At 42.2% G+C, this 288,358-nt stretch overlaps 3 protein-coding genes and 1 long non-coding RNA gene across 11 annotated transcripts; 2 read left to right on the top strand and 2 right to left on the bottom strand.

Annotated features, from left to right (window-relative positions):
• Positions 1–89,521: 89,521 nt before the first annotated feature.
• On the top strand, positions 89,522–190,114 carry chrm2a (cholinergic receptor, muscarinic 2a). 7 transcript variants are annotated; one of them, XM_077006855.1, is made up of 5 exons: positions 89,522–89,776; positions 89,869–89,960; positions 90,329–90,476; positions 146,637–146,750; positions 181,835–190,114. In XM_077006855.1, exon 5 carries the CDS (start codon positions 181,888–181,890, stop codon positions 183,373–183,375), a length of 1,488 nt encoding a protein of 495 aa, XP_076862970.1. In that variant the 5' UTR covers positions 89,522–89,776; positions 89,869–89,960; positions 90,329–90,476; positions 146,637–146,750; positions 181,835–181,887; the 3' UTR covers positions 183,376–190,114. The 7 variants fall into 7 exon arrangements, with proteins under 7 accessions (XP_076862970.1, XP_076862971.1, XP_076862965.1 ...); XM_077006856.1 differs by having other exon boundaries at positions 146,637–146,798; XM_077006850.1 differs by lacking the exon at positions 146,637–146,750.
• A 160-nt stretch (positions 190,115–190,274) lies between these two features.
• Positions 190,275–241,285, bottom strand: ptn (pleiotrophin). Its single transcript, XM_077006858.1, has 5 exons — positions 241,063–241,285; positions 205,089–205,171; positions 204,731–204,904; positions 201,230–201,388; positions 190,275–190,821 (listed from the first exon to the last, which is right to left on the bottom strand). The coding sequence occupies exons 2-5, from the start codon at positions 205,168–205,170 to the stop codon at positions 190,766–190,768; spliced, it is 471 nt and encodes a 156-aa protein (XP_076862973.1). The 5' UTR covers position 205,171; positions 241,063–241,285; the 3' UTR covers positions 190,275–190,765.
• Positions 241,286–248,488: 7,203 nt separating this feature from the next.
• Positions 248,489–250,978, bottom strand: LOC143513898 (uncharacterized). The gene is made up of 3 exons (XR_013130716.1): positions 250,818–250,978; positions 249,382–249,559; positions 248,489–249,128 (listed from the first exon to the last, which is right to left on the bottom strand). It is a non-coding gene; the product is annotated as an uncharacterized LOC143513898 (long non-coding RNA).
• Positions 250,979–275,112: 24,134 nt separating this feature from the next.
• On the top strand, positions 275,113–280,103 carry LOC143513897 (zinc-binding protein A33-like). Of its 2 annotated transcripts, XM_077004589.1 has the most exons (7): positions 275,113–275,637; positions 275,734–275,829; positions 275,967–276,197; positions 278,009–278,031; positions 278,191–278,307; positions 278,471–278,592; positions 278,832–280,103. In XM_077004589.1, exons 1-7 carry the CDS (start codon positions 275,242–275,244, stop codon positions 279,350–279,352), a joined length of 1,506 nt encoding a protein of 501 aa, XP_076860704.1. In that variant the 5' UTR covers positions 275,113–275,241; the 3' UTR covers positions 279,353–280,103. The 2 variants fall into 2 exon arrangements, with proteins under 2 accessions (XP_076860704.1, XP_076860705.1); XM_077004590.1 differs by lacking the exon at positions 278,191–278,307 and having other exon boundaries at positions 275,117–275,637.
• The last annotated feature ends 8,255 nt before the right edge of the window (positions 280,104–288,358 follow it).

Here is a 288,358-nt window from a genome sequence, read left to right as displayed (position 1 = left end):
AGTGAATGATGAAGAGATCAGAGCTAGCACCTAAAGCACTGCATTGCAGTGATGTGCTAAACTCAAACTCTCTGTGAATGTGAGGGAGATTGTGAGTGATGATTTCAGAAATAAAGAATTTGATCAGGAGATTCTGGTTTTTATGTATTATTCTGTATTATGAATACTACATCATATAACGTGTGTATTACATATTATATTATGAATAATACACCATAAGCACCATAAGGAAACTCACAAAATAACAAAGACCATGAAATCCATAAAGAGCACAAGGATCACGAAATGCACAAAATGAACAAAACAACTGATAGCGACTAGGGAAACGCAGGGACTATAAATACACAATGCTAACAAGACACAGGTGGAAACATTGACAACATGGGCATGGCAGACGGAGGGAAACCATACTGTAGAAACAGATAACAAGGCGGGGTCGACAAGCAGGTAAACAACACAGACACGAGGAGCAGGGAACCAGAGTGACAGCTAGAAGAGGGGGGCGTAGCCCCACATGATATATATATATATATATATATATATATATATATATATATATATATATATATACAGGGTTCAAATTACGGGGGGGATTGGGGGGGTCAGACCCCCCCGTTTAAGGCATCAACCCCCCTAAAGGGGCAAAACCAATAATTTGGGGGGGGTCAAAACATTTAAATGTACTTCTCACGTATAATGTTAAATACTACAAAAAAAATGCAGTGAAATTTACACCCTGAAAAAAACTTGACCCCCCAATTATCATTGTATAATTCGCACCCTGTATATATATATATATATATATATATATATATATATATATATATATATATATATATATATATATATATATATTCCTTATGGTGATTATGGTGTCTGTCATAATATGAATATTATGAATATATATCAACCAGACCACTATAGATAAATGAACTTAGACAACTCTGATGATAGATTAAATTTGTCTTAGTGTTAGTTTTAAGACTACAACTAGTTCCAAATGGTCTTTAAAAAGAGAATAGTCAATTTGTATGCAACTGCGTTGCTCAGTCAGATGGCAGAATGTTTCATTTTTAATTTTCTTTTGGAGGGGGGGGGCTTTCCCTTGCTTGCATCATGATGATTCCTACCTTATAAAATTAGCATGACACTCCATGCAGAACAGAGGGGATCAGATGACAATAATAGGATTGGGAGTACAAGAGCTGTAACACAAAGAAGGACAGGAGGGACATGAATGCACAAATCCTGAAACCCTCAAACAAAAAAGAAAAGAGAGACTGAGTGTGTGTGTGTGTGTGTGTTTGTGTATGTGTGCACTTTTTCCCCTTTCACGTTGATCATGCTGTCAGAGCAGAGGCAGAGATGGTTATTCAAGGGCAGTCTGCCACTGTCTGCCATGGTGCTTTCAGTTATTCTCCATATAAAGTTTCGACTGTTTCTGTAAGATTAGGTTCTCAACACCTCAGTTTCTCTTGAATGAACCTCAGCCGTGAACCTCAGATGAGTGCTCAATTACCATAGAAATGCTGTGGCCATTTGAGAAGATGAGACACAGAATGACATGTACTGAAAAGCAACTTTTCTGAGATTTGTATACACCCTCAGCTTTCCTCATACCTGAAGAGCTCAGAGGCATCTGCTACCATAACGAAGTGAGATTGCCAATATGAACAGATATCAAACTCTAACATGTATATTGGGGTGAAGACCTGGTGCTTTGTATTGTTCAGATAAGAATACTAATTTGTATCTGGTCAAGTCTGCATTTGACTTGATGAAAAGGTGATGTCTGAAAACCCTTCAACACAAACAACAAAGACTACAAAGCATCCCTAAGGAAAATGGTGGACATAGTGGAAGTCATTACAGCATCACAAGCTTAAAAATAGACATTGACTTTTAAAGAGAACCTCTGCAAGTAAACAGTGCAAATATGGTCCTAACTGATCCATCAATGCCTAAGAAATCCATGTTTTTCTCTTTCCAAAGACAATAGCAAATGCTATCTATGACCAGTTTTCTAAAAACACTTCCATGCAAAACCCACACACAGATATCATGTGGAATCTAGAGCATTGCTAGCTTGTTTGGGTGCCAGTTACATTAGTGGGGGGCAGACATGCCCTAATACACTTATTTTCAAATATAATGCTAGGCAAATATAATCGTTAATTTGCAGCAACGTTCAGTATTTTGTCCTTGCTATTATTCTCATTTTAAATGCAGAATATGAGCACAAATTGATGAATTTCCATAATGATAGGGAAGTCCCGATGAATGAAGTTACTGTGCACCGTTACCACATATTCACCTTTGAGTTTTTACCCCAGAGTACTCCTTTGCAAAGCAAAAAATAACAAAATTGACCTGTTGTAATTGTCCTAGTACTTACAAAGGGATTTGTATTCAGTACATAATATGGATGTGGTAAGCATCTCAATACAACATTGTATCAGCTCTATGTTCTCTTCCACCTAAAATATTTCAGTGAGGGTTTGTCTGGCACTGCAGGCTACGGCCTTTCACGCTCAACTGGAAGCAGCATAAGAGAGAGGAACTAAACAGACAGAAAAGAGGGGAGTGGTTACACACAACCAACTTCCTAAAACAGATTTATACACAAATATACACTCTGAAGAGTACAGTGTGTACAGGAATGAGAGAGAGAGAGGCTGATACAGAGATATGGTATGAGGAAATATAAAATGCTTTGTGCAATAATAGATATGGAGGCCATTGTCTGATAAAAAAAGAACTTGAAATTTAGAACATATTTCACACTTACTCTTTCTATAAGGTCCATTTTCTCATTTTATTGAGCATGAAGTAGTGGAATTACTACACAGCCTTGAATCTTTAATTGATCACTGAACCGCATCCCTGTTAATGCAGTGCTTCTGCATATTCAGAGTGCTGTATTTAGATTAAGTCTTTGACTACACTAGTTTCCATTAATCTCATCACTGGCATGGTGCTTTTGTCACAGCAGCTTACTGTGATAATGAGCTCTGTACTGGATAATGTAGTGCAGTAACAAAAAAGTTTTCTGCATGGCCGCGCTTTTGCTTGGGACAAGAAAAAAGGAAAGGTAGTGAACGCATTCCCCGTCAAATGTGTCAAGTGTTCTCAGCGTTTTTACCATCTTTTTTTTTTTTGTGACACAAACAGAAATACATGAGATCTTTCAGGCTTTGTTTGCAAAAGTGCTGCACTCTAATTTTAAAGCCCGAAGAGGAGGTTTGTAATCCATCAGTAGTAATTCAGTACAAATGGCAAACACACACACACACACACACACACACACACACACACACACACACACACACACACACACACACACACACACACACACACACACACACACAAATCTGCTCTTCTCTCTTTGATAAGATTTTCTAGGGAAATGTAAGTTGAGAACCAATTTATTTGTTGTTGCTTTTATGAAGTGGAGACACATTTATAGACAGTAAGTGCCAAGCAGAGTCTTTATGATACTGTAGACTCTCCTGTCTGTGGCTGCTGAACATGAGGATGTTTATTTTTCTAATTTCAGAATTTGTCATCTTTAATTGAATTTACCCACAGCTTTCTTTTCTTTAATTTCTAACCTCTGTTCTGAAGTATTTCCAGCAGGCAGTCATGGCACTTGAGTTTACTGAAGACTCTAAGTTTACTGAACAGATTAGATCTGCTGGCTCCACACCTCCCAAGACTGGATGTATTTATGTATATACACTCTTACACTTTTGTACATATTTTCAGTGACATGAGCTATACACGATACATAGAAACCTTAAGACTGATAAATGATCAGTAATTTTTAATGCAGTAATTTTTAATCAATCATTTTTAATGCAGGGTTTGGCAAGATTTCTTCCTTTCATTTCTTTTAATAATAAAACTGATAGTTATAATTGGTCAGTGTCACAGAATATCAAACTAGTTACAGTGAGTAATTTACATTACATTCAAATAAAAAACAACCATTCTTTTTCTTGTGAAAGAAAATCTGACACAAAAACTAGACAGAAGACAGAAATCTGAAAATAATAGAATTTGAGAGTTTTTATTTTCTCTGTGTGAGAACTGGATTAAAGCCCTAGTCCATAGCATGCACCGGATTTGTTTTGGTTGGCTTCAAAGAGTAAAGTACACTTTCAAAGGGTTGAATATGATTCAACCAAAGTGGGCAGTCCCAATAGTGCTAGACTTTCAACTTCAAAGCAGCAGTTCTGAATCTGATATGAACAACATGAAACCTAAGGTAACTAGGCAACTACTACACATATCCAAATTTATGTAATCAAGAATTTGAATTCAGGATATCATCTTTGTGTTGAACAAATACATATAGGGTATTGTGTTAAATGTATTTGCATAAAAACATTTGGAAGTAAACATAATTTTTGTGAGTAAATCTTCTGCAATATATTAAGTTTATTCATTTCCATATGGCCTTTGTGGTTTTCTCCTGCTTCTGTGAGTAGACACACACAAGTCTGTCCTGTTCCATTCACATTCCTGATTGTAAAATGTCTCTAAATGCATCTTTGCTGCAATCAAATTTGGCTTATTGGCTCATTTATAAAATATGTATTCCATCTCACAGATAATAATTTTGTTCCTGATTTTGTGGTATATAAAAGGAGCCGCACTACTGGCTTCCCTTGTGAATGTTGTGAAATATGTGCTGGGAGTATTGCTGTGCTTTTAGTAATAAGCTGAAGATGACTTCATAATGTGATTTATCAAGTTGTTGAAAAATAGCACTTACAGTACTGTATTTATACGCACCTACAGTATTTATATGTTCAGAGAAGATCTTTGGAGAACACCCGAGATGTTAACATGTGTACAGTCTTTTGTCTTTGTTGTCTACTTGTAGGGTTTTGTGTATTTGTGTGTGTGTGTTTCATTAAACGCTGTATTAGACAAAGCTATACCTACTACCTTTTTAAAAAGTATAACATTTCAAGATTGAAATGAACAAACTTGATTGTTGTGTGAAAATAAACAATTTACAAAAGACACTGACAAGCTTTTGTTGAAGGTTCTAAAATGCATATTAAGATGAATAATGTCAGAGTAAAACCTGTTTGAAGTGAAAGTGTAGGAGGAGATGATTCAGAGTTCAGGAGGGAAATGAAAACCAGATTATGGTCTCTACAGTGACTCCTGGAGACAGCGTATCCTTCCTGAACTAAGGGAGTAAGTGTTAGTGGACTATGTCAGGTCATGAAAGATAGAAGTTATTTAGGGTGTCTCTCAGTGACAGCTCACTTCTACCCTATACGGTGATTCATGCAGATTGCTTGTCAGCCCAGTGTTGTCATAACTGAACTTGAAAAGTGTGGGGACTGTGTGTGTGCAGGGTGCAGAGGTGTAGGCACCCAGTGGTCCTGCTTGAGGACTGAGCTATGCACTTCCTGAGCTTCTCTGTGTGACATCATTCATCAGTAAGCCCAAATATCAATTGTAGAAGTTGAAAATGCACTACTGTGGGGCTATGCATGTGCTGAATCAATGCTCTTACACTGAGATGCATGTGTGTGCGTGGAATTTAAAGTAGGTGCAGTGTTTTCATACTGTGTAGATGGGCTCACACACACACACACACACACACACACACACACACACACGCTTCTACACATACTGCATCAAAGTTAGCGAACCAGATGAGGGAATTACTACCTCTTACCTGCAGACATTTTGTGCTACTCCATCCCATAGTGAAAATACATTGAATCTAAACACATATGCAACTTGGTCTAACTTTGTAAAACTATCTCAACTTCCATGTGACTGTATTGACTGGTTAGATTTGAGCACTTTAATGGACTTTGGGAAGTAAAAGAGATTCAAAAAGTGATTTTCTACTAAACAAATAATAACCCAAATGTGATACATAATCAGACGGAACTCAGTGCCTACTTTCAGAACATAATACAGCTAATTTTATTAAACACCACCTATTAATTTATTATTACAAAATATGTAATGGTCATTGTGTCTGTGTGCTTTGTATTCATGTGTATGCACTCTTATTTATAACACACAGTATTTTTGGCAGTATTCTTATTGTAGTCTCATTCATACATATGAAGACACACACACACACACACACACACACACACACACACACACATTTCTTCTTCATTATCCTTAGCAGCACTGTGTCAAACAATCCTATTTAGCAATTAGTGACTCATTTTCACCGCTTATCAGAGTGACGCAATCAAACTGGTATTCATCATAGACCTCATAACTCTCTGTCTGATATTCACTGCAGACCTCATTACTCTGTCCGATATTCATCACATACTTTGTCAGTCTGTCTGACATTCATCACAGACATCACTGTGATGTTCATCACTGACTTCATAACTCCATTTGATACTCATAACAGACCTCACCACTCTCTGAAATTCATAACAGACCTCACCACTCTCTGATATTCATAACAAACCTCAACACTCTCTGGTATTCATCAAACCTCACCACTCTCTGATATTCATAACAGACCTCACCACTCTCTGATATTTATAACAGACTTCACCACTCTCTGATATTCATAACAAACCTCAACACTCTCTGGTATTCATCAAACCTCACCACTCTCTGGTATTCATCAGACCCAGAGGTGTCAATTCCAGGTTCAGAAAGTAAATGTCCTCACCAGGATTTTGCTCAGGCTTCCTGGATTGTGCTGATTCCACTAATTTTACCTGGATTGCTCTAATTAGAAAATCTAGCAAGCTTGAGCAAAATCCTGGTGAGGACTTTTACTTTCTGAACCTGGAATTGACACCTCTGATCAGACCTCACCAATCTATAGTATTCATCAGCCCTTACCACTCTAGTATTCATCAGACCCCTTCACTCTGTCTGCCTGAACTGCTTTTTAACCTCTTACACTGTTTATTCTCTAAATTGGTGATTAAAAATGTAGCATTAAAAATCATAGAATATTGATTTTCTTTCAACTTTTTTTCTTGAAAAAAACTCTCTACTGTAGCATTTTTTGTGCATGTGTGACCTACCTTTACTAGAAATAGTTTATTATATATTATATATAATTAATCCAATCAGCCCAACTTCTTTTGGACCAATTTTAATTTGTGGCACTATGATGTAGTCTGTACCAGTAGCGAACCTGTCACGGTACGGCGGCCCCCTACTGGTCGCCCCCGTCTACAGCAGCAGCTTGTCCTGTGGGTGTGGCGTTGTGTTCGTCCCTCAGGTGGGCGGAGCCCGCGATCCGTCTCACCTGAGGGTCGTTTGTTCGTCTATATATGTCTTGTCTTTGTACCAGTTGACTGCTGGTTATTATATCCTTAATTCGGATCAGTTCACGGGTTTTGGTTTGCGCACTTTACATATTAAACCATCCTATTTCCCTGAGACTTGGCGTGATCGCTTCCATTTATTTTCGCTCACCCTACCCGTCACAGAATAACCAGCCACTTTCGGAAGCCGCCAGTCTCCTTTACTTTCTCCTTCGTTCGTGGTCATGTCTCGTGGTAAGTGTTTGTCTGCGTGGTGTTTTGTTTGAAGAGCTCCGCCGTGCTTTTGTGTTGTGTGTGTGTGTGTGTGTGTAGCACGGCGAGGACCAGGGCAGTCTGCCCTGAGACAGCTCTTCATGTCCGTTGTTTGTGTGTCGGAAGAGTTTCGCCGTGCGTTTGTTTTGTGTGTTGCACGGCGAGGACCAGGGCGTCTTCCCTGTATACTCTTCATGTTTTGTGTGGGTGAAGTGTACGTGTGAATGGGCGTGTGGACCAGTGTGCGTGCTCGTGGTGTTATATGTTTAGTGTTTCGTGTGTGACGCGGGTGCCGCTCGTCACTGTCGCCTCGCTCCCCTGTCGTCTTGTGTTTTGTGTGGGGGAGCGACTGCGAACCTGAGCGGCACGTCACAAAATTAAACCGAGTGCGCATGTAAGAGTCCCGTTCGTTCATTGTTTGTACACTGTTTTTTGTTTGTCTAGTTTTTGCGTGTGTGTTCTCGCGTGCCTGTGATATGTTGTATGTAATTCCACACATGCTCCTCCCCCTTGAGTGTGTGTTGGGGGTGGACCAGTGATGGACCCATGCCACGGGGAGTGGCACGGAGGGCGTCGCTCCTGAGGGAGGCCCTGACCAGGAACGTGGGGGGTTCTCCTGAGCAGGTGGAAGTCCCCTGCTGAGACGGAGACCCCTCCCCCATTGTAGGGGGGATCAGGGTAGTGCGCGTATGTGTTTTGTGTTGGTGTGTGTGGGTGTGTGTGTGTGTGCATTTGTGTTTTATGTGCAGGTGTTTCTCCCTGGCGGTGGATCGTGGCGTTCCTGGGCCTTGTGGAGGTCTCCACCTGGCAGGAGCCCCCTTATGTTGTGGGGTGACCGGAGCCCGGTCTTAAAGAGCCCCTCCCTAGAGGGTTGGGGCCCCCGGATGTTTGGGGACCATGGGGCTCCGGTCTGAAGAGCTCCTGCACAAGACGGAGACCCTTCCACGGGGTCCTGGAGGTGACGTAGCCACGCCCCAGGGAGGTAACCTGCACAGACATACACCCCGGACGGACAAGGAGCCGTAGCCCGTCGTCCTCGCACCTGTGGGGCTATGCGGCTTAATGCCGGTTAGGGCATGAGAGCCCTGTGACCGACCGGGGCGTGGTTTTGTCTTGTTGACGGCCCAGTCGGTCCAGGGTCCCGCCCAGGTAGGTGAGCTAACCTGTTTGTTTTGTGTTTCAGCTCCGGGACTACAGGGGGTGTGTCCCTTGTCCCTGCCTGCCTGCCCCTTTGTTTTGTGTGCTGCTGCTGTAGGCCGCACAGCCGGTGGAGGGGAGTGCGGCTTGGAGGGGGGATCTGTCACGGTACGGCGGCCCCCTACTGGTCGCCCCCGTCTACAGCAGCAGCTTGTCCTGTGAGTGTGGCTTTGTGTTCGTCCCTCAGGTGGGCGGAGCCCGCGATCCGTCTCACCTGAGGGTCGTTTGTTCGTCTATATATGTCTTGTCTTTGTACCAGTTGACTGCTGGTTATTATATCCTTAATTCGGATCAGTTCACGGGTTTTGGTTTGCGCACTTTACATATTAAACCATCCTATTTCCCTGAGACTTGGCGTGATCGCTTCCATTTATTTTTGCTCACCCTACCCGTCACAGAACCGTGACCATTAAACCTGGGCCCGCTCCCACCTCCCCGAAAAAAAATTGTTTCCTCTCCTAATTAACTGCAATAAAGAAAAAACGACAGTACAGCTTTAGAAATGCAATAATAATATCTGTACTAGATAACTTCTTAAGCAAAATAAGGTTCCAACAAAATAAGGTTCACAGTTCCTTGGGAGCGGAATATGTAAACGACGCGCACGAGGGCATCAAAGGACTGAATCGAAACTAGCTAGCGGTGGTACGCTAACGACAGCTAGCGTCACCACAGCGGGCAGAAATTATCATACAGTTAAGCCTGCCCATTAAGACGGAAGATATGATTGGTCAATATTGCTGTCATTTGAAACTGGTATTGCGCTGAATCAGCTGAATCAGCTGTGATAGTAAACGAAATTATCTCAGATAACAGACTAAATGCACTCTGTTTAACGGGGACATGGGCTAGAGTAGACAAATATGTAAGTTTTAATGAAGCAGCTCCTCCCGGATACAGTTATGTTCATCAGCCCCGTATCACAGGGCGTGGAGGTGGAGTAGCCACAATATATGACCAGTGATGCCGGTAACGCGTTACTTAGTAACTACTTAGTACTTAGTTACTTAGTAACTTAGTAACGCGTTACTGTAGTCGGACTACTTTTTTCAGTAACGAGTAGTCTAACGCAACTACTAGTAGTCAGATTAAAGTTACTTATCTAAAACATCGTGCGTTACTATTTCTGCATTTCGGGGGAACGTAGGTTATATTTATTCATTCTTATTTTTCGGCTACATGTTTCTTACGCGGTTACGTCATCTCTGCTCTGAGGCGCCAAAGTCAGATGGAAGGAGAGGTTCGCCTTTAGCAGCTGGAAAATACAGGCATTATTTTGATTTTATTTCGGCTAAGGATGACAACATTAAGGTCCGTTGTACACTCTGTCCTGGCGACAGAGTGCTGTCTACTTTCAAAAACACAACGTCAAACCTGAAAAAAAAACACCGGGGGTTGGCGGCGAACGTAAATTGTTACCGGGTGGGGTGTAAAATGGACTAAATTCAGTATTATATCGCAATCTATCGATCGCCGGTGGTTGGCGCCAGATCGAACTAGTAACTCATTGAATCATAGATGTGGATCAGAGGTAAATAAACTAGATTTTTTTCGGCGTGAGATATCGGAAGTGTGGTGTGTAAAGACAGTCAAATGCGTGTGTCTCAATGCGTGAGAGTTGGCAACCCTGTAAGTGGGCGGAGTTGAACAGAAAGACTGTCTTATTTATTTATTTAAAAAACATGTAAGCCTATTTCAAGAAAAAGTTTACAAATGCCAGTGTCATTTTTGATGTTCCGGTTAAAATGCATGTCAATAAAGTGAGTATTGGCAGAAATGGTAGTCATTTTCATGTTATAGGGGCGGGGGATCCGCCTCTGCTGAAAGTAACTAAAAGTAATCTAACTTAGTTACTTTTAAAAGCAAGTAGTCAGTAACTTAACTGAGTTACTGTACTTTTTAAAGAAGTAGTCAGTAGTCGGATTACTTTTTCAAAGTAACTATGGCAACACTGTATATGACACAGATATAGGTTTTACTGTAAAACCAACCACCTCTATTAACTCATTCGAAGCTTTGATAGGTGAAATAGGCAATAATCTCATAGGCAATAAAACAAAGCTTAAACTGGTGACCATCTATTGACCACCGGGTCCTTACTCAGAATTTCTTAAGGAATTTGCTGAGTTTCTTTCGGAATTAGTCCTAACAATTGAAATATTTGTACTTGTGGGTGATTTCAACATTCATTATGAAAATAAATCAGACCCACTGAAAACTGCGTTCGATTACATCCTAGGAAGTCATTCGTAAAATCGAGAAGTGTGTAGAAGAGATAAAACATTGGATGGCGTGTAACTTTCTAGCACTAAATCCAGATAAAACAGAGCTAATAATAGTTGGGTCTAGGGCAGCGAGAGACAAGATACGTAATGTAGCATTGAATCTACAGTCCTTTACTATAACCCCCAGCGCAGAGGTAAAGAACTTAGGTGTCACAATAGACCCAGATCTCTCGTTCGATTCACACATTAATAATATAACTAGGGTAGCGTTCTTTCACTTACGCAACATTGCTAAAATTAGAAACATATTAAATACTAGTGATGCGGTAAAACTAATCCATGCAATCATATCCTCTCGTCTAGATTATTGCAATAGTCTTCTAGCTGGATGTTCTGGTAAATCGATGAACAAACTCCAGCTGGTTCAGAACGCAGCAGCGCGAGTTTTAACGAAAACAAAAAAATTTGATCACATTAGTCCCGTACTATCGTCATTACACTGGCTGCCAGTTAGATTCCATATTGACTATAAAATATTTTTATTAACATATAAAACACTGCATGGCTTAGCTCCAGAGTATCTTAGTGAACTTATTGATCATTACAACCCAGCATGTTCACTTCGTTCACAGGACGCAGGGTTATTAACTGTTCCTAGGATCAAAAAGATCACAGCAGGTGGAAGAGCCTTTTCTTTTAAAGCTCCACAACTGTGGAATAATCTTCCTGCCTTTATTCGGGACTCAGACACAGTCTCAATGTTTAAAACTCGACTAAAGACTTATCTGTTTGTTTTTGTGTAATTTGTGTGTTAACGGGCCGCCCAATGGAGGATGGGTTCCCTTTTGAGTCTTGGTCCTCCCAAGGTTTCTTCCTATTCCCCACCATCTAGGGAGTTTTTCCTTGCCACTGTCGCCTTTGGCTTGCTCATTAGGGATTTGGACCCATAGTATTGTTAACCTTGCAAATTCTGTAAAGCACTTTGTGACAACATGTGTTGTGAAAAGCGCTATACAAATATATTTGATTTGATCACAGTCCTGATAGAGGGAAACACAGGTTCACAGGCTTTCACTTAACTTAACCCCTCACCTTCAAACACAGATTGAACAGACACGGTTGAATAAATTATTTGCTTATATTTTTGTAATTGTTTAGATGTCGATTGTCAAACTGTAAGTAGATAAAATAAAATTGGATAAATTATGTTATATATATATATTTATGTTTTAACAATATTTTTAGGCCCTCTGAGAGGATGTAGAAGGCCCTGACGGTTCCCCACTGGTCTGTACATTGTAACCTAGAAGCAGTTCGTGTTGAGCAGCACATTATTTTGGTCTACCCTTCCAATGCAATTTTTATCATTGATCCAGTTATGTAGATTATGACTGTTTTAGACTAAGCATATATGCTGACAAAAGGATCTGTTTAAACAACTACTTACTTTAATGTTAGTTAACATTTAACCAAATAGAAACACTCGTTTGTTGTCATTGTAACTGACAAAATGAAAATGTATTAACCTTGCAGAAAGTCCATCAAGGTTATTTCATTTTAATATGGTGAAAATCATTTGGCATCATCACCATGGTGTGACATCATTGTTTTTATTGGCTGTTTGAAATGAAATTTGCAACAGCTGCTGGAGTTCCAGTACACTATACTGTGCAATGTGTGAAATTTAATTCCATTTATGCTTCAACCACTAAAACTTGTACAAAAGCACCACAGTGTTAAGCTAACCTCGAATGAAGATTTTCACTTACTAGTTTACCTTGGGGACCCTGCATTTAAAATCAGCAACATGGAGAGACATGGTTTATTGATGAATGAAGAAAACAGCAGAAGACATATGTGAGGACATGTCTCTGCTCACCTCTACCACCCAACTTTATTCTATACAACACTGAGACAAGATGGGACCTGTGTCTGGGAAACGGAGCTGCAAGAACTGAACAGTTCCTAATGGTCAATGGTGCTCTTAGTAGGTCAGGGTAAGAGACAGAGGAGTTGTAAAAATCGCAATGTAGTACACAAAGTTTCCAAAGAAACAGGACAAGATGGACAGAAGTACTTCATTAGCTGCGCAAGCAAAATGTTTCTGAAATTGTAGCAGGTAGTAGATGTTTTAAATCTAAAAATTCATTCCATGGGGTTCCAAAGTTCTGCAAGCTTAAATCTTTCTTTTAAGTTTCATTGCTTCTGTTGCAATAACAGTGCAATCAGACATGCTTCCATAGCAATAACTGGCAATGCAATATGCCATTAATGCAATGTTTGTGGCCAAAGATGGATGTCTTTTGAATTCTGGCAGTGTCCAAACATTTGGATCAAAATGAGAATGTGACCACTCAAAGGAGCCTTGTCTACAAGCTAACCAATGAGAGAACCTCATTGGATGACAGGAAGCTCATGGAACCGCACAGTACATGAAGAACTAACACTATGCAGACTTCAATGCATGTGACGTACTAGCCTCCATTATCACCTGGTTTCTCTCTTTGTGTGTTTTAGGTGTTAGTGTGCTGGCCATTGGCATTGCCAATGCTGACATCGAGGAGCTACAGAAAATCGCCTTTCCCACCACATACAAGAACATATTCTTTGCTGCAGACTTTAGCAACTTATCCACCATTGAAAGAGAGTTTATCAACAGCATCTGCAGTGAGGCATTACTGTCTGAGTTCACAGAGCAGAAAGAGGTGTTTCTAATGCTTTATTGCTGCTATGGTATTTATAAGAGCAGATACAGGCTAAAGTACATTTATTATTGGAAATACCATTCATCTCATTCTTATTGAGTATGTCTGAGTATGAGTTAATGAGTATGAGTTATGATGAGTATGATGAGTTGCAGTTGAGTCTCTGCACCAAAGTATTTAAATATATTAGTTACTGTCACGGTACGGCGGTCCCCTACCGGTCGCCTCCGTCCACAGCGGTTGTTGTTGTTGTTTGTATTGTTACGTTGTGTGCGTCCCTCAGGGGGCGGAGCCCATGATCCGTCTCACCTGAGGGTCGTTTGTTTGTCTATATATGTCTTGTCTTTGTACCAGTTGACCGCTGGTCATTATATCCTTATTTCGGATCATGTCACAGGTTTTTGGTTTGCGCACTTTCTATATTAAACCATCATTTTTCCCTGAGACTTGGCGTGATCGCTTCCATTTTATTTTGCTCACCCTGCACGTCACAGTTACTGTTTTATTTGTAGGTTGATGAATTTTGGTGTCTTACTAGTTGATTGCATATGACTCAATACATCTATTTACTGAACAGGTAAAACATAAGCAAAGCCATCAACTATGACTTCCTTAGGAAGTCCAGAGTACTGAAAACGTTCAAACATTTCCATGCTTCCAAGCCTTTTTATCTTCCTTCTGTGATTGCTATGTCTTGTGAGTACGATGGCAAAGACATGTGAGGCATTCGGTATTTTGGCATTTTGCAAGTAGTACAGTATTAGAATGAGCAGACCTTTTTCTCAATGCTAGACCACAGGAAGCAAGCACTGACGAAGGCTTCTTCTAACTGCGTTGTGCAAGGTATCCCATTACATCACACAACCCAGTCCAGCCCAGACCCATTCATACAACCCAATGGGTAGATGCTTCTCCCTTTCACTCTGCTCCAGGTCTCTGCCTCACTGGCTGCGATCCCAGCAGCAGTACCTTGTGTGGGAGGGACTGTGGGTCTGAGAGAGTACCAAGGGACCTCTCTTTCTCTGTGTTCCCCAGCCATCCAGAGGAAGTCATCCAGTGTAATGTTACGTGCATTGAGGAAGTCATCCTGTGTCATGTTGCGCATCTTGAGGAAGTCATCCAGTGTCATGTTGCCCGTATTGAGGAAGTCATCCAGTGTCATGTTGCGTGTCTTGAGGAAGTCATCCAGTGTCATGTTGCGTGTCTTGAGGAATTCATCCAGTGTCATGTTGCGTGTCTTGAGGAAGTCATTCAGTGTCATGGTCTCAGCCCCCGGATCTCGCTGTGTAATGCAATGCTTAGCCTCCAAATCCCGCTTCAGATTTAGGTATGAAACAAACTGTTCATGCAGCGTCCAGCACACTAGGGGATTCTCAGGCCATGTACCATGCACCTGTGGACCAGCCAGACCTGCCACCACCAGCAGTCACTGCGCTCCCTGTCCTGTATAACTCTCCTGTAGCCACGCCCCATGGCTCTCCTGTGTCTCCTGTAGCCATGCCCCATGGGTCTTCTGTGTCTCCTGTAGCCACGCCATAGGTCTTCTGTGTCTCCTGTAGCCACGCCCCATGGCTCTCCTGTGTCTCCTGTAGCCACGCCCCATGGCTCACCAGTATCAGTCATGCTGGCCTCCAGGCCTGCTTCGGTGGCTTCGGTTAGACTTTCTGTTGCCCCATTATCATTCTATTGCCACATCCTCAGTACATACTGCACATAAAGCAGTATCCAACTATACTGATTTTAAAAGAAAGTGTAGCCACAGAAATGGCATTGTGAGCGTGAGCGAGTGGGCAATTCCCACTCAAAGTCCACTGGCACTTTATAGTCAGGATTAACGTTAATTAACATTTAATTCCATCTACCACACAACATAAAGGAGTCAAAACCTACCAAACAGAAGAAACAAGAAAAGAAAAACGCATTATTTGGCAGTGAGGTAAACACAAATGTGATTCTGGCTCAAGCAGTACGCATTAGATTTCAGTGCAGTACGTTCTGCTTAACCGTTACAGCAGTACGTTCTTTCAGTACGCGACAGGGCAGTATGCATAAAACCTCGGACATACTACGTCCGCCATTTTACCTACGTCATATGACATGACATATTACGTCACACCACCACAGTTAAAGACCGCTATTCAATAAATGCGCCATTCAAAATTTTCCCGTTTTTATATTTTTGCAACATTTACCTCGTTTGATCATAGATTTAGAATCAGCATCAAGACGGCAATGAGGAGTACGATTAACCTCAATTTAGCCTTACTAATCCAGCTAGATATATTTGCAAGGGTTAGGGCATAATTTGGCATTTCACCAACAGCGTCTGGCTGTAAATCTCACCTCTCAAGCCATCTCCTCTCTGAGATTGATCTCATCTCACATGATTGCATAAGAAATTAAGCAAGGCAGATCACGAGATCACTCCTCTGCGTTCACCCCCTACTACAAAAATAGTTCACTATATTGTGTCAGCTAATGGTAAATAGTACACTATTTCTGATAGGGAGCAATTTTGAATGCAGAGATGGGTTATATTATATATATTTTTAGCAAACATCACATACAGTTGTATGCAAAAGCTTGGACACCTCTTGCTAAGCAGAGTTTAATTTATTATATATACCGTATTTTCCGGAATATAAGCCGCTACTTTTTTCCCTACGCTTTGAACTATGTGGCTTATAATGAGGTATATGGTGTAATTTTTGTGTCAAAAGTTCCACAGAAGCAAAAGTAAATCTGCAGGCAAAATTCTTAGCATCAAGAGCAGAAAGTATATTGTGAATGCAAAACAGAAAAAAATATATCTAAAGTATATTTTAAAAATATAATTGGTTACTTGAAACTTCAAACGTTTCAACGAGTTTTACCACACTGATGTGTGGAAGAAATATGAGTATTTGCAATATCTACAGACCATTTAGCAATTAACCCATCTGTGCAGTTAGAACACACACACACACACACACACACACACACACACACACACACACACACTAGTGATTACTAGGGGGCTGTGGATCACACGTGCCCAGAGCGGTGGGCAGCCCTAGCTTAGATTAGAAATTAGAAAGTATATTGTGAATGCAAAACAGAAAAAAAATATCAAAAGTATATTTTTAAAATATAATTGGTTACTTGAAACTTATTTTCGTTTGCATTTTGACAGTTTTTGGTTCCATTGTTTTTGTTTTTTTGGATTTTCCCAAAGGAGAGATTGTTTCTGGAATCTCTCTTTGCTTCTGCTTCATTTTTTGCTTCTGAGTTTTGGAACACATTTCACGTGTGTTCCACGATTCCTTTGCAATCTCCATTGGTCACTCATTCCGGACTGACACAGAGCTCTGAAACCGCCTCTAGGACAAAGCCAAGCCCACCCCACCAGCTTCCCAGCATTTTCAAACATGGCAGAACGTTGGGGTTCTGTTTCACAGTAGCAGGTAAACTGAGTTTTACCATTAATGTTTATACAAAGGTTATAATTAAAAGCAGAGGACATTTCAATTGTGGTGTAAAAATCACAATTGACAAGAATACGGCACATTTATGGCACAAAAATCACTCCATAGGAGGTACGGTTTTTTTGTAGACTTTTCTTCACCAGTCAGGGTGCGGAGCAGAAAGTGAATCAGGTGGTAGGTCAAAGTTGTAAATCAAAGAAGAAAGTGCAAATTTTCATTTAGCACATGCAAGCAGCAGGCACGACGGAGAATTTCCATCGTTTCAAACCAACATGTGTTGTACCAAATTCCGACTCCCGGCAGAATCCGACTCCCCTCGTTTGCACACGCATAAAGACACTACAGATGACATTCCGGACTTATAGTGATTATACCTTTGAGCACTCTAGAGCACTCTAGTTTTGTCCTAACTAGATAATACTGCTGTAATAGGCTACTGTGAAGTCGTGGTCAGAGGTGAACTTCGGTATAGCCAGTGTGTTTTTTTATTTAAACACTTTTTATTTAACACCCTTGATCCAGTGTAGCTTTGGACATAGATAATCCCGTGCCGTTTGCTGTGATGGATAATTAAAGTCTAGCTCTTATTTATGCATAGACAATTTATATTGTAAATCGACAATTTAATCTGTAGTGTCTTTATGCACGGATAAACAAGGGGAGTCGGAATTAGGCACAACACTGGCAGACAGCCAAAACTGTTGCACATGAAATGCTACAGGCACCGTTCGGAAACTGATCAGTTCAGATGTATTCAGTTCAGTAGGTATATATGGCTTTTAGCCCGGTGCGGCTTATACAACATTTTTCATTAAAAAAAACTTTGTAGGTGTGGCTTATATTGAGGTGCGCTCTATAGCCCAGAAAATATGGGTAATATTGTTAATTAATTATAAGTAATATTTATATATAAATGAAACTCCGTTTGCAAATGTTTGCACAACTGTATAATATAACCATGTGTCGGAATAGCGAGTTTAAATCATTCTTGCTTTCACTCCTATATATATACTTAGATATAAAAGTTTTTTTTGGTGTGGTATTTTATGCAGTGATTAGCAAGCTAGATGAGTAGCTAATTTAGCCAGCCAATTTAGATGACTAGCCTGCTAGATGGTCTTCTGTACAATTTCCTAACGTTATTTTACAATACAGCTGGCATTGCATATCAAATATTGTATATTACAATCATTTTATGACTTCAGTTTGACAAACTGCTTACCACCGAATGCAGGTGTGAGTCTTACTTACAGCATGGATGTCCAGCTACCAAATACAAAAGAATGAGATTAATGAGATGTACTGTAAATAACCTCAGAAACAAAATATAACCAATAATTCTAAAATATGGGAATGAATGAAATTGATCCAAAGAATACTATTGAGGAATAGCAATCAAAAAAGTTACACATCCACAGTGCATTAGTTTTACAGTTAATTGCTCTTTTTCCAGAAAAAAAAATCTGTATAATACTGTCAAAATTGATTGTTCATTTACAGCTACATTTACAACTGGATTTACAATATAAACAGTTTTTAAGAATAATAGGATAATTCAGTCGAGAAATTATTATGTGACAGAAATTTTTAGCGTATAGGTGTAACGTCCAGGGGCGTGAGGAAGGACGAAACAGAATCCTTTGCTGTCACGGACGCAACGTTTATTACCACACACAAAGATAGCGCAAAAAGCGCACATTGAACACGGAACATACACGGTAACGTGTAGACTCAGACAACGACGAGCACAGGACACTGCGCGAACGCACATTAAGTAGACAAACCACATACACCCCAAGTGATGACAAGACGAGCCACAGGTGAGACGAATTATCACAAGACATAACCCCACCCACGGAGAGCCACAGACGCAGACGAGTAGACGCAGACAACGTAAACACACGCCCAAAGGGAGGGGTCGGGGACCGTAACGTGACAATAGGTAGATCAATAAGGTGGTATTTATTTCAGCCATAATTAGCATTTTAGGGTTAACACAAATTCTGAGACCCTCTGTCTCTAAAAATAAATTCAATGTCTGTGAATCTCTATGGGAGGGCTCCTCTCAGGTCTTGCGTCAATAAAATAGATAAAAGTTCTCAAACTCTCTTCAATAAGGAAGATTGTGTGTAAACTTATGTATAAAGTTAATTGAAAACAGTAAAAGATTGGCTGTTAGAATTTGTTTCTTTCAAGAGTTTAAATATTTGTAGAAGTAAATATTTTTCACATATGTAGGTAAGAAACAGGCTGAAATGTGATAAAAATTGAATATAATTTCTGTCTTTGGCAAGGACAAGCAAACAAAATAGAACATCCAGGATGTGAATTTTAGGGAGAGGAATGAAACATCTACAGCAAAGATTATCTACATTAGATTCTGTGCAGTGGAGAGTTGTCCTGCAGACATTACATGATTAATAGAAGACTGAATGGAGGATTGTGTCTGTGGAGTAATGTCAGACCTGCTCTGCCTATAAAAGCTGGTATCAGAAAAATGCAATATTGCTTCCCTCCTGTAAGCGTCTTTTCTCCAAATGACAGCATCGTAATAACACTGTCAGGTATTTTGTTAGTTTTGTGCAGAGTTTTCTACCTTTGGCAGAGGTAGTTTTTATGTGGTTTTTAGTGTGGGAGGTTTCATGGCTAAATTGGACCAGCCTGGTGGCCAATCTTCATTAATTGCACATTGCACCAGTAAGAGCAGAGTGTGAAGGTTCAATTAGCAAGGTAAGTTTTGCTCAAAATATTGCAATGCACATAACATTATGGGTGAAAAACCAGAGTTCAAAAGAGGACAAATTGTTGGTGCACGTCTTGCTGGTGCATCTGTGACCAAGATAGCAAGTATTTGTGATGTATCAAGAGCCACGGTGTCCAGGGTAATGTCAGCATACCACCAAGAAGGACGAACCACATCCAACAAGATTAACTGTGGATGCAAGAGGAAGCTGTCTGAAAGGGATGTTCGGGTGCCAACCCGGATTATATCTAAAAAATATAAAACCACGGCTGCCCAAATCATGGCAGAATTAAACGTGTACCTCAACTCCTGTTTCTAACAAAAACTAACGGGAGCTCTGCAGGGTCAATATACACGGCCGGGATGATATAGCCAAACCTTTGGCCACTCGTGCCAATGCCAAATTTTGGTTTCAATGGTGCAAGGTGTGCTAATCTTGGTCTGTGGACAATGTGAAACATGTTTTATTCTCTGATGAGTCCACCTTAACTGTTTTCCCCACATCTGGGAGAGTTACGGTGTGGAGAAGCCCCAAAGAAGCGTACCACCCAGACTGGGGCATGCCTAGAGTGAAGCATGGGGGTGGATCAGTGATGGTTTGGGCTGCCATATCATGGCATTCCCTTGGCCCAATACTTCTGCCAAGTAGTCACTGCCAAGGTCTACCGAACCATTATGGAGGACCATGTGCATCTATTGGTTCTAACATTGTATCCTCAAGGCGGTGCTGTGTATCACGATGACAGTGCACCAATACACACAGCAAGACTGGTGAAAGATTTGTTTGATGAACATGAAAGTGAAGTTGAACATCTACCATGGCCTGCACAGTCACCAGATCTAAATATAATTGAGCCACTTTGGGGTGTTTTGGAAGAGCGAGTCAGGAAACGTTTTCTTCCACCAACATCACGTAGTAACCTGGCCACTATCCTGCAAGAACAATGTCTTAAAATCCCTCTGACCACTGTGCAGGACTTGTGTATGTCATTCCCAAAATGAATTGACACTGTATTGGCCGCAAAAGGAGGCTCTAAACCATACTAATAAATTATTGTGGTCTAAAACCAGGTGTGTCAGTTTCATTGTTCAACCCCTGAAAATAAAGTATAAAGTAAATAAATAAATTACAGGGGTGTGGGGTATGTAACTTGGGCAATAATCCCAACAGTAATGGACTGACATTTTAAGAGTTTTGTACAACCTTTTAGGGTCATGTAACTGTAAGTAAGTTAAGTCAAATTACAACCACTGAGTAAAAGCACCATAGCAACGCCAGAGGGGGAAACCCTGACAGAACATGAGAGAACAAAGGAAAACACCTGCAGCATGAGGAGAAGAGGCACAGGCAGCATCAAGGACATAATATCTTATATATACCTTGTGTAGTTTTGATGGAGATTGTGGTAGTGAGATAGAAACCACCCTCCCCCACTCAGGAGTGTGTTTTTGCTGCCATGCTCTTTGGTCTGGGGGTCAAAGGGCATATTTTTCACCTGGAAGCTAGACATGAAATTGAAGCCGGACGTGTTTGCTGCCCTCTGCCTTTGAATCAAATGGTGTAGGTGGGATGAGACTGTATAAGGCATTAGGAGTATACACAGGTCAAAAGACCCCCCCCCCACACACACACACACACACCAGTGTGAAATGGAAACCCAGCTGAACTCTCCGTTTACTATACCCACCAGACACACTTGGAGCAATGCCTGTTTTTACCTGAAGACTAATGACAAGCTATTACTAAACAAAAACATACAAAACACAGCCAAAATACCAAGCAAACAGAGGGCACAATCCAAAGCAAATGATTCTATAATAACCATTAGAAGTAAACATTTTAAAGCATACAGGCTAGTTAGGTATCCCAGTTCCTTATAAATGAAAAAGACATTTTTAATAAAGGCTTTTCGTACTACAAAGAGAACCACCCAGATGCTTGAGGACAACATGAACGTGTTTACTTTTTACAGGGCAAACCAAATATAGTCAAAATACAGGTGATGGTCAAAACCAGCATAGGATCAACAAAGCAGGAGGACACTCAAAGAGAGAAAAAATACTGCTGAACCAAAACCAGAAGACAGAAAACAAGGCAACAGGGAAAAACAATAACCAAAAAAACAACAGCAGGGTCAAAAACAAACAAAATATATAGAAATAAGCACTTACTATACACTGAAAAAACATTGGGCAGTACTTCACTATAAGTAAAAGAGAGTGAACAGTGTATATAGGAGATGTGGAATTGGACACAGGTGTAACAGCGCAATGTTTTGGGGATCTGGACAACGGTCCCTGATAGGTACATGATGGTCAGGAGAGGCCACCTGATTACACAGGGAGTTCTAGGAAATGAAGTCCTGCAGAACTGAGGGCAGCATGGCACACGTATTGACATCATATTATCACGTTCCTTTTTCTTTTTTGGTTTTGTAGGTCAGTTAGCATTTTGTGCTGATACAATGTAAAAACCGTCAATATTCCCTGTCTGATTCTATATGTCCAGCCTCAATATGACAGGCTTTGCCATGAACATGATCATTGGGAAAATCCTTCAGATCTGAAGAGCATCAGGCATGGTCTTTGTAACACGCAAATGTAGTGTAGGGGTTTCAATTATATTTAACTACCCTATCTGCTTGCTTACAACCAAGAATGGAAATAAGTTCAGAAGAAAGATTGACATGCATAAAACTTAATAAATTATAGTTGGTAAGAATCTAAAAGAACTCACTACTGAAATAGCTCAGTGCAGGTTATAGAATATACCTAACCAACTTTCTAAAGTTCCTTTCTATAAACAATAGCCTGCATGCATAGCAGATGGGATGGTTTAGAGGGAATTGGTGTTAGCATTGATTTACCTTTATCTGATACTAATAATGAGCTCATCTGGCCCAGTATAGCTACAGTGGGTTGCAAAAATATTCATACCCCTTGAACTTTTCCATATTTTGTCACATTACAACCACAAACATAAATATATTTCACTGGAATTTAATGTGAAAGACCAACACAAAGTGGTATACAATTGTGAAGTGGAAGGAAAATTATACATTTTTTTTACAAATAAAAAACTGAAAAGTGCGATGTGCAAAATTATTCAGCCCCCCTGAGTCAATACTTTGTGGAGCCACCTTTTGCTGCAATTACAGCTGCAAGTCTTTTAGGGTATGTCTCCACCAGCTTTGCACATCTAGTGACTGAAATTCTTGCCCATTCCTCCTTGCAAAACAGCTCAAGCTCAGTCAGATTGGATGGAGAGCGTTTGTGAACAGCAGTTTTGAGATCTTGCCATAAATTCTCAATTGGGTTTAGGTCTGGACTTTGACTGGGCCATTCTAACACATGAATATTCTTTTTTTTAAACCACTCCATTGTAGCTCTGGCTTTATGTTTAGGGTCTTTGTCCTGCTGGAAGGTGAACCTCCGCCCCAGTCTCAAATCTTTTGCTGACTCCAACAGGTTTTCTTCCAAGATTGCCCTGTATTTGGCTCCATCCATCTTCCCATCAACTTTGACCAACTTCCCGGTCCCTGCTGAAGAGAAGCACCCCCAGAGCATGATGCTGCCACCACCATATTTGACAGTGGGGATGGTGTTTGCAGAGTGATGTGCGGTGTTATTTAAACTTCACCAAAACCATATTCCTAACCTGTCTGGTGTGTTCTTTGGACTTCATGATGCTGTTTGCTCCCCAATATTCTCTTAACCAACATCTGAGGCCGTCACGGAGCAGCTGTATTTGTACTGAGATTAGATTACACACAGGTGGACCCTTTTGAGTCATTAGCAGTCATCAGGCAACTTCTGAATGCAATTGGTTGCACTCAGGGAAAATGGGGCTGAATACTTTTGCACGTCGCACTTATTAGTTTTTTATTTGTAAAAAATGTGTTGATTCATGTATAATTTTCCTTCCACTTCACAATTGTATACCACTTTGTGTTGGTCTTTCACATTAAATTCCAGTGAAATATATTTATGTTTGTGGTTGTAATGTGACAAAATATGGAAAAGTTCAAGGGGTATGAATACTTTTGCAACCCACTGTATAACCAAAGAAGACTGTGGCTATACAATTAACCAGATTTATTCAATATATAATAAAATATATAAAAAAAAACAACCATTCTAGATTAAAGTAACAAGGATACTACCTAATGGAAATAGAAATACCGACCGGTGCAGGTTGCCTCACCGTGCAAGGAAGAAGCTAAGGCCAAAGAAGAAGAAAAGAGTAGAGCAAGAGACCCTGTACCCACAAACCTCTCCCTGTTATACCCCCCCCCCCCCCTCCCCCAGCATCAGGGACAGCAGTCACAAAAACCAGGATAACCAATGGGAATCAAGTTGCTGGTAAAGACAACAGAGTACATTTGCATACAGAGTGCATTTCCACACGGGACTGCCACCTTTGGGGAGAAGTCTAAAAACCTTCTCAGTGAGTGATGGAACTCTTAACCTGTTAGCATAACCTTTCCCACCTTTGCTATGGGAACCTCTTGGGGTAAACCACCATTTGTTGTTTTATGGAGGAACACCAGATCCTGCATCCTCCACAGGGACACATCCGAGCACTCCTACAGTGGACGTTCGCCTAGGGCTCCCATGGCCAAAGAGATGCCTACAAACGTGATGTATGTGCTGATGCTAAATGACTTATTTTAAAATATTTATGGATATATTTAAGAAAGTTTTGTTTTCTGGTACTGCAGCAATTATGTTTAGTAATATATGTTTAGTAATCTATTGCAGTAATCTATTGCATCCATCATCATGGATGTAATGGTCTTTTCTATGTTTTAAAGAAACCACTATGTGAATACAGACTGGTGCAGACAAGCAAACAAATGAGAGCTAAATTGTGGATAGGATAAACTTCAAAGTATTGAGCAGTGTATAGTCAGGTCTTTATAATCCTTCAGAGAATGGGCAACAAAACTGTGCATGGACTATTTTAAATATAAATATATGTTTCATGAATATAGTAAAATCAAAAGCATAAACAAATACAAAACTTTGCTTACTACTTTACATTGTTGTGGTTGCTATAGGATGCATATCTGTCAGAGAGCAGTACTAACCAATCAAACTGCTCCTTAGAACAGATTTAGAGTGCATGCTTTCTCATGTGTACATGCCTGCACGTCCCTCCTAATGATATTTTGAAATATTCTGTATACGTCTGAACAATCAGATTTATGATTTTCACTAAAGACTGGCCCTTAGCTTCTCAGCGTTCTGAAGAAGAGGCTACACATTCATTATTAGTAAAAAAGTGCTGCAATGGGGTTAAGGTGAAAGGGTTTGTTTATCTTTTTTCTTGTCCATTGTCTGTTTTCCATTCCAGATCCATTCCGGATTTTACCCCTTACCTGTAAATCCAGTTTACCAGTTTTGATGTCATACCAAAGGATGATATAAAAGGATGAAGAGCATATGTGAGAGGAGAGGAGAGGGAGGTAGAGAAAGTAATGTCAGTGTTAGCCGTGTATGATTGTAACTAGACCTTGGTGTTACTTAAACTGTCTCCTTGTGTGTCGGTCATCCTGTATATTCTGTAAGTTGTTGCAGTAAGGCATGGTGGTAGGGAGTGGCCGCCCTTTTGTTTGGATGTGTTTATTGTTCATGTTTGGTAAGTGTAGTTTAGTTAAGATATTGTCTGTTTTGTTTTGTTAGTGTAGCAGACTGTATTCTGTTTAGGAAAACTGACAGGGGGGAGTTAACATTGCTTTTTGTCCCCTGGGGGTTGCACTAGTTTTGGAGGAGAATTCAGGGAGAGCTCCTGTGAGCGGAAAGAAAGATTTCTAAGTAAAGAGTGGAAGACTGTTTTGCATTACTGTCTTTGTCATTATTTCCTAATTTCTCCAAGTAATACCGCTCAGTTACATTCGTTTAGATTGCTTAACAAATTTTTAAATTCGTTTTGTTTGTTATTTTGGCCTTGGCCGCTCCCGAAGACTAGCCCTGTTTTGTTTTTGTTTATTTTGTGGACCACTACAGTTAATTAATACAAGATACCAATTTATCTGGTTGTTCCTTCTCATTTAATTTATTAGCATTAAATACACTCAAACACTATGTTGCATCAGCTGGCCTAGACCGGGGACGTAACAGTGCACATGCTAGTTCAGCTAGTCAGCTTTGAATGGTGAAGGCAAATGAGACGTTGAGATACTGTAGTGTACCTAGTTTAATGGAAACTCACAATAATTCAGCGAGGTTGGCTAAAACCACCCATAAGTCTTTCTCGGGAAAGAAAAATGCTATGTATATAAACTACAGGAGGTATGCCTGGCTAACATGCAGCTATCCCCAAGCATCATTTTCCGACGAAGGAACAGATGTTGGACAGTGTCTTCAAATAGGCTTAATGGACAGGTGAGTTTAGTGTCCACATACTGCATACATATGAAATTAGCTGTCCTACTCTGTGGAACAGCTGCAATTGTGGGATTCATGGATTCATTTTTTCACTTTGCACAAAATTACACAAAGTTAAGCTACAGGGTTGCCAACTTTTGACGTTCGCTTGGAGTGAGATTTTAACCTGGAGCCGGTGGGGAGTGGGGGGTGGGGGGGGGGGTGGCGAACGAAAGTTGTTGAGCGGGGGGGGGGGGGGGGGGCGAACGTAAAATGGACACAGATTCAGTGTTACATCGCCGGTGGATGGCACCAGAGCTAGCGAACGTAGTAACGTATTGAATCATATATGTGGATCTGAGGTAAATAAACTGGATATTTTTTTCCGGCGTGAGATATCGGAAGTGTGGCGTGAGAGCGTGTGAAAACGGTCAAATGCGTGTGTCTCACGCTCAATGCGTGAGAGTTGGCAACCCTGAAGCTATGAAAAAGGTTGTACTCTTTCATACATGCTAATTTGTTCTGTCATTTGTAGTTGCATTTGGGCAACCACAATTTAGTTTTTTTATCCATACAGTAATTTATGGGGGTGTAAAATTTAAGTGCCAACGTTTTAGACAACTTTAGAGGGTATAACCTACCTTTTATTATGTTGCAGGTCAATTTGACCCATTTCAATTTTTGTGTTAACCAAAGTGCAGGTTATCCATACTATTTGTCCATGATATTTTATGAGTTTTCCTCATCTAGGGTCATGAACGTCTGTGTAAAATCTGGACACTTTGATGCATTGTGTTGTGTCTGTACAGTGTATATAAAGATGATGTTGCGGGTCATTCTGACCCAGACACAAACTATCTGCTCAAATCTAAGATGTCTCTTTGATCTACATTGTTTTGAATGCCCCTGAAGAGCCAATCAGAACCAGGTATGTGTGGAAGGGTGACTTTCTCTCCCCTGTCCTTGTCACTTTTTACATGCCCTTTCTTTGAGAAGTACACCAAAAATGAGCTCCAGACAATTTACAGCTGATGACGTTTTATCACAGCTTCTGAACTGGGATAGTGATGTAGAGGAAGAGATTTCTGAGATGGTGGGTCCTTCGGAGCCAGATGACAATGCTATTGATGATCCAGATTATAAAGTTCTTGTAGGTTTATCTTCATCAATTTGGGCTGTTTTTCGTGGATTTACACAATCTGGGTCAAAATGACTCGTAACATAATAAATGTATTTTTTTCTCACCATAATACATTAAGGTTTAGCTGAAGGACTGCACAACAGTACAGCCAAAACAAACATGAGCGTGGGTAGGAGTTTCATCATGTATCAGAAAAGCCCTTAAATCCACTGTAATTTACATTTCATGACCAATGAAACATTTATTTCAGCATATATTTGTTCCAGGATTAATCTGTGTTTGTTCTGGGATGAATCTATAATCTGTAAAGTTATTTCATATCTGTCATAATTATGATAGGGCTGAAACAGCAGTACTCTGGTGGCTGTGACTGAGGGAGTGGTATAGTGGAAGCGTGTCGGGAAGAGGGCGTCTACCCTGAGCCCCGGTCCCGGCCTACCGTGACGGTAATCCTCTCACCATTTATGTATTTCATAACAACCACGTGATACTAAGTACAGTTACAAACAGCTCAACAAAAAAGGACACAGACATCTTAAATATACAGCAACATACACAAACATGCACAACAGGACAAACCAGGCAAAGAGACAAAACAGAACCACTGACTGGGAACTTACACAAGTGATATAACTAGTAACACCAGAATTTTGAATGTAGACACAAGACATTATCAAACTGGGCTAAGTGTAGGGCTACATGCAAAGACCAGCAATATGAAGGGTGAAACACAAGCAGGTGAAACCAATACACAAGGTGGGAGACAAAAGATACAACAGCATGAAGGCAGACACAAAAAGGTATTTCAAAATAAAGGTACACAAAGAGGAAAAGCAAGAAATAAAATCAAAACCCGAGGGGTCTGTAAAACATACAGACACAAACACACAAAAAGAAGATGGTATGGACATGGTAATGGTAACACAGATTACATTGGCTGCTAATTATTTTGGTTAATTTAGTCTAATATATTTTTCATTTATTTTCAGTTTTTAGTTTTTTATTTAGCTATTTTTCATTAGCAAGCAATGCATGTGAGAGCATGAACAAAGAAAATTTGCCTATTTCCAGTTACAAGATCAACATAGTGATGTACAGATGGGTAACAAATTGAAGGAAAACCTGAAAAAATCAGTGAGAACATATAATGTGTGCTGATGCTTCCAGGCAGATTCCAGACAGATGTACTATATGATGCAAGTCATAGAATGACATGTATAAAAATGCTGAGCAGTTCAAATTGACTTTGAATTTGAACTTTGAAACTTTAAGAGAATATTCATTATTAGAATATGGATGGCAGGAACCTCAGTAACAAAAGAGATATCCACATTTACATCTATAGGTAAGGCATCTGTATAGGGTTCAAAATTATGGTTGAAAGCATACATTCAGTGACTGCATTATTGTGATAAGGACAAACAGAAGAGTAACCTTTCTTCAGGTAACTGAATATCAACACAAGATGTGATCAGACTGGCAGCAAGAACAATCTGTTAACAAACTACAGATAACATCAGAGGGATATTACAGTAGGGCTCCTGTGTATGTCACATTATGACTGCACATTTGAAAATTAAATTGAGCAAAAAATCATAGGCACTAGGCTACAACAATGATGAAAAAAGTGATATAGTCACTTGATTCTTGTTACCATATTTTTGATGAATGAATGCATGGCATGCACCTAGAGAAATGGCCTGGGCCTGAAATTTGTGCCCCCTACAGTAATGGAAGCCTCTGGGTTCTATTATGCTCTGGGGGTCATTTTGCTGTAATGACTTGGGTTCACTTGGCCCCTTAGGGAAGAGTTACTGTGAATCAATGCAGAGTTATTCTGACTGATCACCTTTATCATGGGTTGAAACATTGTATGCTGATGTCCTTCCAGGATGGCAGTGCCCACATCCTCAGGGAACAAGGGCAAAGATGGTTTCATGAGTATAGAAATTATGTAATTCATATAATCTAGACTTTTTGCAGTCACCAGATTCAAACCAATGGGAGTTTTTCAGTGTTAGAAAACTATCCCCACCAGTATTATCAAAACACCTAGTGACAGAATATCTCTACTGGAATAAGTCCTATTCCAGTACATCTTCAAAGACATAGGAGGTTTGGCAACATGCATTAAATGTGCTGTTGTTCTTTACTGTCTTTTCCTTTAATTTTGTAATTTTATCATTCATATATTCCAAGCACTCTTATTCTCTTTTTGAGTCACCAAAAGTAATAAAAAAATAAATAATAACACCCCCTCAGATTTATGATCACGTTTTCTATCTCTCCTTGGATTGTGAGGTGTGACAGTGTCATAAGTATCACACATGTCAGCTGCTCTCCAGCTGTTTTGATGCTTACAGGCCTGCTGGTTGTCCATAGAACAGACCTTGTTTCTTGTCTCATGGCTGACACTTGCCAGCTGCTGAATGCGAAGCGACTGCAAGTCTCACACTCTCTCACCTTTTGGGAGATGATGAAAAATGTGGTATTCAATAAAGACACAAATTCAGCATTGAGTGGACCTAAACCCAAGCTGCCACACTTCTGAGCAGTGGTGTGAGCCGGTCGCCCTACACCAAAACTTATTCCAGCAGTCTAGCAGTCTGTCAGCAGCCTGCAGTGTTCTCTTCTACCTTTGGAAACGGTTCTTTTGGGATACATGCTACCTTTCAGTGGTTGATCGTGTATTTTGGGACAAAGGACAACGTTTAAGTTCTCCACAGTATCATCTCTTGTTTTCAGACTTCAGAAAGAAGGTCAGAGAAGGTCAATTTCAACAGTCTTTCCATCCGTTCTCAATCAGTTCCCAATGTTGGGGCCATTCTATTCCAGAACATGAGCATGCCATGTCATCCTGTACATTACCCATGAATTAAGTCCTGTGGAGTGCCATTACACCCCCACGAAGAAAGAGGCTCTGGCAATTAAATGGGCATGTAATTCTTTCATCTTCATTGGCACTTGTGTTTCATTATGGCGTGTGACCTGGATAAGGGGGAGAACTACAGGTGGATGGAACAAAATGCTTCTATGATAAGGAGGCTATGAATATGAATAGCATGATTATAAAAAGTGGGCAGTTGCATTGCCTCAGGTCACCTGGTTGCTCTTCTGACTCCTGAAGTCACACCATGTGCACTGTCATAAATCTAATGAATAGAGCACAATAGTGGTTTTTGACTACATGAAGATCATTGTAGGCAGAAATATGAATTGAGCTCTGAACATTCAAAACCAAGCAAGCTTACCTCGTGCCACCACATTACAGCACTGACTTTATTATTGAACAGCAACAGCAATTAGCAAACTATGATATTTAAATGAATAAACAACCTATGCTACATTTATAGTGCATTCATGAATAGTACTGCCATAAATCATGGAGTGTTGAAGCCAGTTCTTGAATAATCTGTGTGTTATCAACACGGCACCAGGATTGGCAAGCTTTTACGTTGTTTTGTTTTGTTTTTTTTTGCTCATTGGCCACAAAATGAAGCTCATTCCACTGGTATTATACAAGATGTCTTCTTTCTGAATACTAAATATTTATAGATTTCATTGTCAAGAATAGAAGGTAAGTGCGAAGGAAAAATGCGGATCTGTGAAAGTTTGAATTGGTATGTGATTAAAACTCAAAAAATGTTTGTAAAGGCAAACAAAGGCTTCATCTTAACAGACACAGGAAACAGACTCAGCAAGTCACTCTGCAAGCTAGGGACCTGCAATGTGAAGTGATGAACACAGGCACCTGTAGGGTTTTAATAAAAGTGAGGATAGATGAGGAACAGCTGATTTAAGATTTACTGTTGAACTTACTGTTATACTAATGTAGCATAAAGGTTTCTGCTTGAAATCTTGCCCTCAGAACTTTTAGATTAAACAAATATAGGTATCCTTTGTACTTAATGAGCAAAATGTTCTAATTTCTTGTCTATTTTTTCATAAACAGAAAAAAGTCCTAATAGTAAAATAGGAGAACAAAAAATATACAGTGATTAGGGATTAGTGTCAAGTCTTGACTGAAGTGCACTTGAGGAAGGCACTTAACCCCAATTGCTCCCTGGGTGCTGGGGCTTGGGCTGCCCACCTCTCACTAGTGATGCGGAGTACTAATTCTGATAGGGGTGTGAATCACAATTGGTTATATTGGCAACTTTAATTATGCGATTTTAGTTAATTCTTGATGGCAAATCCACAACCTATGCATCAAGAACTTTTAATCCATTTTTGTTTTTCAATTCATGTGCAGTGGAATTCAAAGTTTGTGAGATTCTGTTATCTGTCATTGCTTGTGAGAATCCATCATCCCTGTGTTTAAGGGGCCACAGAAGAAAACAGAGCTCACATGGATGTGCTGAAGAATGGGACAAAGTGTGATAAAGTCTATGTGAAAATACTCTGCTTTGAGTACCAAGATAGAATGTTAGTGCTTTATAATGGTTTATAAAATACAGAACATTTCTTGTGTAGAGATTTCCACTTAGATGCATATGTAATAGAGACACTGAAGGAGATGAAGTTCACAGTAATGAGAACCTACAACAACAGATAGAGCAGGGGGACACAACTGACACCACTATTAGTAGTGGCTATATTAAATTATTCATTAAATGGTAATATTATGTTAATAGTGTGATTCCTTTTAAGCATGGAATGCAGTTCAAAAAGCTTCATAGAAGCATTGATAGAACAAGATGTGAGTGCAGTGGAGGAATTTATTTATTCTCCTTAATGAACTCAAACACAAAACAAAACACAGTATCGGGCTGACTAAATCATTAAAACTGAAAGTAACACGCTGGCAGTAAATACTGGTAGCGCGGATCCGGCAGCAAGGATCCTGTCAAGTCGGGCGCTGTATCGAAGCAGGCACTTGTGGGCTTAACAGGGAGAACAGAACGACGAACAGGTGTTGGTGATTAGTGATTAATACTCTGGTGATTGAGAACAGAAAGGCTGTGTGTGCGTGTGTGTGTGTGTGTGTGTGTGTGTGTGTGTGTGTGTGTGTGTGTGTGTGTGTGTGATGCTACAAGGTTGAGATCAAGGATTAGCGATGCAGGCACCCAGCTTTATTTTTCAGGACCTTACACCTCCTGGTCTACCAACTGCTGCAGCTGCTTTTCTTTCCTCTGGAAGGCCAAGCAGGATGCTCACCTGGTGCACGGGACCTTCCTGTGGTGGTAGCAGGGTTCCAGCATTGGTGATGTTAATGGGGGAACCCATGACCACAGGCTTAAGGGCAGACAAATGCAAAGCCAACGATGCATGGCCGACCCCTTACATGGCGTTATTATCTGATGGACAATAGAGACCAGCATACTTGGGATTGAGCTTGGCTTTGGGTCCCGGCTGGCCATCCTTCGTGACTACCCACACTCAGTCCAGGTCTGACCTTTTCTTCTGTCAGCCTTCCTCTTATATGCTATGGTGGCAGCTTGCAGCAATCAACAGGTTTTTGCCCAGATGCATTTATTCCATTGGAACTACATCTGGACAGCAGGCTGGTCAGACATTGGGGGCTGGAGTGGCAGTTGGAAACCCAAGAACATACATTAACAGGCTAAGCCTCATGGCGGAAAGAGTTTTGGGCATATTCTTTCCTGGGGAGTTAGTCTTTCCTGGCAGTTTATTCATAGGAATTTAGCAAGCTCTTGGTTAACTCCATCAACCTGTCCATTGGCCTGGGGGTTGTAGCCAGACATGAGGCTCACATTGATGTTAAGCTTGCTGAGTAGCTCTCACTACAACCTGGAAGTGAACTAGACCACCGGTCCTACACAATGTCCTCGGGCTGATCGAACTGTCGGAAGATGTGGTGAAACAGTAGGTCGACAATCTCTAAGGACTTTGGAAGCACATGGAGTGGGATGAATCACACAATCTTGAAAAAGCAATACAGCAGGACAAGGATATTTCCCTCCAAGGATGGGAGATATTTTCTGAAGTCAACAGCCAGGTGAGACCACAATGGTTGGTAGGGGGAGCATCTTACCAGCACTCAGAGTGTGCAGCATTTAGTTCTGTGCACACTCTGCACACAAGGCATGTTGGATAGAGTCCTGGTCCATTGCTGGCCACCACTACTGTGTTGTCAAGAGCTGTGCAGTCTGAGCTGATCCTGGGTGCCCAAGGGAGTTGCCCATTAGATGAGTGCAGATCAACACCATGGAGGAATGTAGAGCCGGTTTGGAGGGCTGTGTGGGTGTGAGTCGCACATGGTGATCAGTGCTCAGTGTCCAGGCCCATGCTAACATGAACATATGAAGCTGGCTAAAGGGAGGACTGGCTCTTGACTGGTGGTAATGTGCCTCACCGTGGTGCCATCTTAAGAGCACTTCTGCCTTCATGTTTCTCAAGACTAAACCCAATGTCATTTGAAAATATAAACGTATGATTACCAACCACCTGGCTTGCCTGGAATTCAGCCTTTGTGAAGGGGGAATTCACACTTCTCCAGCTTGCGATATAGATAATTGGGGGTAAATGGATCAAAATGTCAATATATGTGATCATGGATCTGTTCAAATACCTCCCCATGACCTTGGCAATGTATGCTTGGAAGATAGAAGGCAATGTGGTTAGACCATATCAAAGAAACAGGTACTTATATTGACCTGAGGCTGCACTGAAGGTGGTCTTCCAGTCATCGCCCTCTTTAATGCGAATCAGGTCATGTGGCAGGTCCTGGTTATTTAGGCTAAATACCTCCACCGGTTTTCTACAGGTGCAGGGATGGGGATAGCTTAGTGCACCCTGGGGTTCTCCACGGATGAACATAGAAGGGACACAGGCCTATTCTGGAGTCAGTGTTTTCTGCATGAGGGGGCCCACTGAAGAATGTTATTGTGTGCCCAGGATATGTGGGGATTGCATGTGTGAAGCCAACACAGCCCTAGTGTGCTGGGATGTGCATAAATAAAAAAGTATTCTGTGTGAGCATCATAAATGTCAAACTTAACAGGGAGAGTAACGTGTATGATGACACCTTTGCCCACAGGACCGCTTGCACATGCAGTAGGGAAGGCAATGGGATAGTTTTGCTCTTCAATCATCTGGTGAGGCTCCTGCCCATGAAATTGCTGGCCCCACTGGAGTCAATTGGGGTTGACATGATAGAAAAGTGACCTGTGTGTTACTATCACAAGTGAAGAACATACAAAAAAAATTAAAAATACACAAAGGCAAGTTTCAAAGTGTGTTTAAGCTAATAGCCAAAATGAAAGAAACCAAAAGCAAAACTAACAACCCATAAAGTGGTTAAAACAAAAGATGGGTTTTAAAGGTAGGCAGTAAAGATACAACAACATACAGGAGGCGTGGTGAATTATATGAAAATATGTGTCCCCCTGTGTGCACAAAACACGTGAAACAAGAACAACATAAACAAAAGCCACCGTCACTACGATGGCCAGACAGAGGCTGTTGCCAGGGGCACATTGTCACAATACCAACAATGACAAGACCCCTGTGACCCCCTGTGCACCGTGCTACACAAATCAGCTAGGAAAATAACAGGTGTCCAATTCTTCGATTTTAAGTAGCTTATGTTTTATAGGAATTGGCAGTCGCATGCACTACAGGGGGGTACTCAGTCCTCTATATGGTGGATAGATGAGAAAATGGGTGAGAGTTTTGAAAGTGTGGAAAACATTAGTTGTTCAAGACAGTCGAAGCTTGCATTGTGTGTGTATATGTGTGACATTTAAAGGTTGACACCATGCTTGTGTATTATGTTACATAGGCTCAAAAGACTGTAGAAGAGCAGCGAGTAGAAGCACCAGTAGATAAAGCTTATAGCAAAGCTTTCTGAAACCAGTAAAGTCCTTATGAAGGTACAAGTGGTACATAAGTGTACACCATTTTCAGACTGAGTAATAGAACATATACGAACAGTGGCCTGCCAGCTGAGGGTCTATCACAGTATCTAGCTCAACCACTCACACTATATACTTATAATCCACTGTCTCTATAGCTTCCCTTCTCACAGTCTGATGGCTGTGACTGGTTTCTGCTGCTGTACAATTCAGGTGCTAGGTTGTGTAAAGCTCTGAGCTTTCAGACTTAAAGACTCCAAAAGGACAAAATTGTCGACAGAAAAGATGGAGACGTGATCCAGATGTCACGCTGATACTGAAGAATAAGACATTTCAGAGTGGGTGAGAGAGGCAGGAATGGGTGTCAGGCCTCTTGTAGTATCCTGTGGGTTGGTGGGTATTTGTCAGACTGCTGCGTTAGCAAAGAGTGAGTTGTTCATTCAATGCTGTATCCACAATATGATACATGATTCCTTACTAATCAGTGAGCTTGGAAGTATTTAGGCAGAAGTAGCTGAATTAGTGGTCATGTGATTCAAGCACTTCCTTTAGAAGTGAATAAAAAATAAGATAGCATTCAGAGTAGGATTCAAGGAATTATAGTAATCTATGTTTAGAAGAAGCATCAGTGCAATCTGCTGTTCCACAGTGATGCCTCATGTGCTGTGTTGTGGTTTTTGGTTTCAGGTGCTTTGTCTTCTGCTAAGTCTTGTTTTCATGTGCTTCTTTGTTTTAGTTTCGTCATAGGTTCTGTCTGCCTTTTTTCAGCTGTTTTCATACTTGTACTTGTATAACGTCCCAAGGATGCAGCAGGAGGATCTCGCCAGGCTTGTTTAGGAGGCCTCCGATGCCCTTTCACCCAACTGAGGGGTTTGGGCCAGCTCCACTGGACTCAAAAGCCACCCTGCCCTGCTCCACCAAAAACGCTGCTGATGCTAGAGGATACGTCCGTCTGAGCTGTCTAAATGTCTGTCTGAGCTGTCTAAATGTCTGTCTGAGTCTGTCTGTTTCTCTGTATGCTGTCTAAGCCTCTTCAAGTTGTTGGGGGCTTACATTTATTGATTTATTTTTTTGGTGGGGTCTGTCTGCCCCTGAGTCTTTCTCTCTCATGGCCCTCCAGGCCTTTCCTATACCTCGTGTTGTAAAGACAATGGGCCTCTTTGTCTTTGTGCCTAACCCCAAGTTCCTGATATGGAATGTGTTACCCAGGCCATGTCCAGCACATTGGAGGACACAGCCATGCCTCAAGACGTCCAGGGTGTTCCTGTGTCTGTTGCCGTGCCTCGCGGCAAACCCGTGACTTCTGTGACCATGCCCCAGGAATCATCTCCCCTGTCTCCTATGGTTGCCCTCCATGGCTCATGTCACTCACGTGGCCACATTGTCAGCATCCATACTGATAATGTAAGAAAATGAAAACCAACTGAGGAGATCAGCAATCATATCTGGAGGATCAACAACCTGTGATGTAAGCAGCAGGAGATCAAGGTTCAACTTGCTGCAAACTAGGGAGAACTGATGGCAGAAGAATGCTCAGTGGAAACATGAGAAGTCAGATCACCCATAGGATAGGATGTGTCCACAGGTGTCTACAGGAAAGCCAGTTCCATTCTCATGACAACTGTACACAAGGGGTTTACACAAAAGTCTAGGAGTCTAGGACTTGAAACTGGGTCCACGTAAGGCTGGAGGTTTTTATAGATGCCACCAGAGAGGTGGATGAGGTTGACAGGGGAAAACAAACAGACACAACACCTGAAAGGACTGAGGGCAACATCCCACAGAGAGCACAACTTTTAGATGAACACAAGGAATAACAGTCTCTCACAGTTCACAGAACATGGAAGGAAAGACCTGTGAACCAGGAACCGATAGCATATACTAGCAAGCTTGAATGTGTGAAACATACAAGACTTTTTGAATGTGTGTAACACACACCAATAACGTATAAAGGTGGTTTGCCATTTACTCATAGAATGTATCCTCGCCAGTATGTGTGTATATACGTGTCATATATATGTATTAAATTGGAAACTGTGCATTTTTGTTCTTAAACATACTACGACAAGATTCATGCAAACAGACATATTTCAACTTTATTGTCATTATACAATACAGAGTTGTACAGTATAACGAAACACTGTCATGCTACAACTCCAGTGCGGGCAACAAAAGACAGAGGTGCAAAGACAATGGGGAGGGGGATGGGGGAGTTTATCAAAATCATCAAACATGAAGGCAAGACAGAATAAGGTGCACAGACAATATAAGGTGCAAAGAACAAACGACCAGTAAGGCTGAGGTATTTAATTTAGCAGCAGGAGTCCAGTAAAGTGCAAGTGCAACAGACTTCAGTGTGAAATGTTCTGACAGTTATTTAGGAGTGATCCGTTTGACCACTCGTGGGTAGAAACTGTTCTTAAGTCTGGTGGTTCTGGCTCGGATGGTCCGGTTCCTCTTCCCAGATGGCAGTGTCTGGAACATGAAGTGGCTGGGGTGTGTGGGGTCAGAGGAAATGTTCCTGGCTTTCCTCAGACATATTTTATTATAAATGTCCAGTATGGATGGGAGTGCTGTTGCAGTGATGTGCTGGACAGTTTTCACCACCCTTTGGAGAGATTTACACTTGAGCCCATAGTGACTCAGATGTGATGGCCCATTATATCCCAGAACCAGCTACCTTTCTCCGGTTTCACTCCTTAAATATTTCTCAGAGTTCTGAATCCATGTGTATTTATGGTAATCTTGTTACCACACACACGCACATGCTAAATGACTTGTTGCTCTGATAGAAGGATGTCAGCTAGAATTAAAGGAAAGATCTATAGGACAGTGGTGAGACCTGCTATGTTTTATGGACTGGAGACAGTGGCACTGACAAAGAGACAGGTGAGGGAGATGGAGGTGTCTGAGATGAAGATGTTGAGATTCTTATTTGGTGTGACGAGGAAGGATAGGATCAGAAATGAGTTTATTAGAGGATCAGCACATGTAGCATGTTTTGGAGAGAAAGCGAGATTGAGATGGTTTGGACATGTACAGAGGAGGGAGGAGAGGTATATTGGTAGGAGGGTCTTGAGGATGGAACTTCCAGGCAAGAGGAGGAGAGGTAAACCTAAGAAGAGGTTTATGGATGCAGTGGTAGAGGATATGAGAGTGGCTGGTGTGTCAGTGGAGGACACTCAGGATAGTGCCAGATGGAGGAGTTTGATCTGCTGTGACGAACCCTAAACAGGAATGGCTGAAAGAAGAAGAAGAAGAAGAAGACTTGTAGCTCTGCAAAAATTGAACTGTTGTGAAGTAGGCTTAAATAATAAACAGCTTATAATAATAATAATAATAATAATAATACTGCCATAAAATGGTACCCAAGAAAAAGATGACAATCACACTTCCAAATTGTGTATATTTGTGATATACAAAATTACATTACATTTGAATTTGAAAGTGCCAGGTCATGTCCAGGCCAGATTGATTTGGATGCACAGTTAACTAAATTAAAGGCAACATTATGTTTGAGTCTTTCAGATTCAGCCAGTCAAGCAGGCCGTTTACTGTATTTGCTTTTACAGAGTGCATTAAACCCTGAGACAATCAGATCAGTTAATAAAGCCTTTTCAGGTCAGATGTCTCTGATATTAGAGGCTAACTGCAATTCCTGTAATTCCTGGAGATGTTTCTGTGTAGATATTTGTGATTAGTGACAGTGAAACAGTGAGAATAAAGGGTTAGGAACGATCAGGGACATGGTTGGATCTGATGACAAAGCACTAATATTCAGCGAGTTCAAAACCCTCACCTTTCTCTCTCTCTCTCTCTCTCTCTGAGACACATGCACACATTGCCACCAACACCAACTGATTAATTTCTGTGCATTAAAAATGCAAGTGACAAAGCCCATAGGCCCCGTCATGACAGATGGTGACAGAACTGGGACTGTGGCTTTCAAACAGTTCGATTCACTTTTGTTTTGTGTGATTTCCACAGGTGGGGTAAACATTACATTATGATCTGCCATAGTTGGAAATAATGTGTCCCATAGATGTCCCATGAAACATGCCTTGCAAAATAAAGGTGTCATCAACATTTGTGTACCAGCTAGTATAAGAAGTATAGTATAAAACACACTCACAAAAGAGAGTTCTGAGTTCCACGCCTAACCTCTTCCTCCTACAACACACACACACACACACACACGTCTTTTGACCTCTCTCCTCAGAACTTATCAGTATAGTTCCAGTTGGATGGGTGCTATTTTGTTTTCATTATTCAGTGGTAATGGGACAAGCACGTTATACTTCTGCACTATTCAGAGCATGCACACAATTAATCAATCATGCACAAATGTGTGAATATGCATGCATGCATGCAGACGTGCACACACCCATATTCCCTTGTAATCACAGGGCCGGGCTGGCGGAAAGACCACTGGTAAGAGCTTGATATCTCTGTGAATGTGTTCACCGTCATCAAACCTATCTAGACTAATTAACTTGCTCACTGGAACAGACCATATCTGTGATTGTGAAAAATGAGTTTGACCACCATTTAGACAGCTCAGCATAAAGTAGCCTTTTTAAATTTAAACTCTTTTACAATATGCTAATCTGTGTATGATAAAGATTTTTTTCTATATTCAGGCTTAATGTGCATCAACGTGCTATGCGTATGGCAGCTACTGCCGCATTATTGCATCAGTCACAAAATGTAGTTGGCAATTTGTCTCAATGGTTTTTTCCAAGTCTGTCTAGTTGATTCTAAATTGTTTCAACATTTTCTTAAACAAATAGAGATCTCAAGAATGTCTTGTTGTCTCTTACGGTTTGCCACCATGACACATCAGTATCACAATGTTCAGTGACACAAATTTGTGTTCTAATTTTAGTGAGATTTGAGCAGTATGCTAGTGTACATTGAGTGCAGAAAACAGCTAGGGAAAGTTAATCGACAGTGATTTTGTTAAAGAAAAATATACAGTCACAGACGTAGGTCACAGACATAGAGTTTCCATCACTTTTAGTTTATCCCCAGAATTTTCACGCATGAAAAAATCAGACAATTAAATCTCTGCTTCACTTATACAACTCAGTTTATACTTTTTTCCCAACGGCTCTGGTCAGCATTTGTCAGTACATACAGTATCAGACAAAGAGACAGACTGAATATAGAGGGGACACCCTTGTTCATACTGTGACGGGCGGTGTGAGCAACTGAAAAGGAAGCGATCACGCCAAGTCTCAGGGAAAAAGGATAGTTTAATAGAAAGTGTGCAAACCAAAACCCATGCAAAAGATCCAAATTAAGGATATAATGACCAGTGGTCAACTGGTACAAAGACAAGACATATATAGGCAAACAAACAACCCTCAGGTGAGACGGATCACGGGCTCCGCCCATCTGAGGGACGCACACAACGTCACAAAACAACAACAACAACAACAGCCGCTGTGGACGAGGCGACCGGTAGGGGGCCGCCTCACCGTGACAGACCCCCCCACCAAGCCGCACTCCCCTCCACTGGGTGTGTGGCACACAGCGGCTGCACACAAAACACGAAGGGGCAGGAAGGCAGAGACAGGCAGGAACACACCTCCTGCCGTCCGGGAGCTGGAACATAAAACACACAACATTAAACAGCTCACCTCCCTGGGCGGGACCCTGGACCGACCGGGCCGTTAACAACACAAAACCACGCCCCAGTCGTTCGCAGGGCCCTCACGCCCTAACCGGCCTTCAGCCGGTGAGCCCCACAGGTGTGAGCACGAGGGGCTACGGCTCCTCTCTCGTCCCTCGTGTATGTGTGTGTGTGCAGGCTACCTCTCCAAGGCGTGGCTACTTCACCTCCTGGACCTACCTCCTCCCAGAGCTGACCCCTGCTAGGGGTCACCCCAGCCTCCTGGGGAGCCAACCCCTCCCGGGGCCTCTCATCGCAAGGTGGACTCCTCCACTCTACCCAGGAGCGCCAGAGACCGAGGCCCAGAGCACCCCCGACGCGGGCTAGGGAGCAGCCCCAAGGGCCTCCTGGTCACCCCGGGCAGGAGGGAGGATCTCCCTCCTCAGCAGGAGCTTTTCAGACCGGAGCCCCATGGTCCCCTAACATCCGGGGGCCCCAGCCCTCTAGGGAGGGGCTCTTCATGACCGGGCTCCGGTCACCCCACAACACAAGGGGGCTCCTGCCAGGTGGAGACCCCCACAAGGTCCAGGAACACCGCCAAGGAGAAGCACCTGCACAGAGAAGAGAATAACACACACACACACACACACACACACAACACAAACGCGCCCTACCCTATTCAGGGCCTCCCTCGGGAGCGATGCCCTTCGTGCCACACCCCATGGCACGGGACCACAGCCGGTACCCCCCCAAACACACATTCAAGGGGAGGAGCATGCGTGGAATTACATGCAAACAGTTGACAACACGCTAGGACAAAACACACACGCTATAACTAGACAAACAAACAAAAACGGTGCACAAACAGACAGACGGGACCTACACATGCGCGCTCGACATAAATACACAGTGACGCGCGCCGCTCAGAGCCGCAGTCGCTCCCCACATTTAACACAAGACACACGGGGAGCGAGGCGACAGTGACGAGCGGCGACCGCGTCACACACAAAACATGTAGCATTAAACACAACGAGCACGCACACTGATCCACACATCCGTCGACATGAACACGCGTTTTAACCAACACAAAACATGAAGAGCCTTTCCAGGGAAGACGCCCTGGTCCTCGCCGTGCCACAAACACAGACACGGCGGAGCTCTTCAAACAAACTAACAAACAACAGACACGAAGAGTTTTCCCAGGGCAGACAGCCCTGGTCCTCGCCGTGCCACAAACACAACACAAAAGCACGGCGGAACTCTTCACAAAACACCACGCAGACAAAAACTTACCACGAGACATGACCACAAACGAAGGAGAAAGAAAAAGAGACTCGGCGGCTTCCGAAGGGTGGCTGGTTATTCTGTGACGGGCGGTGTGAGCAACTGAAAAGGAAGCGATCACGCCAAGTCTCAGGGAAAAAGGATGGATTAATAGAAAGTGTGCAAACCAAAACCCGTGCAAAAGATCCAAATTAAGGATATAATGACCAGCGGTCAACTGGTACAAAGACAAGACATATATAGGCAAACAAACGACCCTCAGGTGAGACGGATCACGGGCTCCGCCCACCTGAGGGACGCACATGACGTCACAAAACAACAACAACAGCCGCTGTGGACGGAGGTGACCGGTAGGGGGTCGCTTCACCGTGACACATACCCTTGTTCAAAGTGCCTTGGAGGCTGTTTTAGAGGCACCTCAAATATCCTAAAAGCATTTGAGCCCAGAGTTTGAATCCACATTATTGCTTGAAAAGGTATGAAGAGAGACCGGAATCTGAAGGAAAGGGGCTTTACATTAAATACTGAAAAGGGCTGACAAATGAAATCTTAATGGTGCAAATTATGCCCTGATTCAGCTGAATTCCAATAAATTTTGCTAACTATAATTCCAGGTACCTCAACTATCACTTTGTGATCTAGGGTTATGTGTCCAGATCCCATTCTAAGATATCACAGTCATATTACAAAAACAGTTATTATTCATTATTTCCACTTCATTACCATTATACAATCTTGCTCTATGTGCATGTGGTTCGCTCACTGTCCTGATGCTTTATTTCTCCATTGCTAATCTCTTCGTCAATCCCACTGTGTAGTCACATGCTAACTCTGCAGGTTTTCTGCCATCTGGACTCTGGAACGAAGTAAGGGAGTAATCGGATGTTAAGGAGACAGAAGATCATCTTAACAACAGTGTCCATGGCATAAATGTCAACACTGGGGAGTTTCTTTCAAAGCTCGCTGTGAGACATCCCCATCACGTGACTCCTGAGTTCCTGTTGGAGTCAAACGTGATAGTGTTATGAAAGCCACCTGCACTGGGTCTGACCATAGCCCTTCTGTCAAATCACTCTCTATATTGTCTCTCTACAACCACTTACAGAAAGGTGCGGTTTTCTCAAAAGTGTGGGGGTATCATTTTAGTAGAGTGTCATCCTAACATGGAGGTATTGAGCAAATCATGCATCAGTGTATATAGCTTTACTGTGATACAAAGACCTTCTTTAATGCAGAAATTAATTTGAAATTAATTTCACAATATCATGGAGAAGCATGATGCACTCTATATGTCCCTCCTGTTGTTTCAGCTAAAGTCAACCGTAGAACATGTGCACGACAGTCTTTCTTTGAAGAAAGCGAATACAACAGCAAAGACTATTATCTTTACAACAGTCCTGCAGGACAGTGAGTACATTCTTTCTTTATATTCTTAGCTATGTCTTGTTTTTGACCTCCATCAGGAACTGCACAATGCACACCTGACTAGATACTTCAAACCAAATAACTACAACGAACATCTTGCATGATGTGTGTGTCAGAGAAATACACTGTAGGGGTTATATCCTCCATTTTATCAGGTTGTCATTCCTGTATCTTCTAAACGTAAGTGGAAATGTTCTTTTTTTTTTTGAGAATATATGACCCTTGCCTCTACTTCTGACGGATGCAATTCTTTTGTTTTGTTAATGTTTCTGTGTAGATGTTGTTTAAAGGAGATGTCAAGAAGAATGATGAGTTTCAGAATGTTGTGATCAATACCAGTGTTCCCCAGTGCACTGCGTTCTCTTGTAGCTAAGGCCCGTGAATCCAACTGCACTTTACACATGTTTCAGCACCTGGCCTGGTCCTTGTGGAACGTGTAGACATATGGCTGCCACACTGCACTCTTCCTGCGTTTACTTTGGGGCCATTCAGAAAATATGCACATTTGCGCATTAGCATTAGCAGATTCTGTGAGCACATCAGTCCTTACAAGCTCCTCTGCATACTACCAATCTTTCGTGCTTGTGATGAAAATAGTTTTCAGCAGGCTTCCCAAATGCTTTAAAAATGAATAAGGTAAAGTAAAACTGTCCTTTATATGCAGCCCACATGCTGTATATTGCAAAAGAAGATCAACTGCATCCAAAGGTATTTTGGCTTTTTTCTTAGCTGAAATCTATAGGAATACTTTGTTTATCTGATTTATCTGGTTGTGCCACGGAGTCAGAGACTAAGCCAGCATGCTTATTCTCCCCAACTTGCAGCTTCACTGCCAGTAAACAGAACCTATGAATAACCTTGTATAAAACAGGGTAAATGACCTGTATATGGTCATAACTGATGACCAGTATAGAGTCTGACATACATACAAACACACAAATCTGAAAAAAATCTTGATCCAAGTGCTGCTAGAACATTAGTTTTAGATATGAATGTCAAAGCCTGAAGCAAGCCTTTGATTATAAACAACTTCAAAAATATTTAACTAAACCAGCACGAAATCTGTCAGCATAGCCCCACACCTTTGCAGCTGATAGCTGTTACACTGCATTAATTATTTGCATATTTTCTCACTTTCCTGTTGTAGACATCTCTAGGTCGGGAGGGGATGAAGGACGTGAGAGGCAGGAGTAACTCACAGAACTTTATTTCTACACACACACACACACACACACACACACACACACACACACACACACACACACACTCACACACGTACTTTTCGTGGACACTCTCTCTCTCAGGTAGTCTATTGAAATACAGGGTTTAAATCTCCCATGAAACGCAGGTGTGCCCAGTTTTAATTACCTGCTGGTTCATCCGTATTGTCTCTCTGCCATGACGATGGCATTTGTCTTCAGTGCAAGAAAAATTAGCCAAGCTGTGGAGACCATTATGTGTTTGTGTTTGTATGTGTTTCGTCTTCTGCCAGTGTAAATTTGTATTGAATTGTATTGAACTTGCCTTGGCTCACCAGCCCACAGATCAACCAGCCCACCAAGGACTCCTCCAGCGCTCCAAAAAGTCAGCCTGCTATTGTTTACAGATAACTCACCGATTTAGGAGGTCTGCTCCTTCCTTCGTTTATGTTTTCCAGTGGAAGGTGGAAAGCTGTGATGGATATTTGGAACCTGCTGCAGTGTAACATTGGTGGGCTGTTCTTCATTTTTACTGATGTTTTTCTGTATAGTGAAGTAACACCCAAATTACTAAGCAGCATCTTTACTCCGGATGTATTTTCTTATTATAGACAAATAAGATGTCCATGTGCCCTTTAGTTGCTTTGCCAATATATTCCATATATACCAATCACCCACAGCATTAAAAACCACTGACAGGTGAAGTGAATAACATTGATTATCTCATTACATTGCCACCTGTCAAGGGGTGGGATAAAATGGGGAACAAGTGAACAGGCAGTTCTTGAAGTTAATGTCTTTGATTCAGGAAAAATGGACGCTCGTAAGCATGTGAGTGACTTTGACAAGGGCCAAATTGTGATGGCTAAATGGTTGTGTCAGAGCATCTCCTGAATTACAGATCTCATGGGTTGGCATGCAGTGGTTCCCTACCAGAATTGTTCAGAGGAAGAAGAGTTTGTGCCAGGATTGCAAGGCTCATTGTGTGTGTGTGTGTGTGTGTGTGTGTGTGTGTGTGTGTGTGTGTGTGTGTGGGGGAGGGGGGGGAGGGGAGGGGGGTGAAGGATAGCATGTCTGGACAGATCACACAAGACCTAGTGTCACAAATCGCTGAGGAAGTTACAGAAAGACATTAGAACACAGCAAGTCCCAGCTTGGTGCGTACGGAGCTGTGTAGCCATGGAGTTTGTGTACAAACCGGATTTTAAAAAAGTTGGGACACTAGACAAATTGTGAATAAAACCTGAATGCAATGATGTGGAGGTGCCAACATCTAATATTTTATTCAGAATAGAGCACAAATCACAGATCAAAAGTTTAAACTGAGAGAATGCATCATTTTAAGGAAAAAATATTGTTTCAAAATTTCATGTTGTCAACAAATCCCAAAAAGTTTGGGACAAGGCCAGTTTTCCCACTGCATGGCATCCCCTCTTCTTACAACTGCGGACAGACGAGACCAGTTTCTCAAGTTTAGAAATAGGATTCTATTGCCAATTCAGTACCCAGATCCTTCTCCTACGTAGCCATGATGTTGTGATTGCTGCAGAATGTGGTCTGGCATTATCTTGGCATTATGGTCCCAGTGTTATCTAAAGAACTTCAATCGTGACTCATCTGACCACAGAACAGTCTTCCATTTTGCCACACTCCATTTTAAATGACCCCTGGCCCAGTGCAAACGTCTGAGCTTGTGGAGCTTGCTTAGAAATGGCTTCCTCTTTGCACTGTAGAGTTTCAGCTAGCAACGGCAGATGGCACGGTGGATTGTGTTCACTGACAATGCTTTCTGGAAGTATTTCTGAGCCCATTCTGTTATTTCCTTGACAGTGGCATTCCTGTTTGAGGTGCAGTGACATTTAAGAGACCGGAGATCACAAGCATCCAGTAGAGTTTTACGGCCTTGACCCTTACGCATAGCGATTGTTCCAGATTCTCTGAATCTTTTGATGATGTTATGCATGGTTGATGATGATAACTTAAAAGTCTTTGCTATTTTATGCTGGGTAACACCATTCTGGTATTGCTGCACTTTCTGCGCAACAATAGTGGCATTGGTGATCCTCTTAACATTTTGGCTTCAGAGAGAAACTGACTCTCTGAGAAGCTCTTTTTATACCCAATCATGTTGTCAATTGACCTAATTAGTGTTAATTGGTCTTCCAGCTGTTTGTTATATGCTCAATTTCCTTTTTCCTGCCTTTTACTGCTAATTGTCCTAACTTTTTTCATATGAACTTTCATGTGGACATTGTTCTAATATGTACCACCTACTTAACACTGTTGCAGATGCAATACAGCTCTTCATGACAGGGGTATTCCCTATGCATGTTAACCCTGCCACACTGCAAAAAACGTCCAAAAACGGTTTGACGAAACTGGTCATCCTGATTCCCCTTCACTAGTGTCGCAGTCCCCTTGACTGCCTGTTTTGTGTCCTCATGTTTTGCTCTGTTCCTGTTTGTTTCTCTGCCCACGTGTTCCTTGTCTAGTCTTCTTTAGCGTCTGTTCCTAAGCCCTGTGTTTTCATTTGTCCTGGCTTCACTCTCTTTTCTCTCCAGGTTTCTTCATGCGGTAGAATCTTTGTATTCGCACCTCGTGCCCGTTCCTCTTGCTCTGCTAGAGCTGTTGTTTCTTGGTCATGCTTCTCATGCTAGGTTCATTTTCTTCGATTTCTTCGTTGGTCTGGGATTTTTTATTTTGTTTCGTGATTTTTTTTTGCTTTGTTTTGCCTGTCTGTTAGTTCAGGTTTTCCCTTTACTGCACAGTGTCCCCTGTCTCTTCTCTAGCACACCTCCTCTCTCTGGTCTTTTCTAGGCTTCCATCTGGTTAGGTTTGTCCTGTTTGTTTCCTCTTCCTATATCTGTCTGGTTTATTTTCCTGAAACTTCATGTTTTACTTAGACATTCATTGTTGTCTGTGTGTTCTCTGTATATTACCTGGCCTGTTCTCTTGGGTTTGGTTTAACCCCAGGTTTGTCTACTCAGTTACATTGTTTCTCTTGCTTAGAGGTTTTGGTTCTCATATTTGTTTATTGAACCTGTTTGTGTTGTGACCTCATTGGCCAATTTTTCTCTAGTCATACACTCTCCTAGTATTCATTAGTTATGAACTATGCACCTGTACTCGAACCTTCTACAATATCAGAGCTGAAGGTGTTGGGCAACTCCCGTTATCATGAAACAAATTTATGGGGACTAAAGATTGAGCACTATGAAAGCCTTAATGAGGAAATGGATTCTAAACAATTTCCATGATTACTGTGAGGCTTATGTTAAATGGTTTTGAATGTTGTCCATGGAGCACGTTTTATGCTTAATTTATGTATTTTTTCCTCATGTCTGTTTTTGTGAAGATGTCTGAGAGACATTACTTCGTCTACCTGATGGAATTGCTTTGGAGATGGGGTTTAGTCAGAAGAAAAACTAAACATATGTGTTTGTGCCTAATCAGTGAACTGAGTATGTGGGAGTGTATATACTTTCTGTAGTTTATATAGTTCACAGTAGTATCTGAACACATTTTAATTAAGAATTCACATTTATAAAAAAAATGTTTTCATGTGATATTCATGTGTGCACCATTTCCATTCATCTGTGTTCTATAAAGAGTTCATGCAATGTTTGGACTGCTAGTGTAAACTGTAACTCTTTCTGTTCCTCTCAACAAATCTGTTAATTGTTTGCAACATGCTGCACAGCTGATTTTATCCACACCCAAATCATTTTCAAATAGCTACTGTTCTGTGCTGCTTACTTTCCACTATGTCTTTGGCAAATACCAGTGTTGGGAACGTTACTTTTAAAAAGTAATTAGTTATAGTTACTCACTACTTGTTCAAAAAAGTAACTGAGTTAGTAACTGAATTACTCTATGATAAAAGTAACTCGTTACCAGGGAAAGTAACTATTTGCATTACAGTAAAAAAAAGAAAGTTATATGTCAATGAATAAGGATTTTTTGAAAAAGCAGTTTTCACAGTCAGTTGAAATGAGTAGATCATAAAGGTGTTTAACTTTTGATATTTATTGCACATCAACAGACCAGTGCAGGATAAAATCCTTTAAAATCCCAAATCTTTGAAGAAAAAAAAAGCAAATTAAACAGTTACACTATATAAAGTGCATTTACATCTATCAAATTAAATTAAATTCTCAACCTGAGACAACTAGTTTGTTCACAACATAAGTAAACTTAACAATAAAACCTCTATTCTTAATTAAATAAATCAAATACCCAGTCTGGTAGACATTCAGGAACTTAAAGTATTTTCTTAAATAATGTTTATATTGCCACCTTGAAAATGCAAATTTTCTTTGCTTGCTCCTGACTCGCCATTTCTGCCTCTTCTCCGTTTGTGTCGTGTGTCACGGACGTGCTTCGGCAAGCGTTTAAAAACACTGGCTCTGATTGGCTACCATAACGCTGCCTTAGCCAATTGCTTACTGACTTGTTAAGTTAAACAGGTGTTACACCGAGAACTGTGACCTATCAAGATCTGTTACTCCTCACTAGCCTGGGCAGGGGTCCGCTCAGATTACTGTTAGTATATCAATATATAGTAACACACCGCTTTTAATGACCAGTAACGTCAACGGTGTTGTAACAACAGGAAGAGTAATTAATTATATTATCCCGTTACTGACAAAATGATGCCGTTGCCTAACGGTAAAATAACGGCGTTATTCCCAACACTGGCAAATACACACAAGGCCAGGAAGGTGTCAGTACAGACAAATCAAGATGATGTGTGTGTGTGTGTGTGTGGAATGTTGGTGGTATTGTGTAGTGTGCAACAATACGTTAAAGTTAAGTTGCCAATATCGGCAATTGTGATTTATACCCCAATCAGAATTAGTCCTCCACATTTACCCATCTGGGCAGTGTGAACACACACACACACACACACACACGCACACACTAGTGCTCTCTAGGGGTCTGTGGTACACACATACACAGAGCGGTGGGCAGCCCGAGCTCCAGCAGCCAGAGAGCAGTTAGGTTTAAGTGCCTTGCTCAAGGGCACTTCAGTTATGGACTAGCTGGGAATCGAATCCACAACCCTCCAGTCACAACACCAGTTCCCTAACCACCAGACCATGACCACATACATCCAAGCCACCCCCAACTAAAAATGTAAGCAAATTAACTATTTAAATTTCAATAATATTAAATTTAAAAACGATAAATCAAGGAATTCACAATGCACTGCTGAAATATTTTAAACACATGCGCATGACACTAAAACTGAACATAATTTAAAGGGTTGCAGATGGCATTGGGAGTGTTTCTAAGGCATTTCATTGAATCCAGGTTTTCCAATAAGTGCAGCAGTTATGTTGGTGCCAGGTGTGAGAATTAAGGGTAATTATTGATTAAAATGGCAACCATTTTGTTATTAAACTAAATAATATGAATGTATTGATAATCAAATGTATCAATACATGTAAAATATCACAGTAGGCTTGATCATTATTTGCTTTTTGAAGGAACTGAATTATTTTTAAGGACATCAAAAACATCTGTGGACATCTGATTATCACACCTTCCATTCCAAATCCATATGGATTCATCAGTAGCCCCTTGGGAATCTTTCTACAGGATCCTTAAGTGTGTCTGAAAATTTGGGCCCATTCAATTAAACAATATTTGTAAGGTCAGGGGAGGTGTTGCATAAGAAAGCTTGTTCACAGTCAGCAATGCAATTTATCACAAGCATGTTCAGTGGATTGTTGTGAGGGCTCTGTGCAGGCGGCTGCCAAACCCTCAAAACGAGGCTCAGACCATACTTCCTCCACCAAACGTTACTATTGGAACTCTGATTACTATTGGAACTATAGATTACAATAAACAGCTTTCTCCTTGCATTTGCTAAACTCAGATTCATCCATCAGATTACCAGATAGTGACGAGTAATTCGTCACTCCAGAGTGCACATTTCTACCACTCCTGAGTCCAGTGACAGCATGTTTTGCACCACTCCAGCAGACACTTGGCATTGCGCACAGTGATCTTAGGCTTGTGTGCAGCTGCTCGGTTATAGAAACCCATTTCAAGAAGCTCAATGCTGATTTTGCTTGCAGAGGCAGTTTGTAACTCTAGCGAGTGATGCAATGGAGGACACAGGCAATTTTTACACACTACATAGTGCTCTGCAGCCCTGTGCTGGAAGGTACACATGCTCTACCACTCCATGGTCAAGCTGTTGTTGCTATCAATTCTCAGTAATAGCACTTGTAGTTGACCAGGCCACAAATGTCAATAACTGCCTTTTGGCAAAAGTGGCATCCTATGAGAGTGCCATATTTATAGTCACTGAGTTCTTTATTACGAGCCATTCTAATTGGAATGCACTGGGCAATATATATTATATATATATATATCCATTTTCTTACAGCAATACAGCTGAAAGTTGACTGTGGAATATTTAGGAGCAAGGAAATTTCACACCTGGATTTGTTGCACAGGTGGCATCCTCTAACTGGAATTCACTGAGCTCCTTAGAGCAACTCATTCTTTCACAAATGTTTGTAAAAACAGTGTGCATGCCTAGGTGCTTATTTTATACACCTGTGGCCATAGAAGTGATTGGAACACCTGATTCCGATAATTTGGATGGGTGAGCAAACACTTTTGGCAACATAATGTACCTGGTCACCTACAATTTAGAGAATGTTGACAAATATTGACATTTGTTCACTGAATGAAAAAGGTACAAGTGAGATGAAGACTTTTGAAAAAAAAAAATGTTTTAGAAAAAATAGGCTACCAAACGGAGTCACAACTTCTTTTATCCCTCACAACCCCCTAGCAGGTCTCATCCTACTATGCAGGTTTTATCCTTCTGCCTCTATTAAAGTACAACATTAAATCGAGGCAGCCTATGGCTGATATTATTGACCTTACTAGATGCAACAGCTACTGTAGTTTAGCTCATGATTTGAAACTGTCAACGTAATTACTAGCTGACTCAAAAATGTTAGAACCATAAATAGTCTGACAAAGGAAAATGGTTGGTTTGAATTTAAATTGAAAACCGTGTGGACATCATCAAACAATTTTATGCCTTAAAATGCATTTTTTGTGGAGGGGGAGGCAAATTAGAGTACAATCACTTACCAGGTACCAGTCACCGGGGTTATGAACCCAGTTCTTCTGGATGCATATTGGTCATATTGGACATAGCATGTAACGTGTCTTCGACTTTCAAAGAAAGACCTGTGAATGCTGTACTGCACTGCACTGCACTGAAGAAATATCTTTTTTTCAAAGCATATAAACCAATGACTTGGCTTGAAATGTGTTTCAGATTACAGCCAGCAAAACAGGATCCACTCTTACCACAGACACAGTCAGACACACATAGAGAATAGCATTCATCTCCTGCTGGAGACTGAAGAAGTATAGAGTGATAGGGAATTTAATCCCACATGAATATTATCTTGGAAGCCTCGTAGCAATCCCCCCCCCCAGGGGATATTGCCGGGGAACCGGGGCTGCGTAGACGGAGAGTTGTGATGTGAGTTGTGATGTGAGTGCCGTGCATGAGTGTGTAGGTGCAGGCGCTAGTCAACATGCTGCCTTGCTGCTTTGCTTTGTTGTTGTCAGCTAATGGAGCTCTGGTCTAATCAGAGTTGTTCAGACTACATTTGCAGATTTACACACACACACACACACACACACACACACACACACACACACACACACACACACACACACACACACACATTCTGGAGAGAAAGAGACTGAGAGTGAGAAGGTGCGTGAAGGGGGAGGCGGAGACATTAGATGCCTGTCTGACTCATGCTTTCCTGACACACACTTCTTTTAACCATGTCTGAAGCCCTGCAGGTACCATTTTTGCACAGGTGTAGGCTAAACTCTGGTCTATGAAGTTGTATTCTCACCTTCCCCCACTGCTGTGCACATCCAAGGTCTCTCACAGAGATGAGGGCAGTCATGTTACTATGGTCACTTTGGCCGTGCCCCACCACAAATTGTCATTAGCTACTCAGGACTGTACATTAGTGCTGTAACAGAGTAATACCGGAGGGTTTCTGTAACATTTGTTGTGCTAAAGTGGGCTGATACCAGAATATGGTTACTTTTGATTCATTAATGGTAGTAAACTTTGTTCTTGGTCAAGATGGATGAAAATCTGAGCCTGTTTGGTAGTGTTTTGGGGGGAGAGTTGTAGTGGAGCTGAGAGTGCAGTCGAGGTAAAGTGGTTGACTGAGGTTAGATCTAGATTTGCTTTCTGTCTGTCTGTCTGTCTGTCTGTCTAACATTCAGGTAGTATTTTTCTAATACTCATCAATCTGCTGCACGTTTACTTGGTTAAACCAAAAATTTAGCTAAACGAACAGTAAACTTCTGACAAAGCAGAACGTTTTAGCATTTGGGGAAGATCAAATTGAATATTATGCATATTGTCTGGATTTACAGCTGGATTATGCAACAGAATTTAGTGCTTTCCAAAATATTTGTCAACTGTAATTTGGATGTATTTATTATGCAATAAACCTTTCCCTGCACCTATTGTTTATTGCAGGCAAAAAGGGCAGGGGAAAGGAAATAAAGTTTCAACCCCCCAACACACACACACGCACACACACAAACACACACACACACACACACACACACACGCACACACGCACACACAGGTAAATGGAAAACCCACCAAGAGACACACGAACACTAAAGCTTGCAGCTCTGGATGATAAAGCGCTCTGCTTCACCAACAGACTCCGCAGAGATTTCAGCATCACTTCGGGTACAATCAAGTCTTTGGGTGGGTGAGAGCACAGCATACAAACACTATAGATCAAACCAGTTGACTCAGCTGGGTTTTGGAGAAAGAAAGAAAACAGCGTGATGTCAAAAGCCAAAGTGAAGTACAGGTTCCTGTAGGCTGTTAGCTGGAAATACTATACAAGCCAAGACTGATATATAGTAAACTGACGGTTTGAACTGGTGGAACACCATGAATTGAGCACTGAGGCTTCTCTTGTCTGCAAGCAGAGGTCTGGTGTGCACTCAGGGACTTTTAATAAGGCAGTCAGGAGGGAGAACGGAGGATAATTGAGGTGATGTTATTTAAGATGCACTCTCTGCAAACTCTGGATTACATGCAGACGGAAAGCAGGTGACCTGCGTGCTCACAGGAACAGAGAGCAATATTAGAGAGAATGCATTAGAGCTCTAAGTATTGTCACAGGGCGAGCAGGGAGCATGCTGAACAGATGATCAGAAGCAGGAGATAAGAAAGTGTGTGCATTAAGGAACAAAAGAGGGAGGGAGGGGGATCCATCCACTTGCATGATTCACAGTTCAGCTCCATTTTGCTTCAAAGCCACTCTACATGCCTCCTGTCGCTCTTTCCACATCATCCCCTGTTCTTTTATTCTATTTTCTTCTGCTGTGAGAAATCTCCCCCATAGAAAACATGTCAGAGAGAAAGGTGTGTATGTGTGTCATGCAATCTGAATGTGCTGCAAATGTGTCTGTGTGTTTGTGTGAGTGAGTATGTGTGTGTGCGTGCATAGCAGTTATCTGTTTGTGAAGTGAGAGAAGTCTACCGCTGAAGTATAATGAGTTTTCCAAAAAGAGAGACAAAGAGAAAGAGAGTGAGGGAGAGAATGATAGCGAGAGACGACATGTACCTCACAAAGCTGAAGCATAATATTCGTTTTCAACTCTGCCTCTGTTGAAGCTGATAAAGCAGGTGAGGCTAGCTAGCAAACATCTCACCCTAGGCAAACTTTACCCCCAGTGTGTCAAGATCTGCTATCTCAGTCAGATAGTTGGCTTCCCAGAGCTAATTCCAGCATGTTTTCCTAACTTGAATGCCAGAAAATGTTGCTGGCACACAAAGTAGCCTGCTATCTAATGACTGTGTTTTCCATTTCACAAGCCAGTGGCATATTGTGCCTGGGAATGAAACATGTTCGGTATTCCCATAGAGCTCTGTGCGGTCTTTAAAGGACAACTCAAGTACTCTGGAAAATCACCCAATGGTTCTGTGTTTTGAGGCTCTATGCTTATAATCATTTTTAGAATGAATGGATCATAGGGAAGATTAACATTTCCCCAGACGTTTAATTGCAGTCAGGAAAAGTGAGCGTCCAATCCAAGACACAGCAAAAACAGATTTATCTGTCCCTGTTATGAAGTTATAAATACAGTAAATGTTTTTGAATGTTACTGTATTCTAAGCAGCAATTCACTTTTTACACATTGATATTTTTTTATTAATTAGAAAAAAAGCTCTTATTTGAAGCTGCACAAATATGTTATAGAGAATAATAATAATCTTAATAACAATGTTTATTTGTATTAAACGTTTCGGACATACATAAAACTCAAAGTGCTAACAAATAAATCACAAATAAATGATCGCATCACTGTCCCTGCAGTATGTGAGTCATGTGACACAATCACAGAGATACAACACGCATAGAGATCTCACACTCTTACTGTACTTTACAAATGTAGATCTGCCAATCTGTACATAATGTCCTACTGTAGGGAATGCCCCTCTTTGGTATACTGTCTATTATTTCATTTTCATTTTTCATTTGCTTTTTCATCGTTAAGGTATATTAACCAGCCACTCAAGTATAAACTATAAATATATAATCACAGTGCATCACAAACTATTTGAGATTATAGAATATTCTAAAATTCTACAATAAAATAAATAAATAAATATTAAAACACAGATGACATTCATCTGAGTCTATACTTGGATATATGGATATATAGTTTGAATGCTTCTAGGCATCATAACCAGTCATCCTTGATATTTTAATTAGTGCCAAGCAAAAGATTCCACACTGGTTTTGAGCTCTTCTGACAGATGTACTATTGCTGAAGAAGTAACACCGCTATTTAATACATTATTACAAGTATTCAACAAACCATGAAAGACAGAATAGGGAATAGGTTACTTATGAGTGCATTATATCCAATACAGAGTCTGACACTCCACTCTTCGATTATGGCATATAATTTCCCTTTAGATTTAATTTCTGTTGGTTAATGTTACTGCTTAAATTTAGAAGGCAATTAAAATGAAATAAAAGTGGGAACCATCACTCCTCGGCCTTTCACGGTTGACTACCTTCATCTAGACACTTAATTTACACTTACAACTGAACTTTAAACTATATCAAACCCTGAACATCACTAAAATCTCACATGATATCTTGGTTCTCAGAGGGACCGAGATGAGCTTACTGCTGTCAGAGTGCATCAGCTGAGAGTAATTGTTCTTCGAGCCTGATTAGTGAAGTTCTTTGTCATTTCTGTTGGTCCAGGCAAGGTGCACACAGCACTCTCAAGAACTGTGTTCTCACTTCATCAGAAGAACTAGGTTTATCACAAAACATAATTTTTTTCATGACAATTTTAAGTTTTAAATCACCAAGTCTGATGAAGATTAACCAGAAATGACCAGAAGTAAACATCTCTGAATAAAGCTCATTGTGGTCAGGAACTTTGGATATGGTCAAGGCATTGAAGGACAGTGGTAACATGTCCACATGTCCAACATCCACAATCTGAACTTCACAAAAACGATCCTGACAGATCTCACCTTTCGGCTAATTCCTAGAGCCCTGCCAGTGGACCTGTCATCACTTAAAACTGCTTGTGTTTTTAGTGATCATAATATTTGTGCTGTTTTCTGGCACAAGATGCACAGCTGGTGGAGGTACAGCAGAGTAAGTTGAGTATTTTCAGAACTTGTAGGCACAGCAGTGCTTCATAAATCTCAGCAGGTACAGACACAGCCATTGGATCATTGACCCATTCAGAACAACAGATGTGCCTGAAGGGCAGCCGGCTCCTGGTTGGAAGAATAGACCTGATGTAATAGAACACATTATAATGACACCACAATATCAATAAATTTATATGAGCCTGTCACTTGGATTGGTGGGCTTGAAGTGTTGGAAAGTGAAGTGTGTCTGTTTTTTGAACTTTTTGTCTGTAAAGTTTCTAAAGTATGTTTTCTGCTTCTTTAAACTTTTGACAACCTAAATCTACATTTAGATAAAGTGTCAAACAACCAAGCCAAAAAAAAGCACTTTAAGTACAAAACAGCAGCAAAACTACACCTACCTTTTATATTGCATAATCTCTATTTAAAAAGCTGCCACACTGTCCCAAAGAAGGAAGCAGGAGTCATAAATGTCCTACTGCAAGACGCGCAGCATTGCAGCATTAGACTTGATAAGCATTCAGTCAACTAGCAAAATGACGAATCAACAGCTTGTTTTATTTTCAGCAGAGTCATCCTTGGACTTCAGGGCCTTTTCTTGGTGCACATGAACTATATTTTGCAAATCAACTTAAATTCATAATGTCATCTTAATGTACAGTATGGTGGCCGAGAAGACCCATCACACTTCAAAAGAAAAATGCGCTGAAAATTCATCAAAATGACAACACAAGCGCTACATTTCAGAAATGCGATGCAAATTCAGAAATTATGCAAGTCCAGTTACAACTCAACGAAAGTGACAACAAAATGAAAGTGACTGTCACTTCACGATTTGAACTGCAAATCCGATTAGGACTACACATGTGTGTAATTGAACAAAATGTCTGATAAGTCTTAAGGCAGAGGCTGTATGCTTACAGCTGCCGGTCTTATGTGTGGAACATGTGTGTGTTGGACATGTTGGTTATCCCAGCATTCATTTAGACGCTGGATAGTCAAAGTACCACAGATAACATTTAGCTCCCAAAGCCACAGAAACATTGAATGTATTTAGACAGAAACTAAGTTGTGTTAAAATGGGATTTTTATCAGGGTTTTTTAAGGCTTTGCTATGTACAGCATAGCAAAAATAAACAAGTAAGAATGCAGAACACAAATAAGATTATTAAGATTGTAAGTTAGCTTATCCGTGATAAAATCATAGTAATCACTTACTTTTCACTTGTTAAACGCTGTCCAGTATAATAGTTAGTCGAGAAACAATTAACAAAATATGTGGTGACTGGATTTGCAGCATTTCTGAATTTGGAGCGTGTTCTGAAATTGTGCGTGTTGTCATTTTGATGAATTTGTTTTGTATATTTGCAGCACATTTTTCTTTTGCAGCACAATGGGTCTTTTCAGGCACTGTAGTACAGAGATTGTTCACAGAGTACAAAATTACTCTCAACAATCTGGGTAGCAAAATATTTTACTTATTAAGCTGGTGATAAAACAAAATGTTTTTAGTCACAAAATGAGATTTCAGAATTCAACCTTATTACTCTGGCTTCCATCTTCATTCAGTAGATGATCTAAATGTTGTGTTGAATCATGAGTGCAAACTTTCTTTCATGGGTCTTGTTTGGGCTAATACTAATCCTAATGCTTGCATTAATGTTAGCAAATCATATAGATTATGTAATCTAATAATTATATATTATGTAGGAGGTGCTGGTTTGAGACTAAGGAAGGGGATTAAATGACTTTGACTTGTCAAATTAGTCTGTATGTGTTGAGTGTGGATGTGTTGTGGGTGTGTTGAAGGAATTCTTATTTCGATCTGTTCTATTCAAATGTTTCATAAATTTCAGTAGTAACACTGAATAAATGCATATCAACCTTGTTTATATTGCTTATATTATGGTCTGTTCAGAGTGTTGTAACTCATGTGAGAAGTGTTAAAAGCTCAGCTGTCAAACAGTCTGGCACCCTCATTGGAGGAACACCATCATTAGGGGGAATAGATTAAGAGAAAAGACTTATTTGGGGGAAATAATGAAGAATAATGAAGGTGAAATATCAAATTGGTCTCTGCGGCTTACAGTCTTTTACCAAATTGGTGAGGCCATGGTCACCAGAGGCTATAAAATAAGATTTGAGGCACAGAGGTGTAGCAGAAATGTAGTAAACTAACCCAAAGTGTCCAGTTTGAACAGGAACATGTGCTATATGCCCAGATCATTTAGCCAGATACTCTGTACACTTCTCACAAAAATGTGCCCCACAGTGACCAGATGTGGTTTGATTTTACAAACATATTTTCTCATCCTCTACCTGTGCATTCTATGCTGCCCAGTATTGGAATTAACCATAAAAGCAGACAACAAGTTGTGTACCAGAAGCTTTCATTTCTGCAGAAGTCAACACCACCACTGTCTAGGGGTCTCTCTGGTCATGAGAGAGAAGGGATGTCTGGTGAGAAAGAATTGTGTCTTGTTTCAGTGATACACAGTACCAATCATTCTAGTACCAGTCAGACAGAACACTTTCAATTCATTAAGTTGAAATCATTCTTTAAGTTAATTAATCATTAATTTATAAGCAAGTGTGAGTGTCATCAACACTTCATGGATGTATTTCTGTTTACACAGTTGTATAATATGCATTATATTTACATTTGTATTAAATGTTTCTGACCACCTTTGAATGCAGATTAAGTGATGTGATCTTATCTAATCACAATCTGTCCGGGGGATGTTTACACCTACATTTTCATGTGATCAAATAATAAAAATGCATATGAAAGCAAGGTGTATACATATTTATGCACTAGAAAAATCAGAGTAAGGAATAATGTTTATTTATAAAGTACTTTTTAGCTCAAGCTGCCAGGAGGATCAACATTTACCAAAGCAATATAATACAAAGCAGAAAATGATCAAATGATTAAATAAATTGTACAAAAAAAGAAAAAGACCCAGTGCATAAGTACATGTGATCATGATTGTAAAATAACAATTGTAGCAGAGTGAATGGGGGAGCAGGAGGTGAGGCGGGTAAATGCACATCTTTAATTTCCATGATGCCACATAGCGACAATGACAAAAATAAAGATTTTTTGTGCCTTAGCACATTACACAAACAACGTAAGTGAGCTAAGTACGTATGGAGCTTTGTAGTCTCTAAAACACATTGAGGAAGGTGTCCAGTTGATGCTCTTGCAGTGAGGCATCACAGACAGTCTCAGGTTGTGAGCGCAATGCACAGTACTGGAAAAGCGCACCTGTGGGCTTGCACACAATGATAAGTGGTTAATAGATGGGTGATTGGGAAGGAGGGAAAGGTGTATGGGTGTTGGTGTCGGCATCTCCCTAATGGCTTGGGTTTGGCCTACCGTAACAAGTTCATCTGATAATGACTCTAAAATAACAAGTTCATCTGATAATGATTCTGATATTACGAAGTCTATACATAATTTATCAGTTAGTCAGACATTTTAACTAGACTACTGAATGTTTTAATGTATAAAAATTTTAGTCCTATATCAAACATACACTATATTGCCTAAATTATTTGCTCACCTTGACTCACATATGAGCTTAGGTGACATCCCATTCCTAATGGGAATATCCATAGGGTTCAATATGATGTTGGTCCACCCTTTGCAGCTAGAACAGCTTCAACTCTTCTGGGAAGGCTATCCACAAGGTTTAGGAGTGTATTTATTGGGATTTTTGACCATTCTTCCAGAAGCACATTTGTGACGTTACATATTGATGTTGGATGAAAAGGCCTGGCTTTCAGTCTCCGCTCTAATTTATCCCAAAGGTGTTCTATCAGGTTGAAGTCAAGACTCCGTTCAGGCCAGTCAAGTTAATCTACACCATACTTGCCATCCATGTCTTTATGGACCTTGCTTTGTGCACTGGCGTACAGTCATGTTGGAAGAGGAAGGGGTCAGCTTCAAACTGTCAGCATGAATTGTCCAAAAAGTCTTGGTATGCTGAAGCATTCAGTGTTCCTTTCACTGGAACTAAGGGGCCAAGCCCAGCTCCTGAAAAACAACCCCACACCATAATCCCCCCTCAACAGAACTTTACACTTGCACAATGCAGTCAGACAAGTACCGTTCTCCTGGCAACCGCCAAACCCAGACTCATCCATCAGATTGCTAGATGGAGAAGCACGATTTGGAACTCCAGAGAACGCATCCCTCCCTGCTCTAGAGTCCAGTGTTGGTGTGCTTTACACCACTTCATCGCGCACTGGTTTGGATGTATGTAGTGATTGACCTCTTCACGCTTCAACATCTGCTGACCCCGTGGCCTACCACTTCGTGGTTGAGTTGCTGTCATTCCCAAACACTTCCATTTTCTTATAATACAGCTGATAGTTTACTGTGGAATATTTAGGAGTGAGTAAATTTCACGAGTGGATTTGTTGCACAGGTGGCATCCCAAGAGCAACCCATTCTTTCACAAATGTTTGTAAAAATGTCATACTCCTGTAGCTCCTGTATACTCATGTAGGTGTAGAACACCTGATTCTGATCATTTGAATGGGTGGGCGAATACTTTTGGCAATATAGTGTGTGTACAGTTTAATTTATGGTGTATTCAAGGACTCCTGCAGTCTTCTCATCATCATCATCATCATCATGTCTAGAATATTAATAGAATCAATAATCTAAGACTCTACCACAGATGCACCCAACCCCTAAACCTGCAAATTATATTTAACCCCTAAACTGGCAAATGATATTTAAACCTCTAAATGTTAAATTCTATGGTCTTGTAGGGTCTTTTCCTGTTAATATGAGGCCTGATCTCATGGGAACAGCTGTGTGCTCTAGATTTTTCTTTTTAATCAGCTCACAGTGTTCGGTCTCCTTATCTCTCTTTTTTATTAACATTTAAGAAGTTTGAGCTGTGCAGCACAAAGTTTTATTATCTTTCTATCTTTAATACTTGTGTTTTAGAGTCTTAGAGAAAAACACATGTTGGGACCAGTGAAGCATATTGGAATTTTTGTCGGGCATCAGAGAACAGTGCAAGCACTGTAATACAGCAAAGTGCAACAAACACTTTTGTGCATGCTTACGCATGCACGCAAGCATACACACACACACACACACACACACACACACACACAAACATGCGCGCACACACACAAATACACACAAGCACACATTTACACACACACACACATGCACGTGCACACACACACAGATGCTCAGATGCACACATGTACACACACACACACACACACACACACACACTGTTGCTGTCTCCCACTGTGGTCGGAGCTGTTCTGAGCTAAGATGTCTCCCTGTCACACTGCGCCCTCAGCATGGGCCAGGAATAATTTTCAATTTCCTTATGCCTGTCTTGCTCTGTTTGGCACTATCGATTGCCATTTCCTATTTAAGTTGAAACAAAGGGACTGTGCTCAATCCCCAAACACAACACCTCCCAACCCCTAGTGGCCTTTGCAGGATCTCCTCTCTCCTTCCTTCTCTTCTCTATTTTTTTGCCCCTCGTTCCCTCAGATTTATCTGGCAGGTATGTAATGCATGTTTTGAATCTCGTGTATTTGTTGTCCTTGTTGGTGGTGAGAGATTTTGTAATGTGTGTGTCTCGGGTATTGTGTGTTTGTGGGGTAATGTGTGTGTGTGTGGGGCAATGAGAGGTGCTACAAATAGTAGTTCTGTCTCCATTTTACTGAAGGAGGCCGTTCCATTAAAGTCTATTTGCATTTTTATGAGTCATACATATTAGACTGTCGTTTCCAATGCAGCCACTCTAACACATGCTTCACCACAGCAACTACATAACAGATTACCCTTGCTATAAACATGTGTTTGTGTCCTCTGTGGCTTTCCTGTTTGTTTCATGTTTTTATGACATTTCTAGAGATAACCTTGTGATAAAGGTGAAGGCCACCAACTTGTACCCAGCACCTCTACGAAGCATCTTTGTAATATATCAAAGACAGGAACAACATTCTAGTGTTGGTATGGAATAAGATCCAGAGAGTGTATTTTCTGATACACTTCTTCTTTTCTCCTTAGGTCCTTAGCTGGCAATCTGCTGCGGGTAATTCCACAACCAATATGCTGCTGTAGGTGCCGATGGTTCCCGAACTTTCTTCACAACGCTCCTCCATTCCTTTCAGTTCATTGCTGCAGCCTTTGCTTGGGTTGGATTCAGGCATTGGTTCTGCAGATCCACTTCTACTTGCTTTATCCAGGTTTTCTTTGGCGCAGAGCACTGAGTCTTCCAATGGTCAGGCTGATTTTTCCAAAGCAGTTTGTGTGGTAGCCAGGACTCACTCATCCTACACACATGTCCAAACCACCGGAGGCGTTGTTGTTGGATTGTTTCTTCGATGGTCAGTTGCTCCAGACACCTTAATCAAATAATCTCATTGGTAAGATGGTCCCAGAGGGAGACTTTGAGAATTCATCTGAGGCATCGCATTTGGAAAGCCACAAGCTTGTTTGTGTCCGTCTTGAGTAAAGTCCATGCTTCAGATCCATAGGGCAGGATTGGCAGGATGAGTGTATGGAAAAGGCGGACCTTTGTCGCCATTGAAATGTTGTCTTTCTTCCAGAGACACCACCTGAGCAAGGTGAATGCTGTGGCCGCCTGCCCAATTCTGGCCTGGATGTCATCTGAAGAGGCCACTTTTTTCTCTTGGACAAAAGATCCGAGATATTTGAAGACTACAACTTGCTCTATCTGCTCTCCGTCAAGGTGTACATAGATGGGTGATCCATCCATTGTCAGTACCTTCGTCTTGGCCGCGTTGATCTTGAGGCCATACGGCGCGGCAGTGCGGGCAATGCCATAAAGAATGTCAGTGGCTTCTGTGTCATGTTTGGTGGCCACTGCATATACGCTTCTTGGAGGAGAGAGATGATTTCGGGATGTGCTCAGCCTCCAGAATTCTCCATAGTGCTCGCCAATGTATGCAGTCAAACGCTGACTTGTCAATGAAGCAGAGGACTGTTCGTTGGCCACATCGTGTTCTTTCTTCAATCAGTTGGCGGAGGGAGAAGACTCGATCAGTACATCCTCGGCCAGGTCTGAACCCTGCTTGTTCCTCTCAACTCATTTGTTCCCGGTGCTTTTGGAGCCGTGACTGGATGACCTTCATCAAGACTTTGCCTAAGATCAACAGTTTTTACATTCCTGGTTGTCGTCCTCCTTGTGGATTGGGATGATGATAGCCTTCTTCCATTGAGATGATATGTCCTCCAAATGCCAGATCTTTGTGATGAGGAGGTGCAGGCGATGTGATAGGACTTCTCCGCTGACCTTGATGGCTTCCACAGTAACTTTGTCGATTCCCGGTGCCTTTTCATTCTTCATTGCGCGGATCGCCATGGGTTCTGTATCAGCCATTGTGTCATAGGCAGTTTCTGATACACTATGAACTATTGTCTCATTTCATGTTTAAAATACTTTCAGTTTTTATTTACACAACACGAACCCTTCAATAATCAGACACTAACCACACACATGCAACACATAACTCTAATAAGACAAGAGACAGGTGAAATGATCAAGCATTCAAGCACAGATGAACACACACACACACACACACACCACCACAAGAACAGTGGGCTCCAGAAAACACTAGGAGCCGCCCCTCCAGGTAGGAGACCACTGGCATGCCACACCTATGATGACCTTTCAAAAAGATGAGGCAGTGGACATGTATGGATGTGTGTATGCTGCATGTCTTTGGTCCAAAATAATTATACACACCCTTTTTTGAAACCAGTCTTCTTTTTTTCCCTCTTTTTTGCATGTGAGTTATGTAAAACAGGTGCTGCCTATTCCAGTACCTTGAATAACCTTTATAAAATAACACAGATTCCATTCCATAATGCCAAATTTATTAAAGTTATACAAGGCAAGTAGCTTCCGGTTCACTGAGCACACAACCTGACTGTTCCAACACAATCAACCTGAATAATGATTCCCAGAACTTTTGTTGTCTGGACAGCCTCCAAAGGGGTTTGGTTGATAATCAAGGCTGGGGGGAGAGAACTGTAAATGTCTTACATGCATAGATTTCCACTTATTTACATTTAGTTTTGTTATGTGTTTATCCACTTTATGGCTTGAGTATACAGGGTGACCATGTTTAGCCCACACATAGACCAAGAGTCTATGTGTGGGCTAAACTCATGTTGTCTACAAATTTTCAAAGATTTTTCTTACTCAAAAGTGACTGCAAAACAATGTGGCCTAATAGGGTTCCTTGTGCAATTCACAAATATGTTGTTGCTACTCAGAGAACCAATTCTGGTGGAAGTCAATCGTGAAATAAAAAATCTATAATACCAAAATTGTTTTTAGTTCATGCCCTAAAAGACAAAGAACAGCTGTGGTATGTTCAATGGTGTTGAAGGCTTTTGCAAAGTCAGCGGTAATTAAAGTTTGCACTGAGCCTGAGATACCAAATGATTTGTATAGTTGACAAGGCAATGTGTTTCAGAATGATTATGCCTAATGCCAACCTGCAACCTCCTGGAGTTTGGGCAAAATGTTCCTTAGTTTGCAGCGAAGTGTTCATAAATCTGTTTCAGAAATCTAAGTGTTAATGATATTGCATGTGGAACCCTATTGTTTTGTGTTTTGTTTTGGTATTTTGTTTGTTTTCATTTGTTTCCTCAGCTTTCATTAAATTCAGGAATATTGAATTCCATTTCTACTCTCCGTTATTCTTTCGACCTTTGCAAATGTTCTTCTGAATTCTTGCCAGTCCTTAAATTAATGCAATTTTTTTTTGCATTTAAGTTTACTAGAAGTGCTGGGACATTTTCTCCTGCTTGATTTAGATCCTTAAGGGCTTCCATAGTTTACTTGAACACTAGGGCCATGCTCACATTGAAGGAATAATGGTCAACAATATAGTTTAGTAACAGTCCATAAAAAGTTCCTAACAGCTGTAGTTCATAAACATCTGTTGGATGGTATCTCTAAAAATATATGTTTATTGTATCCAAATTTCTTTCACTAAACACCTGAGTCCGCCATCTTTGGCACCATCTTGAAACAAATCTTTATGGGGCCCAAATGGTTAAGAAAAACTCCACTTATTCAAAACACAACAATTCAGAGAGAGAGATAGAGAGGATATCTGAATATGCCTGTAGGTGCTGTTCCAGGGATGGGTTGTTCTTCCACAGAAAGCTCTATGGTGCTGGCTGAGATGGGTAATTAGCTAGTCTGCTTGTCTGTCAGAGCAGTGTGAGGATCCCTCTGACTGCTCTCCTTTCTGCCTGCAAATTTCAGTCTGTCTCTGCTCTCCAAGACACTGTCACACTGCAAGATAACATGCTCCCTAGCGTGATACTGTAAAACTTTAACTATCAAAAGTTGGGTGAACTTGTGCTATTTCTGCCCATATATATGTTCTCTCTAGCTCTCTCTCTGTCTCTCTCCCCCTCTGTCTCTCTCTCTCTCTCTGTCTCATTCTCTCTCTGCACATATGTTGTTTCGTCTTTGGCAGTGTTCTGCCTTGAGTTAATTGATCTGTGGGAGGCTGGAGAGCCTAGCAACACATTAAATAACAGAGTTAAAGGCTAAATTTCCCATAGTGTGCTGCTCTATTTCTCTATCGGTGTAAGGTACTTTCAACGGATGGTGAGAAATAACATGAAAATATTTACTATATTATTTTCTAAACTATGCCTTTCTAGTCACCTCATTTTTCTGAATAGCTAATCTTTCATCTTTCTCTCTGTCTACCTTGGTCTCTCTCTATCTGCCTCTGACTCTCTCTCTCTCTCTCTCTCTCTCTCTCTCTCACACACACACACACACACGCACACACACACACACACGCACACACACACACACACACACACACACACACACACACACACACACACACACACACACACACACAACCTGGAGAGCATCAACAAAACTGACATAGACACTGCATGCTCAGTGAAATCTCTTATTGATTTGCTTTCATTAGCCACATCTAGTGGCAGTGTTGCGAACGCACTGGTACCCTATATTAAGCTGGTCCACATACTGAAAACACCCACATGACATGATTAATTATATAGCTTTCATGAATGTCATGCAGCTGACATAACAGTCTGGATCAAATTGAAATGTATATTCTAATCATTAATGAGAGTTTAACATGGTCACGTGTTGCTACTTACTTACACTGGAAAGCAAACCCTACTGAGTTCAATGGTATGATCCTGCCGTTGAGTTTACTGTTCTGTGAAGGAAACTAAGGGATGAAACCAATGGAGCAAATCTGTGTAACTTGCACTAATTATTAAATTAAAGCTAAATCTTGGTAATGCATATAGCTGGTAAAGATTTTTGGTTAATTTTTGCTGGAGGACCAATTCCTTTCACAGACAGATTCCTTTGCTAAGGCGGACATGGGGGGTTGGTTGGCTTTCAGGTGGACACTTTGTAGATTGGTAGTTTTCAAGGCCACAGGGGGCCCAAGGACCACAGCTATACTGCTACGGGGCCACTGGCTAAAAATGTCTTTATTTCTTTTGTTTTTGCAAATAAAAAATCCCTCCAATATACATTGATACTTCAACAAATTAAATTCCAGATGTGACAGATATATAAATTATTTCCAAGAATAAAACATTTAGGTTGAGCTGGTTGATTGGTCTAGCAAGAATATAGACATATGTATATGCCAACTGAGTTTGGTACTCCTGGGTGTTAAATAATAAGTATAAATTGAAATTGAACTCTAACTGCTTTGCTGAAATGTCTCTTTAATTCTTCCCAATTTCCTTCCGTCCTTTCATCTTATGTTTTGAGTGAACATAATTTGCGTAATTCTTGCCTTTTATTGGCATAGTAGCATCACACCTGCATGAATTAGGGCATTTTTAATGCAAATATTATGCATATGAGTGCTATTTGGGGCGTACCCTTTGCAAATTATATATAAATGAGACATCAGTCTGCCGACACTTGTTTTCATGCAGCTGAAGCTGATTCATCAATCGTCCTCAAATCATGGCTTGTTATAACATCATATGACAGTTTCATGAATTAGAGCTGGAGTAGTTTGTATGCCATTCAGGGTAGTCAAATCTGTACTCGTTTGCATTGCAACTTTGATAAATAAAAGCCAATATTCCAACGAGCAGCTTTGACTGACAGCTCACAGACTCACAGCCTGCTACACTACTGAAGTCTAGCTGAATATAATGGTGCAATCAGAGAAAACTGTAAGGTGCAAATACAGATCATGATTTTGCAAATTATTCTGAATTTTATTAGGTTTATAGTTTATGTATGTTTTTGTATTTATAATTTATGTATATAGAACATTTGGGTGGAGGACCATTCTCAGCACGGTAGTGTGTGTGGTGCTGGTATGAATCTATCAGGCACAACAGTGTTCATAGAGTTTTTACACTCCTGTGTGAATGAAGGGTTAGAGGAAGCCTTACACAAACTGCATGGAAAAGAATGAGTGACTAATATGGCATATATGTTGGATGTTTCTTTGTTTTTTTTGTTTTTTTTGGGCCCACTTCCACCCCCCATCTTTGGAGGACAACTTTGTTTTAATATCAAATAATAGATAAAATAATAACAATTCTGTATAATAAAGTGATGACACTTATAGGTGGACCATGAGAGGATAGAATATAGAAAGAAAAGAAGGGAGAGAGAGAAAAAGAGAAAAGACAGAAGGGCAGGGAAGAAAAAAAAACATACATACATATATACAAATATATATATATATATATATATATATATATATATATATATATATATATATATATATATATATATATATACTAGGGGTGGGACGCGATTAAAAAAATTTATCGAATTAATCGGAAGCTTTGTAATTAATTAATCGAAATTAATCGCATTTTAATTGCATTTCAGTATTTAACATGAGAAATATTAATTTAAGTTTGAATGATGAATGAATCAATGAACATAATCATAAACTTCAACATCTGGTTTATTTTTCCACCAGTCTACTACACAGACCAATAGATGAGTGCAGAAAACAGTTCAGGACACTGGAAATTCTGACCAAAAATTTTGTTTAATTTTGGGAGTTTTGCTCAGGATATGGAAGAATTGAAGTAAATCAGAAGATGTTTTTTAATACCATTTTAGATGGTATATTTTTCTTAAATTTCCCAGGCCTCTGCCAAAGGCATCTCCATAGTGCCTAGAAGTGGTCTTCTGCATGCTCAAAGCAAATGACTGGATCTTCATCATCTATAGATTAATCATCTATAATATGAGCTGTCACACCAAGATAATTCTTGTTGCTAACAGAGGTCCAGTGATCACCAGTCAGAGCCACATTTGTGGCGCTCTTCACAATAACCTGTTTTACTTCCCTTTCCTCATCATACAGCTGCTGGATTTTCTTCGACATTGTCTTTCTAGACGGCAGTTCGTAACTTGCATCAGTTGACGCAATGTGCAGCGCTTCTTGTAAGACTTTATCTTCGACCACAGAGAGCGAACAACACAAATAATGTGACGCGTCATGTATAAACGTGTGCGGAGTCGCGCGCTACGGTCACTCGCGAAAGTTTAATCCAGTCTTAAATGGTCCAATGACGCTAATTTAAAAACCAGGACATTTCCTCACTTAAAAAAACCCGGGACGGTCGGGACAGGATGTGCAATACGGGCATGTCCCGGGAAATACGGACGTTTGGTCAACCTATCGTACTAGGAATACATTTAGCAGCTAAATTATCATTACTACTGACCTGCGCGTTAGCCCCAACATGTTTTGCGTTGAAGTGGTAACGAAGGGTGGAAGTGCTCCTGTGATAAGCGAACTCCTTCCTACATAAAGTGTAAATAACACTATTTGTGTTTGTACTTCCATCAGGAAGTTTCTTTAATATTTAAATTTCCCATCCACCAGCGTAGCCTCTTCAGTAATCTCCATCATGATCTTATTGTGCGTCCATAATCTGTATGTCTGGAACTCATGCACTGAGAAACATTCCACGGTGCAAAAGTGTCTCATGCGTTAATTTTTTTTAGTGCGTTAATTTTCCTGTAATTAATTAATCGAAATTAACGCGTTAAAGTCCCACCACTAATATATACACACGCATATATATAATATAAAAGATAAAAAAAGATATATATAAAAATAAAAAATAAAAAAAAAATACCAACCAGCTCAAATGACCACTGCAAAGTAGAGCAGAAAGTGTACCCAAGACATACAGCACAAATGACTGATGTATATGTATGTATGAATGTGTGTTTATGTGCAACACAAAAGTGCAACATAGGATAAATGTACAGAATGTACTTGCCAGCGAGGGTAGAGAGCTGCGACAACATTCCCCCCAGATGCCAGAGGCAGGCAGAGAAAGGCCCGGGAATCCCACCTGCCCACTGCCCCCCCAGGAGCTGTGGAGTCCCAGGGCCGCACTTCCCAGTGACCCCCGTACGCCCGCCCCAGCCCGGGCGGGAAAGGGAGACCCCGGACAGCGCCCCCCCAGCCAAGGAGTGCAGGTCCAGGGGAACCAGAGAAAACAGAGCCCCCCCCCCCGCCATGGGCCAGTAGCAAAGCCCCAGCGCCACGCGCCCGGGGAATCACCCCCCACACGGCAGGGCCCCCTTCCCGCCGAGGAGTCCCGCGCCGCCCCGGACCACAACCGCCCAGGGGAGCGGGCCAACCGCCCCCACGCCGGAGCACCAATCCAGGCCCCAGAACCCCAAGGCACCCCTCCTCTGGAGTAGAGCAGTAATCACAGGGGAGCAGCCGGGAGAGGACCGGGCACAATAAGCCCCAGACCCAGAACCAACCGGCCCCACACATACACTCTTACTTACATTCACCCCCATATATACACCCCTACATACCTGCACACTACCCCTTATATACACCCTTACCATGTATACACCTACACCCATCCTTAAACACATACGTATACACACACACACCCCCAAACTCACCCTCATATGTAGACCCTCATATATCTACACCTACACACACATGTACATTCACCTCAACATACATTCCCACACACGTTCACCCACACCCATATACACTTGTTGTATGTTGGATGTTTCTAATAAAGCGACCAATCAATTTTTTTGTGTGTAAAAAGCTAATTGCTGTTCCATGTCACGGTACGGCGGCCCGCTACCGGTCGCCTCCGTGCACAGCGGCAGTTGTCGTTGTTTTTGTTGTTGTTGTGTTCGTTCCTCAGGTGGGCGGAGCCCGTGATCCGTCTCACCTGAGGGTCGTTTGTTTGCCTATATATGTCTTGTCTTTGTACCAGTTGACCGCTAGTCATTATATCCTTCATTTGGATCATGTCACGGGTTTTTGGTTTGCACAATTTTCTATTAAACCTTCCATTTTCCCTGAGACTTGGCGTGATCGCTTCCATTTTATTTTGCTCACCCTGCCCGTCCCAGAATGACCAGTCGCTATCGGAAGCCGCCAGTCTCCTTTTCTTTCTCCTTCGTTCGTGGTCATGTCTCGTGGTAAGTGTTTGTCTGCGTGGTGTTTGTGTGAAGAGTACCACCGTGCTTTTTGTGTTGTGTTTGTGGCACAGTGAGGACCAGGGCAGTCTTCCCTGGGAAAACTCTTTGTGTTCGTTGTCTGTTGTCTGGAGAGTTCCGCCATGCTTGTGTGTTGTGTGTGGCACGGCGAGGACCAGGGCATCTTCCCTGGGAAAACTCTTCGTGTTGTGTGAGGGTTAAAATATGTGTACGTGTGAACAGACATGTGGCTCAGTGTGCGCGCTCGTTGTGTTAAATGTTTTGTGTGTGACGCTGGAGCCGCTCCGCACTGTCGCCTCGCTCCCCGTTTTGTCTTGTGTTTCATGTGGGGAGCGACTGCGAACATGAGTGGCGCGTCACTATTTTGTGTGTATAGAGCGCGCATTTGTGGGTCCCGTCTGTTTGTTATTTGTACACCATTTTTTTTGTTTGTCTAGACTTTGCATGTGTGTTTTGTCCTAGCGTGCTTGTGATTTGTTATGTTAAATGTAATTCCACGCTTGCTCCTCCCCTTAAATGTGTGTTGGGGGGGGGGGGGGGGGGCTGTGGTCGCCCTGCTGTTTGGGGACCATGGGGCTCCGGTCTGAAGAGCTCCTGCGGAAGATGGAGATCCTCCCTCCTGCCCGGGGTGACCAGGAGGCCCTTGGGGCTGTTCCCCAGCACGCGACAAGGGTGCTCTGGGCCTCGGTCTCTGGCGCTCCTGGGTTGGGTGGAGAAGTCCACCTCGTGATGGGAGGCTGACTCCCCAGGAGGCTGGGGTGACCCCTAGCAGAAGGCAGGGGTCAGCTCCGGGAGGAGGTAGGTCCAGGAGGTGACGTAGCCACGATCATGTCACAGGTTTTTGGTTTGCACACTTTTCTATTAAACCTTCCATTTTCCCTGAGACTTGGCATGATTCCTGCCCGTCACATTCCAATTACTATGTCAGAACAAGTCTGGAAGTAGTTTACCAAACAAAAAATATTTGACGAGATATACTGTGGTGGTCTGTTTCAGTTATTAATGGAGGGGTAAATGTGGTTGGATAAAGTGTAAGCAATAGATATGCTGTAAGTGTTAACCTAAACAATGCACCTATATGATTTGTGATAAAATATCCAACGTGTGTAACTACAATGTAGATGTAGATGTCTCAGTGTCACACATTGATTGGATAGTGTGATAATCAAAATACAGGAACACAGTCCAAGGTTTGGTAACAGATGGGCAAGCAAACTGTGAAAATAATATCTAAATAGGGTTAATCCATGAATAAGAATCAAAAGACTAAAAACCAGAGTTGGCAACAAGAGTTTAAAACACCAGGGAATACAAACAAGAAGGCCTAGCAATGCAGGAAGATATTCAGCAAGACCTTATAACACAGAAACAGAAAACCTGGACCTAAATATACAGGGGGAGGTAACTATATTAAACATGTGTCACGTATGGCTACGCCCCCTCTCCTAGCTGTCACTCCGGGTTCCCTTGTGTCTGTGTCCCGTGCCTGTTTATCCCGCCCTGCTCGTTGTCTCCGTGTTTCCTCGGTTGCTACCACGCCCCGTGTCATTGTTATCACCTGTTCCTTGTTTCAGTTCTATGTATTTAAGTCCCGTCATTCCCCCAGTCGAGTCATCCGTGGTTTTGTCTACTCTGTCGGTTCGTACGTCGTTTGTCTGCCTGTTTGATCCCTAGTTCGTGAGTCCTCCTGGTTTCTGTTGTCATGCCTGTTTTTCGTTCATGTTCGGATTGCTTGCCTGTTATGACCCCTGCCTGTGTTATCGACTCTGCTTTTGGTATTCCCCGTATTAAATCTCGCTCCTCTCAGCGATTGTGTCCGTCTCCTCGCTCCGTGGCGCAAGCCACGTTACAACATGTAACATATAAAGAACAATATAGAAAATTGGGCTCCTTTAGAGCTGTGATTTAAATAAAATTCCTAGTTTACACAGCTACATAAACACCTAAAAAACACACACAATGAATGTTTAATCACTGGAAGCACATGAGGGTAAAAATGTAAATGCGCTGTAGTAAGCAAAGCTGTTGTGCATACTGAAATGAAAGTAAGATATGGGCAATGGCTGTTAGAAGGAGATGTAAAGAAACTATTGAGGAAAGGCAGAGACAGAAAGAACTAAGGAAGTGGTAAAAGAATTGCGGAGAGTTCCCTGAAGGAATGTTCCCCAAGGCAGCACATTAAGATTGATATACTGGCTGAGGCGAAGGTTGTTATGAGAAATGAAAGACGTGGGACTGAGAAATGTTCAAGAAAGAGACTGAAAAAGAGCCTAAAGAAAGATATAAAACAAGAGACAGGAAGCAGTTTCTTTGAAGATGAAGAACAGTGCCTACAAGACAATGACAATGCAACTTCTTAATATCCCAGACAAGGTGAAGGTCTACCTAGAGCAATGGTCCCAACTGATCACAAACAACAACACCAAACAGGAAAACACAGAGGGTCCAAGTCTTCCAGAACAAGTCCAAATGACAACACTCAGCCTCAACATGTCAAGCAGGAGAGTAATGATAGCTATGAAAAAGATGAAGATCGGGTGCCACCTCCCTGTGGACACTGTGGCTGCAGGGAGCAGAGCAGTGTCTACAGTAGACCATCAGTTTGATTCTTCCCAGAACTGAATTCATGTGCCAAGTGGGATCTGTAAAAGAAACGCTTCAACCAACAGGACGCAGGTGGCCTGTAATCCTAGTAAAGAAAGTAGGAAGCTTCAATTCAGCAGTGGGCTACACTCTATGATACTCTCATTGGCAAACCCAGTGGACAGCTCTACAAAAATGCACTGAGAATACTAAGTCTGGGCTGCAGGATGAGAAGAAGAACTTAGTCTGCACCATTTTCTGAATGCTCTGATTGTAAGCAGTACATTAAACAGCTTTGTGCTACGTGGCATAGAGCTGAATATCTAGACTTACTGCAAAAGCCTGCCAATCCCTTAAAATGAGGTTAACAATGCCAGGTGATTTTGAGAAGTCATAGGAGCTGAAACAAGGACTATAAAATGGAAAAAAAATTGATGATTGAAGATTCAGATTTTTCCAGTTAGCTCCTCAGAACAACCCGAAGAACTTCTGTTCATTAACAACAAGCTATGAGATTAAAACATCTGGTTCAAATTCACCCACTTTCCTTGCCAGATTATGGTTCCCTTACCAGAAACAGCACATCCTGGTCTCTTGCACTGTACAATGGCATTGTTTCAGGGTGGAATAAATCAGAGTAATTTGCTAAGTGAAGCATATTCTCCCAGATCAACTTATACACATGTGTGGAATGCTAAGTAGTTCAACTGGTGCACATGTGTGGAATGCTAAGTATTAGTCTCAGATGTCTGTTATTCTAGATTTTCATCCAATACAAATTTCATTGTTCTATGTTACAAGTTCCTTTATACGAATGTGAGACTGGACTTTGCAGATGTATTTCTCACATGTGCAGCACACAGCTTTTGTCTTGCAGTCCTTCTTCCAGGGGCAAAACTGGCACCTTTTTCTTTTGACTGACCCAGCTGCAGCATGAAGTGGATTAGGACAAGATATCACTCCCTGAACAGCTTTCACAATGGCTGCAGAGGCTTCGGTGCGGGGCAGGAACTCCCTTCTCTCAGTGCATGGGGTAACGAGCCTTTCCTTATCACAAAGGCATTATATGAGCACACATCAATGATGTTATGGAAGATGACCAGGGGCCAGTGTACATTCATCCTGCAGCTGTACGTTCCAATAACCTTGTCGAGGACCATGCAATTTTGCCATTCATGGACAAAAAAGTCTCTCTGTCAGCTTGAGGGACTTCCTCTTCTTCTTTATCTGAAGATGCATCATACTCTGGGTTGCATTCCTCCCCATCTTCCTCTTCAGATACATCTTCATCCTCTTGTTCCTCCAGAGTTCCTGAAACATCTATTCATGGCTTCATCAAGGAACTAACTAGGGGTGCTTTTATTCAGGGTCTCTTTATATCCTCAATATTGAATTTGTTTTTATTATGTCTGAGATTATTATGTTTATTATTAATGTGTCTGTTTTTTGTTTTGTTTGGGAGCTTGTGTGGTATGTGGCGTTAGCTGCAGATCAAGAGTGCATGTGCAGGTCAAATGCAAGTTCAATTCATATATCAATCCAGTATCTTTGATTTGTGTGTGTGTGTGTGTGTGTGTGAGAGAGAGAGAGAGAGAGAGAGAGAGAGAGAGAGAGAGTTTGTGTATGGCCTTTGAACTTTTTTTCCTGGTATTTAAATGCTTTTATAATTCACGGGTCAAAAATGACCCATAAGACAATATTTGGAAAAGTTGGAAAGAGATAGTTTAGGGTATTTTTTTTAACAGCTAAACATGGTAGTGGGTCACTTTTGTCCCGCAAGACAACACAAGGTGTAACATGCCCCCACGAACCAGGATGAGACTTTATTGATAAAGTGTGACCATACCTATTTTTACGTTCATACGTGAGTCCGCAAATTTCACATTCTGAACTGCGCTAAACAGGAAGTAAACATTCAAAATAAAAGTGCTTCGCTTAAGACAGGAAGTCAATCAATCAATCAATCAAAGTTTATTTGTATAGCGCTTTTCACAACACATGTTGTCACAAAGCGCCTTACAGGATTTAAAAGGTTAACAATACTACGGGTCCAGAACCCTAATGAGCAAGCCAAGGGCGACAGTGGCGAGGAAAAACTCCCTAAGATAGTGGGGAATAGGAAGAAACCTCGGGAGAACCAAGACTCAAAAGGGAACCCATCCTCCATTGGGCGGCCCGTTAACACACAGATTACACAAAATACAGACAAATACACAAGTCACACACAAATCACACAATCAGACTAAGTAAAGGTAAAAATGAAAGTTCTGGGTTATGATATTGTCACTGTAAATGTCTGTTGATGAACGCCAGGCTTTCATTCCGTGTCGGAGCAGTGATGCTGGTATTGTAGGCTCCGACTGCAATGTTACTCTCCAGGTGAACCTCGGAGAAAAGATACGAGATGTAGTAAATATGTAACAGATTAATCAAAGGCCAAACTAAACAGATGAGTCTTTAATCGAGTTTTAAACATTGAGACTGTGTCTGAGTCCCGAATAGAGGCAGGAAGATTATTCCACAATTGTGGAGCTTTAAAAGAAAAGGCTCTTCCACCTGCTGTGATCTTTTTGATCCTAGGAACAGTTAATAACCCTGCGTCCTGCGAGCGAAGTGAACGCGCTGGGTTATATTGTTCAATAAGTTCACTAAGATAGTCTGGAGCTAAGTCATGCAGCGTTTTATATGTTAATAAAAGTATTTTATAGTCAATACGGAATCTAATTGGCAGCCAGTGTAATGACGATAGTACGGGACTAATGTGATCAAACTTTTTAGTTTTTGTTAAAACTCGTGCTGCTGCGTTCTGAACCAGCTGGAGTTTGTTTATCGATTTACCAGAACATCCAGCTAGGAGACTGTTGCAATAATCTAAACGAGAGGATATGAATGCATGGATTAGTTTTTCTGCATCACTAATATTTAATATGTTTCTAATTTTGGCAATGTTGCGCAAGTGAAAGAACGCTACCCTAGTTATATTATTAATATGTGTATCGAACGAGAGATCTGGGTCTATTGTGACGCCCAAGTTCTTTACCTCTGCGCTGGGGGTTATAGTAAAAACGGTTTCAACATCAACGGTTTCAACATAAATTATTTCAAAATAAAATACAATTGCTTCGGCTTTATCGAAATATACAATATATGGGGGTTACTCACACAAGGGTTAAACATTTACAAATGGTCTATAGGTTGTGAAGCATCTTGTGATTGTCTGTCTATTTCTTTACTTTGTTGACCCTGCAGCTGTAACAGTGGTAGAGAGGGAGCAAGAGGTGAGGGTTCTGTTTGTACTTTTTGGTTCTCCATAAGACATCAAACAAACAAGGAAGGAGCTGGCGATGAAACAGACAGAGGTGAGCATGCTTGGCCGTTACTAAAGGCACAGGAACTGCCTCCATAACTCTTCACCATGTTAAATGCATATCAATGATGGTAGAAATGGTCTTAAATAGTGACTGCTGGTGATTAGGGCTACAAATGAAGGCTGGAAACTAACAATGAGGTGATCATGCAGAGTTTGTGCGAGTTTGTGCATTGGAGTGGACATGTCCCTCACGGACTGGGAACGACATACCATGACAGCAGCTCTGTGGAAGGAACATGACTCGCACTTCTCATGTCTGAAGTATTTTAAGTGATTTAAAGGGTCTTTTGTTGGATATAGAACTTGTTTTACAGATGGATGAAAATATCAAGGAAACATTGCTTGGTTAATATGAACACCTGGACAAAGTTCAACAATGGATATTATCATTCACATGACATCTTTAGAGCTGCCGCCAGACAATCCTATCTTGAATGTATATTTGGAATTGATTTTAGCATAGTGGATTATGACATGTTTGATTTCACCCTGGACACAGTAGGAATGTCATAAGCCCAACCATCTTTGTCATCATAATCTTGTCCATCTGCAATTAGGCCAGGCAAATTTGAGCTTTGGCTTCAGAATGCCTTTGAGGACTTCAGAAACAATGGCAAAACCTTGAATATCACAGAAATGCAGGATAAATTGGCAGAAACAATACAGTCATACAAAACGTGCCCCAAGGATTCTGAATTACAGATGATGACATACTTTGATAGCGAGATATGTCTGTGTTAAAGCTCAAAGATCTAACACTGGATGTGAAGGATGGAAGTTTAGTTTGAAATATAAAATGGCAAATTACTGTCAGAAACTACTGGCAGATTATGTTGGGTGCACTGGGTTCCCTAAAGAGGACTCAACAATGTAAACTCAACTTTCTTCCTGATAATCCTGATGTTTTGATGAAGCTGTACTAGAGAATAAAATGACATAATTAGATTAACAGGTGGAAAGAAGACACATGATCTAAAGTATCTTATCTGGATAAGACAGACGGAAGAAAACAGAAATTGCTGGAGAAGCTTAAAGCTTAAACAGGTAGATACTAATTCCTCAGAACATATTTGCATGCTGTGCATAAGGATACAAAATGGACATCCATATAGAGATTCTCACTAGTAAAGGTTAGCTATGATCTGTTGTGTCTATGTCTCATCTGGGTGTGCTGAAGTAAACAAAGAGTTTGCCCATGTGATCAAGTAATCCCGAAACTCCTCTGAGATTTATGTTTTTCCCTTGAGGCACCTACCTTGGAACCTCCCTATTAGCCAGCTATCTGCTGTTCTAGATCTAGATCACAGGGTGTCAACATTTGCTCAGCTCAGCTGTCATTAAATCCTCTTATTTGATCCTGAAAACTTTGAGACAGCTTTGCAATCATGAAATCCAGGATGAAAAAAATGTTTTGAATCAAAATGACAGTAGAACAGTGGCCATCATGTCTGGCAGGGATCTTGACGTCTAGCTGGGCACAGGTACTCCAAATTTCTGTGATTGGTGAACACTAAAATGGGTAATGAACCCTCTCCAAACAGTGATGCTGCTCCTCTAGAGACAACAATTCACAATCACTAATCCCACAATTACATTCTGGAGGATGAAATGCAACACTGTGTAACTTTGCAACAACCTTTGCAACAACACAGTTCCTACATGAGTCTCTGATACGACTACCTCCCTCTCTAAAGAAGGGTTCTCTAGACCTGGGATGTTTCATCATCACAACAGATGTGAATGCTTTCTTGAGGGCACTGAATGCCTCTGCGGCTTGTGGCATCCATCTTATTACTGTAGTGATAAAAGAGGCAGCCAAGCTACTGACAATGTGATAAAAGTTAACAAATAAAATATATATATATCTGTAATTCCTGTACAGTGTGTGGGGGTAGGCCACTTGATTGCTACCAGGAGTGCTCCACTTTGTGGTCCCCACTGGCACTGATTACATATCCGAGGATTGAGACAGATTGGAGATGGAACTCACATTTTTCCTTCTTCTCCAATAAACAATTGGCCCACTTTTCCTGTTTATCATGACACTCCATATCTGCTGAGTACACAAGAGTGTCATCTATGTAGACTATCATGAAACAACCAATAATATCCCTCAGTACATTGGGAAAACCTTGGAAAACTAAAGGTGCTATGCTGATGCCAAAAGCCATTACCAGGTATTCATAGCGCCCCCTAGAGGTCACAACTGCAGGTTTAATTCATCAGGTGTTTAAAGTTTAATTCATCATCATCTCTAATCCTAATCAAATTATCTGCATGTCACAAATCCAATTTAATAAACACTTCAGCATCTCACAATTGTTCTAGTGCCACTGGGATGAGAGGGAGTGGATAAGCATATTTCTTTGATACATGATTCAAGGCTGTGTATTCTATGCAGGGGTGGTGCCCTCCCTCCTTATTCTTTATAAAGAAGGAGCCTGAAGCAATGCTTCATGGAAATATGTGGCTCTCTCTTCCTAGTGGGTCACTGGATAAGCTTGAGCCTTGCGGCAAGTGGCATTCTTTTGAAGTTCAATGGTACAATCAGACTGCTGACACAGGAAAAGTTGTTTACCCTTTGTTTATTGAATACTCCATTGAGATCAGTGTAGACTGGGCATATGATAATTTCTTTTTCTCAAAACCAGATTCTCTATAGTAGTACAGCATAAGCCTAAAATGGGATGCTGTAAACATTTCTGAACACAGAAGTAGTACCAAGTTAAAATATTCTGCTCAGACCAGATGAGGGGGTCGACAAAGGCATTCCCAATATAACTGAACGCCCAGATTGTTCTAAAACTAGGAACTGTAAGAGTTCTCAAGGTAGTGTGCTAGCAGTGATTTTGACAGGGCTAGCGTGGAGCAAGATAGAGCTCCCTCCCACAAACCCTCCATGTAGAGCAGCAGTGAGAATAGTGGAGAGAATGGAGAGAATAGTGTCTCCACAGGAATATTGAGGTGGGCATGGATGAAACTCCCATCTGAACTGGAGTCAATCAAGGTTGAAAATACCAAGACCCCATCACGACAGTCCAGTGAAACAGGTAGGTAGAACAACTTTGAAACTTTTTTTTGTCCTCCCACAGTTACTGATCCAGACACATGGAGAGGGTAATCAACTGGTCAAGATTAAGACCAATTCAGCCAGTTCGGATAGTGGAAGCTTGCCATGAGTAAAGCTGGCTCATCTCAGCCACTTACTGCTGACAAAGTTATGAATTCCCATGTGTAGTCCAACACTGGGCAGTTACTATGACTGAGTTTTGGGAGGGGTTCATCACATGCTCAGCCCTCATGAGCATGGTCACACACATCACTCAGTTCTTCAGCAAATTGCTTGTAGGGGATCATCTGCATATTTAACTCAACTGCTGTAGCCCATGTGTCATGCCTGGCCCCACCCCCAGCTGTCAGTTGTGTCCTTGTTTTCATGTGTCTTTTTGTTTTGATTTCCATGTTCACGCCTTATCGTTTAGCCTGTATTTCGTTGTTCTGCATACGTCTTGCCTTGTTGAAAGCCTTTTGTGTTCTGTTAGTAGGCCTACATGTTTGCTGTTTGCTGTTGGTATTAGTTTTGCTCCTGTGGTATATTGTTTATATCTCTGTCTTGGTTACTTACTTGCTTTTGTTCCATTAGGATTTTTACTTTGAATTGCTTTAGTTACATTGTTTATTTTATAAATAAATCCCTCCTGCACTTGCGTCTAACCTCTTGTATCATAACTCCAGCTGAGGTTGAGGATTTGCCAAAGGGTTGACTAGTGCTCTCAGTCCAACAGACAGTATCTGAGCAGTGAGTTCACAAGTTGGTCCAACGGTACTTGTTCAAGTTGCTATTGAAACAAGAAAACACGTGAATCCTTCTATAGGCCACTGTTGTTGCTGCAAGAGAAAGCCCTGTGAATATCCTGCCTATTGGAGGGCTTCCGAATCTGCTGTCTGCAAGCCTTGTAATGTGAATAGATTACACAGACACTTGCAGGTGATGTTGAGCAGACTGGATTTACTGAGAACAACAGAGATCCTAAATGTAACTGAAAAGCAGGATAGGATTGAAGCCATTGTAGATCAAGTCAGTTGAGACAGGCAGTGGACAAAACCAGGCAAATGTAAGCAGGGGTAATCTGAAAAGTAGCGTATGCAAATATAAATTATTTTGCTTAATTTTGGGAACTGGAAATACTGGAGTGTTGTGCTCATTTATGATCGTTTCAGCTGTTATAAAAAAAATGTTTGATTACTCTCCCTTGTTAACTCGGTGGTGGATTAGTGAGGCAAGCAGCTATTCTGTTATCCAAGCTAGATATAATAGTACGAGAATGAGCAAATTTGTGTGATTGACTTTTATTCATCCACGCCCACGCTACCAATAGAACCCACGAGAAGAACACCAATATTTTTAAATAGACGTTTTTAGTACAAAACATGTACATTTTGTGTTCTTATATAGCTGAGAATAGCCTAGAATACATTTAGCACTACTGGAATCCATATGCTAAATACCAGTAGTATACAAAATTAACTGATATTAATGTTTACAGTATTTTGCGATCAACTCATTCTTGTCCAACATTGAAATTCAACATTAATGGTGTCCATTTTGCCATCGAGCCTGTGAACTCTTACAAACTCTCTAAAAACAAAATGAATGAAAGAAATAAACGTGTTGTTTATGTACTGCATATAGTTGGGTTTCAGTATTGGAAAAATACATAATGGTCTTTATTTGTGATCGAACATAGGCGTGTCTAGCCCCGTCTAGTGATCTAGCACCCCTACATTGAGCACCAGAGCCCCTAAATATAAATAAAAACTATTTTTTATGGGACATTTGTCTATAATAAGCTAAAAAATATTTAAAAATTAACATAGAAAATTGTCTCGCAAATGGTATGATACACTTTTTCTCTCCTACTCCTGTCCTGCTGTTCCCGAAACAGCACAAACACACTAGTTTGACTGAGGTGTAATGGATACTTGAAATAACGCAGATTATTTCTTTATCACTCAATACCAACATATTATAAACTTTAACAGCAGTCATCCTTTTGTTGCACTGGTCACTCTTAATGTTATTATTGGTAGGTAGATGTAGGTCTTACATTTGTATCTAGCAAGCTAATGTTGAGCTTTACCACTCTACTCTGAACACCCCTAAAGCTCTGATCTTAGGATCGTCCCTGATTCAGAATATGTATTGAAAGCAAAACAAATGCCTTTTGTGCAGCATTGCATCTCCCTATAAACAAAGCCTCGATGGAGACTCGCCATACATGCCTCTGTAATATGGTCTGTCCCTGCTGTGGGAAAGTTTGAGTATTATACACGCTAAAATAAAAAATTTGGCTGAGTATTACATATATTAAAAATGAAGGTTAGAAACCAACGGGGAAACTAAGGGGGTAATCACCATATTATAGCCAGCACAAGGGAATGGAGCAGAAAACCAAGAAACACCTTTGAGATAAGTGTGCAACACAGGCAGATGACACACACATAGAGCAGAGAAACATGAGCACATACCCTAGAAATAACTTATCTTATTGATAATTAATACTGATAATTATCCTGAGAATAGCCTCTGGTTGGAAATGTAATTAACAGACCTAAAAGCTATAGTTAGCTAAGAAAACACTAACTAGCCAATAGTGGTTCACAGATTATTAGCCAGATAACAGTGAGAAATACAAGTGAGCAGTTGCTTTCTAGTATATTTACAGTATATGAGAGTGTACATGTATGCTGGCTAACTCTCTCTTCATTGCAGTCTGCCATCTTTGTTTTATAGATTGGGTGTCAAAAGGTGCCGTGTTGCATGAAGGGATGCAGTACACAGCACTTTTCACATACTGGAATATTTTGTGGAAGTACTACGTCATCCAGAGATGTTTTGCGTACTGTAAAAATACATTTTGGTCGTATACTGCATACTGATTTGGGGCCCAATCAGTATGTGAGTAGTATGTAGTGTCTGAAATACAGACAAGTCGGTCAAGATAAATCTGCTCAGTATGCTGTATACACACATACAGGCTTAAATACACAGGAACAGATTTACTGAATCGGTATTGGGGAGTTGTGGTTTCCCGGTGCATTGTGGGAAGTGGTGTCCAGAGTAGCTGGGCCAGAGGGCAGCATGACAGGCATGGTGTCACCCAAGGTAACTGCCTGATGACCAAGCCAGAGAGAGCTATTGGCCACACAAATCTCACAAATTATTCATTTAAAATGTCTGTAACTGTCAGTGTAACAAAGACCTATGGTCAAAGTAATTCATGGAAGTAAAAGTCAAAGCTGGTCAAAGCTATCTCTGTGTCAAGAGGCACCATTAGCAAATAAAACTAACTGTCCAAATCATTACACTGCTTGGATAGACATGTTTTATTATTTTATTAGGTCAGTGTACATAAGTACTCCTACATTCGAAGCTCTGATAATAAAAAGGCTGTGCACCTGCCTCATCAGGGCGGACTGTAATCAGACGACTTGCACCATGAGGTTTGAACAAATGTGCTCTGAAAGAAGCACAATTAAGTCTTCTATTAACTACACAACAGTAGGGTTATATTATTATACACATACATATACCAACGTGTGTACACCTGCACACATACACACAGACACGCACAGAAACAAATGCACACACACACACGTGCCCACACACACACACACACACACATGCTGAATGAGGTTAAATACTAATAAGTGACTGAGTAAGGTGAAGGGTGAAGAAAGAGAGTTGATCTGCTATGATATTATGAGAAAAGACAGGATTGTGCTACAGCAACCTAAAAGTCCCTAGAATACTTCAGCTAGCAAACAGCCTCAATGAAAGAAAGGTGTGTAGCTGAATCTGCGAGAATATGTGCAGAGTGCCGGTGATCCCGGCTGGGTACATCAGCAGGTTCTGTTCTGCCAGAACAGATGACACATTCATAATGAGAAGCACTGAGAGCTAGGATTCAGAGCACAGTACAATGCATGTGCACACACACACACACACACACACACACACACACACACACACACACGCACAGCCATGGCAAACACATGCACACGCAAACCTGAAACCACAGGTGTGTTGACTGAGCAGGTCACAATGCTTTGGAGCTTGCCGCCTGCATGCTGATTTTGCCAAAACAACAGCTGAACCCATTAACACCATTGCTACCCCCAGACCTTCTCTAAAGCACCTGAAGCTGCTTTACACCACAATGGAGTCACATTTGAGCAGAGAAATATGCAAAGATTATGTTTGCGCTGTTTGCGCTTTCTTACTAGCACAAGATGAGAGCACAAGAACCTCCTGGGCCAGTGTAGGGGTTAGATATATATCTGAGTAACATGTATATCTGTGAAACATGCCTGTATAGAGAAAATATGTTTGGTAAATGTTTGAATACGATGGAATGCAGGGCCATAGTTCAGGACTGAGAGTTAATGCATTCCCAGCCTGGATTTATAATACCTACAATGTCCTGGAAGAAACGTGTAGAAGGTCAGCTGGACTGATGTGCCATCAGCTTGGTTGTTTTATGGCTTTATTGTTTGGCATTGTGGCATCAAAGACGCCCTGGTTCCTGTCCATGGGCTTGGGGTGAGAGAACACAAACAATCACCAAAGTTTTATCCGAGAAATAAGTTGCAGTCTATCTTCACTACACTGCACATGTGACAGAGTGCTGTCTGTGTGCATGAGTGCGTTTGGTGTATATGAAATGAAATGAGCCATATTTGTCAATTGTGATTTTTACACCCCAATCGAAATTTTTCCTCCGCTTTTAACCCATCTGTGCAGTCAGAACACACACACACACACACACACACACACACACACACTAGTGATTACTAGGGGGCTGTGGATCACACGTGCCCAGAGCGGTGGGCAGCCCTAGCCCGGCGCCTGGGGAGCAGTTGGGGTTAGGTGCCTTGCTCAAGGGCACCTCAGTCATGGCCTGTCTGGTAACCGAACCCACGACCCTCCGGTCACAAGACCAGTTCCCTAATCGCCAGGCCATGACTGCCCCTGAATATAGAGATGACATGTGTCTAAAGCTCTGTTTGAGGTGGACAAGTTACATATGTAGGTTCCCAACTGTGTGACTCTCCTCCACACTGATAATGTAATGGCTGATGTCACGGAGGCTCCGCCCTGCTATTTCAGGCATTCGTGACTATGCACACCTGGGCCCAATCTGATTAGCACTGCTGCTGATACCCATTTGTTTGCTTTAATGCTTTGCCAACTTTTGCATGTACTGTATATAGCTGTCTGTCCTTGTCCCTGCTTCTCGTGGTTCCCCAGTTCTTACTCCTATTGAAATGACTACTGCTATTTCTGTGTCCTGACCTCACCTGCCTGTTGCCTTGAGTTCTTATTATGGATGTGCCCTGTTTTGCTCTGTCTGACGGAACCTCACTGGCTATGACGATGGAGAAGCCCAAATAAAGGATGCTTGCAGCCCACGCTTGCGTATGTTAGAGCTGGCTGTTTTGCCCCACACGAGACGCTTGTGTGTGGATGTGCCAGGATTCACTCTGAGATGTATAGTCATCGAAACAGGAAAGGCTAATTATTGTCTGTGTCACATCTGTCAGTTCTACCTGCATTGTACTGAACTGAAATAGTAATGCAGCCCAAGCCCCAATATAAATAGACAATACCACATCATGGATGTGCAATATCAGCTACATTATTGCAGAGTCTTCCAACCGGTTCATATTTTTAAGACCCTTTAAAACTCTGTTTTTTTTTTAACAATTTCCCCTACTTTTCTATTTTGCGTTCTCTTTTATTTTGATTAATGTCTGACTAGTTCATATTTTAAGACACTTATTGTTTTGCTTTACCTCTACCATTTTTTATACTGTTCTCTGTTTCTCTTGTTCTTTCTCTCTGCCTCACTCCATCTCTTTCTCTCCCTCACAGGCATTTCCTGACTAACACAGACTACGTCAGCAATGTCTCATTTACATGATATCTCCATGGTGCCCAGGGACCGTGGGTCAGAAGCATAGAAGACCAAGACTTCAAGAAGCCCTCACATCACAGATGCACATGCATGCACATGGTGACCTCTGCCACCACATGTCGACGTTCATTCATGCCTCTGCGTCCCTTGTCGGGTACCACGCGTAGAATGCAACAGTCACAGGTCAAGATGAGCATACACTTAAGCACAGAAAAACTGTGAGCTGTCTATAATGCCTCTGCATCTGTGTGGGCCACTTCATTAACACTATGTAGGTGAACCAAATAAACATGGAATTTATTCCTGAGTCAATATTAAAACCTGAACATGGCACTAATGGCTCCATGAAGTGGCGATGTGCTAATATGTTGCGTGAGATTGAGGGATGAAGTCAAGTCATGGTCCTGACAGTCATGGTCCTGACAGTCATGGTCCTGGCAGGCTCGTTCAACATGACAGGCTTGTCCAACAGTCTTTATCACAGAGCTGTGGCAATGGCTGAACAGTGGACAGAGGACAAGGAAAAACACACACACAAGCATATTTACAAGGACAGCTGAAAGTAGAAGTGACAGTAATTCACGGAAAAATGTTGTTAATGTGCATAGTTACACTAATACAATCCATGAAAGATTATGCAGACCATGCAGCTAAGCCATCATACCAGGCCATCACACAAATGTAACACTCGCTCATCATGTCACACCCATTCCCTCGACGGGAAGCCTTCTGATAGTGGCCACATGTCCATCCTTGTGGATGGACACACAAACTCTCTGACACACACACACACACACACACACACACACACACACACACACACACACACACACACACACAATTTGCTTAATTATATCCGAGATATGAATTGGTAGGACTACTGTGAACTCAATTATGACTTTTTTGGCTTTACTTTCATATATATATATATATATATATATATATATATATATATATATATATATACAGAAAGAGATGGCTACAGACATACAGAAGTTATTGGTGTTTGTACTCCTCTAGCAAATCCATACTCAGTTTGCCTGGCATTTAGAAGTCCAGCAGCAGTACTGGATGAGTGACCTTTCACTGTTTTCTGATCTGGTTCCAGGTCCAGTATGATCAGAAGAGGCAAGACATGGAGTATGTTGTAAGAGACGTTTATTTAACAGTGCTGTTCTCACAGCAGGCTGCTGTATGGGGAGATTTTGGATGCTTCTGTCGCTCTTATCTCTTTCAAGGGAGTAGTACATGCCTGTGTATTGACTACTTCCCTCTGGTAGTAAGGAGATCAAGTAATCCTTACCACAATTTATTGATGCATGAAGCCACTTAAATGAGAGATAAATACAAGTGAAGGAGGCATGAAAGAGAGAAAGACAGAGAAAGCGAGAGAGAGAGAGAGAGAGAGAGAGAGAGAGAGAGAGAGAGAGAGAGAGAGAGAGAGAGAGAGAGAGAGAGAGAAGAATAGAGAAAAGTCCCCAGTGACTCTTTGATGAGCTCTGGGAATTCGCCTTAGTCTTAAGGTCTCTGAGGAGACTCTACCACTGAAAGAGACATCAGAAAACAAATTCATAAACCCATAGTTGGCTGCAGCTGACATAATACAAAGACAGATGCAATGGCTGTGAATTACACACTGCGGAATGATGCATGGACATGGAATGATTTCAACATAATGATAAATCACAGTGAAAAAGAAAAACCTTGTGCCTGAGATAAAAAATGTTCCTTGATATTACATGGAATTAGTCATCAGTACTGTACTTAAGGAAAACCTTTTTTGACATTTATGAATGTTTGTGTAAAGACTGAGTATCATGTTTGCAGTTGTTGACATGGGTTCATAAATATTTATACAGGATTTATGAGCAAGTTATGTACGTGTTATCAATGCTATATGACATCCTTAAATGAGCCCTCTGAATATGATTTTACTCCTATGCATCTAATAAACCAAATGAATATACGTAAAATATGCATCAATGCCAAGCTGAGGAGAGGTGGGTTTTACAATAGGATTGATGTTGGAATCTGTGTATGTCTTGTGTCACCCATAATGAGCTGCACAAGAAGGCAACTGTTTGCATACACACTGGGACGCAGGGGCAGCGGGATCCTTCAAATACACCCTGCCTGTGCTTGCAGGATCACATGGCTGCTGCCAGCTCTTCCCTGCTAAGCGCTATAAGAGGCATAACGTGACTCCTGACAGTGACGAGGGGCTGGCAGGCTGGGATGGACTGGCGTGTTACATCTATGTCAAGGCAAAGGAATTATTATGTGGTTGTTTGTGCGAGCACTTTAATTTATGAGCCTGCATTAACGGGAGCCTATGTGGTTTTCCTATTTGCTGATAAGTGAGGAGCTCTCAAGCCCAGTGTCTGCAATTATCCCTTACAACTTTAATAAAAAATACACACCACCCACTGTTCTCGCAGCATCTCATTACTACACAGACTCCTTTGTTTTGTTTGTGTGTGTGTGTGGAAAGAAACATCGTTTATTTGTTAAATGTAACATATGGCACATGGGTAGTATATCAAATTTCACATGCATGTTTTCCTCCCGCATCCATTACAATCCCCCCCCCCCCCCCCCCCAGCTCATAGTCTCACTGTCACTCCCTCACACTGTAATGACTATGGTTTCTTGCTTCGCTTAACAGCATATGTAAAAAGAGGGGAAGCAATGAGTGGACAGAAACAATGTGGGTTTGGTCTCTTTGTTTAATTAGCTGGCTGGTCATATTTTGGAGCTGAAGCTGGCCTGTATGTCTGCATGTCACACCAGTTCTGCATGGTCTGCTAGATGGAGCATGAGAGCATTCCAGCGCATGACTATACGTGCCGACTGCAGTGGTGTTCACAGATCTTCAGCAGACAGTGATGATTTATGCAGCTCTTCTGCTCTCCGTCTCCAATGTGATTGTAAAACAGCCTCACAACAATAGACAAGAAATCAGCTATGGATTACCTTTAAGTGATAGTTTGGTCTAGTGTTTGTGAACTTTCACTTCTCCACTAAGAGTCTTTAAATAATGAACTACTGTGCTGAAGAGTTGTCTTAAATAATGCCCAGATTGGCATTATTAGATTGTGGATGGCATAGGAGTGTGTGTGTGTGTGTGTGTGTGTGTGTGTGTGTGTGTGTGTGTGTGTGTGTGTGTGTGTGTGTGTGTGTGTGTGTGTGTGTGTGTGTGTGTGTGCGTGTGTGTATCTTATCTGCGTGTGCATACATTTGTCTGTTCACCTGCAGTGAAGAGAATGAGGTGATTAGAAAAACAGTTTGGTAAATAGTCTAGTAAAAATGTTTATGGCCATTTCCTGCAATACTGGAAGGTGAACAATAGACAGAACAGCACAGCACTACAGAAGAGGCCATTTGGCCTTTAGCTCTCTTCCAAGTTATTTAATGTGTAGCTGGGTTTACCGCCTCCTGCAGATCAGATATGCCAAAGAAGAAAGGAGGCATGTGGGGAGTGGGGAGAGAGAGAGGGAGAGAGAGAGAGAGAGAGAGAGAGAGAGAGAGAGAGAGAGAGAGAGAGAGAGAGAGAGAGACTTCCCCAGCAGATGTCAGTAGAACATTCAAAACGTTCAGTATTCTTCAGTATTTGCGTTTCACATACAACGTCAGTGATAGCAGACTCACTACAGTGACTTCATATATCACTACTATAAAACTTACAATTAAAGACAATTGTCTTTGAAAGACGCTGCGGCACTGGACAAAGTTTAGCATGGTGTCGTGTTAATCGTGCATGAATGCATTAATGTTTGCTTTAAAGAAACGAACGCGCGCTCGCCAACTTGCGTTGCCGTGCACTTTGGAGCTCAACGTGCGCGGAGCGACTCCGAGAGCGCGAGTGGTACACCATTCCTCGGTAGGTTTCGTTCTTTATAGAAAACGGCATGGGGCGCGCATACAGCTTGTTCGGCCAAATGACTAAAACTATTTTAATCCCGCGGTCTACAGATGAAGATGATCGACTCGCTGCTCTCCTTTACAATTGATTCTCTGCTTTTCCGTCTCCGAGCTACGCGCGCTGTCCGCGGTGCTGAAACCAGGTATTGGAGTCCAAACTAATTCGCTCCGGATTATTACTCAGATTGATTACGTTAGAGGTAAACAGCAGAAGGTAAAACTAGGTAGTTAACCATGGTGCATGTGACGGAATCATCTATGTCTCACACACGGTTATCAAATAACCCTTCTAAAGTACTTCGAAAAGTGACGAGAACGTGTCTTCAAGCTGCAGCTACATATTCAGGCGTGATTGGAAGAAAATATGATGTACAGATATGATATAAACCAGGTGACTGCGTGTTATTATAGGAGACATGTTTAAGGGGTTGTTCTCTTTGCGTCTGTGTTCCCCTCCCCTTCCCCCTTTCTCACTCACTTCGGTTCCCACTCTCTTTCCACCCGTGAACAGTCACAAGAGCTCAGCCTTTCCACCGCGCGACCACTCGAGCAACATGTCCTCAGACGTACAGCTGTGTGACCAAGCGGACCAACTGACCACCAGTAACCACGAGATCAAGGACGCAGACAGAGAGCGGAGCACGAGAGCCTGAAAGCACGTAGGTTAATCTGCCTGTAAAATTCAATGCTTGTAGATGATATTTGTGTGCGCTGTATTGCTTTGGCAAATGCCCCTGCAGGGTCGTAATCGAACAGTTTCTATAATGTACGAGCAGTGTCGATTCAAGACACCTCTGGGGAGAAACTGCCACAGTGAACAGGGAGAGGGAGAGAAAGAGAGAGAGAAAGAGAGAGGGAGAGAGAGAATGTGGAATAAGAAACGTAAAGAGTGTACGATTCCAGATTAAAATTCAGCGACAAGAAGAGCAATTAGAACTGAAAAAAATGTTCTGAGAAGCGATTAAACCAAAGTTAACAGAGCGGACGCGAAGTCTTTATAACTCCATTATATCTATACGACATGGGTCCGATTAAAGAATTTTCTCTGAAGCTCCGAAAGGAGAATGGAAGAGATGAATCCCTCTCTATTGGAAAACTACACAGGATCCTTGTGATTGTGTGCCAATCAGTGTACTTTGCCGTGACCTGTGGTACCAAATAATTTGTACGTTTAATCCAGTTGTATCGGTACATGCAGATTTTAACAGCGGTAATAAGACCCGAGTGCACGCGTTCCGACCAAAGGCTTAGAGGTAAACCCCTCTGGTGAGAAAATCTCTAGTTCAGTACCCCGTTCCCCACTCGCGCACAACCTTAAGGGAACCTAAGATCAGGTACAATCATACACATGCCACTGCACACGCGAACCTAAACAAACCATATTGGTCATATTTGATTACAGTCCTGTAAAGAGTATGAATGTCCGTTGTTAATGCAACATTTGATCCTGAATCAAAAAGACGAAAGGTGAGTTAATTTGCCCAGAACAGTTCCTTATAATTTCTTAGATATGGCTACGATAGTCAAAGTTTAGTCCTTAAACAATTTAATTAAGCATGGTCTTGCGCACAGTCATTTTGTTTAAGAACTGTGCCCCTGACTTCTGGGCTAAAATGTTATTGACAGCAATGAACGTTATTAAAAGATCAGATTTAAATTTTCTCAGCAAAAAAATGCTTGCAGCTTAATGTAGCCGAATGATGTAACCAGTGGAACACTGTTCTCGATTCCGCTGCGAAGTTAGGCATCAGGATCAAGAGCAGTTACTTGTATATGAAAAACCATTTATCATAAAATAAAGAAATGATCCCTTTTAAAACATTAGTTTATATGATCTAAAATATTTTTCTCCATTGTTATAACTATCCCTACATCCCTTATAGGACGTTGGTACAATAGTGCGAACAAAGACGTGCACCAATGGAGTGCATTCATCCGTATTGGAATTCTTGGGTGCTCTCCCACTTTATGTGACATTTAACTGTACCTTTGTCAGATGTCATGACGCTCCCAGACGATTTCAGGGTTGTGGTAGTCGTTCAGTCATGAAGCGTTGCGCTTCGCCAGAAATAGACTTAACTCATTCGTTCTCCCGACAAAACTAACCAAGGGGAATAAATAAATAATAAATAAATAAACAAAACATATGTTTCAAATAAATGGAGCTAGTCATTGGTTCACACGCCTTGATAAATTAAACGTCTATCCTTAAAAGGGATAATGAATTATATGAACTGTTTGTTTGTGTATGTACGAGAGAGTAATACAGGCCCAGTGTGTAACTAAGAGCAATACTTTCCTAATGCAAATCATTCTAAGTGCAAATATGATAATTTGAGCCTCTTAAAACTACGCCGCGCAGCGCCTCCAGCGTGTAAGTCGCGCAGCCTTACTCGCATAGGTGCTCATGTTTTTTTTTCATCGGGTCAAGCTGTTTGAATTTAACGAGGAAATGGAGGTGAAATTGATACGCCATTTTGGTGTATGAGCTCGCGGTGAGCACCGTAACTCGACCTCAGTGGCACTCTGAGTGACACATATAAATGATCTGGATCTGTAACATACATTCATATCAGTCAGACGTGTGTAGTTCTTGTCACAGTACTTGTATAAACTGATTGGACAGAGGTTCACTGGCTTGAAATCGGAGTGTTCCTCACTGATTTGTGTGTGTGCGTGCGTGCGTGTGTGTGCGTGCGTGCGTGCGTGTGTGTGTACGCACACGTTCTAGTGGCGACTCTGCGCGCACCTGAAGGCCTCAAATGAAATTCTGAAGAAGTACTGCACAATTAACAGTTAAGCATCGGTAGACTAGGGATGCTTCCGTGTGGTAATTAAGCTTCGGCTTTTGGGTGCTCATTTGCGTTTCTTGTCGGCGCAATTCGATGTAGGACCTCGAAATTTTAATATGCCACTGGCAATGAGCGAGCGATGGCAATATTAACATTAATCTCTTATCGCAATATGGTGGGAAACGTCATGAAAAAATGGATAATTGTACTGGCTATGATTTTGAAATTAGATAACGCACATGTGGCAATGAATGCACTTATTGTATCGGACACTTGTAGCTTATTGATTACTAGTAAATGTATTGGACCAGGCAACAGATATCGTTTATATGCCTTTTAAAAAAATCTTCCGATATTGGCGCAGATTGGGTAAAACAGATTCATTGACCGCCTTTTTTATATCCCTTGATATAAGCACGTTTATGGGAGAGCTTTGATTGTTAACAAAGACGTACCGCATGAAAACCGACAGTGAAAACTGATAATAATAATATGCACGTGCAAAAAGGGTCCAAATAAAATTCCATGGTTGTCAATTTGCCTCGAGGGCGAACAATATTCAGAGAAAAGATTTAACTTAGAGTTCCTAATAACTCTAAGAACAAAAATACTGACAACAGTATTAAAACTTGTCATGTCTTTTTACAACTGACAATGCCCTTAAAGATAATATTCTAACTACACATTCTTCTTTAAATTTACTTTAACACATGAAATGAGTCTATAAAGATGCCATTATGCATATACAAATGACTATACCCTGCATTATCGTATAGATTACATTTGGAAGAAGGCGATCTTAACATAGGAATGCATCTTAACATATTTGCTACCAACAGCAGCTTCGGTCACATGACCAGATCCAAAAGTAGAAGGAAGAATTGTGTAGAAATCCTCTGTGTCAAAAGTGAACAAGTAGTAAAAAAAGTAATCTGCACAGAATGAGACTGAATGTGTTTGTGGATTAAGCATGTCTCAGGACTAGACTATCTCAGCTGTACAAGGAGAATAATGCGACTGAAATATTACTTCTAAGGCCACAGTTTTTGAGGATGATCTATAAACACATTTCATACTAAATATATCATAATATCATGTGATAGTGGCCTTTAGTACTCAGAGTTTTTAGAAATTTTAAACATTATAGTCTTCTCCAGCTGGAAACCACATTGCTGCCTTAAATTAATAGTTAAAAGTACATTTTGTTGTTTTAGCCCTTGTGTGTACTGTGGCGATAAGCTACTGCCTCTAAAAGGTGAGACTAATAAGTATCCTTTCAGGCTCATACTAAGACATTTTTTCTTTATTCCATGTGGTAACCTGAACCAATGTCACAGCAGTGTTATCAAGTTCAGAGTGAACACGAACGTATTTATGATGACTGCACCAGTAGCACAAAGAGAACACAACGAGTAGAGACTCCGACAAAGATGACCATGGGATATTGTGTGGACACATATTATAAGGGCTGAAATAAAAGAGACCCAAGTGTTGATGAGACGAGCCATAGATGAGACAGATGAACACACGCTACATTGGACTACACCCAAAGGAAGTACATATATGGACATGACCAGATGTAGATGACGCATTCGCATGCCCAATGGGAGGGGCCCAGGGCTGCAATGTGAAAATAATGCCTAACGATTAATAATAATTAATTATACACATGAGTTAAAAAAAAACAAAGTTCTTGAATGAACAAAGAGTTTGAAAATAATCTTTAAACTTGAATGGATGCAGCATAATTGTCTTTAAAGAGCCATGGCTTTAACCAAAAAACAGCACAACTGGCACGTATGTACAGCAGAACAAACCATGTTGTTGGCCTCTTTTCTGCATGGACTGGTTCTTGGGGGACATGTAATCATTTGAAATGAAACAAGGAATAAGTGGCTGACTCAGTTTCTGCAATATTTATGATCACGTAGTAGCCTATTAATGTTCACATACACTCCCACAGAAGCACACACACACACACACACACACTTGCATGCACTTACACACACACACACACACACACACACACACACACACACACACACACACACACACACACACACACACACACACACACACACACACACACACACACAGTAGTTTGCCTGATGTACTAGTTGTATAAGTTGATGGTGTGTGTAAATGTGTAAACGTATGCAGATTCAGGAGGCGTGTTTGTATTAGTAATCCAGTCATAATGCTCACTTCCAGTCCACACATACTCATTATCATTTGAGCACTCACACATACTCACTCAGAAGAACCTACAGTGCAGCATCCCCCACTGTTTGGGATTTTCCAACTGTGTCCTTGAGCTCACACACACACACACACACACACACACACACACACACACACACACACACACACACACACACACACACACATACGCTCACATGCACATACACACACCCACATACACTCACATGCACACACACACACACACACACCCACATACACTCACATGCACACGAACGCACTTGCATGCACACACACACACAGATTGAAAATAAGGTCAGATTTAGAGACATCAAAAAAACATATCTTTTTTTTGGCTAACTATTAGATATCTACTTAGATTCTCAATTCAACATGAAGCTTATTATTGTTTGAATATGCTGTCATTTCATTGTGTTTGCATTTCATTTTGAAAAAAAAAGCATTTTTACTTTGGTGACTCACGTCTGTATCCAACCTCTTTCTTCGTCACTCCTCAGCAATGTCACACTAAGCAGGCTTAAAAAAAAGAAAACTAATTTTGGTTCTTTGGAAAGCTAATTATATATACTGCAAGTGCTGTGACTGAGATCATCAAATAGAGGAATCTGGGGAATACAGGGTCAGGCAGACCATAGCTGACCATAAAATTAGAGAATCAATTTTTAAAACCAGTATCAGAGTTTTAAAACCAGTATCAGAATCGTAATCAGCTTTGATTCCCCCATACTTGTACTAGAAGATTCTGTTGGGAAAATTAGTTTTTGCTTAGCAATAACATTAGCAAAAGTATATTTTGCTCATCAATAAAAGTGATATTAAAATTAGATATATAATTGTTAATTAAATAAATAATTGCTGCCTTAAACTATAAAAGTTTATTCATTATCTTAGAAGGGCCTCACAGGGGGCCATATAGCATATTGTTGCAACAGAGAACAGTTTGGTCTATAGGGAGTGAAGTGTCTGTAGAATATGTTCTATACTGATAAGCTCCACAGAAGGTGACTTGCACCAACTGCCTGTAATAACATCCTATCAGGTTGGGACACAGTGAACATGAAATAACGCAAAGTCATGAATGTAGGTTGAGAACTCTATGTATAACTATGCAATTGGACAGAAGGGGTGGAGCAGTAGTATATAAACCTGCTTGTTACCAGTCATTTTTGGATCTCTCTGATGTAAATGTGTGAGATCCCTGGAGATATCTCTGTTTTAATAAAGGCATTTTTGGTATTGCTATAATTTTGGTATGTTGTTCCTGCTATCTCCTTTTGCATCAAACAAACACGCTGGGCTAAAGTGGTTGATAGAAGTTTAAAGCCCTAACAAAACTGCTCAACACAACATAATAATTTCACTGACATTATTGATTAGAACAATTAAAAAGCACATGGCAAAAACATAGCATTTTACAATATTTAGATTTCGGTGTGCACAGTGAATTAAAAATAGTGATGTAAAGATGGTAGCTCATCAATGAATCATGTGTGAAGTGCTTCAGCAGTGATTACAATTCAGTAGTCAATCCTGTGAAGTGCTTCAGCAGTGATTACAGTTCAATAGTGAAATATGAGAATTGCTTCAGCAGGGATTACAGTTCAGTAGTCAATCATGTGAGGTGCTTCAGTAGTGATGACAGTTCACTAGTGAATTATGCAAAGTGCTTCAGCAGGGATTCCAGTTCAGTAGTGAATTATGAGGCAGGCTGTGTGAAAAACTTTAGTAGTGACTACAGGTCAGTCATATCCAGATTTTGGATAGATGTCCAAACATAAAGTGCTACTGCACTTGGTAAAGATTAGAGGAATATGTTTTTATTTAATTTTATCAGCTTGAATTTTAATTGAACTTGAGAGAAAAATAATATTACTTAAATGAAAATTTTCATACAAAATAATTATAGAGCCTAGTCTACAATTGGCTCAATGTAATGTAATGGGTTTAGGTTATGGACTAGGGTGGTCACTGGCAGAGGTGGGTAGAGTATTCAACAATTTTACTCAAGTAAAAGAACTGTTACTTGAACCAAATGTTACTCAAGTAAAAGTAAAAGTATGCATCCCAAAAATTTACTTGAGTAAAAGTAAAAAAGTACTTTGATTAAAAGCTACTCAAGTAGTGAGTAAATGTATGAGTACTGTCTCGTGTCAATAAATTACATCATGGGAAATTGAATTACGGGAAACAATGACTTTTATTGATAACAAAAATAATTTATAATAAATAAATATAATATATAAAAATTATAATATGTATTTTTGTTTCTTCCTAATTATTAGGCCTGTGTAACTTCCACAAAGGCACTAACTGATGAGACTGTCAGCCAATACATGTAGCTACAACTTGACGCCAACTGAATCAATTTGTAGCAAACTTAATCATCATATATTGCTAGTGTGTTCACTCAAGAGTGTGAACTGGTTTTTAGTATTGCACTGCGTTACATTTAATAATTAGATCATACAAACGTTATGCCTCAGAGATATAGCATTACACATAATTATACATACAGCAAACTTATCGCATCCCTCAAATTGGATGTTGAGTTCTTGTAGGCTGAAATGTCCACACGTTTGGCAGACACAACTGACAGGGCATTATATAACTGTCCTTTTACACGTTTGTAATGTAAACATTGGCTGTATGAGGTCAGGGATGCTCGGGAGGTTTTTCTGTCACTTTCTTGCTACGGTGGAGAAAGTTTGCGTATGTGATCACGTGACTGACCGGCTTTATTTGATTGGTCACTCATACTCAGGTGACGAGATGTTGGTCAGTCTCCACTGAAAAGACGAATTATTTACAAAACGAAAGTAATGGTAGCGCGCGGCGCAAATCCGATTGTAACGGAGTAAAAGTCGCATTTTTCTCAGCACATATTTACTCAAGTAAAAGTAGAAGTCGTTCATATTAAAACTACTCTTACAAGTACATTTTTGTCCAAAAAGCTACTTGAGTAAATGTAACGGAGTAAGTGTAACGCGTTCCTACCCACCTCTGGTCACTGGTAAGGTTGATTTGTGTTCATTGAACTATTTTTTGTGTTTTATGATTTGGGGGTATGTTTGATATCTGTAGTCTGTTGGAAGATTAGCAAACAGTCCTTATTAGTAAAAGGGACAAGCAAAATCATTGGGAGAGACAGGCAGAGGGCGCAAACAATTGGCAAAAAGTAACCAAAATTCAATAGACAAATCAAAACATAACAATGTTGATGGACAAACAAAGGGAGACCAGACATAGAAAAGACAACCAACATACAAGGGAATATGTGCAGTACTCAGAAGGTTGTTCACAGACTTTGTGAAGGGTTCCTGGAGGAACAGAGTTTACACAGGTGAGAGAGGGAGTGGCTAGTAATCAGTAAGATGGCTATGATGAATGAGGGAGAGTGGGAGGAGCCAAGGCAAGAACTATGACAGCATGGCAGCAACCTTCCACCTTATTCACAATGTGCCTCCTTCCTAACAGCGGTGCTTAGGAAACTCCTGGAGGAGTTAGATCTAGAACATCTTGCAACAAGACCCAGCTTCACACCTCAGGGCCATATGCTTTCCAGTCCACCGGGTACTGGTGATACTACGCACATCAGGGGTTTAAGACAGCCCGAATGGAGTAGGATGGAGAACCTCCAGGGAAGGAGGGCTGTCGGGGGGAGTTGCTTTTACAGGAATCACTGACAATCAGCTTGCTGTTTATGGCAATACTTTACCCAGTCGATAAATGAACATGTGTAGCCTTCCTGGTAGCTTCTGCTCACTGTCCGCTCATGTCCACCTGGTCTGATCGTTTCCCAAGCATCTTATTTGGTATGGCATGGTGCCATAGACCTGACACAAATAGAGCAGGGTTCCTGGGTTTCTCTTCTCAATTGGGCAACCTGTATGTTTGTAAAAACTCCATATGTATGTCTCCATAACCGTAACCCTTGCAATAATGACCTGTCTCAAGAATGACAGAGTTTGGTGAAAAAAGCATTTCTTAGCTTTGGCATAAAAGGTTATTCTTAATGTGTGCAATGTGTTCATTAAGAGAGAAAGAACACATTAAATATGACAAATCTACCAGCACACTCTCTGAAGATGTCATTGATAAATGCTAAGAATATTGAAAGGGCAATAGAAAAGCCATGCAACATAAACAAAAACTCTACAGGGAATAGTGGGACTTAACCAGACAATCACTATGCTGTCTGTAATTGAAACATGAGCAAAGAAGTCTGTACCAAACTAGTGAGGTCGAAGGAAAATCTTGCAGCTCATTTATATAGTCCTCCCAGTTACTCATCCAATGGGGTGACCATAGCATGAGGAAAACTTTTATAGCATTGGTCTTGCTGAATGCTTTGGTGAACTATAGGCCGAGGAAATGCTAGGGATCTCAACAGAAGTTGATTGACAAGGTATGGAAAGGCATGAGGGTACCAGGCTATAATTTCCTTAGAGGGCCATAAGATGCGAAATAAGGGGGGTTGTGCATTGCTAACCAGACAAGATCTGGGAATGGGGGGCTTATGAAAGATGCAGTGGGCAGGGCTAGAGGTGATGAAAAATCATAATGTTTATGAATGGGTGGCTCCTCCAGTGAATTGTAAAAGGACATTGGAATGGGAGATGGAGTCCTCTCCCACTGGCTTACAGTCAATAGCCAAATGTTCAAAGGCACAGCCAGTTGGGGGCACATGTGAAGTGGAGATTATCAGCATTAGCAGATTATTAACGGTAAGTGAGGTAGAGACAGGCCTGAAACAGTAAATCCTTACATTTTGAAAGCATGTCATATGTCTCTGGTTATCCTGTGAGGGAGGTGATGTTGGTAATGGATATGGACAAGGCATAGTAAGTTTCAGACTGAGGTGTAGAAGATGAACAGGTAGCTTCAAAATGAGATTCTGAATCCAAAATTCTGGTACTAAGCTGTTTTAAGTGATCCTTTAGACATCTTTACTCCTCCGACATGCAGAAATGCATCACAGAGGGTGAGGACGTTGACTGCAAGATTCTTTTTTACGCCAAACCCACCTCTGCTGTTAGTAGACAAAAAGCACAATTTTGTCTCATCTTGTTACAGACTAAAGTTTACAAGCTCCAGTCAAGTTTAGAGAATTCCAGTCACATACATTTGAGATTTAACAACAGCTTTACCTAAGGTGCCAAGCACTCCTGAAGTCAGACTAAGATCTGATATCAAATCAAGTCAGTCTGATGATTCTGCTATCAAATCAAGACTTTGATGTGTATATTTTATATCAGATCTCTGAGAACGTGCCTAACATGTAAAATACCAAAAGTCACATTGAAAAGATGTAATGCCTGGCCTAATGTCTTCAAATGAATCTATTTTTGAACACATCATGAAAATCATTAAGAGCTAGCCAATATATATGCTAGAAAAGTAATAACAATTGCAGCATTTGATGTGATATTAAACTTGTGGTTTTAAATCTATTACTTTTCATCTTCAGTCTAATTTTACTTTACTGAAGAAACTAGAAATACACTTTCACTTCAGATTTCACTAACAAATATTATTCTCACCTTGTTACATTAAATCATTAATTTAAAACATTCAGCCAGTTTAGGAACACAATGCAGAAATGCAAAATGCTTAAGTGACTTATGTGATTACTTATGTGGTAACATTATCTGAATAAAATACCCGATTCCATGTTAGTGGAAGAAGCATTGCTGTAACGTCTGTTTGTACACCACATGTAAAATGTAGATTCTAGGTTTTAAGGTCTTCAGCAACAATCCAAATTGTAAATAAGCCAGTTTGTTACCAAATCCATCTAATTAACTTTGAAGCACATTACTAACACCTCTATTATGACAGCCTTGGGGCCATAAATAACTAAGATGTTAAGGACAGGAGGACAACACAAAAATGCGCATGCTCGTACACACACACACACACACAAACACACACATAGACACACATACAGATACACACACACACACACACACACACACACACACACACACACACACACACACACACACACACACACACACACACACATGCACATACACACATGCACATACACACAAGCCGAGTTGTCAGTATTGGGGTTTAAATCATTTACAAGCACTAAACGGTCCAGAGAGACTGCCCAAGAGTGCTGCTGTGAACACAGACAGCATCTCCTGTAGGATTGGTTCTCTTTGCGATGCACACACACAAACACACACACACACATCCACACAAGCAAAGGCACACACACACATTTGTTAGTTACATACAAAAATAATGCAATAAATAACTCTACTGAGTCTTGATTGTTATTTACCAACATGCTGTGCAACAATATTGCATAATGAATGTGAACATGTTTTTTTTTTGCTTGTGTGTGTGTGTGTGTGTGTGTGTGTGTGTGTGTTTGTGTGTGTGCGCGCATGTGTGCACATTCAAATAATAGAAGGAGACAGGAAAAAAAACAATAACCTACTAACCTTCCTCATGATCAGCAAAATGATACTGACTAGAGAGATTATAGGACGGCATATTCCAAAACTTAAAAAAAAAGTGATTTACGACTTTGACCTCTAGTTGACCCCCCCCCCCCCCCCCTCCACCCCCCCCCCTCCACCCCCCCCCCCCCCTCCACCCCCCTCCCCCTACCCCTCCCCACCCCTCCCCCCTCCTCCCCCTCTGCCCCTCCACCCCACCCCAACTCATGACATCATCATCACATTAATCACGTCAAGACGACCAAAGAGTATTAAGTTGTGCTTTGAAATTTTGCTTGATAAGGTTATTTAAATCATTATTTTGATCTTCTTTGATGTTGACTCACCGGAGCCGTATAACCCTAGACACCTGCGACACACACACACACACACAAACACACAGACCCTGAACGGAACAGCGCACAAACCCTAGTCACACAGACCAGCGCTAAAAGATAGGGATCTCAGACACACACACCCGTAGTCACACACACACACACACACACACACACACACACACACACACACACACACACACACATAAACAAACACGTGCACATACCCCTAGTCCACACAGACCAGCGCTAAAAGATAGGAGGATCTCAGATACACACAAACACACACCCTGAACAGAACAGGAGGATCTCAGACACACACACACTCCCCTGAACAGAACAGCGCACACACACACCCCTAGTCACACACACGCGCCCCCTAGTCACACACTCCCCTAGTCACACAGAACAGCGCACACACAAATATGCCTACTTCAAAGTAGCGTACTTCAAACAATTAACAAACTCTGATGAACCAATGAAGAATCATTCTCAACCGAGTTAAACCACACTGTATAAACATTAAAATTACCTCTTTTAAAATTTTATGTAGAGAACTTGTTAAACTATCAAGTTTATAATGACAATCTTAAAACAATGTAAATATATGTAAAAGATTAATATTGTTTTATTCACTGTTTTTTTTTTCTGAAAACATGGAACTCAGATTTCAGTCTCCCTATATCAAAGAAACTGCCATAACTTTTTATCAAATGTTGGAATATCTCCTCAGGAATCACCCGACTCTTTTAAAACATATCCTTTCTAAAGTCTGCAGGAGCCTATGATACATGTTGGGTCATAGTGCTTAATATCCGTTATGTGAAGCTCCACTGTGTAGCAGAGTTTCAGGGAACTTCCTGAAGACTTATGAAAGGCCGTCCTTTAACAGTAAATGTGGGTTTATCAATAAATGTGACAAACCCATAGAAAGTTGCAAAAAAATAAAAATAAAACACTGGACCGAGGCATGAATTGTGCACCAGTTTAACACCAAGTTTAATCTATGTGCATAGCAGTTCACAAAAATTGCTTCTGGGGCAATTTCTTTAACTTTATCTTAAAGTCCTTTAGCGGGAGCCATGACAGTAGTCACAATGTACATCACATTTTTACATCACAAAGTGCTGCATCTGTTATTTTAAAACACCAAAGACAGATTGGACATTTTGTCGTTCTGAAATATAAAACATCCACAAATCATTACTAAGTTTGGGCCTGCGGTATTTACATAACAAATTATCAGACTGTTGTGCATGACATGAAAATGTCAGTTGTCTTATCTACTCGCCAGTCAAAAATGTAAGCAGATGGAACTTCATCTTTGATTTCATTAAGGCCAGAGGCTGTAATAGCAGAGCCTACAGTTGTAAATAACTCTGAATGTAGTTGGACATCCCAGAAAACAGAGGATGACTGGAGTGGTTAAGACATCATCGTACACGGATATTCTCTGTAATTGCCCTTGTTAGTAGATTCTACCCTCATTACAACCTCTAAAAGTGAGCTGTTTACCGTCGAGCAGTGAAGAACATCGAGATCTGGATAGTTGCTATTTTGTGCTGTTAAATCTTTATCTTTTGGTCCCTTAATATGTAGCCCATCATCAATCACACGTTCTACTGTGACTCTACATAGGAAACCTGACCATGAACATGAGCTCACGTTCCTTGTTTTTCTATTGAGTTTTGCATATCTAGTCAAAATTAACCAAACCCTCCAAACACACCTTTCACCAAACAATATGTAACTGAGATGATTGCGGCCAAACATTCTCTTCGTTTAAGGTAAGACACTACAGGTGAATAGGGTAAAAATGTCATCTAGCAATCACTATGAAACTTACCACATTGATTATTGACATTAAGAGAATTACAAGTTTTCTGAAATGTTGTGTGTAAATATGCAACTTAGGCGTTATCTAATTAAATATATGTTCATTTGCATTTATTTCAAAAACAGAAATCTAAACAATGCATAAAGTCAGGTTCAAAATTCTTGTTTTGAGATTCTCAATATCTCTTTATTACTTTATAAATCAGAAAAAACTGTTTACTTACTCTCAATCTAATCATATCATTAGAGCATCCCCAACAATAAAAGGACAAACAACAGCAAAACAGAGCAATGTAATGACTAAGTTTAACTTCAATAAAACGCAATCACAGCGCACACACTGCAACCTGTAGAACTTTTACCTTAGATTGTTGTATGTCTGTCCTGCACAATAGTTCCCCAGTCCTGTTTACAACCTAGTCATCCATCCCTGCTCCATATGTATGTCCCTCACACATTTCCTCATGATGTGTTTTCAGCTTTTTAGCTGTGCTCAGGTTTGCACTTGTGTTTCACGCTGGCAGACGTCTCAGATGCGACAACCTCTGCTTTTGATATTCTGAGTATATCAGGTTCATTACATTGACAGTAAGACTGACCTGATCATATCAGGTTCATTACATTGACAGTAAGACTGATCTGATCATATCAGGTTCATTACATTGACAGTAAGACTGTGCTCTGATCATATCAGGTTCATTACATTGACAGTAAGACTGTGCTCTGATCATATCAGCTTCATTACATTGACAGTAAGACTGGGCTCTGCAGCCACAACCTCTCCATATCAGTCATCATAGCAGAGGCACCTTCACTAAAGGTAGAAATGGCCATACCTGTTGCTGCCTCAACCCTGCATTTACCAACACAATTAAATGTATAGGATATCACTACCTGTTCATCTCCTCACGTTTAATTGGTGTATTTATTTTTTACTTTTACATAACATAGGTATGAGTTTAAAACCTTTAGTCACAAAACATTGTATTCATTCACTTTTATTAATATTTTGTCCATTCTACCACTAAAGAAAAAATCTGTAGGGTAAAACTGACATTATTTAAATGTCATTATATAAAACTGTCTCTATCTCAACCCTGTCCCATACCTGTATTATTTTTGTAAACCTGCATGTCCCAAGACGCGTATATGTATATACAGGTTTGCGGTACCCATCTCTTTCACACAGACTGCACTCTTAAAACAAACTGCTGCAAAATCCGTGGTCTGATATTAATTTTAAGCCCTGTGCCTACACAATTAGGACAAATTAATCCACTAATTAGTTCAAACGCGATTTGCTGTGCGGCGCATTCGGTCCGACCTGCTATCTAAAGTCTAAATGCGTGTAAGCATTTCATTATCTAATTGATTTTTGCAAGTTTCACCTTGCTTCTTCTCGCAAGTGACAATTGTTGTCTTTTCTGAGAAGCTGTTAAAAGCAATACTTTCGGCGTTTTTATATTATAAAGATACTGAAATGCTAAACCAGAAAGTGTGACCGCATGTGACCACGTGACGCTCTCAGGTTTCACATTCTCAGAAATCGACACGGCCAACGAGATGTCAAGCTTGCGTTTAAATCACCCTTTTATTCTTTCACGATCTATTGCCGTTAGAAAGGAAATGATCATATATGGAGCAGATGTACTCGTGTAGGAGAGAGAGAGAGAGTTTTACAACGATACCCATGATGATGACAGGTAGATAACTGGAGCGGCGGTTCATGCTCCGTAAGAACGCTAACTTTTCGTGAACTTATGAAAAATCTACAGGCGCATCCAGATAAAGTGTAGATAAATAAACACTTTAATGTTTATTTTGCACATTTTCTTTCCATCAGCTTGAAATAAGACATGTTACGGAATCAAAATAGCCTAAAACCTCAAAATTGACCGGCGCATGATAAAACGATGTATTTGCCTGCCGTGTCTCGCCATAAGCACCTCTAATAATCATGTTCCCGGTCGTAACAGGAGAGTTAAAATATTGCGCTCCGGACACGTCCAACAGGGAGGAGACCCAGGTCACGTGGGAGAGATTATATCTCTCAGATGTCCTGGGAACACCTCGACACCCCCCCAGAAGAGCTAGAAGAGGTGGCTGGGGAAAGGGAAACCTGGGCCTCTTTGCTCAGGCTACTGCCCCGCGACCAGGGCCCCAGATAAGAGGATGAGAATGGGTGGATGGATGTATCCTGAATTTTGAACTAAGTGAATGCTGTGTGATGCTGTTTAATTCTCTACATAAGGAATGCCAAAACATGGCCCACATTTGCATTTTACACCTGAGAATATCCCTCTGCAATCTTCACTAAAATGAAGCGACTTAAGAAGTCAATATTTACATTTTCTACAGTATATACAAACAGTATAGTAAATAATAAATAAAATGAGCTGGAGTTTATGAGTTTATATTCCATATATGCCCCATGAACCGAGCTTGAATTCCTCCAAATGCCGGGGTATGCTTTTAAAACTATGTTCTTTGTCAAAGTGATGAAAAGCTTCAGATGATCTTCCAATCATTATATATTACACTGCACAAATTCATTTCTACTGTGCAATAAATGTGTAAATATTCCAGATAACAACTGAACTGAAAAGTCTGAAGTGTAGTACTGAACCCCAAATATGCGCAATGTCCGAGGGGTTAAACGTGTTGTGCTTCTATGGGGGAAAACGTCACGCTAGTTGATGACAACCTGTGAGAACTTGTTCTTTGAACACTTGCACGTCCGGTACATTGTTTTGGAAGAATATAGTTATGTACATATAATATTAAATATCTGCAGAACTTTTTTCAAGATATTTTGGATATTTTACCTGTGCTTACCTCGCAGTTGCCTTTGAACTGCGGTTATCTATTACACTTTAGGTCTAAACTCATATCCATACTGTTTAAAAGATTTTTGAAGTAACGTAATGTTTTGTACTACATTTTCCATATGACTTGTGCAGTTTAATGAAGTTTATATATAGGCTACTTTGCACTTCACTTGCCCGGCTGAAGACCTCTGTCTAAACCTCCTGTTTCTCTATAAAATCTGCACAATTAGGGGAGACCGGGTATGTTTGTAACACTTTTTGCTTCCAGTATGGAAAACACAATATGTATTAGTTAAACAATATACAAGACTCGTGTGGCTTAATGAAATGTGGGAGTGATAGAATTTATAATTATTTTATAACTGTGGGGTATTTTTCTTGTCCGGAATCAACCAGCTTTTTGCTGCCATGGTTCTATGGTGTAACTATTTTGCACTTCACTGCACATCAACATTTTTCTCAACTAGGTATTCAACAAGTGTATCAACCACTTTGCAAACATTAATCTGTTTCTTTGTTGAAAGTTTTACTACACAAATGCCTATTATATACACACACAGACAAAGCACATGATCGATTTTTACAGCATTGTTGCTCTTAGGCATGAGAACCAACAGTTTACTAATAGACACATGGGGTGTTTCGTTAGAATCGACACACAACTGGGCCAAATGATGCCAATCATGCGACGTTGTTGTTTTGACAACATTCATTTGATTCTTGAAATTTTGTAAACGTTTAACATCATCAGCGTTCATGTTATTATAAAGTGTAAAATCATCCACACTATCGCCAATACAATTATACAACAAATGTGTCAATTCGTAGTACACACGTTCTGACAAACTCTGTCGTACACAAGCCAGACCCATTTTCGACTTAAACAGCACTACGAGTCTTTGAACCGCCTTCCCAATGGTCAACGGCGTCAGAGACGAATTGTTCGGATGTTTGATCAACCAGACTTTTCCTTAGCTCCTGCAGCTTTTCCACAATGTACGGCTCGCTCCGCAATTCACAGACAACGGTTTCAGCACATCCTTGCACTTTTTGAAGAGCCAGCTGTATTCCAAAACACTTTAGAAGACCCGCTATGGCTTCTCTTAACTCGGGTATGAACAGTGACTGTGTTATATCTTTATAGTATTTTTCAAAAAAGAAGATATCCAGCTCAAAGAGACACGTGTGTCGACGCTGGCTGGGGTGATTCACCTCACAACCGAGACACATCTCCTTCAACTTGCGATCTATGATGTGTTGTAGGATTGCAACAACGGCAGACTTTATCAGTTTCAACGCCATAGTACACACTCGGCTGTCCACATCATCGGGCTGCTCATGTGTGATTGTGTCTTCTGGAACATCGACTTGCTCATCCGATGGGGAGGCCATATTCACATATCCAAGAGCCAACATACTATTGTCCGGTCCCGTGTTGTCCATAGCTGATTCATCATAGCTGTAGTCCACAAACCTACGACCGGTGCCGATCTCCGTATATTCAAAGCACGGACCTCTGTAGTTTCTATACCACACACGCTCACAGGCATCCGGCTGGTCTGCTGGATGAAAATCCTCAAACACGTTGGCCTGCATGTTGGCCTTGTCTTGATGTTGTGTGCCCACGATGTGGAGTTGTGTTTCTTTTAACGCACTTTCGGGTAGGCTGTGATCCTCTTTGACCACCCCACAAACGTCATAAGCCAGAGAATCAAACAGATTAATTTTAACATCCCTAAAGTGGTCGCGAGGTATTTGACCAAATGCTTTGGTATACCGTCTCTTCCTTGGCGCTAAAAACAAATTGGTTTCACCACTAGAACTAAATCTTGGTGTAACTGTTGAATCTCTAAAAAGAGCCTGATCCACACACAGCAGACATTTTAAAATGCTGTAGCCACATAAACTGCAGTGTTTAAATACTATATACAACATCTACATATTTAAATGTCTCGTGTCTGATTGACTAAACTGTGTGACATAGACGTCAAGGCGTCATGCACCAACAGGTGTGGTGTGGCAGGGGATGTGAACTGTGGGGGGCGTACCCCCAGACCTCCCCTTGTGGGGGATAGCCTGTCAATCAAACATGTCACTCAAAGATGTCATAAATCAAGGGGTGGTTGGGTGGAGATGGGTAGGATATGCCCAGACTTGCCCCTGTTGTGGGGGTGACCTGTCAATCAAACATGTCACTCAAGGGTCATAAATCACTCAAAAAGGTTGTATAATTGTATTGGCGATAGTGTGGATGATTTTACACTTTATAATAACATGAACGCTGATGATGTTAAACGTTTACAAAATTTCAAGAATCAAATGAATGTTGTCAAAACAACAACGTCGCATGATTGGCATCATTTGGCCCAGTTGTGTGTCGATTCTAACGAAACACCCCATGTGTCTATTAGTAAACTGTTGGTTCTCATGCCTAAGAGCAACAATGCTGTAAAAATCGATCATGTGCTTTGTCTGTGTGTGTATATAATAGGCATTTGTGTAGTAAAACTTTCAACAAAGAAACAGATTAATGTTTGCAAAGTGGTTGATACACTTGTTGAATACCTAGTTGAGAAAAATGTTGATGTGCAGTGAAGTGCAAAATAGTTACACCATAGAACCATGGCAGCAAAAAGCTGGTTGATTCCGGACAAGAAAAATACCCCACAGTTATAAAATAATTATAAATTCTATCACTCCCACATTTCATTAAGCCACACGAGTCTTGTATATTGTTTAACTAATACATATTGTGTTTTCCATACTGGAAGCAAAAAGTGTTACAAACATACCCGGTCTCCCCTAATTGTGCAGATTTTATAGAGAAACAGGAGGTTTAGACAGAGGTCTTCAGCCGGGCAAGTGAAGTGCAAAGTAGCCTATATATAAACTTCATTAAACTGCACAAGTCATATGGAAAATGTAGTACAAAACATTACGTTACTTCAAAAATCTTTTAAACAGTATGGATATGAGTTTAGACCTAAAGTGTAATAGATAACCGCAGTTCAAAGGCAACTGCGAGGTAAGCACAGGTAAAATATCCAAAATATCTTGAAAAAAGTTCTGCAGATATTTAATATTATATGTACATAACTATATTCTTCCAAAACAATGTACCGGACGTGCAAGTGTTCAAAGAACAAGTTCTCACAGGTTGTCATCAACTAGCGTGACGTTTTCCCCCATAGAAGCACAACACGTTTAACCCCTCGGACATTGCGCATATTTGGGGTTCAGTACTACACTTCAGACTTTTCAGTTCAGTTGTTATCTGGAATATTTACACATTTATTGCACAGTAGAAATGAATTTGTGCAGTGTAATATATAATGATTGGAAGATCATCTGAAGCTTTTCATCACTTTGACAAAGAACATAGTTTTAAAAGCATACCCCGGCATTTGGAGGAATTCAAGCTCGGTTCATGGGGCATATATGGAATATAAACTCATAAACTCCAGCTCATTTTATTTATTATTTACTATACTGTTTGTATATACTGTAGAAAATGTAAATATTGACTTCTTAAGTCGCTTCATTTTAGTGAAGATTGCAGAGGGATATTCTCAGGTGTAAAATGCAAATGTGGGCCATGTTTTGGCATTCCTTATGTAGAGAATTAAACAGCATCACACAGCATTCACTTAGTTCAAAATTCAGGATACATCCATCCACCCATTCTCATCCTCTTATCTGGGGCCCTGGTCGCGGGGCAGTAGCCTGAGCAAAGAGGCCCAGGTTTCCCTTTCCCCAGCCACCTCTTCTAGCTCTTCTGGGGGGGTGTCGAGGTGTTCCCAGGACATCTGAGAGATATAATCTCTCCCACGTGACCTGGGTCTCCTCCCTGTTGGACGTGTCCGGAGCGCAATATTTTAACTCTCCTGTTACGACCGGGAACATGATTATTAGAGGTGCTTATGGCGAGACACGGCAGGCAAATACATCGTTTTATCATGCGCCGGTCAATTTTGAGGTTTTAGGCTATTTTGATTCCGTAACATGTCTTATTTCAAGCTGATGGAAAGAAAATGTGCAAAATAAACATTAAAGTGTTTATTTATCTACACTTTATCTGGATGCGCCTGTAGATTTTTCATAAGTTCACGAAAAGTTAGCGTTCTTACGGAGCATGAACCGCCGCTCCAGTTATCTACCTGTCATCATCATGGGTATCGTTGTAAAACTCTCTCTCTCTCTCCTACACGAGTACATCTGCTCCATATATGATCATTTCCTTTCTAACGGCAATAGATCGTGAAAGAATAAAAGGGTGATTTAAACGCAAGCTTGACATCTCGTTGGCCGTGTCGATTTCTGAGAATGTGAAACCTGAGAGCGTCACGTGGTCACATGCGGTCACACTTTCTGGTTTAGCATTTCAGTATCTTTATAATATAAAAACGCCGAAAGTATTGCTTTTAACAGCTTCTCAGAAAAGACAACAATTGTCACTTGCGAGAAGAAGCAAGGTGAAACTTGCAAAAATCAATTAGATAATGAAATGCTTACACGCATTTAGACTTTAGATAGCAGGTCGGACCGAATGCGCCGCACAGCAAATCGCGTTTGAACTAATTAGTGGATTAATTTGTCCTAATTGTGTAGGCACAGGGCTTAAAATTAATATCAGACCACGGATTTTGCAGCAGTTTGTTTTAAGAGTGCAGTCTGTGTGAAAGAGATGGGTACCGCAAACCTGTATATACATATACGCGTCTTGGGACATGCAGGTTTACAAAAATAATACAGGTATGGGACAGGGTTGAGATAGAGACAGTTTTATATAATGACATTTAAATAATGTCAGTTTTACCCTACAGATTTTTTCTTTAGTGGTAGAATGGACAAAATATTAATAAAAGTGAATGAATACAATGTTTTGTGACTAAAGGTTTTAAACTCATACCTATGTTATGTAAAAGTAAAAAATAAATACACCAATTAAACGTGAGGAGATGAACAGGTAGTGATATCCTATACATTTAATTGTGTTGGTAAATGCAGGGTTGAGGCAGCAACAGGTATGGCCATTTCTACCTTTAGTGAAGGTGCCTCTGCTATGATGACTGATATGGAGAGGTTGTGGCTGCAGAGCCCAGTCTTACTGTCAATGTAATGAAGCTGATATGATCAGAGCACAGTCTTACTGTCAATGTAATGAACCTGATATGATCAGAGCACAGTCTTACTGTCAATGTAATGAACCTGATATGATCAGATCAGTCTTACTGTCAATGTAATGAACCTGATATGATCAGGTCAGTCTTACTGTCAATGTAATGAACCTGATATACTCAGAATATCAAAAGCAGAGGTTGTCGCATCTGAGACGTCTGCCAGCGTGAAACACAAGTGCAAACCTGAGCACAGCTAAAAAGCTGAAAACACATCATGAGGAAATGTGTGAGGGACATACATATGGAGCAGGGATGGATGACTAGGTTGTAAACAGGACTGGGGAACTATTGTGCAGGACAGACATACAACAATCTAAGGTAAAAGTTCTACAGGTTGCAGTGTGTGCGCTGTGATTGCGTTTTATTGAAGTTAAACTTAGTCATTACATTGCTCTGTTTTGCTGTTGTTTGTCCTTTTATTGTTGGGGATGCTCTAATGATATGATTAGATTGAGAGTAAGTAAACAGTTTTTTCTGATTTATAAAGTAATAAAGAGATATTGAGAATCTCAAAACAAGAATTTTGAACCTGACTTTATGCATTGTTTAGATTTCTGTTTTTGAAATAAATGCAAATGAACATATATTTAATTAGATAACGCCTAAGTTGCATATTTACACACAACATTTCAGAAAACTTGTAATTCTCTTAATGTCAATAATCAATGTGGTAAGTTTCATAGTGATTGCTAGATGACATTTTTACCCTATTCACCTGTAGTGTCTTACCTTAAACGAAGAGAATGTTTGGCCGCAATCATCTCAGTTACATATTGTTTGGTGAAAGGTGTGTTTGGAGGGTTTGGTTAATTTTGACTAGATATGCAAAACTCAATAGAAAAACAAGGAACGTGAGCTCATGTTCATGGTCAGGTTTCCTATGTAGAGTCACAGTAGAACGTGTGATTGATGATGGGCTACATATTAAGGGACCAAAAGATAAAGATTTAACAGCACAAAATAGCAACTATCCAGATCTCGATGTTCTTCACTGCTCGACGGTAAACAGCTCACTTTTAGAGGTTGTAATGAGGGTAGAATCTACTAACAAGGGCAATTACAGAGAATATCCGTGTACGATGATGTCTTAACCACTCCAGTCATCCTCTGTTTTCTGGGATGTCCAACTACATTCAGAGTTATTTACAACTGTAGGCTCTGCTATTACAGCCTCTGGCCTTAATGAAATCAAAGATGAAGTTCCATCTGCTTACATTTTTGACTGGCGAGTAGATAAGACAACTGACATTTTCATGTCATGCACAACAGTCTGATAATTTGTTATGTAAATACCGCAGGCCCAAACTTAGTAATGATTTGTGGATGTTTTATATTTCAGAACGACAAAATGTCCAATCTGTCTTTGGTGTTTTAAAATAACAGATGCAGCACTTTGTGATGTAAAAATGTGATGTACATTGTGACTACTGTCATGGCTCCCGCTAAAGGACTTTAAGATAAAGTTAAAGAAATTGCCCCAGAAGCAATTTTTGTGAACTGCTATGCACATAGATTAAACTTGGTGTTAAACTGGTGCACAATTCATGCCTCGGTCCAGTGTTTTATTTTTATTTTTTTGCAACTTTCTATGGGTTTGTCACATTTATTGATAAACCCACATTTACTGTTAAAGGACGGCCTTTCATAAGTCTTCAGGAAGTTCCCTGAAACTCTGCTACACAGTGGAGCTTCACATAACGGATATTAAGCACTATGACCCAACATGTATCATAGGCTCCTGCAGACTTTAGAAAGGATATGTTTTAAAAGAGTCGGGTGATTCCTGAGGAGATATTCCAACATTTGATAAAAAGTTATGGCAGTTTCTTTGATATAGGGAGACTGAAATCTGAGTTCCATGTTTTCAGAAAAAAAAAACAGTGAATAAAACAATATTAATCTTTTACATATATTTACATTGTTTTAAGATTGTCATTATAAACTTGATAGTTTAACAAGTTCTCTACATAAAATTTTAAAAGAGGTAATTTTAATGTTTATACAGTGTGGTTTAACTCGGTTGAGAATGATTCTTCATTGGTTCATCAGAGTTTGTTAATTGTTTGAAGTACGCTACTTTGAAGTAGGCATATTTGTGTGTGCGCTGTTCTGTGTGACTAGGGGAGTGTGTGACTAGGGGGCGCGTGTGTGTGACTAGGGGTGTGTGTGTGCGCTGTTCTGTTCAGGGGAGTGTGTGTGTGTCTGAGATCCTCCTGTTCTGTTCAGGGTGTGTGTTTGTGTGTATCTGAGATCCTCCTATCTTTTAGCGCTGGTCTGTGTGGACTAGGGGTATGTGCACGTGTTTGTTTATGTGTGTGTGTGTGTGTGTGTGTGTGTGTGTGTGTGTGTGTGTGTGTGTGTGTGACTACGGGTGTGTGTGTCTGAGATCCCTATCTTTTAGCGCTGGTCTGTGTGACTAGGGTTTGTGCGCTGTTCCGTTCAGGGTCTGTGTGTTTGTGTGTGTGTGTGTGTGTCGCAGGTGTCTAGGGTTATACGGCTCCGGTGAGTCAACATCAAAGAAGATCAAAATAATGATTTAAATAACCTTATCAAGCAAAATTTCAAAGCACAACTTAATACTCTTTGGTCGTCTTGACGTGATTAATGTGATGATGATGTCATGAGTTGGGGTGGGGTGGAGGGGCAGAGGGGGAGGAGGGGGGAGGGGTGGGGAGGGGTAGGGGGAGGGGGGTGGAGGGGGGGGGGGGTGGAGGGGGGGGGGTGGAGGGGGGGGGGGGGGGGGTCAACTAGAGGTCAAAGTCGTAAATCACTTTTTTTTTAAGTTTTGGAATATGCCGTCCTATAATCTCTCTCTGACTGGTCCTAGTGTATAAAAAAAAAATCACTGTTTACTATGTAGCTAGTAATAAAATATTAGTCAAAACTGTTACACAACAGTTTACATTTGAAAGAGATGACAACAGTGTGTGAAGTTTGAAGTACAACAGCTTTGCCAAGGGAAATACAGTTCCCATTTCTACCTTTACGGGTCACAGGGTAGAAACATTTGTGCATGTGAGAGGACTAAATAACCATAACTGAAAATCCAATTCATGTGAGACAGAACATGATTTTCAACCTACTACCAGTCATCTGATAGTCCGCAGGGTCACCACCGGTTGCCCCACTAACATGTATTACAGTTCTGGTGTAGACCTAATTTCTCTCAATTAGCTAATGCTTCCATATATGGGTGAACACATACCCATACATTTTCCATTTAACATTAGAAATACACACACAGACAGAGAAAAACAAATAGGAGCATCTGTTATGTGTCAACTCTGTGGACAGCAACATCCACTGTGGAGTCGTCGGGAGTAATCTGGAATAGAGGTTGTGTGTATTTGTATTTGTGTTCAGTTTAACATGGACTAGCTACTGTCCTGAGATTCACATCAATGTCTAAGAAGGATCACAATTAAATGAGAGAGACACAAGTCTTGATATCTCCCTAGAGTTCATACGGACATGCTCATGCAGTTGTATTTGAGACCAAGCACTTTAATTTATATCTGAAACCCTAGAAAACACTGCTCATCGACCACTTGGGGCATGCTTCTAGGCATCTAGTATTACTGTAATAGGTGAAATCATGCATTTTGCATGCATACTGTTTGCTCAAACAAAATGGTGGCATGTTTTGATGGAAAAGGAGACTGTTTATAGTGTTGGCAGGAAGCAGGATAAAGGTTAGTATACCAACATGGACACCCTTTCCTTACACACATTCATTCAGTCAAGCAGCAGAGTTGGAGATCCCGCCAAATGCCGATTCCCTGGACCCTGGTCTCCCACACTCTGTTCTGGTTCTGCTTCTGTCTCCATTTCAGGCTCTAATGGCTGTGTTGTGACCAGACTGTCAGAATTGCAGCAAACTGCACTCTAAAGTAAACATGACAGATCGAAGCAGTAAAGGAATCTCCCATTTAACAGCTGACAATTCCAACATGATTTTATTTGTCTCTGTAGCAGATGGTGATCTGGTGCCTGTGAGGCTGGTGTTTTTACAGGCTTGCTTTTAAAAGGTAGCTGAAACACACACACACACACGTCTCTGAGAGACACAGAGAGAGCGAGACTAAAAGTATCGTGAGCAGGTCAGACCCTGGATGGTATTTCCCCAAGAGCAATATGACCCAGCCAAAGCAAAAAGAAAGAAAGTACATTATAAACCCTCTACACACACACACACACACACCACACACACACACACACACACACACACACACACACACACACACACACACACACACACACACACACACACACACACACACATTTCCTTTTGACATTCAAAGAACTGGAGCACACAGTCCTCTCCCTATTAGCATCTGTCCTAAATGTCACAAACACAGGATTCTTTTATTTGCTTTTTAAGCACGTGTTTTTGCTCTGAGTGTACGTTTGTGTCTTTGAGCGGCATTCGAGAGAACAGTTTGGCCAAGTTGAGGCAGGTGGAGATTTTTGTATTTCGTATCCCATATCCACCGTGGAGAGCTGTTAAGTCATGTAACCGTGTCAAAGCAAGTGACCTCGCTGGATGTGATCTGACAGGGCAGAAGAAGAGCAAAGGTCTCAGAGGGGCAAGGGATGGGGGTGAATACGAGGATGTGTGTGTGTGTGTGTGCAGCCCCATGGAGAGAAGACTTCTCACAGTCTGACAACAGAAAGCATCACTACAGCACTCCTAACATACAATGGCTGCAGAAAGCACCTGTGCATGAAGGTGGAGGCAGAATGCTGTAGGTGGTGTCTGTGTGTAAATGCATGAAGGCTTCTGTTCTTACGGCTACTAGTTTTCACTCATTTTGAAAGGACAACAGACTCATATTAAACATACACACAGGTCTGTATAAGTAATCAGAACTTATAATCAGAACTTTACCTTGTTTGGCATCATGAAAGAACAAGCAGCCAGTGCATATTTAGCTTTTCCACAAGAATGAAAAATGCAATGACATTATAATATTTATGATAAATAATAGTAGTAAATAATTAAACTTGCCTCGTTTCTTAACAGAGGTTCAAATATACATTATGCAATACAATACAACAAGAAATAAAAGTTACTTAAGAAAGTGATGACGTTTATGGAATGATATGTTTCCAGTTGTACAAATAAAATGATAGTCCATTAAACAAAGCCTTTGATTATACAGTTCCTTGTGAAAGTATTCACCCCGCTTGACTTTTAACCTATTTTGTTTTATATATATATATATATATATATATATATACACACATACAGTATATATACACTCTCTCTCTCTCTCTCTCTCTCTCTCTCTCTCTCTCTCTCCCCGTTCACTTTATTAGGTACATCTGTACAACTGTTCATTAACGCAAATGTCGAATCAGCTGATTACATGACAGCAACTCAATGCATTTAGTCCTTGTATCAACTGTTCAGACTGGGGGTGGTGGTGCAATGGTGTGGGGGAAATTTTCCTGGCACACTTTGGGCCCATTAGTACCAACTGAGCATTAGTACTACCTGAGTATTTTTGCTGACCATGTCAATGCCTTTATGACCACAGTGTACGCATTCTCTGATGGATACTTCCAGTAGGATAACACCCCATGTCATAGAAAGACATGCATGGTAGGTTGATTGAAATTGCCTGTAGGTGTGAGGGTGTGTGCGTGTGTTTGTGTGTGTGTGTGTTGGCCATGTGATGGACTGGCGACCTGCCCATGTGTACCCTGCCTTCACCTGGAGATGCTGGGATTGGCTCCAGCACCTCCCCACCCCCCTCGTGTGCAGTCTAAGTGTCACATGATCACATGATCTGTCAGAATATACAGTTTTTCTGAAAGGCCCCAAAGACTGCAACACCATTCAGCAAGAGGCACCTCTAACAACACCACAAAGACCATGAAGATCTCTAAACAAGTCAGGATCAAAGTTGTTCAGAAGTACAGTTCAGGCTTGGGTTATAAACCAATCTTCAAACCTCTGATGATTCCCCAGAGCTCCATCAAATCCATTATGATCAAATGGAAATAACATGATACCACCACAGACCCGCCAAGAGAGGGCACAAACCAAAACTCTCAGACTGGGCAAGGAGGACATTAATCAGAGAGGCAACCCTGGTAACCCAAAGGTAACCATGAAGGTGGTGCAGTGCCCAACAGAGAGGATCTGTCCATATGGCCACAACAAGACATAATCTCCACAGAGCTGGGCTTTATGAAAGAGTGGCCAGAAAAAAAGCCTTCACTTACAGACAAAAATAGGAAGGCTCATTGAGAGTTTGCCAATAGGCATGTGTGAGACTCCCCAAATGTATGGAGGAAGGTGCTCTGGCCAGATAAGACCAAAATTGAAGGAAAATGCTATGTCTGGCAACCAACACATCTCATGAACACCAAGAACATCATTCCAACAGTAAAACATGGTGGTGTCAGCAGCATGCTGTGGGGATGTTTTTCAGCAGCAGGGACTGGGAAACTTGTCTGAATCGAGGGGAAGATGGATGCTGCTAAATACAGGCATGTTCACTCTGTGAGTGATTTGTGACTGGGACAGAAGTTCACCTTCCTACAGGACAATGAGCCAAAGCATATTGCTAAAGCAACACTCAAGTGGCTTAAGGGGAAACGTGTAAATGTATTGGAATGACCTAGTCAAAGCCCAGACCTTAATCCAGTTGACAATCTTTGGTCAGATATGAAGATTGCTGTTCACCAGCAGAAACCATCTTACTTGAAGGAGCTGGAGCAGTTTTTGCATTGAGGAATGGGCAGAAATCCAAGTGGCAAGATCACAGAGACTTGTCCAATGTGGCTTGCAGCTGAAATTACCGCAAAAGGTGATTATACAATGTACTGACTTTAAGGGGTGAATAGTAATGCACACTGAAGTTTTCTGTACTGTTGCGCAATTTGTTGTTTGGTTTTCACAATTAAAAGAAAATAAAAAATGTTCAAAATAGTAGGGATGCTATGTAATTGAAATGATGCAAACCCACAAATAATCCATTTTAATTCCAGGCTGTGAGACAGCAAAACACGAAAAATGCCAAGGGGATGAATACTTTCACAAGGCACCACGGACGTAGTTTTGGGGGGGGGACGGGGGGGACATGTCCCCCCCACTTTTTCAAAAGCCGGTTTTGGTCCCCCCCAGTTTTTACAGTTAAAACCAAATATTTAAGTAGCGACGAAGTCATGTCCCCCCCACTTTTTAACGGTTAAAAAAACAATATCCAAATAGCGACAAATCTAGCACTAGGATCATGCAGCTCCGAGCTCCCCCCCCCCCCCCCCCCCCCCCCCGCTCAACAGTTCGCCACCCCAGGTTGTGTCCCCCCCACTTATGAAATCAAAACTACGTCCATGCAAGGCACTGTACTCCATGGGTGTTGTGCAGTGCTCTAGAGTGCTTTAGATCTGAGAGTTTACCACTCCATGTCCACTTGTACACTTGTAAATACTACAGCTCTATTATAGATCTACTCAGGTGTACTGGTAAGAACCCTGGAGAAACTCTGTCTTCTGTACATTTATCTTCCTCCTTTCATGTCTCTCATTCTTCCAATTTTATGCCTTAATTCTTAATGTCAACATATTTCTTCCTTAATTCTCTCTCTCTCTCTCTCTCTCTCTCTCTCTCTCTCTCTCTCCCTCCTTCTTTTCTGTATACACCAAGCCAACATGCCCATAAAACAACCAACCACCTCTTCCCTCACACACACCTGAGGGTAAAATAATAAGGCAGAGGCTCTCTCCTGGCTGTTCGAAGGCTCTGTAGGGCCTGGATTAGAGTAGCTGAGGGCAAGGTAGGTGTGTGGGGGTGAGAGAGTTAGCTGAATCCCACACGGATTGTGTCATAAACAGACTTATATGAAACATGACTGAGATCAGAGAGGGCAGTGACATGCCGTGATCTGTGGGAGAACAGGACAGCCTTTTTCAATGTGAGGAGCAAAGAGATATCACCCACACAACCTTCCCTCTCTCCCTCCGTTAGAAAGGAAACATGTAATACACTCCCATCTTACCCTACAATTATCTGTGTATATATTTGAACTTCATTTATAAGTGTGTATGATTGAGATGGCATACATGACTAGGACTGGCCAAAGCTGATGTTTGTATATGTGTGTGTGTGTGTGTGTGTGTGTGTGTGTGTGTGTGTGTGTGTGTGTGTGTGTGTATGTGCATGTATTGGATGTTTGGCTGGTGTAGCTGAATGGTGACAATTGTGTGTGTGTGTGTGTGTGTGTGTGTGTGTGTGTGTGTGTGTGTGTGTGTGTGTGTGTGTGTGTGTGTGTGTGTGTGTGTGTGTGTATTGGATGTTTGACTGGTGTAGCTGAATGGTGACAATTTGTGTGTGTGTGTGTGTGTGTGTGTGTATTGGATGTTTGACTGGTGTAGCTGAATGGTGACAATTGTGTGTGTGTGTGTGTGTGTGTGTGTGTATGCATGCAGGATATGTGTGTGGCAGAAGCTAGAGTCCTGGCAGACAGATGTAACTTTCCTGCCTGTCTCTTCACGCTCTTCACACCATTGCAAAGAAACCAGCCAACCATAACCTCAACCCTGACTGCAAAGAGAGAGAGAGAGAGAGAGAGAGAGAGAGAGAGAGAGAGAGAGAGAGAGAGTGAGAGGTAGATAGAGAGAGAGAGATGGATAGATAGGGAGAGAGAGACAGAGAGAGACAGACACAAAGCCTGAGAGAGAGACAGATAGAGAGAGGTAGATAGGGAGAAAAGAGAGAGAGAGAGAGAGAGAGAGAGAGAGAGGGATAGAGAGAGAGAGGTAGATAGGGAGAGAAGAGAGAGAGAGAGAGAGAGATAGAGAGAGATAGGTAGATAGGCAGAGAACAGAAAAAGAGAGGCTGTGTGTGCACGATGCCCCCAAGGGTTTGCTCTCTCATCTCCCCCCTCTGACAAGCAGGAAAGCCCTATTGGTCACACGTGAGTCCGCTGGCCCACTGGCTTTGAAGGGGGCACTCGGCTTTTAGCCAGCACGATGGCTTCATCTGCAGAATGTCCCCCACAAACAGACAGCACTTTGAGCATTCCACTCAGGAATACACAAGCCACCAGCTGCCTCTCCGCACAGCTCTGAGGTAGCAGGTATGCAGGAACCAAGCCAATCCAATCACTTTTCAATTACGCAGTCCTGCTGAAAGAAACACACGTGCAGTGATTAGTTAGTGGGATTTGAGTGTGTTTTATATGTTGTTAGCGCCGCTTTAGCTGATAAACCTCAGTGAGGGAAAATTAATTACAGGCTGATAGAATTTGACACGCAAGGCTGATGGGAATTGTGTGTAAAAAAGTGTTTTTTTATTAATTTGTTACATATTTAAACAAGTGTGGTGGCCGTTATAAGGAAACCTGGTGCAATAAATCATACGGAGAACACAACCACTCAGCATTCAGCAGCACAGTGTACGACCTATACATCACAGAACCACAATCCGACAGTGAGAGATTCAGAGAGAATGAGAGAGAGAGAAACACACAAAAAATGCAACACTGAACCGTCAGCCACTGCATTCTGCACATATTCACATACACATTTATGGAGAGATTCTTGCCAGACTCAGTCCCGACCCAGACAGGGGGGAGGTGTCAATGTCGATAAGTAAGGGGGGGTCTGATTTACTGATTTTCTCTTTGCAGTATGTGCGTGTGTGTTCACAGGCATGCATGTGCATTTTGTGTGTGTGTGTGTGTGTATGTGTGTGTGCGTGCGTGTTCACACACATATGATTTGGCTGGGCTGCAGTTGATTGAAGATGTCTGCCCAGGGATCTGACTGCAGCCCCGTGTCTGGAGCATGCTGGGATTGATTAAGCTGTCCCTGCTGCTCTCCAGACCCACCCACCCCACCCCACCCCAGCCCACCTGTCAGCCACTGGAGTTATGGCATCATCAGACCCCTTATAAGACCCTCCATTGTTTTGAAATGAAAGAACATCAATTTCCTGAGCAGCGCTGCCAGCAACATGATTTGTGGCTGCTATTATTCTTAGAAAGTGCCGTGGAAAATAGCGAACGAAACCCGATTCGGAGAGTCTCGGCGGCGGCATCGCCAGAGACGCACCGAACCCTCGTGCAGCAGCCTACTTCGGGTCTCACGGCCCCCGTCACACCGATCTGGAGCTGCAGGAAACGGCTGCTTCTCTGTTCCAGCGTGGCATCGGCTTTGCTCAGTTTATGCCTTCCTGATTTATCATCACGGTTGCCATCGCTTGCAGAATCCAGTGACACAGGAAACCAAGCGGAAAGGTTGACGCCTGTGTGTTATTCATTTGCATGTGCAGCTTTTCAGGTGCAAATTCCAGTTTTTCTTTGTCTTTTTTAAAAGAACATCAACCAACACATCCATGCTGACCTGGCGTTGAGGATGTGTCCCCAGCCTACACTTTGCCCACGAATTTGATGGGCTTTAGAATCATCACTCTGACAATGAGGGACGTCCCACTGGGGAATTGGAGTTTGGAGAGCAGGACTCTGTCGTTTGGTCTCTCTCGGAGTCACTGCTTATTTATCCCTGCTGTGGGGGGAGGGGGGGAGTTGGCGTGCCACAATGCCACGTCCAAGTGTGAGAGTTATCAGCTGGGTGCAGTCCTCACTCACCTGAGCTGAAGCATTCAGCTCCCCCTCACGCCCCTTCTCCCCACGCTCCTCTCTCCCCAGCCACCCCACCCTCCCCTCTCACCTGGCCCCCACGCTCCCTTATCCCCTCCGTTCCACCCCCAGCCACACAATCCAGGCTGCTTGCTCCAGATAAACATTACTCTTTGGCACAGGCGCTCCACAGCGGCCCGGCTGGATTAATGCGGGCCTGGGCTCAGAAGTGCAGAGAGACGAGAAGAATGAACCATTGTGCCACCGTGCGCCGTGCCACCCCCTCCTTACCGCTTACTGATGCTACTGTTGTGCACATTGATTAATTTTCTGGAGTTGGGTGAGCGTATGTGTATTAGGTTGCAGTGTATGTGTGTGTGTGTGTGTGTGTGTGGGGGGGGGGGGGGGGGGCATCCAGTTTGCCTCTTCCGTGTCTCTGGACTGGAGGTTATTAACAAACTTAATTATATTGCCTGGTCAGAGGGAATGGTTCTCCTAAACAATGCAAAATAATGCCAGCACTTCTTCCTGATCACACCACCATGCGGTAGCTAGAAATGCAGTATTTGGAGATGGACGGATAACAGTTTAAAATAATTTGCTGAGATTCACGTGGCACAACTTCAGTCACACTTGTAGAGTTACGCCACAGGACGGAAAGAATGAGTAGTCGGTCGTTTTTCTTCCAGAGTTGCCTTTGTGGTTTCTTGAACCTTGTGTCACACTGTGCATAATGTGATTTAGATTCTGGGGGCAAAGATACTGATTCTGTGGGCTGGAAAAAACTTGGTAACTCCACCTGTCCTCCTCCTTACACCCCCCCCCCCCCCCTTTCTGCTGTGTGCTCGGTATAATTGATCTCTACTGATTAGAAAAGTTATTCTTGTGGAGAGAAATGGAGCTGCCAGAGGATGTAATTTCACAAGTCAGTTGTTTACGTTGAGTCTCTTATTAGAAACTAAAACAGCAAATGCTGTTTTCTGACCAGGACCTTGTAGCATGTCTTCCCAAAGGCAAAAAGAAAAGTACAATTGAGCAAACTCGGCTGAGTGTGTGTGTGAGCATTGTTAGCAAATGGTGAACACAGATGGCCTGATGACCCAAATGTAAGTTATTTCAATAATGGAGGAAATCTCCAAATGCACGCCAGACTCCATGTGCTGGTCATACTGAGGACCAATGCACCAAATTCCTGGTAAATTCCTGCCTTACACTGAACCACGTCAATATTAAAATGTTAGGAAAGGTAAATTCACCTCTGTCCAAGCTTCCAACAGTAACGAATGGAGACTGTGTGTCAAGACTGAGAATATATTTATTGTATGTGAATGTTTGAGATTGCTTTTCATAATTTTTTACTTCTAACTACACAATATGTATGCATAGAATTAGAGACGCCCTCCTGATATTCTGGTGATCTCTTGATTAGAATTGTGATTCAGGTTCACCTGGACAGGTTCAGGGGAAAAAGGAAGCATATCAACCATTTTGTAAATATTTGTTAGTATAGAAGTCTAACAAAGGGTTAGAAACTGGACAAATAAGAGCAATTTGGGTGATGGAGCAATAACTGGAGCAACTGTGACAGATACCAGGTAGTCACTCCTGTTTCTGTTCTGCTTTAACATTTAGTGATGATCATTTAAATGCAGAACTCATACACAGCTCGTTTACACCACTTTTAATTACCCAAACACGGAAGCCAAGTTAACCACTGGAAAAATCAAAAGCCTTCTAACACTCGTCAAATATGAAGGCAAATATAGCTTGGAATTGCTTGATTGGCTGTCTTCCAGCAGTACCAACTATCATAGCACATTCGTAAAAGCTCTTTAAGTCTCTCACTTTGAATTAATAAGCAGCTCCTAGTGCATGTAAATTTAGAGTGAATTTTATTCTGCTTGTCTGCTCGTCATGCTGTGCTAGCTGATTGGTACTGACAGAAGAGCTGCGCTGATGTAGGCTTTCTGCTTCATGTGGAAGAACAGAAGGCCAAAGGAGTGTGACAGGGCAGGCGTCATTCCTGACACGCTACTGCCACTGAACGGTAAAGTGGCTATCTATAATGAGAAACATAAATTGGATTTGTTCAGGAAAATGTATTTGAGAGACGGTGGCTGAGTGATGAGACGTGGACATATGGAAACAATAAGAATCAATTACTGTAGTGTAGATTTCTTAGATTGAGCACCGCACCACTTATAAATATTGAGCTTCTCATTGGAATAATCATCTCTCTTTGTACTAGCCTGCGTGTAGAGGGGTTTCAGTACCTAACCTCTGTTTAACCCACATTTCTGTTACTGCGCCTTTCAGGAATCTCCCCTACTGGGGAACAAACGGCTTGTAGAAGAAAATTAAATTTTAAAGGACTCCTCCCCGGAAATCTTTCATTGTTGATTTAATTATTTCTTCCCAAGCATTCCCCAGACCCAGGTTCTAACATCTCTAACTGTCCAACACACATACACATGCACCGATCCTCTGGGGTGGCCAATAGTGGATGAGCACACATGCACGCACACACATGCACGCACACACATGCACATACGCATACACACAAACAGTCCAAAATGACTGTAAGCAGGTCAAACCTCAGCTCGTGGTTCCCTGGAGCAGGGACTACGTTTCAATCAAGTCCTGCTGTGGCAAACCCAGGGACATTATTATTTGGGTAGTGGGAATTGCCAAAATATTTTAATCTACATTGTGTTTCACCCTAAGTGTTTTAAATATGGCATGTATACCTTTGGGGAGCAGCACCTGTTGGAACACTGTACTATTAGAAACCTAAAAATTCATGATGTACTGTATTTATAGAAACTAGAAAACATACAACTGCATAATGAGGTGACATCATGGCCTGATCCTCATCTGTTTAGCTCAGTAGAAAAAAAATGAAAAAAAAAACCCACCTCATTGCTGGGCTCCATAGGAAATGTCTCCTATGGAGAACAACTGTTAAAGGAGAACCATTTTCAATCAGAAGCACAGTTCAGGACATCATACTGTGCATCTGGCTGTAAGAGCTTGCCTGTTCTTTCCTGCTCTGCTGCCCAGAGCCTGGACCAGACATGCACTGGTGTGCCCGCCTCTCTGTCTCATGTCATGTGGCCCCAGAGCTCATGTTTTCATTATGGTGTTCGTGCAGCTGTCCACTGCTCTGTCTATCAGCACTGCAAAACCACCTCTGTGCATCAGCATCTTGTACATTTGTGGTTCTGTACCAATTGTATAATGCTGCTAATGACACACAAACAATAATTTAGCGCTTGAACAGAAACATGTTTCTGATGATTATGTTGCCCCAGGTATCTTACACGTATCTAGCTTAAGGTCTGGTTTGTCATGGGATCAGAATCTTGTACTAAAAGTGATTTTCCCAGCATGCAATGCAAGGTATTTTCATGCAGCACATTTATAACACACATGATGGAAAGAGTAGGTGTTGGGGGTGGAGGGTATTTTAAATAGCTAAAACCATTACATCATTATATTTGCATTAGCTAGTTTCAAACGGACTATGAAAATCATTCAGTGCTCTGGCAGTAACTGAGCTGATGTGTGCAGTGAAGGTTTAACCTTGTGGACTATGACGTTGATCCTCATTATCATCCATATTATCTGTCCCACTTTCTCCATGTGGAACAGCAAGCTGAATCCCTTCCAGAGAGTAAGAACTGACCCCTGACACCTGGTGCATGGGCAAAGTTCAATACACACAAACCGTAACTAAACACAACAGCTAAGAGGCCAGCTATACCAAGTTTACACAGGACAATGTTCATAAAAACAAACTGGCCATTTTGTGAACTTGGATATTGAAATCTAAAGGAAACCCCACTGTTACATATCTGTTTTTGCTGTGTGACTACTAACATTCCACTGAAAAACAAGCTGTGAGTGATTCAAACCACATCACCAGCTTTCAGGTGCCAACCAGCACTGGAGCCAAAAACGAGTGCAAACATTGCAGTGAAGCTCTGACATCTGGTGGCTACTCAGACCGGGCCTTTGTCAAAACAGTCCAGACGAAACAACACATGGACAAGCAGAAGGGAGACAATGCAGAAACAATACCATCATCACCATGCAGCTGTAGTCTTGGAAAAACTCAGGATTCTCTACAAATTTTATATTTCAAACCCAATAACATAAGGCAGAAATCCATGCACACAGACCACATACTAAACCATGTGAAGAAGACAGAACAGTACATTAAATTCACAGTGTCAGATTCCTCTGGTCACTACTAAGCAGCCCAACTAATATCTAAAGATGAATATACAACCAATGGACACAGCAGCAAACTAAAGACCTTCATCATGAGCAATAAAGATGATCGGTGTAAAGGAGGAGTGAAGAGTGGAGTGAAGAGTGAGGTGGGAGTAGTGTAGAGTGAAGAGTGAGGCTTGAGGAGTAAAGAGTGAGAAGTGAAGAGTGAGGAGCACCATAGATATCACACTGAATTGAAGTTATCAAGGAGGAGAGTGAGTTTATGACATCACAGTTTCACACTGATTGAACCTTGAAACTTTCACACCAATTTATACCTGTAGGCTTCAGTAACCATCATGCGATCTAAAGTGTCCCATAATATCACAGGTATGAATCGCTTGTAGAGATATAAAAGATGTGGAATTTTCCACCACTCGTAAGAATTAGGCCCTTCGGCCCTGCCTTAAACTTCTTCACAAATGTATTATACCAGCCACCTCAACACAATATAATTTGCATATCATGTGACATGTGTGCCTTGAATCATGTGTGTGGTATGTATTAGTTCAGTTCAATTTATCATTTATCATTTTAGAGTCTGTGCAGATACAGGTGTGTGTATGTGTGTAAATTTGCATGTCCTTAGAAAACCCATTTTCAGTAGTAGGACTGCGGAAGGTCTGTTCAGCTGTGGTAAAAAACCTGCTGTTCTTTTTGTTATCAGCATGCCTCAGTGCACAGGCCAGTGTGTATGAGGGTTTTGTTCCATACACAGTGATCTCTCACACACTCTGTGTTAACATTCAGCTCGAGTAGAAGACAGCAGGGTAAGCACTGTTTAACATTCAGACATAAGTGCAGTACCTGTTGTTTATTCCCATAGTCACAAAGGCAGCACACTTAAGTGCGTGTGCGTGTGTGTGTGTGTGTGTGTGTGTGTGTGTGTGTGTGTGTGTGTGTGTGTGTGTGTGTGTGTGTGTGTGTGTGTGTGTATGTGTGTGCATGGATGTGTCTTTCACCTTATGAATCAGCTTAGAAGCAGGCTATTACAAGTCTTGGTCATCTACAGTATATCTGTGTTAACTCACTTAGTGCCCAGCATATATTAGGACTGATAAAGCAAACAACTGAACAAACAATCTAATCAAAGAACTGCTGAGACACACACAAACAAATACAGAAATTAATCATTCCTGCAATCCTTTTCTGTGCAGTATCATTACACATAAGTACACTCACTGAATACACACACTGAGGAAGACACCCAGTACTTACACCGATAGTCATAACATTCATGCAAACAATTCCTGAGCAGGTCCTTTAGACCTTAAACCAGCACTGAATTATTTCAGTTAGTCACCCTTGTCTGTAATACATTAAGCAGTGCATGTCCTGGTGATCGGGACTGTATTCTAGTTAAATGAGTTGTTGGTAATTTGATATTTTTTGTAAAATAATAGTTGTCTCTTTCTGTGCCAAGACAAATAACAACTTAAAACATGGGAGTACACACACACACACACACACACACACACACACATTTCTACAGAACGCTGGAGCTGGCGCCAGTAGCCACCCACCACTGCAGACGTACTGTTGTATCTCAGGATCAAGCCATGTGAGCCCCACAGGAGTGGGGCCCAGGCAGAGCCCGTTTGAGGAAGGGCTGATCTCTCACAGCGAAGATGAGTGGGAGACAAGCAGGGAACATGAGCGAGATGCAGACTGTAGACCTGTGGATTAGATTTATGGATGGGTCCTCAAAACAGTATAATGGTATATTTGATCATCAGAATCTAAGATGGTTAAATATGCCATTATACAGAGAGAGAGAGAGAGAGTAAGAGAGAGAAAGAGATTGAATTGAGCCCGCGGCCCACACACAGGGAAGACATCATCAAACAGGGTTGAGGGACACTTGGTATGAGAGAATTGCATTATGGTTCCTTCCTCCTGGGTGTTTCTGTTGGAAGGCAGGGAGGACTGGTGAGACTTGATGGGGATTTAAACAGCACTTAAGGGAGATCAACACATTGAAAACCCAGAACACACAAACCTACACAATCCTCTCAAAGTGTAAATATTACCCCCACACCCCACCCCTCATACTCACACAATGTACTGTTGTAGCTGTATAAGGCAAAAAGATGAAGGTTGTATGATGGTGTGACTGTCAACCACAGCACACATCCTTGGCATAAGAACACTGTTGGTGACAGACATCACTGTCTTAAGCAACATTCAGCAGGGACTGTTTACTCCCTAAGCTTCACAATAAAAAAGACTTTTAAAGGGTGCACATGAAAACCGGAGGTCTTGCACATTAAAACCGCAGGTTTTGTACTGCTAAATTAACTAATCCAGTGGTAACCTTTCCTTCTGTGCACAACATGCCACTGCACATCTGCCACTGCACATCAATGCACAAAGTGTTCAATTACAATCCTGCTTTTACTCTGTATTCTGGGAGAAAGTTCCCCAAATAGGGAGATTCCTTGTTGTTTGGTTCCTGTTGATTAATGAAGCCCCCAACTCCCTTGACACAGTTCCACTCCCATACCTGTTACATGTGACACTAGGGACCCATTACCTCCACTGGAGAACACCGCCATACATAATAACTTCTGCTGATAAGTCATTCATTTAGCCGCGGCTTCCCACAGAGAATCGGGGTGTGGGGGGTGGATGAAATACAACAAAGAGACACAAGGAGATCATGATCCCATGCTGCTAAAGCCTGTTCCTGTTCACCTGTAGTATATTCTACAGAGCACCGCACAAGACACAAACTCAAGCTGCGCAATGCTGAGTTCCTGAAGGACTGTAAGTTGGACCTATGTGAGTCCAGCATGTAGCAAAGCCCTGAGAAAGGAGCCCAGGCTGTGGTATTGAGCGCATACAATGCTGACTGCCGAAAAAAAAGCTAGTCCAGCGTATTCTGTGCTTTTACCTCTTACCAGAGTTAAACACTCCACCAGTGACTGGAACACCCAGAGGGGCTACAGCGGAGCCTAGACTATGGTCTGTAACTGTATAATTAAACAGGCTGGTGAACTCTAATCCAGGCCAGACTGACAAAAACAAAATAATTTTTATTTTGAATGATTGTTAATCCTATTCCCATTGTTAGATTATATTTATCCTCCAAGTGCCAGCTTTTCACATCAGCCTCTGAAATAGAGGATTAGTGTGGAGATTTTTAAGCACTGCCCGATCAGCTGCTCCGCTTATACTGGTCGGTTTATTATCAAGTCTATGCTGACTTCCACACGATCAGCTCCATGGTAAAAGGATTTAGTGACAGTATAACTGAACCCAGCCTCAAGTCAACAAGCTGAAACTCGAGGCTGAACAGGCCATCATTCAAAGATGAACATGCTTTAACTCAAACCTCTACGTGATTTAACTCAGAGCGGAACCAACTTACTTCAGAGGAGCTGCAGTGCTCCCCAAGAGGCGTGGGGGGGTGGTGATAAAATCTCTGTGACAAAACCCATGAATGTGAAACCCAGAAAACAGAGGCCATGTACCTTCAGCAGAGGGATGGGTATTTCATGTCCAGCTCCTAAAAAAATTAATGGAAATGAAATTAAACAAAACCTGCTGGGTTCTTTCCAATCTGCAGTTTACAATGTAGCCATTTCCTGTTCCCCCTTTCCACATTTTCTGTGTCTGTGATTAAATGAGAGGTGTAGAGTTGAGACACATGTACAGATTATTAATACATGTTCAGTGTGATTCATGAGAATATAAATATAATTCAGAGAGCTAAGACACAACTACCTGCTTTACTGCTTTGTATTGTTTACACAGATGCACACGCACGCACACACACACACACACATACACACACACACACACACACACAGCCCATAGCAGTCCCTGAAACAGAGCGACATACCTAGTTTTTGGTACAGCAGCGCTGGAGGTGTTTTGTTTGTGTCCCACTATAGAATTAAACAGCCTATGGACAAGTGCTGTAGATACGACGTATAATGCCATGGCAGCCCGTTTACGTCACCCTCTCTACTCACACTCATATTTACGTTGGCAAGGAAAGCCACATTATATATATCTCACTATCTCTATCCCACTATATATTGTTGTTATATGCAAGAATGTAAACACATGAACATATGGACACACACAAACACACACACACACACACACACATACACACACACACACACACACACACACACACACACACACACACAGTTACACAAATGCGCACATACGCATCTTTAAAGACAGAAAGAAATGTCTGGCAACATAAATGGTTTGACATGCTATAACACTAATATCCTAACTAAACAACGTTATCATAGAGACCATTAGAGCCTTTTAATTATGATCAACATCAAGCCCTAAACAGCACTTGTGTGTGTGTGTGTGTGTGTGTGTGTGTGTGTTTGTGTGTGTGTGTGTTTTGCATACTTGTGTGTGGGCATATATATGTGTGCCTGTGTTGGGTTTAATGAGGTTTGTGATTAGACTGGTGAAACCATTATTGCCTCTGGGAGAAAGCCCATTAGGCTCTGCCCAGCAGGGCCGATCTGATCTAACTATCTGAGCCTAAAACTGTGCGGTTCCCTGCGCTCGCCGCCTCCGTCCAGTCCACCTGGTCCCCAGAGATCCTCTAAGCCATTCGCATTAGAGCCGAGACACATTAGAAATGTTGAGCTGTGTCCTGCTTCCTCTCAGCTCCCCGTGATTGTAATTAGTACTCATAGTGAGCTGCAGATAAACAGACCTTATCAGGAGCAGCAAACTCTGTGTATGCTCTATACACAAACAGGCAAACCACCAACAGCCTGCAAACTCCTCTCATCTAACTCTTCTCATCTAACCCCTCTCCACTAACCCCTCTCCACTAACCCCTCTCCTCTAACCCCTCTCCTCTAACCCCTCTCATCTAACCCCTCTCCTCTAACCCCTCTCCACTAACCCCTCTCCTCTAACCCCTCTCATCTAACCCCTTTCATCTTACCCCTCTCCTCTAACCCCTCTCTACTAACCCCTCTCATCTAACCCCTCTCCACTAACCCTTATACACTAATCCCTCTCCACTAACCACTCTCATCTAACCCCTCTCCTCTAGCCCCTCTCCACTAACCCCTCTCCTCTAACCCCTCTCATCTAACCCCTCTCCTCTAACCCCTTTCATCTTACCCCTCTCCTCTAACCCCTCTCTACTAACCCCTCTCATCTAACCCCTCTCCACTAACCCTTATACACTAATCCCTCTCCACTAAACCACTCTCATCTAACCCTTCTCCTCTAACCCCTCTCATCTAACCCCTTTCATCTTACCCCTCTCCTCTAACCCCTCTCCACTAACCCCTCTCATCTAACCCCTCTCCACTAACCCTTTTACACTAACCCCTCTCATCTAACCCCTCTCCACTAACCCTTTTACACTAACCCCTCTCCTCTAACCCCTTTCATCTTACCCCTCTCCTCTAACCACTCTCCTCCAACCCCTCTCCTCTAACCACTCTCCTCTAACCCCTCTCCACTAACCCCTCTCCTCTAACCCCTCTCCTCTAACCCCTCTCCTCTAACCCCTCTCCTCTAACCACTCTCCTCTAACCCCTCTCATCTAACCCCTCTCATCTAACCCCTCTCCACTAACCCCTCTCATCTAACCCCTCTCCTCTAACCCCTCTCCTCTAACCCCTCTCCTCTAACCACTCTCCTCTAACCACTCTCCTCTAACCCCTCTCCTCTAACCCCTCTCCACTAACCCCTCTCCTCTAACCCCTCTCCTCTAACCCCTCTCCACTAACCCCTCTCCTCTAACCACTCTCCTCTAACCCCTCTCCTCTAACCCCTCTCCTCTAACCCCTCTCCCCTAACCACTCTCCTCTAACCCCTCTCATCTAACCCCTCTCCTCTAACCCCTCTCCTCTAACCCCTCTCATCTAACCCCTCTCCACTAACCCCTCTCCCCTAACCACTCTCCTCTAACCCCTCTCATCTAACCCCTCTCCTCTAACCCCTCTCCTCTAACCCCTCTCCACTAACCCCTCTCCTCTAACCACTCTCCTCTAACCCCTCTCCTCTAACCCCTCTCCTCTAACCCCTCTCCCCTAACCACTCTCCTCTAACCCCTCTCCTCTAACCCCTCTCCCCTAACCACTCTCCTCTAACCCCTCTCCTCTAACCCCTCTCCCCTAACCACTCTCCTCTAACCCCTCTCCTCTAACCCCTCTCCTCTAACCCTTATCTTCTGCCCCCACCCCCACCTGCCACTTTAAACTTTAGACAAAACTTCATTTCCTTTCTATTTTATCTCTGGTACGCGTTCAAGTAGCGGCGCGTGCGTCGAGGATGAAGAACATGCTCTCAACCACTCGCACTCGTTAAGGAAGAAGCATCGACAAGCATACTGTGCTACAGAGGTCGTTAGGACTTTGCTGCGATACTGCAAGTTGTAACTGTGGCTCTCAATCCTCATTTAAACTTGAGAGTGTGGGTTAGACACCTCTTAGTGCCGCCAGACAGGGAGGGGTGAGGAGAGAGACAAACACTGGGACAGAGAGGAGCAGCTCTCTCACTCAGGGGCAGTCCCTCTGACACAGATGTCCACATGAAGAGGATCCTCTGCCCTCTCTCATCAGCTCTGATTGGCTTGCAGGATGTGTGTGTTATATCCAGAGGACAGAGTTAGCGTGTGGATTATGTATGAGGAATGGGGCGGGGCAGCAGGGTTTAATGTCTAATATATGCAGGAAAATGAGGTTTGGAGAAACAGAAGGGCACACAGTTGGTTGGCTGTGTGAAGAATATGCATAGGTATATGCTTTATATAGTAAAGCATTGCCCTTCAGAAATGTAATTGCATAAACACACACACACACATACGTAGTGAGAAACAGTATGTATGCATAAACATAAATGGAATTTCATTAAAAAAAAAACAGCTGACTGTGAAGGTATCATTAAACTGATTTTTAACTCTGGCTTGTCGGCATGACAACCTAACATTTTTGATACCTTCTTAAGATGTTCCCTTTTTGTCTTACTTGACAGCAATTACAGAAAACAAACTGAGGACAAAGAACAAACTGGTCAATAACCATAAGAGCATCATAAATGTGTTATTTTGAGTCTTTCTTTTGGTCGCAATACTTTGACATTTTCAGTCTTCTCCAGTGACTTCCATATTGATTCGTATGGCATGTGCTCCCTGGGAGTCTTAGTCTTGTGTTCTCCTCAGGCTAGTCTTGAACTTGATTTTTGGTTTAGCTCATAATAAAGGACGGCCGAGCTGCTTCTTGGGTAATAAATGAACTGCGTGGTACATGCCAGAGTGTCCATAAAACCGAAGATGTAACATGAGGCACATAGGATGTGATCAAGTGAAAACAGAGTACAGTCAATTTTAGGTGGAACCTGAGAAATGTCACAAATGGAGGACAAATCATCAGTCTATGTCAAACAAGACCGACAAGCATTAAAAGGCAAACTATGAGAGGGTCTAATTACAGTGAGAGATATGGAATGTGGCACAGAAAGACTAGACTCTAAAGGAAACTGTGCTACAGGTGTAAGTGCTCTGGGGTGAGCAGCTGTCGACACTCCATCGTTTACACATCGTGGTTGAGATTTACTGGACATAAAATGGATTTCCTGAAATCATCATAGTAACTTGTGCTGTGAGAAATTTATCATCATTCGTTCAGACTTCTAGTTTTTATCTGTAAGGACCTGTGATACTATTCTGTGATAGAGAGTTTGAATTTTGGCAATTAAAATCCATGTAATTCCTTAGAGAGATGAGCAGAGGTCTAAATGGAGTGAGAGGAAGAGTTGAAGCAGGGTTCTTACTGTATAGTATCAACTTTCTTGTTATAGCCTACAACTGAACTGGAGTAACCTTCCAATTTTAGAATTAAAAAACAAGCGTAATTCAAATTCAAGTCAGTCATTTTATATTAGCAACTCAAACAGCCACATAGGCATAACAAGATGAAAATTGCTGCTGTCAGTCAGCCCTATTTTGTGCCATTCATGAGGAATGCCACTAATTCAATTAATGGCTTCGAATTCTACAGTAAAACTGCACCAACCCAAGGCATCTTTGTCTGGTTTCAATGTTGTTGAAAATACAAACTGACTTGAGATTGTCTGTATGTATTCACGCGCTACAATTGTCACATTAACATTAGAATCAACACAACAGTTGTGCCATATCTTATAATGGTCATAAAATCGAAAATGTGTGTATATGTGTATGTGTTTGGTTGTGTGTGTGTGTGTGTGTGTGTGTGTGTGTGTGTGTGTGTGCATTACAAGCACAAGGATACTGACTCTCCCAGAACATATCTGCATGGTCTCTGTGCATTCATATGCTTGGGTTAGAAGTCAGCTTAGCTTTGGCTTTAAGGTTAAATGGAAACAGTTTAACAGGTCAGATATTCTCAAAGGACCTGACAGTCTGACAGTCTGGGATGTGTATCAATAGTATGTGCGTGCTTCTGTCTGTGTTTGTGTGGGCGTCAGCAGGTTTTATCTGTCTGACTGAAATCTGATATTGACCAGAGCCAGAAGGCTCTAGAACAAGGTTATTCCTTTTTCTTCCTGTATTTCTCTCCCTTACTGTTTTCTAGAGAGCTTTTTGTCCAGGAGTGTCCTTGGATCAATTGAAACATTCTCTGGAGCTCACTAAAAGTGAAGTGTGTGTGTGTGTGTGTGTGTGTGTGTGTGTGTGTGTGTGTGTGTGTGTGTGTGTGTGTGTGTGTATGTGTGTATGTGTGTGCATGCTAGATGGGAAAGTACTATTGATTTCTGTGAGAGGACCTCGATTGAGGAGTTTGCAGTGACATGTTCCTCTCATTGACGTCCTGATGGAAACGCAGGTGAGGACAAGTGTTAGACAACAACTAGCAGCAAACACAAGGCTACCTCACTCCAAAAATACCTCACTCCAAGCCTACCTCACTCCAAGTATACGTCAAGCACCCAGACTGGTGCTTAAAGGAGCTTCTGCTGCAAATTTAATGGCTGTCATTTAGAGCTTCATAAGACAAAAACGTCAAGTAGGGGGCTTAGAAAAGTTACAACACAGTTGGGAGAGTTAGATAGTGCCAAGATTCACTAAAACATCGTTCTCCTCCTCAATGTAAGATTAGCTTAGATTTGAAAACAAAGGTTTCAAGATCACACATGCACACGCAATGCTGTGTCTCACATATCCTATGTGCTGTCCATGTTAGTTCTTCGGTCTGCCTTTGCTAAATCACAAATGAAGTAGCACCCTCCTCTGAATACATTAAGTACATAAACATTAGAATATTACCATAAACTAGAAGTTTCACTAAGCTGACAATCAAATTTGGAGGGTTCCTGCACCCTTAACCTCCACAAAAATTAAGGGTTGACTGTAATTAGCCTTTTCCTTTTCCAATTTTTACAATTTTTTCCCCATTTTGTTCTTTTGAACTTCTGGCATGCATCTGTGAAATGTAGGTTATACTGCAATTTAGTATATAGACTAGAGATGGTGATAGGTATCCAAGGAGCCATTATCCAACTAACCCTGATATAATGTTAGCTCACATATCTAGGAGTAGGTCAACTGTCAGCCTGCACTGTGTGCAGTTAGCAGAGGTGGGTATTTCAGGTTCTCACCAAGATTTTGCTCGAGCTTGCTGGATTGTGTTGATTCCACTAATTTTATCTGGCTTGCACTAATTAGAAAATCTTGCAAGCTTGAGCAAAATCCTGGTGAGGACTTTTACTTTCTGAACCTGGAATGCCCACCTCTGGCAGTTAGGGGATGAAATCTGTTTAATAAGGGGTGGTCAATAACCAGGGAATGAATAAAAGAGCATGGGGTTCATGGCATCCACCAAATCAAGAAAATGACATCATGGCAAACCTGAAGCATGCTAAATACATTTGATGGCCATCATGTCTTGGCACCAGTGTGAATTATGAGTCTGTTCCTAACACAATAATCCTAACTTGACTATTTTATGTCCTTATAACAGTGAAACGGACAAGACAGGACACAAGCGCATACCATAGCAAACTTTATTTGTAGCATTACCCAGGTCTGGGTAAAACTCTCAGGCAATGAAATACAAGAATTAAAAGAACTCAAAAACTAAGGAAATACATTGGGACCATAGAGGGGACCAATTTTGCTCATGTTCAGTGTTGCTATTTTTTTGGGGGAGGGGGGGGGGGGTCCTACATTATTAGATTTATATGAAGCATTTTGTTGGCCATGCTGGGTCATTAAGCTTCTCACCCCGATGAGCCCAGGGTTCCTAGGTAGCCCTTTCTACTCTAGCCAAGCTGACTGGTAGGAGGGCAGTGCGGATTGTGTTACAAGATTGAGTGATCATGTATCAAAGGAAAAGGATTGCAATTCCAATGAGGCTTTTCATACAGAAAAGTGGTGTCTGTGGGAAAGAGTTACTCCAACTGTCATGTACTTTGGGCTTTGGAACTTACATGCATTTTTTTGCATGCACAATAAGGTTAATACATTAACAAATGAAAAAAAAAATTGGAAAATCATGTCCCCTTCCCTAATAGAAATAAAACATCAGAGCAGATAGTCACTAGGACAGTGCAAACAGAACAGTGTCATGTCTTCCAGAAAGATTAGGCATGCAGTGTGAGGATGCCTAACCTCATGCTGAATTGTGGAGTTTTTTAATTGAACATAAGTTACTGCAAATTGTATATTAAAAAAAACCACAAGACAACTTTTTAGAAGTTTCTCCAGAAAGAGAATGAAAGCTTACTTTTCATAATATTCATAAAGATAATAAAGCAGTAATAATAAAAGTAAACATCAATGCTTGTGTAGTTTGTCACCCTGCCACCCCCCCCCCCCCCTTTATTTTTGTTTTTGTTCATATATGCTAATTACAAAATACACATAGACTAAACCCTAGAACTTACCTGGGCTCACTCATGGTAGTGTTAACAGGGATGTAAATCCAAGGTTTTTCCACTTCCTTCTCGCAACTCACAAATAGTCACAGATTACTCATTTACTGTTGACCTCTTTGACCGCTTCATGGAAGTGGACAATACTCAAACTCGCCAGAATCTGTGAGACTGCTGCTGGGATTATGGCAGCTGTGGCCAGACTTAAGTGCGTGATGCAGGTTAGAAGACTCTCCTTGCTCTCTGACTACTCCATGACGCAGCCACAGGGTGACTCAGAACTGGCTCCCCAAACTCAGTCAAAGAGGACTCTACTCTTACAGAGATTATATAATCTCTGTAAGAGAGCAATGTTGCCACTCCCTGTTTACTGTACTGTTATCTGCTAATGGCTGCACATCACCTCCCTGGTTGTCTTCCCTGTTGTCTGAATCTGAACACGGCCTTATCACAGTACCTTATCTGTGGTATCTGCTTTTTGGTCACAAATTGTAAATGCTTAAATGAATTTGGTAAAATTGGTCAATTGTGACTACTAAGGCATTCTCATGATTATTGCTGGTCAAGCACAGTGAGGTCAACAGCAAAGACTTGTCAAGAAATGGTGTCATGGGTTTCTTGGGCTGTGGTATCTTAGTTAACACGTTGCATTCTTTAATCTACTTGGTCACATCCTCTTGCATGCCCACCCAAATATATCTGTTCCTCACCAAGTGTAGGGTCTATCTAATGCCCTGATGGTCCATAGAATCAAGGACATACTCTAACACTTGCTTCTTCAAGCTGTCAAGCAGAAGCTGAAAAAGTTTACCATGTCAGTCATCATCAACCACCCTATATAGTAACCCTATAAGTACCCAGATGCTGTCCCAGTGCTTTATCAATGATAAAACAGGTTTAGGCAATAATTTACACTCTTTACCACTAGGCTTCCTGTTTTGACCCCACAGTTTTTTCAATAAACCTAATACTGGGTACTGCTGCTGGAAAATAAGTCCTCGTTGGAATAACCTGGGAGGGTTGGTGTGTTGCCCTGATTCAGACCACTAATCTCACACACACCAGCTTCAAGGGCCTGGATTTGCCTGAGCTTTCAGCTTTGAAGACCTGCCGTGACCAGTGATGAGTCAAGGGCCTTGCCTCGATTAATCAGACTGCACATTGCCACACGTCTGTCGAGTTCTGCATCCTCTGAGACAGGCTCGAGCTTCCCTGCAAACAGCTGCCTGGAGAGTGTCCTGCTCCGACCTGGATGATACTGGATGTCAAAATCAAATGTGGACAACTATGCAATCCATCTCTGCTCAATCACCCCAAACTTGCCTGTTTTTAAATAATATAAATGATTATTGTTAGTAGTTACAATGAACTTGGAACCCAGCATGTAGCTGCGGGATGTTTCTGCTATCGCCTTTTGCAAGAAATTCCAGTTTTGTGTTGATGCCATTCTGTTATTCTTTTCTGCATTCCTCAGTCTACTTGCATGTGCAATGACTTGCTTGACATCTCCTTGTTGCTGGAAGAGAGCAACTCTAAGCCCATTGCTACTTGCCTCAGTCTCCACTAGGAATGTTATGATACCACAAATTTATTAGTCAGTACCAATACCACTAAAATTCCACGCTTCTTGATACCAATAACAATAACATTTCACGTTACAAACATTTTGACAAAACTCACTTTAAACTGTTTACAGCTCTGGAATTCTGTCTTTGAACTGAACAAACAAAATTTCTGGTGTCTCCTTTAGCAACAAATTTTTTCAGACACTGTTTGCAAAATGGTTGTGTGCTGTCCATTATTTGACCCTGATCGTTGGACTCAAATGCAAAATATTTCTATACAAAACATACTTTAAAAAAATATTTCTATAAAAAAATACGACATTTTTTTTCAAACTTTTCGCAGCAGACCTGTTGCTTCTCCTGCTTTTGTCAACGTCATTCCTCGTGTTTATGTTGGTGGTGTTGTTTCAGTTTTCATGGCTTATTAGCATGCAGGCTTATTAGCATGTTATGCTGTCCTCGTCTGGTCTGGGAGAGCTGTGAAACCTTCAATATGTTCAATACCACAGCAAACAAGAACCGTATTTTTGGTATCGACTTGGCACCAAAGCATCGGTTCTTGTGACATCTCTAGTCCACAACATGAAAGGTAGTAGGCTATACCACCAGTATAGCCTCAAGATGGGAGCACTAGTTACCTTATCTTTAAGACTCTTAAATAAATTACCTGTAATAACTATAGAGGCCAAGACATTACCTCAGATCTTTTATGGTAGATGGTTCTAGACATGTGATATGTGATGGCCGATGTGATGGCCCAAACATGTGATGGCCCAGACCTTCACCCCTGATTGAAGAAAATGATATTTCTCTAACTTTACTTTGAAGCCAATCTGCTTCAAGTTTCTACAAGTGCTTGTGGAATGCCTGTGAATACACTAAAATATCCAGATATACAAGCATATTCTGAGAGATCAAGAAATTCAAAGTGGTTTGCATAAGCCTCTGAAAAGTCGCTGGTCCATTACAAACCCTCAAATTCATCTGAAGAAATCCATGTAGACGAAAAGATGCTGCAAAAGCCTATCACACTCTTCCTGTAGGTCTGTAGTTGGGAATGTAACCACTGGTCTGTAGTTGAGAAGGTAACCACTGGTCTGTAGTTGGGAAGTACTGCACCTCCCACAGAGCATCAAAACTTTCATTTATACAGGGCAGGGGAACACATCCTTTTTGGTCCTAAGATTTAACTTCTGGTAGTCTACACACATCTTTATATTACCATGGTTTGCCATAGCAGTGGTTGTATAGTGTAACAGGTTCATCATCAACTAAATGAATTCCATGCTTGACCTTGTAAGAGTAGCCAAGCTGCAAATCTTCAGCTGCAAATATATCAGAGTACTTAGCCGTTAGTACTTTTAACTTAACACTAGCAGCAATATCAACTTTGTCTATAATTACTTACTGTGCTCTTCACCCACCTCAAATGTCACTTCAGCGTCAGCTGCAATCCACTGGTCACTATTCATGCACTGATAGAATATCCATGGGATGGGATGTATGGGATGAGAGCCACACATCTTCTAATGAGAGACTGAACACCTGTTCAGAAAATGTGCTACTATGAGAATCAACAAGCATGAAAATGACTACGAGGCCTCCCGATAGTGTTGTTTTAAGACATTCAAACAGTAGTGATTGGTCACTACAGGCACTTTTAGAGGTCCTCTTTGATGTGATGGTGACTACAGATACTATGGGTATGTAGTCAATAGAGGTGTATTCAACTATGGATTTTCATAGTCAAATTTGATTAGTCAGATTTTCCCTTTAGTTGACTAATAGTCGAATCAGGGGTTTTTTTTTTATCTAGAGCACCTTAAACGGGATCCCGTTCTCATTCAGGACTTTTTTCCACTTCAAAGTAAAAACCTAAATCACTCAGATAAATGAATAAACATGGTAGCTTGGCTTTATTCAGCTTTTATTTATTTACTTATTTATTTTTTAATGAAACGTTAGAGAACATTAACCGTCAGTGCGCAGTGCGCATATCGAACTCTCAGACAAGCACTGTGCAAAATGTCAAAAATATTTTGAATAAAATATGCCTGCCTGAAAATATTTTTAAAAATTGCCACACAACAGCAAAAAAATTATAAGGAAAGGTTCAAGTAACGGGGTTTAAAAAGCAAACAACAAAAAAATTTTATAGGCCTACTTGCCGAGACGCACCGCGACGAGACGAGACGACTTGACCGAAACGACAAACGGTTTTTTTCGCCTTATGCGTTTTAAATGGTATGCCATGTTGGTTGTTGTCGTGCGAAATTTAAGATGTTGATGACATAACTTGCAATTTACTTTGTTTGATTAATCTTTATCTTTTTCAAAATACTTTTGAAGTTTTTAGTAGCTATTATAATCTCGGCAGATGTAGCGTGTTCAGCTCCGCTCATTTGGATTGTGCAACTGCAGGGTGTGATTTATTAATGTGTAGTAAGGAAGATGCCTATTGTTAATGCGCACACATCATTTTAAAATATTTATTAACAGAAATTAGGATGATTATATTTGACAAAAGGCTACATATAACGAAAACAAAGACATTTATGTAACAACTAATGCTTAGCAGCATCCTTGGGCACCCCCATGCAGTTAGTATGGTACATTCGACTATGACGTTCATAGTCGACTAGGAGGTATAGTCGACTATAGTCGAATCAGCGACTATTGCAGGTCACCCCTAGTAGTCAATACATCTTCTAGACACCTGTAAAAGGTTCTGGCTTTCAGTACACTTCTGCATTTTCTGGAAAATGTCCCTCCAGTCAGAATCCAATTTCCCTCCTAAACTAGTATTATAAACAAGTTGTTTACATTGACTGATAATATTTATGCCCAGAATACATAGCACAGACTACAGAATGCCAAGGGGGTCCTTAACCACTAAGAAATCACAACTGGATATCTTATGGCCCATTGCTTTAACCTGTTGTTCTACTTACCCAAGGTATTGTGTATTGAACCGACCTGTTAACGTAAGCCAACCAGTAGTAGACAACATATCTTTATTGTCTCCATTGTAATGCAATTACCGAGATATTGCTCAGTAATATCTACCACATATGATAACATGCTGTAATAATTGATAATGGTAGGGTTTTGCAGCAGCTGAGTCCATAGAGTTCCCCCAGACTGTCTGATTCACACCAACTGGGGGACCTAATTTCCCTGGGAGCTGGAAGACACTGGCTTTACATTTCTTACACCCTATTTCTGGAGGCAGTTCTTTGCTGTTTGCCCAAAAACTTCACATTTGAAACAGACTGTCCTCCATGTACTTTCATTGTGACTTCAGTCTGCTAGCAGTACTACTTGCACCTCCTTTCTGTACTATAGGATCTTTTGCTTTTTGGGTTAATTTATCTATGGTATGGATTGCACTGCTACCACTTAAAGGACATCCTCCAGAGTGGTTTTAGTCCTTGCTCCTTAAACCCTTGGTGGTTTGCTGACATGCTCGTGCGTCATAATCGATGTTGTTATTAATATCTCTATGTAAAGAAATCACAGCAACGTGGTTCTAATATACAGTTGGTGAAGAACAATGGTTTCTTGAATACGCCAGTAGCAGCTGAGATAACAATTTAATGCCACTGTTCCTCTGGCCTGAAGTTCTTGACACTGTCACAATGTTGATCTTCATAGCTCTGATGTGGTATCACCTTCATTGTCTCCTGTTAAATGCCAACCTGATCATCAACACTACCATGCTTGACTCAACTTGAATGCAACAAAAAAATATTAGTTCCTCTTGGAATATCCCCACTTCTGGTACCACAATTTGTGGTTGGAGGACATTTCAGACTCTAGTGGGTCAGTCCCCTTTTTAAAAAAAATATTTGAGAAAATGCATGTAGATTAAACTCTGAAACTTAACTGGACTCACTTATGGTAGAGTGTTAAAAATTATATAATCCAAGATTCATCACTGCTTTCTCGCAACTTACCAAATATCAGCTCATGGGAGTCAATGTGTATCTTGCTCTTCCTTCTTATGGTACAGGTTAATCCTACTTGCAATAGCGATGCCACCTTGTTGGTCGTAAAGGTTCCTCGATCTATTTGCTAAACCATATTTGAGTACAAATATCACCTGGTTACATTTGCATGACACTTCTGACAAACAGTGGGATTTTATCTTTAACCCTGGACATCAAATCCAAAAAAACTGCAATACTGATGATGTAATGAAGTCAGATCAATGTTTAGGTATCAAGGTATCATGAATTATATCCATGTTGTACTTGTTCACAAAATGGAACCAATGTACAGTATTTTAGATTTTAAAGAGAGAAGTTTTTCATCTCATTTGTACACTTGCATGAAAAAAAAAATGATAAAAATGTGGCTCAATTGAATGGTTTCAATGAAACTGCTTTATTTGTCTTGATTGTGAACATCATTCATTTGGCATTTGTGTGCACATGCGTGTATGTGTGTGTGTGTGCGTGTGAGTGTGTGTGTGGGGGGGGGAATGGTGCAAAAGAGAGAGAAATAAAAGAACACACAGAGAAAACAAAATAGAGGCACTTCCTTGTTGTAATGAGCTGGTGACCTCTGCAGGATCATTCCTTTCTCTCCTTTAATTAGGTTCCAAATGTCAAGACACAAGCATTTCTTGTGCATAAGTCTTTGTGTGTGTGTGGGCAGTAACTTTGGCACTGCTCAGTCTACAGAAGCAGTTGCTTGACCCACACTACAATTAAAAGTTAGAATGTGGATGCGAGGAATGTTCTCAAGAGACGTGCTCTCAGTGTCAGGGCTGGCTCGGATGCCACACCATCTACCTCCACTAGGGGCACCCGAGTCAGCCCTAGACTACATCCACGCAATCAGCAATGATCCATCTCACCTGTTGCCATGGCTTCTTAAGGAAGCTTTTGGAGACGGATCATTGCTGATTCGTTTTGGTTATGCCGGTACGTTCTCAGCCCTTTCTCTTGTCTCATTCTCAAGTTAAAGGTGTCTGGCCACCTTATTCTTTCTCTCTCTTGTTCTCTCCTCTTCTCCCTCTTGTTCTTTTACTTATTCGAGTATTTATCTCCTGCGCCACTCTCTGGCCTATCTCAAGTTTTCCTCCAGCTATCTCTCTTCCTATCAGTTACCCTTTTATTTTGGGAAGGGTTTTGTTTTGTTGTGGCGTTCGCCTGCGGCCAGTCTTCCCCTGGCGTCCTTAGTTCCTTTGTCACGCGTCAAAGTTATTCCGCGTTCTTCCTCTCCCGTGTGTTCATGGTTTTGTTTATTTATACGCGTCGAGTCTTCCGCGTCCTTTTAGTTTCATTTGCACGCGTTGAGTTTATTCTGCGTCCTTTAAGTTTCGTTTTTATGTTTGCCTGTGTGCATGTTTTCGTGTGCACACAGTTTGGGTTTGCTGGCTTTATCTCCTGCCTGCTTCATACGGCGCTTGGGTCTATCTTTCTCTACATTTTCTGACGCGGTGTGTGCCGATCGTACACCCGTCGTCACACTCAGACTGCTGTTACTTACGATAGTCTCCTTTCTCACTGCAGCTACTCCATCCTGTATAACTTCGTAAAATTAACATTCCGTTGTCCTATAAATTGTAATCGGGATGTCCTGTCTGTACATCTATGTATGCTTTACCTGAGGTTTACAACAGCTGCAGCAGCTAGACAAGCTAAGAAATTATAAAAGCGTGTAGTGGGGTGCTTTCTTATTTTAGTGAACTGTTTTCAGAATATGTCTGCTCCAAATATTAATTCTACATATTGGTTGAAATTCTAAAAGCATACATTTTTCTTTTCCTTGCAGTTAGGCATATTAGCTGATACCCCCATAATGTCGATACTGACATTCAACTCTTTGCTCAGAAAAAAGGGAATGAGAACATGGGTCATTACTGTCAGCCTTGGAGGCTAGACTCCCTGTGCGTACCCGATGCCGCCCGATACTACTCTAATGATCATTTCAAATGAGGGAAATTCACTTCTGACCCTGAGGCTAACTGCTGTTTGAATCACATGGAAGGCAGAAGCAACAGCTCGAATTAGGAGATATTGAAATACCTGAGGGGTTCAGGTTTACGAGAAAAATACCTCCTCCACCCTTAAATAAATAAATAAATACAATAAAATACAACTATTTCCAATATAGTTTATCAGGCCAGAGCTTATGCTATGGGGTCAATTCACACTGCAAAAAAAAAAAGTGTACTTTGCCCTGAACTCAAACATAAAAGCAAATCACTATACCACAGCAGTAATTACAGATCTCCACAGCAGTAAGTCTACATTTAATATGCTGGCTAGCAATCTAGGCTGTAGAACCACAGGGACCTTAGACTGAATGAGTGTCTTTTTGTCCATTCTGTTACACTTTATTACATCAGCTCAAGATGTGGGTCACTGTGTGGTAATGGTAGGCCAGCTTTTGCATTAATGGATAACCATTAAGCGGACATTACCTCTACCTCTATTACACCTGTACACACAGAAAACCTACAACTGGACACAAACACACATATAATGCAGATTATTCTTCTCAACCTATGATTTTTCAGACATTGCAGTCAGAATCGAATTAATTCAAGATTCACACAGAAACCTTTGATATCGTAAATATACTGCAATTTAGTTTTTATTCTCAGTCAAAAATCTTCCAGCTCAGAGAGGCAGAGGCAAACGTCTGTGGAGTGACATGTTCAGTGTTTCCCTGAAAGGGATGTGAGTCCTGCAGTAATGACAATATGCCGTTATCTTGCTACAATGTTCATCTTTCAAGAAAGGAAAAGAATATGAGGGGGAAGTCGAAAAGAGAATTGTATCCATGCATGTGTTTGTGTGTGTCTATAACTGTAAATAGCGTGAACCATTAGTATGTGATTCATTATAATTCTGTCTATAGTTGTGATAATGGAGCTCGTGAATGCTAATGATCAAAGAGACACTGCACTCCATAATGCATTTTGTACATGCAAAAGCACACATACATGTGCATGCTCACAAACACACATACACTTACAGTACTGTATAGTCCTGGTGCTATTTTTCATGGGTTTCCACTGAAGCTTGCACTAATATACTGTATGTTTAATCAACCCTCAGCTTAACTTCAGTACCCAAAGAAAGTTCTTTATGTTTTTTTTTAAAAATGGCCTCTTACTTTTAAAATGTTTTAAAGTTTTAATTTCTTTGACTGTGGGTATATTTGACCTGAAAGAGTGTCTGAGGGTAATCAGGAGTAATGAGAGAGATGGTGAGGAGAAAGGAAGTGGTGGAAGAATGAGGAAAGATGTAGAAGAGACAAATCAAGAAAGGAAAAGATGAAGGGCTTAGAGGCAGGGAAGCCAGAGTACCCTCTCCCTGGGGATGAGACACTCTTTACTGTGCCATAAAAAAGAAACGAAAGAAAAAGGGAAAAAATGAACAGCAGTCCTGTGGCTCAGACTGCAGCTGGCAGCCAGCCATGACCAAATATGCAAATGCACAACAGAAAACAGGGCATCTACTCACACTGCTTTTCTTGGATCCACACACACACACACACACACATGTTCACAGGTGCCTTACAACATACTAACTGAGCTAATACACTTTCCGTGCCCCCTAAAACAAGAGTAGTGTCTCCGTGGCTAAGTACAGATCAATGAGTGGACTCTAAGGGGAGTGCAGCTCATGTTAATTTGACACTAACCTTCACCGTCATAAAATATCTCATTTATTATAGTCAATAGCACAGCAGCCTTAGCACGAGTTCAGCCTTAGGGCTAATATGGAAATGTATGTCTGTTGTATTCTGTATCTGTGTTTCTGCCTGTCTGTTTCTGGGTATATGAGTGTATATGTCTATCTACACATGATCAGTAATAAAACTAAAAAGCCCCCCCACCCCCCACCCCTCTCTTTCTGTCTCTGCCTGCAGACATATTCTGTTGCCTTCCTGCTTCACTGCCCAAGAGAATTCTGATAATTCTGGGTAGATTCCACACAATTCTAAAAGAGGCCAGAGCATATCAGCAGAAAACTGGATTTCTAGGTGAGGATGGACAGATCAGATCAATGGATGTGTAACGTAACCAACAGTGTAAGTGGATGAAGATAAATGCCGGGAAAGGAAGTTACTAGGAAATGAAATAAATGTCAAAGTCAAAGCTCAAACTGATTCACCCTATATACATTATACAAACGTTAGTAATGTCAGTTTAAGAAGTCTGTTTCCATGGTGTTTCTTCTTTGGAGACGGTGTCTTTTTTCTCCAATACCGTGTTCTGAACGCACGATTTACCGTGGAATGTTGTGCATGGCTGCTTCAGAATCAATCAAGCCTAAACTTCCTCTATATTCTCTCTCTCTCTCTCTCTCTCTCTCTCTCTCTCTCTCTCTCTCTCTCTCTCTCTCTCTCTCTCTCTCACACACACACACACACACACGCACAAAAAGACAACTTCATATTCCAAAAAATACTCTTACTTCCATCATAAGCTCACTTACAATAAAATAAATGCATTCCATTTTTTCCCTAGAGACTCAGCATTATGCAAAAAATGCAGGTCCCTTCTTTACAGCCTCTATTCCATATCTGTTTCCTCTACACGAATGGAAGCATCGTGCCATATCTTTTCTTAAAGACACACATCCTCACGTACACACCATGCCAAAAGCAGAATAAAACATTACTTGGATATTGAAGTCCAGAGGTGGACGTCCAGAGAAAGAAGAGAATGAGAGAGAGAGAGAGAGAGATAAAGGTAGAGAGAGGGGGAAGTCCTGTCAGCTGTGAATATGAAGTGGCATCATCTGAGGCATAATTTTGTGTCTGAGTGTGAGGGAGAAAGAGAGTGTGTGTGTGTGTGGGGGGGGGGGGGCACAGGCGTGGTCCTCAGAAAGCAGATAAGGACTGATGGATGGTTGCCTGTCTCCATGATAAACTTCATCTCTTTCTATAGTAGGGCAGATTTATAAAGTACAGATTTGTCACTTTATCGTTTCTTTATTTTTTTTGTAATCAGGGGTCTTGTGGGCGTCACTGTCCTCCTACTCTGTTTACTGCTTATAAGGATGTAAGCGTGTCCCTGAGGCAGGATACAGAATGACACGCTGGCGTTTACACACATCTATAATTCATCTCTACAGTAAAGCCAAAACAAGCCTACAGAGATCATAGCAGGCACGAGCATGTACACACGTGCCCAAACAGCACACTCACGTACACACATATGAGTGATGCGCCTTGTGTTTCAACTGATGTTTCCATTGTACTGGAAATACCAGAGGATATATCTTTTCTGATCGTTTATGACAAAAATATGGTCAAAATAAGGGAATAAATTGTAAAAAATTCACATACTCGCACACATCAAAACCTTCTAATTGCTCATTGGCAATTGTTAAGTTAAAAGTCAGGCCCTCTTCCCTACATTATGGAAAACTCATGTTTAGAAAACACGAGACTGGTGATACAGATGTCCTGGAGATATTTTCAGTTGTGTCTGTTCTGATAGGAAATAGTAAGTGTTGCCCATTACAGTACCCACGAGCAGGGAGCTGGACAACCCTAAATGACATTCTTACAGGTATAATAAAGGTGATATTCATTGTGCATGAAAATAGCTAATTATAGAAAGACCATAGAAAGCTCAGTGTTTGTCAGAATTGCAAGCAGTTTGAGACTAAAGCTAGAGGAGGAATCAGAAATGTCAAGAATTACCTTCGCTTTTAGTGCAGTGGAAATTGTATTGCAAAGAATTAGGTTCATACTGTTAGAAAATGTTCACCATAGAGTTACATTTCTTGAAAAAACATTTCTCGTTCCTTAAACAGACACATTCTTGAAAGGAAGGAGAGGCTGTCAAGGACTCCCCATAGACTTTATTTAGTTTCAATGTAATGTTTAAGTTAAACAGTTGAAATGAGTATGTGTTTTTTGTAGTTTATTTATGTTAGAGATGCCTTATTGTTTTCAGTGATATTCATTTAGTTATCCTCCCACTATAATCCCCAATAGTTCAATTCCACTCTTCTGCTTGTTGCTTTATATGAGTCTTTTAAAAGATTCTACCATTTAATAAAGAACAATTTCCTCAAGCAGAAATGGCACTCGCACATTCCTTCGTCCCAGTGCTACATTGGTGCCAGACGTGGGATGTCACTGCTGAGCCTGAAAAAACTGAGCAGCACATCAACAAACTCGAAGGTGAACACAGCCTGGGGGAAGTGGTCAAGTGTCCTGCCCTCCCCTGCTGGACAGGTTCAGTCAAGCGATAGCGATAGCAGACCGGGGAAGGCTAACAGCGCAGCAGTGCTCAGAAAGAGATGACGACAGTGTGGAGCTTGCTGTTGCTGGAGGAGCCGAGGAGGAACTCAACATGGAAATGACATGCTGAGTGCCCCCCGAGCGAAGTGGTGGAGGAGTGATTGGTGTGCAGGAAGAGGGAACACCACACCAATCACTGCAGTGAAACTGAATCCACAGGCAAAGAGAGTAGAACTGCCCAGTAAGAGGCAGGCAGCCTCTGGACAAAGCAGCACTGATGCCACAGCTAGGAAGATCAGCTGCCACCATGGACTTTGGGTCCATGTGTGCAGTGTAGAGAGGATACCTTTTCACTGCCCTGACTGACTGGCTCTCTCACACCAAGAATGGCACACCTAATGCCTGGGAACCGATGGCCATCTAACTCAAGTCTGTTATCAGCTGCAGAGTGGACATGAGAGGAAATAAGTGGGACGCTGTCTTGGTGGGGACACCATGTTTTCACCAAGTACATAGGTTTTCAATCATTATGCAGGATGTGTGCTTGGCTTGGATTTTATCGTAGCAGCAGGGGTCATGCTCAACCTCAGGACGGAAACGCCGGGATGAAAGAGGAAACAAATGAAGCTGTCCACAACAGTGAGCAGCAGAGAAAAGGTGGAGAGGCAAGGCTCTCTAAAAGTCTGGCCTTTGTTTCCCATAGGATAAGCTGCTGGATCTGAAAGAGCTGAATCTTCAGCGTCAGAGCCAAAACCATGGACACGAGCTGCACTCTCGTCAGCTCAGAAAACACAGCGGATAACAGAGACAGTGGAAGGACGTATTTTTCTGCATGGACTATCAATGCCATTTAGTGCCATTAGTAAGCCTAATTTGTAAAAACAAGCAAAATGGGATAAAATTAATGAGCAGAATAGGGGAATTATAAATAAATGACACACAAAGTGGGCAAAACATCTCTTTAGTCAAACTAAACGTAATATGATTAAGCTAAACATATACACAAATCAGCCACTTAACAACATTAACACATTAATTAAATAATGTCCGCAGGGAGACACACCACATCACGTGTTGGGAGTTCTCACGGTGTTCCTGTCTGATTTCCCATTGGCCACCCGCCTACAGTCCATCACTCCTTTCGTCCGGCTCCCGCTACTCTCCACGCGTTCTGTTCTCCATGGTGATGCTGTTGCTGATGAGCGTGCTGCTCATGTGTGCTGCACCCCCCGGAGATCCACCGACCAACTCTGACGCTGCGTGTTCAGTTCCTCCAAGAGCTGACAACTTCACCCACGGAAAACGGAGGCGACACTGCCTGGGAGCCTCGACTCCCCACATCCACTCCCCCATTGCCACGGCTGACAGCTTCACTCGCCTTCTTCCCCGGTTCAGCGTTTCTTACATGAGATTGGCCACCACAAAGAGATCCAAACCAAGTGTGCACGCACCCTGTATAGGCACGAGCCAGAACTCATGCTTTCAACTTAGACCCCCCCGCTCACCAAGTACGACCAGGAACCACGCCTCTCACGTCTACTCGCCCGTCAGTGACAGGACCTGAGTTGGACTGTGATCAAGCAGCAGCCCCTGTGAGCCTGTGTCAGTGAGGGCAGTGAGATGCTCTCCACCTGCACTGCACTCAACCAGAGCTTCTGACAACAGCTGGTCGTCCTAACTGTGGCATTGATGCTACGGGTTGTTCCTTCCAGAGGCTCTTAGTCCCTCATTGAGCGGTCCTGCTGTTTCAAAGCCTTGACTGGCGTGGTGTACCTTTAGAGCCACTCTGCCATGTAGCACGGTGTCATTTGCTGCAGTGTCTTTACACCGAAGCCTAGCTTCCACTCTTTCTGCCTCCGCAATGGGGGTCTGTCAGTGCAGAGTTGCATGTGCCTCCTCACTCAGAGGCCTATGGTCAACACCGTTAGGATGTCATGTTGCTATGGCAGTAGGTTGACTAGCACCTGCAGTCCGTTTTACTTCAACGCTGCCACCATCCAGCCACGATACCAGATGGCCACTCGCAAAGTCCCAAGATGACCTTGCTGTGGCATGGAAGACGGATGCTTGCCGTCATCTCCTGCCAGCTGTCTTTGGGTTTCCTGATGCACCACTTCATCTCCCCCAGTTCAACAGCTGCATCCCACATATGACACCAGTGTAGTGTCGGCATGGAGCAAGAGTCAGTAGAAAGACATGAACAGTGTCTTAATTGCAATGACAAAGCCTTCAACAAGGATCACACACAGCAAAGAAAATGGGTCCATGCTACATCTGGAACACAACTAATTGTTTAATTGTTGATTGATGCATTGATGGGAGTCTTTGGCGTGCTCCTATCCACTCTCACATTGGCCACCCAAATACAATCCAGTAGCAGAAGGCACAATATTTAACAAATACTTCTGATTAAATTGAGATATTTCCAAATGTTCGCAGACCCAAATATTTCTTTACTGCAATTCCAAACTCACTCCAAAGCATCTCTGAGTATTCATGTGCATTAGCTAATAATTTTGGCTCTTTTGGTGTCCAGTGACTGCATATTTTTGACAGAACCTCACTCAGAAATATGGCCAGGTTAAGATAAGGATAAAGTTTCTGATCAGAATGAAATATAATGAATTTATAATAAGCAACACGTTTATACAAGTATGTTTTTGTTAGTGTGCAGAGACAGAAAGAGGGAATGAGAGAGAGCACACGAGAGAGAGATAGAAGTAGGAAGGGAGGTAAAAGAGACAGAGACATAAGGGGTACACTTCTGCATGTGTCTCGTCATGCACACTCTGTGATTAAAGTGTATTAATGTAGCACCTCTATCACAGATTGTCAGTCATGGGCAAATCTCCTACACAAACACGCACCCATTTGTTAATCTCTTTTATACACACCTTTCAGACTAGTAAAGCAGTAATTATGTATTCACTGCAGTAGGCTCAGGGTGCCTTACATTACCTAGATCCAGGGGGTAAAGGATGCAAGGGTGAAACGCAACAATTTCACTGGTGAACTAGAAGGTGTACAGTGAAGGAGGAGCACACATTACTCTGTTCTCCCTCTCGCTGACTGACCACTCTTCTGTCTCTCCTTACCTCCCTGTCTCCCTCTCCCTGATCAATCACTCTTCTGTCTCTCCCTGTCTCCCTCTCGCAGGTCGACCACTCTTCTGTCTCTCCTTCCCTCCCTGTCTCCCTCTCCCTGATCGACCACTCTTCTGTCTCTCCTTACCTCCCTCTCCCTCTCCCTCTCCCTGATCGACCACTCTTCTGTCTCTCCTTCTCTCCCTGTCTCCCTCTCGCAGGTCGACCACTCTTCTGTCTCTCCTTACCTCCCTGTCTCCCTCTCCCTGATCGACCACTCTTCTGTCTCTCCTTCCCTCCCTGTCTCCCTCTCGCAGGTCGACCACTCTTCTGTCGCTCCTTCCCTCCCTGTCTCCCTCTCGCAGGTCGACCACTCTTCTGTCTCTCCTTCCCTCCCTGTCTCCCTCTCCCTGATCGACCACTCTTCTGTCTCTCTTCTGTTCTCTTGCAAGTGTATCACTTATTTGTCTGAACCTCAACAGGAATGTATTATCACTTGTATCCCATCAGTTTTAGGACTTTATTGCAGCACTTGGTCAACAACAAACATGTATTTTTATTACAAATTTTGGGTTGGACTGTGTCATGTTTCAAGAGCAACTTGGCAGATCTCTTCATAGTAAGAGAAAATGATCACCATCAGCTGTTCTATTCCAACTGTGTAAGGCCACTAAACATTACTGGGTGCGACTGTTCCTAAGCTCTGTCTGATCAGCCCTGTGGTGCTGGGCTCTAGGAGGCATACAGGAGAAACAGCATTCCCCTGATTATCACAGAGATGACATGTCTCTGATTTAATCCTTAGTGTCTCCCATCCCACATAGATCCTTTTAACTAGTGTAATTTCATTATTGCCTTTGTCTAGTGTAACATCATTACTGCCCATCGGTATTCATTCTTCACATACCTCATTTTATCATCCACACCAACATCAATCTTAATCAGTCAAAACCAACAATAACCTCAGCCAGTGAGAGTAGACATTGTTACAGCAGCTAGAATATAATAAATATACTGAGTAGCAAGAAGAAAAACATCCCATATTTCACCCATGCTTGTCAATATTCACAAATTGTTTACGTCCTGTTAAAAACAAACAAGTAAATATCAGTAACATTTTTATTGTTTGGTTTTTTTCTCATAATGATTTTTTGGCAAATCAAATTATAATCAGATGAATTCATGACTATGTACACAAACATCAAGTATTTGTTAAAACAAAAACTTTTCTTTGTGATGGTCAGTGAGTCTGTTCTCTTCTTGACTCATAATTTTGGGCACTGGAAGAGAGATAGACAGCTCTTGTTTTAAATAAATAACTGGAAGAGAGTTAGACAGCTCTTGTTTTAAATAAATAACTGGAAGAGAGTTAGACAGCTCTTGTTTTAAATAAATAACTGGAAGAGAGTTAGACAGCTCTTGTTTTAAATAAATAACTGGAAGAGAGTTAGACAGCTCTTGTTTTAAATAAATAACTGGAAGAGAGTTAGACAGCTCTTGTTTTAAATAAATAACTGGAAGAGAGTTAGACAGCTCTTGTTTTAAATAAATAACTGGAAGAGAGTTAGACAGCTCTTGTTTTAAATAAATAACTGGAAGAGAGTTAGACAGCTCTTGTTTTAAATAAATAACTGGAAGAGAGTTAGACAGCTCTTGTTTTAAATAAATAACTGGAAGAGAGTTAGACAGCTCTTGTTTTAAATAAATAACTGGAAGAGAGTTAGACAGCTCTTGTTTTAAATAAATAACTGGAAGAGAGTTAGACAGCTCTTGTTTTAAATAAATAACTGGAAGAGAGTTAGACAGCTCTTGTTTTAAATAAATAACTGGAAGGGAGTTAGACAGCTCTTGTTTTAAATAAATAACTGGAAGAGAGTTAGACAGCTCTTGTTTTAAATAAATAACTGGAAGGGAGTTAGACAGCTCTTGTTTTAAATAAATAACTGGAAGAGAGTTAGACAGCTCTTGTTTTAAATAAATAACTGGAAGAGAGTTAGACAGCTCTTGTTTTAAATAAATAACTGGAAGAGAGTTAGACAGCTCTTGTTTTAAATAAATAACTGGAAGAGAGTTAGACAGCTCTTGTTTTAAATAAATAACTGGAAGAGAGTTAGACAGCTCTTGTTTTAAATAAATAACTGGAAGAGAGTTAGACAGCTCTTGTTTTAAATAAATAACTGGAAGAGAGTTAGACAGCTCTTGTTTTAAATAAATAACTGGAAGAGAGTTAGACAGCTCTTGTTTTAAATAAATAACTGGAAGAGAGTTAGACAGCTCTTGTTTTAAATAAATAACTGGAAGAGAGTTAGACAGCTCTTGTTTTAAATAAATAACTGGAAGAGAGTTAGACAGCTCTTGTTTTAAATAAATAACTGGAAGGGAGTTAGACAGCTCTTGTTTTAAATAAATAACTGGAAGGGAGTTAGACAGCTCTTGTTTTAAATAAATAACTGGAAGGGAGTTAGACAGCTCTTGTTTTAAATAAATAACTGGAAGAGAGTTAGACAGCTCTTGTTTTAAATAAATAACTGGAAGAGAGTTAGACAGCTCTTGTTTTAAATAAATAACTGGAAGAGAGTTAGACAGCTCTTGTTTTAAATAAATAACTGGAAGAGAGTTAGACAGCTCTTGTTTTAAATAAATAACTGGAAGAGAGTTAGACAGCTCTTGTTTTAAATAAATAACTGGAAGGGAGTTAGACAGCTCTTGTTTTAAATAAATAACTGGAAGAGAGTTAGACAGCTCTTGTTTTAAATAAATAACTGGAAGAGAGTTAGACAGCTCTTGTTTTAAATAAATAACTGGAAGAGAGTTAGACAGCTCTTGTTTTAAATAAATAACTGGAAGAGAGTTAGACAGCTCTTGTTTTAAATAAATAACTGGAAGGGAGTTAGACAGCTCTTGTTTTAAATAAATAACTGGAAGAGAGTTAGACAGCTCTTGTTTTAAATAAATAACTGGAAGAGAGTTAGACAGCTCTTGTTTTAAATAAATAACTGGAAGAGAGTTAGACAGCTCTTGTTTTAAATAAATAACTGGAAGGGAGTTAGACAGCTCTTGTTTTAAATAAATAACTGGAAGGGAGTTAGACAGCTCTTGTTTTAAATAAATAACTGGAAGGGAGTTAGACAGCTCTTGTTTTAAATAAATAACTGGAAGGGAGTTAGACAGCTCTTGTTTTAAATAAATAACTGGAAGGGAGTTAGACAGCTCTTGTTTTAAATAAATAACTGGAAGGGAGTTAGACAGCTCTTGTTTTAAATAAATAACTGGAAGAGAGTTAGACAGCTCTTGTTTTAAATAAATAACTGGAAGAGAGTTAGACAGCTCTTGTTTTAAATAAATAACTGGAAGGGAGTTAGACAGCTCTTGTTTTAAATAAATAACTGGAAGGGAGTTAGACAGCTCTTGTTTTAAATAAATAACTGGAAGGGAGTTAGACAGCTCTTGTTTTAAATAAATAACTGGAAGAGAGTTAGACAGCTCTTGTTTTAAATAAATAACTGGAAGGGAGTTAGACAGCTCTTGTTTTAAATAAATAACTGGAAGAGAGTTAGACAGCTCTTGTTTTAAATAAATAACTGGAAGAGAGTTAGACAGCTCTTGTTTTAAATAAATAACTGGAAGGGAGTTAGACAGCTCTTGTTTTAAATAAATAACTGGAAGAGAGTTAGACAGCTCTTGTTTTAAATAAATAACTGGAAGAGAGTTAGACAGCTCTTGTTTTAAATAAATAACTGGAAGGGATAAACAGGGTTTAAAGAAGTTTAGTTGACTTTGTTCTGCTTTCACTTGGTAGCAGCAATATGAGGTACGTTGTTGTGGGCTGTGAAGACGCTCCACTGACAGGATGAAGGTTCAACTCCACACTTCTTCCATCACAAACGGAGACTTGTGCAGATTATGGCTACAAGCAACACAACATCTGAGTATCTGAAAAAAAAGTGCCTACTGTGACCACGCCAAGGCAGTGGACTACAGGAAAACCATGTGATATCTGGAGCCAAACCTGCTGGTTTTCCATAGACCAGGAGAGTTATACTCTCTAGAGAGCTTTGTTCTTCACTAACATTGTGAAGCTTCTTGGGGACTTTGTTCTTCAGTTTGACTGAGTCGATGTAGCTTGGTACAGTATATCTAGCTATCGTTCAAGCAGAAAGATTTGTATGATTCAAGCAGGCAGGGCCAGCTTAAACAGCTAGACTCTTTAGTCTCCTTGACAGCCTTGTCATGAACAAGAATGTCAATGAAATCATTATGAAGAACATCTGTCTACATCAGCTGAGGTGTGTGTGTGTGTGTGTGTGTGTGTGTGTGTGTGTGTGTGTGTGTGTGTGTGCATGTGGGCTGGGGCGGGGCATTGATATAAAAACATCTGAGGTGCCTACACATCACCCAACACATGTTTAGATCAAATGTGAACTTTCTTTTTATTGCGATGCAAAACAAGCCATTTAGCCCAAAGAACGCCCCCAAAATCAAATTTCGTCTTTTCTTCCCCACTAACTTTCAAAGTTCCTTGCGCATTTAAGGTAATCGTGTGTGGGTGTGTTTGCATGAGTGAGCAAATATCTAAACAATTCCAACAAGGATGGCTGGATGAGGATTTTTCATTTTACTGCATTGTGGGTGATTGTGTGAAAAAAGACGAGCAACAAAGCATTTTAAGCAGAGATGCCCGGGCGTAAGCCTCTCTACTAGAGCGTATCCACTTTGAGCATAATTTAAGTGACAGGCCTGATCGTGGGTTTAAATCATACCACTACTGCCACATTACTCCAAGGGCATAACATTACAGCCCCCTAGATAATTACAAATTATAGCTAGTTTCTACCATGGCATCTGTTTCTGTTTCTGCTTCCTGTTACCTGAAGAAAGTGGCAGAGAGCAAACAGCAGCTCATCTGGCTTTGAGGAACTGTTCCGCTGTTGCCAGGCGGAAGAGGCAAGTCGGACCTCGACTCCAAATATCTTAAAGATGTGCCTGGAGGTGTGTCCAGCGTTCAGGCCCACCACTGCTAATAACCCATAGCGTCTTTGGCATGGCCCTACGACCTGCTTCCCAGACCAAGATTAAACCTAAATGTAAAAATAATTTACAGTGATGATTCACTCTAGCTTCACACAGTTTATTTCAAAAGTAGGCCTAATGTCTGAAAAATTAGACCCTAACTATTCCAATGGAATAAAAACAGTATTACTCACAGGTTCCAGAGTCTCTGACTTTAGTGAAACGTGAGCAGCAACACAAAGCATGATACTGTTCGTACAGGCTACAGTGTAGATTCCAGACCAGAACCAGGCATATATTCGGAAAGGTATTGAGGCTTCACTGAACTGAAGCTCATCTTCTTCTTAGTTTTTTCTATATATAAATATTTTCAAACTTAAAAAAAAAAAAAATCAGCTCTCTTGGACCATGTTTGTTTCATATTAAAAATATATACAAGTGAAAGAAGAAGTAGCTGTTTCTGACCCTGGAGATTTTCATACTTTACTCTGCAGAAAGCAAAAAAATACTTATTTAAGACTTTAAAAGCATATGCCACATTCACAATAATGAAAATGGGGGTTTGAGTTTGGTGATGGAACGCTAAGGCTCAGGTAAACAAGCCAACAGAAACTGCAAAATGTTTTGCGTGTGTTTGCCTATTGTGCATTTAGGCACAAAGAGGTCAAGCCAGAACAGGCTCACACATAGTGTGTTTTATTATGCATAGCTCTGTGTGTTTGTAACACACTTGGACAGGCACAACGAATTAGAAAAGGTTCTGTCTGTTCTGTCTACACAGTTCATGTATAGTCACTGCAAACTCGGGGGAGGTTGCTAAATTTCCCTGACACACTTTTTTATGTGCTGTGAGGGACTGTTTCAGGATCCTGTTTCAGGATTTAGGCAACCAGCAAGGGTGGATCAAAGGGTTGGTCTGGAGTGGCCAGAGTCATCCCACTGGCCATACCCACCCCAGCCCACCAGCTACACCCACCCAGCCCACCAGCTACACCCACCCCAGCCCACCAGCTACACCCACCCAGCCCACCAGCTACACCCACCCCAGCCCAGCAGCTACACCCACCCCAGCCCAGCAGCTACACCCACCCCAGCCCACCAGCCATGCCCCCAACCCTGTCATAGGTAAAAGAGCTGAAAAGGTATAACCAGGTAATGCAGTGTGCTTCTACAGAGCTTCTAATCTCAGATGTTTCTGCTGCAGATGAACTCCTGTAGCAAAAAAATGTTCACGTAGTGTGAATTGTTCAGCCACATGATGTTCTCACTCTGAGTTGTCAGATCTTGTAGTGAGTACCTCTGTGACAAGTAGCAGGAGCAGCATTGAGCAATAGCCAATAAGAATGTGGAAGAAAAGCTGCAGAATGACTTGCAGCTCCGCTAATGATGAATATTCAATCATTTTGATCACATGCGTCCTAAAGTAAAAGTAACTTCATGAAATGCTCAGGAAAAGGTGTGTGTGTGTGTGTGTGAGAGAGAGAGAGAGAGAGAGAGAGAGAGCAAGCGAGAGAGAGAGAGAAGTTCATTGAATTTTTGGGCATTATGACCTTTTGTAAGGATCAGCTGTACTAGCTATGCTTCTTAAGTCTCCTAATTCTCAACAACGAATGATGTGAAGAATGTGTCTTAGCCACATTACATGTCTCAAAGGGAATGAGAAGTTAAACTACACGTCAGCATTTCAGGCAATGGTTGTAGACCTCACTGATACACATAGACAATGTCAGTAGTGCAATTTGTTATTTCAGCAATAAGTTTTCTGGGCTCCACTAACAGTACCTCAGATTTTTTCTGTTTAACTGCAGGAAGTTTTCATTCATCCAGAATTTTAATTCATGGCTGCATGATATTAGGAACTGATGTGAAAGGTCAGATGTGGATTTAGTGTAAACGTGTATATCTGGATGTCATTAGCAATCAATGATTATGACTATGATGTATTTAGATGTTGACTATAGTTACTCTGTTGAAGCAATATAATCAAAATAGTGAAAAACAATATTCCAAGAACTGATTCTGAAGGATCCCCCTTGAGCAACAGGTGCAGTAGGCCAGTATTCACCAGTACTGTTGCCTGTGAGGAAGATGCCAAATCAATCTAATGGGTTACTTTGTTTTTATAATGAATTGTTCCATTCTATGCACCAAGATGCATTTGATTGTTTGTGATTTTGCTTTTCATACATCTTTCAGTTTACACAAAACACATAATCCCTTATAGGACACAAACTCTGGTTTTGAAACTTCAAAATCAGATCGAAGCCACTGGTTCATGTTTGCTCAAAAGATTCAAATGTTTTGCGTCTCACTGCGTTGTTTGCATTTTACGGCATTGTTTACCCCCAGCTCTCTTTGAAGAACAGACAGCCCTCACTGTCTCCCCAAACTGCTTGCTTTTTTAATTACTCGTGTACAATCACTACATCCCAATGCAGATGCTGCATTGTGATATACAGTTCTGTGTATCATCATGAAAGAGCGATATCTGAAATGGCAAACTCTCTCTCAAGGATCTCTACGATTGTGTAGTACAAGAACCTCATCTATAATCGCTCATGTAGTGCACACACCGCCATGGCAACAACAAAACAAAAATAATAACAAACAAAAAAGAGGTCACAGGCAATAAATATCATATAGTCTGACGAGCATAGTGGTTCCAGGATTTTGAAAGTCACATAGCGTCCACTTGACATCACTGGATTATGTTGTGTTTTCTTAGCCAAACAGACTGAGATGGGGATGGAGTAATGGAGCGTTGAGGAGTGTCTCTAAATGACTGATGGGAGGTCAGAGTAAACACAGACATGCCTCCCGTCTGGAGAGCTGGTTTTCTGAGGGGTTTTTTTTCTTCTTGAATGAATGTTTTGTTGTTTTTCTTCTTCAAACAAGCACCTAATACACACGTGCTAATGTCATTGCTAAAATAACAATTCTCACCATTTCTTTTCTCAAGCTTTAAGATATATTTTACAAGGCCTGTTTGAATTATTTTTTAATATTTTTTTAGCCCATACAATTTTTTCTGGACCCATACAATTTTAAAGCTGCTTTGTGACAACATGTGTTATGAAAAGCGCTATATAAAAATATTTGACGTTGACTTTAGCCAGGTGAAGATCAGCCAGGTCAATGAGTAGCCATACAGACTGGAGTGGTGAGGAAGATGATGAGGAAGGTCTTCAGTCTATGTGTAGCCAAGAGTGGTGAGGAAGATCAGCTGCACAATGCGTAGTGTTTGCAGTGCTAGACGTGTTGTCCATGAACAGGCTTGAATTCGCACTGTCAAACTTTTCCATGTTGAGGAGATGGATTAGTAACATGATTAAACCAGTACACAAAATGACTCTGACTATAAGTATAATATTGTAATCATGTCACAAAGGTAGGCACAATGTATCATCCTGCTCTAGGTCTCTTACTGACACAGTGTGTTACCCAATTACCCGAGTTATTGCTCCCAGACCCCAGTCTGCAGCAGTAGCAGCGGTGTGTCCCATTGTATGCAAACCCTTTATATCATTGGCCAATCATTAAGGGTTATGCCAAGGCCACCCCGCAGAAACTTTACGTCCGGCCTTGACCGCCCCGATCCAAATGTTCTGGGTCCACCACTGGCTGCCAAGCTGGAATGATGGCCAGTTCTATTCTCTCTAAACCATAATTCTCTAGTGCCTGCTTATCAGGCTCTGCATGGCCCAGCAGGACACTACAAAAGCATGACATGGGTCGATTAGTACAGGCCCAACCCCGGCACTGCCAGCACATGGCCAGAACCGGCAGAACACTAATATATATGATAATAATCATAACACCACACTGCAGCCAAATGTAGTAATATCATTTTCGCCTCTCCTCGTAAACCATATTTCCTGCACTATGCTGCCACCAACGCTTTCTGCGCACGCTCTCCCGCCCACTGCCGACTGAACATTCGGCCTTATTAATGCTGTATGGTGTATTAATATCACTCATGCCCAACAGTAAAAGGTCAGCGCTCAGTTCATCCTAAACCCTGCCTGATCATATAAACACGGGCTTCCGATGCCTTTTGCTTTCGCCATGGGTCTTTGACCGCTGGTCCAATGGCCGGTTTCTCACCGAGCATGTTTGTCTCACTCTGCAATATCATACTCCCTGACCTCCAACAGTTACACACTGAAATATGAATACCTGCTGGAACCTGGAGACAGAACATGCATGTTAAAATGATGTAGTTAGGTTGGAAATATTGAAAGCAAGAAACTGCTCGGCTGACGTGATCGCTTTAGCTGAGCTGCTGGGCTGACGTGACCGCCTTAGCCGAGCTGCTGGGCTGACGTGAGTGCCTTAGCCGAGCTGCTGGGCTGAAGTGACCGCCTTAGCCGAGCTGCTGGGCTGACGTGATCGCCTTAGCCGAGCTGCTGGGTTGTTGCTGTGTGAGATAAGAACATGGAGACAAACACAGGGGAGGAAGAGAGAGTGATGGGGTTGTGTCCTAAGGCAATGGCAGTCTCCTGTCTATCTGTTTATCTGTTTATTAGTTGTTAGTCTCTACACACATTTATGATCTGAGAATCTAATTAATAGAGCAAGAAACTCCTTGGCTGATGTGATCGCTTTAGCCAAGCTGCTGGGCTGACGTGACTGCCTTAGCCGAGCTGCTGGGGTGACGTGACCGCCTTAGCCGAGCTGCTGGGGTGACGTGACCGCCTTAGCCGAGCTGCTGGGCTGACGTGATCGCCTTAGCCGAGCTGCTGGGCTGACGTGATCGCCTTAGCCGAGCTGCTGGGCTGACGTGACTGCCTTAGCCGAGCTGCTGGGCTGACGTGACCGCCTTATCCGAGCCGCTGGGCAGACGTGACCGCCTTATCCGAGCCGCTGGGCAGACGTGACCACATTTGCCGAGCCTCTGGGCTGACGTGATCGCCTTAGCCGAGCTGCTGGGCTGACGTGTTCGCCTTAGCCGAGCTGCTGGGCTGACGTGTTCGCCTTAGCCGAGCTGCTAGGCTGACGTGATCGCCTTAGCCGAGCTGCTGGGCTGACGTGACCGCCTTAGCCGAGCTGCTGGGTTGTTGCTGTGTGAGATAGGAACATGGAGACAAATGCAGGGGAGGAAGAGAGAGTAATGGGGTTGTGTCATAAGGCAATGGCAGTCTCTTGTCTATCTGTTTATCTGTTTATTAGTTGTTAGTCTCTTATTACACACATTTATGATCTGAGAATCTAATTAATAGACCTTTCTCACATGCAAATGGGTAAATATTGATCCAGTAAGCACAGATTCTGATAAATGTTTTTATACTTTGGAGGTTCAGATATGCTATTATATATTGCGTCAGTCAATATCCTCAGTTCCACGAAAGGTTATATGACGACCATCTGATATCCTCACAAACGAACAAAACCCTGACAGAATTGAATTTAGAGTAAGTCCATTATTTATCTCCTGCTGCAAGGTTTCGGGAGCCCCAGTCTACCCGTGGCGTGAGAACAGGCTGCAGCAAAAGCAGCAATAGTGAGACAGATTCCAGAGGGGCAGTGAAGCTTTGGCTGGCAGGGTTGACGACGTGTGGCTGGCAGTCCTCAGTGCACGCCTCTCAAGCACAGGTGGAGGTGACAGTGCTCTAAGACAGCTCTCACAGTTTCATTGTCTCCACTGACGCAATCCATAAAGAGAGAGAGAGAAAGAGTGAGAGAGAGTGAGAAACAGAGTGAGAAAAGGCGAGAGAAGCTTCCCTCATTAAGCTACTCAGCAGGAGACTGGAGTGTACACAAACAAACAAATCTAATGCACTAACACAAACAACCACCACAGAGAAGCTTAAAAGTGCTGTTAAAAGCCCATTATCAGTTTCAAATGAAACATCACTCATGCAATCATCTTCTGTTCTGATGTGGACTTTTGCAGAGTATTTACTGGGCATGCCCCTTTGAATAAACAAGACATCCACATGTTCTTTAACATGGTGTGTCAAGAGGCCTAATTTTGACTCTACACATACTGATGCATACACATACATACATATATACAAAGATACAGAGAGGTTTAGGAAAAGCCAAGGAGTCAAAAACATTTTAATATTTTGACCTGCGTTATTGGATAGGTAGCTCTTTTCTTGTGAGAGTTTGCACATGGACAAAATAAAAAGAATATTCTGTAACAAATACATGAAACATGCAGAAGAGATGCTTAACACTCTAACACTGTTTAACACTTATTACCTTTCACCAGCACCACAACAAACAAGCATCACAGAAGGAAAAATAGCGTCTCCCTTCCGTTACACAGTACACAGTACACAGTACAGGTGATGCCTGTGCATTGTTTTGTGTTCATTCTGTGGTCCCTTTACTAAGCCATATAGGATATCTGCATGCAGCATGAACAAAGAACATTCAACATGTCAATAATGGGAGTCTGGCTTACCTACATTAGACCTATTAGACTATATATCTGTCTTTGAGCATTGTACAGTTTACAAGGGCCACAGTAACACACATGTATCTGGCAGAAAGTCATGAATAGCGGTGACACTCATCACTTGTGCTCTTTAATAGTACATGAGGGGTATATTTTCACATCCAGGGGCAAAGGACACACACACAGACACATACACACACAGAGCGAGAGAGAGAGAGAGAGAGAGAGAGAGAGAGAGAGAGAGAGAGAGAGAGAGAGAGAGACACTCCAAACACTGCTAAAGCATAAAAAAGAATATATGGGCATATGAACAAAACTGCTCCGGGGTTCAGGTCAGCTGCAGTGGCGGTGTTCTGTGGTGTGGTGTTGTGTGATGTGGTGTTGTGTTGTGTGGTGTTATGTGGTGTCATGTGTGTTGTGGGGTTTGGCGTTGTGTGGGCTGGTAATATCTTCAGTTTCCTCCTGGGAGCACAGCAGTGTCTTGCCCTTTACCTGAGAGTTTGACCTTCACCTGGCTGACTGAAACTCAAGCACATGTCCCATTCCTTAAGTGTTTGGAGCAGTAAGAATGTGAATCACGTGCACCCAGCACCAAAACATCAGACCCTTGTGAAGGTCAGAAGTCTAGAAGGGGCATCGACTATAGATATCCAATCTTCAACCATTAAATGTTTTTTTTCCCATTAGCATTACATCAAGTTGGCACAGGTGGCCACTGATTGACATTACTGATTGAGCTGTATTTCCCTGAGATAAATCCCTTCCCTGAAGAAAAAACAGATTTGGTGATACAAATGTGTAGCGTTATGGTGGTTGGTGTAGGGGTACCTGATGATAAGTTTCATCTGAATGCTGGTGTATTTGGCATTAGTCCTCCATATATGGAGGGACTGACCAGGTCACAGTTCATGTCAACAGCCCTACAGTTCAAGTCAAAAACAAACCTTCAGCGTCTTGCTCTACTTAAATTATACTAAAGCTTGCTTGTTGCCTAAATGCACTCTCTCTCTCTCTCTCTCTCTGTCTCTGTTTCCCCCTCTATCTCTCTCTACCTCCCTCCCTCTCTCTCTCTCTCTCTCACTCTCTCTCTCCACTCTCATCAATTATCTTTTTTTAGCAGCAGTCTGAGTCAGAGTGCAAAGTAACAATCAAAATGTTCATTTTGCTTACAGAGATAAGACTCGACACTGGCTTCTCTGAATAGACTGAATGCATTTAAATTAATCAGAATATCTTTTTTTCCTCTGCATGTTATAGATCGTTTTTCTGTCCTATCAGACAAATGTGAGGGAAAAAAAAAACATTTCTCCTTCACCCAGGGAAATTTTGCTTACAATACATCCATTTGGTCTGTGTAGGAGAGACGTGTGCATGTTGAATCAGAGCTGAGGTCAGGTCATACAGTCAGCAGAATAGATGGTTAGTGCATGGGTTGAGGTTCTGGGATGTGCTGGGCGGTCGTGGTAGTAATTGGTTTGAGAAGAGGTTGTATGTCTCAAGTCTAAGTCTGGGCATGGCCAAACACAAGGCTGAAGTCAGGGTGGGTGTTTACACTTCTGATCTGAGCCGCAGAGCCCGAAACGCAGTGCTCTGCATGTTATTGCCAGTGTCTGCTATTTGGAAATGATAAAGTCAGGTGTGTCACTAGAGCTTTGCTTTTTCTTTTTTTTTTTTTTTTTTTGCAGGGGTGGGGGGGTATGGGGGTTTGAGCCCTCAGTAGAGTGAGCTTAGCTGCAAAATGTTTTCCTATAGAATGGCCACAGCTGAGCGGAACTTTGGTTAAGATTTTATCAGCAGTAATTTAGTGTAACACTGACTTTAGAAGACAAAGATGGACATCAAAAAAGATTTTTTAAAGGGTAGGGGTTTTGGCCTGGTAAATACTGCAGCAGGGTGAAATACAACTTTCAGGGTAAAACTAGTGAGGTGACATTAGTGAGGTGACATTAGAGAGGTGGCATTTGAGTGGTGACATTAGTGATATTTATATTAGTGAGGTGACATTAGTGAGGTGACATTTGTGATGTTTACATTAGTGAGGTGACATTTGTGATGTTTACATTAGTAAGGTGACATTTTTGATATTTACATTAGTGAGGTGACATTAGTGAGGTGACATTTGTGATCTTTACATTAGTAAGGTAACATTTTTGATATTTACATTAGTAAGGTGACATTAGTGAGGTGACATGTGATCTTTACATTAGTGAGGTGATAATTGTGATCTTTACATTAGTGAGGTGACATGAGTAAGGTGACATTTGTGATCTTTATATTAGTGAAGTGACATTTGTAAGGTGACATTTGTGATCTTTACATTAGTGAGGTGATATTAGTGGCATCAATAAATGTGGGGCTTAAGCACCAAATGCACTGAATGCAAACTAACGATGCCCATGGATAAAGTATTAGTGGTCTAATTCTCATCAGTATACCCCACTCCAGAACCTCCACTGAGAGAGCTGGAGGCCACAGTTAGACATCCATGCCAGAACAGGACCTCCCCAAACACACTAAAGTGGTGGCATATGGCCCGGGCCTGTCCAACAGTTTAGCTCAGAGAAAAGGGACTGACAATTCTGCAAAGAATAACACCACTTTTCCCCTCTCTCACATCATCTTATTAAGCATCGCATCAGTCGCTGGGAGTATAGATGCAAATTAGACCTTTGGAATAACAATCCCCTCACAGCACCCTTTAGTCCAAGGCTAGATTTAATCTGGCTAGGCTTAATTTGGACCTAGAGGTCCTGCAATGGTGCAACACTGTGAACACAAGCAGCCATTCCAGTAGTACGTGCAGCAGTTCAGCTGCCCCAGGCTGCTCCCCCACTCACACAACATAGCGTTTTAACAGGGTTACTCCTGACTCTCTGTGGCAGAGAGAGAATATAAACAACACTAGGACGCATTACAGCCCTGAGTCACCTCTCTGCAGAATCATACAGCCTCATCCGTTTTAACTGAGCTGACAGCCACATCTCTCTCAGCCCTTTCCTGCGCCATTTAACATCACACGCTGCATCAATCTAGAACATCTTTCTATGAAAATGTAATTAACAGAAGATTACCTGGAATTAATTTTTACAGCTATTAATTAAATGAAGTAAACCCAGGACCACAAAACCCACAAACTCTAGAACAGCATACACATTCTTATCTTCCTGAGCACCCAGGGCAACTGTCATATATGGTGTAACTAGATGACTAGGTGAATCTTAGGCTGTCCTTTTGCCAGTTTTGTTCCATGGTGAAAAAGAAATAGTGACAGGCGTTGGCGCTTGTCCATCAGCAGAGGTGCCCACCACCCTTACAAAAATAGCACATTACCCACCGCCAGGAACATAACAAAAATTCATAAAATACACTCTGACAGCCTACACCACATGCTCGTTGAAAACCAAGATATCAAATCAAAGCCAGTCAATTACAATATCTTAAATTAAGACCGGAAAATGAGCGAACCTATTCTAAAGTATTTCAGTTTTCCTCCTGGGCTCCACGCTTGAGAGGTGAACTCTCCCATCTCACAGAACTGGCAGTTTTAAGATTCTTCGCCAACAGGGATATTAGGAATTATGCAAATGAGAGGATGTGCAAATCTGAAGTATTCTGAATATAGCATGTATAATTGATGGCACCAGAAAAAGCGAAGGGTGGTTCAGGTCACAGAAAGATGGCGATGTGGTTCATTACTGGCCTAAAGGCCTGCTTGTTCAGTACCAAAACAACAAGAAAATAACTCCACTTTTATTTTTATTACTTTCAACAGAAATTTAGATATCATCAACAAAAACATGAGTTCACTAGTTGGCACTAGTATTGGGATGTCAAATGTGATTTTTTTCAAAACCAAAAAAAAAATGTCCATATTGTTTTTTGCTATTAAGCACTAGGCTATTATGTGTCTTTATGGTAAACTAAAACCTGAAAATGCTTTTTACACATCTGTGATAAAGTACATCAGACTTAAATTATGGAAAAAACAATGCTAAAACATTTTTTTTATCAAACAAATAAATACTGCTCACACCAGTATACATCCAAAATTCTCCATGTGATTTGTGAAAATACTGTAAGAGAGCAGATGTGCTTGGTTTTAGGTCTGCTGGGTGTTAGCTGATATAGCTGATAGCATGACAGGTGATATCAAAGAGAAGCTCAGTGCAAAGATGCCTGCAGGTCATGTGTATAAATACTCTGATCAGAGCTCAATTCCCTGGTCTAATTCTCATCAGTATGCCCCATTCCACAACCTCCACTGAGAGAGCTGAAGACCACAGTTAGACATCGACCCCAGAACAGGACCTCCCCAAACACACTAAAGTGGTGGCATATGGCCAGAGCCTGTCAAACAGTTAATTTATTAGCTCAGAGAAAAGGGACTGACAATTCTGCATAGAATAACACCCCTTTTTCCCCCTCTCACATCGTCTTATTAAGCATCGCATCAGTCGTTGGGATTATAAATGCAAATTAGGCTAGACCTTTGGACTGGAATATCCCAGTCACAGCACCCTTTAGACCAAGGCTAGACGTAATCTGGCTAGGCTTAATCTGGTCCTAGAGGTCCTGTGAACCTTGTGAACACAAGCAGCCATTCCAGTAGTACGTGCAGCAGTTCAGTTGCCCCAGGCTGCTCCCCCACCCAGTTTACTAAGTATGAAGAAAGGACAGGGATAGGCAATTATGGATAAAACAACTCCATCATTTCTTCTTTCATATCAACTGAACTGTTACCATGGCCTACACACCTGAGCCAGTCCAACTCACAAGAAACATGATGAGAGTAGAGCAAATCAGAATGGGGGTTTTATGCTTATTACGGTAGACCAAACATCTGTTCTTTGTGATGTGTGATGTCTGCTTCAGAAGTGCTGTCGTGCAAATTAACCACCAAGGACTGGGGCTGCTATTATAAATCTCTTGTAGAATCAAAGCACTTATTATGAAGTTATTATTAAGTGAGAAATTACATTGATGCCAGAGAAGTAGCCTAATTATTGAACTCCTCTTTTAAAAATTATTACTACACTCTTTTTAATAGAATTTTTTTATTATTATTCAAGACTTCCTGAAATTAAAACAGGTCACATTAACAAATTGTTTAACACAGAAAAAGGGCAATTTAATACAGGAAAAGGCCAAACTAAAGAGGAAAAAAGGAAAGAGGAGAAAGGCATAATTTAGTCAAAAAATAATGGCAGATGCATAAAAATATATGGCCAGGTTTCCAGCTTTGACACCTACCAAAACACGGCTCCATTACTGACCAAAAACGCACGCTTTTCATTCACAGACATAACAAGACTATGATTGTCTTGCCTTTGAGCAGCACACCACAGGATTATGATAATACTGAGTTAGCTAATATTTTATACTTTCTTTTTTTGTTATTCCAACATGTCTAAAATGGCCTTTTCTCTGGTCCACATTGTTAAAAAGGTGGGTGCAAACACTGGGAAACTCAATAACACCTACAACTGAGCTACATCCGTAACAGGATGGAGGATTAATGGAGGATTTCACAAAAAAGCAAAATTGCATGATTTACGTTTTGTGGGTTTGCCTTAATGGATATGCCATTTGGGGTGTTTTTACCATTGTGCAAAGTAGAGGGTGGTGTCAATCCAAATATATCAATTTACAGTGTAATTTAGCATGCCTGAAAGTATTTTTGAGAATGACGATTGTATTTGTGCTTAAATAGAAGTGAAGGCCCAGCCCAAATATGGAGATACAAATGGCAGATTTGATTGGGGGGAGGAGTTGCTTATTTGATTGTATATTGCAACTAACAGATCTAATTTTGCTAATCTAATAATCAAATCTCAGTTTGGTTTCAGTTTATATTTCCTCTTAGTTCTCGTATAGATCATAACTTGCAATGGGCGTTAGAACACTTTTAAACGATTAAATGTTGTCTTTGCACATGAAGTAATCTGTGCAAGTTTACTTTGTAAATCTCTGCAAAATGATCACTAACTAAATACACTCTTTATACAAACAGCTTGGGATTTTGGAAGACCCAGGCCTTAGTGTTGGAAATGGAACTAATGACTCCCTTAGACATGTTACAAACACAACAAACAAGCTTCAACATTAATGACTTTGAAACTCATGTGTAATGTACACAGACAGAGCCGGAGTGGCTAATCGGGAGATTCGGGAGGATTCCCGATGGGCCGGCTCATGTCGATCTCTAGTTTGGGCCGATTGGGATGGAAAGATAATTTTGGGCCGGATTTGCGCATGAAACTCCCGGGCTAAAAAATACATGTACACATATATTATTGGGAGGAACAAAAACCAGAGTCACAACTGATCATCTCATGTTCAGCTTCGACAGTGGGACGTGTGATTACAAACGTGTGACAGCAGTGCCCCTCAGGCCCAGTCCCTAATTGCCCTCTCTATTCATTTCCTTTACCCCAACATAAGCTGTTCATGAGCTGACTCAGGTGTGTTAGAGAAGGGCACACAGCATGGCAGGGAGACATACACAAAGCCCTCACTGCTGAAAGAAGATAAAACATCTTGAAAGCCAAGTATTCAAAAATGCATTTGGGTAAAAAAAAAAATTCTCACAAAAATAAGCACACACATACATATATATATACACACATATATATATATATACACACACATATATATATATATATATATATATATATATATATTCACACACTATGCAATGGTTTTAGGTAGGTGTGGAAGAAAATTTTGCAAAGTAAGAATGCTGAAAAATAGATGCGTTACTAGTTTATTTTTGTCAATTAACAAAATGCAAAGAGAGAAATCTAAACCAAATCAGCATTATATTATCAATATACTTGTTTTGTATTTATGTGCTTAATTTTACAGGGCTTGAGTAGCACATAACAGGGCTATAAAAATAAATATAGCAATATAATTAGACATTAAAATGTGACGCTCGGGCCACGGCGAAGGACGAGGCACAGATCCAGCGGTTTCACAGAACTTCACATTTATTACTTACAAATACAGCGCAGGTCGCACACATAGAACAAGTGAATACACACAAACGTGTAGACTCAGGACAAAGACCAGCACGGGACACTGTGCGAACGCACATTAAATAGACGAACCACATAAGCCCCGAGTGATGACGAGACGAGCCACAGGTGAGACCAATATACACTTGGACACAACCACACCCACGGAGATCCACAGACGCAGACGACTTGACGTTGACAACGTAAACACACGCCCAAAAGGGAGGAGTCCGGGGCTGTAACGTGACATAAAATAAGACAGGATTATAAATTTCATAGTAAATATGAAGTAATATATTCTCTCTAGTAGCTACTGGGGTTTGAACAGAACAGGTATAATATATTCTCTTTAGTAGCTAGTAGGCATGGGCAAGTTAGTCATTTCTGACATCTGAGTATACCAGTAGGTTATTTCTTTTTCTAGACACTTCGAATTTTATATTTTATTTGTTTATTCATTTATTTTACTCTCTCGATCTGTCGTTCATGCCCACCCACAAAGCCAAATCAGGCATCAAAATGCCATGTCTGCCCCGTAGCCCTTTTTCAGCCTTTTGGAGGTCTAATTTTGTCTCTGGTGTCTTTGGACAGCTCTTTGGTCTTAGCCATGTTAGTAGTTGGAGTCTTACTGATTGTGTGGGGTGGATAATTAACGAAGTCAAACAGGTGCTTGTAATTTATAAAAATAAGTGGAGTGGAGGTGGACTTTTTAGAGGTGGACTAACAGGCCAGGTTGCTGATTGGCAGGTCTTCAAATACTTATTTGCAGCTTATTTATTTAAGAATCATACATTGTGCTTTCTGGATTGTTTTTTTATTATGTCTCTCACAGTGGACATGCACCTAAGATGAAAATTTCAGACCCCTCCATGATTTCTAAGCAGGAGAACTTGCAAAGTTGCATGATTCAAATTCGTATTTTCCTCACTGTACACCATATTGCCAAAAATATTCGCTCACCCATCCAAATTATCTGAATCAGGTGTTCAAATCACTCAGCCAGGCGTATAAAATGAAGCACCTAGGCATGCAGTCTGTTACAAACATGTTTACAAACATTTGTGAAAGAGTCGCTCTCAGGAGCTCAATGAAATTTAGTGTGGAACTGTTATAGGTTGCCACCTGTGCAAAAAATCCAGTCCTGAAGTTTCCTCACTCCTAAATATTTCACAGTCAACTATCAGCTGTATAATAAGAAAATGGAAGTGTTTGGGAATGAGAACAACTCAGCCACGAAGTGGTAGGCCACGTAAATTGATGAAGCGAGGTCAGAAGATGTTGAAGCGCATAGTGCGACGAGGTCACCAACTTTCTGCAGAGTCAATCACTAGACATCCAAACTTCATGTGGTCTTCAGATTAGCTCAAGAACAGTGCACAGAGAGCTTCATGGAATGGGCTTCCATGGTCGAGCAGCTGCAGTGATGTAAAGCACACCAACACTGGACTCTAGATCAGTGGAGGCACGTTCTCTGGAGTGACGAATCCCGCTTCTCCATCTGGCAATCTGATGGACAAGTCTGGGTTTAGCGGTTGCCAGGAGAACAGTACTTGTCTGACTGCATTGTGCATTGTGCAAGTGTAAAGTTTGGTGGAGGGGGGGATTATGGTGTGGGGTTGTTTTTCAGGAGCTGGGCTTGGCCCCTTAGTTCCAGTGAAAGGAACTCTGAATGCTTCAGCATACCAAAACATTTTGTAAAATTCCATGCTCCTAACTTTGTGGAAACAGTTTGGAGCTGGCCTCTTCCAACATCACTGTGCACCAGTGCACAAAGCAAGGTCCATAAAGACATGAATGGCAGAGTCTGGTGTAGATGAACTTGACTGGCCTGCACAGAGTCCTGATCTCAATCCGATAGAACACCTTTGGAATGAATTAGAGCGGAGAATGAGAGCCAGGCCTTCTTGACCAACATCGGTATGTGGCCTCACAAATGGAAAATTGGTCAAAAATCATCTTCTAAACCTTGTGGACAGCCTTCCCAGAAGAGTTAAAGCTGTTCTTACCGCAAAGGGTGGACCAATGTCATATTGAACCCTATGGATTAGGAATGGGATGTCACTTAAGCTCATATGTGAGTCAAGGAAGGTGAGCAAATACTTTTGGCAATATAGTGTACATAGCCTAGAATGCAGATGTAACAACCTTTATCCACAGAACTAGAATATGATTTCTGTATATCACACATTTAGTTGTGTTTGTTTTTTATTTGGAAATTATACATTTAGAGTCACCATTCCTTCAAGTCCAAATGATCTCAAATAGAATTGCGCAGCTATGGTTGTGCAAAGCGCATTTAATATCAAATATCATTGTGTCATGCGAAAGGTCTTGATTTGTTAACAGTCTATCACCTGTTTCTCCAAAGAAGTTACATCTTGGACATGTATGTGCCATAAGACATCAGCCCTCAGAAGGACAGTGGTTGTCTGAGGTAGATGCAATTGCATTTGAAAGACAGAGAAAAAGTGAGAATGGGAAAGGTTGAAAACAATGAGGTGGAACAACTCCAAAAGGCAAATGCTTTATCTATTTCCTGCTCTTGTCCTTTCTACACCCTCTTTTCCTCCATTTTCTCTATCTCTCCCCCATCTTAATGAGTACCCCAGCCCTCCATCCAACGCAAGCACACTGGCGATACATCACGAGCACGATGGGAAGAAGGGTTATGTGGTGGGTGATGGTGACGTGAACAAACCGCAGCTCAGCTCCTCACCATCAGCATGTGCACATGCACGCACATACACAGCTGCCGTGATGCTCTCTCACAAGGGCACGGGGAAGGAGCCTTACGTTTTCCATTTGTCATGGCTGTCTTAGGCATGGTGTACCACCGAAAAGGAAATTATACAAGTTGAAGTATGAAAGGTTTATCTTTTATTTTCTGCAAAAGCAGACCACTGAATCAAATCACAATAGATACAGGGAACAGCACTGGACATCTGATATTAAGTGCCTGCTCCCAACAGGTTCAGAAGAGAATCAAGGTTGTGTGTCTGCTTAAACGTTGTAAAGATCTCAAATACCTTGAGTCAGGATGTGGAGCTGTAATAGGGTCTCTATGAGGGTTTTAATAGGTCAGTTTGAGGGCTCTGTTCCAGAATTCCAGGTCTTTGAATGAGACAATTAAAGCTGTTTGAGTGAAGACTGGGAATTAGAGCGGTGTAACTATAGGGCAGTGACATCCAAAGTACTATGTCGGATAACTGCTGACATAACTTCTCAAACTGCCTCAAAGGGCATTGACGCAAACCCAGTGTAACACATACTATAAACAAAACATTGACTTTCCTCCCATAGTTTGCCCTTTTCAAACTGATACTGATACAGGCCTTATTGGTAGAAAGAAATATGTATGATACTTATTTGTTTCTGCAAATCATCCACATATAAGAACATAATTTACTTAGTTATCACCAAGTACTTTTCTAAATTACTGTATTACACTGTCATGGATGTCAACAGTCTGAGCATCAGTCTGCATTGTAAATTATTAAAACAGTTCTACCAGCCCATCCAATTAATTTAAAAGCTGATCAAAATGTGATGAAGAGGGTCCAGATGGGGCAGATATGTTTTTCAAGATCACATTGTTGTATTTTCTGATATCGCAGCTTCTCTCTGTGTGTCCATTGCAGGTGAAATCTCATGTGTGCAGCTCACTGGGGTGAAAAAAGCAACACTATAGAGACAAACACCCATAGAGACCCACACACATGCCAAAACACACACACACACAAACACTGTGGAAGGAGAAAGAGACGGTAATGTTCTTCTCTTATTGCCATCCATTACATTGATGGCTAGCAGCAGCATGACAGCCCTATACAAAACGGGGCATAGATTAGGCCATAATAGCATGTGCCTGGAGGCACACACACACACACACACACACACACACACACACACACACACACACACACACACACAGAACCCATATTTGCCATGTAGTAAACACCTGTTGTAATACCACCCAAGAAATAAAACCATAAAATCACTTACACTAATGAAGTAACTGTATGTAGTGAGGCTGACACACAACAGTGTGCTCCTCCCTTCTCACATCCTGTCAGTCATTTACATACGCAGCTTCCGCTGCCCGCTGTCAAACATCTTGTTTGGGTTGTGTCTGCATAGTAATGGCAGACAACTTATTTACCCAATACGCATTGCGTTGCACCTAAGAATGCCATGTTGCAATGCTTCTGCCTACATGATCTGTTGTTTCATCTATGAAATGGCCTGCAAATCTAAACCACAGCACACCATTTTGGGTTTTGGTTTTTAGTACATATCATACCTTTATTCCTTATGTGTGTCTGACTAGTTTATTTTGGGAAGCTTCACTAACCTTTCTTTTTCACATTTGAGTGTGTGCGTACTACACAATGAGTAACCTGTCTCCCCATGACTCGTGTGTGTGTGTGTGTGTGTGTGTGTGTGTGTGTGTGTGTGTGTGTGTGTGTGTGTGACTCATGCCCAGTGTCATTTAAGACTAAGATGTTTTTCTCAGAATTGGTATTCTTGGATGTATTAGTGAACCATTCAGCAATGTTACTACTGCTATACTACACCAGCTCCCAATGATTGAAATAAAGATTATATTTTTTGTATCCTAGGCCCTTCCATTATTTATTTATATAAGGGACTTGTGTGCTGGAGTGATTCTGTTGGGATTCTGTCTTTTCCTACCCAAAGAAAAAGTAGGATGATGCACACTTGTGATGCACACAGTAGCTCCCCCGCCTGGCCATAGTACAAACTGCCCAAATACAAATCTGAGAAACAGAGTGCTATTCCAGGGGTGCAGTCCCTGTCCTTAGTGCCCCACTGAGTACAGAGCATTTCCATCTGTCAGGACTCACACCTGGGACTCATCATCTCAGCCACACCCCAGGGGAGAGATTAGAGGCCAGTCTCACAGTCTCATAGTCTCACAGTCTCATAGTCTCACAGTCTCATAGTCTCATAGCACATCACAGCAAACCCCTGCTGCACTGCACTGCTGCTACCACTGAACAAGATTCTTATAATAATCACAGAAAGATGGAAGTGAAGGCAAATCAGAGACTTGCGTGGCAGAACTCTGCTGAGTAAATGTTTGCATGGGTGTCTGTAGACTTGTGAAGAACCAAATACTTAATACTGTTTGCGTGTGTGTGTGTGTGTGTGTGTGTGTGAGTGTGTGTGTGTGAGAGAGAGAGACTGACCTTTCCATAGATGGTGCTCATGTGAATCTCATGAGTAAAATAACAATGTACGAAACCGTATAATGCTTACACATAGCTGCACTGCTAACCAAATTTGGGCAATATCATAAAGCTGTAGGTTATAGGAATATATATATATATATATATATATATATATATATATATATATATATATATATATATATATATATTTACACACTGTATATAGCAAAGAGTTTCAGAGAGATGTTTCAGGCAGATGTCGTACCTTAATCAGCTGTACAAGCAAAACACTTTGAATTAATAGCAGGAACCAGTTTACATATGAAAAAGCAGATGATTAAATCATAACATTCATTCCATATGTGTGTGTGTCTAGGCAAGTGTGAGAGCGAACATATGTTGTCAGGATGGAGACTGACAGCAGCAGCTGGGAAGATGTCAAATACTACTGCAACCTGTCAGAAAGAATCAGATGGCTATAGCAGGACTAGTACAAGCCTAGACACACAGACTCCCCATCCTCACAGCAGTGTACGCTCACGTCACACACACCTACCTTGGACCTGTACTCACAGGTCGCTTTATTAGGTACCATCTTTCAGGTGAATTTTCTGGGTGCACAGATATGAATTGTTGTTTCTTTCTGTTGCCATGCAGTTTGTCAGACACACTGCACCCGTTTCATCAACACTTTCTGAACACAGGGCCACAGCTGACCTGATATTTGGACAGCAGGCCGTTCTCAACCCAGCAGTGACACTGGCAGGGTAGTGTTGCGTGCGGTGCTGGTGGGACTGGATCAAACACAGCAGTGCTGCTGGAGTCTTGTCAGTGTCGCTGATGGGTTGAGAGTGGTTTGCTGCCCAAATATATCCAGCCAAAAGTGGTTCAAAACTAACCATATGCAAAAGCTGGATAATGACTGACAATATAGCAATCTGCAAATGTACATCTAAAAGGTATTTAAAAAAAATAGAAATGTTATAAATGTATATGATTGAGTGATGTATGTATACCCAGATATCCTTGACTGGAGAGCTCATCTCTGCATCCCACCACACACAAAAACAAAATATTCTCACTTTTCTCACACACAGACAGGCACAAATACTTCTGTGTGTGTGTGTGTGTGTGTGTGTGTGTGTGTGCGTTTGTGCCCATGCACACACAGCATGGAGTAGGCCTACATACGCTCAAATATGAGATAATATTTATACACCCCTGTAGTCCAGCACAGAGGCAAATCAAATCCAAAATGAGGGAGCACTTCTGTTATTCTTGGCTCTCTATAACCATACAAACAAGTTTTGCCAAAGACAAATTTTGCTCCCATCCTAGAAACTCTCCTAAATTTCTAATGTCTCACGTTCTTGAAATTCTATGAAATTCCTGATTAAAGTTTTGTCATTACTGACTGGACACTCATCAGTACAAAGTGATTTTTGTTTTGATCAATAGAATTTATAAGCAGAGAGTTTACTGGTTAAAGCTAAGTTATCACACGTGCCTAATTCAAAACATTAACCATCTATATTTAATGAGTTTGTGACTGTGAGTTTGATGTGAGGTCAAGCAATGCGACTAAAATGTCAGACTGCTGACGTTTCCACCTCCGTGTTGAGAAGTTTCCTTACTGATTGAGAGCAACATGTTAGTCATCAGAGCCAATAGTTCCACTGATTAAAGGATTCAAAACTTCAGCCATATAGGCACTATGATCTCCATAAAATGTTTACAACCATGTTGAAGAATTGCAATTCTCAGGCAGAAAATAAAAAAAGAATGAGAGAGAGATCGAGGGTAGAAAGAAGAGAGGAGAGAGGAAGAAAGGATCAGATCGGCAGTGGGCGCATCCCGGCAGGCTGAGGCAATTTTCAGCTCTAGTGAGCCAGCAACCTGGAACAGTTAAAGTCCAAAAGGCCAACAAAACTTGTTCATACCACTGGCCTCTCAGCAATAACTCATCCATCCTGTCATTCACCATCAAGCTTAAATTGGGGCTGCATTTTGCACCAGGGATCAGAGAAACCCATTAACAAACAGAAGTGGTATATGAATATAGTATAGTGTTCCTGGAGTTCAGTGAATAATGTTTGTGTGGACCAAATACTTTCTTTTAAATGTTACAATATATAATGTGAGCCTTGAGGCACGTACAAGTGAGAGTACTCTCTTAATCTAATGTTATGGCTTCATTGCCTACGGGTTGTGCAAACTATGTACAGACAAACACATACAGACAGCAGACAGACAGCACAGCTGGGTTCCTCCATGGTAAACCTACAACCATTTCACCTTGAGAATTTATCTGTCACCACATACGTCTTGGGAAAGTGACAAAAAGACAGAAAGAGAGACAGGCAGTATTATAGAATTGGAGTACAGTATTGTAGTTTTAGAATACAGTATAATAGCATTGAAGTACAGTACTAGAATGAGATTTTGTAAAAAAAATAAAAAAAAAAAAAAAACAGTTTCCCTATTCCTATGTACGAAGCCCGTAAGGTGACATCATGTAATAATAATAATAACGTGTGGCCACGACGTATTAACCCGTGAGAACGACTTATTAACCCATGGGAAGGAGATATTTAAGGCATGGGAACGAGATAATTAACGCGCGGGAACGAGATCATTAAGGCGTGGGTATGAGATACTAATGTCGCGTTTCACGCGCGGCAACAAAGCAAGCAGCTCCTAGGGATGACGAACTGACTTCCAAGGAAGGTAAACCTGGCTTTATATAAAGTAATACTTATCTCATTCGCATGCGTTGATAAGTTGTTTGCATGCATTAATAAGGCGTGGCCAAGCTGTATTATATTTTTTATATGATGTCGGGCTCCATACCTATGCATTCAAAAGTAAAAAAATCTACAATTTATTTTTCATTCTAGGTACCCATTTTCTGAAAACTCACAGAAATAGAAATAAATCAAAAGTCACATCAGAAGACTCCACAGGACTCCTTGTCAAAGTGCTGCATTCACCTCAGATTACTAATCAATTCAAATTAACATAATGGCAGCACGCTTTTGTACTAAGATGTCAACCACTTTTTAAATGATTTTTTATTTATATTATTTATTTATTTTGCATATGCTGTACAGTTGCATTAAAATGAATCATCTCCAATTATGCTTCAATCACAGAATTTCACCACTCAGAAAATATAATCATCTGTCATAGATGTGAATAAAGGCTGGGGAAAAAAAATCACAATTTCATATTCACAGTTCAGTTTTAGTTATAGCAGTTACAATTAGCACCCAAATTTGGCATTTGTTTTGACAAATACGTGCTTAGAGCTGGCTAATGGAACTTTTCAAAGTAACTGTTTCCAATGAAGATTAATGTCTAGAGTCTCATGTCTCTCAGTTCTCATTTCTACATGTTCTAAAAAAAAAATACATAAATTTTGCAATAAGGCTATATTTATCTACAAAATAAGGATAAAAAAGTAAGTAGCCATATGTAATGGTGATGGGCGGTATATAATTTCCTTAAACAATTATGTGTTGGTCTTCTGCCGCTGAATGATTATGAGTGAATCAATCAATGTCACAAGGCAGAAATGCATCTATTAGTCTTGTTTTAATGATATATACATAGCATTAAGTGACAGGGGACACAGGGAGAAACAGAGGGAGGAACAGAGAGAGACAGCAATGGAAACACAGCACTTTGGGACATACTGTGAGCTTATATGGATGTCCAGCTGCCTTCTGAAATGAGTTATGGGAGCATGTAGAGTCTCATGTCCAGCAGCCCTATTACAGTAAATGGAGGCTGCTGCCCGAGAGAGCCAGACCTGCATATACCACTGAAGACATGAAGAAGGGTGGAGAAAAAAAGATCAAAGTCAGACCAGAGTACAGAGAATTAGAGGAGGCGGTATTATGTAAATTATACTATAGTTTCGACCTGGTTTGTATATGTGGACCTGCTGAACAGAATAAAATAACCTTTGACAGTGGTGTGAGTGTGTGGCGGTGTGAGTGTGTGGTGGTGTGAGAGTGTGTGTCCCTGCATATGCAGGGCAAGAAAGAACCGCATACACGTGGTGCATGCAGCGGTTGGAGCTGTAACCTGTGCTGATCAGAATACGCCTGTTTTTTATTAAGTTCTATCTGTATTCACAGGGATCTAAATCCACCGTCTTCTGCCCCTGGGGTTAACAGGATATGCTGGCACAAACCTCTGGCCTTTACTCTTTTTGTTTGGTATAGTTCTGCATGTAATGTGAAGATTAGGGACTTCTGGTACTCAAGATAAGTGAATTCTCAGTAGTTATTCTGTATTCTATATGGGCCTAGTTATTAGAGTTGGGACGCAGTGCAGCAAATGAGTGAGTTTTAACGGAGATGAATGAGAGGGAGTGCAACGTAGCTCTGGCAAGCCTGATAAACACATCTCTAATCATTACTGCAGCCCTGCAACATCCAAGATGAGCATGTATGCTTGTGTTTGTGCGTGCATGTGTGAGGGGGTGGGGGGTGTAACCAGGTGACTGACACACACACACACACACATATACATACACAAGAACAAGGTCAAACTCACTTCAGAACTCTGTTCTGAAATCAACTTTTCTATTCCAGATTCTTTAAAGTTCATACCAGGTCCTGTTAAGAAAGCCATTGTAACCACAGCAAACACTTGCAGGGATTTCTGATTGAGGTTATTGCATTAGTAGCAGAGTAGAATCATTGAGGTGTGTAGATGTCTTAAGGACACTGAAACAAGCTAAGGACCAGACTGACGATCAGAAATAAAACTTCACTTTTAATCACTGTCTACACTGCCAAACAGCTATAAGCTATAACATAGCAGCAGAAAAAGCAATGGTCCATTCAGGGTTTTTACACACCAGCTAGGCAGAGAGAGAGAACAGAGAACACTCACACACCACCATGACCTACACTCTCCTGCATTATAACACACACATCATGTGCTGTGAGCTGCAGCACACAAACTCTTCACACCACAAACCACAACAAACAATCCAGGGCAGCCATGACAGTACATCAGATGTGTGGCTATATATATGCGAGATCTCACTTCAAAGAATATAATCAGCTTTACTTAAGAGTAGTGGTGCATGTCATCCTGAACTCAAAACTTCACCACTAGAAAATAGACATTGACTCACACATAAAAAATGCACAAATGTGTACGCACACAGCTAGACAGCTAGATAAATTACTATAGTAATACTGACTAGCTATTTAATTAGCTAGCTAGATGGGCTAATTGGGTAGCTAGGTAAGTATATACCTAACCAGTTATTCTTCAGTTATTTTAATAAACTAGTTAACATTACCTGTTACAAGGCTTCTTTCATGAAATATTTAAGCACAACAGTCCAATGAAACGAAATAAAACGAAATGTGTTACTGAGTAATTTCATGGCACTTCAACATGGTATACAGTGATGTAATGGTGTAACTACAACTTATAGTTGAATACTCGTTAAACAGTTCTGCGAATTGAGAAACACTCTAGTCCATATTAATGCAATTCAGCAGCAGTTGACTGCAATACCTGTACCGTGTGATGGCTGTAAGCAGAAAACTGATGCCGTCTGCAAATGTACTGAAAATACTTTAGTACATTGTGAAAACAAAATGGCCAACTGGATATGTCTTTTCACTTTGTTAAAAGTTAAGGTTTAAGTGTTTGAGCTAATGGAAAACACTACCAGACCCATGAGGGTGCCGTGTTCTGCAGCCAGTAGCCAGCTCTCTGTAATGCTTTGTGTGGTAACCCAGGCTATATGCAAATGTACTGAATTACTCTCTGCTGCTTGCATTAGCTCATAATTGTCCACAAACACAAAGGTCAGGATGATTGGTTGTTCCACTGCCAGCACTTATGGTCAGAACTCTTTAATTAGTTACTAACTTTTGATTGGCACAGTAAGGGCTGCAGTAACCCCATGAGATTTATGGGTAAAACAAGCCATTCTCTTGACCTCTGTTTTAGTTATCACCTACCTAATTGGGCTAATTTAATCCATTAATTGTTATACATCAAACATGGATCTCTCATGAAAAGTGATAATATACGCTAGCTAAATTCTGGGTGGGGTTTGCCAAGCTTACATATAGAAAAAAAATTGTAAAATGTTTGTTTCTCTGTTTCCATCTTTCATGTGTAGGTGTAAAGGCTTGCTCCTTGTGGACCAGAGAGCAACACCTGAGGCGGGGACAGATGGATGGAATAAACTTGACGTTCTGGAATGCTTCTGAGGGCAATGAGACGGAGCCGGAGGTGGAGACAGGCTCATATAAGACAGTGGAGGTGGTGTTCATTGTGCTGGTAGCAGGTTCACTTAGCCTGGTCACTGTGATTGGAAACATCCTGGTCATGCTGTCCATTAAGGTCAACAGAAGCCTGCAGACTGTCAACAACTACTTCCTGTTCAGCCTAGCATGTGCAGACTTCATCATAGGTCTCTGTTCCATGAACCTCTATACCGTTTATATTGTGATTGGCTACTGGCCACTGGGTCCGGTGGTGTGTGACCTGTGGTTGGCTCTAGATTACGTTGTCAGCAATGCCTCAGTCATGAATTTGCTTATTATCAGTTTCGACCGATACTTCTGCGTCACTAAGCCACTGAGTTACCCTGTCAAGCGAACCACTAAGATGGCGGGGATGATGATCGCTGCTGCCTGGGTGCTCTCCTTCATCCTGTGGGCTCCCGCCATCCTTTTCTGGCAGTTCATCGTGGGCGGACGTACCGTGCCAGAAAAAGAGTGTTATATTCAGTTTTTCTCCAATGCTGCTGTCACCTTCGGCACGGCCATTGCCGCCTTCTACTTGCCTGTTATCACCATGATGGTGCTGTATTGGCAGATCTCCAGAGCTAGCAAGAGTCGCGTCAAGAAGGACAACCGCAAGCCGTCAGGCGGCAACCCTGGGACCACATCACCCAGCCAGAACCGCAGCAAAGCAGCCAACAAGCCTGACAACAACAACGTGATGGTGGATGACCCCAACAGGGGTCAGACTCAAACAACTGACGATGTGACCAACCAGCACGACAGTAAGCTGCAGAACGGCAAAGGGCCGTCCACAGCCAGTGGGGAGAGAGAGGGGGAGGACAGAGTCGGGGACAACTGTGTCCCTGTCGAGGAGAAAGAGAGTTCGAATGACTCCACTTCTGGCAGTGGTGCAGCAGCAAATCAGAAGGAGGAGGAGGTGGTGCCATCCAGGGCCAATGACAGTCAGGTGCCAGGACAACATCGTCCCAAGGCCGGTGGCTCCAAACTGACGTGCATCAAAATTGTTACCAAGTCACCAAAGGGAGACTGCTACGCCCCCTCCAATACAACGGTGGAGATTGTGCCAGCAGCGGAGAAGCAGAACCATGTGGCAAGGAAGATAGTGAAGATGACAAAGCAGCCACCCAAAAAAAAGAAGGCAGCTCCATCGAGGGAGAAGAAGGTGACCCGTACTATTATGGCCATCCTGGTGGCCTTTGTGGCCACGTGGACACCCTACAACGTGATGGTCCTCATCAATACATTCTGCTCCAGCTGCATCCCTAACACAGTGTGGACCATCGGATACTGGCTCTGTTACATCAATAGCACCATCAACCCCGCATGCTATGCTCTCTGCAATGCCACGTTCAAAAAGACCTTCAAGCAGCTTCTGCTCTGTCAATATAAAAATATTCGCTCAACCAGATGAGCTTGGGTGTTCAAGACGTATGTGTCTGCATGCATTTGTGTGCGCGCTCGCGTGTGTGTGTGTGTGTGTGTGTGTGTGTGAGTGTGTGTGTGAAAGGTGTCAGTGAAATCAAATGAATAATAGAGTGAGTGTAGCAGCTGGGTGGGAAACATTTTATGTTTCTGTATTGTATATGTCTATTACCAATAACCTGTTGTAGCACTTTACATACAACCAATTGCAACTCAGAGACAGAAATATTGATAAAGATATGGAGAAGTATTCCTGAGAGAAGGTCTTGATAAATGAATAAATAAATTAGGTAATGTTTAAAAAATGAAATTAGTGATATATGGATAAAATAGCAACAAAACCAGAGTTTGAAGAAATCCATGTTTAACCTAATGTTATCCACATACAGTGACTGCGTACAGATTTTATTTAATAGCACGGTGTAAGATTAGAATCTGCATAATCAGTGTACAAAATTCTATACTGATTAAAGGGACAATAGGGCTGACTGAACATTCAAACCTAGCGTTTGGACTTCAGTATAATATGATATTTGTACATACTTGTACATAAATGTGTATAGCATTTGTTGTTTGCCACTGTGTTTGAGGAGTGCGGGCAGAATATGTTGGCATGTTTGGTAGAATGAGTGAGCAAATGGGTGAGTAGTCAGGGTGTGTGCATGTATGTAGGGTCTGGGTGTCTATGTGTGTGTGTGTGTGTGTGTGTGTGTGTGTGTGTGTGTGTGTGCACTATAAAAAGAGTGAAAGATGTCACTTGATGTTAATCTGCAGCATGCATTGAATATAGGTATACAGTAATAATGATTGCAGTAGAATGAATCACTGGCCCCAGTGTGTGTGTGTGTGTGTGTGTGTGTGTGTGTGTGTGTGTGTGTGTGTGTGTGTGTGTGTGTGTGTGCGTGCGTGTGCGTGTGTGTGTGTGTGTGTGCAGGCTGCTGTAGCACAGACCACAGAGAGGAATTTGGAGAGCCACTCTGCCATATCTACATGTATGAGTGAAGCAGCTCTGAGTGCTCAGACCTCCAGAGATGTAAATTAAAAGCTTTTAAAATTATGATGGAGGTGAAGGGTAAAGTGACTCTTTTTTGTAGAGCCATTATTATGGGCTTGAGATTTTACCCCTGTTTTGTTGTTGTTGTTGTTGTTGTTGTTGTTGTTTGTTTGCTTGTTTCTTAGTTTGTTTTTAAACACTGTATACAATTGTCAGATGGTGGAACAAAATGTTAGATGGTGGAACAAAAACAAACTGGCTAGAAACCATGAGGGGTCCATCCCACATAGTAACCCACATAGTGAAGTGATCTTCAGTTCAGATCAGTAAGTTAAACCAGTGTTAAACCTGACCAGTGCATTCAGGAGCCTTCACGACGTGGGTGGTTATAATCACAGCATTCTCATTAATTAAGCAGAAATGTAAATTAAATATGCAGAGATGTAATTGAGCGTTTGCGCCTGCACGTCTGCGTATCTGCAGCAGCGTTTTCATTCATGCAGCCCGCAGGTGTCGGGAACCCTGCCAGGCACATGACACTGTACCGGGGGGATCCTGTGCTTTTCTCTGAGTGTACCAGCATGTGAGACTAAGCTCTGAGTATGGGAGCAGACTAAACATTGGGCAGTCTATAAATGAACCATGTCTGTGTGTGGTCTGTAAATGTCTGTCTGTATGCAGACGTGAATGTGGAATTAGTGCTAATGTAGGTTTTAGACTTATAGCCTGAGCCTCCTATTACGTGACTCGTTATATGTTACTCTTAGTGAAATGAAATCTTATTTTTGCAGGCTACTGAACAAGGCAAGTGTGTGTGTGTGTGTGTGTGTGTGTGTGTGTGTGTGTGTGTGTGTGTGTGTGTGTGTGTGTGTGTGTGTGTGTGTGTGTGTGTGTATGATCACCCCGGAATTGGGGTTATTCTAAATCAAAGGCCTTGGCCTTGTGAAATAAAAGGGCTCGATATTTTATACATTTCACCATGAAACGGCACACACCTTTGTGGTTCGCATTGTAGTCTCTGAAAAAAAACATGCACATATATTCTTCAGCAGAAAATCATCACACTTGAAAGAATAGTCACAGTAGTAACTTGAATGCCTGATACATTACCTTATCCTTTCAAGTACGTATGTTCAAATATTTGCCTGTAATATTCATTTGTAATTCTCTGTCACTATATAGACCTTTGTTGTGAGTATAATTGTTGAACTCAGCAGATAGCTTTCATTGAGTGGTGAGAGTGGGTCTTTAGGCAACACTGATCCTGGCCAGGCTGAAAGATTTAGGTGAGTGATGAGGGGGCGACTATAGAGGTTTTTTTTACTGCAGTTGCTTTAGGCAGAGGGAAGGATTAGGCTCAGTGGTGTTGGGTGGAGTGATGGGTTTTGGGTGAGTGGTGCTGAATAGAGTATGTGGTTTGGACTGAGTGATGTTTGGAAGCTGCCCATGGTACTGCAGGCACTGTGCGGGTTGGAGCAATAATGGAATCTCACAGTAAAATGGATCAGATTAGCTGTTGATGCTGAGCAGCCGGTGTGATTGAAGATTACACATGCCACACTCCACTAAGCTCAGTGTCAGTCTGTCCCACTTACTGTTCCACACCCCCAGCCACGTGAAGCCAGACCTTGTTTAAGCAAGGACTCTTCTACATGTATCTTCCTTTTCTCTTGCTCATAAACATCTTCCCTCTCTCTCATCTTCTTTTACCTTGCTTCTCTCTCCTCCATCTCTTTATCCATAACATTAACTTCCTCCATGTGTCATTAGCAATTTGTCTCCTTCCTGAAAATTGCATTTTCATTTCATGCTCATGATTTGACTTCCTGAGCTGAGTGTAAATGTCTTTTTGAGACCGTCAGCTCTGATGTGTCCCGATTCCTGCTCAAATGATTAACACTAACAAAGTTCCTGACAGCCACTATGGTGCTACCCCAGCTCAGCCTTGTGGCCTCACGGCTCTGACAGAGTGACAGAATGGGTTTGAGGGGTTGCCTTGATAGGCTGGTAGTAGCGTGTGTGCTTGCATGTGTGTTCCGGCAGTGTAGCTGGGTCCAGAGCGCTCCCATCCGTCAGGCTGATAAGTGGATATGTGTCTGCGTGTCACCTGTCCCCTTCCCCTCTCCCTCCTCCTTCTCTTCCCCCTGTTCTCTTCCTGACAGCCCCCACTTCTGAGCGAGGCACTCGTCTCCCGGTTGGATGTGAGGAAGAGCGGCAAGAGCTGACGTGGTAGCTGCCGCTACTCACTGGACTGCACTGACAGCTGCTAAACTCCATGGCGGAGATAGCGGAAGCGTTGCAGCGGGGGGGGGGGTGTTCCACATGGCACAGCTTTCCGTGTGGAACGCAACGTGCCCCGCCCGCTTGCCCTGCCTCTCGACTGCTCCAGCGCCACGGCCCGCCTGGCCCGCCTGACCCTCAACGTGCCAGCACGGCCTTAAATGGTACAGCTCTCATCCGTCACCTTCGCTGTGACCTTTCTGCATGAGATAAACTGGAGAACGGTGCACGATAGCACGGAGTGGTGTATGACAGTGGAGAGCGCCTGCTGATGCCGCATGAGTGATAAGACGTGCTGGGCCAGGTGGGCGGGGCTACAGGACTGTTGGAGGTGATCTGAGCGAGGCACGCCAGTGCTTGCTCCGTGCGCTGTGTGCTGTATTCAGCCGATAAGCCCCCCTCTCTGTCCTCCAAGAGGGAGAGCAAAGAGAAGAAAGGGCCTGTCATTCAGCCTCTCAAGGTGACACATGTTTAAAAGCATCAGAGATCTTTGGGGTAAAAGTAGGAGCGGTTTCACACCTCAGACACATTACTGTGCCACAGGTGCATGTGTGTGTGTGCACGTGTGTGTGTGTGTGTGCGCGCGTATGTGTGTGTGTGTGTGTGCGTGCGTGCGTGCGTGCGTGTGTGCGTGTGTGTGTGTGTGTGTGTGTGTGTGTTAATGCTATCATTGAAGCCAAAAGGCTATTTCATCTCTTACCCTGTGAGCTTCATTTTCCTTAATACAATATATTGTCATACAAATCTTGTCTTTTAGGCAACAATTAATATCAAAGGGCTAAGATCCACTTTGGGATCTACAAATGTATGAATGTCTATTATTATTTTGGCTGTAGGTATAAATTTCATATGTGCAGTAATATATTTGGTAATTCTAGATTATATTTTGTTTTTGTATCTGTTTTGTATACTTTGTATTATTAGTTTGTGTGTGCACAGGGTAGAGCTGTCGGTTTAGGTTGGCTAAGGTTCTAAGGATGACGCTGATAATTACATAATCAGCCTCCCCCTGTCCAGGCAATGCCACACATTGGCTGGTTCAGAGCAGCATATGAGACAGGAGTTGAAGGAGAAAAACACGCTTTATTAGGGCTCTTCCAGGAATGATCACAATTTATGAAAAGGTCTACAGCACAGTCAAGCAGGGTTAAAAGAAGCCTGTGCATACTCATAAAAACAGGAACAGGCAGGCAAGGTCAGTACACAGAAAAACTGTAAAGAGAAATGTAGCTATGAGTATATGAGTATATGGTAAGAATTAGCAAAAAGCATAAAAGCAAAGTGTATATATTTTCATTTCAATGAGCCCCGAATAAAGAGAAAATGTTGTTGATGATGATGATGATGATGATGATGATGAGGAGGGAGGCCAGGAAGGAATTAGATCAAAGCTGTGGCACCAGGATGACGCCTCCCTGGGCAAAGAGTGACAGATGTCAAGTGCCTTACAGAATTCAAAAGAGAATTATTTGAAATCAGGATTCTTTATATTCCATTAATTATTGCCTTTCTTCTTCTGATTGTTTGTAGAATATTTTTGCCGTGATAGTGTTCTTAAGGTGTGCATGACTTTGTGGACGAATGTGTTGAAGCTGATAACTGACTGAAAAACACAGGACCCTTCTTAACTAAGCATCTCAGCTAATCTGGGTATCAACAGTGTAACTAGAAAATGTGTAATTGGTATAAATTCATAAATTGTTTCTAAAGTGCCATGAAAGTGCTGTTTCAGTAACTACCATCTGAGGAGTGAAATGTGAGGTGTTTGTATAAAAAATAAGTTATGTGAATAGGTCATCTCTGGAGGTCTGAATTTATCCTTATATATAAAACCATAATTGTTTGAGCTGCAAACTGGCCATATATATAAATGAATTGTGTTTTGTCAGTGTGTATGAAGTGTGTATATGAGTCTACATGTGTTGATCTTTGTTGCTGCATGTATTGGGAATTTGAGTTTGGGTTAAACTAAGATAGTAAATGTATACTAAAATATTGAAACTTTATAAAATAACCTTGGCATGTGACAGTAAGTGGTGTATAGTGTAAATTGGTCTGATACTGAGCAGCACAGTGAGGACTTACAATCACACACACACATACACACAAACATACAGACTATCAAGCATATAATACACACCATACATACACTGGCAATTTAAGAGAGAAAAATGGCTGCCAAAGACATAATAACTGCCAGGGAGGAGCTAAGCTGTCAATACATATAATGAAGAGTGTCCACACTAAGACAATGTCACAGGCAAATGCACTGTATGTATTTAAAAACAGCTATCTTTTTGTATAAGGTTTTATAAATGTCCACCTGTACTGTATAGATATATTGTATATAAAGTATGAGTTCATGGTTAGGCTGAGGAGGTGACTGTGGTGTATTGATTTTTTAGAGTTGGAGAATCTGTCAGTGGAAAAAAGGGATAATTGGACATTAAATCAAGAGCCGGAACTCTGGACCACCACAGACAACATGAGCTTTCAATTACCTATAAAGAGAGAGGAGGGGAGGGAACAATATACAATATATATATATATATATATATATATATATATATATATATATATATATATATATATATATATATATATATATATATAGAGAGAGAGAGAGAGAGAGAGAGAGAGAGAGAGAGAGAGAGAGGGAGAAACTACAAGAAAACAAACACTTTAGTTGACCTTTAGGTTGTTTTTGTGTGCCTCTATGGCCAATGTAGCCCCAGTCTCCTGAGAGAGTGCAGTCACTTTAATGCCAGAGCTGGACTAATCTAGTTTCTCTGGAGCTTTACTACAGAGTATGAGCAGTTTAACCAGTGGGAGACACAGGAGCGCCAGAAATCAGAAGTGCAAAGCAAGACAGACAAACAGACTCTCCTCTCAGCCTAGGAGGAACTGGTATGAACCAAAACGTGCAAATAATGTTTGTGGTCGTCCTTATAACTGAGAGGCTTAGGTGGATGAGCTCTGTCCGGAGAGGTCTGAGCAGAAAGACATTAAGTCTTCTGTCCAATGTACATATTAAACTCTTTATCTTCTGTTGCTGAGGTGTGTAGATCCTCATTGTGCTTTCCCTTCACTGTGGGTTGTGACTTTCATGTAGTAGAAATGTCATTTGGTAACAGCTCCAACTTTCTACTGTATATATGCCATGAACATTTGATGTGATTTGGCCCAGGTTTAAATACATGTGTTTATTACTCATCTGAGTGTCGTTGCCCCACTCCTCACCTCCTCTTCTGCCCACTCCTCCTCCCTTGCCCCCAGTATGTGACCTCCTGTTTGTACATTTCTAATAGTATCAGGTTCTTCAAGAAAATAACTGGAGGAGAAATCTGGATGTTCACAAATCACTAATGAATCTGTATTATGAAATACATTCACAATATATATTGTGCCATACTCTTTTGAAAAAGAATTCTATCAAATAAAGATACAAGATTAAGTCCAAATATTTGTGTTTTTGTGTACCATATAAGATGTACAGTACATGATGAAATTGTTTGGCTTTATATGGTTTGGTGCTGTTGAAACAAACAGCAATTACGACAAACAAAAGTCTGCAATACGTTCATAACCAGAGCAAAAATCGCTGAATAAAGTGGTGGATTGTAAAAGTTTTATTTCCTTTGGAGTTGTGTAGCAGTAATGCCACAAAACTCCACATGTGTGATTTACAAAGTTTCTGTTACCAGAACATCTACTACAGACCTCATGAACTCACATCTAATTACACACCATTGCCTTTTAAAGAGACTGTTCCATCTAAGAGAATACATAACAGTTCAATTTTAACATAACATTTTTCAAGTGTTAAAGGGTAGTTAAGTATCTGCTATATTTTACAGGACATGCCCTGAACAAGAAATATAGTTTAGTAAAAGATTTAGTTTCTTTTTTTTTCTAAAAATTCTAAGCAATCTCCAAAAGAGCTACAAGTGGCCTACAGTTCTAGACAGAAGGAGGAGACACATTTATTCTCCCTCCATCCACTGCTTCTGCTACTACCTCCGTGTCCTCCGTCTGAGAGCTGACCGGTCCGGAGGAGGCAGTGGGCAGGGTGGGTGGGTGTCGGGTGGGTGTCAGGTGGGCACCTCTAGTCTGCCAGTGCCTGCTCTCTCTTCTTTCCGTCCCCTTTCGGCTTCCGTGAATCTGTGGGCATACAGGACATGGCATCAGTCATCCACAATGCGGGGGCTGGTGCAGACGGGTTTTTTGTGTCAGGTCGGGCGGTAGGAAGCAGCCACTTGTCCCCCCAGAGTGGAAGCCCTGCACTTCTATGCAGGAACACTGTGAGGAGGGCAACATGTATCTACGTGCCTCACCTCAACAGAGGCAGGAGCACAACAGACCTTAGTTCTTTCGGTCAAGTTGGGGTATGTCCACTTGTGTGGTGTGAGACAATGATAATGAGAAAGAGAGATAGCTTGATGGGGAGAGAGAGAGAGAGAGAGAGAGAGCTATAGTGTTTAATTAAACAAATAGATTAGGTATCTATTGCACCTGCTGTATATTGTGTTAAATTTGTAATCTAATCAACACCTACACCTTCATCTCCTCTTAATCTCCTGCACGTTTCTACATGCTTCTAATCTAAAATCTTATTTAACTGATCATTCTTAAAAGTTTTATTTTCAATAACAATAATGGTGTAATTTGAAGCTTTAATTCTTTCAGCAAGTTTTATGGACACATGAAAAGATTCCAGCAATATAATTGATTTGCAAAGTAAACCTGCAGGTGTGAAGATTACAGTACATGAATGAGTCCTGATGTAACGATCTGCGGAAGGCAACGGACAAGACAGAATGCTCTTCGCAGACGTGACTTTTTATTACAATTATAGCGCAGACAGTGCACGTATAACATTCAAACATACAGACACATGAATGACTCAAACAACGACGAGCACAAGACACTGTGCGAACGCACATTAAATAGACAAACTACATAAACCCCACGTGATGACGAGACGAGCCACAGGTGAGACGGATTATCACAGGACACAACCACACCCACGGAGATCCACTGACGCAGACGATTAGACGCAGACGACGTAAACACACGCCCAAAGGGAGGGGTCGGGGACCATAACGTGACAGACGCCCCCACCAAGGCACTACCCGTCCCGAGGTGCCAACAGGACCAAGTGCCCCGAACCCACGTTCATGGGCAGACCCGAAGCACCCAGTCCTGCGTCTGGGAGATGACCACCCTCGGTGGAGAGTCCGCCACGAACAGCCTAGAACACCCTCCCTGGGAAGACCAGGGAAAAGACATTAGACACACATAACGGGACGTTTACAAACACACAAACAGGAACATTAACACACAGAGGCACGAAAGGGAAAAGGGGATTAGGCAGACATATGGGAATATTCACGAACACAGTGACAGACAAACATGTAAACGGCGCCAGGCTGCGCGCCAGGAGGAGAGCGGCCAGCGGAGAGAAACCGGGAGCTGCGGGAGCTGCGGGAGCTGCGGGTGCTGCGGTGGGCGGTCCTCTTCCCGCCCTCGCCGCTAACCCTCCACCGGGTGTGGCGCTCCGCTCGTGCTCTCTCTCTCCTCTCGGTCCACTGGGTAATCCCCCTGCGCCTAGCGATAGCCCTCTGGACCTGGCAGCGGGAGCGTCTTCCTCGACCTCCATCTCCTCCTCGCTGCTCAGGCTCCAGTTCATGGGCTCCTCCGGGCTGCCACCCCGGGAGTAGTCCATGTCGCTTCCCTTGGAGCGTTCGGGGGATACGCCCACCTCCGGACTGTTCCTCCCCCTCACGGTCCCGGCAGAGAGCTCTGAAGGGAACGGACTTTCTTCCTCCTATTCCTCCGTGTATGACTCACAGTCCGCACGCTCGGAGCCACCCGAGCACACGGATGGAGGGTAGTCCTCTTCCTCCTCCTCCTCCTCACCGTAATCTACAGTGGGCTCGGAGCATATAGAGGGTGGATGGTCCTCTTCTTCCTCCTCCTCCTCGCCTGGAGAGTCCGCCCCCTCAAACTCGCTCTCGGGGGTCTTCTCCTTGGAGCAGAGCTCGAGGGAGCCTACCCACAGAGGTGAGAGGTCTCTGGAGGGAGAGGGGTGACGCTCCTTCCACATCCGCATCGCGGTCTCGCGGAAGTACTCCGCCCTCTCGGAAGTACTCCCGAGCCTGACGGAGCATGAAGGCACACACGGGGTCCTGCTCCATCATCTCGGGAATCACCGTGGCCTTGCGGTGCTAGACAGGGGAGGTGGCATGGTGTCGCTTACTGGGTCTTTTACCCTTCTTTGCCCGGGTGGCGTAGCCTGGCATTCTGTCTCCTTAGATCGGCTCGTCGTTTTGTAACGATCTGCGGAAGGCAACGGATGAGACATAATCCTCTTCGCAGACGTCACTTTTTATTACAATTATAGTGCAGACAACGCACGTATAACATTCAAACATACAGACACATGAATGACTCAAACGTGATGTGACACCTGAATTCCACAAAGGTTTAAATAGAGTGGACCAGTCTAAGCCATACATACTGTATATAAATATAACATGAAAATAATATTGGGAAATGCTTTAGATCTATTATTTTGATATCTGCTTAAATTATTTAGATGTGGAACATATCAGTGTAGAAAAGGTTAATATTATTGTTTAGATGTTTAGATTGTTAAGATTGTTTATTGTTTTGTTTCCTACCCCAATCAAATGTAGTGATTAAAGTGATATTGTGACGCTGGGCTCAGGGCAATGGACGAGGCACGAGTCCAGCGGTTTCGCACAAATGCCACTTTATTCACCAAACAAATAGTGCAGACAGTGCATATAGAACACTTACACATTAAGTATGGTGTGACTCAGACAAAGACGAGCACAGGACACTGCGCGAACGCACATTAAATGGACAAACCACGTAAGCTTCGAGTGATCACGAGACGAGCCACAGGTGAGACCGATGAACACGTTCAGACACAACCACACCCACGGAGATCCACAGACGCAAACGTCTAGACGTAGACAACATAAACACATGCCCAAAGGGGAGGGGTCAGGGGCTGTAACGTGACAGATATGTGAATAAGAGTGGAACATAATATTTTAAAACTGCATTTCCATGTAGAAAAGGGAAATGTCCATTTACAGTAGTCATTCACATGGATAATCAACATTGAACGTTTAAGTAATAAACAGTGTCTTTCCCTCAAGTTTTGTTCAAAACAACTATTATAAATGACCTTATATCTAAGCCCCCTGTGCCACTCCTCCCCCATTTTTGAATGCATGTGAAGTGTGAAGAGACTCTTGCATTGGCATTGTTATCATGTGTATAAAATGGCACTAGGACGTAGAAAATAGGTACACATTTCACGTATATTAATATTCCTATCTAATACAGCACCAGAGGCATAAAAACATGTTGAAATACTGTGATATTGTGATATATGGAGAATGTATTTGTAAATGAGAGTTAAAAATGTTTTTTAAAAACTGGCAAGAAAATGATTGAGCACATGAACTTTGGTAATCATGTTTTAAATACTTTTAGCAATATATTAATATGGTCTTTTGACTAAATTGAATCAGTAAGCTGTAGGTTTCTCAGTACAGTGCATCAGTACATATTCATCAGCATATTCACTACATGTACGTGTGTGTTTAGAAATAACTTTTTTTTAAAGCCCCAAATTTTGACTGCTGTCTTCAGTAAATGTGTAAATCAGTGTTGATGCAAATTATTTTTTTCTTTCACTGACTCAAACACACACACACACACACACACACACACACTGGCAAGGGTAATAGCCCTGTGCTCCACTTTGTACGCCTGCTTTCATTACTGTGCCTGGTCCCTCTGCTCTGCAGTCAGCACATTCCCAGGGAGCACAGAGACTGCTGCTGAGCCACTTTATTTAGCATTTCTGTTTGATTTGCACCACTTATATATGTATTCATTATGAAAACCACACGGCTGCCTGGAAACACACACACACACACACACACACACACACACACACACGCTTACGCCCATCAGTAAACAGCCTCTACAGGCACCCCATCACAGACTGGACGGCTCCCAGTAGTGAACTTTATTGCAGAAACTGCTTCTAATATGAGCCAAATGACATTCTCAGCTCCCACTGACTGGGGGCAAAGTTTGGGGGTCTAGGGACTAAAGCCTCTCATAATATTTCATTTGACGTATCTCTGTGCTGCGTGGCCGCCTTATTGAGGTATCGTCTGGCTCTTGGACTAATCAGTTGTAGACCTAGACACTCTTCCATCTGTGCATTTTCCACTGAAGATGCCCTTATCGAATGTGGCCTCTGACCTGCTGTACCAAAGGAGGAGTGGTGCGCTGGAACTCATTATGAGGAACAGAACAAGAATGGGGTAGGTTAGATAGCCCTGAGTGTGTGTGTGTGTGTGTGTGTGTGTGTGTGTGTGTGTGTGTGTGTGTGTGTGTGTGTGTGTGTGTGTGTGTGTGTGTGTGTGTTTCTGTGTGTGTGTGTGTGTGTGTGTGGGAGAGTGAGAGAGAGACAGAGAGAGAGAGACAGAGAGAGATAGAGGTGGAGATTATATATTTGTTTACCTACATACCAGAGCTTTGCTTGCCCCACCATGACTCGACCCCATTTTTTGGATCCCAGATCTCATAACTGTCACGGTACGGCGGCCCCCTACTGGTCGCCCCCGTCTACAGCAGCAGCTTGTCCTGTGGGTGTGGCGTTGTGTTCGTCCCTCAGGTGGGCGGAGCCCGCGATCTGTCTCACCTGAGGGTCGTTTGTTCGTCTATATATGTCTTGTCTTTGTACTTATATCCTTAATTTGGATCAGTTCACGGGTTTTGGTTTGCGCACTTTACATATTAAACCATCCTATTTCCCTGAGACTTGGCGTGATTGCTTCCATTTATTTTCGCTCACCCTACCTGTCACAGAATAGCCAGCCACCTTCGGAAGCCGCCAGTCTCCTTTTCTTTCTCCTTCGTTTGTGGTCATGTCTCGTGGTAAGTGTTTGTCTGCGTGGTGTTTTGTTTGAAGAGCTCCGCCGTGCTTTTGTGTTGTGTGTGTGTGTGTGTGTGTAGCACGGCGAGGACCAGGGCAGTCTGCCCTGAGACAGCTCTTCATGTCCGTTGTTTGTTTGTCGGAAGAGTTTCGCCGTGCGTTTGTTTTGTGTGTGGCACGGCGAGGACCAGGACGTCTTCCCTGTAATACTCTTCATGTTGTGTGGGTAAAGTGTGCATGTGAACTGTCGCTCATCACTGTCGCCTCGCTCCCCTGTCGTCTTGTGTTTTGTGTGGGGGAGCGACTAAGAACCTGAGCGGCACGTCACAAAATTACTGAGCGCGCATGTAAGAGTCCCGTTCGTTCATTGTTTGTACACTGTTTTTTGTTTGTCTAGTCTTTGCGTGTGTGTGTTGTTCTCGCATGTCTGTGAAATGTTGTATGTAATTCCACACATGCTCCTCCCCCTTGAGTGTGTGTTGGGGGTGGACCAGTGATGGTCTCATGCGACGGGGAGTGGCACGGAGGGCATTGCTCCTGAGGGAGGCCCTGACCAGGAACATGGGGGGTTCTCCTGAGCCGGTGGAAGACCCCTGCTGAGACGGAGACCCCTCCCCCATTGTAGGGGGGATCAGGGCAGTGCGCGTTTGTGTTTTGTGTTGGTGTGTGTGGGTGTGTGTGTGCATTTGTGTTTTATGTGCAGGTGCTTCTCCCTGGCGGTGGATCGTGGCATTCCTGGACCTTGTGGGGGTCTCCAGCTGGCAGGAGCCCCCTTATGTTGTGGGGTGACCGGAGCCCGGTCGTGAAGAGCCCCTCCCTAGAGGGCTGGGGCCCCCGGATGTTTGGGGACCATGGGGCTCCGGTCTGAAGAGCTCCTGCTGAAGATGGAGATCCTCCCTCCTGCTCGGGGTGACCAGGAGGCCCTTAGGGGCTGTTCCCCAGCCCGCGATAAGGGTGCTCTGGGCCTCGGTCTCTGGTGCTCCTGGGTTGGGTGGAGGAGTCCACCTCGTAAAGGGAGGCCCTGGCTGGGGCTGACTCCCCAGGAGGCTGGGGTGGTCCCTAGCAGAAGGCAGGGGTCAGCTCCGGGAGGAGGTAGGTCCAGGAGGTGACGTAGCCACGCCCCAGGGAGGTAACCTGCACACATACACTCTGGACAGACAAGGAGCCGTAGCCCGTCGTCCTCACACCATGGCGGGGGCTAAGCGGCTAAATGCCGGTTAGGGCGTGAGGGCCCTGTGACCGACCGGGGCGTGGTTTTGTCTTGTAGACGGCCCAGTCAGTCCAGGGCCCTGCCCAGGTAGGTGAGCTAACCTGTGTTTGTGTTGTGTGTTTCAGCTCCAGGACTACAGGGGGTGTGTCCCTTGTCCCTGCCTGCCTGCCCCTTTGTTTTGTGTGCTGCCGCTGTAGGCCGCACAGCCGGTGGAGGGGAGTGCGGCTTGGAGGGGGGATCTGTCACGGTACGGCGGCCCCCTACTGGTCGCCCCCGTCTACAGCAGCAGCTTGTCCTCTGGGTGTGGCGTTGTGTTTGTCCCTCAGGTGGGCGGAGCCCGCGATCCGTCTCACCTGAGGGTCGTTTGTTCGTCTATATATGTCTTGTCTTTGTACCAGTTGACCGCTGGTTATTATATCCTTAATTTGGATCAGTTCACGGGTTTTGGTTTGCGCACTTTACATATTAAACCATCCTATTTCCCTGAGACATTTATTTTCGCTCACCCTACCCGTCACAATAACACAGCCAGAACAGACAGGAAAAATACAATACCCATACTATGCATATGTTTCTGGTTTCTATGTATGTGTATTTATATATAATTTATTATTGTTATTTACATGTATTTATTTACAGTACTGTACAAAGGTTTAGGCAGGTGTAAAAACACAATGTAAGAATGCTTTGAAAACTAGAAGGTTTGTGAATTTCAAAATGCAAAGTGAATGAAAACCTAAACCAAATCAGTATTTGGTGTCACTATCATTTGCATTTAAAAAACCATCAGTTCTTGTACATACACCTGCACAAAGGCAGGGATTTGGTAGGATTACACTCAGGTATACAATTAAACAATTATACAAAACAGGTGATAATGGTCAGCTTTTTTATATGTAGGCGGAAACACAATCATTAACTAAAACAGAAACAAATGTGTAGCAGGAAGTGGAAGACAGCTTCCTGTCACAGGTCATACGGCATGGCAAAGACTGAGCAGAGCAAAAAGACACAAGGTGGTTGTACTGCATCAGATTGGTCGCTGCCAGGCAAAGGGTTCAAAGCAGACTGGGGATTCAAGATGGGCTGCACAAGCTCGTTTGAAGAAGCACAAAGAAACAAGCCGCTCTGAGGACCATAGACAGTGGTCCGCCAAGAAGAGTAAGCATAGCAGATGAAACATACTTAATTCCCTTCTAAATCAGAAGATGTCCAGCAGAGCCAACAGCTCAGAACTGGAAGAACCAGTAGGAGACCAGTGGTTCAAAAGTGAAGCATTGTGGAGGTTCAACAGTGAAGCATGGTGGAGGTTCAACATTGAAGCATGGTGGAGGTGGAGGCAGCAGGCCTGTAGTAACTTTATGGGTGTCCATTGGCTAGCATCAATGCTATTCCATATGTCAACATTTCTGATATATTGATTGTAAGATACATTGTTATTACACATTTCTGATGATTCACTATTACAGCAAGAAACATTAACAGTAGAATACTAATAAATTCATTTAATTTAAATTCATGTCTGCAATGCAGCATGGTGGTGGATCAACAGTGAATTATGGTAGAGTTTCAAAGTGAAGCATTGTGGAGGTTCAACATTGAAGCATGGTGGAGGTTCAACAGTGAATGATAGTGGAGGTTCAACAGTGGAGCATGGTGGAGGTTCAACATTGAAGCATGGTGGAGGTTCAACAGTAAACGATGGTAGAGGTTCAACAGTGAAGCATGGTGGAGGTGCAACAGTGAATGATGGTGGAGGTTCAACAGTGAAGCATGGTGGAGGTTCAACAGTGAATTATGGTGGAGGTTCAACAGTGAAGCATGGTGGAGTTTCAACAGTGAACGATGGTGGAGGTTCAACAGTGGAGCATGGTGGAGGTTCAACAGTGAAGCATGGTGGAGGTTCAACAGTGGAGCATGGTGGAGGTTCAACAGTGAAGCATGGTGGAGGTTTAATAGTGAATGATGGTGGAGGTTCAACAATGGAGCATGGTGGAGGTTCAACAGTGAAGCATGCTGGAGGTTTAAAAGTGAATTATGGTGGAGGTACAACAGTGAAGCGTGGTGCAGGTTCAACAGGGAAGCATGGTGGAGGTTTAATAGTGAATGATGGTGGAGGTTCAACAGTGAATGATGGTGGAGGTTCAACATTGGAGCATGGTGGAGGTTCAACAGTGAAGCATGGTGGAGGCTTAATAGTGAATGATGGTGGAGGTTCAACAGTGGAGCACGGTGGAGGTTCAACAGTGAAGCATGCTGGAGGTTTGATAGTGAAAGATGGTGGAGGTTCAACAGTGAAGCATGCTGGAGGTTTAAAAGTGAATTATGGTGGAGGCACAACAGTGAAGCGTGGTGCAGGTTCAACAGGGAAGCATGGTGGGGGTTCAACAGTGAAGCATGGTGGAGGTTCCTTGCACATTTGAGGCTGCATTTCAGCAAATGAAGGTTGGTCAGGATTAATTGTGTCCTCAATGCTGACAAATGCAAAATTAATGAAATTAGGATGACATTGACTAACCAACCAATAATTTCAAGCAGAAGAAGACTGTAGTTACAGAAGTCTATAAATAGAAGCCATCTCAAGTGATGGCAACATCAGGAACAGGGAAGAGGAAACGTTCTAGAAATACCAAGTGCTTGAAAAGATGTGGGCTGTAAATGCAACAATGATTTCCATACTGATCAGGGCACTAGGAGCTGTGACCCCTTATGGAGAATAGCTCCAGCAGATCCCTTGAACTATATCAGATATCTCTGTCCAGCAGATCCCATGGACTACATCAGAGATCTCTGTCCAGAATTCAGTCCTAGGAACAGCTAACTGTGCAGTTCCATCAAGCTCCCAGGCCTCTGGTGGAAGGCCATAGCTTAATTTTGCTTGAATTTATTTTATTTAAACTGTGGCTTTTCAAAACAAATATCTAGTGGTAGTTATAACTTAAAGGATAAGTATGAAAAATATCTACTTTCTGTATTTATGAGGAACTCATCACCTCACTCTTTTGGCATACTGGAGAGGCCAGTAACAGATATGATATGACTATTAAGACTAAAATTCTACCCCCCCTTCTAAAACACACACACACACACACATACACACACACACACACACACACACACACACAGAAAGGTTAGAAGACCTTCTATGTTTGATGGTTTGTATTTGTCTCTTTGTACCTTTGAGTCTGTTTTTCACATAGCATTTTATAGCAGTCTGTCAAAATAAATATGGGATGTTTGGAGCATATATTATTCTAGTTTGTATCATTGTTATAAAAACTCTATAAACAAATGGCATATGAAAAGTCTCTCATGTCAACACAAGAGCACATTTTATTTTGTGCTGTCCAAGAGCAAATGCTGCAGTCTGTCTTATCACTTGAATTACATGTACATGCTAACAACACACAAGACAGAAGACATACAAAACTATATGAAATCCTATTCATTCTTTCTACTGAGGTGTGTGTGCGTGTGTGTGTGTGTGTGTGTGTGTGTGTGTGTGTCTGTGAATAGTGTATGTGTATGTGAATAGGCATATTAACATATCTGTGCTTCACATGTTTCCCTTACGAGAAGATCAGCGCCTACATTCTTTGATCGTCTATAAATGAAGGAGGAGCACCCCCAAAAGGGTCTTACATACTGACAGGATGTGACATCACTGCAAGCATCATGCAGCAGCGCTGCAGGTCAAATACTTGCTGTGTTTTAGGAGCAGAAGGATTCTGTCAGTACTCTAAATAATTATAATCATCAGAGAGGGAGGGTGGTAAAGATAGGGTGATCGTGAACGGAGGCACACGGTGACAAAAAAGAGAGAGAAATGTCAGCACCGTCTACACTACATCATTTGCTCCAAAATAACTCAGGAACTGCTTACTGATGCAGACACTAAAGAAATAACCTCTTCGCTCTTTTAAATTGCAGAATCTCGAGGGAAAAGTAATTACCTCCCACATGAGTCTTCCTCTGTTTCCTCCAGTTCTGCCATGTCTCTAGACATGCACCTTTTTGATTGGCAAATGGCAGCACATGCATTCTGTTGTCATTCTTTTTTCTTGTGGGTATAGTTGTCAGCACCATCTGAGGGCATTTCATCAGCACCACGGACAGCACTGACAGCTGTCACAGAAGAACACGCTCACCACCAGGGACAGCAATCTTCATTAATTCAACTACCGAGTAACAGGATGCAGTCAAAGAGAGAAATGCTTCCCTTGATTCTTGTTTCATTGAGATAGATAGATAGATAGATAGATAGATAGATAGATAGATAGATAGATAGATAGATAGATAGATAGATAGATAGATAGATTTTAACATATGTGTTAATAACAGTATATCTGTGTTTTTGTGATTATAATTACCCTGCTGCTTGAGTTTGGTCTTGCCACAGGGTTTGGTAGCACTGACAGTGCTGGGGCAGCTAGCATCCATGAGTGCACGTTTCAGCACACCTGTCCGGTTCTTCACCCCTGTGGCCACATCACACTCGCCCCATTCTTGGAAGTCATACTTACACTCACCTGCAGGGGGGGCACAAGAGCATTTATTAAAACCTCAGCAATGTTCAACAGTCTGGCCCAGCAGCTGTACCTCAGTTAGGGAGTGCTTTCTTCAGATTGCAAGGCATGGCTTGATTACATTCCTCATAGTATATGTAAACCACCCTTGATATGTGCAGTTTCTGGGCATTTTTGAATGCACAATTTGTGCTAGTCATTCTTACACTTCTACTCTCCAACCCTGTAATCAGTTTTGGACCACAGGACCACTGCTGGCTAGATATTTTTGGATGGCAGACCACTCTCAACCTGCAGTGACAGTGATGTGTAAAAAAACCCAACCCATTACTATGCTGTTACCATGTCAGTGTCAATTCAGAGACTGGTCTGCCACCCAAATAATTTCCCATCAGCAGCAGGTCTGTAGTAACTTTATGGGTGTCCATTGGCTAGCATCAATGCTATTCCATATGTCAACATTTCTGATATATTGATTGTAAGATACATTGTTATTACACATTTCTGATGATTCACTATTACAGCAAGAGACATTAACAGTAGAATACTAATAAATTCATTTAAAACATAAATAATACAATTCTAATAAATTCATTGATTACATTTTACACCGAACCTGGAATTATGTTGTAACTCAACACAATTAAACATAATAGCAAAACAATCCACATGAAGCTTACTCTGTATTTATCAAGATTACAGATTACTATAGAAATGTATCAATATTGTTGTCTTCAATAGTATCTCAGTAAACTAGCCAACATTCACAAGAAAGCAATCCGATATGAACACAAGGTCCATTTAGCAAATCCAGCCCTGTTACTTTATAGAACATATGTAAATAGAGAAATAAAGCACATACACACTGAGAACATTATTACCATTAATTTATGCAACATTAAATGTTTCAAAGTCTATTCTAATCACATTAATATACAATTTGAAATTCTTCAAGGGACAATCCTAGGGTCCCAACTACCAGGGTCCCTATTGTTTGTAACTATTTATACTTGAGTGCAAACAATGTTTTGTTTGCTGATTACACCAACATTTTTCTAACTGACAATGATGTCAATAAATTATTCTCTTCTATAAATTCTGAATGACCCCTTATTGATAACTGGTTGTTATGTTTCAGCAACCCAGTGCATATATGCATATCAAGAGAAACTATATTGGACAGAGCTGAAGAAAACAAAGAAATAACAAAATTTATCTTATCAGAAGAATGTAAGTCCTCCTGTTAAATCAGTATCCCAGTTTTGTTGAGTGAGTTACAGCATTCCAGGTTCAGTGTGTAATGTAATTGTTACGTCCAGCCCCTCCCTCGTCCCTGGTCCCGCCTAGCTTCCCGCTCCCATTCGTTCCTCCCTCTGTCTGTCACGACCTCGTCATTTGTCACACACACCTGAGTCTCGTTTCACCGTCTTGTTTCCAGTGTATAAAAACCCCCTAGTGTTTTGCTCCCGTGTCGGTCATTGTTTGTTCTGTCTCCCTTTCGCCTTACCCCGCGCTCTCCTTTATCTACTTGCTGTGTGGTTCTGGTTTGTAGTTTGAGTTGCCCAGTGTTATTAGCGTGTGTTGCTGTCCAGTCCAGGTTAGTTTTTGGCTCGTGTTCTACGTCTGTCTTGTTCACAAAAGTTTATTTTGTTCTCATCTGCTTTTACTCTCTGTTCTTCCCCTCCCTACGTGTTTAGTAGGGTTTGTGTCTAGATCGCTGTCTCTCTGTTTGGATTTCTTATAGTAGTGTTTGTGTTTAGTTCGCTGTCTCTCTGTTTAGATTTCATGTTTACACGCCTGTACTGGTTAGTGTCGCTGTTAGTTTTCCTGTGTTTGTATTCTTTGGTTGGTTAATGTTTCATTGCTTGTGTATGTGCGTGCTTCGTTGACCCTCTTGATTATTGCTGTTAGTGTATACCCCATGTCATTGTTTGAGTCCTCCTTCCGTTGTTCGCTTCTCCTTATGCCAGGTTGGTTCTGCTTCTGGTTTTGTTGCGTATCTTTTATTAAATATTCAAAACCCTCTATTGCGTCACCCCTTCCCTGTTAAATCGTTACAGTAATCAAATAATTGTTTTGTATTTTATAAGTTTTGTGCTTGTTAAATAGTTGTTACACATTGCAATTACATATGTAATTTCATTGTTATTACAACTTGTTATTACATAGCTATTATACATAATATATCATACACTGTAACTGTAATAACACAATGTTAAATTGTAATTACAAAGTTTTATAACATGCTATTACACTGTTATTACACAGTTAATACACTGTAAGGTATACCAGTGAGTTATTACATTGTTATAATAACACTGGTTATATTATTAGTTATATTACACTAATATAATAACACAACACTAATACATTTTAGTTATTACAATTAGTTATTGCACACTGTTATTATTATTACATAGTTATTACATGTTGTTATTTCAATTATTACAATTTATAATGTAGTTATTATATTCTTACTACACATACTTATTGTGTTATTACACACTCTTATTGCAATGTATCATTATAATCTGATAAATTACATATCTGAAAAATTATATGTATTGGCCAACCAAACCAAATATTTCCTCTACAAAACGTGTAATCTTCTCTCTCCATTCTGTATATGTTAATGCCTCTCCTGCTGTTTTGCAATTTTTTTTTCTATTTTTCATTCACTGGACAGATTTATGTGATCACTGACATGAATATTGGGGGGACTTTTTGATGTCCTCGTGGCCACGAGAGGTCACAATCTTGATCTGGTCATTACTGACTCCACACAATGTTGATAGATCAACATGAATATTGGCATTTTGGGGTGGGGTCCCAAAGAACATTCATTCCGACCTCTTCCTCACACATCTTTCTGGCATGTAGTAGTAACAGCTATTACTAAAGCAGTATTACACAAATTCACTTGACCATATTATAGTATTACATACAGTATATCTCAGTTACTGGAACTCATGTCTAATATAATAGCATAACCGAACATTTGGAGGCAGAACAAACTTGCCCTTCATAGGCACACACACACACACATACACACACACACACACACACACACACACACACACACACACACACACACACACACACACATATGCCACCACTCCAACACCACCTCTCAATGGCACAGTCTTGCATTCTCAAGGCGCTGACATGTAAATGGAATCTGTGTTCAGGGTGAGACACTGAAGTGCCTTTATCTCACGCGACACCATGTTCTGGGCTCATTGTGTGAAGCAGCTGTGAAGCAGAGGTGAGTGGACGTGAAGGTAAGTGGATGCAAATGACAGGCAGAGTGGGTTTTGGCTCTGTTCACACATGCCCGGCGCTCACCTCCGAACTGCTTCTTCCAGTTACACGGGATCTTGCAGCGCTGTGTTTTGATGGTCTGCTTGCACTCGGTGCCGGTGCGGGTGCCCTCCCTGGTGCCCAGGCCACAGTCCCCCTCATTAGCCACGCACACACTCCACTGCCACTCACCACAGTCTGACTTACGCTCCTTTTTACCTGAGAGAGCCCGTGCACACACACATGTAAGAGCACACACACACACACAGTTTCACATCAGAGATGTTTTTCAAACCACCGCATATAGCTCCTTTCGTCTGTTCTGCACAGACTATTCAGATTTAGACACTTATAGACTGTAGATGGCTGGGCCTGCGTTCTGTGTGCAGCACAATTTTCTCACCTTGTTTCTCTGCCTTGCCACCCTCTGCCAGCACCGCTGTAATGACCAAGAGGGCCAGAACAGCCACACACTGCTGCTGCATGCTGGGAGAGAGAGCAGAGGTCATTACGAAACATTATTTTAAGTGCACTGTTCTTCACAGACAAATGCTAAGTGAGGCATAATATGGCAACACAACTATGCAGTATAAAAAAAACAACTATAGTATTTAAATAAATATATATAATTGTGTCGAGTTAGGCAGGAGGAGTTTATTACTTCAGAGACTCAATGTAAAAACACTGTTTACTGATATTAAACATTCTCTGACCAAACCAAGGCTAAGGCTCCACCCACCTACTCACTACTTGTGTGTGTTTACACGCAGGCACCAAGTGCCTCATAGCCACCGCATGTCTCCAGAGTCTGGAGCTGAAAGATGCCAAAACTGCAGTAATTCCTGTGTAACACACTGTGCTTAAAACGAATCCTTTCCCCTGAGTATCCCCCTGGCAGAGGTTTCTCACTGTGCCTTCGCAGTGTGAGTGTGTCTGGTCCTGACGGAGACTCCGTGACTCCTGGAGGTGTGCTGGAGTTCAGGGAATAGGACTGGATGAGGAACTCTGGGTAAATGCTCACAGCTTGCTCCACACCCCCACGCCGCCTGGGTCTCTATCCTCTGCTAAATACACTCGTTTCAACTGTTTATCAAAGTTTCCATGAATTCTCACTCTACTCAATTTCCCTTTCTTTTCTTAACATTAACAGTGGTCTCTCCCCCTCTCTCTCCCTCTTTCTCTCTCTGTCTCTCTCTCTCACAAACACATGCATGCATTCACCCTCTTGTTAGTTTCACTCTCATTCTATTTCTCTCTCACTATTTCTCATTATTTTAAAACAGCAAAAGTGCACTCAGGCTGCTCAGAGGAGGAATGTGTGGTAATTATGGAGCGCGTGAAGACCAAGTGCTTCACTGTGTGTAAATTACTGCAAAGGTACAGCCTGCCGGCAACATTATCTCCATTCCTCCATTTCAATTAATCACTGAGTGTGGCTCTCTCCATCCTCCTAACTCTCCTCCCTAAACTAACTTTTCCACCATAGTTCTACCTTTCTGATTTCTGACACTGTGATCCTTTGTTCTCTGATAGTGTCTCCATTATAGACTCTGATCTAGATGAATGGGAGTCATTCATGAAATAAACCCATGCACAGTCCTTTACCTCTAATCAGGTCCCTAGCATTAATGACCAACTGTTCTCTGTATAACTACACATATCTGGCCTCATTAGACTGGGGGGTGCTGGCCAGCCCCCCTAAAATGGATCTTGCTCACATAGTTTTGATTAGTACACACACACACACACACACACACACACACACACACACACACACACACACACGCACGTACGCACACACACAGGCACACACACACACACACACACACAAATATTCAGCTTAGAACAGACTGTTCTAAGCAGCACTGAGTGGAACACCATGTGTTATGTCTGGTGATGGATGTGGCCCTGGACGCCGTGGCTGCAAGCCGTCTCCCCGACAGGTGACAGGGTAATTGGCTGCAAGGTGGCAGTACTTCGGACTGGCTCCCGCCGGCACGACGCAGAGAAGCATTAGCAAAGTGCTGGGTCACATGGCCCCGCCCTCCACCACAATAGCCAATGAGGAGAGAGCAGGTGTCTGCTGCACTATATGTAGTATTAACACCAAGGTGTACTTAAGTATATGGAATTTTCTTAAAATTCACATAATAATATTAATTAACAAGTAATGTTATTAACAAGTTTCGCTTGGTTATCAAAAGAGAATTTAAAATGCGCTCTGAATGTTGCAGGATAAATGTGGAAGATTCATGGTGGCCAGTGTGCTTAATGTTCATGGAACATTGTCTTTTCTCGTTATGAGAATGTTCTAGAAAACATTTCCAGAATGTTACAGGTCAAATGTTGTGGAAATTATTACTTTGTCCAGTTTTCTTATATTAATAGAATGTTTTTTCTTGGTTATCATTTGCAAAATGTTTTCAGAATGTTACAGTTCAAATGTTCTAGAAATGTTTTATATGAAAGAAACATTAAAAGGTTGTTCCAGTAATGTTTTACCAAGGACAAATACTTTTATCAAGGACTATCAATACTTTTATAATGAAAAAGCATGTCCCATTATGTCCCCTGGTTTTGTGAAACTTCCCTGTTATCTGTGTAGATACTGGCCTACTAATTGATTTATCTTGCGTTGTCTTTTTCTTGGACTCTGAAGGGCCTTGACATTTGCCACTTCTGTTGATTTAGTTAATTGGTGAAGAGTTGATTTGGTTAATATATATTTATATTAATTAATCCAGCTCTTTTAATTAAATACATTTTTGAAAGAAATTCTAATGCCCCATTTTTCACTTGTGACAGTAGCTTTTTCCTTACTTTTATAATAATAATGTTTTCATAATTTAAATATATATCTTATGATTAGACTACTTATTCTACCCAGGCAATCAAATCTGGAACTTCCTAAAGTATGAGCTAGGACTAAATTAGTCTCAACTAATATATGTGATTTCATTAGGCTGTTTCATTTCACTTGCAGAAATATGATTGTGTGCAGTGGAACCAAAATCCAGGCCCATTTAGAGAGAGAGAGAGAGAGAGAGAGAGACAGACAGACAGACAGAGAGACAGTTTAGTTTAAATCTTAAAACATAACACACAAATGTACACCCAAAGGTGCATTCAGTGAGTCAATATATTCAGAAGACCTCAGGTGTGTGTGTTTTAGGGTGTGGCTTAAGCCCGGTAGGAAGGTGGGTGTAACTCCAACGGAGGAGAGGCAGTCTCACTCTGAAGGACACCAGAGCTCTAATTGACTGACCATTAGCTGCAAAGCAGAGACAGAGGGAAAGAGAGTAGCAATCTATTGTGTATGTTTCCAGTCTCCAGTATCATCTGCAGGTAATGGAGCCATCAATTGACTCTCTAAAACAAGGTTTAAAGTACGGGTAACTGCCAGCGGTCTCAGTGACCCTTCCCTGCTGAACTCATTCTGACTGTCTCTGCCCCTCATTGTTCCTTCAGCAGCATGCGGAGAGCCTGCCGGGGACGGGAGTGATGGAAGGGTGAAGGAGGCGCGCTGGTGAGCGGGGAAGATGCGCGAGAGCTGGGGGTTATTGGGGAAACCTCACGGACGACTTCAGCAGTATGGGACCCCCGCCAGCAGGGCTGTGGGGTCATGTGACGTGGGCTCAGCAGGAAGCACCGGGTGAGGAGGTGGTGACTCATCACAGCCTGGCGGGAAGGGGGCCTCCCATCAGCAGTGGAGACCGGTGGGCCGCACAGCGTCTGCTTTTGCCCACATATCCCCACTAAATGGAGACTCGGGGGGTATGGCCTCTGTGTGTGTGTGTGTGTGTGTGTGTGTGTGTGTGTGTGTGTGTGTGTGTGTGTGTGTTTGATGAAAGCAGGAGAGAGCTTGTACCATTATGCCACTCCATTAGTTCATTGATCTGTGTCAAAGCAGGTATCCCGACTGACAGACACAAAAGAGAGGCCATCATTGGCCAGATAACAAACCTTGTGGTCACTGACCACCACTGAACCACTGACCACAAATAGGCTTCTACAAAATTAAATCAACTGGAATTAAATGAATGCCTGTTTTTAAAACTAGGTGTAAGTGCACCTTGTGCACTGAAGTCCAATTCAATGTGTTAGCTGTCCATTTAACTGCACACCCAGTTGGGGGCACACACACACACACACACACACACACACACACACAGGCATGGGCATGTGCACTAATTCATATACTAACATCTGACACATTCATACAGGACATATGCACAGATGTACACACACATACACACACACACACACACACACACACACACACACACACACAACCAAACACTGACTCAAAGAAACCATGCACGTATTTACCTATCTGCCATTGTCTAATTCCTTAGTCCATCTTAGACAACAATTATGAACATCAATGCATATCAATACACACTGCTAAACAATATAACATGATAAAATATTGCAGACAGAACTAGTAAGTCTAAATGACAAAAAAGCTGCAAAGCTTAGATTAAGGTGTGTTGCTAAGATTCCAGGGTTAAGTCAAAGTTAGAAACTCAGTGCATGCTAGATGCACTTAGCAGTAAATCCTTCTCTATGGTGCAGTCGATTTTAGTTTAACAATTAGACTGGCTGGAAATCACAGATAGCAAAGCCTATTAATGAAGTAAAAGCCTTGATAATCCATCCACACTGCTGTAATGTATGTTAGGAAGGTTAAGAGAAAAGAATATGTGATGGCTGTATAGTCCTATATTTTCTGTTAGAGTGACTGTCATTCATTCGGGATTAGATAGGCTTTTGGCAAATGCAGGATGTGGCTTTGCTTGGCTGGATACAGAGGGGCTTCGTAAAGTAGTTTGATTCAGGAATTTATAGGAATTGAAAAAGTTTGCACAAAGCTACATGCCTGGACTACAAAATGTGGTCAACAGCCCAGGCTGGGCGTGACAGCGGGTGCCTGTGTGAGACTAAGATCGCATTCACATTCCTGTCTCCACTGGCTCAGAAGCACCCTGCTCTAGTGGCCCCTCTGGGGGATACAAGGCGTTTCTGATTTTATGGCTGGCATACCTGAATTATTTCATCTTGAGGATTTTTTTTTGTGTATGTGTGTGTGTGAGACAGAGAATTAAGCATTAGTATTAGCATACATGAGCTTTTTTAATGCAACATAAGTGAGCATAAATGAATAAAATGCAGTAAAAACATCAAATGCCATGAATTTATTTATGACCTTTATTTATGACCATCATTTATAATGAATTTACTCATGACCGTCATTTATCATGAATTTACTCATGTAGTGACAAGCAGATCACAGCTCATTCTGGGCATTCTGAGATTTCAGAATGAAGCATGGCCAGTTAACATTTCAGCACATTGACAGCTCCAGTGTGAACCGTGGGGAGTGTGTTCGCACGGGCTCCTGTCTGCAGGTGTGTGTGTAAGTGTGTGTGGGCTTTCGAGGGATTTTACATGGATGCCAATGAGTAAGAATGTAGAGCAAAGCTTTCACGCCAGCGCTCCTCAGTCCTGTAACGTGCAGAAGTAACCGGACGCCCTCTCCTCTGCCCAAGTGCAGGACGCCTTAACGTGCTGAAGTAACATGATGCCCTCTCTCCTGCCTCAGGATCTTGGCTCATGCTAATCAGGACCTCACTGAAGGTGATTTGTCTCGTGTCGGGCTTTTGCTTGGGGCTTTTATTCCGTACGTCATGGAAACCAAAAAGGACTCATTTGCCTTCTCTGCAAAGGTCAAAGCACAAACCCCATTCCAACTTAGTACAGGTGCTGGTGACACAGACATGGTAAACACGTGCACGTGCCTCTGCTGTTTCCACAACAACCTCGCTGACTCTCAACTGAACTGACACGTGCATATGTGCACATAAATACCCAGTGACCCAAATCCCTGCTGTAAGAGTACATTTAACATTAAGCAAATATTGCCGTAAACAAAGTTAATAATAGATGGGCACCCAGTGAGGATGTCTGGCCTCCTGAGGGTGCCGTGTCTCCACCCCCTGCAACCTGCCACTGGAACAAGTCCCTTCTACTCTAGCAGCCTGGTCTCATTATGTAATGGAGCTTCAGCAGAATATGGGGTTAGCCTCACCCAAGCATGCACTCCTGAATAGTCTTCATTTTCTTCCATAACACACACACACACACACACACACACACACACACACGTACACATTATCCAAGTCACTGAATCATGCTGCTTCTTCTGTTTTTATTTTTGTCTGCATGTTGCCCTGCAAATCTCTGCAAATATCCGATCATTTCCGAATTGTTTCTCAAAGCTCTGCATTCGTCCTGGAGCGAGCATGCCTGTTTTCCAGCAGCGACACCTGTGAGGGCCTCAGGACATGTGTTCATTAGAGAGAGCTGAGGGGAACGGGGGCTTTCAAGCTTCTGTGCCTTAACAGGAGCATCTCATTCCTTTCATCCCTTGTTTTCTCACGTTGCTTTCTTCAGTACATGTGTCGCCTCTGAACCAAGATTGCATTCGCATATTGGCACCCACCAACATACTGTGGTCCCTCTGCATGTGTGAAACTGTGAGCAGTCTCAGTGGCTTATTGTTCCTTACCCACAGCCTCCTCATTTTTCTCTCCTTAGGCCTCACTTCCTCCCTCGTTCTCCCTTTTGCTACTGGTCGCACCGCCATGTGCTTACAGTTGGCTTTGAAAGGACAGTGTGACGCGTGGGTGCGGGTGGAAGGACGTGGAAACCACTCGCACACTCAAGCTCCACGTTTATTGAGTGTTCTTTACTCCAAAAACATTAAACACATAAACACTAACGTTCTGACACTCAGACAAAGACGAGCACAGGACACTGCGCGAACGCACGTTAAATAGACGACCAACACAGACCCTCGTGACTCTCGAGACAAGGCACAGGTGTAACAAACGAACACGCACACAGACAACCCACGCCCACGGAAGTACAAACATGGACATAACGACACGCAGACAACATAGCGGCACGCCCACAGGGAAGGGTCCGGAGCTGTTCCGCAACAGACAGCCTCTATTTAGCAGCCCCATCGCCCTGAACAATCTCAACCAGGCTGCTGCTGTAGTGCCCTAGCAGTGTTTATAGCATCAATTTAATATACTTTTTTTTTATATGTCAGGACCAGAAGATGCATGGCCTCTAATAATCCACCATCAAAAGTATTTTATCTCACCTCCCTAATTCCACTTCCCCACTCTTCTTATGTTATGAAACTGCAAATATTGTAACATGAATCTTTTATTCAGTTTGCTTGTGACAGAATAATTTAATCCTAATAATAGTCCTCTGCTCCTGTGTGCAATGCTGAAAATATTTAACACATCTGAAGCGTCTGGTGCCAGGGAGAGCTTTGCACTTTGAATGCTTTCGAAGGTTTAAACCCTTAGACGAGCACAGGGCTCAGTCTGAAAAGGGTTGCTGGCATGTATCAAAGGGTCTGATTCATTACCACATTCCTTCAGTGGGCAGTATTCCCCAACACCCAGAATAGCCTTTCCTACTCAGTCCACGAACCCCCACCCACACACACTCACACACACACACACACACCATCATGTTTCTCGCACATACAGACAGGTGTGACTGGCCCGGATAATGCTGGCACGTTAGAGATAAACCCGTCAGTCACCTGTAATCCCAAATCACTTTTACAGGCAGACACATGGACAAACGCACATGCATACAGACATACAGACATAAGCGACCAATAGGCACCATCAAATAGGAAATAAATAAATGAGAAGATCAGAGTTCAATTCAAATCTCTCTACCAATGTTGCTATGAGCTTGGGGCAAGCGTCAGGAAGAGGGACCGCCTCGTCCATCAGATGACTTGGATCTAAACGTGGTGCAGGTGCAGTCTGCCTCTCTGAGCCCCAAAGGCATCATACATCACACCTCACTCTTCTGAACCCCACCCCTACTCACCCTCACACCCCCCTTACCCCCACTGTGCCCCCACAGCACCCCCACCTGTTATCTGATCATGAGAAACCTCACCTCAGATTACCTCTGCCCAAGGGACACATTCTCAAACACACACATACAGACATACCTACATAATCTTAGAGTGAAATCTCTAAGATCAGTAGACACACAGAACACAAGGGGGGAAATGAGGAAGAAAAGTTTGGACCAGACTGTCTGCTTAGCACTCAACCAGTCCACCTGATCCAAGAGGGATAATGGAGATTAAAATAAACCAAAAGTAATTGCAGGCCCCACGTATATCAGAGGGGATTGTAGCTACCTTGTTAACTTCTGATTTTCAACATAAATCAACAAAGACTATAGGAATTGTGTTGTCTGGTTATTTACATTAATAAACATGTCTGAAAGTGAAGATAACATACTGCAGTGTGGTAGTTTGTTCAGCTAGATAATGAAATACCTAAAACTTAATTTTCTTATTTATTGCAAAGGCACGTAAGAAGTTTGTTTCTCTAGACAGGTTATTATTAAACGCAAGTGGCCCAAAACAACACACTGTGGAGGTAGGGCCCTGAGTGGGCACAGACGTCATTGGCAGATGTAAACCTCTTCATCAGGCAATGTAACTTACGTAAATGACATTTACCTATTGTAAATGACAGTCAAGGATTTAGATGTTTTTTTTTAGCTACACTGTACCTGTTTTTTTTTTCTTGCTGTGTAATTACCAATAAAATATTATGGCATTTAGAAGTATGAGGCCATTTGTCTGCTTAAACTCGGCAGTAGAGAGACAAATTGTATATGACACATGCACTCACATTATACTATTTTTCTCATACTTTTTCATAATAATCTTTAATCCACTAAAGATGTCAAATCAAAGTTATGTCATTGAAAATCTCTATTAGTCATGGAGAAAGGTTCAAAAGGGTTGGCTCAACTAGGCTCAAACAATGAAAGGAACTACAAACTGACATTAGGTGAGAGGCTACAATGCCTATGTGGCAGATGCAGAAATCAGGTCAGTTTAGCGGCACAGGTGGTGGCTAGTACCCCTAGGCCCTTGGGAAACTAGTGCCCTCTGGTGTCAAGAGAATGTTCTTGCGGTTGCTGATGTTTTCTCTACATTTACGCAGACATACATAATGCTGGGCCAAAAGACAAGCACTGTGATAGAACTTCTTTTGGATTGAGAAGTGGTTTTATATCTACATGGTCCCCCAACAGCTCCATTCAGACCAATGCTGCTCTGTTGAAGGAGAGATATTGAAGCACTGTGTAAGAAGAATTAAACTATTCCATATCACCCAGAAAGTAAAGGGCCGTGTAATCACACTTTGCACCTCCTGCAAACTTTGCAAGTAGAACTAATCTCTAAGTTGCCCCAGCATCCACCTCAGTCCCTCTTTCCTTAGAAAACTACATTGCACCAATCGATAGGCTGCTGCCATTATGAATTGATGCTTGACCAGAAGTCGCAACAACCCATTTATTCTTTTGGAAGAGAAGAGAGTGGAAATTGTGCGAAAAATTGTGAGTTTACACCATCCACCCAGTGGAGGGTGATTGTCCCAAACGAAAACTCATAAAACATAGAACATAACTATAAGTGGAGCCTGGCCAGGCCATTAGTCCTCCTGTTGATGTGGAGGTGTTGATGTCCCCAGACCAGTCACGCTAGGATGGCAGAAATGAGGAGGAAGAGGATGGCCCATCTGGCCGGTGGGTACTGAGTAGTGCCCCTGAACCTGCAATAGACTATTAATGGCAAAACAATAGCAGGTTCCTGGCATTGGGTGTGCACCGTGAATGGTAAGAACTGGAGTTGTCTCACGGCAGGAAACAATCAAGGCAGGTATTGCCAAGGCAATCGATACAGAAGACTGCAGCCAAGCATCCCAACCTGCACAAATTTCCCTTCCCAGTGGTTCTCCAACATGAGGTAATGGGGGCTGTAGTGTGGTCTGCCCTCAAAAGGGTGCAGTGATATTTTAAACCATGCTGACTGCCATGTTTTGTCAATAGGACGGTGACCTTCCAAATCATGGGTGGAGGACCTGATCTAGACTTCTACTGGCAGAGCAAGCACCCTAGGATGCTTATAATCCCCTATAGTTAGTGGAAAGTAATGTTTGGTCCTATGTATAGTGATGCCTCCAGTGGCGCTGGGAAAATTTGAAACTTTATTGAAAGTTTGCTGGAACCTAGCCACTAGGGTGCACACATCATTGTATTTTAGTGCTGGTCCCAAGCCCGGATAAATAGGGAGGGTTGCGTCAGGAAGGGCATCCAGTGTAAAAACTGCACCAAATCAAACTATGTGGATCAAAAATAGAAATTCCATACCGGATCGGTCGAGGCCCGGGTTAACAACGACCGCCACTGGTGCTGTTGTCCAACAGGGCATTAGTGTAAATTGGACTACTGTTGGGACAAGGAGGAGGAGGAGAGGGGGGAAGAGGCTTCTGAAGCTGAAGGAGAGGAGGCAGAGCAGGAAAGTGGAGGTTAGAGTTGGTACGTTGAATGTGGGCTCTATGACAGGTAAAGGGAGCTAGCTGATGCGATGGAGAGGAGGAAGATAGATATACTGTGTGTACAGGAGACCAAGTGGAAGGGGAGCAAGGACAGGAGCATTGGTGGTGGCTTCAAACTCTATCATGGTGTAGACAGGAAGAGAAATGGAGTAGGGGTAATCCTGCAGGATGAGTTTAGTAAGAGTGTAGTGGAGGTAAAGATACTAAGTGACAGGGTAATCTGTGTAAAGTTAGAGATTGATGGTGTGATGATGAATGTCATCAGTGCTTATGCTCCTCAGGTAGGTTGGGGCAGTCATGGTTAGGGAACTGGTCTTGTGACCGGAGGGTCGTGGGTTCGATTCCCAGACAGGCCATGACTGAGGTGCCCTTGAGCAAGGCACCTAACCCCAACTGCTCCCCGGGCGCCGGGCTAGGGCTGCTCACTGGGCACGTGTGATCCACAGCCCCCTAGTATTCACTAGTGTGTGTGTGTGTGTGTGTTAAAAGGATAAAAATAGTTGTAGTTAATACTTACTTTAAGAAAAAGGAAGAGCACAGGGTAACATATAAGAGTGGGGGAAGATGCACACAGGTCGACTATACAGTATCCTCTGTACGAGACAAAACCTGAAAGAGGTTAGTGATTGCAAGGTGTTACCAGGGGAGAGTAAACAGCATAGGATGGTGATATGTAGGATGGTTTTGGAGGTGAAGAAGAGGAAGAGAGTGAGAGCGGAACCTAAGATCAGCTGGTGGAAGTTAAAGGATGAGGACTGTGGTGTAAAATTCAGGAATGAGGTGAGGCAGGTGGAAGGAGTATTTTGAGGAACTGTTGAATCAAGAGAGTGAAAGGGAAAGGAGGTTAGAAGAGGTAGAGGTTGTAAATCAGGAAGTGCCTCAGGTGAGCAAGGAGGAAGTAAGGGCTGCAATTCTCAGAATGAAGTGTGGTAAGGCAGTTGGACCGGATGATATTCCAGTGGAGGCATGGAAATGTTTGGGAGAGACAGCAGTGGAGTTTTTGACTGGGTTATTTAACAGAATCTTGGAAGGTCAGAAGATGCCTGAGGAGTGGAGAAGAAGCATAATGATGCCGATTTTCAAGAATAAGGGCAACGTTCATAGCTGTAGTAATTACAGGGGAATAAAGTTGATCAGTCACAGCCTGAAAATCTGGGAAAGAGTAGTGGAAGCTAGGCTTAGAGGAGAGGTAGAGATCTGTGAGCAACAGTATAGTTTCATGCCAACTAAGTGCACCACATATGCTATGTTTGCTTTGAGAGTGTTAATGGAGAAGTATAGGGAAGGACAGAAGGAGTTACATTGTGTGTTTGTTGACTTAGAGAAAGCTTATGATAGAGTACCGAGACAGGAGCTGTGGTATTGTATGAGGAAGTCAGGAGTAGCAGAAAAGTATGTGAGGGTAGTGCAGGATATGTATGAGAACAGTGTGACAGCAGTGAGATGTGCGGTAGGAATGACAGACGGGTTTAAAGTGGGGGTAGGACTACATCAGGGATCAGCCCTGAGTCCCTTCCTGTTCGCAATTGTCATGGACAGACTGACAGACGAAGTTAGGCAGGAGTCCCCTTGGACTATGATGTTTGCTGATGACATTGTGATCTGTAGTGAGAGTAGGGAGCAGGTGGAGGTCAGCTTGGAAAGATGGAGATATGCTTTGGAATGAAAGTGAGCAGGAGTAAAACAGAGTACGTGTGTGAATGAGAGGGCAGACGGTGGACAGGTCCAGTTACAAAGGAGTTGATTTGGTGAAGGTTGACGAGTTGATCTACTTAGGGTCGAAGGTACAGAGTAATGGAGGAAGTGAAAGAGAGGTAAAGAAGAGAGTGCAGGCAGGGTGGTGTGTATGGCATCAGAAACGAGTTTATTAGAGGATCAGCACATGTAGCATGTTTTGGAGATAAAGTTAGAGAAGCGAGATTGAGATGGTTTGGACATGTACAGAGGAGGGAGGAGAGGTATATTGGTAGGAGGGTCTTGAGGATGGAACTTCCAGGCAAGAGGAGGAGAGGTAGACCTAAGAGGAGGTTTATGGATGCAGTGGTAGAGGATATGAGAGTGGCTGGTGTGTCAGTGGAGGACACTCAGGATAGTGCCAGATGGAGGAGTTTGATCCGCTGTGGCGACCCGTAAACGGGAATAGCCGAAAGAAGAAGAAGATTCAAAGTTTGCTGAAGAGAAGTGGGTTAATGACAAGACGGAACTGCTAAAGAGGCTGTGTTATTCGTGAATGATACACACGTGTGGGAGTGCTATCTATGCGGTGTGCTGGTATAGGTTACAATCAATACTAGTGTGGTTTCTAGTATGAGGATTCTTTTGAAACTAGTGATGTAACCGCATGGCATTAGTAGAGGTAGTTTGTTGCACAGTGTTAGGTTCATTATTGGAGCTGGAGGTGCATGACGAATGTGCCAACATCCAGGTAGACGTCTTTCAACATCCAGGTAGAAGGCTTTGGCAATTACTTAAAACTCCATATGGTTGCCATTGAGGAAATACTGGTGCGTGTTCCCTTTTTCTGTTATTTTTTAGTGTACTGTATGTGGAGTTTTTGACTGTGGTAGTAGACAGGGACGTTTTGACTGTGGTAGTACACAGGGACATTTTGACTATGGGAGTACACAGGGAGATTTTGACTGTGGTAGTAGACAGGGACGTTTTGGCTGTGGTAGTACACAGGGACATTTTGACTGTGGTAGTAGACAGGGAAGATTTGAATGTGCGAGTACACAGGGAGCTTTTGCATTCAGTGCGATTATCACTGATATTTGACCCGTGATGGATTTATTATGCTTATAATGTAGGCTATATTAATTTACTAAGGTGGTTAATTGTTTGCTTATTTGTTTTACACAGTGGATCAACTTATAATACTCCTTGTTGATCCTCAACATATATTTGTTTACATATTTTTGTTTACATATATACCTGCATCATTTTCCTCTGTGCATAGTGTGTTCTACACAGTTGCTTCTTTTCTCCATATATCCCTGAATAGTGTCTATATTTGAATATTCTTCCCAAATCTATCTTTACTACAGAATAGTTTCTTTTAGGCCATGTTGTTTCTTTCAACTAGAGAGCGTCACTGTTACATTGATTAGCAAGACCCTGGGCTGTTTATGGCCGCTGTGTTGGGCAGAATATGTGACAGAATTTGGGGCTTACTTATTCAGGAGGACACAGCAATAGTAAGTGAGGGTCACACAGACATGACAATCAAAGAATTTCCATTGAGCATATTTGTTGTGTCATCCTGTTTGATAGATTGCAGATATTGAAAACAAGTTATTACATAAAATAGCACAAACGACTGAGTGGGCTGAAAATGTGAGCTTGGTGTGTTTTCACAACTCTAATGAAGCATCTTAATTTGTCCACGTGAGTTTACCACTCCCTGATCTCAGCAAATAATGTGTTACTGTACAGAAGCAAAGTAAACTGACCAGAACAAAACATTTAAGTATTCGGTTTTGTTTATTTGAAAGCCTGTACTCTACCTGGAATATGAGGCCAGATCCAACCATACTTTTAAGGGTTTCTTTTTATGTACAAGGGGCCAGTTTGCTATGGAACTGCATTAAATTGGTCATTGGTGACCAACATTAGTCAAAAAAGGCATATATTTGCATAAATTACAGCACAACATGTTGGTTGCTGTTTGTGTTATTTATTTCAGGTTAATTGTGTCTTTCAAGAGTTGTAGTAATGTTGTGTGCTCTGCATACAATAAGCTCATTTATTCAATGAAAAATGAACAGAAAAAACTTTATAGATTGATTGACATTGAAAGGCCAGACTGAGTCTGTTGCTCCAAATACTGAATCATGTGAGGTGTGAATTGTGTGCAGACTGAAGTAGATGTGTTGTAATTGCTTTGTTCTGCACACCTGGTCCAAGCTGCTCTCTCTAAATGAGCAAAATTACACCTTCAGGGACCTGTACCAATATTGACAGTTGGCCATACATAACTAGACATTAAGACACTTTTTTCTTTTATCTTGGGATTTGAAATGTGTCAGATTTTAAGCAAGGTTATTTACATCTTCACAAGTTTGCTCTCCCACCCTTGTACAATGATCATTCATTTATGAATATAATTATTTTTATGTGGTTCTTTAAATCTTTACCAATCCATTGACAGCGTAGAACCTGCCTCCTGTCGACATCACCACGCTCTCAGTATTTTTCCTGGTGTTATTCAGCTAGGAACTGAAGCCTCTTTCAGATCCTGTTTGTTTCAGGGGCTTTTTGCCTTAGGCCTGTCTTCAATAAGTGAAATGCATGTTTAGTGGGGTGATTCAACATCCCACTTCCTGGCCCTGAAAAGCTTCACACTTTCTTTAGTAGTGTGTGTTCAGGTCAGCGTGTTGCTGCTGGTGAAGTGCTTGGCATCCAGTCTTAAGATGTTTTGTGGGATCTGAGAAACGAAGAAGCTTCAGTACGCTACAGAATTCATCCCACATCCACCAGTTGACCCACCATCAAAAAAGCCCCACATGTCAGTGCTGTCAGGTTTGAGGTGAGTTTTTTTTTTCCTTTTATCATGAGCAGCCTGTGTGTACCACACGTACCGGTCAATTAAAGCTGAAATTCTGCATGTTAATCACCATGTTAAGTGATTCTTTTATTTTAACTCTGCTGTGCTACAGTCCAAAGATGAAGTCGATTGTGGGACCATTCTGCTCCCACCCACATGGTAAAAGGTTTAGTCGTTTCCTCCAATTCCTACAGAGCTGTAGTCCTCTAGGACACAGCCTAAATAAAGAAATTTAGAAAAATTGACATGGCTGTATGTAAAGCAATTTGCAGAACAATCTAATGGGCATAATTAAAGATTGCTTTACTATTTTCTATGACTATTTTCTGCTATTGGGTAATGAAATGTTAAAAGTAGAAGTCATGGATCAAAGTCACATTCTGTAATCTTGTTTGGTCAGTTTGGTTTGGGGGTTTGGTCAGGAGTCTTGGTTGCTGATAATCATAGTCATTTAACAAATAATACTGGATGAACAAACAAGGCCGATGTTGGGAAGGTTCTAGCATGCCGTGTATTTGGCTGCACTAACACTTCCTCTTCAGCCAGCAATCAACAGACTGAAAGTGCTATGCTTTACTAAGCAGGCAATTGTAGTAAGGGGCTGAATTATACAACATCATACTATAAAGTGTGTAACAATGATATCTCTCCTCAGGGGGGTCAGGGTTCAATCCCCATCTGGCAAATGTACTGTGCTATACCAATAAGAGTCCAATAAGAGGCAAAACTGCTAACACTACACATGCCTACGACATCTGTAACATGATTGAAAATTGTAAGGTTGTCTTGATATAAGCACCTGCCAAATATGTAAATGCCTAGGAAAAACTGTTAATATGCATGCAAAATTCACCAGTACATGAAATAGGACTCCTTGACAATGTAGCTAGTTAGATCATAAGCCTCTTATTAGTGGTCTATTGTCACCAGTGTGTGTTCAAGTAAACATAAAAACATTTTCAAGGTAAAAACAGAGAAAAGTTATACAAAACAGTTACAAACGTCCAGGAACAAATATCTAATATGTTTACGTCATATTTAGGGATTTCAAGCTACATGGAACATTTCAAACACTTTAGAAAATGGAGCCCAAGACATAAGTCAGCTATTAACAGACTGAACAGAAGCAATATGTTTGATGTCTAACACAACAATCACAGAAAACAAAACACAACAACAGTGGAAAAAAAAGAATCAATACTTGAGTGCAGTGTTCTAAGTTTAAATAAAACCTGTCACACGTGGCAGGGTCACTTCTCAAATCAAAGAGACAGCATTAACTACTCTGTCAGATTTATATCTTCTGAGGATTAAGTATTCTAACGCATGCTGTAGGCATTAGCCAGTGCTTAATGGTTGCTTGGCTAAAAAGCACACACACCTCTGAACTACATCCACCACATTACACCACGTTTTCTGCAATACTCTGTTCACTCCTGGGAAAACTTATTTATCTGTTTCACGTCCGCCTTATCTAAGGAATGAAATGTTACACCAGCCAAATATGGAAAAGGTGTCTGAAAGTATTAGAAGATTTAAACTCAAATATCCAATCAGTATGGCAGGCTTATATATACAACTCTAGAAAAAAAATACAGTGTGTGTCTGTGTATGAGCATGTGTTTCTGTGTATGAAACATGATTTGTCTAAAGATATATGGTAATATATAACATACAAAAACTGCATGAAACCTATTCAGTAATGCTGGTAATATTGGCTTGTGCTAACCTAGCATTTATTTAAACAGAATCACTGGTCTGGTCTAAAAATGTTCCATTCTGTGTACAAGAATCATGGAAATCTGTGTAAAATTATGGAAACCCGTTTGGAAGACAGGTCTGAACCATAAGCCACTGCAAATTTAAAAAAAAGACTACAAGAGAAAGCTGGACCTAATATCTAACAGCAATACGCTACATCATGGAAGGGAGTCATATACACATGACCGGGAGAATGAGAAACTGACGCAGGGATGGTATGAATGTGAGAGGAAGATGTGATGGTATTGGTATACAGCACAGTGCTTGTTTCATATCTCTATCCTCAGACTTCATCCCGTAACTGTCAGCTCCTGTCTGTGTCTCTGTTCTTCATCACAGAAATGTGCCTGAAGACCAAACAGGCAGGAGGGAGAAGCCTTAACTGGGACAAATGAATAAAAATGGTCTGTAATATATAAGGCCCATGTGCCCAGACCAAACACTTCACTGCCTCCAAGACAGGTTCTCTTTAACCCTACTGTCCAAAAGCCCAGCGACATCTCTCTCACACTCTTGTCCACTCTCTCTCTCTCTCTCTCTCTCTCTCTCTCTCTCTCTCTCTCTCTCTCTCTCTCTCTCTCTCTCTCTCTCTCTTTTAGTTAGACTCCAATTCCCAGAAGCCCTCTTCATCGTGCAGAAAGACAGGTTTATTTAGCTCAGTATGTCTGCAGGCAGCAGATTGTTTACTGAGGATGCCAGCAGCTATGCAGGGAGACAGCTCACATGCATCAGATGACTGATTCCTGACTCCCCTCATTCCTCATCCACTATATACACTAGCAGGTAACGCTGTAAGCACTGGCCCCTTGACATCAGAGTGAAACAAATTCCAAATCCCAGAGAAAAGAAAACATTGGGATTTGAATTTCTGATATTAAAATATCCAGTAATAACACGTGAACTGGGCTTCTCACTATGACCAACAAGGACCGATGGGAATGGGACACAGGGACACCCTGCAGTCCGGCCACCTCGACCTCATCTAAAAACCTCTACCTGAATTTTCTTTACAGACTGAAATATTCTCTGCTAAAATGTAATAGATAAAAGTAGGCCAACTGTCTTACAATTCACAAATACCTAATACCCACATTTTCTATTTCAATGCTTTCCTAAATGCACTATCCTGTACTTTTGTAATATCTAAGTAAAATACATTTTGTGTATGTATATTACAGGATTAGTGTTTTGCTTGAAATAAAGAGCATATACAATCAATTAATTCATTTGTAAAGGCTGTCTTTCACACATCATTGTGTATGATTATAAATTAGTGTTGCAAAAGGATGTCCTAAGCACCTCACACACGACTCATCAATTATATGTTTTAATAGCTTTACGTAAGTCACCAGTGTTTAATTAACAGATACAGGGTCCTGTTTAACTAAATTTAACTCTGTAGGAGCTAATTGAACACAAGAGATTGCCATATTTGTTGCGGGATTAAAATCCCAAAGGACCTCTCAATGTCACTTTAACTGAACAACAAGCCTGGCAACTAGCCATTAGGAAAATATTTGTGAGCAAGAACACACACACACACACACACACACACACACACACACACACACACACACACACACACACACTGTACTGTACACATATGCACACAGAGACACATTTTGGATGACAACTCTACACAAAGAGCATCCGTAGGACATGCAGCATGTTTATTGATATAGAACAATACTATTTTGTGTAATCTCCACAGGGTTAGGGTCAATGTTACTGCTAAGTGTGTGACACACACACACACAGATACACAAAAACACACACAGGGTCACTCAGATCCTAATGCTTTAGGGCGTTTCAGCATTTAAAATTTTTTTTGACTAAAAAAAGAACCACAAGGCAATGGTGTGATGGGTCTGGTGGATCTGAAATGCATTCCTAAAGGTAACAACTTACATATTCATATGTACAGACACACACACTCACTTTTTAAGATAACAAGCAAATCGGGCATGACTCCCAGCTGTCATGGGTCCATCCACAGCCAGTGCTCCAAATCTCCTGATTACTAGCACCTGTTCCGTGTCTCTGAGTCACTCATGTATATTATTTAACCTCATTGTGTGGGAAGCCTTATATCTTTATGTAGCATTCCTTACACCTGTTTGTTCATTGTATTGTATTGCATTTATCTTTAAACTTTATGCTTTAGTGTTCTTAATGTTTGAGTTATTGAATGTCTGAATGTTTGAGTTATTACAATACGCTTCACTGCAGCACCGCAGGAACAGCTTCATCTAGCTCAGGAGAAGTCAGCCGGGATGACATTTTGTTACAGAAACAACAGCCAGTTCTGCCGCAGCAGTGACTGGGGCTTCCTTAGAACAGCTGACCTCAACTAAGGATGCATCTCCACACCAGCTGACCAGCATACACTTCCACTGCTGTGGACATGAATTCCCATGTGGTTCCTCAGTATTCCAAGCTGTCCAAAACAGAGAGGTATGATGGCAAATCATCAGACTTCAGAGGGTTTTGCTTCATTGTTCATGTCTTCCGTCACAGACTATCTCACATTTTCTCACATTCCAAGATTGTCATTGCTTGTTTGGCCTCTCTTCAGGAAAGTGGCATCGCATTTGTAGGATTTGTGCAAATGAAGATAGTTTATAACTTTCATTTGTTAATTGTTTATGTTGGTTAGCTGTAAATATTGGGCACGATAAAAGTAGCTTTGTATTGGTTTCAATTATTAGCCTAGCTATTTTGCTTAGCCTGTAACCAGTAGTGAGGAAAATAAACAATTTTAATATTACATATTTGTCCTTAAAGTAGTAGAACACAAGTTACCATGTGCTCAGTCTTTGTTCAGTGCTCTGACAAAAGACAAGGCCAGTATTTCAGGTAAAGACCTCAAGGGTTGTCTTGGGTCTCGTTTTTCTCTCTAGCTTCTTCTCTGTACCCTCATATTGTACCACTCCCTCTTGACTTCACTAAACACCTCTAAAATTCCTTCTTCCCTTCTCCTGAATTCCTTCCATTCCTTGGGGATTATTCTGGACTTTTCTTGTCTCTTCCTGTATTTTGTTACCCTTCTAACTCTTTGGTTGTGAAAGTCAATATTTTAACAGTTTTATTTTTCCTTTTACTCTCTGTTTGAGCACATCAGCTCAAAGTGTGATCAAAAAGTGCCGCTAAGACACTAATTGTAATGTATGGCTTACAGTAGAATGGAGTACTGTCACTTTAAGGGTGGTGTTCAGGGAAAGTGCTGGATGGTGAAAGTACTAGGAGAACAAAGTGTAATGACAGACGGAATAAAACTTGCAGTATTAAACTAACGTGGATTGTCGTCTCCTTATGTCATGTAAGATAGATACTGTAACGTGATCCTTCCACTGAGGGAAGAATGGTGGGGTTTTGATAACAAACTCAAATGCAAAGCCACAGAGGTAACGAACTGAGACCTCCGTAAAAACAGCACAGAAAACGAGACCAAAAGAAAACACATGTAAAATGTGTAAAATACCAACAGGAAAACCAAAAATGCCAAGGAAGAAGCTGGTAGCCAGAGGCAGACAACGTCTATCAAAATTCCTAATATTTTTATATAAAAATTTTTAATATAATTTTCTTAAAAGAAAATAACAAAGAAATAGGAAGAGAAACAGCATAGGAAAACATGAGGTAGGCCAGGAAGAAGCGCAGAAGTAAAGGACTTGAAAAACAAGGCAAGAGACAAGAGAGCTGGAGAGAGAACACAATGGCGAGCGAATGTGTGAAAGAGGCAAAAGAGAAAGGCTGACTTGTGAGAATTCACGAGGTGGCATCAGACAACTCAGCAGTGAGACACTGTAACTGTCTTCCTTAAATAGGAGGGAAGACAGCTGCAGGTCATCACTGCTGATTGCGTCTCTGTCGGGAACTGACTCGCAAGACCCTCCTGTGGCGGCAGGTAGGGTAGCCCTGGAGCCAGCCCTGACAGATACAGACATTACATGGTGTCAGAAGTTGAAGTTACTCATGCCTAAAGGAAAATTATGTCATGGCGAAGTTTAATCTACCGAGCGATTTCAAGTTTGATCGTCCCGCGGATTGGCCGGACTGGAAACAAAGATTTTGGCGCTATCGGTTAGCAACTAAGCTAAACAAGGACAATGAAGAAATACAAGTGAGTTCTCTTATTTACTCCATGGGGAGCAAAGCCAAAAAGATATTCAGCTCCTTCAATTTCAATAGCGAAGAGGAGAAGAACTTTGACACAGTTCTCAAAAAGCTTGACGAATACTTTATTCCCAGCCGTAATGTTATACATGAACAGGCATGTTTTTACCAATGCGGCCAACTGCCCAGGTAGACCATGGATCCGTATATATGCGCACTGTACGAGCTGGCCAAACACTGCGAGTTTGGAAAAAAGGCGCGATTGGCACATTAGAGACCGCCTGGTTGTGAGCATTCTGGATAAAGACCTGTCTTGTACATTTCAATTCAAAGCAGACTTAACATTGGGTGAAGTTATTGATCAAGTGTGACAAGCGGAATAGATTACTAAGCAGGTTAGTCTTCAATCTAACCCGCCAGTCTAAAAGCAGTACTCCTTCAAAGTCTACATCATGAGGGGAAGAGTCAGCTGTCTCCTAGGCCTTCCAGAAGCTGTGGACATGGGTCTCGCGAAAAGGGTAGATGAGGTCAGTGCCGTTTTCAAGTCAGGCGGACTACTGAAAAGAGCCACTGGAAACTTCAAAGCCCCCATTTCCCCCAAAGCAATGGCCATGCTTTACCTGAACTTCCTACACCAGGACGATCCCTTCCTTGCTCTGATGACATACAGAGCAACACCCAACTCTTCTACCAGAGTCAGTCCAGAAGTGCTAATGGGCAGGAAAATCAGCACTACCTTGCCCATCCTGCAGTTTAATTTGAAACTGGACTGGCCCAACATGGACAAAATCCAACAAGCCGATGACAAAGACATGCATACTATTACAACCGGCACCATGGAGTATGAAGTTTGCCACTACCGAACTGAAACTACCAAAACTGGATGGACAGAAACAATGGACAACTGTCGTCCAAGGCACAAGCTCCACTCCTAGATCTTACATAGTGGAGACTGCACAAGGTGAGCGATACAGAAGGAACAGGTGTCACCTGCTGGTTAATCCCAACCATCTCTCCCTAGACAGTAGAGGTTCTGAGGCAAACACTTCAGCATTGGACGCAGACATCGAGTTGACCAAGAAAACTGTGACACCAGTTTTTGTCACACGTGAGACTCTTACACCTGGGTCTAAGGTCACTCGTTCTGGCAGAATGAGCAAGCCAGTAGCTAAACTTAATCTGTAATCTGGAGTGATAGAAAAGTTTGATGTTACAAGAGTATAGATATTTCCATTTCCCAATGGTTGGGAGCATATACATTGCATGTCTAATTTTTGTTACTTTTGCATAGTACTGTACGGGGGATGAGGATGACGTGCTGAAAGGTCTACGAATATAGATAGTGGTGTCAATTCTAGGTTCAGAGATTAAAAGTCCTCGCCAGGATTTTGCTCAGGCTTCCTGGATTTTGTTGATTCCACTTATTTTACCTGGATTGTTCATTAGAAAATCTAGCAAGCTTGAGCAAAATCCTGGTGAGGGCTTTTAATCTCTGAACCTGGGATTGACACCACTAATTATAGAGAATGATTTCAGTTATTGATTCACTGGGGTAGTGTTGAACAAAGTTAAATGTTAATAGTGATGGTTCAAAGTTATGTATGATTTTCACATTATGTTCTCTTTTAAGAAGGGGAGATGTAATGTATGGCATACAGTAGCATGTAGTACTGTCACTTTAAGAGAAGCGAGCGTTACGGGATGCTCTGGGAAAATGCTGGATGGTGAAAGTACTAGAAGAACAAGTGTAATGAGAGACAGAATAAAACTTGCAGTGTTAATCTAACGTGGATTGTCATCTCCTTTTGTCACATAAGATAGATATGGACATTACACTAATAGCTCTCCAATTTGTATGGACAATTTCTAAAACACCTAAACTGTTTTTTGTGAGTTGTTTTGTGCTGATAATGTGCTGGATTGGTAACCCTGAGCATGGTGGTTTAGTCCCTTGGGTATTTAGGTTTCTTCATGGGGAAGCTCCCCAGATCATTACACGCCTAGCTCATGTTCGCTAACCTTTGAGTTTGTGATTTGTTTCTTTCAAGTTATTTTTCAAGTTCACTATCTGCTCTTGGATACTCAGTCAGTTTTCACTGGTATCCTAGAAACAGTGATATATGTATGAATCCAGCTCAGGGGGAGTCATCTTGTTACAGGTATCTACTCATTAACTCATAAAACTAAGAGCTTCTTGGGACCTTTCAAGATCATCAGACCCATTAATTAGGTAAAATCCTGCAGCTTCCTCTCAATTTTGGTTCTTCCTCTCAATTTCATGCTTCTCTCCAAAGGTGAGAAGTACCAGGTCCTCTGGAGGAAGCCAAATCACTTGACATTTTACCTCCAGCCTTTTGATTTGTGGAACTCCTATATATGCCATGAAGTCTCTTCTGGGTTCCTGGAACAAAGGTCGGTGGCTTCAGCATCTCCTAGATTGAGAGCGCTGTGGACTGGGTTGCTGCTGTTCTGGACCCTCTCTTGAAAAAGAATTTCCAGCCCTGATCTGCATTTCCATGGTCATACCCCAGGCGCACATTTTATCTTGGCAATGACATCTCAAGAGGGTTTATCTCCAACAAAATGGTGTGTGCTTCATTTCTGTGTTATCAGTGTATAGTATTTAAGGTCTGTGTTTTTTCCTTGTTTATCACGTTGGTAATAATAAACTTTGTGCTTTAACATTCACCATGCTGCTATGCCAGCATTTAATTTGTTTGTTTTTTTCAATCCAGCAAATATTTGAAACAATCAACATACTAACAAAGGTTGTGAAGAGTTCAGCTGCTCTCATCACCCCTACCCTGGGTCATGCTTTCTTGTTTCTTTGGTTTCGTCTTTGTTTTGTTTTTCTTGGTTATTCCTTGTGACTGCCACACCCCCCCCCCCCCTCTGTTAGTCATGTTCAGCTGTTTCTAGTTTTTCCTTATAATTCGTTTTTATTCCCCGTGTATTCAGTCCATTGTTGTACGTCTTCCTTTCCTTGTGTCTTGTAAATTTGCGTACTCACAGGCTGCTGTAATCGGTATTTCTATCATTTCCAGCCCCTTCACTGTTTTATGTTTGTGACTACAGTCATCTTAACCACATTAGTTGAGCCTACCTCATTGATTCTTCTTCCTGCACATGTATCCATGTAGCCCTGTGTTCACTGTATTCCCGTATAGTGGATTATTGTTAGTTTTATCGTGTTGTGTTCGGCTAGTTTCGATCGTCCATGTTTGGTGTTTTGTGAAGATGCCTCTGTCTCCACATCATCTGTATCGGCACGGTTTGCCTTCAGGAGGCTGTGTTAGTTCCTGACAATACAGTAAACTATATTCTTTCTAGCACTTGTGTCCACCTCCTAGTTCCCAGTCATTACACAACCTATGCAATTTCTTCATAATTACGTTATGTAATTGTGGGAAATAGGAAAGGAAATACTGCATTATAAAAAGCATGTCACTGCAAAGAAAAATCTCAAAACTATACCTTCTGCTACTTCATTCACATACTCCCATTTTAACCTTGTGCACTGTAAGGTGCCAATTAGAATTCTAAGACCATGAAGGTGCCAATTGGTTGTAGTGTTTAATGTGACAGTCTTCTCAAACCGAATCTAGGGCTGACTGACCTTGACATTGTAACAGACTTCTTGAGTAATATGAGAACCCTTGCCAGTCTAGAGAGCACATGAATAAAAACAACTTTCTCCTCCAAGGTTTAGCTACATATTCCTACTATGTCTTTTGAAAAGTAAAATGTTCCCCTTAAAATTATTATTCTCAAACAACAAAACATCTGTTCTTTTAATATTCTTCTAATACCCTTAATGTTTTTAAGTTGACAAATTGAAAATAAAACCTATGTAGCAACAGCTAATATAAATCTAAACAAAGACTTAATTCTAACAATTACCTTCAGCAGTTCTGTAGTGGGTAAGTTTCTAAAAATGTCCCTATTTGACAAGCATCCTGTCTTTTCACACTATCCATCTTGGCTAATGTCAATGTAGCCTATCAGCCCTCAAAATAAGCTTTGATGTCTTCCCATCTTGTGTGTTTACTTCTTGGCCAGAACAGGGTGATGTGGTTCTCCATCAGCCTTATCTGTTAAATGGGATAGCCTGCATCAAGAATGGAGTTAAAGAGAATGGCAACCAATTTTCATTGCCAAAGATTTTGTTTACTCTGGCAGCAATAGACTTTTAAAATTCACTGGTAATAACAGGCTTTTATCCTAGTCTTTTTAATTCTTCAGCAGTAACACAATATCAAATGGCAGCATGTTGCTGATTTACATAAGCTGTTGTCTTAGCACAAGTTGTCAGTACGGCTTAAAACACACTATTACAAATTGTATCATTCAAATTAAACTAAAGTTGGTAGGATGGTGTTCCAAGAGAGGACATGATCAACTAATGAGCAAATAATTTCCTACATTCCACCAGTGCTTACAGCGATAGCATCTCTTAGTAATTACATACCAGCTAATGATGGACATTCCAGGTTCAGGAAGTAAAATTCCACTCCAGGATTTTGTTCAAGCATACTGGATGTTATATAAAATAATGGCAGAACTTTAATTGTGCATCGCAAAGTTTATTTTACATTACCTATTACATTTATTTTACATTTTACATTACAATCCTGTGGAGGACTTCTCTACTTGGAATTTTAATTCTGCTTACCAGATCCCTCCACCACAGACATAGCAACTTGTACAAGGGGAAACATGATATCTTTAGACTGGTCCTTTTTTTAAATGTCCCACTTACATTAAGCTAAAATAACTAGAAAAAAAGCATCAGTGCATTTTGTCAGGACAGTTCAGCTATTTTTACCTGTAGACAACATTTTTAGGAATTACACTTCCATACAAATTGAACAGAGCTTTTAGCCTTAGAGGGCCTTTTTGATAGGACAAATATGCTAATGTCATTAACACAAACAGAACTATTTTTAAAAGTAATTTTCAATAATTCCCTGAACTTACATGAGTTTACGACATTTAGCTACATTCTTGAAAAAGATTTTTCCTTAATTCTCCATTTCTGGCTTTGGTGATATTTTGCATAAAATATTTAAAAAACAGTAATTATTTCAATGATGGGAACAGATTCTATAGGGGTCTTAGAGAGTCATTTTAAATCTGCATTCAGCCTTCTTTATGCTAAGGCAAGAATCCAAGCTTTTGCCCCCAGGCTATAGTCCAGGAGGACTCCCTCCACAGAGTGTCACGGTACGGCGGCCCCCTACTGGTCGCCCCCGTCTACAGCAGCAGCTTGTCCTGTGGGTGTGGCGTTGTGTTCGTCCCTCAGGTGGGCGGAGCCCGCGATCCGTCTCACCTGAGGGTCGTTTGTTCGTCTATATATGTCTTGTCTTTGTACCAGTTGACTGCTGGTTATTATATCCTTAATTCGGATCAGTTCACGGGTTTTGGTTTGCGCACTTTACATATTAAACCATCCTATTTCCCTGAGACTTGGCGTGATCGCTTCCATTTATTTTCGCTCACCCTGCCCGTCACAGAATAACCAGCCACCTTCGGAAGCCGCCAGTCTCCTTTGCTTTTTCCTTCGTTCGTGGTCATGTCTCGTGGTAAGTGTTTGTCTGCGTGGTGTTTTGTTTGTTGTTGAAGAGCCCCGCCGTGCTGAAACGTTGTGTGTGTGTGCAGCACGGCGGTGACCAGGGCAATCGACCCCGGTCGGGCTCTTCGTGTTGTGTGGTCACTTGTGTGTGCATGTGTGTGTGTGTCAGTGAACGGATGCATGGAACGTTGTGCGGCGCTCGCGTGTGTTAATTGTTAAATGTGTTGTGTGTGACGCTGTCGCCGCTCGTCACGGTCGCCTCGCTCCCCCGTGTGTCTAGTGTTTTATGTGGGGAGCGACTGCGAACTTGAGCGGCGCGTCACCACTGTTTGTGTAGAGCGCGCATGTGTGTGTCCTGTCCGTTTGCCGTTTTCCACCGTGCTTTTGTCTAGTCTTTGTGTGTTTTTGTCCTAGCGTGCTTGTGAACTGTTGTGTGTAATTCCACACATGCTCCTCCCCCTTGAGTGTGTGTGTGGGGGTGGACCAGTGATGGTCCCGTGCCACGGGGAGTGGCACGGAGGGCGTCGCTCCTAAGGGAGGCCCTGACCAGGAACGTGGGGGGTTCTCCTGAGCAGGTGGAACTCCCCTGCTAAGATGGAGACCCCTCCCCCATTGTAAGGGGGATCAGGGCAGTGCGCGTATGTGTTTTGTGTTGGTGTGTGTGGGTGTGTGTGTGCTTTTTGTGTTTTATGTGCAGGTGCTTCTCCCTGGTGGTGGATCGTGGCAGTCCTGGACCTTGTGGGGGTCTCCAGCTGGCAGGAGCCCCCTTATGTTGTAGGGTGACCGGAGCCCGGTCGGAAAGAGCCCCTCCCTAGAGGACTGGGGCCCCCGGATGTTTGGGGACGATAGGGCTCTGGTCCGAAGAGCTCCTGCTGAGGATGGAGATCCTCCCTCCTGCTCGGGGTGACCAGGAGGCCCTTGGGGGCTGTTCCCCAGCCCGCGATAAGGGTGCTCTGGGCCTCGGTCTCTGGCGCTCCTGGGTTTGGTGGAGGAGTCCACCTCGTAAAGTCAGGCTCCGGCTGGGGCTGACTCCCCAGGAGGCTGGGGTGGCCCCTAGCAGAAGGCAGGGGCCAGCTCCGGGAGGAGGTAGGTCCAGGAGGTGACTTAGCCACGCCCCAGGGAGGTAACCTGCACACATACACCCCGGACGGACACGGAGCCATGGCCCGCCGTCCTCGCACCTGTGGGGCTATGCGGCTTAAGGCCGGTTAGGGCGTGAGGGCCCTGTGACCGACCGGGGCGTGGTTTTGTCTTGTTGACGGCCCAGTCGGTCCAGGGTCCCACCCAGGTAGGTGAGCTAACCTGTGTTTGTTTTGTGTTTCAGCTCCGGGACTACAGGGGGTGTGTCCCTTGTCCCTGCCTGCCTGCCCCTTTGTTTTGTGTGCTGCTGCTGTAGGCCGCACAGCCGGTGGAGGGGAGTGCGGCTTGGAGGGGGGATCTGTCACGGTACGGCGGCCCCCTACTGGTCGCCCCCGTCTACAGCAGCAGCTTGTCCTGTGGGTGTGGCGTTGTGTTCGTCCCTCAGGTGGGCGGAGCCCGCGATCCGTCTCACCTGAGGGTCGTTTGTTCGTCTATATATGTCTTGTCTTTGTACCAGTTGACTGCTGGTTATTATATCCTTAATTCGGATCAGTTCACGGGTTTTGGTTTGCGCACTTTACATATTAAACCATCCTATTTCCCTGAGACTTGGCGTGATCGCTTCCATTTATTTTCGCTCACCCTGCCCGTCACACAGAGACTAGGGTCCTTTCTTATACACTATATATATATATATATATATATATATATATATATATATATATATATATATATATATATATATATATATATATATATATACCTCTGTCTTCAGAAGTGCTTGAATTAATAATTGCTGTTATTAAATTCAAGGTCATATTTAACAAATGTTAAATCATCTTTAGCAGAATAATTTATTGCATTTCATTTTGAAGAATTAATGACACCCCGTTAGTGCTCCATGAAAAGAAGTTTGTCCTTAAATGCAAAGGATTTCCAGTGTTCTGCACATTTGAAATCAGGACACATGTATTTTAATTGGCTGTCAATTTTCATAGAGACTAATGACATCTAATGAGTATGCACCTGTTTCAGTGTTTCAGGTTTGTATCAAAGTACACTACTCCAACAAATATTATGATATCAATATTTTGCACCTTGATACTGACACTCCCTGAACTGGATGCAAATAGCCAAACACTCTATTAAAAGGAGGTTAAAAGGAAGTTCTTTGTGATGTGCAAAATTCATTAATATGACAACGTTTATGACACAATACTGCAACATCAGAGGAGATATATAGATCTATATATCTGATACTTTGCGTATGGCTATCCTAAGCTCTCTCTTTCTTTCAGTGTCATTCTCTCTTTCTCTTTCTTTCTCTCCACTTCTCTTTCTCTCATATATTACAGATGAATAGATTGTGATTGTTCAGTTTCTCTCCTTTTCTCCCTCACTCGCGCAAGCATAGTCCCTGAGCTGAATGTTAAACACTGGGCTATATTCTGAACTTCACCAGCAGCCCAGCAGATTGCTTTACTCTCTCTTTCTCTCTCTCTCTCTTTCTCTCTTTCTCTCTCTCTCTTTCCCTCTCTCTCTCTCTCTCTCTCTCACACACACACACACCCTTCTCTGCAAGTTAGGTTAGCTGTCTTCTTTCTGTGCATAGCATACAGATGAGGGAGTCCAGTTGTTTCTGTGTAAGAGTGTATGTGTGCATATGTATTCATGTTAGTAAATCAAACCTTTAAAATGTACCTCCATACTCAACAATGAACAATGGAAATCAACAATGGATTTAATGATAAGTTCACTGACATTTATTTTACTTACGACTCATTACATTTAAATAATCATATAGTATAAAAAGAAAGAAGGTGTTGCAGTTGAAAGCACATCTATCCTATTTCCCCACTCCCTTTTTCCTGGGTTTGTGATTTACTGTTGGAGGCAGATCTAACCCAATCTCGGACCACTTTAATATTCTTCAAACTCCACATTTCAAGTTATATTTAGAGGTCTACATTTGCATCTTCTGCTAAAGGTGATTATTGCAGTCAATCACATCTCTGTGGGTGGACGTGAGATCAGTGTGAGTATGGGACCCTAGCGCTGGGCTTCAATAATCCTGCACCGTTAATCTCTCATTAATGAAGCCTCTTCTCCTGCCTCCCACCAAGACAAACCAGCTGTCTGTCTGCTTTGATATCAGCCGACACTGCTCCTCATCACTTCTGATTAAATCCTTAAACAGAGATTACGATTTATGGGGATTAATAAAAAGACAGCGGTTCAACACCTTCGTCCTCTGTCTTTTTTCATCTTAAAATGAAGATTTGAAGGTGTACTTTATCAAACAGGGCGATGAGTCTTTTGTCTGTTCTTGGTAAACTAAAGATTATTGTTTTAAGGCAAAAGAAAGCCATTTCTCCAACAGCAATAACTCTGTCATTAATGTAATAATAAGGACAAATAAATGTGCCTGATGTATATGTGCCTGATTCCTTTGGGAATGGATACCTCATTATGCCAGACCACTTCAGTCGGTAAAGTTATCTCAAATGATGAAAGTCATGAACACCTTGGAGAGCAGTAGAGTCCCACAGACAGATAAAAGGCAATAAGAAATTACCATTGGCACGTTTCACTGGTGTGATTATCTGTGGCCAATCTGTGGCTGTTTATGATTCAATGTGGATTAGGCACATATCCAGTGAACTCCAGCACATGATCAAGAACTGTTTGACTCTCCCTTCTCATCTGCACACTTCTCCATTAGGCTGTTATTCCAAGCCATTGCCTCCCCATTAGCATACAGGAGCCTATTAGATTGTGGCAAGGCCGCTCCCAGGTACACGATGCGCATCAACGCTCTCATTCCAATCAGCATTCTGCCTGCTCTCAATTCCAGCTGGCATGAGTTCTGCAATGAAGATACAATCGGCTATTTTCCACCAGATGCACTGTCACAAATCCACTGGGTAAGGCCTGGACGCTAACAACAGCTCCACTCAGCCAAAATTGGAAATGACTGAAAACTGCCACAAACAAAAATTATATGTGAGAGAAAACATGGAGAAAAGTAGTTTTTTTTTTCCAGAATGAATGAACTGAACATGCATTTACTTTGTGAGAATGCACAAAAAGCATCAAAAGTAAAGGGCTGTTTGAAATGCCAAAACATTTATTGGTTTAACCAAATTTGTTCTACACTGATACCAGTCTTTATATATTTACCAGTCTGCTTTATTGACCTGCACTTCCAGTCAATACTGGGCTCTCTTCAAGGTTGTGCACATTTCATCATCAACTGATTATGCTTCATCCCTGTGCTAGCCAACACTCATTTAACACCCCATGACATGCATTCTCTCTGATTAACAAAAGTCATAATATCTTTAATAGCCTTGTTTGGATTTAACTCTCATGTTCAGAGAAAGAAGGTGTGAGTGTGTGTGTGTATTTGTGTGTCTGTGTTTGAGAAAAGGTGCTTAAAATAAATGAAATGCTGCCAATGTCACCCTCAAGCATGTAATGTAAGCAACCAATGTAATCTATATGACTGGAGTTTGCAAACACAACACTCATTCTATAGTCTTTCACTAATTGCAGATTTGATATGTAAAATTTTTCAGTTTGTGTTTCAGTAATCATGATATCTACACAAAATGGCTAAAAATGTGCTTAGTGTACGAATCATATTCACTCAAGGACATGTTTGAATTTGTTGCAGTAGATATTGAATAACTGTCCAAAACTATTTGTAAGTACTTCACAAAATTTCTAAATTTATTAGAAATCTACTAATTAAAAGATATATATATAGACAGAGTATACACAAAAAATTGACAGATTACACATAGTTGTGATGGGATTTAAATGGTTTGACAAGAACAGCTTTGAGGTGTTAAAATGCATTTTACATAAAACAAAATTTCCATCTCAGATATTCCTCAAAGATTCCCTCTCTGTCTCTCTCTCTCTCTCTCTCTCCCCCTTTCACACACAGACTTTCTCTCTTTATCTCTCTAACTCTCTCTATGACTGATATGTTAATACAAGTTCATTTAAATCCACTGATGCCACCTCAACTATAGATGCCTGGCATTCAGTTGTCCCCACACTGATTCTTTCTCTATTTTCTCTCTCACTTTATCTTTACACCAGTGGTGGCTTAATAAAATAGAGAATTATCTCACTTCATTCATTAAACACAAACGCCCCTACTGACCCTGGAAGAGAGGTAGAGACAAGACTATAGAAGGATCACTATAACTAAAGAACCTGGTAAAACCTCAGAGATTCCAATGCATTCTTTATGCCCAGAGGTTGAAAGAGAACGACAGAGAGAAAGAGAGAGAGAAAGGGAGAGTTTGTTCAGCACAAAGCTTTAACTCCACTAAGACAAAGTAGTTTGACAAGGGAATCTAAATTCTATAGTTTCTCAAAACAGAATCGTTTCGATCTACAAGGACTGTCCTCCTGACAGTTAGAATAGTTCCTGCATCCTGTTATAAACGATAGGGAATTCCAATATGTCCTTTCCAACATCCTGTAACAGTACATTACTGTCTCAGTCTCAGAAGCACATACTGGTGAACTGTCAAAAATACATTACAAAACATGAAATTATTTTTGTGTACAATAATACAACTTTCTCACTAGACAACTTTCTCTTTTGACTGCTTTACATTATTTATTTTGAGCACTTCACAGTAAATTATTTCAGTAGTAAATTTTTAGCTAGGCTCATTTAGAGACACCAACTGAGCAAACATGCACACCTGTGGTCAGAAACCAAGGTATACAGGGGACACCTGTCACCTCCACACAGACAGCAGTCAGGCAGGGACCCAGAGCCCTGAGGCTGCAGTGGTAGCCAGCGTGCTCCTCTGCTGACCTTGCTCACCATCTCTGCTCCAAGCATCTCCAGAAACCATGACGCATGATACCATGCAAATAATTGAGCTGATGTCACAAACGTGCCAATAATTATTATGTTCTATGATGATCTATTTCCAGCTACACATTGTCACGGTGGGGAGGCAGAGTTGCCGCCAGAGGGCGCGTGTCCCTGTTCAAGCTGATTCTCAACACACGCCCCCAAGCATTAAACCACTCCTACCGTCCCGTTCACCTGAGTACTAGCACCTGTTCCCCATTAGGTTGTGCACCCTTTTTATTTCCCCAGGTCGTTCTGTCCAGTGCTGCACATTGCCCCGCTAGAAGTTTCACGCTGGACCTCTCTCCGCTCCTGCTGCCTATTTGGTGCCTATTGTCTGGAGTTTTGCTAAGCTGACTGCTTGCAGTTACCCTTTGTTATGATCTGTTTTCTCCTATGGAGAGTAAACACCCTTTGATGCAACCCTCGCCTTCGGCCGCCTCTGTCTCTGCGTCACACACGTTTGCTACATTCCGTTCAAAAGATTTGGCAGGAAAGCAGGAAATCACTCAAACATAATTTAGTCATGTCCCAGTGTCTCAAAAACTGGTGGTCCTTCATATTATGAAGCTCAACATTTTCCACCATGGGTTAAACTCTGCCTCCACACAGCAGTTCCAGAAGAGTCTAGAATCAGAATCTTCCCACTAAGGTCTCCACAGCTCCATACTTGTTTCATCCCAATTTTAAACATTTATCTCCTCAATAAAGTACCCACAGTAGTGCCTCTGTAATGAAGGAACACCATTTTTGAGACTTGATTTTGACAATGAAATGCTTATTTTAGAAAAATTACTTTTCTTCATATTACTTTATGTATTTATCTACAGTACATGGTATGTGTTAGTCTTTGGTTAAAGCTTTTTCTACATACTGATTCTCAAGTATATAATGCCAATACTGAAAATCAGTGCAGTCCTATATTTATACACATAAGATATTTTGCCATAATTACTGGGTGTTGTTTTGTATATAAACCCAACCTGTAAATGTGTTATGTATTTCATCATTCCTTTTCAACTGATATGATTATAATAAATTGACAGTAGTGAGCAAATAAACTATTTTACAAACCATTAATCTTTTAAACCATCTTAATGTGTTATGAATTACCATAATATTCACATCACTGTCACCCTTTAAAGTCAACCATTGGTTAAATGTTTGTTCAGTTTTAACTCTAATGATATGTAGACACAAAAGTGGCCACTGACACATGTCAGGTTTGGTACTTTACTCTGGCCACTCCAGTCAACAGACAGGGTTCGGACATGAGTGGAGCATACTGGGAAAATGAGTTTTATGGATTAACTGATGATGATTGTGAGGTGTTATATACCACATTCTTCTCAAATAGCACTCTTTTGTCAGAAATAGATTTTAGAAGCAGTGTCTATTGGAAGCATTCTGTAGTTCATTGGAGTTCCAGATCCTTGTCAGAAATTGAGCCCAATCCACTTATACCACTGAAAATGAACTCTGCAGTAGTTTGACTAGGAGGATTATTCATTCATTCATCTTCTAAACTGCTTAATGCAATTCAGGGTCACAAGGGGCCCATCCCAGCAGTACAGGGCAGGATCCAGCCCAAGGTGTGGCACCAGGGCACACATGTGGGAGGAAGCCGGAGTACCCAGAGGAAACCTTTGCAGGGACACAGAGAAGACGCAAACCCCACACAGGCCAGGAAGTGACCACAGGTCACAGGAGCTGTGAGAAAAAAGTGCACGGGGCATTGCACACGTTAAATCAATGCAGTGCCTTAAAACCCAATGAAATTTAAAGTGTTATTTCAGAGGTGAAACTCTGAAATAACTCTTCAGAACTCGCACACTGGCTCTTGAGGTGGATCATCTCCATCTCAAAAGAGAGGTGTTGCAACAGAGGTCCACCACAGGGCCTCCTGCATCACTCGGGTGAGATTACCCATTGCTCCAACATATCCTTACTCCCCTTCTGGTTAGAGATTCCTCCCCCATCCATGACCTACTGTAATCTCAGCTTGGTGCCCCATCATAGGGGCCCACAGCTGTGTGTGTGCATGCGTGCAGTCCTGAGAGATGGCTTGGACCACAGACAAACAGCTTTGTCCTCAACAGTGTGTCTTAAAGTGAGGCATTCATCAACAAATAATGTTTGCAGAGCTCCTTAAATGGGAGACACAAAACAAAGTGAGGGGTGGAGAGGGAGAACGAAGATTCTGCCCCTGTTACCACCAGCAGCCTCAAACAACCCCCCACCAACTGTCTGGGGCCATGCCAAGTTCTTTTGTTATACTTGGCAACTCTACACGGTATTACTGGTGTCTTCATTAAAAAACATAGCCTCGGAGCACCGTACCCAGCACAGAACCGGACAGTCACAGGGGAAGTGCCTTCATTATTCCTGTGTATGAGCGCACTCCTAACCCCAAACTCAGACAGGTCTCAAATAATCTAGCCCAACTTTTCCCAGCATGCCCGGATGTCCTGCGGCAATAATCCTGAGTTCCGATGGGAGGCGAGTCCCCCAGGCGGGTCTTTCCTGGTTAAGCTCTTTCATTAGCTGCTCCCCATGTGCTGCGGGTGGAGAAGTGGAGCGGCTCCTTCAGTGCCCGGGCCTGTGCAGCCTCTTTTGTGTGCAAAGGATTGAAGCAGAGTTCGGTCTGGCCGGAGTGACTGCGACTCAACTAAGAATAACTATGGCAACCGCAGGAGCACCAAATGTCTTTCTCTTTCTCTCTCTCTCTCCATCTCTCTATTTCTTTACAGCAGCAGTGGGTCAGCTCTGTGTCCGCCCAATTCCCATTCCAGTCAGAGACAACCCACTTTATAGTCCTTAAACATACACATGGCTGATACAACACTGGACCACATTATGTACTATACATTGCATGCATGAGCAGCCTTACGCTTAATCACACGGTCTAAATATGCAATTGGAAGCTATACTGCACATCTAAGATGGGAAAATGTCAAAAGATAGATGTCTTAAAACAAGTTGCAGCGTGTATGGAAACCTCAGTGGCAATGTTAGATATGTTGTTACTGCTCTCATATTTTACTGCAAGTCCCTCAGGCGAGAACTAAACAAGACCTTTAACAAAACACAGAACTTTAAGCATGTTTTAAAATAAATCTCTATGAAGTAAAAACATCATCTTTAGCTCCTCCCATGTTAAATAATGCAGATTCCTTGTTCTACACCTAACTTCAATGCACTAACAAAAGAAAACAGTCAAATAAAACCTTGTTCTAATCTCCTCAGAACCCAGACAGTTCAGTCCTCACTGACAAATAACTGCTCTCCCATTTTCATCTTCTCACATTTGGTTTTGTTTTGTTTGTTGTTGTTTTCCATTTTGCAGCATCTCAGACTTTGTCTTAAAAAGGAGAGGCAGGCTTGTTCTGTCCTCATGATAAACACTGCTGGCTAACACAACAATCAGGACGCGCTTGATAACACACAGCAGAAACACTGCATGCAAGCGAGAGAAACAACAAAGCTCTCCTACGGAGGAGAGCAAACCTGAGAGGATCTGACTTCACCATTTAACAAGGCATCATCGTCACAGCCATAAAGACATGCACATCATTTCCTAGTTCTGTCCTATCTCTAGCTTGATATACAGAGCAGGCCTCGGATGCTCTGACAGATGCTCAAGTAGAGGAGAGTCTTCCCTCGTGCCCTGGGCAGACCGAGGGCTCATCAGGCAGGGACCAAGTGCTGCTTGTAGGACATACCGCTGAGTCCTGCCTTCACGTACTCGCCAGAGCATGGAAACTGTCTCTGACCCCCAAATCCCCTCTGAATTCCTCTGCCTGTCACCTCCATGCTCACCCATGACAAAGTATTCACAGCACACAGGTTCCCTCAGGCTGCAGAAAACCTGCGATTCTGATTCATGCCTCTCATTCTCTCGCCCTCAGCTCTTTCCCTTCTAGTACAGCTAACCCTGTTTTGCATGGTACTTACTTTCAGCTGGAGTTTCCACAGTTTGGTGTTTCCACACTCAGAGCAGTTTTCTCCCTCTCTTCTCATCCACTTAGCGATGCTTTTTGGCTCGATGTCACTCTTACACATTCACTCTGGTTCATGCAACCTCCAGCTCTCTGAATCACAGGGTTGAGCTAATGGTATCTATGCGTGTGTGCATCTGTGTGTTTGTGTATGTGTGTTGGTGGGTGGTTAGTCGGGGGGGGGGGGGGGGGGGGGGGGGGGTTGTTGTTGTACTCGGGCTGTCTCTGGGAGGGCGTGCTGAAAGAACTGCTCTCTGCCTCATGATTACACCCTCATTAAAACAAGGTCACTCCAGGGACAAGGCAGGGTGAGAGAGAGAGAGGGAGGGAGAGAGGGAGAGAGAGAGAGGAAATAAAAGAATGAGAAAGAAAGGCTCCAGGGCGGACGTTTGTCAGTCAGAAGAATGGGTCATCTGGACAAAGTGGCAGATGCAGACTGTGCTATGAGTATGAAAGCACTACATCTTTAGATAGAGCATCCAGCCTTTGGTATGATGCAACAAAAATAATTAATAAGGAAAATTCCAACTCCTTCTCAGAATTTCTTCGATTTTGGCATAAAGTAGCAATATTTGTAGCTTCCTGTCGCAACACAGGAGACAACAAGTTAGGCTGCGTATTAAAGTGTTTTTTTGACAGAGCAGCCTGCCTCTTGTATGACGCAATAAAGAATTCACTATAGAAAACTGCAACACCTTTCCAGAATTTTGGCACAGAATAGAGAGCTCGATATTCTGGTATAAATATTTGTAGGTTCCTGACACAACACAGGAGACAAGTGAAGTTCTATTCTATGACCCTTACTTACAAATACAATTTATTATATTATTATTAAAGCAATGTAGTGTGATTTGATTACTTTGTCTTTAAATAATTAGGTAGTGAGTAATCAGCGTAGTAAAGCTTTCAGTGCCTTATTATCCTCTTGTTGTGTTTGCTGTTATAATTTTCTTCTTTTATGTTTTTGTTAATTGCTTCATCACACAGCTTGCCTTCTCTGCAAAATTACATTACCTCCCTTATCAATCACATTGCATCTGTTAATGACAAGAGGTAATCTGAGATCCTTTTATAGCCATTTTATCAATTCATCATTTAATAGAGTGCAGAAGAATTACTGCCCAGATTAAGCAGGACCCTCATTCCATCTCGGCTCCTCCTGTAGGTCACAAATGCAGGGGCCACACCTCTGCTTACTGGTAACATCTTTTTCTTGAGCTACAGAAAGGAGAAAGGCCTCTAACAGACAGATGTTGCTATGACCCTGGGAAAAGCTTCAAAACCTTTGCAGATGTTTGTGCATATCTATATAAATGTGCCTTCCCTAGCCCTAGCAAAACATTGTGAATCCTGTCAGTGCGCTTAAGAATCAAGTACAACAATGATGCAATGTTTTTTTCTTTAGTTTTCAGTCATGATTGCTCTCTACTTTTGAGATGTTTCATCTTTGTTTTTATCCTTTAGGGCTTTGATCATTTGATTTGACTGTAAAGCAACTTGACTGACACCAACTGTCTAACATTTGACCTTTGTGATAATGTGTGTGTAGGCTTCTGCACCTTCTGGACTTCTTTGAATACTGTAACGATTGTCAGAGGCAGGAGTGACGCAAACGCAAGATGATGAATATTTATTAAAAAGGAAAAAACACAACACAACACTACAACATAGGAGGCTAAGAGGGATTACACTAATTATTAAAGGTGTAATATAGTTAGGAAGGAATACATGACAACTAAAGAAAGACGACAGGTACGGGATCATAACAAAACCAACATATGACTACAAGTAAAAGGGAGAACCATTAAACCATGAGGGAAGCAGCAAGTAACGGGAGAGAGGGGAGAGAAACAAAACCAGACAACGCACAAGAAACTTAATTCAACTACAACTGAACATGATGAGGGAAAAGACTACAATCTAACACAACGAAGGAAAATGTAACTGAATAAGCAAACTAGATACAGAAGAATACAACCGGAGTTTAACATAAGCGATAGGGAAAACAAACCACAATACAAGTGACAAATGAGACAGGCAACACGGAGCGGAGCAGGAGGACAACGGGGGAAAAACATAAACTAGTAGAAGCAACCAGAGAACAACTAGGAACATCAAAAGGCAAATCGAAAAACAAGGAATACAACAGATCATGAAAGCAAGGGAAGACTCACGCACAAAGACCAACGATGGTAGACAGGGCAGGGGAAACTAAATATACAACAACCAGGGAAGTGAACGAGACACAGGTGGGAACACTGAGGATGGGAGCGTGGCAGACAGAAGAGAAACCAAGGAAAAGGGGAACTAGGTGGGACAAGGGAGGAGGGCGGAGCTGGACGTGACATAACTCCTCCTCAAGGCAACACTGAGAGAGACCAGAAGGCAAGTCTGGGACAGGGACAACATACATGGGGTAGGACGGACGTAAGGGCCTATAAATCAGATTCAAGGGAGGACTGGGACGAGGAACCGGCTGAGACACAGGACTAGATAGGATGGGACTGGGAACAGAAACAGGAGTCAGAACAGAGAGGGGCTGGACCAGACGTGGTCAAGGGCACAGGACTGGACACGTGGGGGGATCTGGACTCAGAGGACAACAAGTGGAGGATAACGGAGACTGGGACAGGGACAAAGTGGGTGACGACCTGGGGAACTGATACAGGCACATGGACCTGGAGGAAACCACTAGAAACAGACACAGGGACAGGCCCATGAACTGGAGGGGCCGGCAGACGTGATGTGTGGACTGGGGTTAATAACGACCTCTTCAGGGACGATGAGGGAAGCTCCAAGGAGCTTGGGAGCCAAAGAGGCCCTGGGAAGCTTGGGCACTGATGAGGATCTGGGGAGCTTGGGCACCGATGAGGATCTGGGGAGCTTGGGCACCGACGAGGATCTGGGAAGCTTGGGCACCGATGAGGATCTGGGGAGCTTGGGCACCGACGAGGATCTGGGGAGCTTGGGCACCGATGAGGATCTGGGGAGCTTGGGCACCGATGAGGATCTGGGGAGCTTGGGCACCGATGAGGATCTGGGGAGCTTGGGCACCGACGAGGATCTGGGGAACTTGGACACCGACGAAGAGCTGGGGAGCTTGGGCACCGAAGAGGATCTGGGGAGCTTGGGCGCCATTAAGGAGACGACGCTGGAAGGCAAGGGCGCTGATGCGATGTCGTCGGGAGGCTGGGCTGCCGGGCAGACGTCATCAGGGGCTGAGGCACCCGGGCTGACTTCATCGGGGGCCGAAGCAGCCAGGCCGACGTCATCGGGGGTCGAGGCAGCCGGGCCGATGTCATTGGGGGCCAAGGGTGCTGAGCCGACATCATCGGGGGCCGAGGCAGCCGGGCCGACGTCATCAGGTGGCGGCGTCACCGTACTGACATCATCGGGGGCGGCGTCACCAGACTGATGTCATCAGGGGCTGAGGCAGCCGGGCAGACGTCATCAGGGGCCGAGGCAGCCTGGCCGACGTCATCGGGGGGCGGGCATGGAGACCTGGGCGTTGTAAGCGGGTGTGGAGACCTGGACGTTGCAGGCAGGCATGGAGACCAGGACGTTGCAGGTGGGCCTGGAGATCTGGGCGTTGCAGGCTGGCATGGAGACCTGGGCGTTGCAGGCGGGCGTGGAGACCTAAACATAGCTCCCCGCAATGGAGAGATGGACCGAGCAGTAACTCCAGCAAACCCAGCTTCTGTCCATGCTTCCTCATGACGATTGGCCAAAATTATGTCAGCCCATTGCAAAGCTTTACCCCTCAGCTGGGATCTAAAAAACAGCACCAGCACATTCTCCGGAGGTTTGGGGCAGGTAACCAATTGACTGCATATATTGCATTGCAAATAGTAACTATCTGCGGTTGCTGTTTCTCCATTATATTCCTCCGGGTGGCTTGCTAACGAGGGAAGAGCTATGGGATTACCCCTCGAGTCACACACAAGGAAAGACTAAAGATTTTCAAGCCTTGCGCTGAAATATTCCTTTCTTTGGTCAGTGAATCAACTCGACATGACTCTTGCTGCGTCATGTTTTGGTCTGTCATTTTTTAATGATTGTCAGAGACAGGGGTGACGCAAATACATTCACAGAGCTGAACTGTTACACATGTAGATCCTATTTCATTTCATTTGACTACAGAAAGTTTGATGACTTATCAGTCACTGATTGTTGTAAAAATAAAGAAAGTGTTTCTGCATGCAGCAAAAAGGTCCAGTTTCTGTCATACAGAAAAAAATACTTTAAAAATATTTTTAAACTAGTTGCATAGTGTTGTCAGTGCACGTGATTTAAAAATCCACTTGAAAGAGGAAACACATCCTTTCAGCTACATTGTACCTTCAGTGCTCAATACTAATCTAGTTTAGCACCCATCTGATGAGTGAACGCAATCAGTTCAGCCAATCAACATTAGGCTGTCTCTCTACATATGGTAATTAAGCACCATTTTTTGCCCAGCAGTGAAGCCACTATGTGTTATGATTCACGGCACCGTGTACTTTAGCAGATGGCCAGACTGTGAAGAACGACCCATTCCGTGTGCACAGTTCCAGCGCCAGCTAGTGGTGAGGTCACGGACACAGTAGACCCTCCGGGGCGGCAACGACTCTCACCCTCATGCTCAAGGCCCATGTCCTGTGCTGACTGTACTGCGCCAGACCGAATCAACAGAACTGAGTGGAGGGTATGTGAGTTTTGTTTTGGCAGTTCTGACCGGCACATTTGTGGTGCTGGTGGAAGTCTGCGATGATGCCGGAACAAACACACCAGATTCATGTTAGCGCCATCTGAAACTACTCAGATTATAAAGGGAAACTGCATGACGTTATGAGTGTTAGTCTGGAAGTCATGATGGTGGACGTCAAGGTTTAGACTAACTGGATTCAAACATTAAGCCTATCTCATAATATAGGTTAAACCATACAATATATGTTAGGCCTAGGTTAGGAACTGGAATACAGGATAAAACCTTGTTCAGATTGGATGAGTTTATCAAGGGGAAATTTGTAGTGAAACATTTTAAACACTACATTTCCAAACACAAACAATCTAAGAGACTAAGTACAGCAAGTAGCAGTGGTCAAAACGTTTTCATCCAAAGCGAGGGGACAAATTCTTGAAAAATCCCAGAGATTTGGACAGGGCTACAATTATCAGACAAGCGTGGAATATTATTATGTGAAAAACAGGTAATTCGGCATGTAATTCTCTCAGGGTAGAAAGGAGACAAAACATGGACATGACTGATCCAGACGGAAAGAAAATCACAGAGGAGCATCTGTGTGAGAAGAAATCACTCTGAGACCCCATGTAAATTTAATTTAATCCGAATAGGGCTTAAGATAACATTAGACAAGCCCTGAACCTCAAATTTAGTTCTGAGCTGACTGCTCTGACAGATTACAATCCAACCAGTCAATATCCTGTCCATTACAACTGTTCTCTCTCTCTCTCTCTCCCTCTCTTCATCTTTCTCATTCTTTCTGTTTTTTACACACAACCAGAGGCTGTTGTTGAGTATGTGAGGCAGGCCATCAGCTGTGCCTCCAATGCCAGTTTTTGTAGGAGCACTTTTCTAAACTGTCCACCGTACTGCAGTGAGAGCGCCCCCTGGAGGGCCTGATCCTCCACTTATATAGGCTACTGGACTAACCACAGAGTGACACAATACAATTTAAACATAACACAGCCATAGCTCTGGAGTATATAGTTGGTGCTGCTACAGTTCACTAAACCCATCAGTGGAGAAGCACACTGTGCCTACAGCCTTTGACTGGGGACTCTGTGCTGAGAGAGGAGAATTTCTCAAACACACACACACACACACACACACACACACACACACACACACACACACACACACACACACACACACACATAGTATAAGGAAAGAATCATTTCAATATGAAATTTTAATGTAGGGTGTCGGGCTCAGAGCTACAGCCTGCGCGTCCCCTGCACCCCCCCCCCCCCCCACACACACACACACACCATCTCTCCGGCCCCCTCTCCTTCCTTCTCATTTTCCTTTCATCAATAATACACTTCATCCATCTGCATCCCTCCAACCTTCCTTCCACTCTATCTCACGGCCCTTAGCCTCCCTCTGCTCTGCATAAGACGTCTTATCTTCGTCAGTCTTCATTCTCCCCTCTCACCTCCTCTCCCCCTCTGGCTGGAGGCCAGTGTAGTGGGAGAGTTGTGTCCTCTCAATCTTTGTGTGATATGGTTATTTGTCATTATTCCCGCACCAATGTGGCACTGGAACATGCAACATGTGTTCAGCCTGCACCTGTCTTACCTCCTGGATTCATTTCACATCAGATACATCGGGGTTCAAGTGGCTGTGTTCATTTCAGGCATAGTAATGCACTTTCCCTCACCAGCACCAGACATTCATCTGATTGTGTATGCATGCATGTGTGCGTGCATGTACGTGCGTGTGTGTGTGTGTGTGTGTGTGTGTGTGTGTGTGTGTGTGTGTGTGTGTGTGTGTGTGTGTGTGTGTGTGTGTGTGTGTGTGAGTGCGCACTGAGTGATGAAACTAAATGAAATCTTCCACTCTAGCAACTGGTCCTATGACACATTCCCCGAGGCCATCAAAAAAGCAGACAGACGCACAAAACACACACACACACACACTCACTCACACACACACACACACACACACACACACACACAAACAGAAGAACTGAAGTAAATGGCCGGCTGAGATATGCAGTTACCCCTCCAGTGTTTAACATGTGTGTTAATGTGTGTTAAAACATGTGTGCTTCTGAGTGTCCGTGTGTGTCTGGTCATGTGTGTGTTGTGGGGCAGGGGGTATGAGGAGAACAAGAGAATATCACCTAAAGCACTTGCTGGCAACTCTCAAGCATTCTAATTACAATTCTGATCCTCTCTGCACACACACACACACACACACACACACACACACACACACACACACACACACACACACACACACACACACTCACACACACACACACAAACAGAAGAACTGAAGTAAATGGCCGGCTGAGATATGCAGTTACCCCTCCAATGTTTAACATGTGTGTTAATGTGTGTTAAAACATGTGTGCTTCTGAGTGTCCGTGTGTGTCTGGTCATGTGTGTGTTGTGGGGCAGGGGGTATGAGGAGAACAAGAGAATATCACCTAAAGCACTTGCTGGCAACTCTCAAGCATTCTAATTACAATTCTAATCCTCTCTGCACACACACACACACACACACACACACACACACACACACACACACACACACACACACAAACACACACACAAGAAAATCAACAACACACTTTGTCACTTTCTAAACATGCCACTTCTTCTCACCGATGATGAGACTGGGAAACATTTTCATTAGTCATTGCTTTCTCAAATCTTCACATGCAATTGTAAAACTCACACAAACATTTACAAACAAATGAATTCTGAACTTTATAAAATCACAGTACTGACCATTCAGATAACCAGTTCACAGTACTGTAATAACTACCCTTTCATTAGTGTACAAGGGAATACTACTACTAAGTCAAAACCTGACCTGTCACTCTGGCAAAATATGTGTCTATGCACTATGCATCTGTATTAGCATAAGCAGGTCTTGGTCAGGCCATAATAGCTGATCAGCATCACACGTTTGCACATTGTACTGAATGTGCCTTGTTGCCCTGGCTTCCCTTCCTTTTGAAGAATGTTATTGTGCAGATGATCTAGAAAGTGGAGTTGTGACATGTTGTACTGGATATCTGGCATGGACCCACTTTGCCATGGCTGCAGAGGGTCTCCTGATTACTACACGCTGTACAGAAGTTGCAGTTGTTTCATCTGTAGGTTATTCTGAATGATCCGATCAATGGCAATGCTGATGCTGCCAGATTCTTGGAAAACGCCATGGTGCTCAACAATTTAGGTTTGAATTTCATCCAAACAGATGGCATTGCTGACGATCACCATATTCACCAGGGCAGCGTTCTGCTCAGTTGTGCCTCTGCCTTCCTCCCTGCTAGCTCGGTTGACCTATGGACATCGATTATGTGATGCAGTAAAAGTCTCACTGAGTAGTGGAGCTTCAGTCTATATGCACTACAACGGTACATGTATCACAGTAACAAGACACATTTTGTCATTCACAAACAAACAATTGTACAAACAATAGATGCAACCATGTAATGGCTTAGGAGGCTCTAGCTGTCCTGTGTATCTCATAGTTACTGGTGTGTCGATCTTACGTGACTTTTGTGATCAGAAGATGGATTGTATAGAGACTTACCGTACATTGTGGCTAAACAAGGTGCTCTACCAGCCAGTAAACAAGAGATCTTCCCCCATATCCATCCACCTTTTTCTTGTATGTGCCTATGTCTTCACATAGTCTGCAGTGAGTGTCCTCCCATGTTTTTCTGGGTGACTACACGATGGAGCATTCCGGTGGGGGCAGGAAGCCAACACTTGAATGGGGCAAGTGAAAACAAAGCACATTATAGTTTTGTACAGTATAGCATAGCATAGAGCTTTTTTCATATTCTACCCAGGGCAGGAATGTGTTCCAGGTGGAATAATGAGCTGGTATTAGAGTCATAGGAACTTGCTAAGCTCCTGGTTAACTTGTTCTGCTTAACTGTTGGACTAGAGGTGGCATTTGGATGTAAGTCTCACCATCACATTGACCTTTCTCAACAACTCTTTCCACACCCACAATCTGAACTGTACATTGTGGCACAATATATTTCACAGTGTCTCTGTGCATGGATGGCCATCAATAGTGTGCTGACACCAAGTGTCACTTCTGGGTGACCTGACCTACAGTTGGTGTGAGTCCAGGAGATGAGTTAGGGGTGGCACTGTATTAGGGCCATATAGAGGCTGGCAGCAGGACAGTGAGGATTAGGGTTGGCCTGGTTGATGGCTCAATCCAGGTCCCACTCAGTGGTTCCCAGGAAGCAGAATGCTGACACAATGGAGTCTTAGCACGTGGGTCTGGCCTCTGGTCTGAGGCCATGTGCATAGAGGTCATGTGCTTTGGTATTTCCAGAACCCAGCCTGAGAAACTAAAGTGGGAGAAGAAGACAGACCACTGGCTCTGCCTGGCAATGAACCTCTTTGCTGTCTGAGAGTACTGTAGATTCCTATGGTTGGTAATAACTACAAAAACGAGGCTAGGTCCTCGTATAGAGTGGGGTAAAGAACACTGGGATGGGCCTCCAGGCTTTCGATGGAGGTGAACCGGAGAGGTTGAAGCAGGGACCAGAGACAATGAGAGTGACATAAGGGAGAACATCGCATTTCATTATCAGACTTCAAACTGTGGAGTAGCCCTTTTATTGCCCCCTTATTTCCTGGGCTCATAATTAGATAACCCATTGGACGTTAGGGAAGACCTAAACTGACAGTTTGGCATGAAGGTCCTCCCTTAGTTCCCTTAGTACATTCAACTGTATGGCAGCTGCCACAGTTCAGAACTCCAGAACACACCCCGCCTATGTTAATCATAGCATGGCTCCACTATATCCTGCTTCAGTTGATTGAATACTGCTCTGAGCTGGCTACGCCTCAACGTGGACTTAGTGGTCACCGGGATAGATGTCCAAGGCTTGTGCTCAGCTGGTATAATTCCAGGCTTTGTTCCGCCAGCTCCTGCTATTGGTGACCTATTGTGGTGCCTTAAAAACAGGAGTGTAAAAACTTAGTGACACACAGCTCACTCACTGCACTCTTGTTGGGTTTCACAATCTGTGGCATCCTTGGGTGAAGTGTGGACCACAAATGGTTTATTCACTAAAGCAAAAGAAACAAAAACAAAGGAGTCTGAGCTGAATGAAAGAATGCTAGTGAGATGAGCAGGGACAATGTCAGTAGACCGCGCTAAGCATTAGTATGAATGCAGGCTAATGTGAAACGTCTGGGCTGGGAACCTGGGGGAATAAATAGGGTGAAACAAACAGGCAATAGGTGATGGTGATAACACTAATAAGTGGGAGATTTGGATCTGTGAAGTGATCGTGGAGTGCGATTGGTGGATGTGTGGGAATTGGCTAGGCTGGGAGCCGACATTAAAGGAGTATTGCAATGTATGGAAACAGGTGAACAGTGTTTATGATTACAGGACATGTGTATTTGCTTTTGGAAATGACCTCAAGGTATAGTTTTTTGTGCTAGATGAACCTGAACCAGATTTTGTGTTTAAGCTACTGAGAAATACTGTAATATAGTACATTTATTATCATATTCTTATGAGTCCTAGCTCTAAATGAACACTTAATAACCCTCAAATTCTTCAGAACCTTTGAGTTTAAATGTCAAGTGGGATGAACTCATCATCAGTATTACAGTGTAAGTCATTAAGAAATTGTGGCCAACCACTTTACTGCAATTTCAGTGTGCTGCACACTACCAGTACTTTGTGTGTGTGTGTGTGTGTGTGTGTGTGTGTGTGTGTGTGTGTGTGTGTGTGTGTGTGTGTGTGTGTGTGTGTGTGTGTGTGTGTGTGTGGAATATATATTACGTTTAGGTTTAAGGTCAATGCAAAATGTCTGGAACAAAAACCAGAGGCTCTGACATGTGTGATGTGTGTGTGTGTGTGTGTGTGTGTGTGTGTGTGTGTGTGTGTGTGTGTGTGTGTGTGTGTAATATATGTTTAGGTCAATACATAATTATTGGAGCAAACACCGGGAGTTCTGACACATATAGCACTTCAGTTTAAGTGTACTCTATGAAACCAAACTTTTATTAATTTCAACCTTCCAGACAGACAGACACATACACTTAAACACACACACACACACACACACACACACACACACACACCCTATTCCCAGCTTTGTGCCTAAGGTCTTCATGTCTCAAAGGTTATGATCAGTCAATCTACAGCTGCTACCCAATTGTCTAAACAACTGCACCTGGCAGCTGCTGTTCTCACTATCTGTATTTGAAAGGGATTCAGATGGATGGCTAAAGTGAAAACTAACAATACTATTAGAATTACTGTCACACATACACACCTTTACCAACACCCATACAGACAGTACATACAGACAGGTGAGCACATACAGTCACATTCATTCTCATCATATTCAAGACTTTTTTTTCAGACTCTTTCTCTCTCTCTCTCTCTCTCTCTCTCACACACACACACACACACACACACACACCTCTTCTTAATACAGAGGAGATGAGGGAGGAGACGGAGCCCATTAACCCCTTCCAGCTCCTCACCATGCTCTTCTGCGGAGAGGTTCACATGCATTTGGATATGAGTGCTTCTCTGAGAGCAGGTTGCACTGCTGAGGCCTGAGGGTTTGTATCAGAAGCTCGAACACAGGCTTCATTTGGACCTGACAATTAATCTCCATCCGCCTCTCAGGTCCTGTGCTGGAGCGTGGAACCTCCCTATTACACTCGTACGCATCCACAAGCCTGTGCACGTTTTCTTGCACAGAAAAATCTCATTAATTTATTACAACCTTGTTCCCAGCTCAGATATGTCATCTATAGTGTGCTTTCTCAGCAATGGCTTTGCATAATCAAATGCACTGTTAATCCTAAAAAATTTTTTTAAGTATATATTTTTAATCCTTATCTGAAATTACAATGAGATTACAATGAGTTGTGGAAAAGAGCGAACCAGCAGGTTTCTGACATTATTTTTTGTCTAACTGGTAATCTGGCGTACCGGGCATTTGCCCGGTGGGCCGACAGTCCTCAGGGTCCGATGGAAATTTTTTCTTCTCTTTTTTTCTAAGAGACCGAGTCACAATTTAGAGGGGGCGGCCCATTGGCCCATCTTCAATATAGACAGTGGACTGAACCAATCAGGATATAGGACAAAAGCGGCCCTACCCTTTCTCTGCGTGGTCCGCTGTAACTCCCATTATGTTCAGTGTTGAGCGCGTTGTTAAAGGAGAGGCAGCATGGAGCAACAGAAACGGCAGAAATGGGGTGCGGAGTAGTGATGGGAATTTCCGCTCTTTTTAGGGAGCCGGATCTTTTGGCTCAGCTCCTCATAAAGAGTCGGCTCTTTCGGCTCCCAAACGGCTCCTTATTTGAGGGGGTGGTGAACATAATTTGTTGACGGGGGGGAATGGGGTGGCGAACGTACTTTGTTGACCGGGGGGAGGGGGGGTCTTAGAGGGGAACTGGCTCGGTCTTAGAGGGGAACCAGCTCTCGTCGTTCACTTAAAAGAGCCGGCTCTTTGAACCGGTTCGTTCGCGACCAACACATCACTAGTGCGGAGAAGTTACGCACGAAGAAATTGAAGAGTCTCAATCATGGACGTAATTTTGATTTCAAAAGTGGGGGGGACATGGATTCGTAGCTATTTAAATATTTGGTTTTAACCGTAAAAACTGGGGGGGACCAAAGCTGGCTTTTGAAAAAGTGGGGGGGACATGTCCCCCCCGTCCCCCCCCCAAAATTACGTCCGTGGCCTCAATGTAGATGCTACAAAATGTGTAAAAATCACAGACATGTTCGCTGCTGTAGCCTCCGCGTCCTCTGTAGGTGAAGACAGCAGCAGCAGACAAGGAGAGCAGTAGCCAGAGATGCAGGCTTGTGAAAGAGAAACCGAGGGAAACTTAGTGGGAAAGTGTAGTACGTAAACAGGTGGTAACGTTAGGATAACACAGGGACTTTATTACATGAGAATGATGAGCAATGGCGATTGATTAGTATTAATATTAATTGGTATTTGTATACTTCCCAAAATCTGACAGCCACGTGCCCTTATTCTAATAAAATAGCAAATGGTCAAGACTGAGAAGAGTTGGATGAGCAGCAAGTGTCCATTTTAGGCTATCATAGCATTTTAGATATTTATGTTAAAGGTGTGTTGAAAGGCTGCACAGTAGTTTGAATTTGTAGCCCCAATGCTGTGGTTCAACATGTTTTTAAAAGCACTCAAACAAGTGCAATTACAGATTTTAAAACTTTTAAATGATAAATAAAAGCTTTGCAATTTAAACATGACTACAGTAAGTGTAAAAAAATATATAAAAGTAATATTAGCAAAAGATATGCCCACACTGAATAAGAGTAAAACGGTGTCAAATGCTTTTAAGACATATTTGCATTGCATGAATTCATAAAACAGCTTTGTTTGTAGCCGGATACAAATACATGTTATAGGTATTTAAAGGAGTGAGCATCTTTAACCTGAAGAATTAGAATTGAACTTGAATTAGAATATCGGAGAAATTCAGAAAATACATATTAGAGATGATTTCAATAAAATCATAATAGTGATTATGATATAAGTGTCACGTTGAGGACCCCGGCCCCTCCCTTTTGGGCGTGTGTATACGTAGTCCACGTGCTTTGTCTGCGTCAGTGTATATTCGGGGTTGGGGGTTATGTCGTGTGATTAATAAGTATCACCTGTGACTTGTCTCGTAATCACATGGGGTTAATGTGGTTTGTCTATTTAATGTGCGCTCGCGCAGTGTCCTGTGCTCATCGTTGTCTAAGTCTACACGTTGTGTCAGTATATTCAGTGTTGCTCGTGCGCCATCGCACGTTTATTTTGTGAATTAAAAGTGACGTCCGTCAAACTGCAAGGATTCCGTGTCTCATCCTTCGCTTCGCCCCGTTCGTCACAGAACGACGAGCCACCCGAGACACCAACAACTATGCCAGGCTACAAAACTAAGCCGAAGAAGGGGAAGAAGCCCAGTAAGCGGCACCACCGCTCTTCCTCCTCTCCCCCGCGCCGCAGAACCTCGCCGACGCGGGCGCAACTGGAGGAGGACCCGGTATGCGCTCTCCAGCTGGCCTCAGCCCAGAGGGTCGAGGAGAGAGACCCCGAGCTGGCGGAGATCTTCCGCCAGGGAGCGGTCAGGATTTGGAGGGAGCGACACTGCCCTCCATCCCACGCCCTCGCGCCGACGGAGAGTCCCGGTGCGATTTGCGTCGCGGACTCAACCCCGGAGGCAGAGTTTGGGGAGGGGGACTCCGAGGAGGAGGAGGAGCAGGACGAAGAGGAGGGGGCATACCCTCCTTCGTTGTGTGATGCCTCCACCGTGAACTACGGTGAGGAAGAGGAGGAGGTCTACCCCCCCTCGCTGGATGACGCGTCCACCATATACTACGGGGAAGAGGAGGAGGAGGAGGAGTCAGAGGAAGAGGACTACCTCCCACCGCCCGTAGGTCCCTCTTCTGTAGTAGAGGAGGGGGAGGAGGAGGACGAGGAGGACTACCCGCCGTCAGAGCGCTCCACATACCCCTCCGATTATGGTGAGGACGAGGAAGATCGTCCTCTGTCCGTGCACTCGGGCGTTTCGGAGTGCACGGACAGCGAGCGTTACTCGGGGGAGGAGGGTAGTCCGCCCCCCTCTGAGTGTTCGGCTGGGACTGTGAAAGGGAGGTGGATACCAGAGGCGGGTCCATCCTTCGTTCACTCTGGAGAGGAGAAGATGGAGTGCTCCCGGGGTGGCAGCCCGGAGCAGTCCATGGAGTGGAACCAGAGCGAGGAAGAAGAGGACATGGAGACCGAAGAGGTTTCCCCAAGTGGCCCGTATGGGGAGTCCGCCGACCGCGCTGCTCCGGGCGCCCACGCCGGACGCGCTGCTCTGGGCGCCCACGCCGGACGCGCTGCTCTGGGCGCCCACGCCGGACGCGCTGCTCCGGGCGCCCACGCCAGACGCGCTGCTCCGGGCGCCCACGCCGGACGCGCTGCTCCGGGCGCCCACGCCGGAGGCGCTGCTCCGGGCGCCCACGCCGGGCGCACTGCACCTGGCACGTCCGCCGCAGCCCTGGCGGCCCCCGGTCTTCCTCCACTCCTAGCTCTTCTCCTGGCGCGTAGTCTGGCGCCCGTTACGTGTATGTTTGTTCCAGTGTTTGTAAGTCTACCCGTATGTTTACCAAACCCCTTTTTCCCTCTCGTTCCTCTATGTGTTAATGTGCCCGTGTGTGTGTTCGTGTCCGTTCCATTTAATGTGTCAAACGTTTTTTCCCCGGTCTTCCCAGGGGGGGTGTGCTAGGCGATTCGGGACGGACACTTCGCCAAGGGCAGTCACCTCCCAGACGCAGGACTGAGCGCGTCGGATCCGCCCATCGTCGTGGGTTCGGGGCACTCGGTCCTGTTGGCACCCCGGGACGGGTAGTGCCCTTGGAGGGGGCGTCTGTCACGTTGAGGACCCCGGCCCCTCCCTTTTGGGCGTGTGTATACGTAGTCCACGTGCTTTGTCTGCGTCAGTGTATATTTGGGGTTGGGGGTTATGTCGTGTGATTAATAAGTATCACCTGTGACTTGTCTCGTAATCACATGGGGTTAATATGGTTTGTCTATTTAATGTGCGCTCGCGCAGTGTCCTGTGCTCGTCGTTGTCTAAGTCTACACGTTGTGTCAGTATATTCAGTGTTGCTCGTGCGCCATCGCACGTTTATTTTGTGAATTAAAAGTGACGTCCGTCAAACTGCAAGGATTCCGTGTCTCATCCTTCGCTTCGCCCCGTTCGTCACAATAAGACTACTAAGATTGAATCTAATGACTAACCAGTAATTTTTTTATTATTATTTTTTTCCACGTGGTACCCCACATACATAAATTACATGTTGATTGTGGTCTGCTAATTATGAGGGGCCGGTCTGAACCAAAAATGACAGGGCCGATTTTTTGTCCCAGTCCAGCCTTGCACTGAGGAGAACACTCATATACCTGAGCTCTGGAAAAGATGAGAACCCCAGTGCCCTGAACGAAACGGAGCAGGACAATTCATCATTGCTCTGGATGTACACTGGAAATATCAAAATACTACCATTCATTAAGAAAAGGCATATTCGTTATGAACATACACAAGGCTGTCGATCTCAAGGATTATATAACCGCACAGAGCAAAGGTAAAGTGATCACAATCAGCACATACTAGTGTTTCATTATGACAATCAAACACAGAACTATAATATTAAACCTGCTTCTGTTTCCTCTTCTCACACGCCTGCCTTTTCGTCTTCAGTGGAAGAGGACAAAAATCGATTCTGAGATGAATGTCCTGCTGGAGGCATTAAGACCCAGCTGTGTCTCCACTTCCCAAACTCCCAAAGACATACTGCCCACACCTCACACAGAACACCAAGTGACAGTGTAGCTCTTGGTGTTTTTTCTTCTTCTTTCTTCTATCTTAACATGCTATCTATCTATCTATCTATCTATCTATCTATCTATCTATCTATCTATCTATCTATCTATCTATCTATATATCTATCTGTCTATCTATCTGTCTATCTATCTAACTATCTATCTATCTATCTATCTATCTATCTATCTATCTATCTGTCAGATATGGGTGTGTTCCATTTGATAAAGCCACTTAAAATAATTCTATGTTGGTCCATTCTTTCAAAGCATACACATATAGGAATTTGTGAAGTAATATCTAATTTATTTCAGCTGTTGTCCATATAATCCCATTTAATATATGGGAATTACACCCATTCATTTTTTTAATAAAGGTTTAAGGTAACAGTGCTGTTGAAGGCTCATTTGTAATAGGCTACTTGTAATATTATTAAAAATATATTAGCCTCTCTAAAATTGTATACTTAGCAACAGAGGCAAAATAATTTGCATAGCAACATAAAGTTTGACCTAGACAGCTAGGGTTTTGTGTTGTCACGGCGTTTGCCTGCTGTCAGTCTTCCCCTGATGTCCTTAGTTTCGTTTTCACGTGTTGTATTTGTTTCGTGTTCTTTCGGTTGCCTTTGTTATTCTGCTCCCGTGCCTAGACGGTTGAGTTTCATTTTTCACGTGTTGAGTATACCACGTTGTTTTCTGTTGGATTTTTCCCCGCATGCTACGGTTGTGTTTTCTTTTTTGCGCGTTGAGTTTTCCGCGTCCTTTTAAGTTTCGTTTTGCTTCTCTCTCTCTCTCTCTCTCTCTCTCTCTCTCTCTCTCTCTCTCTCTCTCTCTCTCTCTCTGTGTGTGTGTGTGTGTGTGTGTGTGTGTGTGTGTGTGTGTGTGCGTGCGTGTGTGTGCGTGCGTGTGTGTGTGTGTGTGTGTGTGTGTGTTTTACGTGCATGCAGATTGGTTTCTCTGTTGCAATGCTTTCTCGTGTGAGTGATACACTCACACTGCGTTAGTGATGAGCTTATTTTACCCTATTGGTTTCATACGGCATTTGGGTTCACATCTCCCTTCGTTTTCTTACGCAGTGTGTACCGGTCTGTACGCCCTGCATTACACCTTCCTTGCAGTTATATCACAGTGATAGCGCATATACATCTAAAATGTGTGTTTGATTTGAAAGAACCAAATGTTATGCTTCTCATTTCTCCCAATATGTCCATAAATGAATTAGATATTAGAGGTATTGTCAAAACATTCCATAGTTCCCCTGGAACTACATTTAACATGAGAGTAGTTAAAGATTTCCAACAAAGCATGACCTCATTAAAACAGAAATACTATATCACCCACTCATGCAATTACTTGAGAAAACTAAAATCACTACAAGACTAAGAATTCCAGGATGACAATCATTAATTCATGAATGAGAATATGAATATGCAATTATCCAAAATGCCTTTTCAAAATTCCACATTCCTTTTCACCATGACGAAAAATATGTTGGAACTAAAGCAGAGATGCAGACAGCTGTGGGTTACCTGTTCATTTCCGCACACGCCTGACTGCTCATGCAGCAGACCCCTAGAGGATGAGGTTGTGTACCTGCTGTATGTTCATTTGTACTGACAATCAATCTGAACTTGGAGGTTCATGTGATTGGATTATGATGCAGGTGAGAGACCCCATGGCCCAGTGCTCTGTAATGTCTAAATCTCTGACCCTTAAAAACAAGCCTATTTTTGTATTTGCAAATGAAAAAAAAATCAATCTCTGTAATATGAAATATGTTTGGGTATAGCATGCCTCAGCACTCCCAGCTAGGCCACACCTCTTTTAAGGTAGTGGGATTCTGTCTCTGCCTTCTTGACCACACTATTTTGCTTGGTTGCCCAAACTACCAACTAAGGACTAAAGTACTGCACCTTACACAGAGCCAGTATCTGCCATTATCCAGTAACTACTGCCCTATACACTACCACTTCATGCTCAGGGAGAGCATTGCCTAGGCATGTGTTTAGGTGTTGGCATCTCTCTAGTGGAATGATTTACCAATAGACTATACCTTCCTTGCACATCCAAATGTACTCCTCACCTGACACCAGTGTGCCTTTCCAAAGGAGAGTCCTGACACCCGTGTGCCTTTCCAAAGAATAGTCCTAAGATCAGTGTGCCTTTCCAAAGGAGACTCCTGACACTAGTGTGCCTTTCCAAAGGAGAGTCCTGACACCCGTGTGCCTTTCCAAAGGAGAGTCCTGACACCAGTGTGCCTTTCCACAGCAGAGTCCTGAGTTCAACTTCAGTGTGAAGTATGTGTGTATGTGTTCGTGTGAGCATGACACAAATACAGAGCGAGAGATACAGATTCCATCTGAGGCTCGACTAATGACGTCCAGAGGTGATCTACTCTCAGCACCAACGGACCTGAGCATGTGAACTTTAACCCGGCTACTATTCATCTAGGGACTCTCAAACAACAAACAGTAGGAAATCTGTACACAAACACACAAACACATTACTTATGTCTGAAGGGAGCAGAGGCGAGAACGTGCATGTGTGTGTCTGTGTAAGTGTGAGCGTGCACGTGTGTGTCTGTGTGACTGTGATCATGCACGTGTGTGTCTGTGTGAGTGTGAACGTGCACGTGTGTGTGCAAAGTTCCAGAGTGCATTTGATTAATAATGTTTCATCTCCAGTCCCTTTTCCACTGTGAGTGGAATAATTCACTGAGTGCACTGCACCCTTCCCAGCCAATGGGAAATATGTGATCAGGGCAATCTCTATAATCAATAGTGCTATTATACATAATCACCTGCTTATGGGGAGGAGCTCTGCTACACATTCAATACCACATGACCTTCAGTGAGCCCCAGACCGACTGCCAACACCAACAAAACAATCATGGCTCTCTCTGATTCTCTCTGATCCACGCAGCCATCATGAAGGGAATGCAGCAGCTCACCATGTATTGAGCTGTACAGGGCCCACAGCCCTGCCCTTATCGCACTCAATCAATAATTTCAGAGCTGCCTCTCACATTTTAAAGTCCCTGTCTCTTCCAATCTCTTTTTGTCTCTGTCAACAGAACGAAAAATAAAGAACATAGGTAAACTAATGAACTCTAGACAGTCACACTCATTACAGGGACAATGTTTTTTGTAAGAGAAAATTGACTAAAAGCTCTCATGCTTGTCTAAACATTACACTATATGCTTCCATTCCCACAAATAGCAGACACAGATGCGGTGGACCAGTTTACTAACTCAGAGATGGTCTATTCCTCCTGGTCTCCTGGTCTCTCTCTGTTGTGTTTTTGGGGCAGCATGAGTTACAGCATGGTGCTGCAATTTTAGGAACATAGCTTGTATAGTGTTCATCTAGAACTAACATCATCTGGAATTAACTGTAGGTGTTAATTCACCACTCACAATCCTGCTGTGGACAAACACCACACACTATGCTTCAGCTGAACCTATCAACCAGCCTCAGTTTGATTATACCTTATATTACACAGACACTGTTACAATGTAGCTGTACCATTAATTGCAGTGTATGCACTGTGCAACTGTGCAACCTTCCATTCAATCAATACATTATCATTATGTTTTCTGGGTATTGAGGTACTGTTCTATACTAATGTGCTGCCACAGACTTGAAGTTGTGAAAGGTTGACTGGGCAATTCTACAGCATGAATCAGTGTAAAAGTTCATTCATCATAAGAAGGATCAGGTTCACACAGCGAATTTTAGTTTAGATGCTGTAAAGTCATTTTACCATGTGCACTGTTTAGATATTTTCTCATATATTTAAATGTGCAGGCCTTGGAGAATCACATGACATGACATATATTAGAATCCTATTCCTAGTGTGAATTTAGATATGATTCAATTATTTTAATAATTTTCAGGCTGCAACATTAATATCAGCAAATCATTATTGATGCCCACAGGGCTGGAACAAGTAACACCAGAGGCTTAACAGATGAAGGAATTTTGGTTTCCCCTATTTTGAGGAATCTTTATAAAGATTTTATTTAGATTTTATGCCCCTATCATTCATAAAATCAAAACTAATTAAGAAAGATGTATATTACCCATAATTTCATTCCTAGGTATGAATGGAATAATTAAGATTAATATTTTAGAATCTTATAGAATTTACAGATGAAAGCAATTCCATTGAGAAGCAAAGATGTAAGAAATTAAGATTCTCTCTCCTAGTTGGTTCATCTGAGCTGGCAAGAATCCAATATAGCTGCTAGAAAAACAGCTACCTAGAAAACTCCCAAAAGACCCAATTTTTTCAGAAGTCTTTCAATCACAAACTTTAAGTTCTCTTTAACTACAGAATGTACATTGTTTGCTTTTTTGTTTTCCTTTTCCTCTGCTTCATGCCGAAGCAAATTCCTAGTCTGTGAACCCTGTTCATTGACAATGGCAATAAAACTTTTTCTGATTCTGATTCTTTATGACTTTGCTGATTGCTGCTTAATGTTTACATTGATGGTAATCTGTTATGTTTACATTCATGTGTACATTGTTGTTGTTATTGTGGTATCCGTTGCCAGCCCGAAGAGGATGGGTCCCCCTGTGAATCTTGGTTCCTCTCAAGGTTTCTTGTCATTGTCACTCAGGGCTTGGACATTTGTAAAGCTGCTTTGTGACAAGTGCTGTTGTAAAAAGCGCTATACAAATAAATTTGACTTTGACTTTATATTATACAGCTCTAGAAATATATAAGACATGTTCATGAAGTAGGTAGGAATGGGTATTAGTGCCTGTATGACATGTAGGACAAAGATCAGGTATCAATCCTTAGACACTTTTCTAAATTGCTCTGTTCAGTTTGGGATCTGTATCAGTTTGGGAGGTAAAGGAAGCAGAATTTAACTAGTTTTTGTTCATATAGATGCCAGACCAGGGGTGGACACTATCACAAGGATCCACTCTAACTTACCTGTAATAACTATGTGGTGGAGAATTTCAGCATTATTCTTAGACTGAAAGATATATTTACTAGAGTTTCTCAAACTGAAGATTTGTCAGTAGAGTCTGTAAATAAATAAATAAATATAATCAGTAGAGAAATTATTATACTTACTACTACTACTTCTTACATATATTGTATATGTAACGCTGGATGCAGGAGGCAGACACCACGACGTATACGGTGCACAAGTAACATTTATTTACAGTAACACAAGTAAGCTCTCTGCGGCGCAAGCAGCACACACACACACTCACGCTGACACGTAGCTTTAGACAAAGACGAGCACAAGACACTGCGCGAACGCACATTATATAGGTGATTAACACAGACCCTCATGATCTCGAGACAAGGCACAGGTGATACTACGAACACGCTCACGGACAATCCACACCCACGGAAGTACTAATATGGACATAACAGCACGCAGACAACGTAGCGGCACGCCCACAGGGAAGGGTCCGGGACTGTCACCGTAACAGTATATATATATATATATTTGTTTATGTTGGTTTGTATATTTTGTCTTTATTTGCTATTGCATATCAGAAAAATTCATTTTAAAATAAATAGATGTGGGGTCCTGTTCTCTAATGAAAAAAAAATGTAGTGAGCAACACAGTAGAAGATTGGATTGTTTAAATCTCTGTGAGCTTCTGAACTATTCCTTCAAGCATCGTGTACTTCTCTTTAAATATGTCAGAGGGTATGATTAGTTTAAAGAGTATGATTAATGTTTTATGCTTGAGTACAAATGAGTCATTATTAACCCTTTGACCTCCAAGGTTTCAGATGCTCATTCTTCTCTCCTGTAATTATATACCTTTCATATTTGTTTCAATGTAGTTACTAAATAATTCATAGTACTTTCTAAATTATATGCCATAAGACTAATAACTGAGAAATAAACCCGGAAATTAAGAGAAGGATGCATTATTAAAGCAAAGTCCTGTTTAAAACACCCCTGGATGCCTTAAACGTCCCACTTTAATTGCAGTCCTAGATTAAAAAGCGAGAAACAGAAAGTAAAGACTGATTCCAGATCAGTTATATACAGTTTGATCTTTCCACTCGAGCCCTGAATGCAATGAGCCAAACAAATTGCCTAACAAATTCTCCATACAATACTGTGTCAAGCATCTGGGACCCATGCTGGGAACTTTAATTGGGAGCTGAGAAATTTCAGTCCAGGACCCCTGGCAACGTCTCTGTTTCTGTCGCGCTATATCCGCTGGTGGGGACGGTAACCGTCCAGTTACCTGAGCAACAACTTCCCCCTCGATTCATCAGTGAGAGAAGCTGTGAGTGGAGCGGAGAGAGAGGGCGGTGTGAGAGTGAAAGGAGTGTAAATGGGTCTGCCGTCAAAACCGGCAGAAGCCACCGTGCTCAGTCCCACACACAAACCACCCCATTCAGTGGCTCTTTACCCGTCCCCTCCAACACTGGCCCCACTGTTCACTTAATAATGCCTCTGTATCTGCCCCACTGTTTACCAAATAATGCCCCAGTAACCCACCAGCGCAAAGCTGCATTCTCTGGCCAGCGCTCTCCAAGACCACCCTGGGTAAATCCGCCACAAACTCAGCGGGAGTTGCGGAATTCTCTGTCCGTACTTCAGTTCTGTGCTGCCCGCACGCACACAGCTCTCCTCACGGCACACGTGATGGCAATTACAGCACATTCTTTTAATATTTCAAAAAGCAATGAAGCTGACCTTTAATAGACTTCACAGGCACTTCAAGAAGTCTTTTTCTTTTTCAAGGTCTGTCTGCACGAGCAGACTACAGGAGCAGACTTACCGTGCAGCAACACTCTGAGGGTACCTCAGAAGCAGTGTGCACAGGAAAAACCTGTCAGTCTCCCCAGTATGGAATAACAACTGCAGTGCTAAATTAACACTTATAATGCTCATTTGTGTCCAGCTGGGCTCATAAGCTCTGTAGGTGTTAATTCAGCGTGGGGATTTTGCTGTGTGCCTTCTTCAAAGGCACAGCAGCAAGAGGAAAGGCAGATGCAGCAGCTCTCTAGAAGCCACCAATCAATGTCCCTGCTGCTCCATCTGAAATTCCAATCAGCAGCACCTGGTTCTTGGTGTGTGAAGTCGGAATCTAAGGAGCTGCTGCCACCAGCATCCACCCAAACGCCGCTCGCTCCGCCCCGTGGAAACAGCGCAGGGCATTATTATTTTCTGCATGCGTGTGAAAAGTCTGTCTGAGAAGAACATGCTAATTTTAAATGGAAAGCTTGTTTTAGCTTAAAAACAACGTGGGTCGTACCTGGTTCCCACCCACATCACAGCACCATCTCAAGTTGACAATCTTGCACCATAGTAGGGCAGCAAAAAACAGTCCTCTTCGATTGGCTGAAGCTGCACTATATCTGCTGAGGACTCTCTGTTCACTTCCCACCAGAATACCACAGGTGCTCTTTTTGTCAAAACACAAGTCATAATCTCAAAGTAGAATGTAAGGCAGGAATACTTGATTCCCATGTAAAAGTGCAGCTTTTGTTCATTAAAACTGAAAACTTAAAATGAGACTCACTAACTAGTGCTTGTCAGTATAGCTCCAGTCGTCTTTAAAGCCAAAGCCTGTTTGGATATTTATTTAGGAATATGACCGTGTTATAAACACCATAGACACAGTAATAAAAATGTTAAAGAAATCCAATATAGCTGATCACTTAAAGAGTGTAAAATATAGCCTGCTACTAGTATGCACTTTCATTATTCTTTGATGTGTTATGCAAGCATCGGTACAAAAACGAACTGTAATTCCTTTCACTTGCATCCTTTTACACAACTGTCATCCACACTACAGCCGCAACCTTTGACCAGTCACTCCAGACCATTCATGACACACAGCTGGCTCGGGGAAGTGGGGCCAACTACAGAAACAAGCTCACCGCCACCTTCACATAACCGCCAGGTCACCTCAACATCCGCACTCCAAAAATAACCAGCAGCACTGAGTCACACGGCCCTGCCGCGTTCTGTGCCCACGCGCTCGGCGAGGCGTCCGCTCTCCCGCGCGAGCCTCCTGTGGGCCGGTAGAGGCTGCGCGCCGAATCGCCCTCTAATGGAGTGCCGTCTCACGCAGCTCGGCGAGAACACACTCGTCTTTACATGCTGACAGCGGACGCAGATGCCTTCTGCTCAGATAACATCACCAAAGAGAGACGGGCGGGGAAACTAATAAAGATAAAACAGACCAAAAACAACCGTCTGATGATTATTCTATCTCTACCTCCCTCTCTCTCTCTCTCTCTCTCTCTCTCTCACGCTGTTTAAGGAGAAGGATGAAATTGCAACAGGGAGTAGATGTGCTGAATTGAACCACTCTTCCCGTCGGCTTCCGTTTATTGAAATGATGTCGCTCCTTTAAACTCCATTTGAAGTGTTGGTGGGCGAGGCTTGGGGAGTGGGGAGAGTGCACACCCAATACCTTGGCTGGAAGTGGCAGTGGGTAGGGACAGCAGGGTTGGAAGCACATGGATCACGAACCTGGCTCTCATCCAAACACCCAGAGCTTCCCCCAGACTTTTCACTCTCCCTCACATGTCCCTCCGCATGTGTGCATGAGTACCCACCCACCACAGAATTACAGTTTTCAATTATCATGTTTGATCAGACTTCTGGTAGAGACTTTAAAATTGCTTCAGAAGGAACTCCTCAGAAGTACCATTGCTTTTTAGCACTGCTATCCTCCTTGTTCTACTAGATCTATCTGCCTTCAAGCAACGTTGTGAATCCTTCCTCAATTTTCAGCAGCAGAACGTGACTGAAGTGGAGAAATGTGATCTTTAGTAACCAGAACCAGATCTTGGGAAATTGTGCAATTAATCCAATTTGCATGCAAGTCTGAAATCTGACAATGTAGAAAAGGCAACTTGGTCTGATCACACCACGGGTTATTTCTGGAAAGTGGGGGAAGCTAGCCGTCACAAATGCGTAAATGCACAGAAATGGCATATCAGTACGCTCCAATACATTTGCTAATGAGAGTTGCTTTTAATATTTCATCAGAGACTCAATTTGATAAGACCAAATGAAGAGTAGCAGGAGTTGACTAGTTTAAAGAGAATCAGGAGTAGACCCGTGTGAAGTGTCCTGGTCCCCTCAGCAACCCCTCTTGTTTTCGTTTGATTGGTTTCCTGGCTTCCCCTTTGTGTGCTTTTATTTTGAAATTCATTAAATTTACATTTATGGCATTTGGCAGACGCCATTATCCAGAGCGACTAACATTTTTATCTCATTTTTTTTTTTATACAAGTGAGCAATTGAGGGTTAAGGGCCTTGCTCAGGGGCACCTCGGTCATGGCCTCAGGTCTGGGAATCGAACCTGCGACCCTCCGGTCACAAGACCAGTTCCCTAACCACCAGGCCATGACTGCCCTGTTCCTTATTGTGTCTGCTTTCATGTCCATCCCTTGTACTGCACCCCCCTCGTCATGGTCTTCAGGTGTGTCTCATTTGGTTCTTGGTTTGTCCGTGTATTTTAGTCTTGTGTTTCACCGTTTTATTGGTCATTGTCTATGCATGTTTGTTAGTTGTTATGCTCTGCTTATGCTTCTAGTGCTTTGTTCCTGTCTCTGAAGATATTGCCATGCTCTATATTGTTGTATCTTTAGTTAGTGTTTCCTAACTGGTTCTCATCAGTTATATCATTTGGTTTGTCTGTGTTTGATAGAGTGTGTGGGTGTAAGTGTTATGAGTTTGATTGCGGTTTGTTAGCTTGGTGTTTCATGTCTTTATGTCACCCCTGTTCTGTGTATTAGTGTTTTCTGTTAGTTATCATGTGTTCTTGGTTAGCATTGGAATTGTCTATGTGTCATGTTTGTGTACTGTTAATTCTATTCATCTGTTCATTAAACCGCTCATGTGACACAGGGACAGAGGCAGCAGGAGGCAGAGGCTGTGAGCAAAAGGCTTTATTATCCATAATGATAACTGAAATACTCAGGCCACTAGGCAGATGAAACACAACAGAATACTCAAGTAAAAGAAGGTAAGTAATGCATCCACTAGCGTGTGGCAGGTCCAGTGCAGAGCAGGCTATCCCACGTAGCGAGGCGAGGGGTGCAGGCTGTATGCGTAGCACTGGACAGCACGACCTGTGGGGATTTAAAGTAGCGAACACCACGTATCGGGGTATTCGCTACAGTACGCACGTAAAAACCTCCCTAGCTCTTTATTAGCGCATTCCACCTAACCATTGGCTTGCGGGTGATAGCCAGACATGAGGCTGACGGTGATGTTGAGCTTTGCCAGGAACTCTCTCCACACCCGTGATGTGAACTGGGGACCTCTGTCTGAAACGATGTCCTCTGGCAAGCCAAATTGACGGAACACCTCTCTGAACAGCACTTCTGCCGTCTCCCAAGCCGTCGGCAGCCCAGGCAGCACTACAAACCGTACCATTTTGGAAAACCTGTCAATTATGGTGAGTATGGTGGTCTTCCCCTCTGACATAGGCAGATCTGTAACGCAGTCAACAAAACCAGCAGCTGTTTAGGTATAGGGAGGGGCAGCAGCTTACCCGCTGGAGGCATGCGTGACACCTTGCTTCTAGCACACTCCGGGCAGGAGGCTACATGCTGCATAACGGGCCACCAGTAGCGCGCTCCCAGCACCTGCGATGTTCAGGTGTCAGGGCAGGCCCCAGCGCTGCCCCGCCTATGACCACCAGAAGGCGCTCACGATCTACATCTAGTAGACGCAATCAGTGAAGGTGTCTTGCTCCCTTCTTAGGGAGGCTGGCTGCGGTGTCGCTTCACTGAGTTGTTTGTTTTTCTCTCGAGCAGTCAGCAGGTAATACTCTCTGGTAAAACGTTCCATGGATTTTGTCGTCTCTCTCTTCTTTCACTGTTTTTCAAATGTGTTCACTTCTGCACCCTTTTGGGTCTTTCTCAAGTCGTCGTCCCCCCCCCCCCCCCCCCCCCGCTGTATTTTCTCTCTAGTTTTACTGTCTGATCATTTAGGGAAGTTTTATTTTTGGCCGTTTAGATTGGTGAGCCGGTTCTTCCCTCAGCGGTTTTTGTTTCCCTTTGTAAACTTACATCGCGTTGATTCTTTCTGCGTTTCTTTTGTTTCTTGGTTTTCATTTTCTTTTGTTGGTTTTCTTACATCGTGTTGATTCTTTCCGCGTTTCTTTTGTTTGTGCGTTGCATTTTCATAGGCTACTTACCTCGCATTGAGTTTATTCCGCGTCTGTATTTTGTTTTCTTCTGTTTGTTGTTTTCCTTCGTGCTTACTTCACGAAGAAGTTTTCTTTTGTATCTTTTCCCGCATTCATTTTGGCGGTGGTCTCAGTTTTTCGTTTTGTTTGTGGTTTTGGCGTTTGGGTTTGAAACAGCACTACGCGGTGTATGCGCGTTCACATACTGCCGCATATCACAACACGGTTTATGCACGTTCGTGTGCCCGGGTAGATCGGGTAGATCCAGGATGACCTGTGCCAAGAGAGGTGTGCGCCCAACTGATGAGAGGTGTGCATTGGGCTAGTGGAACGTACCTATGGTGAGGACACTGAGGATGCGGATTAGTGGCTCTGATAGCTCTGTCGATGTCCCAATCCACAGCACTGAGTAAGTAGTCTGCCGGGAGGATCGGCTCTTCCTCCGTGGATTCCTGGCTTTCAGGGAACAATCTGGAGAGAGCATCAGCGTGTCCGTTCTTTGCACCGGGGCGGTAGGTGACCTGGAAGCGAAACCTGGAAAAGAACAAGGACCAGCGTGCCTGCCGTGCATTCATTCTCTTGGTCGACTTGAGATATTCCAGGTTTTTATGGTCAGTAATGACGGTAAATGGATGTTTCGCTCCCTCTTGTCAATGCCTCCACTCCTCAAAGGCTAGCTTCATGGCTAGTAGTTTGCGGTCACCTACCCCATAGTTCTGTTCAGCCGGGCTTAACTTCTTGGAGAAGAAGGCTAGCGGTTTCGGTGAGCTGTGCTTCTTGAAGCGCTGCGATAGTACGGCTCCCACTCCCACATCCGAGGCGTCCACCTCCACTATGAACGGTTTATTCGGGTCTGGCTGGTGTAATACGGGAGTGGAAGCGAACGCTTGCTTTAACTCACCGAATGCCTTCTCAGCCTTGGCATTTCACTGCAGCCTCTCGGATCCTCGCGCAGTAGGTCAGTAAGGGGCTTGGCTATATGGCTGTATGATCGGATGAAACGCCTATAGAAATTCGCGAAGCCCAGAAAATGCTGAAGTTCGCATCGTGTGTGAGGCGGATTCCATCCCATCACAGCCTCCACCTTGCCAGGTTGCATGTGCACGGAGCCTGGCCTAATGATGTAACCTAGGAAGCTTACCTCGGAGAGATGAAACTCGCACTTCTCAAGCTTGCAATAGAGCATATTGCGCAGAAGAGTGCCCAGGACAGCACGCACATCATGCACATGTTGGTCCAGGGAGGGTGAATAGATGAGGATGTCGTCGATGTAAGCAACGACGCATCTGTTCAGGTATTCCCTAAGGACCTCATTAATAAACGCCTGAAAGAACGACGGAGCCGAAGCCAAGCCGTAAGGCAAGTCCCGGTACTCGTAGAGTCCAGTGGACGTACTGAATGCCGTCTTCCACCTCACGGATGCGGATAAGGTTGTAGGTGCTGCGCAGATCGAGTTTGGTGAATATCCTTGCTGCCCTCAACTGCTCCAGTGCCGATGGCACAAGCGGAAGCAGGTAGGAGTAATTCACCAGGAGGCAATTGAGTCCTCGGTAATCTATGCAAGGCCTCAAACCACCGTCCTTCTGAGGCAGGCGAGGTGGACAGAGTGATGTAGCCTTTCGCTAAAGCCTCCCTGACGTACTGGCCCGTGACCTTCTCCTCCTCCTGTGAGAGAGGGTAGACTCTACCCTTAGGTGGAGTAGTGCCATCCTTGAGAGTGATAGTGCAGTCCCACGGGCGATGTGGGATGCCGGTATTGTCTGGGGATCGCTTGGGAGTTGGCTACATTGGGGCTCTCTATGCTGGTGGTCATAAGACGTGCGGGAGCCCGATGATGCACGCGACTGTGTGAAGTGGACCAACGTAAGATACGACCTGATGACCAAAGTATGAGGGGATTGTGCAATCGAGCCAAGGGAGCCCTAAGGTGACTGAATAACGCAGGTTGGACAGAACGTAAAAGGAGATGTGCTCAGTGTGACCTTGTATTGTGAGATGGAGGTAAGCAGTGCGATAACTAATTATGCCCTCGCCCACAGGCCGTCCGTCCAGTGCCTGCACGTGCCTCAGTGTCTCCAGCTCCTTCAAGGGAACCCGCAGTCGTTCCGCCAGACCCAACTCCATCATGTTGCCCCTCTGGAATCAACTAAGGCAAAGACCCCCACAGAGCAGCCCTTGTAAGACACCGATGCAGAAATGGAGAACAAAATCTCAGTCAAGGAGTTACTCACCCAAGCTCTGCCACCGCCCGGGCGAGCGGTCTCCCTGGCTGAGGTTGTCTCTCCCAGCTGCATCGGCTCCGGTGTTGGTGATGCAGGAGTGCTGGAAATGGAGCAGGGCGGCGCAAGTTCCCTCTCTCTTGCAGTAGGCGGTCGCAAGCCGAACCACCTGGTTGAAGGCTGCCGGCAAGCCAACTCGGCCCGCAGCTCCGGCTTAAGTCTGGCTAAGAAAATGTCCACTAATGCTTCATCATTCCATCCTGTGCTGGCTGGCAGAGTCCTGAAGTCCAGAGCATACTCGGACACAGGCCGTATGCCCTGACACATCCTTAGGAGGCTCTGTCCACAAGCCCTCCCCTGTCTCGGATGGTGAAACACTTCTTTAAGTTCGGTAATGAAATTGTCATATGTCGACAGGAGTGGCGACTCACTTTTCAGCAGCTCTGCTCCCCACTCCAGCGCTTTGCTGGTTAAACGTGAAATCACGTATGCAACCCTCGCTTGTTCACTTAATTGTGAATGGTACTTGAAGTACAGACCACATTGTACCAAGAAGCCCTCACACTTGTCCGGGTCCCCTCCGTACGCTTCTGGTGGGGCTATGTGGACTTTCTCCTCCCTAACTGTGGAGGAAGAGGCACTCGCCTGTGAAGAGAGGCTCTGCAGACAACTGGACATAATTAGCATCCAGTTCCTCATCTCAAGTATGTCTTGTTGCTGTTTTCCGATCGTCCTACCTTGAATCGCCAGGACCTCAAGTGGCAACAGCTCCTCAGCTCCAGGTTGCACATTCTTTGACACGGGGACAGAGGCAGCAGGAGGCAGAGGCTGTGAGCAAAATGCTTTATTATCCATAATGATAACTGAAATACTCAGGCCACTAGGCAGATGAAACACAACAGAATACTCAAGTAAAAGAAGGTAAGTAATGCATCCACGAGCGTGTGGCAGGTCCAGTGCAGAGCAGGCTATCCCACGTAGCGAGGCGAGGGGTGCAGGTTGTATGCGCAGCACTGGACAGCGCGACCTGTGAGGATTTAAAGAGCCCGAGTCCAGTTAGTGCCAGGTGCTAATGCTCGGGTGATTGGGAGTGAAGGAGTGACCGGGAGTGAGAGGGCATGCACAGAGTCGGGAGTGGGCGTGTGTGAGAAGGAAGGAGTGTGTGTGTGCGCCCTCTGGTGTACACCAATGGGACTAGGAGTGGGAGTTCAGGTTTCTGCCATATCAATAAATCCACCCACAGAATTACTGTAATTGAACTAAGGCCAGTGCACATTTTCCTCATAGAGACTTGCAGTCAAGGCATGGTATAGTGTTTGTAATGATTAGCAGGTCGAGATCCAAGTGCAGGAAAAACGATTAACAGGACGATTAACAGAGCAAAAATAATCACACTGATGATGGGAGGCACTACACCTGACCAAACCACAGATTACAGGCACACACAGCTAACAGGGAAACTAAACACGTGGAGTAGGACACTAACGGGAGACATGGACACAAAACTTAACAGGGAATACAATGAGGGAAAAACCAAGCACAGAACGCAACATGATTGCTTAAATTTACTAGGATGAACATAGAAGGAACTAGAACTTAAACCTTCTTGCTGATCATAATCATGAAACAGGCCAAACCAGGGTAGAGGATTCACAGGGGGATCTGAGAGCAGGGAATACAACAACATACACAGAACACAGCACAAACTGGGAAACTGACTTACAATAACAAACAAAGGGACTGGCTAACATGGGGATTAATATAGGGGACTAAACAGGACACGACACAGCTGAACATAATAATACAAAGGTGGGGACACAAGGTACAGGGGCGTGACAGACGGAAGGCAGGGAAACCAAAAAACAAGGCTGGATTAAGGCTTACAACACAAGACAGGGGCAGAAGGCAGAGCTATATATGACACTGTTACATTACTTCTTTCAATGATCAATTTCTTCTGCTGAAAAGTTCTCCTGCTGTGACAAAATAAGAGCTGTAACATTTGGGAGGAAATTAGTAAAAATAAAAGAAAACCACAATGAGACAGAGTGTGACACTGAGAGTGAATTGTGAAGTTACAGTGAGACACTGAGAGACAAATGTGAAGTTAGAGTGAGTTATGGAGAGTAATAAGCACTACATGTCAGACTGGTTAGTTCTAAATCTTCACAGTGGTTAGCACTACATCCTCACAGTGGTTAACAATACATCCTCACAGTGGTTAGCACTAAATCCTCACAGTGGTTAGCACTACATCCTCACAGTGATTAACACTACATCCTCACAGTGGTGATCACTACATCTTCACAGTGGTGATCACTACATCCCCACAGTGGTTAGCACTACATCCTCACAGTGATTAACACTACATCCTCACAGTGGTGATCACTACATCTTCACAGTGGTGATCACTACATCCCCACAGTGGTTAGCACTACATCCTCAGAGTGGTTAGTACTACATCCTCACAGTGGTGATCACTACATCCTCACAATGGTTAGCAATACATCCTCAGTTCAGCTCCTGTGTGTGTGCTACCTGTGTGGGGATTTGATGTACACCCATTGCCTTAGTGGGTTTTCTCTGGGTACAATATGCATGGTAGGTCAACTAATGTTTCTAAATTGGCCTGGTGTGTGTGTGTGTGTGTGTGTGTGTGTGTGTGTGTGTGTGTGTGTGTGTGTGTGTGTGTGTGTGTGTGTGTGTGTGGGTGCCCTGCAATGGACAGGCTGCCTCCTGCCTTGTGCTTCTAGGGTAGGTTCTGTGACCTGGAATTGAATTAATTGAATCAGAAGATGAATTAATGTATTAGTAGATGCCACTTTCACAGAGGTGGGCATTCCAGTTTCATTAAGTAAAAGCCCTCACCGGGATTTTGCTCAGGCTTGCTAGATTTCCAATTAGTGCAATCCAGGTAAAATTAGAGGACTCAACACAATCCAGGAAGCCTGAGCAAAATCCTGGTGAGGAAGGACTTTTACTTTCTGAACCTGGAATGCCCACCTCTGCACTTTCTTTTACTTCCTATTTTTTTAGCTTTAGCTCCATAGGAGTAGTGCAGCTATACTACAGTTATATAATGACAACTAAAATAGCAGCAAATCTAAGTGTTACACATTCATGAAAGATATATGCAGTCTATAACTAAACACATAACACTACCTTTATTATATTGACCTTAAATAGATAATAGGCCCACCACCTGCCAGACAGACATACACTCGTCACACCCACACACAGGTGACTATTTGTGAGCCCACAACAAGAGCTATTTTGTATGGATACATACTGACATCTAGTGGAGGTAAGGAACATGTTTTAAGAATACATGCAAACCCAGAAGGTTATTTCAGAGGTCTTAAGCGCATGAATCTAATTTCAACTAACTGAACGTTTAATCTAACTCACTGCGCACATTGCCATGACATCTGATGCCTTGGTAAAGATATCAAATTTGTATTTTAAATTTCGCACAGAATAAAAAATTTGACTGTAACAACTAGAACATGTATGCACTGAAGCAAAATGCAACATATGTTCAATAATAATAAATAAGAACAAATAACCAATGACAACTTCAAGATAAACAGGAAGTGAGAGAGAGATAAAACATGTAAATACTGTTTCAGTGCCTGTTTTAATAGCCACCCAGAGTTGGTCAGTATTTGAAAATGTCTGTTAAGTTCATTTTTGGTTAATGAAACAGATATTCTCATTGGGGTTTAAATAAGGATGTCGACCAGATCAACCAGATCAGATTAATGTACTTTCTGCCTAGACATTTCTGAGTAGCAGTATGAATAGAATTTAGAATATAGAATAGAAGTATGAATAGACCAGTCAGAGCAAAAAACGCTCTGACTGGTCATATTCAGTACAGTATACAGTTTCTGGGCAGTGGGAAGTAAAGCTTTTTCTGTTACTCTGTAGACACATAACCAGCTCACCAGGACCCTTAGCTAAAAACATCCCCATAGCATGACGTGTGCTGACATGCTGTTCAGCAGATGGGACACTGTCCTCCTTAAAAGGGTCTCCTACTCATCAGAGAGCTCACTGGTGCATCTCTCTACATCTACAAATCTGACATACATGTCTGAGTTTCATGAACGTACTACAAATAGTCAGATTCTGGTAAAAAATAAATAAATAAATAAAAAAAACCTATCATGGATTATTTTATTTTACAAGAGTGGTTTCTCAGCACATCTTCTGAGCACAAGAAAAATCAAACTTTCCTTTGCAGCGTTCTTTTAGAAAAGGGCCTGTTGTGACACATCACATTTCAAAAACAGTCTGTCTGTCTGTCAAATTCATGCATTTCAGCCAGTCTTCCTTAGCAGAGACAGAGATGGCTTTACACATTCCAGATTCTTTCCTCCTGCCAGTTAATTTGAAAAGTTTACTCATTCTAACAGTGATTCCTTGGTTTCTAAAGCCTTCTTTTCCTGCTTGCTTATGGCACTTTTAATTAAATTTAGTTTAATTAAACTTAATGTATGCCGTGTGCTATACAGTTAAACAAGCCTTGCCCTGATTGTTAAAGCTTTCAGTGAAATGAAAGCTAAACCTGTAAGGGGTGGGGTTTATCTATTAGTAACCAGATGGTGATGTCAGAAGTTAAGTACAAGGAAGTTGACTCTATTATGCAAAAAAAACAAGCTTTGTGTTAAGTACAACAAATAATCCCCAGTAATGGCTGAAGGACACTCACTCCTGGAAGAGGACTTCTGCTGTCCGATATGTTGTGACATTTTTAAGGTTCCTGTGGTGCTGAAATGCAGTCACAGTCTCTGTGAGGAATGCTTGCGGGAGTACTGGGACACTCAGCTGGTGTTGCAGTGTCCTGTGTGTAGGAAGGAGTGCTCAGCAGACGAGCCCACCAGGAGTCTAGCTTTCACCAGCCTCTGTGAGAACTTTAAAAACAGAAAAGGCGCCGCTTCGGCAGTTGATGTCTGCCCAGAGCATGACGAGAAGCTCAAACTCTTCTGTTTTGAGGACAAACAGCCCATCTGTGTGGTCTGTTATACTTCAAAGAAGCATGAAAACCACAAATGTTCTCCTGTTGTGGAAGCAGCCAAGGTGCTGAAGGTGAGGAGGCGTCTCTGAAATTGTGATTGTGGACTGCTAAAGAATAATTGTGCATTTTTTGTAAATCATTCTTAAGGATCTTGTTTCTAATTCTAGGAGGATCTCAAGGACAAAATTTTGACTCTGAATATTACCCTTGATGGGATTACTGAAGCACAGGCCAGTTATGAAGAAAAGACTGAGCAAATTACGGTGAGTAGGGCTGTTCATTTAGACCCTGATGCTATATCATGCCAGGACCTGTATGAAGGTCTGGATGGTCTGGATGAATAATTTGATAATATGCTAAAATTGGAGGCAGTCTTGGATTAATAGAATCTTTTTTTCAGGCAGAAATAGAGATAACTGAAAACAAAATCAAGGCAGAATTTGAGAAATTTCATCAGTTTCTCAAAAAAGAAGAAGAGGCCAGGATCACTGCACTGAGGAAAATGGGGAAAATGAAAATTTCACCATTTCAAACCAGAATTGATGAGATGACCAAGGAGATTTCAGTTATCTCAGAAAACGTGGCATATCTCTTGCAGCTGATGGAGTCTGACCACATTGCATTCCTGAAGGTATGTGTTACGAATTGACAATACAGAAGGTGATCCAAATGTGGAAGTGTACCGCCTTTATTTACACAGAACACATTCACAGTATCCGCTCAACAAACAAGTATACGGATACGTAGCAACAAGGTGTTCTCGGGATAGTCGGGCCGGTCTAAGGTCGTATTGGGAGAGCAGAGTCCAGGGGGTACAGAAGGACTAGACGGGGGCGAGGTCTGGAGAGTAAGCAGAGGTCAGAACATGGGAGATCAAGTAGAGTAGAGAAACGCTCGGTAGCGGCATGAGTCTGCAATACTTCGCAACCAGGAAGCGTACAGAGGGGTGTATATATAGTGGCAGAAGGGCGTGGCAAGAGGATACAGGTGTGGCTGGTTAGGAAGGGGTGATCAGGTGCTATTCCTGACAGTATGACACAGACAATGAGTATTTATGAATGAATTCAGTTCATTGAAGGGCGTGAATAGATCTTACACAGGTTTGAGAGTTACCACTTCCAGGTTTGTTGACTGAAATGAAGCAACATGTGCCAAAGACTTGATAAGAGGGCGGTGACAGCCTGCAGTTTCAGTCTTTACTGGCTGCTTAGATCCACAAAGTGTTTGACTTTTCACTGAGGTCAATGTATGGACTTTCATGTTGCATTTTTGCTTTATGATGTAAAATTTGGTGAATACTTACAATACTTGCATTAAAGATTTAGTTTCTGCCAAATTCACAGAAAAATATGTAAATGTAGTTTGATATAGATCCACAGGGGCAGCGCACCTTTTGTCTGTCACCACCCTCCTCTTCGGAGGACTATTTACACTTCATTAATGGACTGGCAAAAAGTATGGAATCCAACCAAACTCTAACATTTACTTTGTTTCCACAATGTTTTTTTTATTTCTTTCTTTTAGTGTTTCTGAAAGCCAACAAGCTACAATTTGCAATGACCTTATTATTGCATCATGTTTTTGATCGGAGTTTGTTCTACAGAATAAAATGTCTGAATGAGTGCTCATCCCAGACTGGTGATTCCATACTTTTTGCCAGGGGTTTTAATAATAGAAATTGCAATTTTACTTGTCCAAAGCGTGTTCTGCATCTAGATTCACAATAGCTGCTTAGTTTTTGTTGATCTTTGTAGTGTATTATATTATCTCTGTTACGGTGACAGTCCCGGACCCTTCCCTGTGGGCGTGCCGCTACGTTGTCTGCGTGTCGTTATGTCCATGTATGTACTTCCGTGGTTGTGGGTTGTTCGTGAGCGTGTTCGTAGTCGCACCTGTGCCTTGTCTCGAGATCACGAGGGTCTGTGTTAATCACCTATTTAATGTGCGTTCGCGCAGTGTCTTGTGCTCGTCTTTGTCTAAAGTTTCGTGTCAGCGTGTGTGTCTGTTGTGCTCGCGCTCCGCACGGAGCTTACACGTCAAGAGTTGTATAATTAACGTTTTGTGTTGCATCGTTCTCGCTCGTCGTGCCTCCTCCATCAGCGTGACAATCTCTATATGTCTCTGTATGTTAGTGGATGAGTTTCTGCTATTAATGCAATTATTAACCTGTTTGATTGGGATGTATTAGCTATGCCATAGTTAAACAGGCTTTGATTGGACCATGGCATTCCTACTTCTATCCTTATAGCCAGAGTCCTATGGAGTCTAAGAGTGACTTTCTGTATCCATATTAACAAATGATTAGCAAGCAAATGACCAAACAAATGAACAGCACACAGCAAGCATGCAGAATAATGCTGAGAACTTTGAGGTGAGGCATGTAGGACTAACACAGCACATTTTGTTGGGTTTTCATTTTCTTCATCTTTTCATTTCTTGTAGACATACTCAGAAAACCTTCAGCGGTAAGTCTCTCTTATATTCAGAACAGTGCTTTGATTTTGCATATACATCAATTTTACAATCAGTAAGAAACATAACTAATATCTGTAATGGGATGGAGTCAGCAGGAGGGGAAGTGGAAGCTGACATGTTTTTATTGTCCACAATAATACAAACAAAAGATGCAGCTTACCAGCAACAAAGGAGGGGTTAAGGCCCGACAATAAACAATCTGAACAGTACTTGAGGCGCAAGGAGACGATCCTGACTAACATGAGTTCTGAGGGGTTTGTTAGTAGGTGGGTGACTGTGACTCTGTGCAGGTGGGTCTGGTAGTGGGCGTCTCCCCTGAACGCCTGAACTGGCCTACCGTGACAATATCAAATTGCTTAATTCTTAGTCTGTTTCGAATTACAATAAAAATGGCCTACATAACACTGACATATTTTAATACTGTTACAGATTAGATAGACCAATGCTGCACATGCCAAAACTGGATTCAGAGACAAAGATTGATGATGTGGATTACATTCCAACGCTGCTCTTCTCAGTTTGGGCCAGAATGCAGAATCTTGTTCCAAATGGTAGGTCCTTCACATTGTATCCTGTTACTATTGCCCAGCTGACAGAAATGAATTTCAAATCCTTTTACTTTTTTCCACTCCACTTAAACTATTTTTTAATTGTTAAACACCACTTAGGCTATTTTACATGTGCTCACAATTGGTCATATACAGGAGGTAATCACAATAACAACAGTTAAAGATTCAGCCAACTTATAGTAAAGACAACCGAATATAATTCCATTAAAATCTGTCCACAGCCCCTGTGACTCTTGATCCGAACACAGCCTCCAATAGGCTGGTGGTGTCAGAGGACCTCTGCAGCGTGTACTATGTGGAGCAAAGGCAGATGGTGCCTGATAACCCAGAGAGGCTGTACGTGGGGGTGCTGGGCTCTCAGGGATTCAGGTCAGGCCTGCACTGCTGGGACGTGGAGGTTGGGGAAAATGACCATTGGACAGTAGGGGTGGTCAAGGAGTCCATAGAGAGGAAGAAGCTACTGAACATGGACCCCTCCAGTGGGATGTGGAGTATCCGCTTGAGCAGAGGGGTGTATAGAGTCGGGGTGAAGATTCGGAAGGAGCTTTACCTTCCAGAAAAGCCGTGGGTCATCCGCATCCAGCTGGACTGTGACAGCAGAAAACTAAAATTCTTTGATCCTTTTAGAAATACTACCTTGTATACCTTCACAAATATTGTCATCACCGAACCTCTGTATCCGTACCTCTGTACTGGCTGTTCAACACAAGCACTGAATCTCTATCCAGCAAATTCAGGATAAATAAATATTTTAACATAGGCTATATATATATATATATTTATTGTTCCATTTATTTTACTGGATTAAATATATAAATAAACAGGTACGTATCAGCATGGAGAGATTGACTAGTTAGGCAGTAATGGCTGGGCAGGAAATAAAATATTGATGTTATTATAATTATTAGTAGTAGCATAGCTTTTCAAGAGTGGAAAGGGGATTGATTTTTTGCAAGCTTCTTACATGTATCTGTTTCTCTCTGTTCTGAAATATCTGTGTTCCATTTGTTATTTTACAGCAAACATCCAAATCCTTAATAGATATGAAATCATACCATGTTTCAAAATAATAATTTTTAATTGTTTTTTTTTGTTGCCATTTTTATATAAGTAAATTTATCAAGACTTTAAAATCACTAGGTCTCTACTTCACTAAGAAGCTGTGTACTTTGACTGTTATATACAAACATAATGGATACAAATCTTAAAATATTTTTGCTGATCAGTTTTATGTTGTTATTATTGTTGATAGTAGTATCGTTGTTTTGTTATGATGTTTATTATGATTTTACTATTACTATGTTAAGTCACCTGAAGTGTACATTAGGCATTGAGGGACATTAAGAATATAGGCATCAAAGAAATCAAGATCTGTGTCTCAATATGGTTATGTACAAGCCAAATGAAAAGTAGTTAGTTAAGGTAAAGGAACCCAAGAAACATTTTTAATTCACAGATTATTATTATGAGAATCTTTATACCACCATTATCAAATGTTTTTACAATGTATAATACAGCCCATCTGTATAATGATATATCTTTATACAAACCACCTGTTATTTTAGATATAACATTAGACTTGTATTCCGATGTAATATTAATTTAGATTCATATATAACCAAGTATCAACATGTAATGTGCTATATTAGGCATATGCATATCTATGTATTAGTTTGTGTGTTACTCATCGAATGCAATCATTCTCATGTGTGCGTATGTGACCTCACATTCATGCCTGTCTGTGCATTATGTCATTTATGGCCCATTTCCACTAGGGCCTGCTTGGCGCGGTACGGTTCGATTCGCGACGGTTTGTGAGTGTTTCCATTAGTGCCAGGTCCCAGTTTGCCGGTCCCTTCGGGTACTTTTTTCGTACCTACTCGCTCGAGGTTCTAACCGTTCCGAAGCGGTACAGTTCTGTGACATGGAGGAACAGCATGACACTGATTGGCCAGGGAGTGTCGTCACAGGAGAGCGACTCCTCCGCTATGCTATGGACTCCTTAGCCATTTTTAAAACCCAAGGAGCGAAGTCTGTTCCCTGGTCAAACGCCAAGGTACAAACCTTTCTGTTAATAATCATCGATCAAAAAATCCAGGGCGAACTGGACGGGGCCACTAGAAATGTAAAGGTTTTTAGCGAGGTTTCCTCGCTAATGGCCACTCATGGCTACCAGCGGTCCGTTCAGCAGTGCCGGTCGGTCCAAGCTAAAAAAGCTTAAAAGCGATTACCGGGCGGTGAAGGACCATAACGGACGCAGCGGAGCAAACCGCAAAGACTGGAAATGGTTCCAGCAAATGGTGCCATATACGGTCACCGACCAGCCAGTAACGGAAGAGAAAACGTGCTGGACACGACAATGTCGGTGCTGGAGGCCTCGGAGAATGGTGAGTGTATTGTGATTTCAGTTTTACTAGGCTCGTAAAAGATGCAATATGAACGTAATATGAACGCATCTATTGTAAACGCAGGAATTTAGAGCTGTGTTTGTAGTTAATGTTACCACCACAGCAGTGGCGGATGCTGGTCTTTCAAGGAGGGGAAGCTCAATATCGGCCTACATCATTACATCATAAAATGTGTCGGTTTATTTATATGTAAATTCTACCCTCCGTTCCTCCAGCTACAACAAAAAACCACCAGAAATAGAAGCTCGATTTGTCGCTAGTCGTTTTTAACGAAGAAAATGCCACTAAAAGAATTAGGAAAATCTCCGGTTCAACTCGGAACAGAATGAAAATTAAAAAATAATAAAATTAAATGCTCCCGCGGAGGTTAACACAAAAAGATAGCTGATTCGCTCATTTCTCTGTCAATCAAAAAGGGATTCAGCCTCAGACAGATCATCCAATCATCATGCAGAAGCTGAGCGTCCGGGCCAGCCGAGGCCAGCCCACTGCCCCATAGACCCCCAGAGATGCTGAGCGTCCGATGGACGGGACAAAGCCCAGCATTCATCCAATGGCTCGTCTCGTTTCGCACTCTTTGCTTCGCTATTGAACTCTGTAGACGCTCAGCGTCCACACCGTTTAAAGTAGGGGTGGGCGATACTCTGAATTTTGGTGTCGATACGATACCGATACGATACTGGTCAGTATCGCCGATATCGATACCGATACCGATACTTCCAAACAGTTGGGGGGGGGGGGGGGGGGGGGGGGGGGGGGGGGGGGGGGGGGGGGGGGGGGGGGGGGGGGGGGGGGGGGGCAATACTTTTTACTTTAAATTATAATCCCATTAATATAATAATTTATATATTTTTGCTGATGCTGGTCCAGCGTGCACGCGTGCCATAGGTTGCCGACCCCTGCTGTAGACGGTCAACCAGTTTCAGCTGTGGAAAATTCAATTAAAACAGGCGAATACACCACAATTAAGCCAACTACAGGAAAGTCTGATGTATGGAAGTCATATTCCATTGTAATTAATGGAGAGGGAAATCGGCTTGTTGTGATTGATATCAGAAAGTGTTGGTGTACGTCACCTGACGGCATGTGTTTGGACTGTGGTAAGAAATGGGACAGCGCGATCCATCGCTATATTGCTGTTTTAATAAATACATAAGAAAATTTCTAATTTTTCTAAATTAAAAAAGTACTAAATCTAATTAATTCAATTCATATTAGGATTGCGGCGGGGGCGACAGAAATGTGTATGTGGCGGGCGGATGCGGGATTAAAACAAGCGATTTTTTGGCCGGTGCGGGCGGGAGCGGGACTAAAACAAGCAGGTGCGGGTGGGAGCGGGATTAAAACAAGCGATTTTTTGGCGGGAGCGGGATTAAAACAAGCGGGAGCGGGCGGGAGCGGGATTAAAAAAGCAGTCCCGCGCAGACCTCTAAACTGCAGCAAAAGAATCGATATTTTCGCCGTGGTATCGATCCGATACCGATCCTCACCTTTGTATCGATACTATCGATATAAATATCGATCCGCCCACCCCTAGTTTAAAAGCGCTGTGAAGCTGCGGGACTGAGTCAGAGGAAAGCCACGTCGTTACCAGTAGCCTAATAAGAAGTTGATTCTGAACAAAAGTTGAGCGCGTTGTAGCACATATTTAGTCAATGACATGTACACACAACAGTATATGTTTGATCACTTCGTTTTTGACATTTTAGGGGAAGCTGAGCTTCCCTTGCAGTCTTAGAGCAATCGCCACTGCACCACAGTCACTACTGTACAATAGCTAGCTCTTAGCCTTGCTAGTTGCTAGTTAGCTGTAGCCATAAACAAAGCATGAGCAGCGATGACGTGCTACACATTTTGTGCAGTTACGCTATTTTGTTGTTGCTTTCACGGGAATGCTTGTGTTTAATATTTGTTATTTTTTACGTTCAAGATTCCCCTTCCACTGACGAGGCGAGCGGAGTTGGCGGAAAATGTTTCCTTCAACCGGGCTTTCCTCGGGGTGCTTGGCGAACTTGTGAACACCATGCGAGACAGACGCCAGTAAAAGCACACAAAATGTTGCTTGTAGTACCATAAATATTTATTTCATATAAAGCTATACGTTATTTTTAGGTAATTAGCTTTTTGCACTTTTTTTTAACTATAACTATATTATTTACATATGTTGTACTTTAAATATCTATATTTCATAATAATGTTTGATTTCATTTGATTGTATGACTGATGCTTTTTATGCAGGGTGTTTTCAGCCTGTTTGAGTAATACCAAATTATTATCAATAATTAGAGCAACCACATACAATAATGAAGATAAAGATAAATAAGATACAATAATGGTATGTGTTAAGGGGCATCGACCGGTGTTGTGGTCGCATACAAATGATGTCACGACACTACAACCCGCACGCCAACAGCGACTCCACCCACATTGTGGTGGTCCACCATTGTAATGGAAACACAACGCGACCGTACCGCTCCGTTGCGAATTGATCCGTATTGAACCGTACTGCGCCAAGCAGGCCCTAGTGGAAATGCGCCATTATTGTCCAAAGTGGAAATTAAGAATGGCTCAATGTGTTCTTGTTTAGGCAGAGTATGTAAGACAATTTATTTAGGAATAGGGAATTCCCTTTGTCTTTGAATTGTGTTAATCTGTCTTCTTTGGTTAAGTCATTAACTAGACCTGGAAAGACTGGCACTCCTCGCCCCAACCCCCCCCCCCCCCCCCCCCCCCTCTCTCTCTCTCTCCCCCGTGTCTGGACAAAGGTAATGAATATTCATTAATAAAGGCCAATGGGCAATGACCTGATGAACATGAAAGCGCCTTACAATTACACCCCTAAAACTTGTTTTAAAAGCCCTTGCTCGAAGCGAAACAATGAGCTTGGCAGCCTGGTAATTTGGGAAGGACTTGGAGAATTTCGCCAGACTCGCCGAGACTCAAAGACTCTGAACTCGTTGGAAACACGCCAAACCATCGCGACCAACAGTTTGCTGGACTCACGCAGAACACCGCAGAGTCCAGTAGAGCGATGCCAAGAGACCGCAACTAACTGTGAAGGGCAGGGTGAGCAACTCAAAAAGGAAGCGATCACGCCAAGTCTCAGGGAAAGAGGATGGTTTAATAGAAAGTGTGCAAACCAAAAACCCGTGCATTGTTCCAAATGAAGGAAATAATAACCAGCAGTCAACTGGTACAAAGACAAGACGTATATAGACGAACAAACGACCCTCAGGTGAGACGGATCACGGGTCCCGCCCACCTGAGGGACGAACATCACGTGACCAAACACAGGACCGCTGCCGCTGTAACCGGGGGCGACCGGTAGGGCCCCCCCCCCCCCCCCCCCCCACCACAACGTGACACTAACGTTCTCACCGAGTCCAACAGAAGATTCTTCTTTATTTTATTTTATTTTATTTATTCTACGTGTAATTAAGTAAGTAAGTAAAATTTATTTATATAGCACTTCTCACAGGTACAAACCACAAAGTGCTTTACAACAGAAAATAAAATAACAAAATTAAAAAAAAACAATATAAAACAGAAATAAAATACAGTGCACAAGGTCAACGGCTGCAACCTCCACCACTAACTAAACGCCTGCGTAACAAGGAAAGTGTCATCGTCAAACGTACTTTTATTTCGTCTAGTCGTTCAAGTCAAGCTCATCTTCTTTGTCAAGTATCTGCACAAGTCGGTCTGCGCCCTCCAGCTGCAACTGTGACGTCACCGCTAAGTCTCCGCGACTCGAGCCGTCTCACGTGACCTGCTCCGCAGCCCCGGAGTCCAAATGAAATGAAATTGAAATGTGAAATATTTTGTCAATTGTGATTTTTACACCCCAATAGAAATTTGTCCTCCGCTTTTAAGTTCTGGTTCCGCGCAGTGACCTAATACCATCGACCACAAGATGTATTTACCACCGTGACCAGATTAATGAATAAATGTCCTAATTTATTCAATGGTTAATATTACAATTGATATGAATAATAGAATATGGAATGATTTGGCTCAAATGAAATTAAACCTACATGTGAATCTACTAATCTAAACCAGGGATATAATAGTGAACAACAAAGGATATAAAATTAAACAACAATAGCGAATGATAAGCAGTTATCGACGGTCATGAGATTTAAATGGATTATGACTATCCCAAGGCTTGCCTAACTAGCGTAGGACCCAAGGACAGACACGAAGTCTTTAGAGAGAGAATAGAAAGGAGAAAGAGAAAGTTTGGGCAGGTTAATTGTAACAGTATTTACTATTTTGCGTATTACTATACTATACGTATATACATATTACTATACGCAGTCATGGCCTGGCGGTTAGGGAACTGGTCTTGTGACCGGAGGGTCGTGGGTTCGATTCCCAGACAGGCCATGTCTGAGGTGCCCATGAGCAAGGCACCTAACCCCAACTGCTCCCCGGGCGCCGGGCTAGGGCTGCCCACTGCTCTGGGCACGTGTGATCCACAGCCCCCTAGTAATCACTAGTGTGTGTGTGTGTGTGTGTGTGTGTGTGTTCTGACTGCACAGATGGGTTAACCCTTTAGTAATGAGACTGATCAAACCATATTCCACCTATCTCCATTATCACAATACTGGTTCCTGAGCAATCAGGATGGTGCCCCGTTCATAATCCATAAACTAACATATGTATCCGCTACATGTATCTGTTTCTCTCTGTTCTGAAATATCTGTGTTCCATCTGTCATTTTACAGCAAACATCCCTATCTTTAATGCATATGACATCATACCATGTTTCAAAATAATAATTTTGTATTTTATTTATTGCCATTTTTATATAAGTCATTTTATCAAGACTTAAATCACTTCGTCTCCATGTACTGCATTGAAATCTAGAGCGTACTGCTTAAGTAGCCTCTGCCATTTGGAATCGAGTCTTGTCATGCTTAGCCCCGCCCCACCTGTATTTCTCGTATGTGTTAGTCCCGCCTCTGTATGTATTGTGTTGGATTTTCCCCTTGTTAGTCTAGCCATGCTCCCCTTGTTTCAGCTGTTTGATTGTCATTCGTTATGTTTTGTTTTTAGTCTCGTTGGTTTTTAGTTTTAGTGCGGGTCAATGTTCCTTGTTTTTATGCTTGTCTGTGTTAAAAGTGTTGGTTTTAATATAGTTAGTGTTGCGTATTGTTTTATGTTCCACTCTGGTTTGTGATGTTTCTTGGTGATTACGGTTTTTGTATGTTTGAGTGTCTTATATATGCGTATATATGCGTGTTCTTTATATCAATCTTTAGTTACTGTTTGTTTATTCATGTAGTTTTCTAGCACTCTGTTTTGGTTCGCTTTCACTGGTCTTCCCTCGTTTGTCTGTGTAATTTTTCGGTCTCTGTATAATTTTGTGATTTTAAGTTATTCCTGTCATTGTATTCTTATAGTTTTCATTATTTTGCTTTTAGGCTGTGATTCTGTGTAGTTTTCTTATTTGTTTGTGCTTCTGTTTTATATGGTCGTGTTTGTCACTTGTATTACTTCATAAAATATCACAGAGTTTCCTGTTTCCCCCTCCATAGCTATATGGTTTCATCCTTCTTGTAACACGTAGTTGATTTCAACAGAAGCGCAGAGTAGTGATGGGCACAGCAGTTCATTTAGATGAACTGAATAATTAGAATCAGTCCAATAAAAAGATTCATTCAAAAGATTCGTTCAAAAGATTCGTTCACCGAATCGTTCAGTGCTTGGCATGACTCCAACCCACCTAACTGATAGACGGCTGTTTCATGTTTCCGTTTAGTTCACGGCCTCAGGGACCAGGAGACGAGAGTGTTGTAAAAATTTATAAATAAAAAGTGTGCAAGTAAATGTTGGGTTTATTATAGGAAATATTAATCACAATATAAACACAGTTATCCCTCATTTATCGCATTCTGGAGATTCCAGAACCACCCGCAATAACCAAAAATCCATGAAGTAGAAACGGTACATTTATTTAAGTATTTATACACTATATTAAGGCTTTATAAACCCTCCCCCACACCTTTACGTTACATAAATCTTCCCCATTCCCTTAATAACCATTTCCACACTGTTCTGTGCATGTGTGCTTGTCCAGCGAGCAACCAGTTGTGTTGTTTACAATCTCATGTAGGCTACAGGCAAGCCATGCTGCTTCTCGTTTCTGAGAGAAAATATGCACTATTTACTGTAATTCGTACTATTTTACTATTTTATTATACGCAGACAACCGTCAAAAAAGCATTTTTCCCCATTAATATCTTATAAAAACCCACGAAAGAGTGAATTTGCAAAAGCTGAAGCATGGATCACTGTAACATAATACAAAAAATAAGTATGAACTAACCCACAACTTTGAGTGCAAAATAAATATTAAGAGCAAATTTAAGATAAAAACTGTACATTCAGAAGAAAATATCAACTTAAATGTGCAATTAAAAAGAAAATGTGAGTGAGTGGCAGCACAAACGTGAATCACTTCCCAACAGTTATCTGGGTGGCAACGCGAATGTGAATCATAGTGACAGTACGTTCAGTGAACGAATCAGAGAGTGAATGAGAGCCCTCAGTTCAGTGAACGAATCAGAGAATGAGCGAGAGCCCTCAGTTCAGTGAACGAATCAGAGAGTGAACAAGAGCCCTCGGTTCAGTGAATGAATCAGAGAATGAACGAATCAGAGAGTGAACGAGAGCGCTCAGTTCAGTGAACGAATTAGAGAATGAATGAATCAGAGAGTGAACAAGAGCACTCAGTTCAGCGAACATTCGAATCAGCAAGCACCACGCATGCAGGGTCCCTCTGCAAGAAGGGGAGTATGGGGAAGATGGCGCCAGGAAATTCGCTGAGGAGCAACATGGAGCCTACGATTTCCTCTTCATGGCCAACTGCATCCAGAGAGAGAAACCACTGGTCCACGTGAAGAAGGGGATCATGATGGATGCGGGAGCGACTTCTCACATCAACGACATCAGCAAGTTCGAGGGCTTCGACCACTCGTTCCAGCCAAGCACCCACTCCGTGGAGTTAGCGGATGGAAGCAAGTGCAGCGGGATGGCACAACAGAGAGGAACCGTGGTGATCCACCTGCTGGACAGCAGGGGACAGCAACATGCCTACACGATACCTTCTCAGTGTCGAGAGCAGCCAACGGAAGTGCGACGGTGATCTTAGAGAAAGGGAACAGTCGCAAACTCACCAATGACGGTAACAGGTTTGACATACATGAGATTGGAAAATAGTATTTTTTTCCTACTGTTAAGAATGATGCTGACCAATTGAAAGTGTGTCATGATGTCCAGTCCTGGCATCAGATATTAGGTCATTGTAATTTTGAGGATGTGAAAAATTGACAAGG

Source organism: Brachyhypopomus gauderio, chromosome 5 (genome assembly GCF_052324685.1).
Source record: "Brachyhypopomus gauderio isolate BG-103 chromosome 5, BGAUD_0.2, whole genome shotgun sequence".
NCBI lineage: Eukaryota > Metazoa > Chordata > Actinopteri > Gymnotiformes > Hypopomidae > Brachyhypopomus > Brachyhypopomus gauderio.
This window is presented reverse-complemented; position numbering and strand designations above follow the sequence as displayed.

Bases quoted from the DNA above. Each gene is read 5' to 3' on its own strand.
- chrm2a (XM_077006853.1), top strand. From the start codon at position 181,888: ATGGATGGAATAAACTTGACGTTCTGGAATGCTTCTGAGGGCAATGAG.
- ptn (XM_077006858.1), bottom strand. From the start codon at position 205,170: ATGCAGCAGCAGTGTGTGGCTGTTCTGGCCCTCTTGGTCATTACAGCG. The intron at 204,905-205,088 runs GTGAGAAAATTG...GGGCTCTCTCAG, and splicing joins TGGCAAGGCAGAGAAACAAG to GTAAAAAGGAGCGTAAGTCA. The intron at 201,389-204,730 runs GTGAGCGCCGGG...CCCCCCCTGCAG, and splicing joins CTGGAAGAAGCAGTTCGGAG to GTGAGTGTAAGTATGACTTC.
- LOC143513897 (XM_077004589.1), top strand. From the start codon at position 275,242: ATGGCTGAAGGACACTCACTCCTGGAAGAGGACTTCTGCTGTCCGATA. The intron at 276,198-278,008 runs GTATGTGTTACG...CATTTCTTGTAG, and splicing joins ACCACATTGCATTCCTGAAG to ACATACTCAGAAAACCTTCA. The intron at 278,308-278,470 runs GTGGGTGACTGT...ATACTGTTACAG, and splicing joins TCTGAGGGGTTTGTTAGTAG to ATTAGATAGACCAATGCTGC.